The sequence below is a fragment of the Hylobates moloch genome, unplaced genomic scaffold (assembly GCF_009828535.3).
Source record: "Hylobates moloch isolate HMO894 unplaced genomic scaffold, HMol_V3 SCAFFOLD_15, whole genome shotgun sequence".
In the NCBI taxonomy this organism is placed as follows: Eukaryota; Metazoa; Chordata; class Mammalia; order Primates; family Hylobatidae; genus Hylobates; species Hylobates moloch.
Genome location: NW_026652290.1, coordinates 60,483,596 through 60,771,953, shown reverse-complemented (window position 1 = coordinate 60,771,953; position 288,358 = coordinate 60,483,596). Strand labels below are relative to the sequence as shown.

Sequence of the window (288,358 nt, the reverse complement as noted above, 5' to 3'; positions counted from 1 at the left end):
TTACAGGCGTGCGCCACCATGCCCAGCTAAATTTTGTGTTTTCAGTAGAGATGAGTTTCACCATATTGGCCATGCTGGTCTCAAGTCCTGGCCTCAAGCATCCTGCCAAAGTGCTGGGATTACAGGCGTGAGCCGACACGCCCAGTACATTCTTTATCAAGTTAAAGAAATTCCTTCCTATTCCTAGTTTGCTGAGAGTTCTTTTTTTAAAAATAATGAATAGCCAACACGGGCAGACTGCTTGAGTTGAGGAGTTTAAGACCAGCCTGGACAACATGGCAAAACCTCGTCACTACAAAATATACAAAAATTAGCCAGGCGTGGTGTTGTGGTGGTGCTCGCCTGCAGTCCCAGCTACTTGGGGGGTGCTGAGATGGGAAGATTGCTTGAGCCGGGAGGTTGAGGCTGCAGTGAGCTGTGATCCTGCCACCGCACTCCAGCCTGGGCAACAGAGTGTGACCTTGTCTCGAAAAAAAAAAAAAAAAAAAAAAAAAAAAAAAACAACCACAAGTGGTCTAAAGCTTTCTTTCCTTATAATGTCTTTGTCTGATTTTAGTATTAGCTTCATGATGGCCTCACCAAATGCATTAGTAAGTATGTCCTTAGCTTCCATTTCCTGAAATAGATTATAAGTAATTGGTATGATTTCTTACTGAAATGTTTGGTAGAATTCACCAAGGAACCCATCTGGGCCTGGTGATTCTGTTTTGAGCAGTACGACTGATTCAATTTATTTAATAAATATAGGCCTATTCAGAGTATTTATTTCTTGTTGTGTAAGCTTTGGTAAATTGTGTCTTTCAAAATAAATTGGTCCATTTCACCTAGGATATCAAATTTCTGGGCACAGAATTGTTCACAATATTCTCTTATTATCCTTTTAATGTCTGTGGGATCAGTGGAAACAGCCCCTCTTTCATTTTTGATACTAGTAGCTTATATCTTCTTTTTTTTTTTTTTTTTGAGACGGAGTCTTGCTCTGTCGCCCAGGCTGGAGTGCAACGGTGCAATCTCAGCTCACTGCAATCTCTGCCTCCCAGGTTCATGTGATTCTCTTGCCTCAGCCTCCCAAGTAGCTGGGATGACAGGTGCCTACCACCATACCCAGCTAATTTTTGTATTTTTAGGTGTTTCACCATGTTGGCCAGGCTGGTCTTGAACTCCTGGCCTCAAGTGATCCACCTACCTCAGCCTCCCAAAGTGCTGGCATTGCAGGCATGAGCCACCGTGCACCGGCCTTCTCTTTTTTCTTAATCTAGCTAAATGTTTATCAGTTTTATTGATCTCAAAGAACGAGATTTTGCTTTTGTTGATTTTCTCTACTGATTTGCTATTCTCAATTTCCCTGATTTCTGCTCTAATTTTTATTACTGCTTTTCTTCTGCTTAATTTGGATTAAATTTGCTCTTCTTTTGATAACTTCCTAAGGTAGAAGCTTGGATTATTAATTTTAAATTTTCTTAAGCATTCAATGAAGCCTTGAGTGCTTATTTAAGCAAGACTTCCTTGAAGCCTTACTTCCCTTGCATCCCACACATTTTTATAAGTTTGTATCAGCGTTTCTTTAAGCTCACTGATTTCTTCCCCTGCCACTTCAAGTCTATTAATGAACTCATCAAAAGCATTCTTCATTTCTGTTATACTATCTTTGATTTGTAGCATTTCCTTTTGATTCTTAGTTTCCATCTCTCTGCTTACATCTGTTCTTACCTGTTGTCCATGTTTTCCACTGCAGCCCTTAGTATATTAAACATAGTTACTTTGAGTTCCCAGTTTGATCATTCCAACATCACAACTGCATCTGAGTCTGATTCTGATACTTGATCTGTCTCTTTAAACAGTGTTTTCCGTTTGGTATGCACTGTAATGTTTTGCTGAAAGCCAGATATAATATACCAAAGCTAAAAGGAACTGAGGTAAATAGGCCTTTAGTATGAAGTTTTGTTTATCTGGCTAAGAGTTAGGCTTTATTTACTGATTGCTATAGCTGTAGGTGTCAGAGGCTAAAATTTCTACTGGTGCCCTTGTTTTTCATCTCTCCTACTATCTTCAGGTTTCCCTGCAGACCTCTTAAATAAGGTCTGAGACATGCAGTCCTTTCTGTTGTAGTCTCATTATTCAAGCACTCCACTGATGTGGTGGTAATGCGTGAAGGGAGGGGAAGCATTCTATGATCTTATGATTAGGTTTGGGTCTTAGTGAGCCTGTGCCTCTGGGCTGTGACCTTCACAGGTGCTTCTCAGTTGTTGATTTTCAGTTTGCTAAGGTTCTTTGTTGTGGTAACATAAGTGACAACTTCCAAGCTCCTTACGTGACAGATCAGAAGTATGTTTAACTTTTTAAGAAACTGCCACACTTTTTTCCAAAGGGGCTGTAGCACTTTAAATTCCCACCAGCAGTATATGAGAGTTCCAGTTACTCCATGAAGGCTGGCAGTAGGATGAAGCAAGCAAGAAATACGGTACAATATTTAAGGAGGTACCCACTCTCAGATTCCAGTGCCTCTCAAATTTTGCTCACCTGCCTCACCCTATCCTAGAACCAGCCCTGTCTTCCACATCTTTACCAAAATTTGAAAGAATGTGTGTAGATTTGGAACTACCTTTTCTGTAAATGTTTGGTTGAATTCACCAGTGAAGCCATGTGGATCTGAGCTTTCTTTGTGGAAAGGTATTTAACTATACATCAATGTAATAAATATAACACCATTTCAGATTTTTCTATTTCTTTTTGTTTCGTTTTTTGAGATGGAGTCTTGCTGTCACCCAGGCTGGAGTGCAATGGCATGATCTCAGCTCACTGAAACCTCCACCTCCCAGGTTCATGGTCTTCTGCCTCAGCCTCCTGAGTAGCTGGGACTACAGGCGCGCACCACCACATGTGGCTAATTTTTGTATTTTTAGTAGAGACGGAGTTTCACCATGTTGGCCAGACTGGTCTCGAACTCCTAACCTCAGGTGATCTGCCCACCGTGGCCTCCCAAAGTGTGGGCATTACAGGCGTGAGCCACCATGCCCAGCCAGATTATCTATTTTTTCTTGAAAGAGATTTGGTATTTTTTCAAGAAATCTGTAAATTCATCTAAGTTGTTGAACTTACTGGCACAAAGTTATTCATAAAATTTCATTATTAGGCTTTTAATCTCTGTAGAATCTGTAGTGATATCACCTTTCTTATTCTTGTTATTGGTGACTTGTATCTTCTCTTTTTGTCCTAATCAGTATTGCCAAAGGCTTATTGAGTTTATCTTCTCAAAGAATCAGCTTTTTGTTTCACTAATTTTCTCTATTGTTTCTCTGATTTTGACTTTGATGTTTATTTTCTTTTTTCTGTTTGTTTTTTTTGGAGATGGAGTCTCGCTCTGTCACCCAGGCTGGAGTGCAAAGGGTGCGATCTCGGCTCACTGCAACCTCCACCACCCAGTTTCAAGCGACTCTCCCACTTCAGCCTCCCGAGTAGCTGGGATTACAGGCACCTGCCATCATGCCTGGCTAATTTTTTTGTATTTTTATAGAGACAGGGTTTCACCATGTTGGCCAGGCTGGTCTTGAACTCCTGACCTCAGGTGATCCGCCCACCTTGGCCTCCCAAAGTGCTGGGATTACAGGCGTGAGCCACTGCGCTCAGCCATTTTTCCAGCTTCTTAAGGTATAAGCTGAGGTCACTGATTTGAAATCATTCTTCTTTCAATAATATATGCATTCAGTGCTACAATTTCTCCATAAGTGCTAACTGAGCATCACCCCACAAATCCTGATATGCTGTGTTTTCATTTCCATTCAGTTCAAACTACTTTCTGATTTTTCTTTCTTCTTTGACTCACATTTTATTTAGAAGCATAAAGTTCTGGTTTCCAAATATCTGTGGATTTTCCACCAACCTTTCCATTATTAATTTCTATTTTAATTATACTGTGGCCAGAGAGCATACTGTGTATGAGGTAAAGTCTTCTAAATGTATTAAAATTTGTTTTCAAACCTAGAATATAGTCTATGTCCATAAATGTTTCATGAACACTTGAAAAAAAAGTATATTGTTCTATGTTATATGGAGTGCTCTTTCAAGTCAGGCCAGGTTGGTTAATGGTTCAAGTCTATTATAATCTTGCTGATATTCTGCTTGTCCTATCATTTATTGAAAGAGTATTGAAATCTCCATAATTTTGAATAGCTACTTTGCCATAAAATTCTCAGCTTCTGCTTCACATGTTTTGAAGCATGTTATTAGGGGCAAAAATGTTTAAAACTGTTATGCTTCTTGATTAGCTGACCCTTTTATCATTATAAAATAATATTCTTTATACATACTAATAGTTTTTGCTCTGAAATCTACTTTGTTATTAATACAGCCATTTTTGCTTTCTTTTGACTACTGTTAACCATGGTATATATTTTTTCATCCTTTTAAATGCTTTTTTCTTTCTATTCAAGGTATGTTTCTTATATACAGCACATACTTGGGTCATCAGATCTCACAATCTCTGCCTTTTGATTGGGATGCTTAAACCATTTAGATTTGGTGTAATTACTGATATGATTAGGCTTAAGATTATCATCTTGAAATTTATTTTATGTCCTATCCATTTTTTTCTTTTTATGCCTTTGTTTGGATTGAGAATTTTTAAAATTCCATTCTGTCTTCCATTATTAGCTGTAATTCTTTGTTTTGCTATTTTAGTGGTTGCTTTAGGGTTTATTGTTAAACCCCTTGCTAGAAACATAGCTTTGTAAGGGAAGGAATTGGTGTCAATTTTATTCTCTGCTGTATCCTCATGTTTAGAAGATTACCTGACACATGGAAGGCACTCAATAAATATTTGATCAATACACAAATAGAAAAACCAAATTATAGGTTACAAAGGCATATTAATGTTCATCCACTTAACAATCATTTAGATCTGATCATTGAAAACAGTTTTTGTGCTGTTTTCAATGATCAGATCTCAGTGATTGTTAATATGACAATATATACATACAAAGGCAAATAAAATATATAGGTTCCGTATAAAAATATTTGATAGCAATAAAAATGAACCAGACGCTACACAGTATTAATGTTAATACAGCCATATTCAAAAAAGTGCAAAGTAAGTAAAATAAAACCAGCTAAATTCAAATTACCTGTTGATTTTCAGTTTGCTAAGGTTTTTTGTTGTGATAACATAAGTTAATGAAAAAAGTATAATTGAATTATACTTTTTAATTGAATTATAATGAAAAAACTAATGAAAAAAGTATATAAATGAAAAATATATAAAAAGGAATGGTTATAAAATATATTTTACAAAAATATATATATATTTTTATAAAAATATAAATATATTTTTATATAAAATATTAAAATATAAAAATATAATATATATAAAAATTTTTATAATTTTTATAAAATTACACGAAAATTATAAAAAATTTATAAAAATATAAATATCCCCTGTACCACTTTAATGATTTTAATTATATTGATAACAGCCACTTACTAATAATCTGAAAATGAATTGATAGACCATCTAAAACTCTGCACTATACTCAGTTCTTGCTCTCAGACTGGGTTTAAAGTAATATATTAAGTTATAATTATGTCTGGAGATATTATAACTACCTGCTAGAGCTAGGGTGCTCTGTAGAATTGTATGCAGTGAATCAGACACAGAAACAGTAATATTCTGCCAATTTCTCAAACCTCACAAATCATCTGGACTTTATAGGCCTAATAGAATCATTTTCTCCTTGATAAGCAGGGTAGGTTTCATGTTGAAACTTAGCATTATTTGGAATGTGTAATTCTGAAAAATCACTACTGTAAGAGAAATGTATTAAAATATGTTTAAGCAAAGAATTAAATGCAACCCAGGACAGTATAATTTGTATGAACAAAAAGAATACTATAGGTTCATGAAACATTACTGGTCAAAAATCTATAATAAAGCATACTAAAAATATTTCTATTACTTTTGACCTGACTATAACTAGCCAAGATTAGATATTACCTGAGAGATTTCCTGTTGATATACTGTAAAATGTTCCTTGCTGATCTGTGGGAGGTAGAATGAAGGTATGACTTCAGTGTCCACAAAGTCCAATCCCCATGTTTTTGTGAAGAAGTCAGATTCTCTTTTTGCTAATCTAGGATCATTTAATGCTGCTGGGAGATTTACTTTGGAATGATATACAGTCCATCTATGTTGATCTGTAACTAGAGATGGGGCAACATATAAACTATGTGAATCACCTGCAAAAAGTAAACAGGAGAACTCTGTAAATGCTGTAAAACTGGTTCTATGTTTGAAAGTACACACTAGAAAACTAAAAATGCATAGATTCCATCTTACGCAAACCAACTAATCTTCCATAGTAAATGATTTAATAAAAATCAATCTGATTGAATAATCGTCAGCTGCCAGCCATCAATTACTAAGGCTTTGAAAAATATGCACAAGATAAAAGATATGCAAAATTTGAGAACTACGATTGCAGGGTGGAGTGAATAGTAAAGAAAGTCTTTCATGAATTCCTTTCCTTAATGTACAATTACTCTTATCTTTTTTTTTTCAACATCAGAACTATGCTGCTTTCTATATTTTCTATCCTTTAATACCCCACTGTTTTTTAGAGGTAGGCCTCTTTTCTATTATATCATGGCAGGATCTCCTGGATAAAATATCCTTTGGCTTATAATTAGGTGACATAAATGTTGCTGTGGCATTAACCATACAAGAAGGAAAAATATATACTCTATTCTCATTATTAGTAGTGTATTTGTTCTATAAAGTTATTGTGAATATTGAATTAGCAAATATTGAACCATTGCTTGTAGGGAAACTAAAGAGTTAGGTTCCTGTGAGCCTTTGGTCACAATAGTTTCATCAACTGATCAATACATAACCTTGTTTTATGTGTTTAAAGATGCGTTATTCAGTATACATCATTGATTCACTAACACTGAACTTGTGGCTAACAGTGCTATAATTTATGCCTGAATGAAGCTTACACAACACATGTATTTTCTCCATAAGGGACATCATAGCCTTCTTGCACTTAGGAACTCCAGATAGCATTTTAGCACTGCGCTTAGGGGCAATTTAAATAGCAAACTCACCAACAAAAAGCTCCAAACATGTGGCACCAAGTAAAAACAGACCACAAAAAGAACATTAGTTTATAGTATGAGAGCTGAAACAAGAAGGCAGAGCTTTTCCTTGTTCAGCTTCAGCTGGGAATGCATATGTCAGGTATCTCAAATCTTTCACTGCTCTGCACATGACTGCAAATTACCACAAATGTGCCACAAGTAGTGATTTGGGGATTATGAATAAATATTAAGGAGTCAGGAGAATTTGCAAATATATAATATGCAAATGACGAGGGCTGACTGTACCATGTTTTAACTAAGCAGCTTTCAATCTGTACCTTCATTTACAATACTTTTTCAGTTTATATAAGTAATGCATGAAATACATGAAAAAACCATATTTCAATTTCCCAATCATTTCCAAATGATTTTTTTTTTTTTTTTGAGAAACAGTCTTGTTCTGTCACCCAGGCTGGAGTGCACTGCAACCTCCACCTCCCAGGTTCAAGTGATTCTCCTGCCTCAGCCTCCCAAGCAGCTGGGATTACAGGCACACGCCACCACACCCAGTTAATTTTTTATATTTTTGGTAGAGACGGGGTTTCACCATGTTGACCAGGCTGGTCTTGAACTCCCTCCTGACCTCAAGTGATCTGCCTGCCTTGGCCTCCCAAAGTGCTGGGATTACAGGCATGAGCCACCACGCCGGGCCCCAAATGATTTTTTTTTTTTGAGATGGAGTCTGTCTCTGTCACCCAGGCTGGAGTGCAGTGGCCCGATTTCGGCTCACTGCATGCTCCGCCTCCCGAGCTCACGCCATTCTCCTGCCTCAGCCTCCGGAGTAGCTGGGACTACAGGAGGCTAATTTTTTGTATTTTTAGTAGAGACAGGGTTTCACCATGTTAGCCAGGATGGTCTCGATCTCCTGACCTTGTGAACCGCCCACCTTGGCCTCCCAAAGTGCTGGGATTACAAGCGTGAGCCACCGTGCCCAGCCCCCCCAAAATGATTTTTAACATCATAAAATTAACTCTTCTAATGTTGGTATATAAAACCTGACTACTCATTTAAAGATAATAGAAATCATCAGTAAAAATCCTACAAAAAAAAAAAAAAAGCATTACCTGTGGGTTCCTTGGGACACACATCTGGCAGTGATGGCACAGGTCGAATGTGTTTTGACGGATCTACCTCTATTTTAAAGAAAACATCACTGCTGCTTCCTTGAGGCACTGGTGAAGAACTGTGGCTTGAAGCCATTGCATAAAATCACCACTGAACTGAAAATGAGTAAGACATGATAATTAAGACACCGCAAATCAAAATCCATCTCTAAGTATTATATATGTCACAAATTTTCTTTCAAAAGCAGAAGAATTTTTCAAAATACCTCAAAGTAGGCAATTTGAATATTTGCTCTTACTTGGGAAAATTGATCACAATATTTAGGTTACTAAGATAGTTATTTGTCCCCATTTTTTAAAAAGTGAAACATCTTTAATCTTTTATTCAAAGTACAAAAAATACCAAGGTTGTACTCAACATATATTAAAGATTAAAAACACTCTATTCATTCAGCAAGTATACAGTAGTTATGCATTATAGCAAAACAGGTAAGTGCATGGGTTTTGAAGTATCCCTGCTTAGGTCCATCTATGTTTACTCACTAGCGGTGAGGAAATTTACTTAACCTTTATGTATGTGTCTTTCCTCATCAGTGAAATGGAGATGAAACGAGATCTTATCTCATCAACATCCTGTTACGAATTATGAGAATGGACATAATAAGTAAAGCATTTAAAATAATGTCTGCCCCAGAGTTAGTATTCAGAGGTTACTGTCATTGTAATTATTACTATGATGTGACTGCTACATAGTAATATAATGATTAAAAAATAGTAATTAAATTCTTTAAAAAGGAAGTGTCATTCTTCAAAGAGCTTGCAATTGTATTAAGTAATTAAAACAAATATATGTAAGCAAAACACAAGTTAACCTATGTCTACATTTTAAAGTAAGTACTGAAAGAATTTGTGGGGCAAGACAACATAATATAGGCTACAGGGTCAGGTAAGACTTTATAAATGAAGCAATATTGAAACTGGATACTAAAGAACATGCATTGTTTTATTATTGAAATGTTTAGAGATCACCTAGTCTACGTTCTCTCAAAACAGAGAAGAATAGAAAGGCCCAGAAAGAATATGAGGTTTAACAAGTCCAAAAAAAAAAACACAAAAAAAAACACACAAAAAGCCAAGTTAGAAAATCTGGCAAAAAGATAAATAAGAGTAGGAAATGGGGAGCAGAGGCTGGCACAGTGGCTCATGCCTGTAAATCTCAGCACTTTGGGAGGCCAAAGTAGGTGGATTGCTTGAGTCCTGGAGTTCAAGACCAGCCTGAACGACACGATGAAACCTCGTATCTACAAAAATTACAAAAATTAGCTGGGCGTGGTGGTGCATGCCTGTAGTTCAGTTACTCGGAAGGCTGAGGTGAGAGGATCACTTGAGCCCAGGAGGCAGAGGTTGCAGTGAGCCAAGATCACTCCACTATACTCCAGCCTGGGCAACAGGGCGAGACCCTGTCTCAAACAAACAAACAAACAATAAAAAATAAGGAGCAGAGATATGAGGCAAGAACCCGTGACAAATAGTTCGTCTGTTCTAACTTCCCTCTAGTTTGCTGGAAAACTAAAAATATGTATCTGTCTCAGTACTTTCAATGCAAAGGAAGCATAACCAAATATACCATTCACTGAAACCGTAAGAAACAAGCTGCTTTAAAAATACACAAAGATAAACAACTTTCTCAAGGTGCTTAAACAGAAAGCCTACGATAACATGAACAAAAGATAATGAACACTGAATAATCAATCATGACTAAGGAACCGACTATAGTGGAAACTGACCTGACTAAAGTGAAATGTTTACTCTGGGAAGAAGTGACAAATTATATTCACACACACACACACACACACACACACACACACACACACACAGAGTATAGTTAAATTGTAGTTGGTTCTCTACGCAATAAGGAGACATCAGAGGTTTGGTGGCAAAAGTTCTGGGATGAAAATGGTATTTGGGAAAACTAAGAGTCTTTGAAAGGCCTCTTTATCATTACATCCACACACATTAAGTGTATGGTTGTTTCTGTATAAAAGTTTACACATATTGGCCGGGCGCGGTGGCTCACGCTTGTAATCCCAGCACTTTGGGAGGCCGAGGCGGGCGGATCACGAGGTCAGGAGATCGAGACCACGGTGAAACCCCGTCTCTACTAAAAATACAAAAAAAAATTAGCCGGGCGTAGTGGCGGGCGCCTGTAGTCCCAGCTACTCGGAGAGGCTGAGGCAGGAGAATGGCGTGAACCCGGGAGGCGGAGCTTGCAGTGAGCCGAGATTGCGCCACTGCACTCCAGCCTGGGTGACAGAGCGAGACTCCGTCTCAAAAAACAAAAAAAAAAAGTTTACACATATTTAAGAGAGAGAAACATACATATTTATCTAAAGGATAATACACATACTTATCTAAAGGGTAAAAAACACTGTACAACACAGAAACACTGTGTACTAAGTGATAAAGACAATTCTACATTTAAGATCGACCATGTTAACTTTCTCATTAATCAAACAGCTAAAAACATTTTTGAAATTTTTTATTTTTAATTTTTGTGAGTACACAGTAGGTATTTACCATTTGTGTTACTATCTATACTTTTAGTTATTTTAAAATGTACAATTAAAATCACTTTTTACTCTAATCACCCTGTTAGGCTAGCAAATACTAGGTCTTATTCATTCTTTCTATTTTTCTGTACCTATTAACCACCACTACTGCTCCTCCAGGTCCCCTTCCCCCACACTTATCCTTCCAGGCCTCTAGTAACCATCACTCGAGTTTCAATTATTTTCATTTTTAGCTCCCACAAATAAGGGAGAACATGTGAAGTTTCTCATTCTGTGCCTGGCTTACATAGTGACCTCCACTTCCATCCATCTGTTGCAAATGACAAGATCTCATCCTTTTCTATGGCTGAATAGTTCTCCATTGTGTAGATATACCACATTTTCTTTACTCATTCATCTGTTGATGGACACTTCAGCTGTTTCCAAATCGAGGCTATTGTGAATACTGCTGCAATAAATATGGATATCTCTTCAATATACTGATTTCCTTTATTTATTGTATATTCTTACGAGTGGGATTGCTGGATCATACAGCTCCATTTTCAGTTTTTCGAGGAACCTCCAAACTGCTCCATGGTGATTGTACTAATTTACATTACCACTAACCACATGAGGGTTCCCTGTTCTCCACATCTTCGCAAGCACTTCTTAATGCCTGTCTTTTGGATAAACGCCATTTTAACTGGGGTGAGACAGCTCATTGTACTTCTGATTTGCATTCCTCTAATGATAAATACACCTGTGTGCCATTTGCATGTTTTCTCTTGAGTAATATCTATTCAGTTATTTTGCCCATCTTTTAATCAATATATTGGATTTTTATCTATAAGGTTGTTTGAGCTCCCTATATATTCTTGTTATTAATCCCTTGTCAGATGGGTAGTTTGCAAATATTTTCCTCCCATTCTGTGGGATGTCTCCTCACTTTGTTGTTCCTTTGCTGTGCAGAAGCTCTGTAACTGGATGTGATTCCATTTGTTCATTTTGTGCTTGTGGGGTATTTATTCAAGAAATCCTTGCTCACTTCAATGACCTGCACATTTTCCCCAAGGCTTTCTTTTCATTGTTTCATAGTTTGACGTCTTAGATTTAAGTCTTGCATCCATTTTGATTTTATTTTTGTATATGGCGAGATAGGGGTCCAGTTTCATTGTTCTATCCATGGATATCTAGTTTTCCCAGCACAATTTATTGAAGAGACTGTCCTTTCCCCCAAGATTGTCCTTTGTTAAGAATGAGATCACTGTAGATGAGTGGATTTATTTCTGGGTTCTCTACTCGGTTCCACTTTTCTATGTGTCTGGTTATATGCCAATACGTTGTATAATTTGAAATCACATCATGTGGTTCTTCCAATTTTCTTTTTTTTGCATAGGATAGCTTTGGCTATTCCGAGTCTTTTGTGGTTCTATATAAATTTCAAGATTGTTTTTTCTATTTCTCTGAAGAATGTAATTGGTATTTTGATAGGGAATACATTGAATCTGTAGATTGCTTTGGTTAGTATGGACATTTTAACAATATTGATTCTTCCAATCCATGAACACAGAATATCTTTCCTTTGTGTGTGTGTTTGCCGTCAATTTCTTGCACCAACATTTTATAGCTTTCACTGTAGAGACTTCACTTTTTTGGTTAACTCCTAGGTATTTTATTTCTAGCTGTTGTAAATGGGGTTACTTTCTTGATTTCTTTTTCACATTGTTCAGTGTTGGCATATGGAAATGATACTGATTTTTGTATGCTGATTTTGTATCCTGCAACTTTACTGAATTTATCACTTCTAATCATTTTTGATGAATTCTTTAGGTTTATGCAAACATAAGATCATATAATCTACAAACAAGGATAATTTGACTTCTTCCTTTCCAATTTGGACGCTCTTTCTTTCTCCTGTCTGACTGCTCCGGCTAGGACTTCCAGTACTATGTTGAATAATTGTAGTGAAAGTGGGCATCCTTGCTGTGTTTCAGATCCTGGAAGGGCTTTCAGTTTTTCCTCATTCAGTGTGATAACAGCTATGGGTCTGTCATATGTGGCTTTTACTGTTTTGAGGAATGTTCTTTCTATACCTAGTTTTGAGGGTTTTTATTATCAAAGAATGTTTAATTTTATTACATGCTTTTTCAGAATCAATTGATATGTTTTTTCTCCTTCATTCTCTTGAATATCACCTTTGCACATGTTGAATTATCTGCATTCCTGAAATAAATCCCACTTGGTCATGATGAATAATATTTTTAATTGTTGAATTTCGTTTGCTAGTATTTTTGTTGAAGATTTTTTGCATCAATAGTCACAGATATGTGTTGCAGAAGTCAGGGACCCCAAACGGAGGGACCGGCTGAAGCCATGGCAAAAGAACATAAATTGTGAAGATTTCATGGACATTTGTTAGTGCTCCAAATTAATACTTTTATAATTTCTTACGCCTGTCTTTACTGCAATCTCTGAACATAAATCGTGAAGATTTCATGGACATTTATCACTTCCCCAATCAATAATTTTAGAATTTCCTATGCCTGTCTTTATTTTAATCTCTTAATCCCATCATTGTCATAAGCTGAGGATGTACGTCACCTTGGGACCCTGTGATGATTGCGTTAACTGCACAGATTGTTCGTAAAGCATGTGTGTTTGAACAATATAAAATCTGGGCACCTTGAAAAAAGAACAGGCAGGATAACGGCGATGTTCAGGGAGATAACCATTAGGTCTGACTGCCTGGGAGCCAGGCAGGACAGAGCCATATTTCTCTTACTCATTGCTGAAAATATTCCCAGTAAGGAATATTAATAATTAACAGCCCTGGGAAAGAATGCATTGGTGGGGGGGGGCTCTAAAATGGCCACTCTGGGAGTGTCTACCTTATGCAGTTGTAGATAGGAATGAAACACGCCCTAGTCTCCTGCAGCGCCCCCAGGCTTATTAGGATTAGGAAATTCCTGCCTAGTAAATTGTAGTCAGACGGCTGTCTGCTCTCAAACCCTGTTTCCTGATGTTTATCAATGACAATGCGTGCACAGCGGGACCGGGAACCTCATTAATAATTCTAGTTTCACCCTGGCCTTGTGACCTTGCCCTGCCCATTTGCCTTGTGATATTTTGTTGCCCTTGAAGCATGTGATCTCTGTGACCCACACCCTATTCATACACTCCCTCCTCTTTGAAAATTGCCAAAAAACTTGCTGGTTTTTTGGCTCAGGGGGCATCACGGAATCTGCTGACATGTGAGGTCTCCCCCAGACACCCAGCTGTAAAATTTCTCTCTTTTGTACTCTTTCCCCTTATTTCTCAGACCGGCTGACACTTAGGGAAAATAGAAAACAACCTACGTTGAAATATCGGGGACTGGTTCCCCGATATCTGGTGCCCAGCGTGGTTTTTTTTTCCTAAGTGCATGTGGGAACCCGATTCCCTTTGGTAGGTGCGGAGAAATGTCATCAGTTCGGTCCACAGAAACGCTTGTTCGACTCCCTGACGACTGGTGAGTAGTCTGTGAATTTGTCCGGGTTAACTACGGGTCACACGGAGTCTAAAAATTATACTTATCTCTTCTATATTACACTCTGGTTAAAACAGAAAAGGGTTTGAGTGCCCGTGGAAAATATGGTCACTCTATTCAGGGCAGTGGGAAAAATACTGTCCTTGGTGTCCTAAAAAAGGAACCTTAGATGTAGACCTGTTAAAACAGGGAAGGGTCCCAGTAACCATGGAAAATATGGTCACTCTATTCAAGGCAGTGGAAAAATACTGTCCTTGGTTTCCTGAAAAAGGAACCATATATGTAAAATTACGGGATCGTGTTGGTGCAACATTCCAGGAGCTGTTCCCAGCAGGGAAATGTGTTCCTGTCACTGTTTGGGGTGATTGGGCCTTGGTACATGTCGTCCTAATGACATACCAATCCCATGACCCCCTACAGTTACTACAATTTTCTGAATCTGACGACCCTCCACCTCTTCCTCAACTTTCCTCTCCCGCATAGCCTTCGTTATCTGATTAGCCTCTCCCTTCAGCTACTCCTCCCCCACCTAACGATGCTGAAAATTCAATGTCTAACTCCGGTGACTTTGGCTTAACGTTACCCCCTGCTGACCTTATTTCTTCTCATGAAGAGCCAGTACTTGTAGCTCCCGCAGCCACGACTCAGACAGCCTGGGACCATATATACATTAATTCTTCTCTCTTCAAACCTCCAGAGTCACCTAATGGCTCCAGGACCAAACTACAATTTACCTATAATTCTTCAGGCCCTCCCCCATCCACTTCAGCCCCTCACTCTCCTTTCATTTCCGTTCCTCAACCGGTCACTTTGCCATCCACTCAGGCTGCCTCTCTGTACCCTTCTTCACACATGAACACCAGTAATCACCAGGATACCTCTGCTCCTTCTGCTCCCTCAGCTCCCTCAATGCCCCTTTCTCACACTCTCATTCTGGTCCAACTCCCTCAACCTCAGTTTCCCTTATCTACACATGCTTTTCCTATCACTTCTATGCCAACTCTGTCTCAGATACCTACTCTTGAAACTTCAATGCAACACTTATTATGCCAAAACAAAGAAACAAGCGGATTAGACACGTGGGCTTATCCAGTCACTCTAGAACGTCCTATCTTCCAAAGGGTACAAATGTGTCATTATGTACCTCTTAATCTTACCTTTTTCAAAGAATTTAAGGATGCTTGTACTCAGTATGGTCCTATTTCTCCTTATGTTAAAATGGTATTACAAACTTTTTGTACTGAGGTCATTTTGCTTCCTTTAGACTGGGACCTTTTGGCAAAAGCTGTTCTAACCCCATTAAAGCATTTATAATTTCGTACCTGGTGGTCAGAAGAGGCCCATATGCAGGCTCAGCTAAATGGGACTAATAGCATTCTAATTACTCAGGCTCAGCTCACAGGCTCCGATAGTTTCTCTGATACTTATGCCCAATTAAACTTTGATGCTCTTACCACAGAACAAGTAACAAAGGTGTGTATGAGAGCTTGGGATAAATTATGCACCCCAGGCCAAGCTCCTGTTTCTTTTACTACGGTTAAACAAGGTCATGATGAATTATACCCCAGATTTTTTAGCTAAATTACAAGACGCCGTTGAAAAAATCTGTCTCTGATGAGCGTGCTGAAGGTATTCTTTCTCGTATGTTAGCTTTTGAAAATGCGAACCATGAGTGTAAAATGGCCATGCATTCCGTCCAATGACAAAATTTACCTGATCACAAGGTGTTGCCTGCATATATTAAAGCTTGTGAAGGCATTGGATCAGACACCCACAAAGCTATTCTGTGGGCACAGGCCATGAAGGACACCAATCAAACTGGCCCCACTAATTCTTTTCTTGGAGCCTACTATAATTGCGGGCAACTTGGTCATACTCAGAAAAATTGCACTGTTAAAAACTTAAAAGCGGCCAAGCCAGCTCAACAAACATGGCCAAATGCTGCTGCTACTGTTTGCTCACGTTGTCACAAAGGTAAACACTGGGCAAGTACTTGCCGCTCTAAGTACGATACAGATGGAAACCACCTACCACAGAACCAGGGAAACAGGAAGTGGGACCAGTCCCAGGCCCCAATATCAAATGGGATGCTTCAGACTCAGACCAACATTGCATTTGCGCTTCACGCAGTCCCAATGCAGCCCCCAGCACAAATTTACCTACAGTCAACCCAGATGGGTCCCAGCCTCTTCTTCTGTCTCAGTACAATGCTTGTCCACCTCCACGGTAGGGGTTGGGGCGGTCGATCTCTGTAGCACTATTCCTCTAAATTTACTACCTAACTCTTTGCCTTTAATTGTCCCCACAGGGGTCACTGGCCCTTTACCTCAAGGTTTGGTGGGCCTAGTGTTAGGTAGGGCATCCACCTCTGCTGAAGGAATCACCATTCATACTGGTCTCATTAATTCTGATTCAGTTGATGAGATTAAACTAATCATGTCTGCCAAACTTCCTGTTTCCATTCTGGCCGGTGAGTCAATTACTCAATTGCTTTTACTACCTAATATCGTTTTAAACAAAGGAGGTAAGACACGTGGCCCTGGGGTGGGCTCCAGCAGTGAAAAGGCCGCTTATTGGATTAATGTAATTTCTGAACAACAGCCCACCTCCATACACATCCAAGGAAAAAAGTTTGAGGGTCTAGTAGATACTGGGGCTTAAATTAATATTCCACATAACTCTTACAGTACTCCCAGTCAACATATATGATGGAAAACATGGGGTATGTTCCTGGACTCGGTCTCAGTCCAAAACATGAAGGGATTACTAAAACCCTCCCAATTACTATAAAAGAAGACAGGGCTGGTTTAGGTTATCCTTTTTAATGGCGGCCACTGCCATGCCTCCTGATCCTATTCCTTTACCATGGAAATCTTACACACCCGTTTGGATTCAGCAGTGGCTGCTCTCTAAAGAAAAACTGGAGGCTTTAACTCAATTAGTTTCTGAACAGTTACAACTTGGAAATGTGGAACCTTCTCTTTCCCGCTGGAATTCTCCTGTGTTTCTAGTAAAAAAGAAATCAGGCAAGTGGTGGATGGTAACTGATTTAAGGGCCATTAATGCTGTAATTAAACCTATGGGAGCCGTCCAACCCAGCATGCCTGCCCCTGCTTTAATACCTACAAAATGGCCTCTCATAGTTATTGATCTTAAAGATTTTTTTTATATTGCTTTACATAAATCAGATTGTGAAAAATTTGCTTTTATTGTACCATCTATCAATAATCAGGAGCCTGCAGCTCATTATCAATGGAAAGTACTCCCTCAGGGAATGCTAAATAGCCCTACGATCTGCCAGCTTTATGTTGGGCAAGTGCTTTCACCAGTTCGAGCCCAATTTCCCCAGGCCTATATTCTTCATTATATTGATATTTTAATTGCTGCCCCCAATGATAAAGAATTCACTGTTACCAAATTTTGAGCCGTGTTACAGAGGCTGGATTACACATCACTCAGGATAAAATTCAACAGACCACTCCTGTTCAATATTTAGGAATGGTGGTTGATAAACAACATATTCAACCTCAAAAAGTTCAAATTAGGAGAGATTCTTTGAAAACTTTAAATGACTTCCAAAAACTTTTGGGTAACATTAATTATTTAAGACCTACTTTAGGCATTCCGACCTATGCGCTAACTTGTTTTCTATGCTGCGGGGAGATTCCCATCTCCGCAGTCCCAGGACTTTGACCCCTGAGGCTTCACTAGAACTGGAATTCGTAAAGAATTCAGACTGCCCAGTTATCTAGAGTACAGCCATTTCAGCCTTTTCAGCTTCTGGTTTCCGCCTCATTGCACTCCCCTACTGGGCTAATAGTTCAACATAATGATTTAGTGGAGTGGTGTTTTCTTCCTCATTCTGTGTCAAAAACTTTGTCTGTTTATCTGGACCAACTGGCCATCTTAATTGGACAGGCTCGGCGTAGAATACTTAAAATTTCCAGATTTGATCCGAATTTAATTATAGTTCCTTTAAATCAGCTCGAAGTTCAAGTCACCTTTCGACATTCCATACTGTGGCAAATTCACTTGACTGATTTTATTGGCGTTATTGACAATCATTATCCAAAAAACAAATTGCTTGATTTTATAAAAATGACTTCTTGGGTGGTCCCTCAATTGACCGAAGATCAGCCCATTCCTAAGGCTGTTAGTGTTCACTGATGGCTCCAGTAATGGAAATGCTGGTTATGTAGGTCCTACAAACAAGCTTATTTCTACCCCTTATACCTCTGCTCAAAAGGCAGAGTTAAATTGCTGTAATTACTGCCTTACAGGATTTCCCCTAAACCTTTAAATATTGTCTCTGATTCTACTTAATGTGGGAAAGAGGATATGCTTGTGTTTCACCAGATCATCAAACGAAAACCACAGGGAAAAGACGTCCACGTCAAAAACCGCCCTCAGACGTGGTGAGATCTGTGCCAACTCCTTAGAAGCTGGCACACCAAATCCCAATGGGTCTGATTCAATCCTCCCTGATGGCAACACAGACCCATCTAACCAATCCCACGTCTCCTAATTACCCTTTTCTCCTTACAAACCTAAAAATCTCACCATTTATATTAGCCTGAAAATAACATCCCTCTGTTCTTCTCTTCCTCCTTCAGCACTGGAATCTCGCTTACACTAGGTTTTATTTAATGATTCTCCTCCTTATACTTTCTGTCTCACCAGTTTCCTTTCATACTGATTTACCTGCTACACAAAATTATTCTTATTGGGCTCATGTGCCTTTTCCTCCACTTATTTGACCACTCACCTGCAGAAATCTACACTAATGATAGTGTGCGGATGCCTGGAGCTACAGATGACCATTGCCCCACTCAACCAGGAGAAGAAGGCACTGCATTTAACATTACCATGGGTTACAAATACCCCCCTCTGTGCCTCAGACATGCACCTGGTTGTATCCATCTAGAAACTCAAGTCTGAGCTGCTTATCTTCCAGAGATCAGCTATAGAGAAACCAGGACATTTGGTCTCCAGCCTCTCCCTTTCTCCTTCAAGACAAATGAAAGAGGCAGTAATGGGAGATATTCCATACTTTGAATATAAACCTGCAGGAAAACCATGCCCTAAAAATTTTGAGGGCCCACCTTAATTTGGGAAGATTGTGTTAACTCACATGCAATATTAAAAAATGACTCATATGGCTTAGTAATAGACTGAGCACCAAAGGGCTACGTAAAAAACAATTGCTCCTCTGGTACAGGCATTCCCTATCGGGAGAACAAGAATCATCATTCTACTTTGCATAGGAGGTTCCAGCTCATTCTTTCCCTTAAAATGGGAAGATAAAGGCATTACCCCCATCTGAGGCCTCGTATATTCCCCATTCTGAGCCCAGAACACCCAGAACTTTGGAAATTGGCTATTGCCATATCTGGACTGCGAGTATGGGAAGGGGAAACTATTTTGTCTGTTGTCCCTGCTACCGTTCCCCTCTCTCAGTATCAACGTAGATCCAGACATTCTGTTTTACTTACCTCCAACCTGACTGTTCCCATAAAGAGTTGTGTTAAGCCTCCTTACATGCCGTTAGTGGGAAATATCAAAATTTGGATGAAGAATCAAACTGTCCAATGCATTGTCATTCATACACTTGGATTAACTCCCATTTTGACTCCAGGAAAAGTATAATGTTGGTTCGAGCTGGAGAAGGAATCTGGATTCCGGTAACTTTGCCCAGACCTTGGGAATCCTCCCCCTCGATACATTTAATTAATGAAGTGTTACAGCAAATTCTTAAAAGATCTAAGAGATTTGTTTTCACTTTAATCGCTGTGATCATGGGCCTAATTACAGACACTGCAATGGCCACCACTGCCGGAATGGCGTTACATCAGTCTATTCAAACGGCCCATTTTGTTAATGACTGGCAAGCCAATTCTACCAAATGTTGAATTCTCAACAAGGCATTGATCAAAAATTGGCTAATCAAATTAATGATTTAAGACAATCTGTTATTTGGCTTGGAGATCGGGTAGTGAGTCTCGAATATCGCATGCAAATGCAGTGCGATTGGAATACTTCAGATTTCCGTATCACCCTGTATTCCTGTAACGAGACTGACGATTCATGGGGAATGGTCAAAGGACACCTTCTGGGTAGGGAAGATAATTTATCATTGGACATAACTAAATTAAATAAACAAATTTTTGAAGCCTCTCAAGCTCATTTATCCATTGTGCCTGGGGCTGAGGCGTTAGATCAGGTGGCAGAAAATCTTTCCAGACTAAACCCCACAACTTGGATTAAGTCTATTGGGGGCTCCTCTGTAGTAAATTTTGGAATTATGTTTCCCTGTTTAATCGGCTTGTCTTTAGTGTGCCGGACCAGTCAAAGAATCCTGCGTCAAAATCGAGAGAACAAACAAGCCTTCATCGCCATGGCACATTTATATAAAAAGAAAGGGAGAGACGTTGCAGGAAGTCAGACCCTGAACAGAGGGACCGGCTGAAGCCATGGCAGAAGAACATAAATTGTGAAGATTTCATGGACATTTGTTAGTGCTCCAAATTAATACTTTCACAGTTTCTTACACCTGTCTTTAGTGCAATCTCTGAACATAAATTGTAAACATTTCATAGACATTTATCACTTCCCCAATCAATAATCTTATAATTTCCTATGCCTGTCTTTAATCTCTTAATCCCATCATCTTCAAAAGCTGAGGATGTATGTCACCTCAGGACCCTGTGATGATTGCGGTAACTGCACAAATTGTTCGTAAAGCATGTGTGTTCGAACAATATGAAACCTGGGCACCTTGAAAAAAGAACAGGGTTAACAGCAATGTTCAGGGAACAAGGGAGTTAAGATTAGGCCTGACTGCCTGGAAGCCAGGCAGGACAGAGCCATATTTCTCCTATTGCCGAAAACAAGTAAGAGAAATATTGCTGAGTTCTTTCCCCAGTAAGGAATATTAATAATTAACAGCCCTGGGAAAAGAATGCATTAGGGGGGAGGCCTCTAAAATGGCCACTCTGGGAGTGTCTGCCTTATGCAGTTGTAGATAGGGATGAAACATGCCCTAGTCTTCTGCAGCGCCCCCAGGCTTATTAGGATTAGGAAATTCCTGCCTAGTAACCTCATTAGTAATTCTAGTTTCGCCCTGGCCTTGTGACCTTGCCCTGCCCATTTGCCTTGTGATATTTTGTTGCCCTTGAAGCATGTGATCTCTGTGGCCCACACCCTATTCATACACTCCCTCCCCTTTGAAAACTGCTAATAAAAACTTGCTGGTTTTACAGCTCAGGGGGCATCACGGAACCTGCTGACATGTGGTGTCTCCCCCAGACACCCAGATTTAAAATTTCTCTCTTTTATACGCTTTCCCTTTATTTCTCAAACTGGCCGACACTTAGGGAAAATAGAAGAGAACCTATGTTGAAATATACGGGGCTGGTTCCCCCAGTAGATATGGGCTTGCAGTTTCATTTTCTGATGCGTCTTTGTTTGGTTTTGGTATCAGGGTAATACTGCCCTGGTAGAATGAGTTTTAAAGTATTCCGTCCTATTTTTCAGACTAGTTTGAGTAGGATTGGTATTAGACCCTCATTAAATGTTTGGTAGAATTCAGCAGTGAAGCCATTCAGGTTCTGGACTTTTTACTGGGAGACTTTTCATCACAACTTTTATCTTATTACTTGTTATTGGTCTGTTCACACCCTGGATTTCTTCATGGTTCAGTCCTGGAAGATTGTATGTATATAGGAATTTATCCATTTCTTCTAGATTTTGCAATTTATTGGCATACAGTTGCTCACAGTAGCTGCTAATAATCCTTTGAATTTGGTGGTATCGGTTTTAACATCTCCTTTTTTCATCTCTGATTTTTTGGGGTCTTCTCTCTTTTTTCTTAGTCTGGCAAAAGATGTGTCAGTTTTTTTTTTTTTTTTTAATCTTTTCAAAAACCCAACGTGTTATTGATCTTTTGTCCTGTTTCTTCATTTCAATTTCATTTATCTCTGCTCTGAGCTTTGTTATTTCTTTTTTTCCACTAATTTTGTGTTTGGCTTGCTCTTGCTTTTTCATTTCTTTAAAATCCATCATTAGGTTTTTATTTAAAGTTTTTCTTCTTTTTTGATGTAGGCACTTATAGCTATAAACTTTCCTCTTTGTATCATTTTTGCTGTATCCTCATAGATTTTGGTATGTCATATTTCTGTTATTAATAAATTTTTCAATTTCTTAATTTCTTCACTGACTCACTGGTCATTCAGGAGCATATTATGTAATTTCCATGTGTTTGCATAGTTTCCAGAATTCCTAATATTGATTTCTGGTTTTATTCCATTGTGGTCAGAGAAGATGCTTGATATTATTTGAATTTTTTCTTTATTTCCAATCTGTTTCTTTGGCTCTAATATTTGCTTTATATATGAGTGCTCCCATAGTTAGGTGCATATATATTTACAATTGTTATCTCCTATGCTGAATTGACCCCTTTATCATTATATGATGACCTTCATTGTCTCTTCTTATAGTTTGTGTCTTGAAATATATTTTGTCTGATAACTACTCCGGGATATCTTTTTCCATCCCTTTTTTTCAGTCTGTGTCTTTATAGGTGAAGTGTGTTTCTTGTGGGCAACAGATCACTGGGTCCTGTTTTTCTTCCATGCAGCCTCTTTATGTCTTGTGATTGGAGAGTTTAGTCAACTTACATTCAATATTATTACTGATAAGTAAGGACTTACTCCTGCCATTTGTTTGTTTTCTGGTTGTTTCGTACTCTTCTCTTCCTTCCTGTCTTCCTCTTAGTAAAGGTGATTTTTTTCTGGTAGTATGACTTAATGTCTTGGTTTTTTAATTTTTTGTGTATCTGTTCCATGTTTTTTCATTTGAGGTTACCATGAGGCTTGCAAATACTATCTTATAACCCATTGTTTTATGCAGATAACAATTAAAACTGCTTGTATAAACAAATAGGCAAAAAGAAAACTAATAAAACTCTATACTTTATGTCCCCCCACTTTATAGCTTTTTGTTGTTTCTATTTATATTTTACTGTCCTTATGTCTTGAAAAAATTGTAGTTATAATTTGTTATTGGCCCATCTTTTAGTTTCTCTAATTAAGACTAGTTTACACACCAGTTATCATGTTATAATATTCTATGATTTTCTGTGTACTTATATTGCCAGTTAGTTTTACATCTTCAGATGGTATCTTTTTGCTCATTAAACTCTTTTTCTTTCTTATTGAACTACATACCCTTTAGCATTTCTTTTTTTAAGACAGAGTCTCACTCTGTCACCCAGGCTGGAGTGCAGTGGCACCATCTTGGCTCACTGCAACCTCCACCTCCCAGGTTCAAGTGATTCTCCTGCCTCAGCCTCCTGAGCAGCTGGGATTACAGGCACCGACTATCTATCATGCCTGGCTAATTTTTATGTTTTTAGGAGAGACAAGGTTTCATCATGTTGGCCAGGCTAGTCTTCAACTCCTGACCTCAGCTGATCCATCCACCTCAGCCTCCCAAAGTGCTAGGATTACCGGTGTGAGCCACTGCACCTGGCCAGCTCTTTAGCATTTCTTATAGGACAGGTCCAGAGCTGATGAAATCCCTCGGATTTTGTTTGTCTGGGAAAGTCTTTATTTCTCTTTCATGTTTGAAGGATATTTTCATTGGATATACTATTCTAGGGTAAAAGGTTTTTTTCCTTCAGCACTTGAAACATGTCATGCCACTCTCTCTTGGCCTGTAAGGTTTCTACTGAAAAGTCTACTGCCAGCCATATTGAAGCTCCATTGTATGTTGTTTCTTTTCTCCTGCTCCTTTTAGTATCCTTGCTTTATCCTTGACCTTTGGAAATTTTATTATTAAATGTCTTGAGTTAATCCTCTCTGGGTGAAATTTGCTTAGTGTCCTATAACCTTCTTGTATTTGGATATTAATATCTTTCTCTAGGTTTGAAAAGTTCTGTTATTATCCCTTTGAATAAACTTTTTACCCCTATCTCTTTCTCTACCTCCCCTTTATGGCCAATAACTCTTAGATTTGCCCCTTCAAGGCTACTTTCTAAATCCCGTAGGTGTGCTTATCGTTTTTTATTCTTTTTTCTTTTGTCTTCTCTGATTGTGTATTTTCAAAAAGCCTGTCTTCAAGCTCACTCTTCTGCTTATCAACTGCTTTTTTTTTTTTTTGAGATAGAGTCTCACCCTGTCACCCAGACTGGAGTGCAATGGCGCGATCTCGTCTCACTGCAACCTCTGCCTCCCAGGTTCAAGCAATTCTCCTGCCTCAGCCTCCTAAGTGGCTCAGATTACAGGGATGTGCCACCATGCCCAGCTAATTTTTTGTATCTTTAAGTAGAGGCAGGGTTTCACCATGTTGGCCGGGCTGGTCTTGAACTCCCGACCTCATGATCCACCCTCCTCAGCCTCCCAAAGTGATGGGATTACAGACATGAGCCACCACGCCCAGCCAATCAACTGCTTTTAAGCCATTCTGATGCATTCTTCGTATGTCAATTGCATTTTTCAACTCCAGAATATTTGTTTAATTCTTTTTAATTATTTCAATCTGTTTTTTTTTTTTTTTTTTTTTTTTTTTTGAGATGGAGTCTCACTCTGTCACCCAGGCTGGAGTGCAGTGGCGCGATCTCGGCTCACTGCAAGCTCCGCCTCCTGGGTTCACGCCATTCTCCTGCCTCAGCCTCTCCAAGTAGCTGGAACTACAGGCCACTACGCCCGGCTAATTTTTTGTATTTTTAGTAGAGACAGGGTTTCACCGTGGTCTCGATCTCCTGACCTCGTGATCCACCCGCCTCAGCCTCCCAAAGTGCTGGGATTACAAGCATGAGCCACCGCGCCCGGCCAATTATTTCAATCTGTTAAATTTATCTGATAGGATTCTGAATTCCTTCTCTGTGTTATCTTGAATTTCTCTGAGTTTCCTCAACACAGCTGTTTTGATTTCTGTTTGAAAGGTCACATAACTCTGTTTCTCCAGGATTAGTCCCTGGTGCCTTATTTAGTTCATCCGGAGAGGTCATATTTTCCTGGATGATATAGATGGGTGTAGATGTTCTTCAGTGTCTGGACGTTGAAGTTAGGTATTTATTGTAGTCTTCACTGTCTGGCCTTATTTGTACCTGTCCTTCCTCGGAAGGCTTTCCAAATACTCTAATGGACTTGGGTGTTGTGATTTAAGCTGTATCTGCTTTAGGGGGCACCCCAAGCCCAGTAATGCTGTGGTTCTTGCAGACTTGTAGAGGTACCACCTTGGTAGTCTTGAATAAAATCTGGAAGAATTCTCTGGATTACCAGGCAGAGATTCTTGTTCTCTTCCCTTACTTTCTCCCAAACAAATGAAGTCTCTTTCTGCTGAGCTGCCTGGGGCTTGCAGCAGGGCAACACAAGTACCCTGTGGTCATCAACACTGGCACTGCACTGGGTCAGACCTGAAGCCAGCACAGCACTGAGTCTCACCCAAGGCCCGCCATAACCATTACCTGGCTACCGCTTATGTTTGCTCAGGGACCTAGGGCTCTACCATCAGCAGGTGGCAAAGCCAGCCCAGCTTCTGTCCTTCCCTTCAGGACAGCAAGTTCCCCCAAGTCCTCATGTAAGTCCAGAGGTTATCTCTAGGAGCTAGGGATCAATAAAAAACCTTAGAAGTCTACCTGGTGTTCTATTATACTGCAGCTGAGCTGGCCCTCAAATCATGAGACACGGTCATTCCCACTTCTCTCTTCCCTTTTCACAGGCAGAGGAGCCTCACCCTGTGGCCACCACCACCACCACCAAAGGCCCATAGGGACTACTGCCAGGCTACTGTCAATGTTCAGGTAAGATACAAGGGCTCTTCAGTCAGCATATGGTGAAGGCTGCCAGGCCTGGGACTCACCCTTCAGTAAGCTCCCCTCTGGCCCGGGGCAGGTCCAGAAATGCTGTCCAAGAGCCAAGGCCTGGCATCAGCGAACCCAAGAGCCCACTTGGTGTTTGAACCCATTATGGCCAAGCTGATACCTAAGATACAAGACAAAGTCCCCTTTATTTTTCCATCTGCTTTTCTCAAGCAGAGTCTCTCACTGTAGCCACTATAGCTGGGAATGTGCTGGGTCTCACCTGAAGCCAGCATGTCTCAGAGTCTCAGCCAAGGCCCATGGCATACTACGTGGTATCACTGCTATTCAGGGCCCAAGGGCCCTTTAGTCAGCACAGGATGGATCCTGCCAGGACTGGGTCCCTCCCTTCAAGGCAACAGGTTCCCCTCTAGCCCAGGCACGTGTCTAGAAATGTTATCCAGGAGCTAGGGCTTAGAATGGGGGCCTGACCAGTACCCTATCCTACTGTGGTTGAGGTGGTATCCAAGATGTAAGATAAAAGTCCTCTTTACTCTTCCTTCTCCTCTCCCCAAGCAGAAGGTAGGAGTCTCTTTTGGAGCTGCGAGCTGGGCTGCCTGGGCTTGGAGGAGGGGTGGCACAAGCACTCCCTTAGGTGTTCCAATTGATGTCTTAGTAAGTCATATGCCCCTAATTCCACTGGTGCCGAGCCCAGTTCAGCACTAGGACTTGCAGTCCTTTTGGCCTACACTGCCTTTTAAGTTTATTTAGGACCCCGGCACACCTCAGCCCACAGAGGCAAGGCTTGCCAGAACTCAAGTTCCAACCACTGTGATGGGCAATTCCCCAGCTAGGGCTGGTCTGAATACTCCATGTGTGGGCATCAGCTGAGTTCAGCCTGGTTTTGCTTCTTGCTGTTACAGTGCATTCAGTGAGAAGTCTCACAATTGCTACACTCCTCCTATCCCAAGCATACAAATTTCTCCACACCACACAGTCGCTGCATGGGGGATAGGGGAGAGGTGGTGTCAGCAATTCAAGACTGTCTTTCCTATCCTGTTCAGTGCTTCTTTGGGCAATATGAAGTTAAAACCAGGTTCTGTGAGTGCTCACCTGATTTTTGTTTCTTATGAAAGTGCTTTTTGTGTGTAGTTGTTAAATTTGGTGTTCCTATGGAGGGGGACATCCAGTGGAGCCTTCTAGTCCACCCACCATCTTGCTCTGTACCCCTAGATCTAAAATAAATACATTGACATGAAGTGTTAAGCCACAGATATGTGGAAAATGTATTTATGTCAAACATCCATTGCTTAATGTCAGATAAATTAGATATTCATTCTGACAATACTATGCTGATATCTTGATTTATTCTATTTACCATGCTGCTTTTACAGAAAAAAAATCCTAAGTGCCATTTTAGAAACCTAGAAATATGCAGGGAGATGGCAGAAAAATATTTCTAGATTCTTTTATTTCTGTATCTGAGGAGAAAAACACATGGTTTACTCTTTAAAGATTTTGAATTGGAAAACATATGCACATTCTCTTTTTTCCTATACCACTCTTAATTCTTATAACAAGAGGATCTCTAGTAAAGAGGGATTACATAAAACTAGTAGACTGCCTATAAAGGTGAGTCCCAGTTTCCAAACATTTGACTCTTCACTGCCTTCACCATCCACAGCTTATTATTAAGAAGATCTCCCCACAGTAAGAACCAAACTTTGTACTGATCACCACATAATTATAAAAGTATAATCACTCGTAAGAAAACATGGATTTATTCATAAGACGCAGACGTACAAATACAACAAATGTACATGGCATCTGAATCACAAAATTTCAGCAAAGAAATAATCTTTCATTGAAAGGCTAAAGAACAAAAATGATGAGAAATCTTAAGAAGGTTTCAGGATAAGCAATGCATAGTTTGTCTGCTCAGAAAAAAACTCAGTTCGAAAAAACAAACAAAATACACAAAATACAGGAAAATGGAAAGCTCTAAGCACTAAACGCAGGGAACTACTGATTTCTGATAGTTCAAGTTAACTACCATCTAGAAACAAATCTGGCATCTTAATAATCATGAGAATCTATAAATAGCTCTACCTTTTTCACATGGTAATCTCCTTATAATTGTATCAATACTATGTTCGAATATTATTCTCTCTTGAAGCTTTCTTTGGTTTCTCACTTAGTCACTCTATGTATTTCAATTTTTGCATCAATCATACTGAGGTTTTGGTTTTCATACAGTTCTTCCCTATCAGACTTTGAATTTCTTGATGTTTCTGTTTTCCTGTGTATTCTATTTGCTTATCACAGTTCCTGTCACACATATAATAAAAATTTTATAGATGAATGAAATGGATGGTATGTAGAACATATCAGAACAGACAGACAAAACAGACAGACAGCTGCCAATAATACTTAAGTAATAACAGAATGGGTCTGGGCTAATAAGAAAAAACAGAATCATCCATTCCAAAAAGAAGGATTTCCAAGGATGAGTAAATAGAGATTTGATTTTCTTTCTTATAGTTCAAAATATCTTTTTATGTTCAGTTAAAAACTTCTTTTGAAAGGCCCTAGAAGCATTGCCTCCCTCAACCCCAACCACCAGCAGAACCCCACCAAGCAATGAACACACGTGCTGCCCAGACTTCTGTTTCTAAATACCACTTCCAAATAAAAGAACCAGGACTCTCTGAAGACATATGTAACTCCAGACATGGAATACAGAAAGAATAAGTCTACCCTGAGCACTCTCGTGTCAGAAAGCAAGATATGCTCAAAGACCAGTAGGACCTATCAAGAGAACAAAGGACCAAGTTAAAAGGGGGGTTCCCACTGGCCACATTTGGGATAACTTGAGCATATTTTTTAAAAGTAATAGAGTATAACATATGGAATAAGTAAAAATTAATGGATACATAGAGATACTTAAGGGAGGAAAATGAGCTAAGGAAATGGGGTGGGGAAAGAAAATCTCTACTGAAGAATACCAGTAATAAATATAGAAGGAATGACGAAATTAGAAAATCACCAATTTGCAACCCCCAATGTAAAAGCTAATTCAGGCAAAAATCACCAATGTATGCTAAGGCCATTAGGTGAAAAGTTGTTAAAAACATTATATGCTCATGGTGCCTAAGTATCACCTCACAGATTACTTGGCAACACAAACGGGAAAATGTATCTTTAAAATGGAGACCTGGCTGTCACCACCTTAAAAAAGTCATTAAACTTAACATTACTGATAACAGGAGGACAACCTGATATTATGTAATTCATGAGATGACAAGATAGCAAATAAACATCATTACCTATGAAATATTCTCTTCAAAAATGTTTAATCCAATCCAATCAAATCTCTAGATCAGCTTTATTATCCTGTGGATTTCTTTTACAGTCTGGTAAAGTCTATGGATGCCTTCTTAGAATAATGTTTTTAAATGCATAAAACACACAACACTACAATGGACAATTATACTGAAATACAGCTACAATAATAATTGTTTAAATTATAACATAGTAATATTATTTCTTCCTTTTGAGACAGGGTCTCACTCTGTCACCCAGGCTGGAGTGCAGTGACATAATCACAGCTCACTGCAATCTCAACCTCCTGGGTGCAAGTGATCCTCCCACCTCAGCCTCCTGAGTAGCTGGGACCACGGGTGCACGCTACCACACCTGGCTAATTTTTGTATTTTTGTAGAGACGAGGTCTCACTATGTTGTCCAGGCTGGTCCTGAACTCCTGGGCTCAGGCAGTCCTCCCACATCAGCCTTCCAAAGTGCTGGTATTACAGGCATGAGCTACCATGCCCAGTCTACTGTTGCTTAACACGAATCTAGTAACTACCTTAATTTATAGGCAATAAATGAGCATACATTAAATCTTAAGATATCTGCAGCAATTGAATGTGATATGAGAATACCTGAGATTTCTATTGGTGACAAAGCTACAGGTACTGTAAATGTACTGTCCATACTGTATCCATGAAGGGTTTCTTATATTCCTAATTAAAGGAAATGCTAAAATCCAGTTAGGGCAGAGTTTTTCAATCTTGACACTACTGACATTTTGAATGGGATAATTCTGTTATCAGGGACTCTTTTGTATCCACCCAGCTGTGACAATCAAAAATGTCTCCAGACATTGCCAAATGTCCTAGGGTTGGGGAAGGAGAAGACAAACTCGCCCCGGTTGAGAACCACTGAGTTAGAGATAAGTTAAAATAAAGATGTAATTTTTTCCCCATCTAAAGTTCACAGATTCCCTGAATTCTACAGACCCTACAAGAGTCTGTGAACTCAAGGTTCAGTACCCTTGCTCTAGACCTACCTTTGAGTTTACAGTAAATAGAAGGAAGCAGGATAGTAAGGTTTAAACCACCATATACGAGGAAACAATGAGACAAATTAAGAGTATGAGATAGTCTATTAAGAAATTGGCTTGGATACTTAGTCATTTTAAAAAGGTGGGAAACTACTCTAGACTAAAATAAATTATGTGATTACTTACCTGCTTGTTTCCTATCTCTCTCACTTTACTGTAAACTTACTTACTTATATTTGTTTCATTCACTTTCCTATACCACACCCAATACAAAGTCTAAGCATTCAATAAACTGCATGACTATTAAATGAATGAATGAGCAAATGAATGGATATCACAGAAAGTGGGTAAGACACATAAGCCACTAACACAATACCTCAAAAGGTTCACATACATTTCAAATAATCTAAAAATATAAATCCAAAATATATTTCCTTGTTTGTATAACATTACTTGACTTTCTGAAATTTGGTTCTAGATCTCCACCTTCCTTGTAAAACGATATACTAGTTAAGAGTATTGGCCATACAATGAGTTAGATCACTGTCATTTAGTTGTGTGACAACTGTCTTACCTTCCTAAGTCTCAGTTTCCTAATTTGTAAAATGGGACAGAGCAGTATCTTCCTCATAGGAATGTCATAAGATTTAAATGAAATAACTTATGTAAGTTCATAGCATAATACTTGGTACATAGTAGACATTCAATAAATAATTGCAACAACTATTATTATAAACTTTTTTTTTTTTTTTGAGACAGAGTCTTGCTCTGTGGCCACGCTAGAGTGCAGTGGCGCAATCTCGGCTCACTGCAACCTCCGCCTCCCAGGTTTAAGCCATTCTCCTGCCTCAGCCTCCTGAGTAGCTGGGACTACAGGTGCATGCCACCACGCCCAGCTAATTTCTGTAATTTTAGTAGAGACAGGGTTTCGCCATATTGGTCAGGTTAGTCTTGAACTCCTGACCTCAGGTGATCCACCCACCTTGGCCTCCCAAAGTGCTGGGATTACAGGCGTGAGCCACCCCGCCCGGCAAACATCTTACTTTTTAAATGGTCAGCAAACATTAACATTTCAACTGTGCCATGCAAAATTTTAAAATAAATGCAAACTTTAGGATCCTGAGCCTCCTCTTCTGGCGTCCTTTTCTTTGCTTGAGCATTCCTAATCCTGGAGAGAGAGGTGGTGGGTAGGAGGAAGTAGAGGGAAAACAGCAATAACAAACTAAACCAATATGGGCAGACATAACTTACTTTCAGAAAAGTCACCAAAGCATATAAAAATGATCCTCATTGCCATGCCACTAAAGGGGGTAAAAAGAATATTGGAAAGTGATAATGAAGCTAGAAAATATGGTGGCCTAGAACATAAGCAACTTTGATGACAAAAACTGTGCCCGTGGGAGAGAAGAGAGACGAGGAGGTGGTAGGGGAGTGACTGGAAATAATGGTTTGGAAGACATCTGAGTATAGGTCAAAGTTAAATCCATGGAAGTAGAGTAGACAAGATAAAAATGACAATTTCTGAGTTAGACAAGACTTTAAAAGAGTATCTGACTCGACTTTCTACTTCATATATAAATCCTTTCTACAAGGGGTCTTTTTGCCTCTACTTGAAAACTTCGATAATGAAGAATTAACTACTTTAAAAGCAGAGTACTACTGTAAAACAACCATAATTACTTTGGAGAAAAAAAATTCTTGTAGTGAACAGAATCCTGCTTCCCTGAATTTTCCATTACTGCTTCTAGTTCAATTACATTACAGGAATGAATTAGTAGATAACTACAGATAGTCACAGGAAAGTGGTATTACAAGTGGAGAAAGTGCCAAAGAAGAGAGCTAATGAAAGCTCTGAGCAAGGGGTAGGGCAAATATGTTTAGAGGAAAAGACAAAGGCAATCAGAAATACCATCCTTACACAGGGAAGATGTGTCAGGAAGTAAAGTGCGAACAGTAAGTACCATCAACATGCTGCAAAGAGATCAAGGAGATTACTAACTTTAGAAAGGATACTGGATTAAGAACAGTTTCAGGACAGTGGTTAGGGAAGAAGGCATCCCACTGAGGTTAAGATGTAAGTGATGAACTAATAAAGGCAACAATATCAACATCTCTTTGGTGGTAAAAGGAAAAAAATAAAAAGAACAAGAGTTGAGCAAGAATCTTTTAGGCTATTGGAGACCTGAGCATATTTGTAGGCAAACAGCAAGAAGCCAATTGAAGGGTGAGATTAAAGAGGAACAAGAGGCCGGGTGCAGTGGCTCATGTCTGTAATCCCAGCACTTTGGGAGGACGAGGTGGGTAGATCACCTGAGGTCAGGAGTTCAAGATCAGCCTAGCCAACGTGGTGAAACCCCATCTCTACAAAAAATACGAAAAATTAGCCAGGCATGGTGGCGGACACCTGTAATCCCAGCTACTCGGGAGGTTGAGGCACAAGAATCGCTTGAACCTGGGAGGCAGAGGTTGCAATGAGCCAAGATCACGCCACTGAACTCCAGCCTGGGTGACAGAGTGTGACTCTGTCTCAAAAAAAAAAAAAAAGGAGCAAGTAAGTGGTGGAGAAAGGAGATGGTCAGAGTTACATACACACAGGAATGGGGTGAGAGGGGATGAGAAAAGGAGAGGCAAAGTGAGAAAGAAAAAATATCAAGCCCAGAGACTATAAGGCACCTCAGGTTTATGCCACACCTTGAGAAAGACAGGACTTTGTCAGGCAACAGTGAGAAAATAAGCAGGCTGACCTAGAAAAGTTGCCTCACATCCTACTCCTGTGCCCAGTGTGTGAGTGGGAGGAGGAGTGGAAATCAGCTGGGACGGCAGGCTCTGAAGGTTCTGTGAAGTGCTAGATCAAGAGCATGTAAAAATATGCTATCAATGAAAGAAGGAAGGATGACAGGGAAGAATGAAATGGAAAGACAAGAAGAATTGCATCATCACTAATATCTGACTATACAGTCAAATACAGTGAACACTATACAGTTCATAATAGCTTACTTTCAGATGTTTTTGTTCATCTTCAAAATAACCTAGTAAGAAAAATATTTCTGAATGAATCAATGATCTCCATTATATGAATGAAGAAACAAGTTCAAGAGTAACTTGATTTCAGACCATTTAGTGAGTTAACTGTGAAGAGGGAATCTGAATTCAGATTTTCTGATTCTAAGTTCCATGCCTCTGTCTCTGCACCAATAAAAAAATTTTTAATTATGTCACTACTCCTTCCCACCCATTTCAGGCACCTGGTGCTTTCCTTTTCAGTCTTTGTCTCCTGATCAGATCAATGACTGAACCAATATTTACTCTCATAACTATTACCTATGTCCATCATCTATTGAATGATAGAAATAATTAACATCTAATTGTGACAATTTTGTAAGACCAAGACTATTCCAAAAGGAAAAAGACATATTTTCTTTTCTTTTTTTTGAGATGGAGTCTCGCTGTGTTGCCCAGGCTGGAGTACAGTGGTAAGATCTCAGTTCACAACAACCTCCGCCTCCCGGGTTCAAGCAATTCTCCTGCCTCAGCCTCCTGAGTAGCTAAGACTACAGGCACCTGGCACCATGCCCGGCAAATCTTTGTATTTTTAGTACAGATGGGGTTTCACCATGTTGCCCAGGCTGGTCTCAAACTCCTGACCTCAGGTGATCCACCTGCCTCAGCCTCCCAAAGTGCTGGGATTACAGGCGTGAGCCACCATGCCCAGCCTACATTTTCATAAGTGTAATTTACTGCATTTTTCTTACCAAAGGAATAATTCTGCACCTGTAATGTGGGATAAATATACTACTTTGGTGCATCATTTTAGCACTTTCAAGAAAGTCTGAGCCCAAGAAGTTGAGGCTGCAGTGAGCTGTGATGGCGTCACTGCACTATGACCAAGGCAATGGAGAGAGGCTATCTCAACAACAACTTCTGAATTCCATATAATTGAGCCTTTTTTTTTTTTTTTTGAGACAGTCTCGCTCTGTCACTCAGGCTGGAGTGCAGTGGCATGATCTCGGCTCACTGCAACCTCCTGCTTCTGGATTCAACTGATTCTCTTGCCTCAGCCTCCCAAGAAAGTGGGACTACAAGCGCCCGTCACCTTGCCTGGCTAATTTTCGTATTTTCAGTAGAGACGAAGTTTCACCATGTTGGCCAGGCTGGTCTCAAACTACTGACCTCAGGTGATCCACTCGCCTCGGCCTCCCAAAGTGCTGGCATTACAGGCATGAGCCACCGTGCCTGGCCCCAAATAATTGACTTATAAATGAGCTTTTTTAAAAAAAGTCTATTTATAATTTGAGAAAACATAGATAAAATGGAATTTCTTTTTCATATTGGAGCTGGACAGAGCTTTTTTGACATAATTTTGATACAATTTTGGACCTAATTTTTTTAAAAGTCCATAATTGACTGTTTTTTAAAAGCAAACAAAAAAATCTCAAATTTCATTTCTCCAAATTTAAAGTATTGATAATATGCAAGAAAAACTTAACCATACTGTAATGTCCTACCAAAGACCAGTTTGACAGAACTCAGGAGTTTATGTTACCATAGCGAAAACTCTGCCCCCTCCTTTCTCCACCATCTTTTCTTATTCCTATTTAATCTCATCCTTCAGCTGGTTTCTTGCTGTTTTCCTACAAAATACATCAAATATCTCATATTCTAAGAAGTATTTTCCACAACATTTTTGAAATGTAAGAGCCAATTTCTGGTAAATGGTATAGTTAAGTTTTTCATACTACCTATACACAAATAGCAATATACTTCTACACTATTTAAGATTTATCATTTGACAAAATCTAGTTTAATCATAATTTTTTAAAATCCTTAAATTTTTTAAATGCATATCACATATATTATTGCTCACAAAAATCTCAGTATTGAAGGTACAATTTAAACATACTCTCAAGAAATACTAACATTGGGGCTGTCATACAAATAAGTACTTCTATAGTCCTCTTGAGCATTAAAGAAGTATGGAAGAGGCTTAAGGAACCCAGAAAATAAGAACAAAGTTGTAGTAATCTAATTTGCTTTTTCTTTACATCCTTATATGGCATTTATGAGATCCTGTGCTTTGCAGGAAACTCTGAATGCATGCGCTTCCTAAAGTTGCTTATTTACTTTTTATTTAGTGACAAGAAACAATAAGAGATAATATTGACTAGGAGGATAAAAATTATAACAATTTGTAATGTTAAATTTAAATATTTTTAAATGGCTTATAAAACAAATGCTATTTCATGTGACATCTTTATCAGGAAGAAAAATCATAAATATCCTCATAAAATATATAATTTTTAAGTCTAGATATTATTCCAAATAAAAGCAATGTCTTTTTTCCCCCAGCACTCAGAGAATTATAACATTATAGCAGCCATTAAAATTAAGGGGAGGCCGGGTGCGGTGGCTCATGCCTGTAATCCCAGCACTTTGAGAGGCTGAGGCAGGCAGGTCACAAGGACAAGAGATCCAGACCATCATGGCCAAAATGGTGAAACCCTGTCTCTACTAAAATACAAAAAGTTAGCCAGGCATGGTGGTGCATGCCTGTAGTCCCAGCTACTCGGGAGGCTGAGGCAGAGGAATCGCTTGAACACAGAAGGGGGAGGTTGCAGTGAGCCGTGATTACACCATTGCACTCCAGCTTAGCAACAGAGACAGACTCCGTCTCAAAAGAAAAAAAAAAATTAAGGGTCACAGGCCTGGAATATGAATAAACTATAGTAAGATAAAATCTGTCTCTAGCATGTAAAAATTCCAACAACAAAAAAAAATAGCTTGGATGCTTTCTTACTCCTTTGCGCCATTGACATGACTGTATTACTAGTGAAATTTTTGTCAGTCAAAATGAACCATATTAGACACTGGTATTCTCTTCTTGGTGTCCCAGCCAAATATCAGCAAGACAATCTTAAAATCACTCATTCAGAGGTACTGAAGAATAAATATGTCTCAAATATATAAACTATTAGACACTTATTAAGTAACAAAGATGATGCTTTCAAGGAATTTTCATTTTAGGGAAAATAAAGCAAAATAGCTAAGAAACATCTGCAATAAGTCAGTAAATAGTTCACAAATAAAAATATTAAATGTTAGTTTAAGGGAAAAGTAAATACAGGGTTTATGATTACTATAACCTCAAACAAACAATAAATTAGTATTTTAATTAATCACTCCTTGGCATTACCCTTACATCCCTCACCACTGGTTGGGTATCTTAGCCCTGTTTTACTTTACTAACTTCATTACTTAGCCTACATCCCCATTACTTCATCTCCCTTGCATCTCTCCTCCCTCATCCACCTTCAATACAATCTGTCTTTGCTTTTCTCCTGGTTGCAGAACACTGCCAGAAAAAAAACAGTAAAATAAGCTGATTACAAATTTATGAGTTTCAATCTCAGATGAGCCTCTGATGCTGTTCAGCAATTCTTTCACTTATTTATCTTGAAACACTTCTCTTCTCCATTCCCCACAATATGTGTAACAGTTTCATCACTTTCCTCAAGTCCCCTAGCCTACTTCCAACAACCCAAGGCTCAAAAAGTAACTGTTAAAAAAAAAAGTCCCCAGATGTAGTTTTTTCCCTCCATATCCAAATGTACCTAATTCTCATCTATACACAACTCTTAACTTTCTGAGATAGAGTATAGGTGTCTACTCTTTTCCAGAGTTAATCCCCCAACAGCTGTTTTTGATCTTACCTCTTCCTGCTTCATCTGAGACCTTTTTCTATTAGTTATTCCCCAATTCTATCTTTAATCTCTTCATCAGCCCATCCAAAAAAAAAAAAAAAAGTTCAAGCACCAAATGAAGGCCCCTTCCCTCCTCCCTGCCTCCTCCAGCTACTACTTCTCACCTCCCCTTCACTGGCAAACCTCTATTCTCTTTTTGGTCTACCTCCTTAGCTGTCTTCCATCTTCACCATTTACTTGACTCCAGAAAAGGTTAGGAATGACCTGATTTCTACATTCAGTGGCCTATATTCAGAATTTATCTAACCCGACCTCAAGGCCCTGAAAAAGTCAAAGAAGGTAATAAAAGTAGAAGGAAATAAAAGTAGAAGGAGCAAAAAAGAAAAGTCACCATTGCAAAAGTAGAAGGAATGCACTATCGCAAAAAGAAGGAATGCAAAAGTAGAAGGAATGCAAAAGAAAAGTCACCATTTGTAATCCTCCAACATAATGACTGATTCAAGCAAGGATCATTAATGGATACCAAAATCACTGGTTAAAGGTTTGTCAGGGAATAGGATATTTACATGGCTATTATAAGTATCCTCTATAAATTATTTATTAAATAGTAGAGAGATCTGTCAGTCCCACCTTTACCAAGTGATCAAACTTGCATTACCAATACAGTGATAGCCTGAAATCATGTGCCTCCTGATGTAATACAGCAGAAATACACATTATCTGTGTGATGGTCTCACCAGAAATGTCTGACTAGAATCTAATCATGAGGAACAGACCAATTCAGAATGTGGAACATGCTCCAGGACATATGGTCTCTACTTCTCAACGGATAAACCTAAAGAAGAGAGGAAGGCGGTAGGACTAGTCCAGATTGGGGGAGACTTAAAGAGACATGCCAGCCAAATGCGATGCATTAACCTTGAATGAATCCTGCATTTGAGGGGGGAAAAAGCTATAAAGATTTTTGGGACAAATGGGAAGATTTAAGTATAGAGTATATGTCAAATAATGTTATTAAGTAAATGCTGATATATATATATCTATCTATCTATATATATATATAGATAGATAGATATATATATAAGACATATATAATACCAATCAATACCACATTACTTATTCTGAATATTGTGTGCAACTATTCCACCCTCAAATTACCCCATAAAAATCTTACTGAATAGGCCGGGCGCGGTGGCTCACGCTTGTAATCCCAGCACTTTGGGAGGCCGAGGCGGGTGGATCACGAGGTCAGGAGATCGAGACCACGGTGAAACCCCGTCTCTACTAAAAATACAAAAAATTAGCCGGGCGTGGTGGCGGGCGCCTGTAGTCCCAGCTACTCGGAGAGGCTGAGGCAGGAGAATGGCATGAAGTGACCGAGATGGCCATGCTCCAGCCTGGAACAGAGCAAGATCCGTCTCAAAAAAAAATCTTACTGAATAGCTGGGCCTTTGACCACCTCTACCCTTATTTTTATATGATTGTGAAAGAAAGGTGACCAGTTAACAGAATTCTAAGAAATTGGCCGGGCGCGGTGGCTCACACCTGTAATCCCAACACTTTGGGAGGCCGAGGCAGGTGGATCACAAGGTCAGGAGTTCGAGACCAGTCTGACCAACATGGCGAAACCCTATCTCCACTTAAAATAGAAAAATTTGCCGGGCGTAGTGACACACACCTGTAATCCCAGCTACTCAGGAGGCTGAGGCAGGAGAATCGCTTGAACCCAGGATGTGAAGGTTGCAGTGAGCTGAGATTGCACCACTGCACTCCAGCCTGGGTGACAGAGTGAGACTCTGTCTCAAAAAATAATAATAATAATAAAATTGTAAGAAATTATATTTTCACCCATTCATTTCATGCATTTTAATTAATTCAACTCTAAACGCTACAGCATAACTGTGGACTACTGGACATACAGAAAAATCAAAGTGACTTTTTTGCATAGAAAGATGAAAAATAATTTTAAAAGAAATCTAGAAAGAAATGAGATTTTACAAATGGCGAGTGGGCTTACAACCCCTATTTCTTCAGTTAAATCCTCACATCTGAAGAATAATTACCACTGGTAGAAAAACCCTTCAAATACACAGGAAGGCAGGCATAGTAAATGAAGATGAAAGGATTATTCCCCAAAAGGGAATTAATCCAAATAATGGTAGCATACTCTTAAAAACACTAAAACTTTTTATATAAGTCACTTCCAAAATTTTAACTCTGAAATAAAATATATATTTTCAAGTCTTCTCAGATAGCATATTTGAAAACAAGGTAATCTTTTCTTAATAAGTTAGTTTCACCATTATAATAATCAGTTATTTTACTGTGCTATAACGGTGATACTCTCAGGTGCTACAGAAGGAAGTCAGTTTGCCCCTATATTAAGGAGTTTCAGATTATAGTGATATACTAGTTATTTACCAGTTTGTTATCAATATTTGTATTTAGTGCTTCTCTCCTCCCTAGAGAGGCTGTCAGCCATCACTATTCTCCGCCTTACTATCTATATTCCTGCCTTTGACAACCTCTATATTGCTTCCTAATTTGATTCTTCTGAAGTGAATAACTCTTCTACAGTATGTTATAGTTGACACAGCATCTTAATACATATTACCTCATTTAATAATTCTTACAACAGCCTTGTAATACATGGATTATCACTACCCCTATTTTATAGATGAGAAAACTGAGGCTCAGAAAGAATAACTTGAGTAACTTATCCATAAGGTATGGATGATAAATAGCAAAAGTGATCTCAACTGTCAATTACCTTCTTTCATCAACAAATTAAGCTTGTTAAAAACATTAAATAATAGTCTAAAGCAGAGTTCACAGGGGAAAAAAAGAGATTCATTATAAGCTTTGAATTTTTCTGGACATTCACAACATACATACATACATACATTAAGTTAAACACTTAGCTTACTTCTCCTTTCTTGGTAGTTGAAGCTGCCTGGAAAAAAAAATCACTTCTGGATAAAAAAGATATGACTATATTCTATTTACAATTTCAAAAACATATGCAAAAACAACAATTCAAAACAATAGTAGTCCAAATTTGCAGTAAATTAAGTCTATTTTTAGGAAAAAAAGGGTTTTTTTCAGATTTGAAGACAACCTAAACATACGAAAGAGTATCTGCATTATGTCATGAACAGATTTCCTTTTATTTTTCCCTCAATTCCTCTTCTTGCAAAGAAATATAGTTAGTTGCTAGAGGATCTAAGGTGTTAATCTAATTCACCAAACATCGCCCACTGAGACTATTCTCCCACCTGGTAGGAATCAAAAACACTAGGTCCTTAACAGAAATCGTGCAACCCGTAGGTTTACAATGGTACCATTGACATTTTGAACTGGATAATTTCTTGCATAAGTGGATGCGGTATGTCCTGTGCATTGTAGGGTATTTAGCAACATCCCTGGCCAATAGCATTTCCTTCAGCTGTGACAACCAAAAATGTCTCTAGACACTGCCAAATTTCCCTTGGAGGTCAAAACCATCCTTGCAGAGCCATTGTTTTAGATGTTAGGGCACTGGATATTTGAAAAAGGAAACCTCCAACTGGCCCTGTTAATTATAATTTTTTTAAATTTGGATTTAAAAAAAATAAGACATTAATAGTACAAGAAGATACCTAAATAATACATTTGCTATCCTTCCTTACGTTAAAGCATTTTTAGAGGATTTTGCAACATGGGTTTCATCAGTGTAGCTACATACAGTCACCCACTTTTCCCCCAAAGTTGGGGGAATGTCTAGTTCTTTCTCAGCTCTGCTAGCAAAATGTCAAATACATACATATATACAAGAATCTAAACAATTCTAACTTCCAAAGTCCCATTTCTTGCTTTATATGGCCACGGTGTGGTTCTCGAGCCACGCATCCTAGAGATTCAAGCTTCTCATCTCCATGTTTCCTCATCTGGTTGCTGCCAACTAATAGCGAGATAAGCAGGAAGTAAGCTGATGACCTTTAAGATCTTTTCCAACCCTGATATTCTAATATTCAATGACAAAAATGCCCACTTTTACTTATTGATTCCGAGCTGACCAAACCACCTCTTGAGGTTGCTGAAGCCATTCATGCCTTCTTTCTCCAACTTTATGCTGAATACAACCAAAAAGTGTATCAGTTATTTACAACATCACTTTTAATATTGGTGATCAGTTGCTTATTCCCTAGCTCAAATAAAAAATTTTAACATGTACACTAATTTTAAAGGAAAAGCTTTTCAAGAAGCTATGAGCCAACAGCATTATATGAAAGGCCCACATTAGGCCAATATTGAGACAGAAAGTAGACTAGTGGTTGCCTAAAGCTGAGGGTGGGGTGAAGAGAATGGGGAGTAACTGTTAATGGATAAAGGTTTTTTGAGGGAATGATGAAAATGTTCTAAAATTAGATTATGGTGATGGTTGCACAATTATTTAAAAATCACTGAATTGTACTTTTTTATTTTTTTTTTGAGATGGAGTCTCGTTCTGTCACCCAGGCTGGAGTGCAGTGGTGCTATCTCGGCTCACTGCAACCTCCACCTCCCAGGTTCAAGTGATTCTCCAGCCTTGGCCTCCCCAGTAGCTGGGATGACAGGCGCTTGCCCCCATGCCCAGCTAATTTTTATATTTTTAGTAGAGACGGGGTTTCACCATGTTGGCTAGGCTGGTCTCGAACTCTGGACCTCAGGTGATCTACCTGCCTAGGCTTCCCAAAGTGCTGGGATTACAGGTGTGAGCCACCGAACCCGGCCAAGTTGTACATCTTCAATGGGCGTATTTTATGGTATGTTAATTTTATCTCAATAAAGCCGTTTTTTAAAAGCAAAGAGCAGGAAAAAGGAATTGTAATCAACTTTTGTTGATTTAAAAAAAAAAAAAAAAAGGTGTGATGGGCCGGGGCAGTGGCTCACACCTCTAATCCCAGCACTCTGGGAGGCCGAGGCCAGTGGATCACAAGGTCAGGAGTTCAAGACCAGCGTGGCTAATATGGTGAAACCCCGTCTCTACTAAAAATACAAAAATTAGCCAGGCGTGGGCGCACCTGTAGTCCCAGCTACTCAGGAGACTGAGGCAGGAGAATCACTTGAAGCCGGTAGGAGGAGGTTGGGGTGAGCCAAGATAGTGCCACTGCACTCCAGCCTGGGGGACAGAGCAAGACCCCGTCTCAAAAAAAAAAAAAAAAAAAAAAAGGGTGTGATGAAGAAATTCTGCGAAATTTGCCGTTTCATGGGCTATATAGGAATTGACTTTAATTCTGACACAAAAAATTATCTTATCCAGAAATAAATTTTAACTTTCCAGAAAATATAAACATATGCAAAAGTAATCACCTTTTCCTAGTAAACTTTTAGCATTAAATTCTAATTTCAAAAACACTTCAGAAAGCCAAATGCTGTAGTAACAATACTTCTACAAGAACAAAATATACGAATATCAACAACAAAACAGTCTTCACGATTTGGTTGTGATGCATTCTTTATTTTAAAAACCCATTAAAACATTTTTCATTTATTTAAAAAGTGATCCTCGCACTGCCTCTTAGATTGGTAGTGTAATAATTCTTAAGTTATCAGAACATAACTTAAAAATAGCCAAATTACAATAAAATCGCAAACATCTACTGTCCCAAACAACTATCAATTACACCTACTGATAACCTATTATGAGCAATGATGAGCACTATGAACCATCAACATCCATTTCTAGGAAATCCGATTCTGACTACACTACAAATACAGTCAAATCCCATCATTCCCTCTGTTCCATCATTTAACTGCTTAGAAATCATTTAGGCTCTGAAGGTGCTTTTTCCAATTAGAACTCCCCTTCGGATTTATAAAAGTGAATGTACATCAAAATCTGCAGTTTAGGTTATCGCAGTAATATTTCTCAGTATACTACAAGTAATTTATCATGGTATTATTTACAGGCGTTTAGTATTAAGACTGCCCTTGATTTGACAAATCAGAAATACAGCCAATTAAAAACAAAAACAGTTCAAACATTCTTCGAAAGTAAGAGCCTCAATACAGACCAAAAAATAAAGCTGGTTAGAAGAAAAAAAATTTTTTTTGCAACGCCGGTCAGTCAAAATGCTAAAAATACCATCTTGAACTCATGAACAGACCAAATGGCTAATTATAATTGGCAAGCCAAAGTTCCCAAGTCAACGACGGGAGAGCAGAGACGGCAGGGAGGGCCTGCCCTGTCTGTCTATGCAGAGATGGAAGGAGGCAGAACTGAAGAAAATTAATTATTGAACAAATTATTTCAAGCTACATTGCCAAAATGCAAAATACTGAGTAACTCTTTGGGTTAGCCTTCCCCAGAGAGAAAAACAAACAAATGTTTAAACGATTCCAGTAGAATCCAATAGGACTAAGGGCCTGGCTGGAAAAAGAAAGGGAAAGTTTGGGGGCAGCGTCTAAGGGGGTGATGGAAGTTCCAGAGCTGGGATCCCGGAAAGAGAAGAGAGGGGCGAGAGCGGCGTTTGCGGTCGCCGACAGGAGGTAGAGAACACAGCGCCAGCCCCGATCCCGGAGGGAGAGTGAAAAGGAAAAAAAAAAGGAGGTGGCGGAGAGGAGCAAGGAAGCTTCAGCGCCGGTCAGCTGTGACCGAAACTCCGTCCGCTTGGGGCTGGGGAGGAGAGCCGAGGGGGTGGGGTCTCGGTCCCTCTCTCCGCAGTAGGTCGGGGTGAGAGTGGGCCGCGACGCGCGGGGGGCCGCGGGGCACACCTACCTGCGGGTCCCGGGGCAGCCGCCCTGAGCGAGGCCTAGTGCATCGCCGCCGCCTCCAGCCCTCCACGTCGCACCGAGGCTGCTGCTCCACGGCCGCCGCCGCCCGGCGCCCGGCCGGGCCCGAGCCCGGCTTCCCGCCCCCGCCCCGCGCCCGCTGGCCAGTCGGCCCGGGGAGCACAGGGCCGCCCTCTCGAGCCCAACTCCACTCAGGGGTGAGAGGCGGCAGCGGCGGCTCCCTCACGTCTCTCCCGGGTGTCCTGTCAGCCAGCAGTTTCCCCCGGGTCCGCAGCGCCGCCTCCGCCGCTGCTGCCACCGCCTCTCCCACATCCCCGGCCTCCAGGGGAGCCGCCGCCGCCGCGCCACGACCACTGCTTCTAGCGCTTCTGCTCCCGGCGCCACTGCTTTCCCTCACCCCGCCCAGCCGGCTCGGCCCGGTCGGGTGCGGGGAGACAGCGCCGGAGGCCGCCGCAGCCCCCAGCCCACAATCCACCGCGCGGCTCCGCCGGGGCGGGAGGGCCGCGGCCCGGGCCGCGGGGAGCGCCCGCCGCCTGGGGAAAGCGGCCTTGGCGCAGGCCGGCGTGCCAGTCGCAGGCGCAGCCAGAGTTCTCTCGGGGCGGGGAATACACCGCGTAGGCTCCCCTGCGCCTCCTCTAATAGTCCTACACGCGGACAGAAATCCACGCTGAATTCCACTTTCCCCACCACCATTCCCCCCAACTCCCAGTTTTCAGGAACAGCCAGAAAACCTCTTGCCGCCTTCCCCGGGACTGGGACGCGACCCCTCCAGCGTAGCCCTCGCCACCTCCAAGACCAACCGACTCGAAACATCCCTAAATCACCCGGGACCTATTAAAGCAAATACTTCCACGAGATTCCACCTCTCCCCGCCCCCCCGCCTTCGAAGTAAATGCTTTTCAGCCGTTCCCAAGTAAATGCCCTTCCAAAGGTTAAAGGTCACCCCTCCGCAACAAACCAATTCTCTCTATTGAGGCCTTTTCCCCATCCAGTCCTCCCCTCCAAGTCTTCCCCAAGTTCCAGGCCTTCCTCCCAGGCACTGTAATCAGTTATTCCTGTTACTTTACTGAGATACTTGGAGTGTGTATGATAATTAATACCTTCTAATTCTGACTTCAGCCTGGTTTCACAGGACTTGCAACTTTAAACCAATAAAACACAGTCCACAAGAAAGGGAAGGTCTTGGTATATAAATATATACACACACACACATATATATATATATATATACATTTTAGGAAGAAAAAGGTCCTCAATCATTTGAGTGCTTGTGGCTTAATTTTGGGAAGATTTTATTCAATTTTGAAATTCTTGCCTAAAAATAAATTTCAAGCATTTATAAGACATAGTATGTTTTAACAAATCAAAAGTGAAAATGTAACTCTTATAGTTGGGTTGAAAAAAAAGTTGATCCAAGTTTCACTTCTAAGAAGTCACTTTGAAAATTGCAAACATAACTTTTTTTTTTTTTTTTTTTTTTTGAGACGGAGCCTTGCTTTGTCGCCCAGGCTGGAGTGCAGTGGCACAATCTCGGCTCACTGCAAGCTCTGCCTCGCGGGTTCACGCCATTCTCCTGCCTCAGCCTCCGGAGTAGCTAGGACTACAGGCGCCCGCCACCACACCCGGCTGATTTTTTTTTGTATTTTTAGTAGTGACGGGGTTTCACCGTGGTCTCGATCTCCTGACCTCGTGATCCACCCGCCACGGCCTCCCAAAGTGCTGGGATTACAAGTGTGAGCCACCACGCCTGGCCAAACATAACTTTTATGAAATAATATTTTCCCCACCAAAGAGCTAAAGTTGGGGGAAGAGGACAAAAAGTAAGGAAGCATCAAAAATAGTTGAGAGAAAATTCTTACATTATATTTTTCTAAGTTCAATCCTCTACAATTATGTAATAAAGTGAGAAAATCATTCCCCAATATGAAATAAATTTAACTATAAAATAGTGAAGTCCTCTTAAATCCCTGATCGCTTATAAAACCAGATGAGTTTACATAGAAGCAGAGTAGAACGGTGGTTACCAAAGACTGGGGGGTAAAGGGTGATGAGGAAAGGGGAAATGTGGGTCAAAGCGTATAAAGTTTCAGGTAGGAGGAATAAATTTTAGTGATCTATTGCACAGCATGATGACTACAGTTAACAACAATGTATTTAATATTCCAGAATAGCTAAAAGAGTACTTTTTTTGTTTGGTTTTGTTGAGACTGTGTCTGGCTCTGTCGCCCAGGCCGGAGTGCAGTGGCATGATCTCGGCTCACTGCAACCTCGGCCTCCCAGGCTGAAGCAATTCTCCTGCCTCAGCCTCCCGAGCAGCTGGGACTACAGGCGCGCACCACCACGCCCAGCTAATTTTTGTATTTTTAGTAGAGACGGGGTTTCACCATATTACCAGGCTGGTCTCCAGCTCCTGACCTCGTGATCCACCTGCCTCAGCCTCCCAAAGTGCTGGGATTACAGGCGTGAGCCACCATGCCTGGCCAAGAGTACCTTTTAAATGTTCTCACCATAAAAAAAATAAGCTGGGTACAGTGGCCCACACTTGTAGTCTCAGCTGAAGTGGAAGGATGCCTTGAAACTAGCAGTTTGAGTCCAGCCTGGACAACATAGCCAGACACCATCTCTTAAAAAAAAAAAAAGTAGATGAGGTGAAAGATATGTTAATTAGCTTGGTTTAGTTATTCCACAGTGTGTACCTATATCAAAACATCACATTGGATCCTATAAATATATATAATTATTATTTTTCAATTTAAAAATTTTTTATTAAAAAAGATGTGTTCGGGCGGATCATGAGGTCAGGAGATCGAGACCACGGTGAAACCCCGTCTCTACTAAAAATACAAAAAATTAGCCAGGCGTGGTGGCGGGCGCCTGTCGTCCCAGCTACTCGGAGAGGCTGAGGCAGGAGAATGGCGTGAACCCGAGAGGCGGAGCTTGCAGTGAACCGAGATTGCGCCACTGCACTCCAGCCTGGGCGACAGAGCGAGACTCCGTCTCAAAAAAAAAAAAAAAAAAAAAAGAGATGTGTTTATACTGTGAAAATATTAACAAGAGGATTAACCAAGTTTTATCTAAGGCCATAAAGGAAGATAATTTTTCTTTATGTCTAGAATCAGTTCATAGATTATACTAAGAATTGAATTTAGCAAATTCTTATATTTTGACCCACCTCAGAAAGTCAACAACAGTTCAAAAACTTCCTTAAGCCTGGCTGGTTTGGCCTTTAAAAAAAAATTTGTGTTTATACCCCACCTTGTTCCAGAAAAGATTCCAAGTTGGCACGTGGACTAAATGATAGCTGTCAGTTGTCTCCCAGACACTAGAACAAGACAGTCTGGTTTGCTTCCTCATTATCCATCTGTTGATAACATACCATAGGAAGAAAATACACATTGAGTGTAGTGCTTAGTTCTTTCAGGGATCCAGCTCAATGTTTACTTTTACTTTTCCACAGAACAATTCATAATCTTGAATCTAAACAGCAAAGTAAATGCTGATGATCAGGTTGGCAAAAATTTTTTTAAAGGGTGTAAACTGGGCAAGCAATTTCATTTAAAGCTAGATAAATTTCAAATTAATTAGTATGTTCACTTGCTATCACTTGAATCATTTCAGTCAGTATGAGAACTAAAAGCCAATCACCAATAAATAGGTATAGATATATTATTAGTGTATATTTCCAGAAAAAACAGATGATAGAAAATTAAGAAATTAATAAAAAATTAAGAAATTGATAGGAGTTAAGATTCCATCATTGCCTTCAAAAAAAGGAATCAGGAAGAAAATATTTAGCTACCATGTCACTAACTCTGTATTTGGCATATTTATTATATCTGTTACCCACCAATCACATGAAAGGTGATAGTCCATCAAAGTTATATGTTCTAATTAGAGGGAGAATGGCAAATTTTCTAATGCCATAACACCTATAAAAGGGCTATGTTTATGTTCACTGTGTATTCTGTGCATATTTGTATGGGTGGCAGTAGTGAGGTTAACATATCTACTCAATCACTGAACACTGCCTTTCTTTTTTTTTTTGAGATGGAGTCTCTCTCTGTTGCCCAGGCTGGAGTGCAGTGGCACGATCTCGACTCACTGCAAGCTCCACCTCCCGGGTTCATACCATTCTCCTGCCTCAGCCTCCCAATGTAGCTGGGACTACAGGCGCCTGCCTCCATGCCTGGCTAATTTTTTGTATTTTTAGTAGAGACGGGGTTTCACCGTGTTAGCCAGGATGGTCTTGACCTCCTGACCTCATGATCCGCCCACCTTGGCCTCCCCAAGTGCTGGGATTACAGGCGTGAGCCACCGTGTCCGGCCTGAACATTGCCTTTCTAATGATTTATCTGATAGAACCTATACATTCACATGCAATATAAATACAGAGGGGAAAGGGGGCACTGATAGAATGAACAATTAGAAAAATCATTTTCCAATTTAGTAAGATAGAAGCACTAGCTTCTTTTTTCTGTGATAGCAAACCTTGAATCTATCAAATGGAAACCCATCCATGTTCTTAACCTACTCTACAGCTAAATATGTGTAATTATATTGTGTTTAGTATAAATAAGCTATCTTTGATAAGCAAGATTTACATGCACTAATGAACTGAAGGTATCAAGCTGGTAATTGTTTCATTAGGGTTTGGATTTTCTATCCAATAATGTCCTGAATTATTTTATGCATCATATTTGAGCTATTCTTAAATGTTATATATATAAATATATATGTGTTTTTATAATTTAAAAAATTTTATAATTTTTGATATAGCTAATATATGGTATATAAAAATATAAATGATGATCTATAACAATATGACTCTAACCTGAAACTGTGTTTTGATATTTCTTCATAGGTAATATAGGACTATCTTAATGTAGGAAAACTTTCCAGTTTACTTTGAGTATGGTGTAAGATATTAAAGCTAAATGTAGATATAAGCACCACTATAAAATTTATAATATTTTATGTGGTGATGATAATGTACTCAATACTTGTTGGGAGTAATATACAAGTTTTCAACATATTATCTTTTTGTCTTCTACATCAGCCGCTTGGTTACTTTGGAAGCAATTATTTAACTCTGTTAAATTTCTCCGTTAACTTTTTTCTTGACCTTGATATTTCAGATTTCCATTTTGATTATTATAATAATAGCAGCTGTAATCTACTAAGAATTTACTGCACCCCAAGCATAGGGAAAAACCAAGATACTATGATATATTAGTTTTCTGTTGGTGTGTACAAATTATCGCCAATTTAGCAATTTAAAGCAACACACGTTTATTATGTCATGGTTTCTGTGAGTCAGGAATCTGAGCACAACTTAGCTTTGCTTAAGGTCTCACAAGGCTGCAATCAAAGCATCCATCAGCCTGTATTCTCATCTGAAAGCTTGACTGAGGAAGAGTCTGATTCCAGTCTCCTTCAGATTGTTGGCAACATTCATTTTCTTTTTTTTTTTTTTTTGAGACGGAGTCTTGCTCTGTCACCCAGGCTGGAGTGCAGTGGCGCGATCTCGGCTCACTGCAAGCTCCGCTTCCAGGGTTCACGCCATTCTCCTGCCTCAGCCTCTACGAGTAGCTGGGACTGCAGGCGCCCGCCACCACGCCCGGCTAATTTTTTGTATTTTTGGTGAGACGGGGTTTCGCCGTGGTCTCGATCTCCTGACCTCATTATCCGCCCGCCTCGGCCTCCCAAAGTGCTGGGATTACAAGCGTGAGCCACCGCGCCCGGCCAACATTCATTTTCTTGCATTTACAGACTGAGAGCCCTGGCTCCTTGCTGGCTCAAGGCTGCCCTCAGATTTTAGAGGCCACCTGCAGTTCCTCACCCTGTGGGTTTCTCTAACACAGCTGTTTACTTCATCAGCCAGTGAGGAGCGTCTTTAAAGTCTCTAAAGTGAATCTGCTAGCCAAATAGAGTAATATCCTAGCATATTTTCTATAGTCTGTGGTTTATAAGCAGGTCACAAGTTTCACGCACACTCGAGGAGAGGGGATTACAAAAAGTGTGAACAATCATGATTGCCTTTGATGGTGGAAATCATGAAGGGCTACCCTCGAGCCTGTAATTAATACCACAGGCTTTGGAGTTCGGCCAACCTTGGGCTTTAAACTTGGCTGTGACACTTTAGCTATGTGACTTTATTATCAGTCTCTAACTCATAGTTTGTTCATCTGCAAAGAGGGAAAACAAGCTCTTTACACTTTATTTTTCTCCCGTGTAAAATGAGACTAATAATAGAGTTTAAGGATTAAATGAGCATTTTAACACAGTAACTGGTAACATGAAATACTCAATAAACACTTGTTAGTTTTCTCCCTTTATTCTCCCTCTTTCTCTCATCTCTTTTTATTTTGAACCTGGTCTGTTAAAAGTCCCAGTTGGCATTTCTACCCTTTCAACTGCTACGTTTTTATCCTGGGTCCAGAGTTCATGTACATGTGTGTGCACCTGTATCTAGGGCATTCAAAACCAATTCTAGTATCAACACCTTAAAAAACAGGATGGATAGTATTGCAAATGTTATTTCCAACTTGAGCTTGGAAAAATAAATAAAATGATAAATGCATAACATTAGAAAGATCATTATTAGACACAGAGGCTTTGAGAGTTTAGAGAACTTTGCTGGGGTTGGCTTCAGTTCTCCCTCTGAATCATGTTCAATAGGTACAAGGTACAAAAGGACATGTTCTGGCATACTAGTGTTCATGGGCTCTGAGTTTGTATTCCAGCTTTGCCACTTTCTAAGTAACCTTGGGAATATTATTTAAGCTCTTTAAAGCTCAGTTCATTGTGGGGTAATGATAGTACTTAGACTTTGTAGATGTGCTGTGAGGATTACATTTAAAGTGCACAGTCAGCCCTCTATATCTGCAGATTCCACATCCATAGATTCAACCAACTGTGTATTGAATATATATATTTAAAAACAATAAAAATACCAATAAAAAACAATACAGTATAACAACTATTTACATTGCATTAGGTATTATAAGTAATCTAGAGATGATTTAAAGTATCTGGGAGGATGTGTGTAGGTTATACGCAAGTACTTTGCCATTTTATATAAAAAACTTGCTCAAATCCCTGATTTTGGTAACTGCAGAGGAGCGGGTAGTCCTTGAACCAATCGTCCTCAGATACTGAGGGACGATTGTACTTAAATAGCGTAATTTAATCCTTAGTTCATAGTTGGTACTTTAAAATGTTAACTATCATAATTATTATTATAATCTTCAGTATATCATTATTATTAGGAAAGCTGTTTTAATGAAACCCACAAAACAGGAAGGGGCAAGATTGACTATGAATGAGGTGGTTGAGGTGAGGCATGAGAAGCCGCAAGATCTCAAAAGTCCTTATAAGCCCATGGGCTGCAAGTAAGATCAGTGGTCAGAAGGTATAAAAATTGGCAAGTCAAAGCCAGGTGTGGTGGCTTATGCCTGTAATCCCAGCACCTTGGGAGGCCAAGGTGGGAGGATCACATGAGCCCAGGAGTTTGAGACCAACCTGGGCCATATAGTGAAACCTCATCTCTTAAAATAATTTTAAAAAGTTATATATATAGAGAGAGAGAGAGAGAGAAAGAGAGAGAACATTGACAGGTCAGAAACTGGACAAATAGGAACTAGAGGCCAAGGTAAAATTATGAATTCTCAACCAAACCGAAAAATGCAACCCAAGACACAACAGAAGAGCACGTGAAACAAATAATTCGTACTTCAAACATGAAGCCTTTTATATACTTCCTGTTGGAGCAGGAGTCAACCACAGAGCATATCTGGTACGTGTCTGTACCATGCCTGGTACAAGGTAAGAGTTCAATAACTATTTTGAATGGAAAACACAGGAGTCATGTTCCTATAGGAAAATGGTGACTACATTGTTGAGTAGAACAGAGGATATGGACATATCTTGACAAATATAAGATTACTTTCAAATTGGACCATTTCCCTAGAAAAGTAGTTATATATACCATTTTGTTAGTCCTGCTATCATATTTTTGCTTTATGTTGCTTTATACAGTATTTGGTTCTTTATTCTGTGGAGAATATGTCTAATGAACTAAATTGTAACTATTTCCAGGGCAGGATTTTCTGTTGTTGTTGCAGCGTACTTTTAAAAATTTCCCTACAGAATCTGGAACAGTATACTACATAGTAGACTTTCAGTAGATGCTTGTTGAATTAAAGTAATTATGAATTACCCATCCTTAGTAAATGGTATTTGGCATAATGAATACTAATAATGTATAAAACTAGTGGGCAACCTTGAAATCATTCTTGACTTTCATGTACCACATCTAATTTGTCAGCAAATTCTATTATTTCTACCTTTGAAATATATCTAGACTAAAGACTTCTCACCATTCACACTGCATCCAGTCTGATCCAAGCCATCTTGCCTGTGGGGCCCCTGACTGTGGCTGTTGGACTATAATATACTGCTCATTACTGAAGGCACCGTTCATACAGACGGCAGGGTGAATGATGCTTCTTGGAGTTGTGCAGTGCAATGATCCTACTTGCCTGGATTGTTGCAAAAGTCTTCTAGCCCATCTCCCCATTTCTGCCTTCTCCCCCCTGACCCCACCAGTCTATTCTCAAAATGATAGTCAGCTTGCTCCTGTTGAAACTTAAGTCAGATCAGGTCATTCCTCCAGAAGCTCCCATCTCATTCAGAGAAAAGTTAAAGTTCTTGCAAGACCCTAGGTGATCTCATCCCACTGTTACCTCTCTGACTTTATCTACTCCTGCTCCCCTTATTTCTGACAACTGAGCTCCTCACAATTCCTGGGAAAGACCAGACATGGCCCTGCCCCAAAGCATTTGCACTTGCACCTCTCTCTGCCTGGAATTTCCCCAGTTGTCTGCATAGCTAACTCTCTTACTTCTTTCAGGTCTTCATTCAAATGTCACCTTCTCAGTGAGGCATTTCTTGACATGCATATTTCTCATTACAACACTATGCTTTTTTTTTTTTTTTTTTTGAGACAGAGTCTTGCTCTGTCCCCTAGGCTGGAGTGCAGTGGCGCGATCTCGGCTCACTGCAAGCTCCACCTCCAGGGTTCACACCATTCTCCTGTCTCAGCCTCCCGAGTAGCTGGGACTACAGGCGCCCCCCACCGCACCTGGCTAATTTTTTGTATTTTTTTAGTAGAGATGGGGTTTCACCGTGTTAGCCAGGATGATCTCGATCTCCTGACCTTGTGATCCGCCCGCCTCGGCCTCCCAAAGTGCTGGGATTACAGGCTTGAGCCACCGCGCCTGGCCAACAACACTATGCTTTAACTGCTTTTCCACTTTCACCTCTTAGCCTTTATTATTATCTAACCCTCCATATGTTTTACTTATTTATTGTTTATCTGTCCCTGACAAGAATGCAAGCTCTTTTGAGGGCAAGGATTTTTTTCTGTTTGGCTTACCACTTTACCACCCAACACCTGGAACAGTGCCTGTTCAAAGTAAGAGTTCAATAAATACTTGAAATAATGAATGAATGACTAAAAAAAAACTAGCTGTTGTAAGTTTGCACCACTTTATTTCCTGCACTAAGCAGAATAAATAACCAGTTAGTCTAATATCTTGAGAACAGCTTGCCATTGATATGTTATAGGGCTCAAGATTTTTGTAAGCCACTATTAATTTATTATATTTATGATCAAGATGATACTCATGGCTCATTTTACATTTGGAGTAATTTAAGTAATAATGATTTGAAAAATGTTTTAAATATGCAATTCTATAATGAAGTAGAACTATAAGGATATAACAGTCAAACATTTATTAGGAAAAAAGCATTTTTTTTTTTTTTTATACGAAGTCTCGCTCTGTTGCCCAGGCTGGAGTGCAGTGGCATGATCTCAGCTCACTGCGACCTCTGCCTTCTGGGTTCAAGCGATTCTCCTGCCTTGGCCTCCTGAGCAGCTGGGACCACAGGCACGCACCACCATGCCCGGCTAATTTTTTTGTATTTTTAGTGGAGATGGGTTTTCGCCATGTTGGCCAGGCTGGTCTCAGACTCCTGACCTCAGGTGATCTGCCCACCTCGGCCTCCCAAAGTGCTGAAATCATAGGCATGAGCCACTGCGCCCAGCCAGGAAAAAAATTATCATTTAAAACTTATCTCTGGAGAGGAGAAATTTTGTTTAAAACTTCTCCAGGAAAATTATGGGCAATTTAGAAGGCATACATTGCCAGAAAAACAGAAGCCAGGGTTGGTCTCCCAAAGGATTTTCTCAAGAACCACCTTATACATCAACTGGGTATGTGACAACACCAGCCCTTGCTCAGGAAGAACCCCCTAAGCGGTGGAAATACAAGGGATGCAAATTCTTACCCCACTATATAATATTTTTAAATGGAAAAAAATCAAAATCAAGCAGTGAGGAAAATTTTACAAGCCAAATAGAGACAAAACAACCCTGAACATCATAAAACTAGGAAAATTTAACAACATAATCCAAAGTAAGAGATTAATATAACAATGGATTGCAATTATGTAATGGATTTTCCTGGATACCAAAATGCATTATAAAGGTCATTTAATTCTCATGCCACTGTCTGGTCATTTTGGTTCCCATTACACCAGGCAGTAAAACATCTGTATTTTTTTACTGTCTTTACTGCTATGAATTCCTGAGCTTTAATAAAAAGTTCTCAATCAGAATCTGGTTTCAATTTAGAAGTCTTACTTCCAAAAATCTAACTTTATGTTTAGAACAGCATTTTTTTCCCTTCCATGCTTTTATTTAATAGCTTTTAAGCCAATATATAAAATAGAATTAATAAACTCAAAAGAAAGAAAACATCACTGAAATCAGACTTCTAGAACAGCAGATGCCTCTCATTTGACAGACGAGGGCTGAGACAGATCATGTTTTAGTGGTGGCAGCTAATTTCCAATCAGAAACCAGGTTTAAGGACATTAAGACTAGTGATCTTTGCCTCGCACTATACTGAGGAAATGCTATAACAACAAATAGCTGAAAAAGTAAGAATTATGTTAACTGAAATTACTTATTACTTGAATTTTTAAAAAATGGTATTCTCCTCTCACTGCCCCCAAAGGAAAAGTTAGAACTTTCACTAAAATATGAAATTGTTCATTATTTGTAAGAAAAAACCATCTTGTAGGAAAGATTTTGCTTGGTAATAGATGTTTAATAACTTAGGAAATAATCAATATACATTAATTTATTATTTTAAATACTCTTTACCAGTTCTTAAGTCCAAAGATAGAGCTCGTGTTTGGTTGCAACAATCTAGTATTTTAGAAAATGTATAGCCTATTTTCGTGTATTCTTCCTTCATAAATATGCAAAAGCCTATTTCTATTCTTCTAAGTTTGTCCCAACTTTACTTTGCAGATCAGTATGCATAGCAAAAGAAATGGTAAAATGAGCATAAAGGACACATTTACAAAGCATATGTATTTCTGTGTCTATTACAAATTGGAAGTCAGGCTACTGACAGTTTTTCCCCCTACAGAGCTCTACAACAAGCATATATCAAATCAATGAGCAAACAAAAAGCTTGTATAAATGGCTTTGTCTTTATGATTAAACTGGCTCACTCATGCATGCCAGTGGAGTGCTGCTTTGATTCCAGGTGGTCAGCATATCTCTCTGGTTAATGGCATCCAAGAAGGAAAATTGCTGGTTCTTTACTGCCTGCCGACCTACCTATATTTTGCTCTAGTATATTGGGGGCTACCTCAGTTACTCACTACTTGCCCCCAGAATGAGGTTAAATTTTGTCAAAATTATGATTCCCCTTAATGGTGGAATCAATATTGTGATTCTCATTCTAAATCTTTTATTGTAATGAAGAGATAGGAAAAATATTTCTACACAAGTACTCCTTAACCCCCAGCACACATCCTCATTCTCAAATAAATATCCAGGTATCCATTCACACTCAGTGGATATTTATCAAGGGCATTCTGGGTCCTATAAGTTAGCAGTAAGCAAGACTGGTTCCGTTCATGCTGTCATAGAACTTACAATCTGGAGTGAGAAGAGAGACATTAAACAATTATAGGAATTGTTCGACAACAGTTAGGATATGTATCATGAGAAGGCAGAAGTTAGGAGAGCTTGTCAAGCTGAGTATAATTAAACATAGATAAATAGAGAATCCTTGCCCAAGAAAGCAAAATTTAAACTGAAAAATGAATAGGAGTTGGTCAGGGAAGAGGAGTAGTGGTGATGAAGAGGAAACAGCCAGCAGAAAGAGGCTCTGAGGCATGAAGAACTAGTAGGCTAGTAGAGGAAAAAAAGGACCAATGTGGCTGGCATTAAATGAGACAATTGGGCCAAAGCCAGAGCATACAAGAAGGTATAGGTCTTGGTGGAGTTTGAGCTTTATTATAAACTAAAATAGGGCTTTGGGCAATGAGATGACATAAGCATGTTTTTAAAAGATCGGTTTGACCCACTATGTGGAAAGCGAATTAGTGGAGATGACCAAGAGAAGGTGTGGCACCTGCAATTAGAAGGCTATCCAAGGGGTCCAGGTGTCAGGTAAAGACTAAGAGCAGTTAGACAGATGTCTTCGTTGGCTTGGGTTGCCATAACAAAATACCATAGACTGGTTGGCCTAAACACCAGAAATTTATTTCTCACAGTTCCAGAGGCTCAACTCAGGGTGCCCGTATGGTCAGGTTTCCGGTGAGGGCTCTCTTCCTGGCTTGTAGATAGCTGCCTTCTGCCTACGTCCTCACATGGTAGAGAGAGAGAGAAACTTCAGTCTCCTCCTCTTCTTATAAAGACATTAATCCCTTCAAGGGAGTCCCACCATCCTGACCCTTTCTAAACCTAATTACCTTCCAAAGTCTCATCTCCAAATACCATTACATTGAGGGTTAGGGCTTCAACATATGAATTTGGGTGGCGGGACGCAAACATTCAGTCCATAACAACAGATTGAAGAGGTATCCTTGGAGACAGAATTGACAGTACTGGGTGATTGGCTGGACAAAGAAGCTAAGAAATGGATAGGGATTAAAGATGATTCTGGTTGGGCGTGGTGGCTCACGCCTCTAATCCCAGCACTTTGGAAGGCCGAGGCTGGCAGATCACCAGGTCAAGAGATTGAGACCATCCTGGCTAACATAGTGAAAAACAACATAAAAAGGGAGAACAAATTTATTGCTTCATGTCATTAAAAAGTCCAAGGTCAGGGATGACTTAAGACATGGTGGGATCTGGAAGCTTAAATGATCAAGCAGGAACCAATCTTTCCCCATCTCTCAGCTTTACTGTCATTAATTTAAAAATATTTATTGAAAAGCTACTGAGTCCCATGCTCCATTTTAAGCACTAGAGATGCAGTGGTACAAAAGACAAGCAAGTCCACTATCACTGCTTCTTTTCAGCATCGTACTGGAGGTTCTAGTCAGTGCAACAATTCAAGAAAAAGACATTTTTAACAATATAAGAATTGAGAAGAAGGCTGGGCACTGTGGCTCATGCCTGTAATCCCAGCACTTTGGGAGGCTGAGGTGGGTAGATCATGAGGTCAAGAGGTCAAGATCATCCTAGCCAACATGTTGAACCCCATCTCTACTAAAAATACAAAAATTAGCTGGGCGTGGTGGCGGTCGCCTGTATTCCCAGCTACTCGGAAGGCTGAGGCAGGAGAATGGCATGAACCCAGGAGACAGAGGTTGTAGTGAGCCGAGATTGTGCCACTGCACTCCAGCCTGGGCGACAGAGCGAGACTCTGTCTCAAAAAAAAAAAAAAAAAAATTAGTAACGTGTTTGTCCAATGGCAGCATTAAGAGAATAAAGAGGCAAGCTGGTGAGAGAAGGTATTTGCAATACCTGTAGCTAAAAAGGCCTTATATTCAGGATATTTTAAAAGATAAAAATTTTAATATCTCCTACAAATCAAAAAAGAAAAAAAAATGGGTAACTCAATAGATGCTTGAATAGGTACTCCACATAAAAGGACATACAAATGGCCAATAAACATACGAAAGGGTATTCAGCCTCATTAGAAATCAGGAAAGTGCAATATGATATACCGTACATTCATGTTTAAAGACTCATAACACCAAATGTTACCTAGGATATGCAATAACAGGTACACACTAGGGTAGGAGAGTAAGTTGATACAATCACTTCAGAAGATAATTTGGCAATAGTCTTCTAAAGCAGAACATTTGTATACTCCAGGATCCGGCAATTCTATCCCAGGAATATATTCAATAGAAATGAAGGCATATATGTACCAAAAACATTTACAATAATGTTGAGTGACAGAAGCCAGACACACAAGTATATATTCCATTCATCTATATAACTTTAAAAACTGTCAAACTATGATGTCATTAGTTAGCAGGAGAGAAGGTATAGTGATTGGGAGAAGCATGAGGGGGTAATGTTCTATTTCTTCATCTAGGTGGTAGACAAATGGGTGTATTCATTTTGTAATAATTTTTGACCCAAATATTTGTTTTGTACTTTTTTTCTGTATGTGAATGATGTGTCAATAAAAAAAAGATTTAAAAATAAAGACAAGCTTCCTGCCCCCATGGACTTTACATTCTGCTGTGAGGATCCCTGCTCTCCTCCCTGTTGATTGGCTTCAATCTAAGGCTGCAAGTGGTGGCAAAGTAGTGGAAATATGGCGACCAGCAGCTCCTAGTCTACAACTTCCCACGTTCAAACAAGTAGAAGTCAAGGCATACTTGTCTCAGGAGTTCAGCAAAAGTCCCATACTGCCTCTGACTGGCTCTAATTGGAGCATGCCTTTGTCTCTGATCCAATCACCGTGGCCAATGTGAGACTCTAATTGGCCAAGCCTGAATCACAGCCAACTCATGAAGCCAGGGTCAAATGGAGTCAGTTTCACCAGAACACATATAATAAAAATAGGTAAAGATTCAAACAAAACAAAACTGTGGCCCTGTTTCAAAAGAGGAAATAAATATGGGTTGTAAACCCAACAAATGTCTGTAACAGATCTCCTGCAAATGAGAACCCAGATTTCCTACTTCATGTTAGGCTAACTTCCCTTTAATTCCTTCATTTTATCACATGTCCCAGGGATTTGGCTCTTCCACTGCTATCACGATTGCAAATGGACTCTTTTCTTCTTCCCTTTGGTCACCTGAAAAATAGGGTACTCTCTCCTACTCCATCTCTATTTTTCTGACTTTGAAATAAGACAAAAACAATCAACCAGACAGATGAAAGTGAATAGCAGTAAAAACAAAAATTTATTTAGAGTTTTAAATGTTCGTTTCTGCTAGAAACTGCCTGTTAACATAAAGGCTAATAAAAATAATCAGACCTTAGAAAGTAAGTTGTATTTCTATCCCTCTTCAAAGGATCCTTTGAAGTGCCTCAGGGAGTACCTCCTCTGGTCAGTTTTCTTTACCACCCCCACCCCTGATCTGAGTTATTGAACACCTCTGCCCCTGTGCTCACTCATACTATATTGTAGTTTTCTGTTTACTTATCTGCCTTAAGCATTGGCTCATGTGTTCCTTGAAGGAAGGGTTTCTCCCTTTATCTCTGTATTAACAGTACAAAGCTCAGCGTCTGGGACATATACAGTGAAGGGTCAGTAAATATTTTCAGAATGAGTGAGTGTTTCATATCCCAGTTACACTTAAACCTGATAGCAGCCCTGTGAGATAGAGGTGATCAACCTGAGGCTTGGAGAGGTAAGGTAGGTGACTTGCTCAAGGTCATAAATAGTAAGTAGAATCAGGATTGGAGCTCAAATCCATCTGATAAAAAGTCTGAGCCCTTGACCAGGGCTTTGGTCAAAACTGTTCATTTATTTGGAATAAGGTTCAAAATCTAGCTGGGAGTAGTTTTCCCGGATTGAATCCTACCTGCCTTTCCAACCCTTTTTGTCATTTTTCTCCTTCACGCATCTTTCCTCACAGCCCCTGAACAGACTGGGGCTTTCCTGCCTCTTTGTTTTCACTGGACTCTGTCAACTCTGCCTACTAAAATCTTACACCTTCTTCAAGGATCAGCTCAGACATCATCTCTTTTACAAAATTTTCCTTTATCACATACCCAGAAGTGACATCATCCTCCTTTGAATTGTCATATTATTTCCTGAACCATGAACATGGCGTGTATGACATACTAGCTCTGCTCAAACTATTAGTCTCCATATTAAACTACTAGATCATGCCTTGTCCTCTTTATGGCCCTTAGTATAGTGATTTGCACATAGTAGACTTTTTACAAATTTGCTGAATATATTAATGATGGTAGTGGTTTGACTTTTTGGTATGCCAACAATTTCCCCCACTGTCTAGGGCTTAGGACTGTGCAAATCATTGTTAGATCTGCCCTATTTCTTCATACCTTATAGGCTGTGATATGGTTTGGCTGTGTCCCCACCCAAATCTCATCTTGAATTGTAGTTCCCATAATCCCCACATGTCGTGGGAGGGACCCAGTAGGAGGCAATTGAATCATGGGGGCATTTTCCCCCATGCTATTCTCATGATAGTAAGTTCTCACGAGATCTGATGATTTTATAAGAGGCTTCCCCCTTCACTTGGCTCTCATTCTTCTCTTTCCTGCTGCCGTGTGAAGAAGGACGTGTTGGCTTCCCCTTTCACCATGATTGTAAGTTGTCTGAGGCCTCCCCAGCCCTGTGGAACTGTGAGTCAGTTAAACCTCTTTCCTTTATAAATTACCCAGTCTCTGGCATTTCTTCATAGCAGCATGAGAACAAACTAATATAGGCTGTATTCTCTCTTGATAACCAAAGGGGTTTTATATATTCAGAACTACCAAATATCAACTCGGCAAATTTAAGTATAAATGGGCTTTTGATAGCTGTTAACAGTGGGTTTTCACAAGTAGTTGGGAGACATGGCTTTGTGAATAAGTTTTGTTTTGTTTTAATTAAGAAGGAATAGTGACTGGGAGAAGACAAAGAAGGGAATATATTCCAGGTGTTTCTAGGGGTGAGGTAATTTGGCCTGCTAATAGTAAAACCCCAAGTTAATCAGAACCCGATTAACTGGCATTAATTGGCACTGCAATTATACACACACACACACACACACACACACACACACACACACACACATACATAAAGCAGACAGAGAAAAAGGGAGAGAGAGAAGAGACAGAGAGAAGAGAGAAGGGGAAAGGATCTGCCCTTAATAGAGACGAATGACAACAACAAATGAAACAGGAGCAAAATAATATCAAAATAGCATCTAGCAGCATAGGTTCTGCTCTCAATAACAGCATCAGTTTCAGAAACGAAGCAACTCAAAATCCTGAATCATGTGACAAGATTGAAAGATAAAAGGGCTTAACCAGAAAATTCATTTAACCAGCACGTCATTTCCCACAAATTATGCTTAAGCAGTGTTGTATATCATATCAGTATAGTCTTATAAGATTATAGTTATACATCACTGTATCATATATCATATCACTGTATAGTTATATATCACATCACTAGCCACCTAGAAGTTGTGGGTAGGTGTGAATATATAATATTCTTCAAAAAAACAACTTTGGAAAGTTATTTAAGGCTTGAATTATATTATAGCAATGAAACTAACTAGAAATATAAGGGTATTTTTAAAGAGACTTGAATCTTCAATATGCAGCTGGAGCAGCAGATCCTGGTGTGACTTGTTTTCTGCTAACTTGCAGGCTTCTTCAATGATCAGGTTTCAAGTTTCACTGCGGCAACTGACTCAAAGTGATTATTTAGCCTGCAAAATAGAAAAGAGTATAAAGGGACATGGTTGAAGTACTGAAAACTGCAATTGCAGAGGGCACGTGAAAATTGATTTGTTCCTCCTTTTTATCTGGTTGAATAATACAGGAACAAGAGAATTTAAAATACATTTTAGTATTAATGAGAATACCAGAGTTGTATGATTTTATGTGGCATTTTTAAGAGGATATTATTCACAATGGCAAAGGAAGCATGGGGAAAAAGAGTGACAGAAGATATATATTTTTTACTGAATAATCACACATTTTAACGTTTAGTGACAGAGTCAACAAAATCATGTTTCCGGTGATTAGACCCCAAGAACTTTTGGGCTTACACTGAAGATTCTGCTGGAAGAACACAATGGCTAGTACAATAAGTAAGGTTGGGAGCAAATTAACACGGTGGGCAAAGTGGTCCATGTGTCACATAGTGTCCACATAATGATGATGATGATAAGGATAATAGCTAGTGTGTTTGCAGCTACTTCCCCATTATTTGTAAGAAAAATTATAAGAGTTTCATTTTGTTTTGTTTTCTTTTTTGCTTGAATTCCCTTCCCTGGGCTCCTTCCCAGCTCCCACATGCCCAATTCTGCATATTCAAATTTGACCTCTTCTTCAAATACCCTTTTAAAAATGCAGTGTAGTCCAAACAGCAATCTCTGACCTCACTGCTAAGAAAGAGTAATCTTCTACTCTGAATCCGTCCTCCATACCTCTCATGCAGCACTACTCATTTCCTGCCTAGTAATGTGGCTGTGTGACATATTATGTGGTTAGTTTCCCTTACTAGATCTTTGCATGTGATTCATGATTTATCTCTGTATTCTCTGCATTGTCATAAGCTTTTATATAATAAGCAATGAACAAATACTTACAAATAATTATAAATATGTGTTTAATTAATGGAATAGTAGGAATGGAGTTGTATTAATTTCACTTTGTCACATCAGGTTCTCTTTGACCAATGTCTCATCTTTTCCAAGGATAAAGATGCAGTTCTTATGACTTCATGGGCTCAGCATTGCCAGTGTTCAGACAGTGTACAATAGATATGTGCCAGAATCTTTATGTGTGAGTTAATTTTATACATTTTATAAATTTTATAAATTTCATATATATATATACATATATATATATATTTTTTTTGAGATGAAGTCTCGCTCTGTTGCCCAGGCTGGAGTGCAATGGCATGATCTTGGCTCACCATAACCTCCGCCTCCCAGGTTCAAGTGATTCTTCTGCCTCAGCCTCCTGAGTAGCTGGGACTACAGGTGCATGCCACCACACCCAGCTAATTTTTGTATTTTTAGTAGAGACGGTGTTTCACTTGGCCAGGCTGGCCTCGAACTCCTGACCTCATGATCTGCCTGACTCGGCCTCCCAAAATGCTGAGATTACAGGTGTGAGCCACCACCCCCGGCCAAATTTCATTATATTTTAATGCCAGAGGGGTCTTGCTATTTAGTGGAACCATACACGGGATCCTTCTGAAATATTTGCTTCTAATTTAAGAGTTTTTTAAGTTGTAGTTTTAATACACAGTGTTTTTTATATTTGTATTTTTTAAAATTTCTTTCTCTTTTTTTTGTTAGACGGAGCCTTGCTCTGTCACCCAGGCTGGAGTGCAGTGGTGCGATCTCGGCTCACTGCAACTTCTGCCACCCAGGTTCAAGCAATTCTCCCTGCCTCAGCTTCCCAAGTAGCTGGGATTACAGGCGCCTGCCACCATGCCCAGCTAATTTTTCGATTTTTTAGTAGAGACGGGGTTTTGCCATGTTGGCCAGGCTGGTCTTGAACGCCTGACCTCAGATGATCCACCCGCCTCGGCCTCCCAAAGTGCTGGGATTACAGGTGTGAGCCACCTCACCTGGCCCGAAAAATTTCTATACAGTAAAAGTCACTCATTTCAGCACATGACACCACATGTTTTTACAAATGCATAGAGTCATATAATTAAGAAACAGAAAGTGCCATCACTCAAAAAATTGTCTCATACTGTCCTTTTGTTAGCTTGTCCCTTTGTCCCTGACCCCTGGTAACCACCTATCTGTCCTATGTCCCTATAGTTTTTCTTTTCCAGAATGTCATATAAATGGAACTAGAAAGAATATAGCCTTTTGAGTCTGGCTTCTTTCACTTAACATAATGCATTTGAGATTTATTCATATTGTTGTAATATGTATCAATAGTTCATTTATTTTCATTGTTGAGTAGTATTCCATAGTATGGAGATATTCATACTATGGAATATCAAAGGAATATCATACAGTTGAAGGATATTTGGGTTGTTTCCAGGTTCTGGCTATTATGAATAAATCTACTGTAAATATTCATGTACAGATTTTTATATGAACATATACTTTCATTTTTCTCTGGTAAATATCTAGGAGTAGGATTATTGGCCATGTGGTATGTGTTTAACTTCATGAAAACTGCCAACTGCTTTCCAAAGTGGCTGTACCATTTTGCATTCCCATCAACAATGTATGAAAATTGCTCTACACCATTACCAGCACTTGGTAGTATATGTGTTGTTTTTAAAAAGCCATTGTAATGAGTATATAGTAGTATCTCATTGTGGTTTTAATTTGTTTTTCTCTAATTACAAAAGGTGTTGTGCATCTTTTCATGTACTTATTTTGCTATCTGTATCTGTTATTTGATGAAATATCTGTTGAAATCTTTTGTCCATTTCAGAAATTGGGTGTTTTTTATGGTTTGATTTTATTTAAATACTTTAAAAAATCAAATAGTTAATTTTGTAGAAAAATTAGAAAATTTAGATAAGAAAAATAGAGAATTTAAATAACCCATGAATCCACAACTAGGAGATAACTAGTTTAACATTTTGGTATATGTACTTTCAGACTATTTTTTAATGCAGATGTACATGTTACAGACATCTAACCTGAATTACCTTGGCTGCATCAGCCTAAATGTTCTGGCTGAATGGTGGACGGTCAGACTCATTTGTACACCTTGCTCACAAAATGCAATTTAAGATGGGAAAATTTAGTTTCTTCTATGGAGAAACTAAGTTGCTTTACTTTCTCGTACTGACATTTGGTAGTCAGCCAATAAAAAGACTGGTGTACCAACCGATCACCATAAGTGAAACCCACCATTTGACCTGTCCTCCTCACTCCAGCAAGGCCTTCCAATATATCTTTTTAGTTTATTTCTGTCATGTAAACCCACATACAAAAAGAACAAAAACCCAGGAATCACCAGGTAATTGGGAAAAGCTCACAGTATCAAAGGTAACAAACAAACCAAAAAGGAACTCAGAGGAAACCAAGATGATGCAGGGTACTGAAGAAAATTATTTTTAAAAAGCATTTGGGAATTTACAATACAATCACTGAATTTAAAAGCAGAAAAGAAAAGCACGAGAACATTGATGACATCTCCCAGAAAGTCAAACAAGGAAACAAAGAGATGGAACGCTGGAGAAAAAAGGTAAGAGACTTAAATAACCAATCAGAAATTCTATTGTTTAGCCAGTAGGAGGTCCAGAGAGTATCGAACAAAAATGAAGAAGAAAAAAACTACAGCACTGGGAATAAACACCATCAAAGCTTCCAAAGAGAGGAAAAAGGATCAGATCAAAAGAAAGGAGAAACAACAACCTCATGCTTCTCAACATTGTCAGTGAATTCTAGAAAGCAAAGGACTATTGTCTTCAATATTCTGAGCAGAAATTAGGTTTAGCTAAGAATTTTAGATCCAACCAAACCACCAATAAAGTATGAGGATAGAATAAAGACATTTTGGCCGGGTGTGGTGGCTCATGCCTGTAATCCCAGGACTTTGGGAGGCTAAGGCAGGTGAATGGCTTGAGCTCAGCAGTTCGAGACCAGCCTGGGCAACATAGCAAAACCGTGTCTTTACAAATACAAAAACAAATTAGCTAGGCATGGTGGGCCGTGCACCTGAAGCCCCGGCTACACTGGAGACTGAGGTGGGAGGATCACCTGAGCCTGGGAGATGGGTGCTGCAATGAGCCATCATTGTGCCACTGCACTCCAGTCTGGGCAACAGCGTAAGACCCTGTCTCAAAAAAAGACATTTTCAGAGATTCAAGGAATCAAAATTTTGCCTATATGTACCTTTTCTTAGGAAATGTCCATTTCAGGAATACTGGAGAGTAAACTGAGAAAGAAAAAGTAGTCCAGGAAATGAGAGAGCTAACACAGAGGATAGTGAGGGGAAGTCCTAGAATGACAACCATGCCCCAAGTCTATGGAGCAGTCAGTCCTGATTAGATGAGGAATTAGAGGGATATGAGAGGAAGGTCTTGAGAAAAAAATGGAACTGCTAGGTTGTTGGATGTTTTTATGTTTGGAGATTTGGAAAAAAATATTGCTAGCCCTTTGATATTTAGAAATCTTTACATAGTCATAATTATGTGAATACTTATTACCAAATTAATCAAAACACTTTTGCCCTAAGAAAAAAAGTTTTTGTTTTTACCAAAAAGTCCTGCCTTATGACATTTAAAGATTATGATAAAGCTATAGTGAGAGGAAGTGGGGAAAGGAAGTGGAGATTGAGTAAGAGAGTGAAATCCTCAACTACTTTAACAGGATGTCTGTAGACAATGTCTTAAGTTGATAAATCAAGAAAAAGCCTGAATGAGCAAATTATTTAAACACAAAGACGTAAGTAGTAGATGAAATGGCTAAAACGTTCTTGAAAGTGGCAGATTGGAGAGCAGTATGGGTAAGAAATGGAGCAGAGGTACACTGCTTTCCCATCTAAATCTTCTACAATAATTAATTTTAAAAAGACCATGTGCAAGCAGGACATGATGGTGCATGCCTGTTTTCCCAGCTGCTGGACAGGCTGGAGCTAGTGGGGAGGATTTCTTGAGCGCAGGAGTTTGAAGCTAGCCTGGGCAACATAGCCAGAACTTTTCTCTAAAAACAACAACAACAAAACAGAACAAAAAAACCCAACGATGCGCATATATTACTTTGATTAAAAAATTATTTTAAACTTATCTGCATATACTTTTCAGATACAGTTGGAATTGCTGGATGAAAAGACCTAACATTTTTTTAAAGTTTTTGCTATGTACTGTAAAATTGTCTTCCAAAAGTTGTAATCACTTACACTCCCACCAGCAGTATATGACAGTACCCATTTCTCTGCATCTTTGCTAATCTAGGTTATTTTTTAAAATCTTTGGCCAGGTGCAGTGGCTCATGCCTGTAATCCCAGCACTTTGGGAGGCTGAGGCGGGCGGATCACAAGGTCAGGAGTTTGAGACCACCCTGGCCAATATGGTGAAACCTCGTCTCTACTAAAAGTACAAAATTAGCCAGGTGTTGTGGTGGGCGCCTGTAGTCTCACCTACTTGGGAGGCTGAGGCAGGAGAATCACTTGAACCGGGGAAAAAGAGGTTGCAGTGAGCTGAGATCGCGCCACTGTACTCCAGCCTGGGTGACAGAACAAGACTCCGTCACAAAAAAAAAAAAAAAATCTTTGCCAGTTGGCCAGGCAAAAAAAAGTCTCTTACCACTATTTGAAGTGTGTCTTCTTTATGAGTAGGTCCTACTTGTAGCTAAGGCTAAGTGGCATTCTGTTTCCTTCCTTTTGAGTTCCTAGATTACTACTTGATGAAATTACAAATCTTCTATATAAACATATGTATGTCTAGATTCTGGACCTAGAGAGAATTTTAAAAATTGTCTTCATTGTGCAGTAACAGAAAAACTGAATTATTAAGTGCTTGCCTGAACAAGTGCGTATGACTTCCATATTTCTATGAATGCCCCTAGTAATGTTTGACCCTTTCCTCCATATTGTCAGCAAATTAATTAAATTAGACTCTACTTAGGCTTTCATATTTGTTGTTTCCTTTCCATTCTTGCTCTTACCATTCAAATGTTGCTGTTGCTTTCAGGAGAATTTCGATAGATATTTCCAAATTACTCTTCCAAGGGATTTTATATGAACTTATAGTTCCACCAATAGTGTAGAAGAATGTGTCTTCAAACTGTCAACAACAGTTGGGAGTAACAAATTTTTTATCATTATCAATCTAATAGGTGAAAAAATGGATGGCACTTCACTGTGATTTTGATTTGTATTGCTTATGTGTGTAGGTAGAATATATTTCTGCCTAAATCTCATTAACTACCATTAAGGGTCACATGGACAGGCTCAGTGCCAGGGGGCTAGCAATGCCAGCATTTCACTTTGTAGCCTTTACAGTGGAAGGCAGGGAGGAAGAGAGCTGGAATGGATGCTAAAACCATCAAAATTTTTTTCATTTATGACTTTCGGGTTTTATGTCCTTCTCTACACTAAGACTAAAATTGTACCTGTGGGGTTTTTTTTGTAGCTTTTTATTATAAAAACATTCTTCCAATACACAAAAGTAGAAAGAGTAGAATAGTGAACTTTCATGTAACTATCACACAGCTTAAAAAATTATTAGCAGTCTATATTTTTATTTCATCTATTCCATGCCTAATTATTTTTCTGAAGTTTTCTAAGAAAATCTCGAGTATCATACCATTTCATTCATTAATATTTTAATATTTCTCTAACAGGCAAGGACATTTTATTGATGTGTAATATATACATTAAAATATATGGCTCAGCCAGATGCATGTAATCCTAGCACTTTGGGAGGCCTAGGTGGGAGGATCCCTTGAGTTCCAGGAGTTTGAGTCTACAATGAGCCATGACTGCACCACTGCACTCCAGCCTGGGTAACAGAGTAAGACCCTGTCTAAAAATATATCTATATTGCTTGAATAATTTTCATAAAATGAAAACACTCATATAACCACATGCCATATTAAGAAATAGAATATTACCACACTATAGAAGCCCCCTTTTCATCTTGCAGTCACTACTGAAAGTTAAGCACTATCTTGACTTCTATCAGTTTGAATCAGTTTTTCCTATTTTTGAACTTTATATACATAGAATTGCATTACAAACTTTACATATACAAATGATATCACATTGTTTGGTGTTTGGCTCACTTTACTCAACATTATGTTTGTCAGACTTATCCATGTTGTCGTGTGTAGCAGTAGTTTGTTCATACATACCATATTTACTATAATCTAGTATGTAGATTATCTACATGCTATGAAGACTCTAGAGTATTTCATTGTATGAATATACCACAGATTTTAACTCTACTGTTGATGGGTATTTGGGTTGTTTTCTATTTTTTGGTCATTGAAAATAGTGCTGCAGCCACGTGCAGTGGCTCACGCCTGTAATCCCAACACTTTAGGAGGCCGAGGCGGGCGGATCACGAGGTCAGTAGTTCGCGACCAGCTTGACCAGCATGGTGAAACCCCGTCTCTACTAATTAGCAGGGTATGGTGGCACACGCCTGTAATCCCAGCTACTCAGGAGGCTAAGACAGAAGAATGGCTTGAACCTGGGAGGCAGAGATCAAGCCATTGCACTCCAGCCTGGACATGAAAGAAAGAAAGACAGAAAGAGAGAGAGAGAGAGAGAAAGAAAGAAAGAAAAAAAGAAAGAAAGAGAAAGAAAGAAAGAAAGAAAGAAAGAAAGAAAGAAAGAAGAAGAAAGAAAAAATAATGCTGCTACATTCTTAAACAAGTATTTTGCTGCACACATATGTCTGCATTTCTGTTGTAGGAGTTGCACCACCTGATCATGGGTATTCCTATATTCAGTGTTAGTAGATTCTTTCAGTTTTCTAAAATGGTTATACGAAGTTACATTCCCACAAACAGTGTATGTGAGTTAACAGTTGTTAACAATTGTACCACATCATTATTAACACTTGGCATTGTCAGTTGAGAAATAGACTCTGAGGAGATTATCATATAGAAAATGTATTAGGGTTTGCTCTTGGGATTAACACCTGTGGAAGGGATGGAGCAGAGACCAAAATCGGACAGAGGCAGAAGTTGGGCTCTGGTGCAGTTTCAACTAATGCCTCAGCTGACCCCATAGAGAGCCCCTTTTTTTGGTTTGTTTTTTGAGACAGGGTCCCACTCTGTCATCCAGGCTACAGTGTAGTGGTGCAATCACAGCTCACTGCAGCCTCGACTTCCCAAGAGCCCATGCTTTTAAGACCTTTCATAGCCTGCACTCTGCCACGATGGTACACTGTTTATTTTTATTTATTATTATTATTATTATTGAAAGGAAGTCTTGCTCTGTCACCCAGGCTGAAGTGCAGTGGCATGATCTCAGCTCACTGCAACCTCTGTCACCTGGATTCAATAAATTCTCCTGCCTCAGCCTCCCAAGTAGTTGAGATTACAAGTGCCTGCCATCACGCCTGGCTAATTTTTGTATTCCGGAAGAGACAGGGTTTCACCATGTTGGTCAGGCTGGTCTCAAAATCCTGACCTCAAATGATCTGCCCGCCTTGGCCTCCCAAAGTGCTGGGATTGCAGATGTGAGCGACCATGCCCGGCCATGGTACACTGTTTGTATATAACATATTAGCACTAGATGCTGATGATGAAAGCTGGCTGAAGTCAACCAGCCGAGTCGTTTTGACTTCTGGTTGTTTAGTGCCTCTTTGGTGGTAGATGGTGCTTGCTGGTGGGCATTACCATGTAATCTTCATGCCCACTTTCTGCCTATTCACATATACCCATCCTTCCCCAGATTTTCTTGTTCCTGATCTGCCAAGCTTTCTCTTCCAGGTTCTGAGAAGCTTGGTTTTAGAAATCAGATAATCCATTATTTGCTAGGATGGTTTAAATAAAAGAAGCTTGTATTAAAACTCTCCATAATATATTTGACTTTTTTTTTTTTTTTGAGATGGAATTTCGCTCTTGTTGCCCAAGCTGGAGTGCAATGGTGCGATCTCAGCTCACTGCAACGTCCACCTCCTGGGTTCAAGCGATTCTCCTGCCTCAGCATCCCAAAGTGCTGGGATTACAGGCATGAGCCACCGCGCCCGGCCTATATTTGACTTTTTTAGAGCCGAACTATACTATAAAGAATGTTTTCAAAAGAACCAGCCAAATTAAAATTATAGAAGGTTTTTTGCTATCTTTAGATTCATGTTTTAATATTCACGGTGAACTATCTTTTCTACTAAAGCCCTTAGACAACTGGCAGTAGCAATTTTCACTGTCTAGAAGGCGGCTTCTCCAACTCGATGTGCATAAGAAGCACCTGGAGCTCTTGTTGAAATGCAGATCAAGATGCAGTTGCTCTGGGCTGAAGCCCAAGATTGTGCATTTCTGTTAGGCTGGTGCAAAAGTAATTGCAGTTTTTGCCATTACTTTTGATGGCAAAAACCACAGTAACTTTTGCACCAACCTAATAACAAGCTTCCAGGTGGTGCTGGCGCAGCTGGTCTGCAAACCACACTTTGAATGGCCAAGTTCTGTGGCCTCTTATCCTTCCCTGCTAGCTGGAAATTCACCTTATAACGAATTCCAACCCACTTTGGTCCTTTGGGCTAAAACCGATCCAAACTTTAAGATGTTCCAGTTGGGGTGGTTAACTGATCCCATTACATGTTCTGCCCTGCAAGTTAGAATGCGGACTTAAATGAAAAATTAAACTATAGTCAAGTATAGATTTTAAAAACAGTTGAGGCCGGACACGGTGGCTCATGCCTGTAATCCCAGCACTTTGGGAGGCCAAGGCAGGTGGATCACCTGAGGTCAGGAGTTCGAGAGCATCCTGGCCAACATGGCAAAACCCATCTCTACTAAAAATACAAAAATTAGCTGGGCGTGGTGGCAGGCACCTGTAATCCCAGCTACTCGGGAGGCTGAGGCAGGAGAATCGCTTGAATCTGGGAGGTGGAGGTTGCAGTGAGCTAAGATCGCATCATTGCACTCTAGCCTGGGAGACAAGAGCGAAACTCTGCCTCAAAAAAAAAAAAAAAAAAAGAATTGAAAATATGACCCACACTCTCCATATTCATTCAAACTCTCTATGTCCTTTGATTTAAGCAGTATTCTTGTCATATCTTAATCTCTTCTTAATGAATAAGATTTAAAAAGATGTATCGATGGAAATAGCGTGTTAAACAACTTATCTGTTGACATAGCAAAGAAGTAGAATTATTTTAGAAAGCTATTTAGTAATCTGTATCAAGACGTTGTTTTTTTACACCAGAATTGTACACCAGAATTGTTTCAATGTTTGTTTCAATGTTTATTCTCATTCTTGATAATTTATTATACAAAATTAAAATATTTATTATACAAAATTATAATATTTGCTGAGCATTGCCACACGCTCTTCACTGTAATGGATTGTAGATTAACTTGCAGTAAGGAGAAAAGCACTTTCCACAAAGATGTTTATTTCAGCATGAACTACAATGAAAAACATAGGAAACTAAATCTTCAACAAGTAGGTAAATTTGTATATAACAACTCAAAGGAATAATTCAAGACGTTAAAAATGTGTAAATTATAAAATTGTGTGTTAAATGAATGCAAATAAAAAACTATAGAAGCAAAAAAATAAATAAAAGTTAAAGAGGCAGAATTTTAAATAAAATGTTGCCTTAAAAGTTATTTGAGGCTGGGCACAGTGGCTTACGCCTGTAATCTCAACACTTTGGGAGGCCGAGGCGGGCGGATCACAAGGTCAGGAGTTCAAGACCAGCCTGGGCAACATGGTGAAACCGTCTCTACTAAAAATATAAAAATTAGCCAGGTGTGGTGGCAGGCAGCTGTAATCCCAGCTACTCAGGAGGTTGAGGCAGGAGAATCGCTTGAAACTGGAAGGCGGAGGTTGCAGTGAGCTGAGATCGCGCCATTGCATTCCAGTCTGGGTGACAAGAGTGAGATTCCATCTCAAAAAAAAAAAAAGGTTATTTGAAACACTACACACACACACACACACACACACACACACACGTAGAAGGATCAGATAATACAAGGCTTCATTTCATTTCTTTGGCTGATGAGGCAACTTTTAAAAAGCCTTCTCTTACACCAACAAAAATATTCTTGTCCTTTTCCTGCTTTCATAGCCTACCTCTTCCTGTTTGTGAATACAGGTAGGAGATGTTGGAGTGGCAATCTGGGGCTCTGCCATGGTTTACAGTGAAGAAAATAACTCAGTTTCATCAAGAGGTTGGCAAATGTTTTGCAGATATTTTACAATTGTATCAACCGTAACAATGCCATAGATTGTACAAGGCTAAAAACCAGGCAGCAAAGCATTTGTCTTTCCGCTATTTTTGCTTAGAAGTTATTGGTGTTTGGCCTTATTTTTCTTATATTGTAAACTTTTTGGATATTGGATATTTAGTTGTAGATGTCAGGTTGTTTATATTTGAGTTTACTCAACATTGGAATCCCTAAGGAATTCTTGAAGTTTGGTAAATTCCCAGATACAAAGGCACAATTTAGGGAGATGAGTTTAGAGTGGTGAGTACCCTTTGCAGGAAGATAATGGTAAGCAAAACCTACTCTTAAAAGTTGTGTTGGGGGGTAGACCACAGTAGCTGATGGGTGGCGAATGGTCTCAGGGTGGGAGTGGAGAATGGAGAAGGGAAGAGGAGGCTCTGGGGCATAAAATGATGGGCCCTATACTAGCACCTCATTCTTGCTTTTACAGGGGAGGTAAAGACTTTTCCTCTACCCTCCTAGGTTTAAAATTTGAGTCTGTGAAACAAACTGACAATACGCAGATTAACAGGAGAAAAGGTATACAAATTTATTGCATGGATGGGGCATCACAAGAGAAAAAAAAAATGAATACCCAAAAAAGTGGTGAGATTTGGGAGCTTATACTGTCTTCGTAGGGGAAAGAAGAAGAGGGATATGGACAACTTAGGAGAGGGTAAATAATTTGGGGGAAAGAATGAGCACTTAGGGAGATGGAATCGTTTGCAGCAAACTATTACATTCTATTACAGGTGTAATAGAACTGGTGTCCACTTCTAGTCTTCTGTCCTGTTGTAATAGTCAATCTTCCCTGGTTGATTAACCTACCAGAGAGGGGAATTAATGACAACTGAGTTCATTTTGGAGGATCTGTCTTCAGGCAGGTAAGGGAGAGTTCAGAGAAAGCCTCTCCCTGCATTTGCTGTCTTTCGAGTGTCTTCAGCTTAAAATAATTAGTATACCAAAGTAGCATATTTGGGGGTGGCATGTCCCAAATGCCTTTGCTTTCATTTTTCTGAGTTTGGGAAATGTTCTTCCTTTTCTTGGGCACATTGTCCCCACCAAAGACAGAACAAACAAACAATTCAAGCTTTTATGCAATGAGATAGACACTGTGCTAGGCCTGCCCCCATTTTTGGCCTCCTGCAAAAATCCCAAGGAGCAACCTGGGATTTTTTTTTTTTTTTTTTTTAAGATGGAGTTTCGCTCTTGTTGCCCAGGCTGGAGTGCAATGGTGTGATCTCAGCTCACTGCAACCTCTACCTCCTAGGTTCAAGCAATTCTGCCTCAGCCCCCCAAGTAGCTGGGACTACAGGCATGCGCCACCACACCTGGCTAATTTTTGTATTTTTAGTAGAAACGGGGTTTCTCCATGTTGGCCAGGGTGGTCTCAAACTCCTGACCTCAGGTGATCCGCCTGCCTTGGCTTCCAAAAGTGCTGGGATTACAGGCATGAGCCACTGCGCCCGGCTGCTACTTGGGATTTTTGCAGGAAATCAGGAGCAAGGCTCAGGAATGCTGTCCTGAAAACGATCAGTTTTTATTCTCCTCAAATCCTTTCACCTGCCTAAGTCTTGCTAGGGGCGTGGAGAATACATAAAGGTACACAGAACTAGAAGGATGGAGGAAATAATGAACCTGTCATGGGAGATTTCCTGAAGGTTACTATGAATTAGCTAATTTGTGATACCTTGTTGCTAATTGCTGAAGAGAGGCTGCTCTTGTATTCAGAGTTATGGCTATGCCAGTTCCTTCTGGGCACCATTCATATGGATGAGTTTGCGTCTTGTTCTACGTCATTGCCTCCTGGTTTGCCCTCCTCTTTACACTCTTGATATGCAGAGGTGAAGGCAAGTGTGGTTGTGCTTTCGTTAATTTTGTATGGGAGGGAGTAGTTGTTCAGTGACCTTGGAAAAGCCCAGTGCTGATGTTTTACAGCAGGTGGCAGCCTTTCCCTGGGAGAGAAGACAGAGCTAGTATGATCTAACGCAAAATTGTTTAGGGTTTTATTGCTTTTCCTTGATAGACGTGTCAAGTGATTACCTGACCCTGAAGTTGAAATTGGCTTTATGACAGAGGGAAGAGAAGCAGAGACCCTAAGCCCTAGAAAAGGGAGTGTAAACTCACTTCTGGGGCTCTATCCCACAGCTGCTGCCTCTGAAGAAACTGGTGGCTGCCCTGAGGGAGTCTGGTCAAGTTCAGACACCATCTGGCATCTCTGAGCAAGGGCCCACAGGGAGACACGGATTGGAGCAGGGAGAGACGGATTGAAGCAGATCAAGAATTACCCTGCTGTATTTTGTGAAGGAGGGCATTTGATAGCAGAAGTACCCCCTTTCCGTTCCAGATGTGTAAAGCAGCCTTTTTTTTTTTTTTTTTTTTTGAGATGGAGTCTCGCTCTGTCACCCAGGCTGGAATGCAGTGGCGCGGATCTCTGCTCACTGCAAGCTCCACCTCCTGGGTTCACGCCATTCTCCTGCCTCAGCCTCTTGAGTAGCTGGGACTACAGGTGCCCACCATCATGCTCGGCTAATTTTTTTTGTATTTTTTAGTAGAGACGGGGGTTTCACCGTGTTAGCCAGGATGGTCTTGATCTCCTGACCTCGTGATCCGCCCGCCTTGGCCTCCCAAAGTGCTGGGACTACAGGCTTGAGCCACTGCGCCCGGCTGCAGCCTTTTAAACTAATCTGCCAAATAGTTTTCTTAAGGTTATTCAGTTATTTGCATTCAAATTTGCAAAGTGCTTAATAGAAGGAAAGGCAGACTTGGTGGAGAAGCTTGATGCTGGAAATATATCCAGTTTGTTTCTGAATTCTTTTTGTCTTTTTTAATTTTTTGTTTATTTTTATTTTTTTGAGACAAGATCACACTCTGTCACCGAGGCTGGAGTGCAGTGGCGTGATCTTGGCTCATTGCAAACTTCGCCTTCCAGGTTCAAGCGATTCTCGAGCCTCAGTCTCCCGAGTAACTGGGACTACAGGCACTCACCACCACGCCCATAGGAGTTTTTTGTATTTTTATTAGAGACAGGGTTTCAACATGTTGGTCAGGCTGGTCTTGAACTCCTGACCTCAAGTGATCCACCTGCCTCGGCCTCCCAAAGTGTTGGGATTACAGGTATAAGCCACTGCGCCAGGTCTGTTTCTGATTTCTTAATGGTAGGATTCTATGTATCATTTATCAATAAAGTGCTACGTAGAAAACATTATTCAAAACTTAGCGTAAATGAGTAGAGATTGACCGAAGTCCCTATAGATGAATCTACTTTATGCCTAAAGGAAATAGGGGTGATTAGACAGGGATAGGAGCTGACAGAAATCAAGGGACTAGGTGGGACTATTGAAATTAATTAAAATTGAAACGAAAAATTCAGTTCCTAAGTTGCACTAGCCACATTTCAAGAGCTCAATAGCCACATGTGACTAGCAGCTACCATGTTGGACAGCACGGATAATTGACCGTTTTTATCATCACAGAAACTTCTACCAGATAGCAGTGGACTAGAAGAAAAAAACAGGGAGTGTGGCCAAGTGAAAAGGTGAGTAGTTAAGAACAAACCCTCCCTGTAATGCTAATTATTGAAATACTAATTCCTAAGTGTGGCAGGAGTTTCAAATAGAGTATCTCATATAATCCTCATACTGATCCACAACCACAATAACGCTGCTGACATTTGTTGAAACCTTTTTACTACTGCAGGCCAGGCACTAAAAACTCTGTTGTAATAACTGTTTGGAGGCCGGGCGCGGTGGCTCAAGCCTGTAATCCCAGCACTTTGGGAGGCCGAGGCGGGCGGATCACGAGGTCGGAAGATCGAGACCATCCTGGCTAACACGGTGAAACCCTGTCTCTACTAAAAATACAAAAAAATTAGCCGGGCGTGTTGGCGGGCGCCTGTGGTCCCAGCTACTCGGGAGGCTGAGGCAGGAGAATGGCGTGAACCCGGGAGGCGGAGCTTGCAGTGAGCTGAGATCACGCCACTGCACTCCAGCCTGGGGGACAGAGCAAGACTCCGTCTCAAAAAAAAAAAAAAAACTGTTTGGGCTCAGAAAACAATACCCTAAAACAAAGGCCTCAGAAAGCAACCTCAAAAACAGAAGTTTTTCTTTGACCTTCTCCTGCCCTCCTGTCTCTTAATCCTTTCTCCACGGAGGCCAGCCGCAGAAACTAGAATCCCTCTTCCCCAAGGTGGGTCATAGAAACCAGAACCCCTTTCCCCAAAGCTAGTGATAAAACCTACAATTTTACTCTAACTTTCCCTCCACCTTTCTGTATAAAAACTGGCCATGAAGAAATTATCTGACCTCCCTTATTTGACTGCAGGACATAAGACCCTGGTTCCAGATAGGGTCCTGTCCCACACCCAGAAGGAAGGAATGCGTGCTCAGAGAGGCCAAGAAGAATCTAAACGGACAGGCCTTGCTGGGTTTCCCCACTCCGGCCATTAAATCTTACCCTTTTTGTCCAGTCATGTTCCTATACAGCTGGCCATACTTTGTTGAACCTAAGCATAAAAATGACAATTTCCCCTGCATGTTTGGGTCTTCATTCTGAAGGCTCTTGTGTATTCCCGTTAAATAAATTTGAATGTCTTTTCTCCAATTAATCTACCTTTTTTGAGTTGGTTTTTCAGCAAACCTTCTGAGGGCCACGGGGAAAGCTCTCCCTTGGCCCCTACATAACTTGCTGGTCTTTGCAAGAACTCAGTCAAGTCGGTACTATTATTGTTCCTATTTAATAAATGAGGAAACTGTAGCAGAGACGGACTTTAGTAACTTATCCAAGGTTACCTGGCTTGTAAGGAATAACTGGGACTCAAACCCATGTCTTTCTGGGTTGTAATAATTAGAGAGAAAGCAAGCAAGGAAAATGCCTAGCACTCTCTGTATGTGAGTCAAATTTGCTTTTAAGCCACTTTCCCCTAAGGCAGGCCCTCCTCTTAGATTTTCTGTCACATAATTGTCTTTCTGGCTGAAGAAGAAGGCATTATGCCAATTCTGAGAGAGTAACAATGACCCCCTGTTAGTCAGGATGTGAGCCGCTTCCTTCCCTCTAAAGCAAAGTCTGCTGCTGCACAAGGGAAGTTGGTTTCTCAGAAGCTCACCTTTGTAGACACAAGTCTGATTGGGTGACATTTTTGAAGTAAAATATTCTTGTTTAAGATGAAAATGAAGACTAGAAGTGTTCATGGGAGATGCTCTTTTCTCTAGGTGGTGAGATTAAGAAAAACTGTTTTTCTGTTCATCTGTATTCTGTAACTTTTCTACATGAATATGTCTAAAAAATTTTTTTAAAAAATCAAAGCCAGAGACGGCATGGGAAAAAATTGTGCCTTGGCTTTTGTTAATAGGCTTTTGATAAGATAGTAACTACTTTAGTACTAATAGCCAATAAAAATACATTTGGTTGAGTGCTAAATACTTTAAACAATAGCAGGGGAAGTGTGGAATTTAATTATAAGGTTAAAAAGGACACTAAACAATGTTCAGGTACTCAGTGCTTCTCTGCAGATGGAGACACAGTTGTTTTGTGTTCATGGCCCTGTCTTTTAAATTTTTTTTATTTTTATTTTTTTTTGAGTTGGAGTCTCGCTCTGTCACCCAGGCTGGCATGCAATGGCTCCATCTCAGCTCACTGCAACCTCCGCCTCCCGGGTTCAAGTGATTCTCCTGCCTCGGCCTCCTGAGTAGCTGGGATTACAGGCATGTGCCACCAGAGCCAGCTAATTTTGTATATTTTTAGTAGAGATGGGGTTTCTCCATGTTGGTCAGGCTGGTCTTGAACTCCCGACCTCAGGTGATCTGCCTGCCTTGGCCTCCCAAAGTGCTGGGATTATGGGTGTAAGCCATCGTGCCCAGCCATGGCCCTGTCTTATGTCACACAGTTCAAAGTGAGGCACAGGCTGGTAGATAAAAAACAGAGAAAGTCATGAATCACAATATTACTTTTATCATCAATTAGCAACAAATGGTCTCTGAAAACTAATAAACTTGGCATGGGGAAAGAGAGAGGTGATTTTTTTCAAGCTACAGTGCATGTTTGTTCTCCCAGGTGAGACTCATTAAGTAGAAGCCATGTTACTGAGAATTTGCAAATGTAAACAGTATGGAGGCAGAAAAAAAAAAAGAGGCTGAGAACTGGTCAGTGCTTGCTAAGGTTCTTTTGTCCTACAAAATTCTAAGATTTTATGATCATTTTAGTTTAGTAGTATGTCTTTATATACTTTTAAAGTTATGTACTCTTAAGTTTCTATACATTTTAAAGCTAGTTTTCCCTAAACTGATGTGCTGCTAAAGGGTATCTTAGAGTTTTAGTTAAATCTGTAGGTGAGTCCACTATAAAATGCTAGCCAAATGAAATGGTAGCCAAAAACATTTTCAAATACCTAAGTATCCAGAGTGAGTACAGTTTATAGGCTCACACACTTTAATGGCAAAATAAAGGAATTTTAAGTACAAAAGATAACTCAGACGAAGAATCAAGTGATAATACAGCACCAAGGAATCAAGAAGTCATCCCCCACCTTCCTCACTTCTCCATCTCTCAGGGTTCCGTTTAAAACCAATTCCTGCTTACCTTGGAGTGTAATTTAAGTGGGGTGGCTATAGTATTAAAACTAAGGAGAAGGAAAAACATGTGAATTCCCGGCAGTCATCTGTCTAGGCAGACAGTTGGAGACAAGAAAGAACAAACTGAAAAAGGGCAACAGACTCATACCACAGGTGGTGCATGCAGCTGCAAGGACTTGGGTCAGACAAACCCTTCTCAGAAACACAGAGAAATATTCCGCCTTGTTCACTCTCATTCCCTGCAAGAGGACAGACCTGGCAGCCTTAAAAAGGAAGAGTTCTGGAATCAAACCAGGTTCTTTTGTGTTCCCTGTTTGGCTGAAAGCAATCTGAAGTGAACAAAATCCTAAGATCAACTCACTTTAAAAATTGTATATATACACACATACATATATACATTTTATATTGCCTGATTATGCCAAATAATCTGCCTTTACCAACTACATTGTCTTTGCAGATGACGCAGAGCTACCTGTTTGTTTTCTCTTTTCTGTGCTTCATTGTTAGATAACTTTCCATTTTGTTTGATGGAAATAACCACGCTAGGGTCACTGATCTGACACTGCAATCTCTTTATTCTTGGTCTTACACTGCACTTCTAGTTTCATCAATGAGGCCGTATTTAGGCTTTGGTTTATGGAATTGAGTTTACAAGGGTATCCTTCACTCTGTTTTATTTCTGCCCTCTGGCTTCTCATGGATGTGTGCTTTGCTCAAGTGTCCCCAGAGAGCTGGAAGAACCAGCTAGATGGATGATCCTTGAGTTGCTAGTTGCACAGATGTTTACACGGATTGTCTCAAAAATCAGATGTTGCATCTCATTTATGGGATGAAAAAGCTTCAAGAAAGGAAGATAGGATTTAGATCTTTCCCTTTTTCCTCTTTTGGACTTAAAGTGCAAAGATTTGAGTTAATCACCCTCCTTAGATCACTGTATGTGATCATCCATGAGAGGCCTTTTCTTGTTTTATTTTACTTCATTGTTTTCCTCCTTGATTGCCAGCATTGGCAGTCACTCTGATGTATTAATAAGTGTTTGGATATGAGTGTACCCCCAGGTTGTTTTTTCTATAATGCTGCTTTATGAATATATGTGTTAAATCTGTAATGTTCAATGGCTCTCATTATGTTTCTTGCTTTTTGATGCAATGCTGTTTTTAAGCTCTATTCATGTTCCTTTATGCACAGCTAGCGCATTTCTTCTAACTGCCGCATAAGGTTCCATATTATGTGTCATGATCATCTGATCCTCTTAACATATCTGTGGCCCCTAGTGGTGGACACCCAGACTGCCCCGAACTCTCTTGTACCACAAACAATCCTGTGATAGACATCTTTGTATTTCCTCATGAACCTGTGTGGAGAGAGATTCCTGGATTGTAGGTTGTCAGTGAGCATGCATGTGCGTGCATGTGCGCATGCGCACAAACACACACACACACACACACACACACACACACACACACACAATGAGATACTGCCACAGTGCTCTCTAGGATACCTATATCTGTGTACACTCCCGGCAGCAGCACATGAGGGTTTTTGTTTCCCACACCTTTGCCAAGATTGCCAAGATTTCCCAACTTTCTAATTTTTATAAATCTATTGGGTGTAATGTAAGGCGGCATCTCAAATAGTTTTAATTTCCATTCTTCTGTTTACTAGTGACACTGAACTTCTCTTCAATCCTTCTTCGGCATTTGGTTTTCCACTTCTGAGAGTTGGCTATTCATGCTTTTTGTCAATGTCTGTCTTGGGTACTTTATCTGATTTATAGGAGTTCCTTATACAGTCGTCCCCCCTTATCTGAGGTTTTGCTTTCCGAGTTTTGTTACCCACCATCTTTAGTCCAAAAATACTAAGTGGAAAATTACAGAAATAAACAATTCATAAGCTTTAAATTGCATGCTATTTTGACTAGTGTGATGCAAACTTGTGCCATCTTGCTCCATCCTGCCCAAGGCCCATATCATTCCTTTGTCTAGCACGTATCCACACGCTGCCCACCCCTTAGTCACTTAGTAGCCCTCCCAGTTCTCAGAATAATTTGTGGCATCTCAATGCTTGTGTTCAAGTCACTCTTATTTTATTTAATAATGGACACAAACTGCAAGAGTAGTAATGCTATTATATTATTATAATTGTTGTATTGTATTATTAGTTATTGTTAATCTCTTCCTGTGCTTAATTTATAAATTAAACTTTATCATAGTTATGTATGTATAAGAAAGAAACATAGTATATATAAGGTTTGGTGCTATCCACAGTTTCAGGCATACACTTGGCAAAGTTTGGAATGTATCCCCTGCAGATAAGGAGTACTATTGTATATTCTGGGTTTGAATTCCTTGTTGGCGTGAAATATCTTCCAAATGTTTTCTTTCTGTCTATCCTCTGTCTGTGTAAGTTTGTTTATGATGGGCTTCACTGAACAGAAACTGTAATTTTCATGCAGTCAAAATTTCATATCTTGTGATTTTTGGGTCTGATTTACAAAATTCTTTCCCATTCCAAAGTCTCACATATATTCTATATATTCTTCTATTAGCTTTATCATTTTATAGCTGTATACCAAGTCATAAGGTACTCATAAATATATGATTATTGTTGGGTACCCCTAACGTTGTGTAACACAGTACTGGCCATATTGTAGGAACTTAACAAATAAATTTTGTTTCTTTCTCTAGCCCTGTTTCTCTGGTAAGTGGATTGAATGACCCCTCTGCTACAGACTGTTTTGTGGCTGAAGAGGGTAGAGAGCTCTTTCTGCTCTGGGCCTTACTAAGCCAACAGCATGCTATCTCTGTGCTATCACCCTAGTCCAAGCCACTGTCATCTCATGCCTGGAATTTTATAGCAACCTCCTAACTGGCTTCCTGGCTTATATATTTTCAGCTTTTTCCCATTCATTTGCAACCCTGTTACCAGAGTGATAGAGCTTAGATTAGTGCTGGCACATAGTAAGTGGCCAAGAAATGTTATGATGATGATGATGATGATGATGATGATGATGATGACGATGATGATTGTTGTTATTATGGAGCTTGGCATTTATAAGCACTTAATAAAACAGTTATAAATGAAAAATGTGTTCAATATCTATATAGAATGCATTGTACTAGTGAAAGGCTAGTACAGACTAGCAACCTATCTTTGGCCATTCATCATCTGTCATGGTCCCAATGTCATCATTCCAAACATATATTCCCACTGTGCAAGATGTAAGTAGCTGGGGATGTTAAGTAGCTGGGGATTGAGCTCTACAGGCTATAGAAAATGTCCTAGAGGACTGGGCACGGTGGCTCACGCCTGTAATCCTAGCACTTTGGGAGGCTAAGGTGGGCAGATCACGAGGTCAAGAGATTGAGACCATCCTGGCCAACATGGTGAAACCCCGTCTCTAATAAAAATACAAAAATTAGCTGGGGGTGGTGGCAAGTGCCTGTAGTCCCAGCTACTCGGGAGGCTGAAGCAGGAGAATCGCTTGAACCCAGGAGGCAGAGGTTGCAGTGAGCCAAGATCATGCCACTGCACTCCAGCCTGGGCGACAGAGCGAGACTCCGTCTCAAACAACAAAAAAAAGACAATGTCCTAGAATTTTAAAAACTCAAGCCTTTGATTTTAGCATATTTTCAATTATTATTTGCCTTTTTTCCATAAAAGTCAAGTGCACTGTATCAGTCAAGGTCCAGCCAGAAGACAATCACACAATAAGTCCAACATGGAAAATGTAAAGTATATTAACTAGAAATGGGATTAACTACTAAGGGGTAAACCTAACTCTTAAGAATACAAGAACAGTGGATATAAAGAGCATCTGCTACTCTCTAGACCAGAGTTTCTCAACTTATAAAAAGAAATTTGCCCCTGTAAGGAGATATTTTTAGATATTTTTTGCCCCTTATCACCACCTGTCCCCACATCCCCATGAAACCTTAATTCTACAGGTACGCCGAATATCTGTGTGTCTACTGTGGCCCTTTGGAGGAATAACATAAGATTATTTCACACTCCCCACCCCCGCAAAAACCAACTTTCACCCCCACTGAGAATGCTTGCCCCAGGGCTACTGCTGAGTACCCAAGGAAGGAACAAATTTGGAAGAGCCCTCTCTTCAAGACTGACTTCACTAGAGTCACTTCACTCGGATGTAGCTATCACCTCCTGGATGGTAAAGAATTTCACCGAGGTTCTGCAAGTCAGTGTCAGGATACAAGAAACCACCTTCCGTGTTGCCTGTGAGACTCCCTGGGCAGTTGAGCACTGTTGGAATTCTTGCACCCACTGGCTGCCAAGTACCCCAAGAGAAGGAAAATCACATGGGAACAAAGAAGAGAGAAGCACTTTCCTCCTGCAGTGGCCCCCCAGCCCTGTAGACAAAGCTTAACATTCTGCCAGCTGCAAAGGAGAAATGTTTACAGGGCCCAGCTCCAGCATCACAAAGCAGAGCAGTGCAGAGTAGATTTGGAGCTGAGAGGAAAGAAGTTGATGCATCAAAGAAATTCTTTTAAATGAAGTGTTCTTTTTTTGTTTTGTTTTGTTTTTTTTTTTTGGAGACGGAGTCTTGCTCTGTCGCCCAGGCTGCAGTGCAGTGGCACAATCTCGGCTCACTGCAAGCTCTGCCTCCCGGGTTCACGCCATTCTCCTGCCTCAGCCTCTCCGGGTAGCTGGGACTACAGGCTCCCGCCACCACGCCCGGCTAATTTTTTGTATTTTTAGTAGAGATGGGGTTTCACCGTGGTCTCGATCTCCTGACCTCGTAATCCGCCCACCTTGGCCTCCCAAAGTGCTGGGATTACAAGCGTGAGCTACCGCGCCCGGTGAAGTGTTCTAATTAATTTCTGTCTAACCAAAGTTTTATGATGCCAAGATTTTACCACACTATGGAGGATGCACCTCAAAACACCAAGGAATTTGTAAAAATGCAGGGCATGGCTGGGTGCTGTGGCTTACGCCTGTAATCCCAGCATTTTGGGAGGCTGAGGCAGGCAGATCACCTGAGGTTGGGAGTTCAAGACCAGGCTGACCAACACGGAGAAACCCCGTCTCTACTAAAAACACAAAATTAGCTGGGTGTGGTGGCACATGCCTGCAATCCCAGCTACTAAGGAGGCTGAGGCAGGAGAATTGCTTGAACCTGGGAGGCCGAGGCGGGCAGATCACGAGGTCAGGAGATCGAGACCATCCTGGCTAACACGGTGAAACCCCATCTCTACTAAAAATACAAAAAAATTAGCTGGGCGTGGTGACAGGTGCCTTTAGTCCCAGCTACTCAGGAGGCTGAGGCAGGAGAATGGCGTGAACCCGGGAGGTGCAGCTTGCAGTGAGCTGAGATTGCGCCATTGCACTCCAGCCTGGGCAACAGAGCGAGACTCCATCTCAAAAAAAAAAAAAACATGCAGGGCATATGCTTAGTAAAGCAAATTGTTATTATATGTTGTCATTTATGTGTGAAGTTTATGTCTTTGACCCACTGTCAGTGGGATTTACACTTGGAGTTATTTCCTCGAGAATGAAAATGAATGTCTGATTTATCTATATTTTCCCTCCAAACAATTCAGCCAGAGAATATGCTGACTAGTTGATACCAGTCTTATTTCTTTGACAGTAACATTTCTCAGCATAATTGAATGCACATTTTTATTTACCAGTAACTCTGTTTGTGAGGTTGACAAGTACATCAATTCATTGGAACCTCATTATTCTTGGGTGAAAAGATGAAATTGAATTTCTGTATCACAGAACTAAGGTCTAAACCTCAGAAGAGAGGTATAAGTCACTGTAACAAGGAAGCCTGGCTTGGCCAGTGAGACTTCTCCAACTACCAGATACCACACCACCTAAGGGTAATGTCTGCTGCCAAGCGATACAGCAAAGATAGCTCATAGACCTTGTTTAAAATTTTGCCTTAGACCTTGTTTGAAATTTGCAACAGTGATAACTTCTTGCATAAGCCCACAGTGGCATGTCCTATAAATGCCTCAATTTATGCTTCTAGTTTGGATTTTGGTGTGAAGTGGCTTGCTGAGATGGGGGTATGTGAATCAAGCTCTCTCGGATTCAGTTTCATTGCCTGTAAAGTGAGAAAGTTGGAAAACATGTTGAATAAGAATTCTCTGATGTAATAAAAAAGCAAATTTAGGTTGGGCACAGCAGTTCATGCCTGTAATTGTAGCACTTTGGGAGGCCAAGGCAGGTGGATCACTTGAGCCTAGGAGTTCGAGACTAGCTGGGTAACATGGTGAAACCTTGTCTCTACAAAAAAATGCAAAACTTAGCCGGTGTGGTGGCGCATGCCTGTAGTCCCATCTACTTGGGAGGCTGAGGTGGGAGGATCACTTGAGCCCAGAGGTTGAGGCTGTGAGCCAAGTGAGCTGAGATCGTGCCACTGTACTCCAGCCTGGGTGACAGAGCAAAACCCTGTCTCAATTAAAAAAAAAAAAAAAGCAACTTTATTTTTGTCCCTATTGTCCCTTTACATATATAAAGTCTATCCATCTATCTATCTAGATGTCTATAGATATGTTCTAGTATGAAAATTCTGGCAAGCCCTTAAATGTTCTGGCTTATAATGATCGCTATCACTATAGACTATCACTTTCAGTTACAAACACAGTCTTGATGCAGAGATTAGAATGTCCAGTGTAAGATATTAATCAGGCCGGGTGTGGTGGCTGACGCCTGTAATCCCAGCACTTTGGGAGGCCAAGGTGGGTGGATCACAAGGTCAGGAGTTTGATACCAGACTGACCAACATGGCGAAACCCCGTCTCTACTAAAAATACAAAAATTAGCCTGGTGTGGTGGCACACACCTGTAATCCCAGCTACTCAGGAGGCTGAGGCAGGAGAATTGCTTGATTCCGGGAGGTGGAGGTTGCAGTGAGCTGAGATCACACCACTGCGCTCCAGCCTAGGCAACAGAGCAAGACTCTCATCTCAAAAAAAAAAAAAAAAAAAAAATACACACACACACACACACACACACATATATATATACACACATACATATATATATATAAATACACGCACTCCAAATCTGGTAAGACATTAATCAACACTCCAAATCTGATTTTAAGGATACATCGTCTCCACTCTTCCAGCCCAAGACTGCTTCACTCTGAAAGCTTGCAGTGGGAAAGGGAGAGATGTGGATGGCTCTTCCTCAGCACTTCTTGTGGAGTGAATGGGGGTGTCATTAAGCTCCTCCAGATTCCTCTCCACCCTTTTCTACCTCCCCCTCTGCCCCACCAATGTGAATATGCTCCATTGCCCTTTGGCTTCCAGTTGGTTTTGGCCAATGGGGAGCTCTGGCAGAAAAGGGAGAAGTGCAAGATCAAAGTTTTTATTCCCTTGGCTTTTTCCTAGAGAGGTTGACTCTAGCTGTGTGTCCCTTGAGTAAAGGTCACTGCTCCCCTCAAGGTGGTCTCCTCCAAATGACACTCCCTTTCCAGGTTCTGATCATCACTCCTTAGGGCCTAAGGGTATAAGCCATTCTGAGGCTTCTAACCCCTGGTTTCTAGACTAGCCTTATGTTTCCATTACACCCCACCAGCTCTCCTGTAAATAGTCCCTTTAAAAATAAACTCTCCCCCACTGCACTCCAGCCTGTGTGACAGGGCGAGACTCTGTCTCGAAAAAAAAATAGAAAATAATAATAAACTCTCCTCAAATTATCCTAATTCAAGTGTGTCATCTGTTGCCTGTTGGGACCCTCACTAGAAAAAAATGCATCAAAATTTATATTGCATAGCAACATTTGAACTTTAAAAAATCTATTTTCTTTTTTTTTTTTTTAGACAGAGTCACACTCTGTCACCCAGGCTGGAGTGCAGTGGCACGATCTTGGCTCACTGCAACCTCAGCCTCCTAAGTAGCTAGGACTACAGGCACATGCCACCATGCCTGGCTAATATATATATATATTTTTTGTATTTTTAGTAGAGACAGGGTTTCACCATGTTAGCCAGGCTGGTCTTGAACTCCTGACCTCATGGTCCACCCACCTTGGCCTCCCAAAGTGCTGCGATTACAGGCATGAGACACTGCACCTGGCCAAAAAATCTATTTTCTTAGATTAAGTAACTCACATCGCAAAACTTATAATTTGCTCCACAATATCATCCAAAGGCTCAACAACTACTGTACTGTACTGTACTGGGTCCATTCTAGGTTCAGCAAAGTCAGAGTTGGTACATCTAGCCTCCCCTGATGCATCTGTTTCTTACTCTTTCAGGGCTCATAGGGAGGAACATGGATCTAAGTGGTTTCAGTGTCTTCATGAATTGGTCTAATATATTGTCAGGAATAGATGCATTTTAAAAAAGGACTCCAGGATAAAAATATAGAGCTCTAATGGTAGAAATTGTGGACACTATGAACCAGGGATGGAGAAGGATGTTTGATCTTATTTATTCTGATCAAGATGAGGCTTAATTTTTCTGCACCTTTATTCAAAACATGTAACTCAGAGCAGTTTTGTTTGTTTGTTTGTTTTTTTTGAGATAGGGCCTCACTCTGTCACCTAGGCTGGAATGCAGTGATGCAATGATCACAGTTCACTGCAGCCTCAACTTCCTGGGCTCGAGCAATCCTCCCACCTCAGCCTCCCAGAGAACTGGGACTACAAATGTGTGCCACCACACCTAGCTAATTTTTTGTAGAGATGGGGTTTTGCCGTGTTGCTCAGGCTGGTCTTGAACTCCTGGGCTTAAGCAATCTTCTTGTCTTGGCCTCCAAAAGTGCTGGGATTACAGGTGTGAGCCACCATGCCCAGCACCCAGGGCAGAATTTTAAAGTCCTTGCTTCAGTGTTTATACAGCTGTTCAGGACTTTCCAGTGTTATCAGTTATTCAAACTTCTAAAGCACCTATCAAAGAGAGCTTAGTTTTCAGTCTCGAAAGTCCAAGAAATACCTAAAGATAGTTGGTGGTTATTTCATAACACACCCAAAAAAATCTTTCACATTGTCTCTCTTTTTACCACTTGCCTCTGATCAGGCCTGCCTCCTCAGCCACACTTCAAATGAAAGAAATCAAGTAAACAACTTTTAGCAATCAGGGGACCCTAAAATAGCAGGTGATCTGCAGCAGGTTAAGCACACACCAACATACATGCAAATCCGTCAAATTTTGTACCTGGCAAATAAGGCTAACAATTTATATTTTGACTGTCTTGATTATCTGAAAAAACTGCTTTTCTGTGACATAAATATAGATGTTAGTTCTGTCTTGCAGCTAAGTATCTCACGAGAAAGCCACATTAACCTTAATGATTTCCTGACATAGAAATTAATATTCCTTAGCAAAGAAATAAAAGGGTATCCACTGGTGCTTGTGGAGTTAAAAAATACTGTCTTCCTCCTTCCCTCCCCTGGTTGACATTAGTTGGTTTCAGTCCACAAATATTTACTGAGTGTTTACAATGTGCCAGGCAACTGTTTAATGCTAGAAACACAGTGCTGAAAAAGACAAAACAAGTCCCTGTTTAAGGCAGTTGCATTCTAAGGGAAGGGGGATATGCAGCAAACATGTAAACAAACAAATAAATAATACAATTTCAGGAACTAAGGACTCTGAAGAAAATAAAGCGGAGTACTACGGTAGATGGTACCTGGGGTGTGGTGTGGCTGCTCAGTGACATCTGAGTTGAGACCTGAAGGCTGTGAAGGAGGCAGCAGTGTGAGAATCTGGGGAAGAGCTCTGCTAGCAAAGAAACAGTAAGTGCAAAGGACCTGGGATAGAAACGAGCCTTGGGTACTGTGTACTTGAGGGCAACAAGATGGGCAGTGTGGTTAGAGGCAAGTAGTTAGAGGGAAAGCTTGGAAGGAGATAAGGCTGAACAGGAGCCAGGATGAAAGAAGCAGAGCCGGATCAGAGTGATGACAAGCTGGAGGAGGAGTTAAAGCAAGGAAGCTAGGAAGTGGTGTGATCTCATTTGTATTTAATCTGGCTACTTTGTGGAGAGTGGATTGTAGGAGGTCAAACACAGAAGTGGGGAGATCTGGGAGGAGCCTACGGCAGAAGTCCGGGTGACAGACACTGGCAGCTTGGCCTAGGGTTTCAGCAACAGGCCACTACCGGCTCATACGGTGCCTTTGTGAAAATTAGAAAAAGGCTTCTCTTTCCCATTAGATGCCCTGATTGCAGATGGATTAAACGTGAGGTGTGAAGAAAAGAGAGGAATCCAGAATGACTCAAGTTTGCACCTCAATAATTGGCTGGAGAGTTATGGAATCAGTAGTTCAATTTTGATCATGTTCACTTTCAGGACCTTGAAATTTTCCCATGCAGCGGGTGCACCCCCTGTTACAATGTGAAAACTCAGTAGCATTTGCCACACTGACGGTTTCCTTTCAGCTGGCTCTGGGAACCTTATGCTGACGTAATGGAGATAACCTTTGTGAGACGTTAAATCAGTGTATTTGCCTGCCCAGTAAGTCTTTGTCTCCATGGCTTCCCCCTTGAGTCAATGGCAGGCATTGAGTCACAGGGAGAAAAAATAACCCAGCCAAGATCGGATAAGTCATCCCTTAGCTTAGAATTTCAAAATAGGATTAATTCATAGCAAGACAATAGTTTTAAATCAAGGGCTTTTGAGTGGTAAAAACCAGACTTTGTTGAAAGAAAAAAAATGTATTTGTATACGCTAGTAAGGCAGAACTTGGAAAAGTGCCCCTGAACAGATCACAGATACAGCCGAGAAGAACACAGGATATGATGTCAGAGCCACTTTCTCATGACTGGAAGGGAAGATAAACGCAGCAGGCAGAGGCCGGGTGCAGTGGCTCACGCCTGTAATCCCAGCACTTGGGGAGGCCAAGGCGGGCGGATCATGAGGTCAGGAAGTTGAGACCATCCTGGCTAACATGGTGAAACGCCGTCTGTACTAAAAATACAGAAAATTAGCTGGGTGTGGCGGTGGGTACCTGTAATCCCAGCTACTCGGGGAGCTGAGGCAGGTGAATCGCTTGAATCTGGGTGGCGGAGGTTGCAATGAGCTGAGATCGCGTCACTGCACTCCAGCCTGGGCAAGAGAGTGAGACTCTGTCTCAAAAAAAAAAAAAAAAAAAGCAGGCAGGAAGTTGGGACATTCAGAGAGTACAAGCACAGGGTTGCCCCAGATGAGTGGAGGGTGCACTAAAGCAGAGGAGGCGTGTACCCTGCTTTCTGTTTGGAACCGGGGTAACTACAGAGAAGTAGAAATGCTATGATTAGGCACAACAGGCTTGAGACAGTGATTTCTGTTCTTTGGGGTCGTGCATAGTCTTTAGGAGATCCAGTGGTAGAACGACAAAGGCTATGGGATGAATGGGCTGGAAGAGGCCTGGCCCTTGGGCCAAGAAGGTGTGAGGCTTATGGTCCTTGCCACTGGGAGCCATGGCAGGGGCCGTGGCTGTCAGTAGTGGAAATGGTTCTAGGCCCAAAAGCTGGAGATAATTTCCTCATCAAGGGAGGCCGGGAAAGCTTGGAGGATGGCAGACAGACTTGCTCTGCCAGTTTTTCAAGATCTGAATGACATCTTAAGAAAGAGAAGTGGGAGAGGAGAACCGTTGGATCAGGGAGAAACCTTGAAAGATTGAGTGATTTTCCAAGGAAAACTGTTTTAAACCTAAAGAGACTGCGTTACCTTTAATTGGCAAGATCAAGTGTTTCCACCTACGTTAGGAATGGGGGCTTTCCAGCAAGAAATCATTATCGACAATGAAGTTACTTTTTTTTGTAAATCTAGTTTTTAGTGGGTACATTTAAACCCTGCTACATTAGGAAGGTCTGTATTGTTACCAGATAAAGCGAACTCAGCTTGACATACCCCTGCCTCTAATGGAGACGGGGGGCGGGGCGGGGGGGAGGAAGGAGAGGGAGGGGAAAGATTGAGTCTGTCAACAGTAGTTACCTCCAGGGAAGATAACTGAGGGACAGAGAAGGAAGAAAAACCTATTTCTCATGGAACGTTTTCTGTACCTTTTGCATTTTTTCCATATGCATGCATTAACTATTCAAAAATAAATTAAAAGAGGAAAAATAAGTTTCTGAAATGAGAAAAATGCAGATGCACAGAATGTGATATTCAGTGCTTGGCAATTAACCTTAAATAGTTTTCATCTCACCAGAATCTTTGAGCCACTTCTCCTCAGTGTACCTTGTGGTTATTCCCTTCATTTGTGTAGGCGTTGGGTAAGCTGTCTGTCTTGCCTCTCCGGCGAGCCCATGACCCATTTGTGCGTGGTACTCCAAACACTGTACCACCGACTCTATAGGTGGCCCACCCCTTTTACAGAGGAAAACAATCCCACTGACCCATTTGGTCTTGCCCTTCATCCTGGATTGAGGTGTGGGAAGGATTACTAAGGGTTTTTTGTTCTCACCCTGGTTATTTCCACCCCGTTGGCATCACATAACAATGGGGAAGCAGTGGAAAGAACTTAGGTGCTGGAATCAAATTTGCTAGGGCTTACCTCTGCCAGCTACTAGCTTTAGGTACTTGAGTGGGTCTCAAGTTTCTTCTTCTATACGTTGGAGCAATACAAACCTCACTGGGTTATCACAACACAATGCTAGAACTGTTCTGATTACCCCAACCCCCAGTCTAGGAGACCAGACTAATTTTTGTAAAATCTTGCATCCAGCCAAACTCAGCATACCTATTGTCCCTGTATTCCTCAGTTTCTACCCAAGCCTCTTCATTCATCTGTTGTATCCCTTACTGTCATCTATATCCTTCCCTGTATTTCACTCCCTTGACTCAATCTCCCTCCGCTTCCCTCTTTTAAGTAGTATGTTTTCATTTGCAGGCTACAGGAAACTCAAGTCTAACTGGTTTAAACATTAAGGGCATTTACTGACTCAAGTAACTGAAAATTTAGCAGTGGCAAAGGCCTTGGGTTAACTGCCAGACAGACATACCAAGAGCCTTGTTTCTTCTGTTTCTCTACTCTCCCATCCTCAGCGTGAGCTTCATTCTGGGATTGGCTCCCCTCGTGGTTATACAGGCTGGAGGTCAGCAGCAACTGAGCCTGCATGCTTCTGCATTAAGTCCAGAGGAACTGAGGAGTGAGTCTTTAACCATCAAACAAAAATCCTGGCCTTTCATTAATTAGAACAACCTGAACCAATCATGGTGACTAGGGGAATGCCATGTGCTAATTTGCTTAGCTCTGAACTAAGTTATCCATTTTTGAGCCAATTACAGCGACAAGGGAGTTGAGATTATGATGATTGATTTACATCAGAGGTTCTCGACTGGGAGCAGCACTGCCTCCTTCAGAGTATTTGGAAATGTTGCTCTGACTGGGAGTACCACTGGCATTTACTGGAAGAGGGACAGGGGGAGGGGAGACACAGGACAGTCATGTGGAATTCTGGCCTGCCCAAAATGCCAATAGTGCCCCTATGAAGAAACACTGACTTAAACCATCAGGGCACAAGTCTGAAACAGGAGGTTGTTTTCCCTTAGGTACATAAGCCATACTGGGGCAGGATGGACACTTAAACAAAAATGACTAGACTACTCAGGCTCCTTCCTAATCTTTATTGACTCTCTTCTATCTTTACTTAGATCCCTGCTCAGCCTATTATGTATTACTTTTAACTAACCTCTTGACAATGTCATTTACTTCCTAGCCCCATTCTGCTGTACCTACCCAGATAAATCCTATAGTGACACTGACTTGAGAAAGACATTTTTAAACTTTTTAAAAATCAAAGCTATAGGCAGGGCATGGTGGCTCACGCCTATAATCCCAATACTTTCGGAGGCCGAGGGGGGCAGATCACCTGAGGTCAGGAGTTCGAGACCAGCCTGGTCAACATGGTGAAAGCCTGTCTCTACTACAAGTACAAAAATTAGCTGGGTGTCGTGGTGGGCGTCTGTAATCCCAGCTATTCAGAAGGCTGAGGCAGGAGAATCGCTTGAACCCGGGAGGCGGAGGTTGCAGTGAGCAGACATCACGCCACTGCACTCCAGCCTGGGGGACAAGAGTGAGACTCCCATCTCAAAACAAAATAAAACAAAAAAAGCCGGTGTGGTGGCTCCTGCCTGAACTTTGGGTGGCTGAAGTGGGTGGATAACAAGGTCAGGAGATCGAGAGCATCCTGGCCAACATGGTGAAACCCCGTCTCTACTATTTGTGGGTATGACCTGTATTCCAGTATCGGGAGGTGAGGCAGAGATTATTGAATCGGAGGCAAGAGTTGCAGTGGTTAAATCATGCCATGATCCAGCCTGGTGACAGAGCAAGATCTGTCAAAAAAAAAAAAAAAAAATCAATCTATATAATTTTTTTTTATAGTCTTGCTCTGTTGCCCAGGCTGGAGTGCAGTGGAGTGATCTCGGCTCACTGCAAGCTCCGCCTCCTAGGTTCATGTCATTCTCCTGCCTCAGCCTCCCGGGTAGCTGGGATGACAGTTGCCCGCCACCACGCCTGGCTAATTTTTTGTATTTTTAGTAGAGATGGGGTTTCACCATGTTAGCCAGGATGGTCTTGATCTCCTGATCTCGTGATCCACCCGCCTCGGCCTCCCAAAGTGCTGGGATTACAGCCGTGAGCCACTGCGCCCGGCCTTTTAAAATTTTTTATGCAGAGTCCTTCTCTGTCACTCAGGCTAAAGTGCAGTGGTGAGATCTCAGCTCACTGCAACCTTCGCCTCCTGGGCTCAAGCAGTCCTCCCACCTTGGCCTCCCAAAGTTCTGGGACTACAGATGTGAGCCACTGAACCTGGCCCTTTGTCTGTATTTCATGTATACCTGTGCACATCCATGTGTTTGTATGTTGTCTACATGATACCAAATGCACTTATACATAAATGAGCACTCATAAATTAATAAGCCCAAATAAATGCTTTCCAAAGTTCACATAGACTTGAGTAACTCTTTTGGTAAATAAGGCTAGTTTAATATTGTTGGTTTAATAAAAACAACTATGTCTTCTGAGTTATCAACAAAATATATATGTATTTAACTTTAAGATTCTTGCCCAACCATAAAAATGGTGAATAGAAAATTTAACTTGAGATGGATAGATTTGTCCAGTTGTAAAATTTTCCAAACACGATTGTTTAAATAAATAGGCCGGGCACAGTGGCTAATGCCTGTAATCCCAGCACTTTGGGAGGCCGAGGCGGGCGGATCACCTGAGGTCAGGAGTTCCATACCAGCCTGGCCAACATGGTGAAATCCCGTCTCTACTAAAAATACAAAAATTAGCCGGGTGTGGTGGCAGGCGCCTGTAATCCCAGCTACTCAAGAGGCTGAGGCAGGAGAATCACTTGAACTGGGGAGGCGGAGATTGCAGTGAGCCAAGATCGCACCATTGCACTCCAGCCTGGGGGACAAGAGCGAGATTTCATCGCAAAACAAATAAAAATAAATAAATAAATAAAATAGATGTAAATGAGGTAGAAGTTTATAAACGAACTTTTAATAATTATTATGTTTTATAAAATGTTTACTTAAAAAGGGTTTTCAAATCTTTTTGGGCTATAGCCTTAGAATTTTGCTAAACTAAATGATAGATATTCATTGCAGATGATAATCTAAATCATCTGCAAATAAGATATAATGCTAAGACATTAGTTACTAATCATGAGTTTAAGCTTACATGCTTTTAACTTCAGAAAACAAAAGGTATTTAGATATACTAAAAATGTTCTGTTCCACATTAAAAAAATTTTCGATTAGAAAAGCCTATGTTTCAGGCCAGGCGGGATGGCTCACACCTGTAATCCTAGCACTTTGGGAGGCTGAGACGGGTGGAGTTCGGACTATCCTGGGCAACACGGTGAAACCCCGTCTCTACTAAAATACAAAAAATTAGCCGGGCATGGCGGCATGCACCTGCAGTCCCAGCTACTTGCGAGGCTGAGGCAGAATTGCTTGAACCCAGGAGGCGGAGGTTGCACTGAGCCAAAATTGCGCCACTGCACTCCAGCCTGGGTGACACAGCGAGACTCCATCTCCAAAGATTCATAAATTCAAGTTGGTACTTGACTGAGAGTTAAAAATTGCTTACTTTTTAGATTTTCACCATAAATTAAGGTTGCAAAGAGTTAAAACTCTAACATATGGTAACTAAAACTAAAGAAGGAAAACAATTCTACATACAGAATATAGCAGGAAAGTAAGATGTGTTTTTAATAAGAAAGGTTATAAGAAAGACATGAGGCTGGGCATGGTGGCTCATGCCTGTAATCCCAACACTTTGGGAGGCCGAGGCAGGCCGGGCGTGGTGGCGGGCACCTGTGATCCCAGCTACTTGGTAAGGTGAGGCAGGAGAATCACTTGAACCCAGGAGACAGAGGTTGCAGTGAGCCGAGATCGCGCCATTGCACTCCAGCCTGGGCATCAATAGCGAGACTCCATCTCAAAAAACAAAAAACAAAAAAACTTCCAGAACTCTAATATAAACCTGACAGGTTCACGAAGATTGCTAACCCAACATTAAGCAGAACAAGACTCACTTTCATGGGACTGAATTGATGGAGTAGTGAAATTATTTTCATGTCCTTTTGTTTAAAATATTGCTGATTATGTCTGGACACAGTGGCTCACGCCTGTAATCCCAGCACTTTGGGAGGCCAAGGCGGGTGGATCACCCGAGGTCAGGAGTTTGAAACCAGCCTGGTCAACGTGGCAAAACTCTGTCTCCACTAAAAATACAAAAATTAGCCGGGCATGGTGGTGGGCGCCTGAAATCCCAGCTACTTGGGAGGCTGAGGCAAGGAGAATTGCTTGAACCTGGGAGGCAGAGGTTGCAGTGAGCCAAGATCGAGCCACTGCACTCCAGCCTGGGTGACAAGAACAAAACTCCAACTCAAAAAAAAAAAGTCCAGGCAAGGTGGCTCATTCATGCCTGTAATTCCAGCACTTTGGGAGGCCGAGGTGGGTGAATAACAAGGTCAGGAGATTGAGACCATCCTGGCTAACGTGGTGAAACTCCGTCTCTACTACAAATACAAAAAATTAGACGTGCATGGTGGCACACTCCAGTAATCTCAGCTACTCAGGAGGCTGAGGCAGGAGAATTGCTTGAACCCAAGAGGCAGATGTTGCAGTGAGCCAATATCACGCCACTGCACTCCATCCTGGGAGAGAGAGCAAGACTTCATCTTAAAAAAAAAAAAAAAAAAAAAAATTGCTGATTCTTTTCATGTTTTGTTTTCCAGAGTCAAGATATATTAGCTTTTGAGTTATTTATGGCCAACAGCAATCAGGTAAAGTATACCTTTTTTTTTTTTTTTTTTTTTTTTTTTTGCTCTGTTGCCCAGGCTGGAGTGCAGTGGCACAATCTTGGCTCACTGCAACCTCTGCCTCCTGGGTTCAAGCGATTCTCCTGCCTCAGCCTCCCGAGTAGCTGGGATTAGCCCACCACAACACCTGGCTTATATTTGTATTTCTAGTAGAAATGAGGTTTCAGCATGTGTTCCAGCTGGTCTCGAACTTCTGACCTCAGGTTGTCCCCTGGCCTTGGCCTCCCAAAGTGCTGGGATTACAGGTGTCAGCCGCCATGCCTGGCCAGGTAAAGTATACTTTTGTGGAGAAATTGAGACATTTACCTTTCTCTTTACCTGTCTTCTCTGGAATTCAGAAACTATTCATGAATATCCTCGTTTTCTAGCAATATAGTAATTTGCATAAGTTCAATAAGAATTTGGGTTTTTTTTGTAACAGGACACAGTTGGAGACACTGGTAATTTTACCAACGCATTGACTGGAATAATATATTTTGGATATCACCAGTCTTTGAGGGATTGAAATTGACTTTAGAAAGCCAATAGACTTAGAAAAAGACTGACCTGGTACCTTGTCTACACAGTTTTCTTACAAGATTCCTGACCTTGTGGTAAGTAAAGAATGTCACTTTCTGACAGGCCCAGGAACTTCAAGATATTTCGAGACCTTGAGAAGAGAGGAACTCACCTGATTTGTACAGGTATTACAGGCATAGTCTGATGGTGAATTCTTGGCTTGGCTTTGTAGCCTCAAGACACTTTTAAAAGTCTAATTCTTTATGAAAATGTTCCAGCAAAGCCAATTTAAAAGGAGACTATGGCCAATCAGTATCCTTGTTGAACTTTATGTAAATAATCAGGCAAAGTATAGTAAGGCTAAAACTTATTTTACAAGTAAATTGGTCTTACTATGATTTATCTTTGATAAAATGGGGGAACTAGAAGAGAAAAATTGTATTTTAATAGTGTGCCTACTGTTAGATTTTAGCCCTGACAATTGTTTTTGACTTTTTATTGTTTACCTAAAATTTGGATTAAATTTGGAATTATTTTCTGGCTACAACAAGACTCTTACAAAACACCCTGGATTTAATTTTCTTCTTGATGTTTTTAGTTGGCTCCCTAATGGAATAGTTTCTTTTTGTTATTGTTCTGTCATCCAAATTCTCTTTTTGATTATAATCCTTCTGCACATTATATTTCTACTATTCAAATTATTAATGCTATATATCTCTCATTGTTTTATTTCTGAGAAAATTAAAATCATGGTATTCCAAGGACTAAAGATGATTCAACAAGTGATAATAGCTATATAAATCAATGATTTGACTGAGGTCTCTTGCCAGTCTGTGATTCCATCACAATTCAGCTTTTGGGCGCTCTTAAGATTTCTTCCCTAAGATGTGTCCTCCTTATCTCTGATGTAAGACAGGACTATATGGGAATGAGTCTTCCCAGTGACAAGGAACACTTTAACACTCAGACTTTGATCATCAATGCTTTCAAGAAGAAAGATTTTTGATCAAAAGAGGGAAATGAGAAAGAAAAGAAAATCTGAGAAATTCAAGCCTCCTTTAAATGATCAGGAACAGAGAGGCATTGAAATATGATGACAGTCACATCCCATCTCCCCCCTCCACTGTGCCCTTGAGTTTAGTAATCATTTCATAGTTGCCTGCTGTATGGACTCGAGATGGAGTGTTTCCAGCAATAGCTATAAATTAATCTAGTAATGCCATATGCTAGACACTATAACTCACCCTATTGTACAACAATGTATAGCCAATCACGTATCAATGTTATTTCTGTAAACCAGTGAGAATTCCTGACCAAAAACTTTTGTAAATTGCCCCCTCTCCTGGTTCATCGTTTTTTCTTTAAGACCTCGAGCCTCTCCTTTTCCTCCGGAGCACTTCCTAGTGTTTCCCAGGCTGCAGTCCTCAACCTTGGGCCAAACAAACTCTCAGCCTATATTAATTTTGCCTCAGTTTCTTTCTTTAGGTTGGCAGACTCTTAGTATCTCCCAGGGGCTCCCCTTCTCTTGCCCTTGAAAAATAGGACCTCAGAAATTTAACTGGGCACATGGTCATCCACAATAAAGGCTATATTTATCAGCTTCTCTTGTGGCTAGACGTGCCATGGGACTAAGCTATGGTCAATGGATTTAAGTAGAAGTGGCATATGCAACCACCTGATAGATTCATCTTGCTCACTGTCCACATAGAGCCAATTATAAGACAGGGGAATTGCAATAGAGAAAGAATTTAATTAACAGTGCTGGCTGAACAGGAGACCAGAGTTTTAGTATTATTCAAATCAGCCTCCCTGAAAATTCCAAGGCTAGAGTTTTTCAAGGATACTTTGGAGGGCCAGGGAATCGGTACTACTGATTAGTTGGGGGTGCAATCATAGGGATGTGGAAAATAGTTTGCTTTCAGGTGAGGCCACAAGACTGCTTGTTGGGTCTGCATGGAGCCATTGTGGTCAGAAATGCAAACCTGAAATGACATCTCAAAAGGCCAATCTTAGGTTCTACAATAGTGATGTTATCTGCAGGAGTAACTGAGGAAGTTGTAAATCTTGTGACCTCTGGAATAATGGCTTGTAATTGTTTACATAGACACCTTAGCAGAATTCATGCTGCTGTTATCCTCCTAACCTGGTGGTCTTTTATTAGCTTTGCAAAGACAGTTTAGGTTTGGGGAGGGGCTATTATCATTTAAGTTATAAACTAAATGTTTCCCAAAGTTAGGGTGGCCCAAGCCCAGCAATGATTAAGGGCAGTTTGGAGATTAAAGGAAAGATGGGGATTGGTTAGATCTCTTTATTTTTATTTTTATTTTTTTTGGAGACAGAGTCTTGCTGTGTAGCCCAGGCTGGAGTACAGTGGCATGATCTTGACTCACTGCAAGCCCCGCCTCCCAGGTTCACACCATTCTCCTGCCTCAACCTCCCGAGTAGCTGGGACTACAGGCGCCCGCCACCATGCCCGGCTAATTTTTTTGTATTTTTAGTAGAGACGGGTTTCACTGTGTTAGCCAGGATGGTCTCCATCTCCTGACCTCATGATCCGCCCACCTCAGCCTCCCAATGTGCTGAGATTACAGGCGTGAGCCACTGCGCCTGGCCGATTAGATCTCTTTTACTGTCATTAATTTTCTCACTGTTATAATTTTTGCAAAGATGGTTTCATTATCACCTTTATTTCAAAGTTAAACTAAATTTCTCCCAAAGTTAGTTTGGCCTGTGCCCAGGAATGAACAAGGGCAGTTTCATGCACATCCCTGTGAAGAGACCACCAAACAGGCTTTGTGTGAGCAATAAAGCTTTTAATCACCTGGGTGCAGGCGGCTGAGTCCGAAAAGAGAGTCAGAGAAGGGAGATAAGGGTGGGGCTGTTTTATAGGATTTGGGTAGATAAAGGAAAATTATAGTCAAAGGGGGGTTGTTCTCTGGTGGGCAGAGTGGGGGTCACAAGGTGCTCAGTAGGGGAGCTTTTGAGCCAGGATGAGCCAGGAGAAGGAATTTTACAAGACAATGTCATCAGTTAAGTCAGGAACAGGCCATTTTCACTTCTTCTGTGGTGGGATGTCATCAGTTAAGGCAGGAACCAGCCATCTGGAAGTGTACATGCAGGTCACAGGGGATATGATGGCTTAGCTTGGGCTCAGAGGCCTGACATTCCTGTCTTCTTATATTAATAAGAAAAATAAAATGAAATAGTGGTAAAGTGTTAGGACAGTGAAAATTTTTGGGGGTGGTATGGAGAGATGTTTCTCAGGGCTGCTTCCAGCGGGATTAGGGGTGGGGTGGGAACCTAGAGTGGGAGAGATTAAGCTGAAGGAAGATTTTGTGGTAAGGGGTGATATTGTGGGGTTGTTAGAAGAAACATTTGTCGTGTAGAATTATTGGTGATGGCCTGGATACAGTTTTGTATGAAATGAAAAACTAAATGGAATAAGAGAAGGAGAAAAACAGAGATTAAAGGTCTAAGAATTGGGAGGACCCAGGACATCTGATTAGAGAGTGCCTAAGGAGATTCAGCATAGTCCTGCCAGCAAAGATTATTTATTAACTTCAAGAGTTTAGAGTGGCAGTTTGGGGATAGCACCAGGAGATATCAGCTGTGATGGCTTGGAGAAACAGTGTAAACTGGCAGTGTAAACAAGAGCAGGGCATGTATGAGTAGTTGAGAACAGTGAATAGGAGTGTCAGGCCTCTGAGCCCAAGCCAAGCCATCACATCCACTGTGACTTGCACGTATACATCCAGATGGCCTGAAGTAACTGAAGATCCACAAAAGAAGTAAAAATAGCCTTAACTGATGACATTCCACCATTGTGATTTGTTTCTGCCCCACCCTAACTGATCAATGTACTTTGTAATCTTCCCCACCCTTAAGAAGTTTCTTTGTAATCTCCCCCACCCTTAAGAAGTTTCTTTGTAATTCTCCCCACCCTTGAGAATGTAATTTGGGAGATCCACCCCTGCCCGAAAAACATTGCTCTTAACTTCACCACCTATCCCAAAACCTATAAGAACTAATGATAATCCACAACCCTCTGCTGACTCTTTTCGGACTCAGCCTGCCTGCACCCAGGTGATGAAAAGCTTTTATTGTTCACACAAAGCGTGTTTGGTGGTCTCTTCACATGGACGCGCATGAAAAGGCATATGACTAGACAGAAGATAGTAGGGATGACAAGTTTTTTTGGGGCACAGTCTGAGTTGGTCTGGTGTCTGGAATGAGACTGGGGCCTAATAAAAAGGAGCTTCTATATAGGAGCTCAAATGGGCTGTACCTTGTATTATTCTGAGACAGGTCTGACTTCTGAGAAAGGAAAGTGATAAAAGTATTGTCCAGTCCTCTTTAAGTTGGTGGCTGAGCTTGGTGAGGTGTGTTTTTAAAAGACCTTTAGTCTGTTCTACTTTTCTTGAAGATGGAGGACCGTAAGGGATATAAAGGTTTCAATGAATACTAAGAGCCTGAAAAACTGCTTGGCTGATTTGACTAATAAAGGCTGGTCTGTTATCAGACTGTATAGAGGTGGGAAGGCTAAACTGAGGAATTACGTCTGACAGAAGGGAAGAAATGACTGCGGTGGCCTTCTCAGACCCTGTAGGAAAGGCCTCTACCTATTCAGTGAAAGTGTCTACCTAGACTAAGAGGTATTTTAGTTTTCTGACTCGGGGCATGTTGATTAAAGCTAATTTGCCAGTCCTGGGTGGGGGCAAATCCTCAAGCTTGATGTGTAGGGAAGGGAGGGGGCCTGAATAATCCCTGAGGAGTTATTTCCTTGAGGATAGATTTCCATGATGGAAAGGAAATGAGAGGTTCTAAGAGGCGGGTTAGTGGCCTGCCTTTGCTGGCGTGTGGTGATTAGGCCTGGTGGAACTGCCATCAATAAATCAAGCATGATCAGGGTGAGGAACAGGAAAGAAGAAAATATGGGGAAATGGGGTGGATGTCAGGTGGATCAGAGAGATACAGTCATGGGGGTCAGGTGTGGTATCAGGAATAATGTGGGAGACCGGATTGAAGTCTGGGCCAGGAACAATGGTAATTGTGGGACTTAACAAAGAGTGAGTACAGCTGAAGGAGCCGGGGAGCAGAAAGTATATGTGTCAGGTATGAGGAAGAAAATACATTTTGGAAGTTATGAGAAATGTAGAGAGTGATTTGAGCATAATTTGTGATTTTTAGGGCCTCTGAAAGTATGAAAGCAGCGGCAGCCACTGCATGCAGACATGAGGGCTAGGCTAAAACAGTAAGGTCAAGTTGTTTGCACAGAAAGCCTACAGGGTGCAGTCCTGGCTCTTGTGTAAGAATTCTGACCGCACTAACCATGGCTAGGAAGGAAAGGAGTTGTTGTTTTGTAAGGGATTGAGGTTTGGGAGATTAATCGGACAGGATCAGCAGGGAGAGCACGTGTGTTTTTATGAGAATTATGCCGAGATAGGTAACAGATGAGGATGAAATTTGGGCTTGACTGAAGTAATGGGGGCTGTTTGTGAAGGCTTGCGGCAGTACAGCCCAGGTAATTTGCTGAGCCTAATGGGTGTCAGGGTCAGTCTAAGTGAAAGCGAAGAGAGGCTGGGATGAAGGGTGCAAAGGAATAGTAAAGAAAGCATGTTTGAGATCTAGAACACAATGGGTTGTAAAGGGAGGTTCTGAGGATAGGAGAGTATATAGGTTTGGCACCATGGGGTGGATAGGCAAAACAATTTGGTTGATAAGGCGCAGATCCTGAACTAACCTGTAAGCCTTGTCTGGTTTTAGGACAGGTAAAATGGGGGAATGGTAAGGAGAGTTTATAGGCTTTAAAAGACCATGCTGTAACAGGCAAGTGATAACAGGCTTTAATCTTTTTAAAGCGTGCTGTGGGATGGGATATTGGCATTGAGTGAGGTAAGCGTGATTAGGTTTTAATGGGATGGTAAGGGGTGCATGATTGGTCGATAAGGAGGGAGTAGAGATGTCTTATACTTGTGGGTTAAGGTGGGGAGATACAAGGGGAGGAAGTGAAGGAGGCTTTGAACTGGGGGAAAAGGTGGCAATGAGGTGTGGCTGTAGCCCAGGAATAGTCAGGGGAGCAGATAATTTAGTTAAAGTGTCTGGGCCTAATAAGGGAACTGGGCAGGTGGGGATAACTAAAAAGGAGTGCTTAAAAGAGTATTGTCTAAATTGGCACCAGAGTTGGGGAGTTTTAAGAGGTTTAGAAGCCTGGCCGTCAATACGCACAACAGTTATGGAGGCAAGGGAAACAGGCCTTTGAAAAGAAGGTGATGTGGAGTGGGTAGCCTCCGTATTGATTAAGAAGGGGACGGACTTACCCTCCACTGTGAGAGTTACCTGCAGCGTCTGTGATGGTCCTGTAGGCTTCTGAGGCGATCGGGCAGTGTCAATCTTCAGCTGCTAAGCCGAGAAGATCTGGGAAGGAGTCAGAGAGCCTTGGGCCAGAGTTCCAGGGGCTCTGGAAGTGGCTGCCAGGTGAGTTGAACAGTCCAATTTTCAGTGGGGTCCTGCACAGATGGGACACGGCTTAGGAGGAATCCCAGGCTGTGGGCATTCCTTGGCCCAGTGACCAGATTTCTGGCACTTGTGGCAAACTCCTGGGGCAGGAGGTTCTGGAGGAACCCCTGGCAGCTGCGGTTCAGGCGTTTGGAGTTTTTGTGTGCTGGAGATGTGGCTGGGGTTTGTCTCACAGTGGAGGCAAAGAATTGCAACTCAGAAATATGTTGCTACTTGGCTGCCTCTACTCTATTATTGTACACCTTGAAGGTGAGGTTAATTAAGTCCTGTTGTGGGGTTTGAGGGCTGGAATTTAATTTTTGGAGTTTTATTTAATGTCAGGAGCAGATTGGGTAATAAAATGTATATTGAGAATAAGATGGCCTTTTGACGTTTTAGGGTCTAGGGCTGTAAAGCGTCTCAGTGTTGCTGCCGAACAAGCCATGAACTGGGCTGGGTTTTTCATATTTGATGAAAGAGCCTAAACACTCACTGATTTGGGAGAGGTCTGATAAAGAAAAAGGAGCATTAACCTTGGCTATGCCTTTAGCTTCAGCCACCTTTTTAAGAGGAAATTGCTGGGCAGGTGGGGGAGGGCTACTTACGGAATGAAACTGTAAACCAGACCGGGTGTGAGGAGGGGAGGTGATAAAAAGATTATAGGGTGGAGGAGCAGAGGCTGAGGAAGAATTGGGACCTAGCTCTGCCTGGCGAGGAGCAGCCTGGGGAGGAGGGGAGAGGTCAGATGGGTCTGTAGAAAAGGAAGATTAGAAAGACTCAGCGACGCTTGGGGTTGGGACTGAGGGGACAGGCGGGAGGGAAAGAAGGAAGATTTGGGATGAGTTGCACTGGGCACAGAGACTAGAGAGGGACCAATGTGTAAAAGAATGCCTGCACATCAGGCACCTCAGACCATTTGCCCATTTTACGACAAGAATTATTTAGATCTTGCAGGATGGAAAAATTAAAAGTGCCGTTTTCTGGCTATTTGAAACCACTGTTGAGTTTGTATTGGGGTCAAGCAGCATTGCAGAAGAAAATAAGGCATTTAGGTTTTAGGTCAGGTGTGAGTTGAAGAGGTTTTAAGTTCTTGAGAGCACAGGCTAAAGGAGAAGAAGGAGGAATGGAGGGTGGAAGGTTGCCTATAGTGAAGGAAGCAAGCCTAGAGAAAAGAGAGAGTAGAGACATGGAGGGAAGGAGTTCGGGGGTTCTTATCCTCCAGAAAAGCAGGAAAAGGGTTGGGGCATGGAAATAAGGGATCAGGGCACAGAGATGAGAGGTCGGGGCATGGAAATAAGGGATGGGGCACAGAGATAAGAGGTCCGGGCATGGAAATAAGGGACTGGGGATTCTTGCCCCCTAGAAAAGCGGGACTTGCTGCTAAGGGTGAAGGAGAAGGGTTTGAGGGGTTCTTACCCCTCCCCTAGAAAAGCAGAGAAGGGGTAGAGACACGGAGAGAAGGGGTTGGGGTACTTGCCCCTCCCCCAGAAAAGCGGGACTTGCTGCTAAGGGTGAAGGACCAAGGCAGGCATCCCTGCGTGGTCTGACACCTCTGAAACGTGAGTGAATAATCAGAGAGGTGTCCCTGCAATGATTAAACACCAAGGGAAGGCTGCCTTCCCAGTCCGTGACCTGTGCCGGAGTTTTGGGTCCACGGATAAAACGTGTCTCCTTTGTCTCTACCAGAAAATGAAAGGAATTGAAATTAAGAGAAGAGAGAGATTGAAGTGTGGTGCCAAGATTGAAAGGAGAAAGAGGTTGAGGGATAGTGAGGGAGGTTGGAGAAGAGAGTAAAAAGAGGCCACTTACTGGATTTGAAATTGGTGAAATGTTTCTTGGGCTGTGGTCTGACTACCTGAGGTCTTAGGTGGATCTTTCTCACGGAGCAATGAACAGGAGGACAGGGGATTGATCTCCCAAGGGAGGTCCACCAATCTGAGTCACGGCACCAAATTTCATGCACGTCCATGTGAAGAGACCACCAAACAGGCTTTGTGTGAGCAATAAAGCTTTTAATCACCTGGGTGCAGGCGGGCTGAGTCCAAAAAGAGAGTCAGAGAAGGGAGATAAGGGTGGGGCTGTTTTATAGGATTTGGGTAGATAAAGGAAAATTATAGTCAAAGGGGGTTGTTCTCTGGTGGGCAGAGTGGGGGTCACAAGGTGCTCAGTAGGGGAGCTTTTGAGCCAGGATGAGCCAGGAGAAGGAATTTCACAAGACAATGTCATCAGTTAAGGCAGGAACAGGCCATTTTCACTTCTTTTGTGGTGGACTGTCATCAGTTAAGGCAGGAACCGGCCATCTGGATGTGTACGTGCAGGTCACAGGGGATATGATGGCTTAGCTTGGGCTTAGAGCCTGACAGGCAGCTTGGAGGTTAAAGGCAACATGGAGTCAGGTTAGGTCAGATCTCTTTCACTGTCATATTTTCTCACTATTATAATTTTTGCAAAGGCAGTTTCATATATGCCCCTCTTCTGATCCTTCCTCCTGTTGGCTGAATGCAAACAAAATGAATGGAGCTGGAGTTGTATTGAACTATGAGATAGAAGCCAAACACCAAGGATGGCAAAGCAAGGAGCTACAAATAATATGGATTCCTGACATCATAGACCTCTGTTCTAGCCTTATTCATCTACCTGGATTTTTATGTAAGAGAGCAATTAACCTCTTTCCTGTTTAAGCAGTTCTTACTTGGGCTTTTCTGTCATTTGTAGCCAAACACAACTAATATGATAATATTGGGCCAATCTAACTGTCTCAAACCCCAATATGGGGAGTTCTAAATGCTAATGATCAAATTACATGATCAGTTCCAATATCAGGTATGTTCACCAACCTCAACTGGGCCCTCAGTGCTGCATAGCAGTCTCTCCAGTTCTCTCTGGTAGCCACTTCAGGCATTTATGCTCCTCAAACTTTTCACTCCTCCTTCTCCTACTCCTCAGCATTTGACCTCTGCTTATTTCAGAGGGAACATATAAGAAACCATTAGATAAGAACTTACCCCTTCAGGCTGGGCGCAGTGGCTCACACCTGTAATCTCAGCACTTTGGGAGGCTGAGGTGGGCGGATCACGAGGTCAGGAGATCGAGACCATCCTGGCTAACATGGTGAAACCCCCGTCCCTACTAAAAAATACAAAAAATTAGCTGGGCGTGGTGGCGGGTACCTGTAGTCCCAGCTACTCGGGAGGCTGAGGCAGGGAAATCTCTTGAACCCAGTAGGTGGAAGCTTCAGTGAGCCCTCTCCCTCTCCTTTTCTTCCCAACCATAGTCAAACTACTTGACTTTTCTGAGTCCACTTCTTCATCCTTAAGGATCTTCTCAAAACCTCTGAAGTATGGCTTCAGCTTGTGCCACTCTGTGAAAATGCTGTCAAGGATGCCAACTTCCCTTGTAGCTAAATCTACTGGACATTTCTCAGTCCTCAGCTTACTTTGCTCGTCAGTAATGTGACATCGCAAACCATCTCTCCTTGAATGATTCTTGTCTCTTGGTTTCTGTGCCATTGATCTCTTCTGGTTTTCTATCTATCTCTTTTTCTTTCTGACAGCTCTTACCCTTGGTCTTTGTTATGGGTTTCTTTTCTTTCATCCTACCCCTTAAATGTTAATCTCAGTCTAATCCTAATCACCCCACCCTAATCCTCATATTATGCAAACGGATTTTCTACTTGGCCAGCGCCATGTTGTCTGCTCCTTACTGTACATGTGGTCGGCAAGAAAGACGGAAGATGGAGCCGCCATGTTGAACATGCCAACGCACAGGTAGCCTTTCCCTATTGGCACAGCTGCCGGCATTTACCTGTGCAAGCTTCCAGCTTGCCTTTGTATGTCTGCAGCTTTATTTTACAGGCTGCCAGGCTGCACTCTGTTAGAAAAGAAAATGATTTGGGGGCTGTTTCCATTAAAAAGAAAACCTTATCTAGGACTTTCTTACTGTCACTATCTGCCTAAATAATTTCTTTTTAACTCCTATATCAAAACTACCATCCAATTGCCCAAGCCTGTCATGGCTACACTTTCATCTAATCAATCATAAAGCCCTGCCAAGTTTACTTTTACATATATTTCATGCACGTCCATGTGAAGAGACCACCAAACAGGCTTTGTGTGAGCAATAAAGCTGTTTATTTCACCTGGGTGCAGGTGGGCTGAGTTCAAAAAGAGAGTCAGCAAAGTGTGGTGGATTATCATTAGTTCTTATAGGTTTTGGGATAGGCAGTGAAGTTAAGAGCAATGTTTTTCGGGCAGGGATGGATCTCACAAAGTACATTCTCAAGGGTGGGGAGAATTACAAAGAACCTTCTTAAGGGTGGGGGAGATTACAAAGTACCTTCTTAAGGGTGGGGGAGATTACAAAGTACATTGATCAGTTAGAGTGGGGCAGGAACAAATCACAATGGTGGAATGTCATCAGTTAAGGCTATTTTTACTTCTTTTGTGGATCTTCAGTTACTTCAGGCCATCTGGATGTATATGTGCAAGTCACAGGGGATGCAATGGCTTGGCTTGGGCTCAGAGGCCTGACATTATATATGTTTCAGACCCATTCATCTCTCTCCATTCCTACTGCTACTTCCCTTATTCCAGTTCCCCATCATCTCTCACTTGGGCTATTCTATAACTTTCTCTCTCTCTGCCTCCAGTCTTCCACACCCATTCTCCACAGTACAGCCACAGTGATCTTTCTTTTTTTTTTTTTTGAGACGGAGTCTCACTCTGTCACCCAGGCTGGAGTGCAGTGGCGCAATCTCGGCTCACTGCAAGCTCTGCCTCCTGGGTTCACGCCATTCTCCTGCCTCAGCCTCCCGAGTAGCTGGGACTACAGGCGCCCGCCACTACGCCCGGCTAATTTTTTTTTTTGTATTTTTAGTAGAGACGGGGTTTCACCGTGGTCTCGATCTCCTGACCTCGTGATCCACCCACCTCGGCCTCCCAAAGTGCTGGGATTACAGGCGTGAGCCACCGCGCCTGGCCTCTCACAGTGATCTTTCAAACATGGTAATTTATTTATTTGAGACAGAGTTTCGGTTTTGTCACCCGTGCTGGAGTGCAGTGGCGTGATCTCCGCTCACTGCAACTTCCGCCTCCCAGGTTCAAGTGATTCTCCTACCTCAGACTCCTGAGTAGCTGGCATTACAGGTGCCCACCACCACGCCTAGATAATTTTTGTATTTTTAGTAGAGACAGGGTTTCACCATCTTGGCCAGGCTGGTCTTGAACTCCTGACCTTAGGTGATCCACCCGCCTCAGCCTCCCAGTGTGCTGGGATTATGGGTGTGAGCCACCGCACCTGGCCTGAAGCATTGAGATTTAATCACACCATTCTCTGATTCCTTATGGCCCATAGGATAAATCTAAACATCTAGACTTGGCTTACAAAAGCCTGTCGACGTGTCTTCTGCCTGTGTCTTTGGCCTCTTTTCTTGCCACTCACCTCCTTTTACTCTCCATTTACCCACATTCAATTCCATTTTCTCAAGTATGCACTACTCTCTATTGGTGCTGAGTCACTGCAAAAACTAAGCCATTCCTTCTGCTGGGAATCCTCTTCCCACTGTCCCCACCTGCCACTCTGCCCCCATCTTTAGCTATCTCCCTTTTCCTTCAAGTCCCTGATTCCTATCATTTCCTTCTACAGCATCTTCTCTGATTTCCAGAGTCTGGTTTGGCGACCCTTCTATGTGTTCCCAAAGGTCTTCTTCCTCTTTTTTAAAATTAATTTTTAATTTTTGTGGGTATATAATAGGTGTATGGATTTATGGGGTACGTGAGATACTTCGATACAGGCATGTTAGTATGTAAATGGAGTATCCATCACCTCAAGCATTTATTCTTTGTGTTACAATCCAATTTTGCTATTTTAGTTATTTTTAAATGTACAATTATTTTTTACTATAGTCACCAGGTTGTGCTAACAAATGCTAGGTCTTATTCATTCTTTCTATTTTTTGTACGCATTAACCATCCTCACTTCTCCCCCATATCCCCACTACCCTTCCCAGCCTCTGGTAACCATGCTTCTACCATTTCCATGAGTTCAGCTGTTTTAATTTTTTAGCTCCCACAAATAAGTGAGAACATGCAAACTTTGTCTTTCTGTGCCTGGCTTATTTCACTTAACATAATGACCTCCAGTTCCATCCATGTTGTTGCAAATGAAAGGAGCTCATTCTTTTTTTATAGCAGATTAGTACTCCATTGTGTATGGGGACCACATTTTCTTTATCCATTAATCTGTTAGTGGACATGTAGGTTGTTTCCAAATCTTGGATATCGTGAACAGTGCTGCAATAAACACGGGAGTGCAGATATCCCTTCAATATACTGATTTCCTTTATTTTGGGTATATACCCAGCAGTAGGATTACTGGATCGTCTGGTTGTTCTATTTTTAGTTTTTTGAGGAACTTCCAAATTGTTCTCCAAAGATCTTTCCTTTTGCTATAGCACTTACACCATATTGTAATTGCTTATTTACCTTCTGCAAGACTGCAGCATTGTAAAGGTATGGACATGTCTATTTTATTCATCTTTGTATTTCCAGAGCCTCTCAGCTCAACATATTTTTACTGAATAAATGAACCCAAAGTAGGTATTCAGTTTTTAATACATGCTTCACTTTCCTAACGGATAAACATGTCTGCGTAGTCAGGCAATTAAGAGATATTCTGTATAACAACCACTCTCATGGTGAGTGAAAAGAAAGAATTCCCCTCTAGACATCTTTAATGATTTTTTAAAAAATCACTAATTTTACCAGAGCATTGTAAATTGCGATACTCAAGCAGAAAAAAAAGATCAAATTAAAATCAGCTCTTGCTTTCCAATTTAAGTTGTCAACAGGCCTCCGTGTTTGAGGTTTCCCCAGGAGTCCCACAGGACAAGGAGAGAGAAAAAGGCTTATCACAACTGTCAGTCCAGACTCTTCCTACTTCTCCACTCAAGAGTGGAGTTCCTCTCCTATCCAGTGATCTTAAGGTTGCTAGAAAATTAAAAATAGTTCTTCAATACATGAAAGATGAAGGCTCCAGTTCTAATCTGCTCAAATATTCAATGAATATTCAACTGCAGGCTGACTGTATGCAAGACGTCCTATTTCTCATAGTCTCCTCAGGTCTCCTGTAAGTATTTTATTCTCTTGGACAGACCTCCGTTTAAGAGAGGGAGACCCTTACTCTATTGACAAAGCCCCATAGCCTTTAAGAAGCAGAATAACATCTGATAGTTTAACTTCCAATTATACAGGTACCAATCACACTACTAATTTAAAATACCAAAAAAGAGATTTTGGTAATGGCTAATGGAAAGGTGTCATGGGTCAACATATAATTAAATTCCAATACAAATACCAAAAAAAAAAAAAAAAGAACTTTGATATCTTAAATTATCAGATAATTTTGCTCTGAGCTGTTTTTCTAATCAGATTGATTATGATGTATTGCATTATTCACACTGTTTTATCCATTCATTCCAGTATATATTAGCCCCAATATATGTTTGCAAGATTGCTGGTCATAGGATAGTTTTTCTTCAGGAGAAAATAATTGGTCAACAAAGGGGATCGAATTTTAGATTTATTAACATAACAACTACCTCAAACCCCACTTCAAAAAGAACTGATGATCTGGCATTCTATTAAAAACACAGCATTATCTTCTTGGCACCCATATTAGTTTGCTTAGACACAACACCAGAAAACAAAAAGCGAATGCTGGCATTTCAGAAATGCTGTGTTAGCTGGAAATGAACCATGCAAACAGAAGCACATAAAGAACCTTAAGAGTCAATGTGTTTTTTCCAGCCAGGAAAATAGTGTCACTACATAAGATTCCCTTTTGTTTAATTATACCTAGTTCTCTAAATAAAGCCTTTTATCACCTTTCCACATAAAGGGAAATTTTAAAGAAACAATGTAACAAAATAGATGTTTTTGAAATATTTTCACTCAATGAGGTAGGAGCTTCTTGTTGCAAACCCTCTCTAGTAGATGCTGGGTCCTGTGGTTACAGATGTACTTACAAATCAGGCCAAGGATATCTGGAAATCCAGGTTAATCAGTAGTCCAAAATGTCAGTCATAATAAACAACAATAATGACAAAGTTCAAATTAATGTAATATTCTCAGAGTAAAAGTGTGTATTTCTCCTTGTTATGTCAATTATTTTGCTCTTCTTCCTCCCATTTAGGACATTTCATTTGGTCAGCAGGCTTAACTCATCATAATGAAGGAATGAATGAAAAGGTGAAGATCAACTTTCTATTCTAATTCCCATTATGACAAAACATTTTTGCAGATCAAAAAGATGTTTGAACTAGTGTCACAGATCAACACAGAATTACATTCCAATACAAGCTAATAGGAACAAATTCCTTGGAATTTGTTGTTAGAGAATTTGATATGTTGGGTCATTGCTCTGTAATCTGTCCTCCAAACTATATAGCCTTTCAAGTGTTTCAGCTGCAAATAATTTGGATTATCCTTTCCATTAGCCATTGAATGATTAAAAGGCTCCTTAGACTGAAGATAACTTTAGAATACAGTTAAGATGCTCCAGGTGGGTACAGTGGCTCATGCCTGTAATCCTAGCACTTTGGGAGGCCGAGGCAGATCACCTGAGGTCAGGAGTTCGAGACCAGCCTGACCAACATGGAGAAACCCTGTCTCTACTAAAAATACAAAATTAGCCTGGCATGGTGGCGCATGCCTGTAATCCCAGCTACTTGGGAGGCTGAGGCAGGAGAATCATTTGAACCTGGGAGGCGGAGATTGTGGTGAGCTGAGACTGCACCACTGCACTCCAGCCCGGGCAACCAGAGCAACACTTCATCTCAAAAAAGGAAAAAACAAAAAAACAAAAAAACTCCGATTTTAGTTTATTTCAAAGAGCCCACTGAGCTCCCAAAATAAAGAGACTGCAAATTTGTTAGTCTGAGACCATCTGCTGTTACAAGTCTAATTCCATACATAGGGCCAGCACCAAAGACCCAAGGAACTAAAATAGGGTAGAAGAAGTATTAATTCATTGATGCCAAAGGGTTGAATTACTTTGTTCCCATAGAATGGCAGGTAATGAGATTCATGACCACAGAGCCAAGGAGTTAAAAATAAAAGTATGTTACAAAATAATAGTAAATGCTGGCTTCAGTACAACTGAATCCTCTCCGAAGGGCAAACTGCTTATCTTGATATTTTCTAACTCCCCTCACTCAGTCCCTAGTTTATTTACAGTGAATAACTGCCCATTGTTACCTACTTTGATAAAGGAACATTTAAGGACTGGTATCTGAGGCCAGACTGGATTAAGGCTTGGACCCAGGCCTTGTCTGAAGAATTCCTTGTATTTGTGAAATTCCACCCAGACAACATTTTCAATGGTCCTTTTGTATTTAAAGAGGAATTAAAACACTTTGGTAAATAAATATGGCTATATCTGAAGTCAGCAGCAATAAGGAAACCATAAAAGCAGCTGCAAAGAAACTCTTGATTGTTAACTCTCAAACTTTAAAAATCCTATAGCATATACCAAAGCAGAATAACATTCTTTTAATGCTTCTCTGCAAAAGGTTACATCCCAAGAGTCGTATCTTTGACTTTAATTTCATCATAACAAGTATCACTTCACAGTTGTATTACCTCTGCAACAAGATACCAACTTTGCATAGTATACTTGATTCAGGGATTCCTGTCACAGTTGAGTTCTTTGAATAAAATCAATGAAAAATAGAATCAACATTTGCATTCATGCAGTATGACTAATACAGAAATGACACTAAGAAACATGTTAGAATTCACACACTCAAGTGAACACTGTTTCTTTCAATCTAGTCACCTTGAGAAGCTATACTTATTCCAAAATTTGGAGGATTTCTTTGGTGGGTGTGTTTATGAGAGAGGAGAGGGAGACAGAGAAAAAGAGGGAGATGGGGGTTGGGGAGAGAGACCAATCTCCAAAAAACTGCTTGCTCTCTCTTCCCCAATCCCTGTGCAAAACAACTTGGGAAGACTCACAGCGGGGGATTCCTCCCACTACCCCCCGCAGCTGCCACCTGAGCCCATACTACTTTGGGAGCTCCTGGCTGTAGATACCAGACAGCCTGTGTGAACCTTTCATTCTCTTGTCCGTATATACCTGGTCCAATTCAACTCCTGCCCCTCACGATTCCAGATTTTGACAATTTTGTTTTTTGTTTTCAGATGGAGTCTTGCCCTGTTGCCGAGGCTGGAGTGCAGTGGTGTGATCTCAGCTCACTGCAACCTCCGCCACGCAGGTTCAAATGATTCTCCTGCCTCAGCCTCCCAAGTAGCTGGAATTACAGGCGCCCACCACCATGCCTCACTAATTTTCGTATTTTTTTAAGTTGAGACAGGGTTTCACCATGTTGGCCAGGCTGGTCTTGAGCTCCTGACCTCAGGTGACCCCCGTGTCTCGGCCTCCCAAAGTGCTAGGATTACAGGCGTGATGCACTGTGCCAGGCCCCAAATTTAGACAACTTTATGGTCACTATGGTTCAGGTTACTATTGTTCAACTACTTTGTGAATTGAGAAAGATTTTTTGAATTGCTTGATAGTATAGTGATTTTAACATTTTAATAGGACATTATCATCTCCATTTCAAATAACTAATTTCCCAAAGGTCATTTGACAAAGAAGCCAATTGAAAGTGAACAGTATCTGAATGCATTGCATTCCTGCAGAGGTATGGTATGCAAAATAACTGTCCTATCTCCGTAACAAATAGTAAAATAAGAGCCTTATCATTGAATGAGCACTCATATATTAGCTGAATGATTTATAATGATTTATATAGCATACCAAAGGACTGTAAGTGAGTCTACTGGACAACTCTTGATTCTCTTTCCCTGCTTTTGTCTTTCATTTCCAAACTAGGCAGGCTTTTAGTTGAATGAAATCTGAAGCAGATCATTCCTTACATTTGGGAATCATTGTTTACATGACAACAAGAGTTGATAGTTTTATTCTGCAGACACTTAACAATTTAAAAACAAAAACTTAAAATGCAATGTTCTTACCTCTGCTTCAACAAACAAAACATGGAAATATAACTGAGTGTTGGAGGGTAGACATAGGCATGGAAGTTCTAATACCAGATCTGTCAATCAGTAATCAGTTCATCTTGGCCTTCATTTCCTCATCTGTAACTTGATGTCCAAGATCCTCTCTAGTTTATATTTTATTATTTTTATTAATAGTTATACAGTAATATGATATAATACAACTTCAGGAAATCTTAATTTTCCCTTTAAATATTGGCTGCTTGTTGTGCCTTTCCTCATTAGAATAGGTTCTTAAAAATTTGAATGTCTGGATGACATCCTTTTTGGCTATCATTGATATTTCTTCTCTTTCTTCCAGGGTAATCCTTTTGTTCTATTCTGGCACCATCGATTTTCTTCTTGTTGCCTTGTCAACTTTCCAGTTAGTGCCACTTTTTGTAGTATCTTCACCTTTTCCCTTCCTATTTTTCAGCCAATGAAAGCATATTTTCTGATCAAATAAATAGCTTGTATGTAACCTTTATTCTTCTATTTTTGTTAATGCTTCTACTCAGTATTAAGTAGCTTAAAGGTCCAGAGTTCTCAGTTTTCTTCAATCATCCAAGAAATAGTTTTTGAACATCTATCATGTGCCAGAAATCATACTTATTTACCAACTCGCAAAATAATTCCTTCAATGTGTTCCATCATTAAAATGGGGAAGCAACAAAATGTGGCGATTATGTACACACAAATTGGGTGAGACTTCCAACGTTCAAATTCCAAGTCCCCCAGTTAAAAGACACGTGAATCTTGGGCAAGTTACATTGCTATGGCTGGTTTCCATTGTAAAATGGATGTAACAGTTCTTTCCTCACAGGGATGCTTTGATTTTTAAAATATCAGTAATATTCCTAGTAGGGTACATTTAGAATAGTGCTTGACACATAGCAAACACGCACATGTTAGCTGTGAGGAATGCTTGTATGCTGTGGCTTAATATTCACACACATAGCCGAGTTGACAATTTAATGTCAACCTAAATAACCCAACATTCCTGTTGCATCATCTAACACAATGCATGACATGGTATTTTATGGTGACTATTAGGAAAACTCTATCTTATTACTGTTTTTTGTTGATAATTATCAAATACAGGCCTATTTCCTTCAGGGAAACTGGACATTAAAATCTGAACTTACAGGTTTAAGAATTCTGTTTTCCATAAGCACTCAAATATTTTTTCAAAAACTTTAAAAGCAAAGCACAACTTGCGCTCTGCCACTGCCAAAAAGGATTTGAAGCAGCAAAATATTAAGATTCAAGAAAACTGAAGACTTTTTTTTTTTTTAAAGGCAAGAGCCAAGGAAAAAGGTGTATATGGCGAGGAGGAAGAAAAACTTTATCAGAATACTTTGGCTAAATGAAGCAATTATAATTGAAAACAAAACTTCATTTCCTTAGAGGGAAGCCAAAGCAAAGACAGAAACATGAGAGGTGTCCCAACTCTCTATTTCAATGAAAGGAAATTCACCATTAATCAGGAGGGACACTTTTTTGTTTGTTTCTAAGCTAGTGTGGGGTATACAGAGAACACTGATCATAATGGTTGAGAACTTTGATAGTAGTTAAAAGTGGAGATGTCCTTCCTTTGGCAAATGTCGACTAACAGGTGCCTCAGTCTAATACTCAGGACTGAGTTCCTGATTCCTCCATCAGTGAGCCTCATCCCCTGAACAGTTCTTCCTATAATCTCTACTTCAACAAATGGCAGTTCCATCCTTCTAGTTGCTGAGGCTGATTGAGTGGAGTCATCCTTGATCCCTCTTCTGTCTTTCAAACCCTGTAGCTGATCTGCTAGCAAATGCTGTCAGGTCTGCCTTTAAAACACATTCAGAATCTGATCACTTTTCAAACCACCTCCACTGCCACCACCTTATCCAAACCATGATTTATCTCCAGGATTACTGCAATGTTCTCCCTGATCCCACGTTTGGTGTATTCAGATCTTATTAAAATATGTCACATCAAGTCACTCACCTGCTCAAAACCCTCCAATGTCCCAATCTCATTCAGAATTAAAGCCATAAATCCCAGGGTGCTCTCCATAATCTATTGTCATCCCTATGTCTCACTTAAATTCTGTCATTTTACTTCTTTGACCTTACCTGCTACTCTTCCTTGATTCATTACCACTTGGCATCACACGCCTCTTGGCTATTGTAGAAATATCCCAGACATGCTTCTATTTCAGGCCCTTGCAAGGGCCTTGTAGAGCTCTCTGCCTAAATGCCCTTCTAAGTGGCCACTCCCTTCTCTCTTCAGCTCTTTTAGAGCTTTATTCAAATACCACCTTCCCAGTGGGGCTTTCCCTGGCCTTCCTGTTTGATATTGCAAACACTTCTCCTGCCCCAGAATATGACATTTTGCATCTGCATCTCCTCTTTCTACTTTATGTGCCCCCTCAGCACAGTTCACGCTCTATCATATTGTATATTTACTTTTTCTTGCTCCTTTCTATCTTGTCCACTAGAATACAAATACGATGAAGGCAGGGCTTTATTTTATTTTATTTTTTTCCTGCTGTATCACCCAGTTTAGGACAGGGCTTGGTGCACAGTGGGTATATAAAAATCTGTTTTAAGAAAGCAGAGGCCAGGCGTGGTGGCTCACGCTTGTAATTCCAGCACTTTAGGAGGCCAGGGTGGGTGGATCACTTGGGTCCAGGAGTTCGAGACCAGCCTGGCCAACATGGCAAAACCCCGTCTCTACTAAAAATACAAAAATTAGCCAGGTGTGGTGATGGGCACCTGTAACCCTAGCTACTTGGGGAGGCTGAGGCAGGGAGAATTGCTTGAAGCCGGGAGGCAGAGGTTGCAGTGAGCTGAGATCACACCACTGCACTCCAGCCTGGGCGACAGAACGAAACTCTGTCTCAAAAAAAAAAAAAAAAAAAGTAGATAAAATTTGAGGACAAAACATTAAAGAATACTTATATAAGAGTAATTCTGAAAGTGGGGGTGACAGACAGAATAACAGAGTTCAGTGATGTAGAGTTTTGCTGTTCTGATTTGCTATAGGGCAGTGCTTAGAGAAAACAGAGAAGGGAATGGAATATAGGTTTATTAACCAGTGGTCTCTAAAGTGCGGTAGCACAGCAGGGCGTGGTGGCTCAACACTTGTAATCCCAGCACTTTGGGAGGCTGAGGCAGGAGGATTGCTTGAGAGCAGGAGTTTGAGACCAGCCTGGGAAATCTAGTGAGATGGCATCTCTACTGAAAATGAAAAAAATTAGCCAGGAATGGTGGTGTGTATCTGTAGTCCCAGCTACTCAGGAGGTAGAGGTGGAAGAATTGCTTGAGCCTGGGAGGTTGAGGCTGTGGTGAGCTGTGATTGCACCACTGCAGTCCAGCCTGGGCAACAGAGCAAGACCCTGTCTTAAACAAAAAAAAAACTGGTAGCACAAGATGATCCATTGCAACGAAGGGCCAAAGTGTTAAGAGTTATGTTGAGCTTATAACCTTAGAGACATAATAAGTGGACTTTCACCAGTGCCCTCAGTCTGGGTCAGATGGGAAGAGTGAAGTGGGACACTCAAATGTTAGAAGTAATTAATCCTAGCACTTTGGGAGGCCAAGGTGGACGGATCACGAGGTCAGGAGATCGAGATCATCCTGACCAACATGGTGAAACCCCATCTCTACTAAAAATACAAAAATTAGCTGGGCATGGTGGCGGGTGCTTGTAATCCCAGCTACTTGGGAGGCTGAGGCAGGAGAATGGCATGAACCCGGAAGGTGGAGCTTGCAGTGAGCCGATATTGTGCCACTGCATTCCAGCCTGGCAACAGTGAGACTCCGCCTCAAAAAAAAAAAAGAAGTAATTACATACTTACATTATTATTTATTCCTACCCTGCTTTACATGTACTTGAAGACTTTTACATGAGGGAAGTAAGCAAAGGTTGCAAGAGGATAACCTAGTAAAAGAACTCTGATGTCTGAATGGCTGCCCTTCATGTCTTGCTTCATTACCCTAACATTTTAGATAAAGGGAAATTTAATTCCTTGAACAAATTAAGTAGCATTTAAATATAACGATTACTTTGATAAATAAAATAAATAAAAATAAGCCATAAAGATTATCTTTCTTGAGAATGCATTTAGGAGACCTAAATACAACTTTTTCTCCTCCTTGACCAGAATACTGACATTCCCTTAATACAACTGAGTAAGTAAAAGTGTTCTAGTAGCCATGGCAAAATAACAGTTCTGCTCGAACAGCAAACACCCAACTGATCATTTAAATTGCCTGAATTTTTAAAACTTGAATTTGATAGAAAATGAGCCAGGTTTTTCCCTGTTAGAAGAAATTGTTTTTACCTGTTAGAAGAAAATGCAGGCAACTTTGGGAAGGGCGTGAAACTTTTATGGTTACAAAGCCACTATTTAAATAGTCTAACATGCAACTTACAGGTGCCAACTCCCTAGCAAGGCTTAACTTAGAAAAGGCCTCAATTATTCAACCACTAACAAAAAGTTCCTTTATTAATAAGAGATGCTTTTCAAAAAGAACCAGAGACTTTAAAGTGTTACATTAAATGCAAACTTTTCATCTATTTCAAATGACTATTTTTGGAGTGTGGAATAGAGTTGTCCACAGTTTTCACTTCTGGTTTCTCATTCTCGATTATGCAAAAATGAACCCACAGAGACAAATTCAAATATCTATTTTGAAAAGTATTTACTTAGTTTAAATAAATTAATTGCAAATAAAAATTAAGCTACAATATATAGCCTGAATAGAAATGACTAGAACAAATACAACACAGGACTTGCTTTCTTGCATTAGTCACAAAGCATGTGACAATCTAGAAAACTTCAAAATCAATTATATTTCTTTGAAAAAAGGGGTAACAGCAGTTACTGATACATCACAACTAATAAACTTATAATGCAAGTTTCCTGACATGCATTTCCTGAGTGAACCCAAATGATCATTTTTTAAAACAATGAAGTTTTGACAGTTGAAGTAAAATAAAATAGTTCATGGCTTCTAAGCAACAAGTTTTGTTTTTTAAAAACAAAAAGAAAATTCGGAACAGTTTTGTAATAGGATAAATTAAAGCTCTGCTACCACACATAAAACTTTGCTACAGTCAATTAAGTATTATACAACTTTTCAAACTAAAGGAAAACAAATCAAAATATTAAAAGAAGATACTGTCTAATCTAAAAGTGTACTGGTCTCTACAAGTGTCAAAGATTTGATGTAGTGCAACTGTCTATACTTGTGGTGCCTTTGAAAAAAGGGGGGGAAGGAGGGGAGAGAAGAAACTTGTTCTTGCTTCTGGAAGCAAAAGACATATTGGAATTAGAGAATAAACAGACCATGCAGTGCGTCACTCCACGCTGCAGTCATTGGTGCTCATCTGCCAACCAAACATTTGCTTAAGTCTCACTGTGGCAATCTCCTTAGGGATGCAAACCCAGAGTTAAGGCTGGTCTGATAAAAACGGGGGCACTATTGTCATTCAACCCTTTAGATCTCTAGATTTCCTAATGCCTGAATAAGGCCAAATACAGAATAATTAATTAAGCATTTCTTTTTCCAAAAGCAAATCAAGTCACTCTCTTTCTTGCTAATTTATACTTTTTCTTATGGGAATGATTTTTGTCTAGAAACAGTGAACAGATGAACCACAGTTTATATCCAAAAAATAAACTTGCCAAATACTGCTGATACTAAAAACAGATTAGTTATCATGGGAGAAAAATAGATAATCTAGATTAAATTGCATATTCAAAGGAGCATATAAAATGTTTCTTAGCATTAAGTTTTTGTTATAGTACTACGCTCGAGAGAAACATTAAGAAAAAATCTTTCCTGATTATCTTCAATGTGGTTAAAAACAAACACCTTTCACACAATGGTAATTAATATGAATTTGGTCTTACAAATTACAAAGTAGTCTAATTTACCAAATTCCATATTTAGATTGGGGTGGAAGAGAGGCTCTCTTGTCCTTCTTCCTAACTTTGCAAATCCTTGAGCTAGGTTGCTCACTAAGCTACCATTCACACCAAGGGTGTGACACCATCGTTACCATGCTACTCTATCAAGAACATTCTAAGGTATTTTCTATAATAAAGATAAATAGAAAAAAGTTAATATACACATCGCTATATTTTACAATGTTTGCAACAAACTGTAAACTAACATAGTTTGAACCAACAGTACCCTCAGTTATACAAAACAATTTCAGCACTGAGGATGGGTGATTCAAAAACACTAAAAGGAAGGCATCAAATTAGACTATGTCTTTTTCTCCTCAAAATATATTTTCAAAACTCAGAATTCAGAAGACTGATACTTTCAGAAATTCCTTTGCTTGAGTTTCCCAGATTTTTGCTCAGAAATTGCTACTATTTATTATAAATGTTTTAAAAAATTCTTCATCTTAATGCAAATGACCAGAGCAGAAAAACTGTGACGTGGACAACAGGTTCGAAAACCCAACTCACTTAGCTTATAAATTTATAATGTAGTCCTGCAGGACAATGGTCTGTTAGTCTAGAGGTCCTTGAAAAATAAGTCTGATGTAGCCTTGTTCACCAGCCAACTGATGTGCACAAAAGGGACAGGCTGCATGAAAAGTATGAGTACCATGAGGAAGCGGGATCTGGGACCAATAGGCAGTTGTCTTTTCTGAACATACATGCCCACACGGGCTAAACGCATGGGTTGGAGGGCCGGCGTCCACATAAAATCCAGCTTCACATCCAAGCCACAGAGGAACATAGGGACCGACAGACCTACACATAGGACATTCACGATCTTTTCCATCACGTTCTTCTTTGTTTCCCCAGTTATGATAGCCATGTACATGGCCGCAGTTTAGATATACCCATGGTTGTTTTTCATCTACAACATCTTTCCTCTTCATACTAGGAAATGCTAGTGTGTTGAACCCTACAGGGCACTGAGGTCGTGCTGCATTGATTTCCTGTCTTAAAGCTTCTAAATGCTTCACGGTAGGAGTGTGGGAAAGGCCTTCTGCAGTACGCCATAGCAATGTTGCACCACAGAGGTCAATTAACGAGCCATCTTGTAACTGATTGGTTTCAATTTCCACCTAGAGGAGATAAGAGTTGAAAAACATATTTACCACTCTGTTTTGGATTTTTACATAAGTGTTTTGGTTTTAAGTACTCCTTACTCAAGAAATGAGATTTCCTAGGATTTTCACTAAATATTCAAGAAACTGACAGTAGTTATGAAAAACATAAGTTTGAAAATCAAGGATAAAATATCAAACATTAACACATTTCTTTTTAGCCTTATGGTAAAGACAACTTATGATTAAAACATCTGGCTAATCAATAAGTCTAATATTTTTAATGAGGTAAATATGGTCAAAGATCTACAGATGGCAACAGAAAAGATCAGAGAGAGTGCTGTTTAGTTTAAGAAAGCTTAGGTTTTAAAATATATTAACATGATATGACAGAAGAATGAACTTCTAGAGTTTACTAAAATGCTCTTGTTGCCCAGGCTGGAGTGCAATGGCGCGATCTCAGCTCACTGCAACCTCTGCCTCCCAGGTTCAAGCTATTCTCCTGCCTCAGCCTCCCAAGTAGCTGGGATTACAGGCATGCACCACCATGCCTGGGTTATTTTGTATTTTTAGTAGAGACAGGGTTTCTCCATGTGGGTCAGGCTGGTCTCAAACTCCTGACCTCAGGTGATCCATCTGCCTTGGCATCCCAAAATGCTGGGATTACAGGTGTGGGCCACCGCGTCGGCTACTAAATGAAATATTAAGATACTGTCCTCTAGTATAGAATTTGGTAGTCAGTGTTTGATAGTATTCTGTGTTGGCAATAGATTTAAGAGTTTTCTGGAATGTATGTAATGCATTCAGTTCAACTCATCTTATGTGTTTATTGTAGCTAATTAAGAAAATACCATTCAGTATTTACCATTTTTCCTCTCTGCTGAGCTGATCTGGTTTCACGTAGGCTAAATACATTTCCACACACTGATATTTCTCTCCATATTCCAGGCTTGGAGTCTTCTGTGAACCCATTGCGTGGATGCATCACAAGAACACCATTAGTGGTCAAGCCATCCATCTGCCCATCTGATGTCTTCCATTTGGCAGCCTTCTCCTAGTAGAAATAATAGTAGCGAGCTTCCAATTACTTGTAATTTGGAATGAAAGCTAGTATAAAAGAAAGCATCATTTAGAAAAAAAGCTTATTACCCCAAGAAAGATGTTTTTTGATGAGTCAAATCCTGCGGCATAAATCCGTGCTGTAAAGGGAGGATTCCGTTCACATATGATTCTGCAGGCAAATCTTGATATAGTACTTTGTACTGACTGTGTATCAGAATTACTTTGACTTCCAGGAACCGTGTCAGTTACTACGAAATCAATGGGGCTTTCAGTCGACCGGCCAATCTGAGGGAAAAAAAAACATCTATAAACCCATTCAAAGAACACAGTGAAAAATCCACAAGAAGGGCACAATAAGGAGCAAACATTAGGCCTCTGAAATTTCTAAAGTTGAAGTTTACCATACTTAACGTTGGGGGCATCTATACTCTTGAAAACTAATGAGTCAGACTGTCTCTAATGAAGTAATCACTTAGAGCATGGAATTAAATGAGAACTTACAACAATATACGAAACCCTTAGGGAATGAAGAGTTCAAGAATGGCTGAGATTTCTAGATGGCTACAGATTTTAATTTTAACCCTTTTGGATGGAAATATGTGTATCATGTAGGTTTTTTCTCTTCAGAGATATTTAAAGAGATATTCTACCTTATTTAACAGAATATAGTGAACATATATAAGTAAATCTTTTAGGATGACTGCAGAACATTACACTATAAATACCACTTACATTAAGCTGAAATGCAGTGATGTCTTCAGGTGCTATAAGAGGTATACAAGACTGCTGGTGCTTATGTCAAGGGCTTACATAGCCTTGCTTTGAGGTCTTATGTATACTTCATATATTTTCTTGTTTCTTTTCTGTCAGGTTGTCAGCTATCATCACTCCTTGTTTTTGGTCATGCTTGTCTCCAAGCAACAAGCCCCTCTTTTAACTGGCTACTCTTACTCTGTTATGGGTTGAGAAATCAAATAACCTACTTCAGAGAAAAGTATTTCAAAAGGTTCTGGTGAGAGCCTAAGGGATTCTCTAGGGAGAATAGAAAAGGAATTTCACTGCATCAACTTTGTGGCATTTATTTTATATATATACTCTTCTTGGTTCTTAGGGATATTTCAGAGAGACAAGGATCCTAGATAAGAGTTCTGGATGGGTGAGGTGTCAGAGATTAAAAATATCTTCAGAGGTACTAGCTAGTAAATAAGTTAATTTCATTTTGAAAGTTGAAAAGAAAAAAGGAAATCAATGGGGAGATGACAAAAGTGACAAGTGTCACAGGGCTTTAAAGCAAACATTTGGAAATTATCAGTTCATGAATGTATTTGTTATAAAGTAGTACCATAAAATTGAAGAACGTGGGTACTGAGAAAAAATATTGACCCTCTACAAAGATAAAGGCTCTTAAAAGTCATTCTTTACATATTTTAGCCTCAAGTTCCTCACTTTCAAATAAACCTCTGTAGTGTTTCTGTCCAATCGTCAAGTATAAGGTCTTTTTATTTAGATTGGATAGTTTTAGAGGGAAACGAGTTAACAAATATACGATTGGATATTCCTTTTCTTTATTCTTAAAAATAAGGATATCTTAAATGGGCTCAGATCTTTGAAACTAAAAATATTTCCCCAAATAAAAAGGCTCTTTAAAAGCTAAAAGATACAGGCCAAGGATTGAACTAATATTCAGAATCAACAGAAGTAGCACTTAATTGGAAAGAGACTGTTCCAGAGAGCTGACATTTCAACTGGGTCTTGGAAGAGAATATTTAAGACACCGAAGCAATATTTGTAATGACAATGAGAAGGAAGAAACTTAAGTATCTATAAAGAGAAAAAAACCACCATGAATGTGATCAGATGCCAAAATATGATTTTTTTTTTTTTTTTTTTTTGAGACGGGGAGTCGCGCTCTCTCCCCCGGGCGGGGGTGTAGTGGCACGATCTCGGCTCACTGCAAGCTCCGCCTCCTGGGTTCACGCCATTCTCCTGCCTCAGCCTCTCCGAGTAGCTGGGACTGCAGGCGCCCGCCACCACGCCCGGCTAATTTTTTGTATTTTTAGTAGAGACGGGGTTTCACCATGGTCTCGATCTCCTGACCTCGTAATCCGCCCGCCTCGGCCTCCCAAAGTGCTGGGATTACAAGCGTGAGCCACCGCGCCCGGCAAATATGATTGTTAATAATTCTTCCCCTGCTATTTTTAGCATTAAAAATACAGCTCTTTTGTTACTTTCCCTTACCCTCCTGAGAAAACTCAATGGTTCCTTATAGCTTATCCAAAATTTGTAGTTTACTATTTCTGATAATAGTTAGAAACTGACTCAAGATTTGCCTCCCATCTACCAATCCAGCCGAATTTCCTGCTATTTGTGTATACTAGCTACAATAGCTTATTCGTCAATCTTTTACCACACTGTGTACTACTTCTTCGCCATCTCTTTTGCTAGAATGCTTTTCTACTGGTTGCTGGCAAAAATCCTACTTTACCTGATAAAAAGATCTACATGAAAAGGCACCAGTGTAAAGTCTTTTCTCCATCCTTCTTCAACACAATCAATGTGCTTAAGATTTAGAGGGTCAGTACAGCACCTAGGCATGTAATCAGCTTGTAATGTCTCCCTTATGTACTTCATAGTGACAAACAATGCATAGAGTTGGAGTTGGAATATCTGATGACTTGAACAAATGTTCTTGTTCAGTTTACAGGGTAGACAATCCTAGAATGTTTCCAATACAATTCCTCAAAGACTGGCTAGTTTATCAAGGTAGTTTCTGATACATCACAGTCTTTTTGATGCAGAAATGTTTGGATTTTCCTAAGGTATAATACCTGTACACAGGGCATAATCAGTTTATGATATTGGGAAAAATTCTCTACTTTATGAAAAAGACAAAACCCAAACTATTAAAACTTATTTAAGGGCCTTCATTAGATGGTGAAGACATTGTTTCAGAATTCAGGATGCCTGGTTTAATTTCAGTTTTGCCCCCAAGTAACTCTATCATCTTTAACTCACAAGACTTCAGTTAACTTCATCTACAAAAGATAAGTGGTAAACAAATAAATATAAGGTACTTTCTGAAGCTAAAATTCTAGCCTGTGACTAAATATCCTGGAGATACACAGACACACACACACACACAGACACACACACACACACAGACACACACACACACACACATATATTTATCTATGTTTTATTAAAGAGATGAAGTCTCACTATGTTGCCCATGCTGACCTCAAGCTATCCTTCCACCTCAGCCCCCTGAGTAACTGAGACTACAGGCCTAGTAGCATCTTGACTTTAAAAAAAGCTAAGCTCATTCATTTTCACTGCTTGTCAGTGAAACAAAATGTGAAAAATCATCCTAAAGCTTTGTGTTAGGTTTTTCTTGGATCTAAACATTAATCTTCATTAAAGATGTTATTTATTTTTGGTAAAAGCGAGGAAAACATAATAAATGCCCACATTCTAATATTAACTAGAGAAAAGAAATTCAGTATCTCATCTCATTAAAAGAGTTAGGCAGAGGGAGTGACTTCAAAGAAATATTTCACTATTGACTGAAATTAAATATATTTCTAGGCCTTTTCACTTTTATTTGCCTTGTAAAATAAAGAAAAATGGAAGAGTCAATGTGACAATAATTATAAAAGCAACATTATCAGGCAATTTATATTCTACTTAAGTTTGTTTTTAAAAAGCCTAAGCTTCGGAGAGCTCAATATTAAGGGAGAAGATCAAGGATTCTATTTACATCTTTGGAATTGACTGTCCTAAAATCTATCAGTTTATAAAAATATCAGCACTGGATTGGTACAAGAAGAGAAAAATACTTTTATTGCATGAGTAGCATTGACCAAATACGTGCTGAGAAAAAGGTTTGATTTCACATAGATAATACAAATAGTTAGCAAGTGCCTGGATTGTTTATTGCCTAGAGAGGAAGGTGGGAGGTAGTGGTAGAAAAAGTCATAAATGTGTGCAGAATATTTATTGTTTTCTTTTTTGGATAATAGCTACTATTCACTAAGTGTTTTTACTAAGTGCCTGGCACAGCGCTGAGTACTCTACATGTACTAGATCATTTAAGCCTCTTAACAGTCATAGGGGAGAGTCTATTATCTGCACTTTACAGAGGAGGAAACTCAGGCATATAATGGCTATGTAATATTTACCAGTAATTCTTATTCTGGAGCCCATCTCAACCATGCTAGACTGACTTCTATTTATAAGGGTTAGCAATCAATCTACATTTTAATAAAATACAATATAAAAATCTGATAATCCTTTATCTGACCTCAGCAAAAGTCACCAACAATAGATTTTTAACTTTTTTGTTTTTTAAGAAAAAAATTTTTAGATGTTAAAATACCTGAAACATATCGGTGTTGCTGTCATGAGTATATTCAACCACCACAGTCTGGGCCCGAGATAAAGTATACGATATGCTATGCTGGTCCTTGTTGCTTATTGCCTAAGAATGAAAAAGTTAATAGCAAAAATTAGTAGGCAGGTCAATCCAATCAGATAATCTTTTTATTAAAAAAAGGGAAAACTATTTATCAAATACATGACATATTTATACATTTTCCCCCTGAAATTTAGAGAGGTTAATAACTCCCGTCAGTTGTGACAGTAGTTTCTCTCAGGTTGAATGGGGTACCGAAGAATATTTAGAAGCAGTTACAGAGTAAAAACATAATTTTCTTTCTGTTTTTTTTTTAAAGACGGAGTCTTGCTCTGTCGCCTAGGCTGGAGTGCAATCTCTGTTCACTGCAACCTCCACCTCCCAGGTTCAAGTGATTCTCCTGCCTCAGCCTCCCAAGCAGCTGGGACTACAGGTGCATGCTGCCACGCCTGGCTAATTTCTTTTGTATTTTTAGTAGAGATGGCATTTCACCATGTTGCCCAGGCTGGTCTTGAACTCCTGAGCTAAGGCAATCCGCCTGCCTCAGCCTCCTAAAGTGCTAGGATTACAGGCATGAGCCACTGCGCCCGGCCCATAATTTTCTTTTATCAAACTACTAGACTCCCTTATTAAGTATTTTAAATTATAAAATAATCAAAACCAAATCCCACATAGAAAACAACAGTACTGCTCTGATAAGAAGAAAATGCAAAATCTTGCAAAATAAGAGGAATCTTATTTTTGAAGTCATTCAGAGAGCTATAAAGTTCACTCATAAGCCAAATTAACTGGTTTTCTAACCATTTTGTGACTCTACAGATGACAAATGCTTGCCATATGCTGGGTGAGATACAGAAAAATGCATTTGGGATTTGGTCCCAGGAGATAAAATAAAAAAATAAAAAACAAAAGAAAGATTCATAGAATGATTAAACATTACCAAAGGAAAGGGATGTAATGCTTATGACGGTACTTCTGATTTATCTCAAACTAAAAACATCGCTAAAAAGAACTTTTCAGTTTTGTTTTCAAGTGTTTTCTATGTATATGAGTTGAAGATAATATCAAAGGAGGGGAAAAATCTAGTCATCACACAAAGGAAGTAGAAATGGGCTGCATAAAAATAAAACAGACACAAAGACAGAAGAGAATAATTACAAACAGCAAAGAAGCTAAATGAAAAAATCCTTCTTAATTAGAAGTTTGGCATCATAAGCTTTTACTTGGTTTCAATTTGCAACTAATCTGTAATAGATAAAGCCTTAAAACGACAGCTTTAAGACTGTCAAATTTCCAAATATACAAAGAGAATACAGAAATACCCTATTTCCAAATATAGAAAGAGACTGTACTAACGACTCAGCTTTATCAAAGCTTAATATTGCCACTTTTGCTTCTGATTTTTTTTTTTTTTTTTTGAGACAGAGTCTCGCTCTGTCACCTAGGTTGGAGTGCAGTGGCACTATCTCGGCTCACTGTAACCTCCGCCTCCCACGTTCAAGTGATTCTCCTGCCTCAGCCTCCTGAGTAGCTGGGATTACAGGTGCATGCCACCACACCCGGCTAATTTTTGTATTTTCAGTAGAGACGGGGTTTTGCCATGTTGGCCAGGCTAGTCTCGAACTCCTGACCTCGTGATCCGCCCACCTCGGCCTCCCAAAGTGCTGGGATTACAGGTGTGAGCCATTGTGCCTGGCCTGCTTCTGATTTTTTTAAGGAATTAAACTACAGATACAATTGAGGCTGCCTACATGTCTCTCACAGTTCCCTTTTCTCCACAGAGGTATCCAACCTCAAGAATGCAGTGTAGGCCGGGCGCGGTGGCTCACGCTTGTAATCCCAGCACTTTGGGAGGCCGAGGCGGGTGGATCACGAGGTCAGGAGATCGAGACCACTGTGAAACCCCGTCTCTACTAAAAATACAAAAAAATTAGCCGGGCGTGGTGGCGGGCGCCTGTAGTCCCAGCTACTCGGAGAGGCTGAGGCAGGAGAATGGCGTGAACCCGGGAGGCGGAGCTTGCAGTGAGCCGAGATTGCGCCACTGCACTCCAGCCTGGGTGCCCGGGTGACACAGCGAGACTCTGTCTCAAAAAAAAAAAAAAAAAAAAAAAAGAATGCAGTGTAGATCATTTACATGCATGTTTTACATATTTCTTTCTATACATTTAGGTATTCATAAATACTATATAATTGTTTTACAGGTTTTAAACATATATATACACACATATATACACACACACACACACACACACACACACACATATATGTTTTAAGAGACCAGGTTTCACTATGTTGCAGAGGCTGAAGTGCAGTGGCTATTTACAGGCAGGAAAATGGCACACTACAGCCTTAAACTCCTGCGCTCAAGTGATCTTCCTGCCTCTGCCTCCCAAGGAGCTGGGACTAACAGACATGTGCCACTGTGCCCTGTTAAACAGCTGACTTTTCAATGAAATAATTACTCAGTATTTTGAAAATTCTTAGTGGCTAAAGAGATTTTAAAACATTGGTTTTTATGTGCTTTGAAATTGTAATCTTTGTTTGTTAGTTATTAAACCTACTCTAAGACTGAGAATAAAAACTATGTCAAGTTACGTTTGAGTCTCACTGGACTAGAACGCAGGGTTTTAACTACTCATCCCAGATGACTGCCAGACTAAACACTTAATTTTCATCATGACCTCACAAATACATTCCTCCAAAATTTAAAGAGGAAGAGTCAATCTTTTTTTTTTTTTTTTTAATTGAGACAGGGTCTCACTCTGTCACTCAGGCTGCAGTACAGTGGCATGATCTCAGCTCACTGCAGCCTCTGCCTCCCGGGCTCAAGTGATCCTCCCGCTTCAGACTGCCAAGTAGCTGGGACCTCAGGGCATGCCACCATGCTTGGCTAATTTTTTGTATTTTTGGTGGAGATGGAGTTTCACTATGTTGCCCAGGCTGGTCTCGAACTCCTGAGCTCAAGTGATCCGCCCACCTTGGCCTCTCAAGTGCTGGGATTATAGGTGTGAGCTACTGCATCCAGCCAAAAGTCAATCTGTGATCCCTAAGATTCTTACTGCCTAGTAAAGATGAAAGATGAAAAAGAGATAACAATGAAAACATGATGGCATGGCAGAGTAAAATAGGAAGAAAAGTACAGAATATGGTATTACAGAGGCAGGGATTAGAAATATTTTCCCTGATAGTGGTTTTCAACCAGAGGTAGTATTAGCAGTCTAAGGGGCATGTGAAAATATTTTGTGCATTTTTTGGCTGTTACAAGGATTTGCAGGCTCAAATGGCATTTTGTGGGTGAAGGACCCATAAATGTCCTGTAGTATGTGGGAAAGTCCTGAACAATGAAAAAGTGGCACACCCAAAATGTCAAGAGCACTCCTGGGGGAGATACTGTAAGAAGCTCCTCAGATTCAATCAATCTGAGGTTTACTTCCACCACCTGCTTAGTATATTCCTTCTCGCCAAAGGAGCAAAAAGAAACTGTCCCTTTTCTGCACTAACTGGCTCCCAAATAGTAACAGAGGAGTCCTAGTCAAGGCCTAAGGATTCTTTCACAAATCAAACTGGATATAAAACAAAGCTGAAAAGCCAATTACCTTCAGACACTGAAGCTGCGACCTAAAACCACATCATATGCCAATTTTTCTGTCTCTTGTTTATTTAACTTACAAAGATATGCTTCAGATGGTATAATATTAATGTACATCCTAGGGCTACTTAGCTAAAGATACAGGTACTTCCAGGAGTCAAAGAACTCTAATTTTTCTTATTTGCTCATTATAATATCAAATTCTTTATAACACAAAGTCAGTGTTATAAAATTGGAGGCAGACGAATTCACAGAAAATATAAAGATGTGAAATTCCCCCTCCTCGTCTGTCACTCTAGGAAAAGCCCAAGTATCCTGAAATGGTGGTCCAGCTTCTGGAAATTTTCTTAGATGAAAAGGGGGCTAGAAGCATGAAATAGGCTAGGGGGTTGAGAAGTTATATTGTAGATGCAATTGGATATTGCCTTCATAGCTTTGATTCAACTTTATAATTATTGAGGTCTACTTTGTACAAGGTACTATGCTAAAATATATGAAGTTATAAACCAAAAATGCATACAACCAATACACAGAATCTTAAGTAAAGACCCTTAGTTTAAAAATTACCTCATCCAAACATGCTTCTAATACCTGAATACACATATTATACATCACATTTTTCATCCAGCCCAGGGAGACCCCTCTAGTAACAGAGTGGGAACTTCCCACTTCTCAGGGCAGACAGCTGCATAATTCTAAGTACTAGATAAAGCCCTGTCCCCCATCCCACCTCTTTTAATAAGGAAAGAGAATGTTTCCTTCTAATTTCCACCCACTGATCCTGGTTTGTCATTTTTTTTTTTAAAGTCCAATTCCCCTTCCATATGGCAGCTCTTCAAATACCATGTCTCCAAAGTCTCTTCTCCAATCCAAACAAAAGGCAATTTCTGAAATAGAAATGTGAGGGGAATGCTAGAGAATATAAACAACACATAAAAGTCTTTCAATTTTTCCAAGTTAATTTATGTAGCCTTTTTTTTTTTTTTTTACCTTTGCAGCCTGAGGAGTACAAGCAATATGCACAGTGCTGGGCTTCACCCCATTTGCCTTAGGTCTTTTAAACAAAGCAAACCTACTTTTCCTCCTTCCTCTATCGCCATTTGGGAGAGACCCATTATACCTGATGGGGGAAAAAAAGTATAGGTGATCTCTTGCAAGAACTGCACAATTATAAAACAAATGTTTGACTTTGCCTTGCAGAATCAATTCCCAACTAATTATCTATTAACACATTATAATTATTTAAAATTCCTTTGAGCAACTGTTGATCTCCATACCAGGTGCCAGTGTGTGAAACAAAATGAGATTCTTTTTCTGGCTTCATTCCAAGTCACAGAGAACCTTCTGGATTATATACAGATTCGAGTTATCTCTATTTTTTTCCTTCCCTCTTTTATGGAACATAATTAAGAGCTGATTAATGGCATGTCTGACTCCTTATGACTCATTCTGTTTTTTTAAGGTGAATCGTTTGCATGTGCTAATACAACCTTTAAAAAGTACAGTATGTATTTTTTAAAACACAATCTCCTTTAATTGTGAACCAAACACTTTAAATAGCTGAACTTTTGAAATAAGGAATTTTTAGATTTGTTAAGTCTTAGCTACCTGAACGTACAAATGTACTCTCATTATGTTAGCAGAACCGGTCCAACAGACATGTTTGCTAAGTAGTAAACATACTTTTGTTGTTCAGATCTTACGACCATTTCTCCATAACACGTACATACACACACACACACACACACACACACACACAAACACACACACACATACATCCTAAAGGTAAGCAAGTACTAAACCAATGGAAAAAACTTAAAAACAAAATAAAAATATTTGGGTGTTTACTATGTACCAGGCACTATTGAATGCTATCCCATACACACCACCTCACTAAATCTACCCTTGCAAAAATTCTACCAGATTGAAATCATTGTCCCCATTTTTATACATTAGGAAACAGACTCAGAAGAATTATATTCTGAAGTGACACTGGCAAAGCCAGAATTTGAATTTAAGTATGTTTGTCATGTGGTTATGTCATTCTTTACTGCCTCACTGAGGCATGAGCAGTAGCTTAATAATAATCTTTCCTCATTCACTGTCCACCTCCCCTGCCCCCGCCCCCTGACAAATCTTGGGTTTGATGATCTACCATATGTAGTTGGTCAATCTAGGGGGAAAGGAAGCAGGGAACAGGGACAGTTTTGAGGCTGGAGGAGGAAGTGATTATAAAATGGCCTGTAATTGTGGCTGGCAAGGAAGAATGTTTTAAAGCTGAGAAGAGAGTTTACTCAGTGACTGCCATATGTAGAAACTACATTGACCCTTTATAAAAAATAAGACACTTTGTATTGGAGAAAGCCCTTGGTAATGTTGCTAGCTTGCTGTAAGTCCAAAGTACAGCCCCTTAGCTAATAATTATTTTAGCTATTCTAAGCTTTGTGTTGCCACCAGACCCTCTGTCGATTCCTCACTGCCCCTTCACTACTGTCCTCTGAGTTGCATGACTCATCCCACTTCTGGATCTCGCTCTTTAGTCCCACACGGCGTTCCTGTAGTTCAAAGCTCTTTTCTAAGTAGCAACAGCATGAAACCTTGTCCAGCTTCACTTCTAGAGGGTTGAGAAGAAAAATTATCTGCATTTTAAGACACCAAGTACCAGACACAGAGACAATCACTGTTGCTAATGATTAACTGAGGAACCTATAGGCTAAGACTGGCAGTTTAAAACCCTAAGCTAAATTTTAAACTATTCTTCAAATGACTCTCAAATTTCCTGCTAGAAGAATTTAATCTGGAAAGGTTTTTGGTAGTTAAGAGTTGTTTGTCACTGATACCATTAAAATCTATGTGATTTGAAGTTCTAATACTGTAGTTACTATGCTAAATTTATGATCTTTTGAAGTTTTGTTTATGAGAAAAGAATTTTAAGTCTCAAAGGGCCTTAGATGATCTTTTCTAACTGTCATTTTTACAGACAAGGAAACTAAGGCCCAGGATGGTTCAGTGACTTGCCCAAGGTCACACAGCTAGCAGTGCTGGAAGAAGCACTGGATTCTAGGATTCCTAACACCAGTCAAGCTCAGTAACTCCATATAATCTCCCCAGTTTCTCTTACTCTCTCATCTGAAACAACGCATTCTCACTTTAACAACCTGACTCTCAAACATACTGCAATATCTAGAGTTGCTTTTTAGGCAAAAGGAGAGAAACAGCAGGGGGAAAATAAAATTAGCAATTTTCTTATTTCTTATTTTTTTCGAGACGGAGTCTTGCTCTGTTGCTCAGGTTGGAGTGCAGTGGCGCTGATCTCGGCTCACTGCAACCTCCTCCTCCCAGGTTCAAGTGATTCTCCTGCCTCAGCCTCCCAAGTAGCTGGGATTATATACATGCACTACCATGCCCAGCTAATTTTTGTATTTTTAGTGAAGATGGGGTTTCACCATGTTGGCCAGGCTTGTCGCGAACTCCTGAGCTCAGGTGATCCGCCCACCTAGGCCTCCCAAAGTGCTGGGATTACAGGTATAAGCCACTGCACCTGGCCTAAAACGAGCAATTTTCTAGTTTCTGAGATCTCTAGTTAAGAAAGGCTAATACTGTGTCTCCATTTTGATAGTTATGGCAAGTTTAAGTGGAATAAATTGAAATAATTTGGAATAACAGAATCATCTATTCCTCAATCTTCAGATTCTATTTCTGTGAGTTACATGGATGAAATTATGTTAGGAGCTAAGAAGTAGCTAGGTCCTGGGCTTCAGAGGCATTATGCTGTCACCATACACATATACAACTCCTTTAACCCAAATGTACAGCACAAAGCAATAACTACTGTAGAGGGGCAAAAGAATAAATGAAGACTAACCTACGTGAAATGACTTAAAGCAGGGAAGAGAAAGGGAATTTTTGGTAAAGTCAGCTGAGGCAAAACATGGGATAGGGAAGACAAATGGAATGACTGTGACAGTGGACAAATACATTTTTCATTTCATTTCGGTTTTCTTTTTTTGAGACAGAGTCTCACTCTGTTGCCCAGGCTGGAGTGCAGTGGCGTGTTCTCAGCTCACTGCAACCTCTGCCTCCAGGATTCAAGCAATTTTCCTGCCTCAATCTCCCAAGTAACTGGGATTACAGGCATGCGCCACCACGCCCGGCTAATTTTTGTGTTTTTAGTAGAGATGGGGTTTCACCATGTTGGCCAGGCTGGTCTCGAATTCCTGGCCTCAGGTAATCTGCCTGCCTCGGCCTCCCAAAGTGCTGAGATTACAGGCGTGAGCCACCACGCCCGGACTTTCCATTTCATCTTTAAGAAACTTTGCCCTTTCTGTGGGTAAGGGTGAGACAAAGCTTTTGTCATATTTGAGTGCTTTTAAAAGATGGCATGAATATGAGAATTAAAAGAGTTTCTTTATTTGGTAACATTACCTGTAGCTTTAAATTCTTTTTGGAAGCAGGTAAGATACAAATTCCAAAAAAAAAGTACTTTTAGCCTAGATGCCAAAGTTAGCATATATTATTAAACTGTGTGTCATCAAATGGAGAAACCTTACCCTAAGACAATGAGTTCACCATATTTTACTGGTGCTTTAGATGGATGATTTTCTTGATCAGGAGAAAACATGAGCTTGGCTGTCTTTCCCAAATCTTTGTTCACTGGTCAAGAGCCTTGGGACACCTTTTGCATTATTTCCTAGAGGGGAAAAGTTTTCATTAATAATGTGAACAATTCGTTTCAGTTTAAATAAAGATGTTATTTTCCAGCAGTCCTCTTGAACACAATATTATGCAAAACATCACATGGTATATACATTTTATGGGACATTTTGCCCAATAATGATTATATATTTTATAAAACTGTTTAAAGGAGTCAAAAATGCAAATTTGAAGACTTCCACTTATAGAAGCATAGAGCAGATATACTTTTCCCTTTTATTTCTGCTAAGTATAACTAAAGACCCTGGACGTTATATACAAAACATGAGAAGACTGTGAAAAGTGGAGAGAAGGCAGACTAAGTAAGGGACCTCAGGACCCATGGAATGACATGGTGGTGTAAATTCTCTGGGTTTTCTTTTTGCCTAATATATCCCAGACTTGGAGCTAAAGAAAGCAGCAACCTGGAAATGCCAACTGGCACAGACAAAAAGAGCCACAACAAAAGCTTGCTCTCTCTAGCCAAAGAAACAAGAAAGGGACAGCCTGGCAAGACAGAAAACTTTTGACAGTAACTGCTCCACTCCAGCCAAACCCAGAAAACAGTTTTGCCCCACCACCACCCACACCAACAAAAACTAAGTGAGGAGCCTTGACTTCCAGCTCATAAACTATAGTGAGGAGCTCCAATGCCCTATTGGGGCAATGTCAAAGTAGGCCAACTAGGGAGCCAGGACTTTCACCTTGATGGCTGGGCATGCCCCAACACCTACCTCAGTGGTGTCAGCTAGACTTCCACCCCCACCCAGCAACAGCAAGAAGGATCCTCTTCCTGAGGTGTCAGTAGAGGCTGAGTAGGGATCCTTGACTTCTATGTCCACCTGGCAGTAATGAGGCACCCCCTATGACCTTGCCAAAGCAGTGTCAATAAAAGCCAGTGGAAACAGAAGGGTTAGATAATATCCAGAGTCTAGGAACACAATATGAAAATATCTAGTTTTAACAGAAAATCACTCATCCTAGCAAGAACAAGATTTAAAACAATGCAAAAGATAGGCTGGGTGCAATGGTTCACGCCTGTAATCCCAGCACTTTGGAAGGTCGAGGCAGGAGGATCACTTGAGGTTGGGAGTTTGAGACCAGCCTGACCAACATGGAGAAACCTCGTCTCTACTAAAAATACAAAATTAGCCGGGTGTGGTGGCACATGCCTGTAATCCCAGCTACTCAGGAGGCTGAGGCAGGAGAATCACTTGAACCCGGGAGGTGGAGGTTGCAGTGAGCTGAGATCGCGCCACTGCACTCCAGCCTGGGCAACAAGAGCCAAACTCCATCTCAAAACAAAAACAGAAACAAAAACAAAAACAATGCAAAAGATAATCAACAGGTGCCAAAACTTAGATGACAGAATTACCTGACAAAGATTTAAAAGCAGCTATGATAGAACTGAACCGTGGAAATTACTCTATCTGAACAATAGAGAGAAAATAGGAAAAACAAAATGAAACAAAAAACAGAGCCTTATGGACCCGTGAGACTACAGCAAAATCTAACGTGTGTCACTGGACACACATGTCAAAAAGACAGAAGAAAGAGTAAAGCTGAAAAAGTACTTAAAGAGGTTGGGCGCAGTGGCTCACGCTGGTAATTCCAGCACTTTGGGAGGCTGAGGTGGGCGGATCACTTGAGGTCAGGAGTTCGAGACCAGCCTGGGCAACGTGGTGAAACCCCGTCTCTACTAAAAATACAAAAATTAGCCAGGCGTGGTGGTGTGCCTTGTAGTCCCAGCTACTTGGGAGGCTAAAGCAGGAGTAATCGCTTGAACCCAGGAGGCGGAGGTTGCAGTGAGCCAAAATCACGCCACTGCACTCCAGCCTGGGAGACAGAGTGAGACTCCGTCTCAAGAAAAAAAAAAGGAAAAACAGAAAAAAGAAAATATCGGCCGGGCGCGGTGGCTCACGCTTGTAATCCCAGCACTTTGGGAGGCCGAGGCGGGCGGATCACAAGGTCAGGAGATCGAGACCACGGTGAAACCCCGTCTCTACTAAAAATACAAAAAATTAGCCGGGCGTGGTGGCGGGCGCCTGTAGTCCCAGCTACTCGGAGAGGCTGAGGCAGGAGAATGGCGTGAACCCGGGAGGCGGAGCTTGCAGTGAGCCGAGATTGCGCCACTGCACTCCAGCCTGGGTGACAGAGCGAGACTCCGTCTCACAAAAAAAAAAAAAAAAAATATCCTGGAAGCAGAGAGAGAGACAGCACTGCATTTATAGGAGAAAAACAATTAGACTGACAGTGGAGTTCTCATCAGAAACCATAGAACCCAGAAGATAGTGGCATAATATTTTTCAGATGCTGACAAAAATGGAAGGGAAGTCAAGACATTCTCAGATGAGGAAAAACTGAGAGAATTTGTTACCAGTAGACCCACTATAAATAAAGAATGGCTAGAGGAAATCAACTAAACAGAAAATAAATAAATAAAACAACCTTAAAAATATCAGAGAAGATGTAAAAACATGGTAGCAAAAATATGAGTAAATACAATAAACTTTCCTTCTCTTGAATTTTCTAAATTTTGTCTGATGGTGAAAGTGAAAACTATAATATAGTTAGATGTAGTTCCAAATGTGTGTAAAGAAAATAGTTCAGAAAGGCCAAGGTGGGAAGATCACTTGAGGTCAGGAGTGCAAGACCAGCCTGGCCAACATGGTGAAACCCCATCTCCACTGAGAATACAAAAATTAGCAGAGCATGGTGGCGTGTGCCTGTAGTCCCAGCTACTCAGGAGGCTGAGGCAGGAGGATCACATGAACCTGGAGACAGAGGTTGCAGTGAGCCCAGATCGCACCACTGCACTCCAGCCTGGGTGACAGAGCAAGACTCCATCTCAAAATATATATATGTATATAAATTTGACACAAGTATAACAAAAAATTAACACTTCTGATCAGCCGGAAAAATCACTACAACAAATAATCCCCAAAATATTATCATGTCTATTTCATCCTCAGTTTAATGGGATCAAGTATTTCCTGTATTTATTTCTCTCCCTAGTTCCTAATAGATCTGTTACAAAGGTTTCACAGCAAAACTCCTACTAGCTAGCCCATAAAAGTCTCCTCATTTTATACCTCCACCAACAGGTTTCATAGGAATCTCACGAATGAAAAAGGTCTACTTGTCTTTTTCTACAGTACGGTGAAATACGGCCTGTGCAGTGGCACTTTTGGTGAAAAGGCAACAGGGAATGTATGCAGCCCAATGAATAAGAACATGTCAAAGGAAAAGACAATGAATAAAACAAATCATCCTGACCCCTACTAATCCCTTGGAAGTGACATACACATTTAGACCAGTCATTCACACTAACACACAACTACTATCATCAATAAATTCAAAAAATTATTTTAAAAATGCTTCAGAAATATTTTAAGAAAAACATTTCCATCATTCAAATACACTAAAAACACCTCTCGTCACCCTAGATATATTTGCTTTTGCTGAAGAGATTTTAATTCATTACAGTATTTAAAAGGTTACAGAAACCAATATATTGCTATTTCACCATAATTGTGATACATTTGAGTTGTGAGGCAATCAGATTCCTTATTTAGAAAAAAAAACTTATGCTAAGCTAACTAAAACCTTCAATGTAAAAACTGAAGTTTCAACAACAATTAAATCAACCAAAGAATAATTTTGGTTCCATATAATAAGATCTTCTGATATACATGAAATCATACTTCAGTGTATAAACATGTATTCATGCCCTCTCATTTCCCCTCTAAGAAGCATTTCATTTTAAAAAGTTATACAGAAGCTTAACTAGAGGCATTAGCTGTGCTTTTTCTGTTTAGACAATTAAGGAACTGACATCAAACATGAAAACAATGCTTTGACACATTTCTGACCAAGAACAAAAATAATTAAAAATTTAATAACAATTAAATTTAAATTAATTTTAAATTAAATTAAATTTTAATAATGTTGCTTTGTTTTGAATTCCTATTTAGAGTTACTATTTAAAGGATATAATGGTTTTCTATTTATAGTAGCAAAAAATTTCCTTTAAAATAAGCTTATTCATTTAAAGGAGTCAATTTAAATTGTTTTAAATAGAATTAGTAAGTGCACAGATATGGCAAACATCTGAAAGTGTAAATGCCCATATTTGGCTGACATTAGTATATCACATGGCTGGCAAGTATTAGCCTGTATTCCAGTTCTAGCTGTCTTTGAACAAAGCAATCTGTTTCCTCATCTCTGAAAATGATGGGACTAAACTAGAATAAAGGGAATTTGGGAGCTGGAAAAAATATAAGTGACCATCTGGTCCTGACATAAGAATTTACAAGTAACATGCCTAACACTATAGATTTAGTTCTACTGCCTCTATAGCAAAAGGAACAATTTTTTTGCTTAGACAAGAAACTAAAAACCAAGAGTAGAGCTGGCATATACCCTCCATATACTTTCTAGAGCCCTTGGTCAAATTAGCCAAGAAAAACAATGTTATTTCCAATCAGACATATTCTTACTCTGCTTAGATCCCTTAGAAGGCCTTATCTGGGGATATTTTATCAGTGACATCAAAGTTTCAATCACAGGAACACATTCAATCTTGGCTTCTACTTCTGTATTTGATAATCTAAAACCCAAAATAAGACACTTTTGTAGTACCATTTATTTATATACATAAATGACCCAAGATAAAGTTTTTAAAATTTAAAAATGGCATATAATCAATCAATATACAACTGGCATTATTAAACTGCAAATAAAATGTGCTATGACAGCTATTCTTCCTGGAACTTTTTTTATGTGTTCTCTGAAAAAAGATTCATGATATTCCCAAAGGTTTATACTCTTTAACAAAGCCCAGTACCTAGACAGTGCTTTCCTACTCACTCTCTTTATATATTCTCTCTATATTTTAAAATCTGAGTAAAAGAATTCTTCAAAATGAATTCCTAGGCTGGGCATGGTGGCTTATGCCCGTAATCCCAGCAGTTTGGGAGGCCAAGGTGAGAGGATCACTTGAGGCCAGGAGTTCGAGACCAGTCTGCACAACTCCTGTCTCTACAAAAGAAAAAAAAAAAGTAAAAACAGAAAAAATTAGCCAAATGTCATGGCATGCACCTATAGCCCCAGCTACTCAGAAAGCTGAGGTGGGAGGATCACTTGGGCCCAGGAGCTCGAGGCTGCAGTGAGCTCTGATCCTCCAGCCTGGGTGACGGAGAGAAACTCTGTCTCCAAAAAAAAAAAAAAAAAAAAAAAATTCCTGAAGTCATGTACTTGAGAACTTTAAATGAGCACGTACATAAAAAACATCCACATGTCTCAATTACTGGCTCCAGCCCTATCCCAATGTTATCTAGCACCAAGAACATGAAATAGCACCATTAATTCTACTGAAGACTAGAAGAAATGCTAGAGAAAATCTTCCTAATAAAACTGTCCTCTATTTTATCTATTACTTTGAAACTTTGCTTGATACTCGAAAGCATGTTGCTCTCATTAGCAGGAACTAAACTTCCAGAGTTAAAAAAAATTGTTTTTAAATAAATATATTCTGGAATAGTGTTATTTTCTTTGTGGGCTGGGAGAACATGAAAAGTTACTCATAAAATATATATTTATTAGGAACAGTATTATTAATTTGACTGTTAAACATTCTAATCATTTCTTCTTTAAGGGCCAGTGAAATACAATTATTTTCATATCAAATCTTCCCAAAGGAAAGACTTTCTATAATATCTGTCAGTTTCACCTAAAGAAGAAAAACTGAGAAATCAATCTTTGTCTCTCAACATAACAAATGTTTTCTTTCATTATTTACATCACACACAGCCTTTTGCTTACTACCTACTAAACACAAGTACAAAATTCCTGCCCTAAAAAAAAAAAGCAAAACAAATACTAAGCAAGGGACAAAACAAATCTTATGCAGATTGTTTACACAATCTTCTGAGCACTTCTATTTTAGTGGGCAAGTGGGTGGGCATAATGGGGTACTGAGAAAAAAAGGAAAATGTTTTAAAACATGAAAATGTTATAACATTTCTTTATGATGAAAAACAATGTGGACTGCATATATTATCTCAGATAAAACAGATTTCCATCTATACTAGAGTTTCCTTGTGGCTGATTTCAAAAGGATGACTCAAACAGAAAGAACTGCTTTTGTATGTTTGCGGTGGAACCATTTTATGAAACCAATTCAGCTGATGACTGGAGTTTAATTCATAGCAGTTTCTTGATAAGAGTGAAAATTTAATCACCTTCTTCATTCTTTTGCAACCAGCAGGAGTAACACGAAGCATTTTTAAATAAAAAGAGAAATAATGGTGTGCAGTAGTAGTTGGAGGTTACTACTTTCTGCTAGTGTCTTTTAGCTTCTCAACACAGCAGTGGAGGAAGTGAAGTCTATGTTCCCCTTCCCAAGATACAGGACATCACCTGTGCAAATTCCCACCCTCCTCTCTTAGAGAAGCCAAATAGCATGCTGATAGTCTATCACCTACAGGGATAACTTATTTCATCCTGATGGAAAAGGAGTTAACATCTTTCCTAGGGACAGTATTTGTTCCTTTAAACTGGGGCTTCTCAACTTGGGCATTACTGATATTTTGATATTGTGGGGTACTGGCCTGTGCACTGTAGGGGGTTCAGCAGTATCTCTGGCCTTTCTGTTCTACCTAGCTGCCAGTAGAACATTCTAGTTGTGACTTTAAAAAATGCCTCAACTTCCTATCTCCCCACTACTCATTCCCCTACGTTGTGAGAACCACTGCTCTAATCCTCAAGACAACATACTTTGTTCTTTGGATGGAAATTTCCCCTTTCTTGGGCATACTTCTTGGCACACAGTAAAGTACTTAATGTTTGCTTACTAACATTATACTGATACTGATAATAAAAGGTTATTTATACTAAGACTTGTGTTAGTAAAGGCCGTGGCTTTGAAGGTGGGTGTAGTTTCAGTATTTTACTAGAATTGATAAGAGGGGCTGAGAGTGAGAATGAGAATCTTGCCTTGATGGCAATTAATTATTAATGTTTCTGTGCATTTAAAATATTTTAATATTGTGGCTACCTCTCTCAAATGGTTGAAGGAAAGCGACTAGAGCTGGAGTGGCCACGGAAGTAGCTATAAGGCTAGTGCTGTGTAGCCTGCTGTTTAGAGAAAGGCAAATCTTTGGAGGCTAGATAAGTATCTTCTGGACTAAGGGGCCCATATTTAGAAAAATTAAAAGCAGGTTTTGGCAAGCATGGGAGAATTCTTTTAGGTCAACAGACGGTGTCAATTTGAATCAACCTTGGGGTAAGGTCTATCTTGAACTTGCATAGAATGGTAATTAGCCAAATGCTTTCATGTAAAGATTATTTTATTTGACCCCCATAATAGCCCTGTGAATTGGGTAGGAAAGTCTGAACTCTATTTTCCAGATAAGGGAACTGAGTAGGTCAGAAAAGCCCAGTGACTGAAGGCCAAAGAACTCTGGCAGAGCTAGGACTGAGATCCACATGTTAACTCAACATACATTACCCCATTTAGTTTCTATTACAACAATAAAGTACAATCATTTATCCCCATTTTATAAATGGAGAAACTGAAGCTACCAGAGGTAAAGTGGTCCAGGTTTTCTGATGTCATTACTCCACACCCCAGACAAGGTAGAATGGGGCTAATTCCTAAACAGACTAAAAGACCCTATTATAGGACCATTTAGAAGACTAGAACGTATTCACGTGTAAAATAAACCCTAAGAAAGTTATACTTCAGCATAGATTAGTAACAACTATTCAACTATGACTAGTGCTTTCTGAGATTATTTGAACCTTTGTCACTTCCTCAATGTTCATTGTATCTGTCAACCATTTCCTGGTAGTGACCAACAACAAATATTTCAGTAAATAAAGTGGACTTTGTGTGCTTATTTTAAAAATGAGGACAGAAAGGAACCTAAGGGTGGAAAATCAGGGTATTTCACAAAGGTAAATTCCTGGTACTACCAGGAAGAAAAACATACACATTAGAAGTGAGTCCAGACAGTTCAGGGACAGGGTCACGTGCTCCCTGATTGTGGAAGGAGAGCTGTTTATATAGTCTTGCAACCTTACCCACAAATAATCACTTAATTCCCCACACCTAGAAAATATATTTTTAAACACACAACTAAGAACCCAAACAGTTCTACTGTCTCTGCCCATTCTTAGCTTGTATTCAACAATTTTAGATTACCAAAGTTCCTAAAACGACAAAATGCTCCTCACAAAGCAAGACTAGAAAGTCCTCTAGGTTTAACCATTAAAGTCCCAAATAAAATTCTGCATAAAGCAGCAAATTCAGTGGGATTTGGCAGTTATTTGGAACAAAAACATGAGATAAAAGGATATTCATGGGAAATCCTATCATTTTCTAAAGTCAGCATCCCACACTGGTAGTCCCTTTTCATAATGGCTAACACTGAATTCAGTCTCTGTGCCAAGCACTGTTCTAAGCACTTTACATGTATTAAGTGATTTAATCTCTGGGACAACCTTACGAGATAGGAACTATTATAACCCACATTTTACAGATAATAAAACTAAGGTTACAAATCAGCACTCTGGAATTGCTGAAACAATTGAGTTTTAAAGTACAGGCACATCTGGTTTTATTGCACTTTGCTTTATTTTATTGTGCTTCGCAGATACTGTGTTTTTTACAAATTCAAAGTTTGTGGCAACCCTGCGTGGGCAAGTCTATTGGTGCCAAGTTTCTGACAGCATGTGCTCACTTCATGTCTGTGTCACATTCTGGTAATTCTCACAATATTTCAAACTTTTTTCATTATTATTATTGTATCTGTTATGGTGGTCTGTGATCGGTGATCTCTGATGTTACTGTTGTAACTGTTTGGGGGTGCCCTGAATTGTGTCCATATAAGGTGGTAAACTTAACTGATAAATGCTGAGTGGGTTTTGACTGCTCTACTGTTTCTCCCATCTTGCTCACTCTCCTTAAGCCTCTCTATTTCCTGGGACACAATATTGCAATTATGCCAATTAATACTCCTACAGTGGCCTCTAACTGTTTAAGGGAAAGGAAGAGTTGCAAGTCTCTCCCCTTAAATCAAAAGCTAGAAATGATTAAGCTTACTGAGCAAGGCACATTGAAAGTTCAGACAGGCTGAAAGCTAGGCCTCTTCTGCCAGTTAGCCAAGCTGTGAATGCAAAGGAAGAGTCTTGAAGGAAATTAAAAGTGCTACTCCAGTGAACACATGAATGATAAGAAAATGAAACAGCCTTATAACTGATATGAGGAAAGTTTTAGTGGTCTGGATAGAAGATCAAACCAGCCACAACATTCCCTTAAGCCAAAGCTTAATCCAGCAAGGCCCTAACTCTCTTCAATTCTATGAAGGCTGAGAGAGGTGAGAAAGCTGCAGAAGAAGAGACTGAAGCTAGCAAAGGTTGGTTCATGAAGTTTAAGGAAAGAAGTCACCTCTCCACAACACAAAAGTGCAAGGTAAAAGAGCAAGTGGTGATGGAGAAGCTGAAGCAAGTTATCCAGAAGATATACTAGCTAAGGTCATTGATGAAGACAGCTACACTAAACAAGATATTTTCAACGTTGACAATAGCCTTCCTTCTATTGAAGAAGATGCCATCTAGGATGGCATTTCATAGTGAGAGGTGACAGCGTGCTGGCAGTCCTCACAGCCCTCGCTTGCTCTCGGCGCCTCCTCTGCCTGGGCTCCCACTTTGGCGGCACTTGAGGAGCCCTTCAGCCCACCGCTGCACTGTAGGAGCCCCTTTCTGGGCTTGCCGAGGCAGGAGCCAGCTCCCTCAGCTTGCAGGGAGGTGTGGACGGAGAGGCGCGAGCGGGAACCGGGGCTGCGTGCGGCGCTTGCGGGCCAGCTGGAGTTCCGGGTGGGCGTGGGCTTGGCAGGCCCCCCCACTCAGAGCAGCCGGCCAGCCCTGCTGGCCCCGCACAATGAGGGGTTTAGCACCCAGGCCAGCAGCTGCAGAGGGTGTACTGGGTCCCCCAGCAGTGCTGACCCACCGGCATTGCGCTTGATTTCTCATCGGACCTTAGCTGCCTTCCCACGGGGCAGGGCTCAGGACCTGCAGCCCACCATGCCTCAGCCTCCCACCCCCTCCATGGGCTCCTGTGCGGCCCGAGCCTCCCCGACGAGCGCCACCCCCTGCTCCATGGCGCCCAGTCCCATCAACGACCCAAGGGCTGAGGAGTGCGAGCACATGGCACAGAACTGGCAGGCAGCTCCACCTGCAGCCCTGGTGCAGGATCCACTGGGTGAAGCCAGCTGGGCTCCTGAGTCTGGTGGAGATGTGGAGAACCTTTATGTCTAGCTCAGGGATTGTAAATACACCAATCAGCACCCTGTGTCTAGCTCAGGGTTTGTGAGTGCACCAATCGACACTCTGTATCTAGCTGCTCTGGTGGGGCCTTGGAGAACCTTTATGTCTAGCTCAAGGATTGTAAATACACCAATCGGCACTCTGTATCTAGCTCAAGGTTTGCAAATACACCAATCAGCACCCTGTGTCTAGCTCAGGGTCTGTGAGTGCACCAATTGACACTCTGTATCTAGCTGCTCTGGTGGGGCCTTGGAGAACCTTTGTGTCAATACTCTGTATCTAACTGATCTGATGGGGAGGTGGAGAACTTTTATGTCTAGCTCAGGGATGGTAAACGCACCAATCAGTGCCCTGTCAGAACAGACCACTTGGCTCTACCAATCAGCAGGACGTGGGTGGGGCCAGATAAGAGAATAAAAGCAGGCTGCCCGAGACAGCAGCAGCAACCCGCTCGGGTTGCTTTGTTCTTTTGCTCTTTGCAATAAATCTTGCTGCTGCTCACTCTTTGGGTCCACACTGCTCTTATGAGCTGTAACACTCACCGCGAAGGTCTGCAGCTTCACTCCTGAAGCCAGCGAGACCACGAGCCCATCAGGAGGAACGAACAACTCCAGACGCGCCGCCTTAAGAACTGTAACACTCACCACGAAGGTCTCCAGCTTCACTCCTGAGCCAGTGAGACCACGGACCCACCAGAAGGAATAAACTCCGAACACATCCGAACATCAGAAGGAATAAACTCCAGACGCGCCACCTTAAGAGCTGTAACACTCACCGCAAGGGTCCGGGGCTTCATTCTTGAAGTCAGTGAGACCAAGAACCCACCAATTCCGGACACAATAGCTAGAGAGAAGTCCATTCCTGGTTTCAAACTTCCAAAGGAGGGCTGACTCTCTTGTTAGGAGCTAACGTAGCTGGTTACTTTAAGTTGACGCCAATGCTTATTTACCATTCTGAAAGTCCTAGATCCCTAAAGAATGATACTAAATCTACTCTGCCTGTCCTCTATAAAGGAAACAACAAAACCTGGATGACAGCGCATCTGTTTACAACATGGTGTACTAAGTATTTTAAGCCCACTGTTGAGAACTACTGCTCAGGAAAAGATTCCTTTTAAAATATTACTGCTCATTGACAATGTACCTCGTCACCCAAAAGCTCTAATGGAAATGTACAAGGAGATTAATGTTTCCTTATATGGAATCTACTCCTGATGAAGATGCTGTGAACAATTTCGAAATGACAACAAAGGATTTAGAATATTACATAAACTTAGTTGATAAAGCAGTAGCAGGGTTTGGGAGGATTGACTCCAATTTTGAAAGAAGTTCTACTGTGGGTAAAATGCTATGAAACAGCATTGCATGCTACAGAGAATCTTTTGTGAAAGGAAGAAATCAATGTGGGAAACTTCACTGTTGTCTTATTTTAAGAAACTGCCACGGGCATCCCAACCTTTGGCAACCACCACCCTGATCAGTTGGCAGCTAGCAAAGATTACAATTTGCTGAAAGCTCAGATGATTGTTAGCATATTTTTTAAGCAATCAATTATTTTTTATTAAGGTATGCTTTTTTTTTTTCTTCCTGAGACAGAATCTCCCTCTGTCACCCAGACTGGAGTGCAGTCAGCCTTCTCCCAACTTAAAGGTATGAGAGTTCCATGCTGTACTGGCCCTGCCAAGTCATAGTGCTTGCCAGGTCTCATGTCCTTTCTCTGATGTGAAAACTGTCAGGGACAATTGGTACTACACAAGTGTGACCACCCACTGGACTGAGTGATACCTAACCCAAGTGACCTAGCCACACACTGGCAAGAATTTGGCAGAACCATACTTCATGGTGTTTTCTTAAAAATAAAAACAAAAAACACTTGTGACATATAAGCGGCAATTTTACTATTGAATGCTCTTGGTGGTTTTATTAGAAAACACTTTATATAGGCAATTATATTATAGCTTCTGAGTTAATACTATATACCAACATCCTTGAGAGTATTTGAACTTATTTCAGTTCTGCCACCTACCCACATCAATCGTACTCTTTTTTTTTTTTTTGAGATGGAGTCTCGCTCTGTCGCCGAGGCTGGATTGCAGTGGTGTGATCTCGGCTCACTGCGAGCTCTGCCTCCTGGGTTCACACCATTCTCCTGCCTCAGCCTCCCAAGTGGCTGGGACTACAGGCACCCACCACCATGCCTGGCTAATTTTTTGTATTTTTAGTAGAGACAGGGTTTCACCGTGTTAGCCAGGATGGTCTCGATCTCCTGACCTCGTGATCTGCCCAACTCGGCCTCCCAAAGTGCTGGGATTACAGGCGTGAGCCACCGTGCCCAGCCAATCATACTCTTAAGAGTTTATGAAAGGGAAGAGGAATGAGGGCTGGGAGGAGGAAGAATAAAGAACAAGAAGCAGCCCTGGGTAATTCTGACACATTTCATTTAAAAAGCTTTAAGAAAAATATAAATCTTGAAAAGCCAGAAAGTCAGACATTTTATTGAATTATCACTAATTATTTCATTATTATTGTGTTTTCTTTAAACTAGAAGAGACACTCATGAAGGACTAAGCCATGACTGTACTTACGGCCAGCTGAGAACTTTGGCCCTTGATAGTCAGGAGGGCCCTTCACAAATTCTCAGATTTACAAACCAGCTCTGTAGCACATGATTTTCTCATCCCATAAAATGATGGCAATGCTTCCCACACCTCATAGGATTTGTTGTGAGGACTGAATGAAATTTAGTTTGGTTCACTCACTAAATACACTTTTTTTTTTTTTTTTTTTTAAATAAACCAACCTCATAGCACAGGACTCAACTTGTGCCTCAGCAAAATTTCAAATGACTACAAGTCAAAGACTTTCGGGTATCTTAAAATTATTTAAAAAAATCAAGCATTTATTAAATACCTACTATGTATTTAGTCAGGCATACAAAGTTGGTCTTAATAAATACTTGATTGATTTATGGTGATGCTGCTCCATCACTTAATATTTAATTATTTTCTCAGAGATTCGTATTTCTCAGTATCTTAAGAAATGTTTATAATCTGTTCTTCGTAGATAACTTTTTTTTTTTTTTTTTTGAGGCAGAGTCTCACTGTCGCCCAGGCTGGAGTGCAGTGGCGCGATCTCGGCTCACTGCAAGCTCAGCCTCCTGGGTTCACGCCATTCTCCTGCCTCAGCCTCCCAAGTATCTGGGACTACAGGCGCCCGCCATCTCGCCCGGCTAATTTTTTGCATTTTTAGTAGAGACGGGGTTTCACTGTATTAGCCAGGATGGTCTCGATCTCCTGACCTCGTGATCCGCCCGCCTCGGCCTCCCAAAGTGCTGGGATTACAGGCGTGAGCCACCGCGCCCGGCCCGTAGATACCTTTTGATACCATGAAGAAAGTTCTATTTTTTTTTTTTTTTTTTACCACTCTTAATATATAATAGACCTGGAAATACAATCAAAGACTTCAAAAAACATTGCACTTAGTTTCAAGGTAGAATGCTGTATAAATGTTTGATTCTCCATGGGGGGGAAACTACATCTAAATCAAACACCTAAATAGAGCATATATTCTCTGCTCTTTTAGAGAAGCTAACTTTAAGTCTTTTAGTTTCGAAATTCCATTATAAGCTCCATTCAAAAGGGATGAAAACAGAAAAATGTAGTTGAAAATTCAAATTACAAATAAGTCTCCAATATTGTAGTAAAGTCGACTACTAATAGAAATCATTATTAAAAGATGACAATTACTACTCTAATGAAAAAAAGTTTCATCTTATGAGAGTTCTAATTTTCTCTTTGGCTCACGAAAAGTTTTCAAAAGTAGCATCTAATCTTTCTTTAACCAAATCATAATGTTTACCCAATAATTTTTTTTTTTGAGATGGAGTGCTGCTCTGTCACCCAGGCTGGAGTGGAGTGGAGCGATCTCAGCTCACGGCAACCTCTGCCTCCCGGGTTCAAGCGATTCTCCTGCCTCAGCTCCTGAGTAGCTGGGACTACAGGCGCCCACCACCACGCCCGGCTAATTTTTTGTATTTTTAGTAGAGACGGGGTTTCACCATGTTAGCCAGAATGGTCTCTATCTCCTGACCTCGTGATCTGCCCAACTCGGCCTCCCAAAGTGCTAGGATTACAGGTGTGAGCCACCATGCCCGGCCCTTTTGTTTGTTTAAACAGAGTGAATATTTTAAATCACTCAGTATGATATTCCTATTTAACCCTTTTCATTAAGAAAACAATAAATACACACAGCTGGGATATTTCTATGAATTCCCTCTTTATCCACTCTTGATTATTGTTATGTTAGCACATTAAAAATACCCCAATTAGGTAAATTATGATGATCAACTTTCTCCCCAAAATTACAACTTTTCTTGTCACTAACTTAACATCCATTTTATACCTACACAAGAGAATGATTACTACCTTCTCACAAACAGATTAGAAAACTGGATCCAAAACAATCATACATTACTGAGCAGCATGTCTGTATTCTAGAAATCAGATTAAGCTTTTCATGAATTTCCAATAGAAAGAAAAAAAGTTCAATTATACTTTTTCTTCTGGTGAAAATAAAATGTTTCAAAAAAGAACACTGCTGGGAAACTAACAAGTAAGTATTCATTTTTTAGCAGAAAGAGGCCCGTAATCAATAATCAGACCTAAAATTATTAAATCTCTTCCAACCATATCAGAGGAAGAACAAACAGAATGGAATATTCAGGTAGAAACATTACTTAAAATCTCTATAAAGCGTGACTGTCAATATTTTTAACAAATTCTTCATAATTTTTCCCACCTTATGATAATATTTAAATATTAAATTGTAGTTGTCTCAAAGGTCCAGATCTCTTTCTTGAGAAGATCTTGGGAAAAGATTTATGGCTGAAAAACTATGCTTCTGAATAAGCTGTCTATAGCTAACTAAAGTACAATGACAGCATCACCATTCTGGCTACGAAACAACAACATAATTCTCAAATTTGTAACGGAAAAGTAAGCAATGAACAACATTAAGTTCTAAAACATGTTTTTTGTTTTTTTAAAGCCCTAAGTACTGTAGCTTGGATTGCAAAAATATTAAAAATGAACAGCTTTCAGTTCTCTGTTGACCAATAATCAACAGGTAATAGACACCTGTAGTGATATTTCTTAGGCTTTAAGGCTGATGAGAGATGAGATTCATAATATAAATATTCTCTAAGAACACAAAAGCCTTGGAGCTTGAGATTTATTTAACTCCTTCCCTAAGATGGAAGGAAATTTAATCCATACAACATACTTCCTAAAACCGAATATGAAAAAATAAATGTGAAAAGTTAAATAGAAAAGATCTGATGAATTATGCTTCAAATTATTCCTTTTGCAAGCTTACTTTAACCTGAAGCATTGACAATGTGACACTTAAAATGAAGCCACAGAACACCTACCTCTCTATTTCATCGTTACCACCACAAGCTATACAGAAAACCTTCTCATGGAAAAATAAAATCCAGATCCTATTAAAGCATCTGCCAGTTACAGTTGGAACCACACACTGAATAGCTGGCTGTCCACGGTTCTTTCACTTAAGCACCTCATAATATGTGTGGGTGGGCCTATGTTATGCAAAATAGGTAAACACTACATAATTCTAGATTCCATTGACTGAAGTGAGAATTCACTTCTCCCTCATCTCCTCCCTAAGGAAGTCTGTGGCCCAAAAGGGAAGAAATGGAAGTAAGAGGAAGCACAGAGCAATTTTTAACACAGGCTTAATATCAAGTTATAGAGTAAGGTACTTCCAGAAAAAGTATGATATTCCATTTCTTAAAAAGCAGCCTGAATTAACTACAAAAATATTCTATAAATGTCAGAAGTATAACTATGATACTGAAGCACCTTTTCATATTAGTAAACCTATTTTTACAGATTTAATATAGTACTCAATCTGTTAAGCAACACTCCATTTTAAAAAAACAAAAATCAATACAATTCATACGTAAAGAAAGAAGCCCCTTTAGCACTATTAAGTGAAACAGATTTTTGTGGTCTGGTTATAAAATAGTATATTATCCCAGGCATAAAAATAGGTGAACATTCAATCACATTTTCAATTGATCACACTTGTTTATTTCCAGCTTTATTCTTTACAACTTTAAAATAAATTAGATACATTTGATGCTCATGAATACGGAGAAACTACAGCAGTACCCAGAGGTAAGCTGGGATTGGACAAGCTTAATCAAATAGCTATGGAAAGCACCTACATACTGACATGTGCAGTTCAGATTATCCCACTTGTAAATTCCATTCTAGAAAGCACTGCCTGCTAATCCAAATTTCCCCATATGCTGTCTCAGGAAAAGAACTGTGTTTTCTTATAGTGAATGGTTACACATAAAGCTAGTCTAATCCTCCAAATAGCCAAAGGCGAACCTGATTAATTACATTTAAGATTATTTAAAAGAATACTAAAATTAAGTCACAAGTAAATGCTGTTCATACTTGTTCAATAATTTGCCCATGCAAATCATCGATGATCTCCACCCATTAAAGGTCAACTTGAGTCAAGATGCTTGATATTCTTTTATTAAAGTTCTTTAGTAACCCTCAAGTGTTCAACCCTTTTGTAAAAAGTTACTAGTTATTACAGCAGAGCCCTAAAATTAGTATTGATACCCATAGTTCACAGCCACCTAAGTAAATAGCTATCCAGACAATTTGAGCCTTAATTCAATTACACTACACTGAATAATACATTGCTAATAAAACCTGACTGGAGAGTCAGTAAGTGTCCTTGGTGATCTTAATTGGAATCATTCAAAGTCCCATCTATAAATACCTTGTATCTTTTTTTAAAAAAGTAGTGTAAAAATACTTTTGGTGGTGCTAAGTTTATCTGCAAAGACTTCTTACAGTGTGTCCACAGGACAATAGTTCTGGTTCACAGTAGGATTATCATTTTTAAGAGAACATCACTATAATAGTACCTAGTAACTTAATGCCTTGGCACAAAATGAACCACCCTCTATCATACAGCTACAAGTTTACTTCTGTTGCTTCCCAGCATTCTGTAACTGTCACATCCCCTGAAGCAGTTCTGTAAATCTGTTTAATGTTTCTTTTGCTCCTTGTGCTGGCAGCAGGCCCACTTAGGTTACAGCGAAATACATCTGCGCAGGTAGGCTGCTTATATCCAATGTTGATACCTGTTCAGTCCAGGAGACATACCTGCAAAAATTATCGGGGCATATTCTAGGGTTTGCTATTTGATGATCCTGCCTTGTCATGTGATTCCGGGCCGATGAGATTGCTCAAGAAGCCGGACATGACAAATTTCATACTCATACTAAATAGAATGTAGTTGTAGCTGACTCTCAGTGCCTTATACTTGATTCCATAACAAAACCTGAGGTCCTGCCATTCTTTGGACCAACATACCAATTCTCTTAACTTTGGAAGTATATTTCCTGCTTAACCCTAGGGAAACCAAGATATCAATAGTTCTTAGATCATCATTACCATCTTAATGATTAAAAACAGAGCACTGAGAGTATAAAATTCCTTATGTCTTTGAAGATCTGTGTTTATATCAAATAATCTCTTGAGGAAATATTTTTTTTCTTAAAAAGTTCTAAGAAGACATTAAAGATAAAATCTCCATATTTTCTAAGTATTATAATGAGCTGGCCAGGTGCCATGGCCCACGCCTGTAATCCCAGCACTTTGGAAGGCCAAGGCAGGTGGATCACCTGAGGTCAGGAGTTCGAGACCAGCCTGGCCAACATGGAGAAACCCCGTCTCTACTAAAAACATAAAATTAGCCAGGCGTGGTGGCACATGCCTGTAATCCCAGCTACTTGGGAGGCTGAGGCAGGAGAATAGCTTGAACCCAGGAGGCGGAGGTTGCAGTGAGCCGAGATTGCGCCATGGCATTCCAGCCTGGACAACAAGAGCAAAACTCCGTCTTAAAAAAAAAAAAAAAGAGTATTATAATGACCTATTTTTATAATGGGACAAATAATCGTATTCATAAAGAAAAAAGGGTTAGAATTAAATTTCTAACCTTTTCTTTTCAAAACTACATTTTTAAAAAAAACTTTCTTTTTGCTTCTCATATATGCTTTATTTACAATGATGTTTAATTAATAACATCATGGAGGCCAGTCAAATACAAAAACAAAACATAACCAAAACCTGAAGTAGTGTTCTTGGTGGGGATCAAAGTTACCAAACTTTGGCAAATGAACCTGAATCTCAATGACCTTTCCCCTACTCTTCCACATCCTGCTTGGCTTACAAAAGTCTTAAACTTCCTTATTTTCCTCTACGATGTCTGAACCTCTAGCAATTACCTCAGTTAAGTTTAGGGAAAATGATAAACTTTCAGTACTCTGAAACTTAAAAAAAAAATAACTCCAGAAAAAAAAACGAACAAAAAAAAGTGTACTTACCTCACAATTTCTAGTCCTTTTCAGATGTTTCTTTTCTTACAGACCTATTTTTCTTATTAGGTTTTTGTTTCACCCTTGGACACACTGACCTCTGAGAACGTCCTTCTTCTTTAATGATCTCTGAATACTTCCAAGAAGGCAATCAAGGACTCATTCCTCACAGTCCCTTTACCTCTAACCACACCCTCAGCAGGTGCATAAATTATTTCTTCCTTTAGTTCCACTCCACTCTGGTGACTCTTAGGTCACGTTCCTCCATCCCACAGTGCAAATTCACGCAGATGGCATTTGCTATTCTACAGTACATTTGTATTGAATATCGACACATGCCCAGTTTTTTACTTGTCAAATCCATCTAACTCCAATCCTTTTGAGAAAATGTACATTAGGCCTAAGATTTTTTCAACAAGGTTTAAGAAGAAAAATAATCACTGTTACTGTATTATATAATTACATTTTAAAGCTGGAAAGAACCTTAAAGAATATATTGTGCAATTTGTTCAATTTTCCTTCCAACTTCATTTTATAATAGATGAGAAAAATCTATATTCAGAGAGGGTAAGTTATTTGATGACAGTCATAGGGCTAAGTAGTGCAGATAGCTAACTGATCTTGGGACTCCTATGTTGGAGTCTGTTTCATTAATTTTGGAGGCAATACACAAGCACTAAAGAACAGAGCAGTCAGCCAATAAGTAACTCCTACCTTGTACTGTGTATTATTACAGGAGATGGCCAAGTGTTCAACTTTAGCTCCACTCTTTTCTATATGTTGTTATAATTTTATACCACAAAGAAAAAGCTGAAAATTAGACAAAAATTTAATGAAAGGCATACCATGGAGATTTGTTTCTTTTTGCTCACCAGATAGAGCACTGCCTCCCTAAATTGGCTGTTCATACTCCCACTTTGTGGGCTGTGTTTACCCGGCAGTCTCTTTAAACAAACAAAAGAAAGCTAGGTATCAAAAGTACTGCCATAGGTAACCCACATAATGGGAAAAATTATTTGCAAATCATATATCTGATAAAGGACTTATATCTAGAATACCTAAAGAGGTCTCATAACTCAATAAAATATAAATGAAATTAAAATTTGGTAAAAGATCAATTTATTTCTCCAAAGAAGATATACAAATAGCCAATATGTACATAAAAAGATGCTCATTAGCCATTAGAGAAATACAAATCAAACCCACAATGACCACTTCAAACCCATGGCTATTATCAAAAAGTCAGATAATGACAAATATTGGTAAGGATGTTGAAAAGCTGGAGTTCTCAATCATGGCTAGTGGGAAAGTAAAATGGTGTTGTTACTTTGGAAAACAGTCTGGCAGTTCCTCCAGATTAAACATTAAGTTCTCATGTGACTCAGGAATTCAATTCCTAGGTATATACCCAGGAGAAATGAAGACCTATGCCCACACACAGACTGTGCATTAATGTTCACAGCAGCAATATTCATAATAGCCCCAAAGTAGAAACAACCCAAATGTCCATCAATGGTCAGATAAACAAAATGTGGTATATCCATACAATGGAGTATTATTTTGCAATAAAAAGGAATGAATTATTGATATATACTACAACATGGATGAACCTGGAAAACATTCTGCTAAGTGAAAGAAGTCAGTCACAAAGGATCACATATTGTATGATTCCATTTATATGAAATGTCCAGAAAAGGCAAATCCAGAGACAGAAAGAAAGTAGATTAGTGGTTGCCTGGGAGGGGAAAGAAAGAGGAGAGAATAGGAAATTGGGGAATGATAGCTAAAGGCTATGATATGAGATTTGTTTCTTGGGTGAAAATGTTCTAAAATTGATTGTGCTGCACAGCTCTGAGACTATACTAAAAACCACTGAAGTGTACCCTTTAAGTGTTTACATAAATGGTATAAAAATTATACCTCAATAAAGCAAAGCAAGCAAGCAAATAAAGCTCTAGCACATTAAAAACAAAAGCCTGCTATAGACTCAAGGTTCACTGGAAGCTGGCACATACCTCTGGAATTCAAATATATTACTGATCTTATGCAACTTTGTAACCTACATAAATTTTAAAAATTCTAGATACTGTTAACTCCTACTTCTTGGCCAGAGAAACTGAGGGAAACTAATCATTTGAACATTCTACAAGATAAATTTTCACAAGCAAAACTGAAAGCTTTCCCAAATGAAATGCTTTTTGTACCAGAAATTATGAAATTGACACTTAGGTTTGGAATTTTAAATCTCATAATCTGTTTCAGACTAGCTTTAATCATAAACATGTGCTTTTTCGTTTATGTTTTTTGTTTTTTTTTTTTTTTTTTTTGGAGTCTCGCTCTGTCGCCCAGGCTGGAGTGCAGTGGCGCAATCTCGGCTCACTGCAAGCTCCGCCTCCCGGGTTCACGCCATTCTCCTGCCTCAGCCTCTCCGAGTAGCTGGGACTACAGGCGCCCGCCACCACGCCCGGCTAATTTTTTTTTTTGTATTTTTAGTAGAGACAGGGTTTCACAGTGGTCTCGATCTCCTGACCTCATGATCCGCCCGCCTCGGCCTCCCAAAGTGCTGGGATTACAAGCGTGAGCCACCGCGCCCGGCCCTTTCGTTTATGTTTTTGCTGATAATCTTGCATCATGTTCAATGAGTGTTCTCTCTAACATCAACCACCAACTCTCCAATTCTGACACCAACTGGGCATCCAACAAATCAATTCAATTCTGACAGTATTATCTACCTGGAGTTAGTGTCAGATCTCACAAGTTAAAGGGCTCATGCCACAAGACTCCCCTAAGTTGAGATGCCAATCAAAGTACCAAACCACCTGACTTCTGACCAACTAGCTATAAATTGGGGGTTCCCACAACCTCCTCCTCAGGTTCCATAATTTACTAGTACAGCTCACAGAAGAACAAGAAAACACTTCTTTTATGTTTACTGGTTTATTAAAAAGAATGCAACCCAGGAACAGCCAAATGGAAGAGATGCACAAGGCAAGGTATGTGGAGGAGGCGGGGGCGCGGGTAGGGTAGGGCAGGGCAGGGCAGTGGAGCTTCCATGCCCTGTCCAGGAATGCCACCCTCCCAGCAACTTGATGTGTTCACCAATCCAAAAACAATCTCCAGGCCTCTGTCCCTTTCCCAGAGGTCACTGAGTGAGACAAAAGTCCCAACCCTCTTAATTTCTTGGTCCTTCTGGTGACCAGCCCCATCCTGAGGCCATCTCAGGGCCCCACTCTAAGTTACCTTTCTATTATGATCAGAAAGGGGGTTGTTATAAATAATAAAAGACATCCTATCACTCAAAAAAATTCTAAGCGTTATAGGAACTCTGTGCCAGGAAGACAGCATGGTAGAAAGACCAAATCGATTTTTGTATTATACCAGAGCAACAGCATCAAAGCAAGCTGAATATTCAAATACATAGTTCAATATAATCCCATGACCAATAAGTTTCACTTGATTCCTCTGAGGACAAAGACATTACTAAACCAACAGATTTGGTATTTAATCCAATGCCTGTTATTTAATATAAATACCTAATGTTTTAATTAATTACCTAGCCTGTCCCTCTGGCTAGCTAATAGTCCTATTTGGTTAAATAGCTAGAAGTCAAAATCTTCTAATAACTAATATATCTAGGTTACCAGATGATGATATCCCTTCACCATAGAAGTACCTAGATTAGTACAGGTTGAACAACCCTAATCTGAAACTGCAAAATGCTCCAAAATCTGAAATTTTTGAGCAACACATGACATCATAAGTGGAAAATTCCACATGTAAGTACTTAACACAAACTTCATGCACAAAATAAAAATATTGTATAAAACTGTCTTCAAGCTATTTGTATAAGACGTATATGAAACACAAATGAATTTTATGGGTCCCATCCCCAAGATACCTCATAATATATATGCAAATATTCCAAAATCCAAAACACTTCTGGTCCCAAGGATCTGGTTAAGGAATATTCAACCTGTACTCTCCATAAAATGCTAATTAATGATTTCTTCTATTAATAACCATTGTGAGCTTGCTTTGCAGTTTAATTTGCTTTGATGTTGGAGCAGTTCTTAACCAAGGGCTGTGGTCTCCCTATTTTTTTTTGAGACGGAGTCTCACTCTGTTGCCAGGCTGGAGTGCAGTCGCGCGATCTCGGATCACTGCAACCTCTGCCTCCTGGGTTCAACTGATTCTCCTGCCTCAGTCTCCCACGTAGCTGGGACTACAGGCATGAGCCACCATGCCCAGCTAATTTTTGTATTTTTAGTAGAGATGGGATTTCATCATGTTGGCCAGGATGGTCACGATCTCTTGACCTCGTGATCCGCCTGCCTTGGCCTCCCAAAGTGCTGGGATTACAGGCATGACCCACTGTGCCCAGCGGGTCTCCCTACTTTTAATTTAGTGCATCTAGAGTCACCAACAATACAATTACTAACCCAACAAATATTACTGAGCATTCACTATAAGGTCAGAAGTTATGGGAGTATTCAAACTAATGCAAAAGGTATGGCTCCCTATACCAAACATTTGTTTACTTATGTTTACTAAAAAAGGATGTAAATTAAATCAGTACAGAACAGATATCATATTAACGCAAAAGACCATAAATACTGTAAGACTTCAAAGAAAAGTGTTACTACTTAGGAGGAAGAGGAACAAGAGGAAGCTTCATAGAAGGAGAGGTATTCGATTTGGACCTTGAGAGACAGACCAGACTTTGATAAGTGAAAAAAACAAAAAAACCAGTTTAGGCGGAAGAAACAATCGCCATGAAGATAAAAAAAGACAAGGGGTAAAAAGTATATTGTGTTCTCAGGAAAGGGTAAGTCAGTAGGTTCCCTGGAGTTTGGTTAGGAGATAAATAAAAAGTAAGTTTGTGGAAATCGTGAACCATGGCTTTGTAAGCTCAGTGACTGTCAGGAAGTGCTGAATCAATGTTTAATAGCTGAGTGAGATGCATCTGGAAAGGTAAAGAAGTGCCTGTAATAGTGGGCCTTAAGAATCAGGATAGAGACTGAACTTTATCCTAGAGTTAATGAAAACCCTTTAAACCTAGGTTTCAGAAAGGGGAAGAAAACACCCATGTATATAGTAGGTACTAGGAACTTTCATATGTTAATCTTTACAATTGTCCTATGACAAATGAGGAAATTAGACTAAATAATTTGTTCAAGGTCGTTTAGAAACTAAGTGGCTAGAGCTGGGATCTAAATTTAAGCATGTGTTCCTTCTACCATTCCATATTGCATGAATAAATAAATAAACCAACCAGTGCCAGATGTCTGGAAACAATGTTTAGGACAAAAATAATGTACTATATCAAATTTAAAGTTTTAGTCTGTTTATTATTACATTATGGTAACTTACTTTTTTTGACAAATTTGAGCGGAGTATTCAAATAGTCTGACCCAAAACACAGGCTGTATAGCACACATAAAATTCACTTTTGCAACTCTTGGGAAGTCATCTCAAATAGAGTTACCTTTCAGAACAGATTAACTGATAGATGAGAGGTCAATCTACAGGTGGAGAAAGATGTGCCATATATATTAAGACAAGACAGATGAGGAAAGCTATAAATTGAAAGCCACAAAAGACACACACAGCCTGGTTGTCTTTCTAGTTACTGATTCTCATTTGTCTTGGTAATTTTTTATTGTTTATTTGTGAAAATCTATGTTGATGAATACAGGAGGCTCGTGCAGGCTCCCTCAGTATTTGCATATATTACGACTTAATTTCTCCCAGGAGAAAGGCTCTTTCCCTAAGGAAGGCAGGATCCTTGGAATCACCAAAGATGAGTTTGCACCCTTCCTTTTTCTCTGGGTAAATGGATCAAGAACAGACCAGTAATGTGGCTCTTTCCTCAAGTAAAATGGATTGCATGAAAATGTCTGGAATGCAATTATGTTAAAGAAGAAACTGTATATAAAGCTGGAGGATGCTTATTAAACTATGTAAAACTAGCCTGGACAAAATTAATCAGAAGGAATCTCTGCAGATGTTAGATATGTTCTTCCTATTTTTAGATATTGAGAACAAGGACAAATTAGATCAAGTATGAGTTTACTTAGAGATGAGGGGAGTAGAAGAAGGTGGACTGGAACAAACCCCCAAAAACTGTTCAATTATGATTTTTAATATCTGTGTACCAAAATATAAAACCTTACTTGAAAAAATTCAGTTTGGTGTAAACAAAAGGTATGACAATTATTAACTCCTCTTTACATCTTCATAGTAAAGAAAAATCTCTTTATACTCTTAGAAAGATGGATAGACTACCAAGACCAGAAAAAAGATTCCCTTAAAGCATATTAATTTGCAAAAGTCCAGGTTGTTACATAACACTTGTTTATTAAACAACAACAAAATGAAGGAGAATGAAAGCACAAGATCTGTTAAATTCCAAGCCACTAAGAGTTTATTGGAGGCTCACACCTGTAATCCCAGCACTTTGGGAGGCCTAGGCAGGAGGATTGCTTGAGCACAGGAGTTTGAGGCCAGCCTGGGCAACAGAGTGAGTCCTTGTCTCTACAAAAAATTTAAAGTTTCAGACAGGCATGATTCTGTATGAAATTTGTTGGGATACCATGCTTTAGTAGATCATAACATCACAGTTATGTTTTTCAAACAATGTTGAGTGAGGTTTTCTTGTTTTTTATTTTAAGTTTATTTTATTTTAGGTTTTTAACATTGATGAATATGGCTTGAATTTGAAGTGGATGTCTTCTGGGAACTTTTGTTATGTTAAAAATATATTCATTTAATGCTGTTTTAACTTTTTCCCCAACCCTCTATTACCGACAAGACCTTGGACTATGACAACTGCAATTTTGCTAACTATAATTCTTTTCTTTGCTGTCAATTTCTTGAAATTGGAACTAACTTAGAAAATCTAGGTGGTTGTCTCAGCTGACCCTGAAAGTTGAAATTTAGCTCCCCTTTAACCACACTGTTAGGACTGACCACTAGACAGGACTATCTTTTTTCCTTTTTTCAAATCAGCTCTCCACCTTAGTTTATCTGTTCTTTTTCCAATCAACCATCTCAGATAAAAACAGGCTCCTCCCGTTCATATAATTTAGTCTAAGTCCTTCTTTCTGAAAAGAAGGAATTCTGCTAAATCAAGTTCCCTTTCAGGCAATTTCAGCTCTGGCCAACATTTAGTAGATTAAAAAAAAATATCAACCAGTTTTCTTCACACCCAAAACTGAGAACCTATTTGTATCAAAACTGAGATTCAAAGGTGTGTATAGGGGTAAGGAGCAGTGGTATAGTTTTAAAGCCTAGAAAAATAATTCTGCTTTGCACCTTGATTACTTCTAAAATTCAGGTTAGTTCAGTAAACATTTATGGAGTGCCTACTATGGTTCAGATTCTGTGCTAGGAGACTAATACGAAATGTTCCTATCTTAAAAGGAGCTAATGGAATTAGAAATAACACTTTTACCCTCTAGAATTTTTCAAGATTTTCTATTTTTAATCATGTAATAATAATAATAATAGTATTAAAAGTAAATAAAGTTACACATATTTTTCTCCTTTTGAACTAAGTGATTAGAATTGCAAATGTACTTCTTAAATATACTATATACATCTTAATTGCCACAAACATTTCTTTCTCCTCACATCCCACCCCCAAAGCAGATTCTTTTCTTATAGTACCCCAAAAATCCCTCAAATTTTACATTTCTAACTAGAGTTACAGACTGAGTCAGACTAATGTGACATCCATAAGGTTTTAAAAAAATTCTTATTTTGCTTCTACTATTATCTTTGTCCTAATTATGCCATCTGCCTTTATTGGCATTTACTGTGGAGTATATGATAAGTTTAAATTTCCACACACAATTTCATGCAGCTTTAAATTCTCAGCAAGGATCTCCTCTATTAATATTTTCACATAGTAACATCTGTCAAACTCTTGGGTTTTATGTAAGTTAACATGATTATTTTTTCACAATAGAAATTCAAACGAGATCCTAATTAACACACTGCTCCTTCTTTGAAGACCTTGACATAGACATAAAATTGCTGATATTTGGATCTATAAGTTTGGTGGGTTTTTTGTTGTTCTGTTTTACCTTTCACCATGGAAAATTTGGTCTATCACCATCACAATGTTTACTGAGCCAACTATCTACAAGGACAAATAGCAAAGCTTCTTATTCATTCCAGCTAAATCAATTAGGCTATTCATACACTTACTGACCATTTGCCAAAACGCCACCCTTTTTTGGTATCAGTAAAAAGCAATCTTATAATAAAGGTTTGTTTTGAAAAAAAGCCAGGGTTCTCAAATTCACTGTATTACTTTGCAACTCTTGCTTCCCTTGCCTTCAACATTGTGTGGGTGGAGGAAAGAAACCAACATATTCAGAACAAAATGTGAAGTCAAGAGAAATTTTTAGACAGCAATAAGTTGTGAAAATCACTTAAACTTACTGTCAGAACAATCTTTTGTATAGAAACATAAAGGGAGGCATTTTAATATACCCCTGGGATTCAATGAAAAATACGAGGCTCAGAATAGCATAAACCCAGATACTATATTTGTTAAAACTAATTGGGCTCTTTTATATGTAACTCAGTAAACTGCAATTACAACCATATTCAAACAAGTTTTGTCTAATTCCTCTTCTTAATACCTTTTCAAAAAGAGGACTTTATTTAAGGACAGATTCTTAATAATTCATGAGATATATTATTTCTTTTTTTGTGATTATGAAATGTTCTTCAGTACATATTTAGGCTATTTATAAGTTTTCTAAGACCATTCATTTAAAGTCACACTGTATCTTCAAAAGCCCACTTTAAACAAACCATCCTATTATTTATAAAACACACTAAGACTTATGTAAACACCAAACAAATAAATACACTGCTGATTCTAGAATATGTATAATAGAATATAGTCTATGATTGCTTGTATTGATGATCCACATAAAGTCACAGGAATTTCTTAAATGATAGAAGATTAAAGTAGCACTTTTTAAGGCAATGCATGTACTATTAAGTTTTCATGCAAATCACTGATTACCTCTCCAGAGACACAACGTAATTTTTGTTAGAAATGATTCTCAACTCTAGTATATACTATGAAAAATTATTGTGGTGGCTGCAGTAGAAAGCTTCTCATTTGATGTGTCCCAATAAGCTACGTGACTTTTGATTTTGAAATTTTGAATCATGTGTCTTTTGAATCCACCATAATTCCAGATTCTTCCCAACTTTTCCCCCCAATTTAAAGTGACATGGTTGTTACTCTCTATATCACATATATCAAAAAAAGAATTTCTTTTGAGACAGGTTCTGGCTGTATTGCCCGGGCTAGTCTGAAACTCCTGGGTTACTCCCATTTTAGCCACTCGAGTAGCTGGGACTACAGGCATATGCCACTATGCTACGTTCATATATCAGACATTTTTGAAAAAAATGGAACTGCATATGTAATACTCAGCAAACAAGTGTTGTTAACGTTATCACTACTCACTTGTAAAAAGTTCTAATAATATTTCAAGGCCCATTTGATGTTCTTTTCCCAGTCTGAAAGTTTTTCCTTATGCCCTAAACTGGGCATAATCTTTTTTGAGCTCCCATAGTTTATCTGCAATTCTTTTATGGGCCTTATCCAGTTTTATATTATAGTTACATATGACCCTGTGCTATCTTCTATTGAAGCCGAACATTCCTCCAAGGGAGAAACTGTCTTGCTCATTTTGCAGCACTTAATATTGAAGAAATAAGGGAAAGACATTAAAAAGTTTGCTAAATTAGATCTTATGAAGTCTTCATTTTAATTTGGTGCATAAAAAAGGCATAAATATTTCTATAAAATTTATTCAAGAAATTTAGAAGAAAAAAATAAAGTTTCCTAGAGACTACAGAATGTTAAAGCCTTTTGGGAATAGATGTGCTCATTCATATACACAGTAATATAACAGAGGAAATAGAAGCAGCTATCTAAATGATATTAGAGGCCATAACGTATTATTTTTTATTTCATTTCATACTTTGGGTGTTAAAAAGGAAGAGTAAAACACAATGGGTAACTTATTTTCCTTTTTGATAAGAACTGGGTTTTCATTTTCAGACTAAAATCAGTTCTAGAAATCAACACGTAAAGACTCTGTTACTGCCCTTCATAACCCTTTACTCCTCTCTCTCCCTGAGGCCCTGAGTATCTAGGAGAGAACCTTCATTTTCATGGTTCTTTATGAATTTCTTGGTCCAAAAGCACAGTCTGCTTAAGACATTACAAAACTAGCTATCAACAAATTTCATTACTAAAGCTAATAGGAAAATTAATAATAAGATATTAAATTTGTTAAAGTAGTGCCAAATTTTCAATTTTGATATATTCTTAAAGCTCTCAGGGGTCAAAAAGTTCTAGCAATTTATATATATATATGTATATGTATATATTGCTTTAAAACAGCAATGTAGAAAGAAATTCATACAAATCCCAAGTTAGCACTAAATACTAAATAAGAAAAAAAAAAAAAGAAAAACATGAACAAGTCTTTCCTAGTTGAGTGCTAACCCTTAAAATAGAAAAGGCACTATCAAGCATTATAGGCATCTGTTTTCTGCTGCCCAAATTCCTCTTTTCTCTCATATAATGGTATCTTCATTTCCTTTTTGGAGGAAACCCCTCTTTTATTCTCAGTTTATATATATCTGGATTTGACTCTATCCTCAAACTTGATGGTTGGACATATGGCTCAGACTCAAAAATCAGAGCTTCATATTCTCCTGGCCACAAGGGAGTGGGCCAGTCAGAGCCAATGAAATGCACTGAGACTTCTGCTGCGACTTCTAAGAAAGATGGTCACTCTTTCCAGCTACACATGACACTGGGTGGATTTAGGTGCTAAGGGAATTGAAGCTATCTTATGCTCATGTACAGATGGATCAGAAAGCCAACACCAAGAAAGCAGCACTAAGAAATGTACAGAAATTGAGTCTTGATGACATTATGAGAGCCTTGGGTGGAGCCATTCTTTAAGCCACACCTATCCTGAACCAATGTACACAAATCAATACATTTCCCTTTTCCCTTTTAAGCCTGTTTGAGTTGTTTCTGTCACAATAGAGTGTCTTAACTGACATACCAACTATTTCAAGTATGTTTGTTTCCCCAAAAGTAAATACACTAGGTCACAGAATCCAGTTTCAAAACCAAGGTAAAAACAGACTTTTCCTCATAGATAATTCTGGTTTTTCGAATCTGTCCTCTTCTCAAACACTATCAGGTTTTTGTATCTTTTGTCTTTATACTGTCTTAATACAAAGGAAATTCTTTTGCCACAAAGGAATAAAACACTAACAATGGAAAAAAGAAATCAATAAGTAATGGGGAATGGGGTGGGGGAGAGAGCAAATCATCTATAGAAGCTTTAAATAGTAATCAGATGTGCTTTTTATTTTTACTAAAGGACTAAATGATTGTCGCAGTCTAAAGCTTGTAAATTTAAGCAGATTCAAGTATATATGCATCTAATACAAAGACATCAAAATACTAAAATCAAAGTTTCTATACAAAAAGCAGCTGATAAAAATTAAAATTCACAGAAAAACTAAAAACAGGCAAATCACTACATAATTTCGGTACCAGTTAATCATATTCATAAAAATTCTTGATTTTAAGCATGCTATGTAGTTACAACATGGTAATGAGCTCCAGTCATTCTGAAAATATTTAGCAAAAGAAGATTTAACAGAGCAAGTAAATCACGTCAACTAAAGTCACTATATAGTAATGTAAAACTAGTACTTCCACTTTCTAGGGATTTTGGTGACTGTTAACAAGAAATAGAGAATAAGAAACATGAAATAAAATAGAATTAAATATATATTCTTATGTTTTCCCAGATTGTATTAAAGTGAGCTTTTACCTGCATATTTTAGAAATTCTACATTTTAAGTACCACATGTGACTGCTGGAACGAATTATATTACTCCTATGATCACAATGAGGCCATTAATATGGAGGCTGTATGCAAGAGGATAAGATAAATTATTATTACTTGAGATGAAATAAAATAGAATGGTTAAGGGAGTTCTGGAGTCAGACTGTCTATGTCCGACTCCTGGCACTATCTTTTAATAGCTGTGAAACCTGGACCAACTTCACTGAGTCTCAGTTTCCTAACCTGTAAGACTAAGATAATAAAAAACAGTAACTAACACATATGCAGTGCTTATCATAATAAATGCCTGGCATTTTTCAAAGAGCTTTTAAAAAATTCTTTAACTCCTAATAATGTTCTTAGGAGATAAGTGATATTATCATCTCTATTTCATATAGAAGGAAACTGAAGCTCAGATGAGTTTGGCAAATTGCCTGTGGTCAAACAACTAGTAAGGGCTGACATCTGGGATTGAAACCCTATACTTGCAATCATTATACCCTATTACTTTTCTTTTTTCTTTTTTTTTTTTTTTTTTTTTGAGACGGAGTCTCGCTCCATCACCCAGGTTGGAGTGCAGTGGCGCGATCTCGTCTCACTGCAAGCTCCGCCTCCCGGGTTCACGCCATTCTCCTGCCTCAGCCTCCCCGAGTAGCTGGGACTACAGGCGCCCGCCACCACGCCCGGCTAATTTTTTGTATTTTTAGTAGAGACAGGGTTTCACCATGGTCTCGATCTACTGACCTCGTGATCCACCTGCCTCGGCCTCCCAAAGTGCTGGGATTACAAGCGTGAGCCACTGCGCCCGGCCTACCCTATTACCTTTTAATATAATATGACCTACCTCAAAGGATTGTCGCGGGACATTAAACAAATGTCTAGTACACAGTAGTAGCTCAATAAAGGTTTCCTGTTAGAGTTTTTCTGACAGTAAATTCCTATTGAATTACCTGAATATTTCTATTATCAATTATTTAGAAATGATTACTTCAGTATAGAAACTATTTTCTGCTAAAGAGAATTTTTTTGGAAAAGGGACAATGCTGGAAATTAACTTCTATTAAGGGTAATAAATCACTTTGAAGAGGCCCCCATAGGTTTGACCCTGGGCATGGAAATGGGAGGTACTTTTGAGGCATCCATGGGGCGAGTCAGAAACAAATATATAGAGTTGTCCCTTGGTATCTGCAAGGGACTGGTTCCAGGACTTCTCTCCAATACCCAAATCTGCAGATGCTCAAATCCCTTATATAAAATGGCATAGTATTTGCATACATCCTCTGGTATACTTTATCTCTGGATTACTTATATCAACAGTCCCAATCTTTATGGCACCAGGGACCAGTTTCGTGGAAGACAATTTTTCCACAGATGGGGGTTAAGGGTGAGTGGTTGCGGGGAAATGGTTTCAGGATGAAACTGTTCCACCTTAGATCATCAGGCACTAGTTAGATTCTCATAAGGAGCACCCAACCTAAATCCCTCACATGTACAGTTCCCAACAGGGTTCACACTCCTGTGAGATCTAATGCCCTGCTGATCTGACAGGAGGTAGAGCTCAGGCAGTAATGCTTGCTCACCCAGCACTCACCTCCTGCTGTGCGGCGGCCTGGTTCCTAATAGGCCATAGACAGGTTCAGGTCAATGCCCTGGGGGTAGGGACCGCTCACTTATACTACCTAATAAAATGTAAGTGCTATGAAAATAGTTGTTATACTGTACTTTTTAGTTGTATTTATTGTTGTATTGTTATTTTTTATTGTATTTGTTTTCCAAATATTTTTGATCCATGTTTGGTTCAATCCTCAGATGCAGATCCCACGGATACAGAAGGCCAACTGTACTTGAGAAACAAAGGCAGAAATGACAGGATCCTAACCGGCATGTAGAGAGTGAAATAGTAATCTCTCTCTTTTTTTTTTTTCAAACTGAGATGGAGTCTCACTCCATTGCCCAGGCTAGAGTGCAGTGGTGCCATCCCGGCTCACTGCAACCTCCACCTCCCAGGTTCAAGCAATTCTCCTGCCTCGGCCTCAGGAGTAGCTCAGATTACAGGCGCACGCCACCACGCCCAACTAATGTTTGTATTTTTAGTAAAGACGTGGTTTCACCATGTTGGCCAGGCTGGTCTCGAACTCCTGACCTCAAATGATCCACCCACCTTGGCCTCCCAAAGTGCTGGGGTTACAGGCATGAGCCACTGCGCCCAGCCAGAAACAGTAATCTCTACCAGTATTGAAGGAGGCAGAACAGATATGGAAAGAAAACAGAGGTCTTTTTCACTATGGTAAGTTTGAAGAATTTTAGTTAATATGTCTAATAAGCAGTTGAAAATTTAAGTTGGCTCACAGAGAAAGGTCCTGAATTGGCAACAGATCTTTCCCACTCCTTTTTCTCTTTCTACTAGACCAAGTCAGGATGCCAGTAGAAATAATAAAAATAGCTTCCAATTCTTGAGTACCTACTTTATGCTTCACATCATGCTGAGAACTTTATATATTATCTCTATTCCTTTCAACAACCTTACCAGGAAGATACAGGTTGAGCATCTGTAATTTGAAAATCTGAAATCCAAAATGCTACAACACCTGAAACTTTTCAAGTGCTAACACAACTCTCGAAGGAAATGCTCTTCCAAGTATAATGCAAATATTCCACGATCTGAAAAAATCTGAAATCCAAAACACTTTTTGCCCCAAGCATTTTGGATAAGGTATTTAATAAGTCCCGGTGAGGCTTGTTCTCAGAACCTTGAGATTAAGTAAACTGAGTCAACTGTCCAAGGCAACAGAGCTACCAATTAGTGGGGGAGGCATATGGTAAAGTTTTCTTCTTATTAAAGACTCTTTCTATTATACTACCTTAGCTTTAACTTGAATGACCACCTACGTCAAGTTCATTCTGGAAAGGGAAAAACAACAAAATTAATGGAGCTCTCAAACTGAGAAAACAGGGAATGAGTCTAGGAATATGTGGCTTCAAAAAGTTCAAGTTTAATAGTGATACGAAAGAGCTGGAAAAAAAGAAGTGGAGTTATAATTTAAAGACCCTTTAAACCAGAAGGAGCCTTGGAAATGGCCTAGTACTTTTATAAGTAAAGTATGGTCCATGGCCTATAGCAGTAGCACACCCAGAAGCCTGCTAAAAATGAAGAAGCTCAAGCCCCAGCCATACTTACTGAATTAGCATATGCATTGTAATATGATCCTTAGGTAATTTGTATAATACATTAATGAAAAACACTGGTCTGATACCATTACAATAGATGAAGACACTAACCAGGTTAAAAAAAACAGTTTGCAAAGCTAGAACTTAGGCCTCTTTATTTCTGGGTCTAGGATTCCTATGTCTTCATTATGTGCCCTCCAAACAAATACATCACTTCGAATTTCACTAACCTGAGGTCTGTGCCATAAACGTTTAGAACTTAAAATGAGTTTCCATCAAATTAGCACTAAACATTTTTATTTGTTACCATTTCATTTGGAATTTTAAGTACCCCCATGAGTTTTCTTCAATCATTTGTTTTAACATCACTAAATGAAACATAAACATGCTATCCCTGACTACAAAGAATTCTTAAGCTCATAGAGTAAGTTTCAACCCTGAGCACTCAATGTGAAGACAATATAGATAGAAGAGAGAGACTTTCTATAGGCAAATTATTTAAAGTCATAGAATCCTGGAGCTGGAAGAGACCCGATATAGCTGAGATGATAAAGAGATTTCATCAGAATGGCAATTATATATATAGTTTCTGACAGTGCTGTATAAAAAAGGTACCTGAAGCTGGTTTGGGATACAGATACCGATACAGATACAGCTAGTACCTGTATCTGCCATGGGTTGGCTCCAAAGAGGGTGTGAGTGCTGGAGTTACTGACCTTGTAAAGATAGGAAACTCAAGCTCAAAGAGGTTAAATGAAATATACAAGGTCACATATTGAGAAGATAAATCAGAACTCCAGGTCCCCTAACTTCTGATATAGTGGTTTGTATCCTGTATCATATTGCCTCTCCTCTCTATTTATTCAATAAAAAATATAAAATCCTTTTCATGTAATAAAAACCAAACCAATTAGAAATTAACTGGGAATAAACACCTCAGATGGTTTTATGGGCATTATAGGATTTATAATCCTATAACAAGGACATACATGGAAGTACGTTAAAAGATTTAAAATGAAGCCCACAACCTATAGATTGTATCATTGTGATCAATGAATGATCTCTGACTCAGACTGCTTTCTGACATTCTCACTTCATGGAGAGTTTTTTCCATATGACAGTTCTTCTTTAGAGTTTATCCATGATGACTCAGGGTACCTAGATGGTATGAAGGAGCCTTCAATTTAAGGAGGAGGAGGAAAATGAGGGGGCCTACTGAATCATTAGCAGCCTACTCAGTTCTGAAACTCAGCAAATCCTTTTGGAAGCCATTTTAAAGTCAGCTTTAGGAGACAAATTCTGGCTAAAGCCTTAAAAGACTGGTCCTTAAGAGCTGAACTATATGCAAATAAATCAACATGTTATTTCTAAAAGAGACACAACCAAAAGGCTTTAGCAAAATCTGATCTTCTTTTTGTTGAATAAATGTCAGTGATGAATTTTTAAAAATGTCTGCTCTCAATGAAGTTACAGATCTGCTCAATGTTTAACAGTTTAAGAGCCCCTCCTCAAAATTCATCCTAGTTCCTTTGGGGAACAGACAAGGCTAGTTCAGAAACTGGATCATCCTATTTTAAATGAAAATAACAGTAAAGCAGTAAGCATATTTAAAAAGCTTTTTGATACATAAGGTATGTCTATAGGACTGGTTTCTAATTAGAAGCAGCCGCTACTTTACAAAAGATACGTATTTAACACATTTTCTCATGAATGATGAACTTAATTAGTTTTGTAATTTGGATGTTTTGATCCTTTGATGGTAAATTTAAAGAATGACAGTGAGAACAATTCAAAGAAAAATCCATCATGTTAACTGTAGTCTAAATTAAAGCCAATCAGCTTTTAGTGCTTCTAGTACATGCAGTTCATTAAATCTGAAATAAACCCAGAGGAACATGAAGTACTACGGATAGTATCTGCCAAGAACCAGGAATTCAACATTAAGGTTTTGAAGAACCAACAAAGCACTTTCAATTGTTTTCACTTATTGTTAAAAAATAAAATTAAACTGTGCCTTCTAAAGATTAAGCCAAATGATATGTTGAGCACTACAATGAGTTACTAGAAAAATATCAGGGCCAGTCACTTCATAATTCATTCTTGTGGAAGGAAGAAGTTATAACCTTCTTTACCACATTACTTATCTTTTTATCTTTTCCTCTTGACTGTCAAAGAGACGCTCAACAGAAGTACAGTTTTCCCCTAAGGTCATATATGATTAGTATTACAGTAATGATGAAGTCCCCAATTGTTTGACATTTTTAGAAAAGATAACAAACATCAAGAGCTGAAAATAGTTTTTGAAATTCCACTAGGCTGTTAATTTTACTATCAAACTTTGCTAGTTTAGGTATGTAGGTTCTGGATGGATGTAGGATTAACTCAATGAGTTTGAGTTTAAACTCAAACTGTTTCCTACATTATTGAGTTAAAAAAGTATTACATCCTACAGGTCATGTAGTTATCTCTTAGTGTCTGATGAGAGATCTCCAAGGCACACACCAGAAATAGGCAAGGAAAGTTTAAAAAGATTAAGTATGGCACAAATAGGAAAAGTACTGTATTTGCCATCCACAGGTTACTACTTTATAACCTTAATTCATTCCAAGTCTACTTAATAAGTATAAAAATGGCAGACAAACATAGAAAACGCTGTTGAAGAGCAACAGGCATGACTGAAGCTGGCAAAGGATGATAAAGAGAGCTATTGGCAGAGTAATGAATAGATGAAAGTGAGACAGGCAGGAAATTACAAGTATCTTGCAATGCACAAGCTGAGAAGAATAACCTTGAACCTGTTGCTGTAAAAATCTACAAAGCTTAATAGATTGAATTTTCAAATAATCTCTCAATTATTGTTACTCATTATTATTTCCAAAATTAAGTATAGATTTTATCATGGTCATAAGGTTTAAGTCAACATGAAATGTAAGATGCCCTTTTGCAAAGCAACAACTTTTCTTCAAATGAAAGTTGTATTATTACTTCTATTCTCTACTTAATTTACACACTTGAGCCTTAGCTCATTAGGTCATAGACACTTAAGCACATCCAGGTTAAGAGAATTATCCATAGTCATATTTACTATTTTGTGAGATCCAATTTTTTCCTTTCCTTCCTTCTCTTGCTGCTTTCCCTCTCTTTCTCTTCCGTCAGAAGTTATTCATTTATTCCACAAAAATGGAAATGAAAAACAGATTCATGATCCTACCAGTAAATCAACAGCCTGAATGAAAGCTATTTCTAAAATAAGTCACACTTCAGTATGGTCATCATCATAGAACTTCAAAGATCTTTATGAAAAACCACTGCCACTTTATATGGGCTCAGTTGTTCCATGTTAACAAACTAGTTAACGTTTAAAACACGTTAAATAATCTAGTCTAGCAGCTCAGTCCTGACAGTATGTGCAGTATATGGTAAGAGAGTCTGGCTATCTATCTATACATACACATCTACATACACTAAAAGGACAAAAACTCTGAGTGAATTAAAGAACTAGATTCCTAACTATTTACTGAAAAATGTTTAAATAGGAAGCTTTGTTAAAGTATTCCTTACACAGTTATATACTTATATTCTTAGTGGTCACTATGTAATTACATAATAAAAGTTCATAAGTTCTACTTCATGGCATTAAATTTTAAACATGATTGGTTAAAAATACAAATGAGGCTGGGCGCAGTGGCTCACGCTTGTAATTCCAGCACTTTGGGAGGCTGAGGTGGTGGCTCACGAGGTCAGGAGATCGAGCCCATCCTGGCCAACGTGGTGTAACCCTGTCTCTACTAAAATACAAACATTTAGCCGGGCGTAGTGGTGCGCGCCTATAATCCCAGCTACTTGGGAGGCTGAGGCAGGAGAATCACTTGAACTCAGGAGGTGGAGGTTGCAGTGAGCCGAGATTGCGCCACTGCACTCTAGCCTGGTGACAGAGCAAGGCTCTGTCTCAAAAACAAAACAAAACGAAACAAAACAAATGAAAACGTTGTGCTCCCCCACCATTGGACATAAATAACAAGAAAAGGAATGGCTTTCTTTACTCAATATTATCAGGAGAGTAAAAATCACTGAAATGTTTAGTTTCTCAGGTTGGAAAAACTGTACCTCTAAAGAATGAACTAGTATAGCAATTGTTCAAAATTAGTAATCCTACATGTATACTGTCCTGAGAGTAGATTTTTACAATCCATATTTATTGAGGTTTTTGGGGGCATTTAAACATTTAGATGAGATCCAATTTTTTCTATGCCTTTATTAATAAAGATTAAAAACAGTTCTTTATGGTAAATCAGAATGTTCTCAAAACAACTACTAATCTGAGAAATGAAGCATGAATATAAGACTTAAGAGCCAGATTCATCTCTTAACACTAACATGTGTTAGTCTTTTAGTTCCCCAAGTGTATGCCATAGTGACATGAGTTAAACAACTTCACTGCGTTTTAAATACCATCCCTTTAGTCTTGAATGCAGAATATAAATGAAATTTACCTGAAATGACTGTTTTGAATACTTAGTATTAAGAATTATATATGATCTTGTACGTGTGTGTGCGCGCATTTTGTGAGACCTTAAAATATCCAAATTAGTATGGTGCCTTCCATACTAGTCACTCTTAGAGGTTATATACCCTTATTCCAAATGATGCTACAATTATCCACAACATTATTAAAATTCCTTTTTAGTCTATGGGTGGATCTGACTTTTACAAACAATAACAACCTTCTCAGACTGGATCTGATTTTTAGAAACAGCCTCAAGTTACTTCCCATTTTCTTTCTGTCAAGATCCTCTGTGAGTCATATCTGATAAATAACATGAAATATCACGTGGCCAATCACCCCGTTTTTCCTTAAAAACAAGGAGCAAATACAAAGTAACGAGCTATTTTCAAGTGTCTTAAACTGGCTTAGATGACAAAAAAATTTTTTTTCTAAAAATACCGAGTACTGATAGTATTGTTAAGTGTATAATTTCCACGGTGACTACTCTAAAGTATAAGACTTATTTTAGATAAGTGTATAAAATATTTTTCCTTTAAAGACAGATAACCAGCCCTACACAATTTAGTCTTCTCTAACCTTCCTTTCCCATGCTGATGCTGATTTTATGTACTCATACTCACCCTGTTACCCTAGTTTTTGGTTTTTTTTTTTTTTTTTTTTTAGACAGGATCTGGTTATGTTGCTCCCACTGGTCTGGAACTCCTGGGCTCAAGTGATCCTCCCACCTCAGCTTCTTGAGTAGCTGGCACTATAGGTGCAAGCCACTATGCCTGGCTCACATCCTTGTCTTCTTGTAGTTTCTTGCAGTTGTAGGCATGCTCTCATCTCAGGGCCACTGCACTTACTATTCCCTGTGTATAATGTCTTGCTCCAAGGAGACCTGCAAGGCTTGCTGTGCTACCTCCTTCAGGTCATTACTCACTTTCTCAACTCTTTATCATCTTCTCAATGAAGTCTTTTCTCACTACCCTTTAAAACTGCATCTTGGCCAGGTGTGGTGGCTCCCACCTGTAATCCCAGCACTTTGGGAGGCCGAGGTGGGTGATCACTTGAGGTCAGGAGTTTCAGACCAGTCTGGCCAACATGGTGAAACCCTGTCTCTACTAAAAATACAAAACTCTACTGGGCGTGGTGGCGTGTGCCTGTAATCCCAGCTACTCAGGAGGCTGAGGTAGGAGAACCACTTGAACCTAGGAAGCAGAGTTTGCAGTGAGTTGAGATCACCCCACTGCACTCCAGCCTGGGTGACGACAGCAGAACTCCATCTCGAAAACAAAAAACAAGAAACAAAAAACAAAAAACTGTATCCTCCTCCCAACCTCATACACATATCCCATTTATTCTCCTTTCTCCTTCCCTGCTTTATTTTTCTGTTTGTGTGTAAAACTGTTTATTAGGGGAAATTTCAAACATACACAAAAATAAAGACGAAGTTAGAAACCTCATGTATCCATATGGCATCTACCTTCAGCAATTTTCAATATACGGCCAATCTTGTTTCATCTATGTTCCTCTCCCTTTCAATATTTTGAAGTAAAAACCCACACAGCACATTTTAAGTTGTAAACACTTTATTATACATCTCTAAAAGAACACTTAAAAAAAAAAAAGTACATTCTCACACCTGAAAAAATGGACAAATCCTTTTCATTAAATATCCAGAGTCTCAATTTCCCCAATTTTGAACAAATGTCTTTTTACAGTTAGTTTGCTCAAAGCAGGATATAACTAAGGTTCATACATTGCATTTGGTGGATAAGCCTCTTAAGTCTCTTTTAATCTTATAGTTCTCCCTCCCTATTTCTTGCTATTAATTTTTTGAATAAATCAGGTCATTTTTCTTTCTTTCTTTTTTTTTTTTTGAGACGGAGTCTCACTCTGTCGCCCAGGCTGGAGTGCAGTGGCACGATCTTGGCTCACTGCAAGCTCCGCCTCCCGGGTTCACGCCATTCTCCTGCCTCAGCCTCCGGAGTAGCTGGGACTACAGGCGCCTGCCATCGCGCCCGGCTAATTTTTTGTATTTTTAGTAGAGACGGGGTTTCACCGTGGTCTCGATCTCCTGACCTCGTGATCCACCTGCCTTGGCCTCCCAAAGTGCTGGGATTACAGGCGTGAGCCACCGCGCCTGGCCCATTTTTCTTTTATTTTTTAATTTTTATTGTTTCGAGGCAGGGTCTCGCTCTGTTGCCCAGGCTGGAGTGCAGTGATGCAATCATGGTTCACTGCAGCCTCAATCTCCCAGGCTTAAGTGATCTTCCCACCTCAGCTTCCTGAGTAGTTGGGACCGTGTCCAGTTAATTTTTTAAAAAACTCCTTTGTAGAGACAAGGTCTCACCATGTTGCCTAGGCTGGTCTTGAACTCCTGGACAAGAGGGATCTTCCCACCTCAGCCTCTCAAAGTGCTAGGATTACAGGTGTGAGCAACTGCGCCCAGTCATTTCTCTTAAAACGCAATGTATTTTATTTATTTTATGGTTTGTGTCTTATTATTAGAATGTAAACACCACGAAAGCAGAGATTTTAGTCTGTGAGGTATCAGCATCTAGACCTGTGACATGTAAACAGCATCAATAAATATTGAATGTATTTGGCATCCATGCCAAAAGCCCACCGCTCACCAACAGCAGAAATTGCTAATCACAGTACTCTTTCCTGCTAAGTTTGAACAAGGACTCCCAGTTTTCTAAACACAGCACTCTAGGCAGCCACCACTAAACAATCAGATTTGGTACCCCAAATGAAATTTATTTGCTGTCCTTGCTTTAGCCCCCTTCAAAAGTGTACTATCCCTGAAACAGATTTCATTGCACCTTGTATGTTGAAATTTTAGCATGATAAATTACTGACTGTGTTTCTTGTCAACTACATTTAAACATTTCTTAGCTTATTTTAGACAGCTTAGGGGAAAAAGAAAACTGTAGCCAAAAACATAATAGAAAAAGAAACTGCAGAAGATGGTGGGAAACCGGGGGTATTACATATTTTTAGAATTAGCAACATCCCAAGAGGCTCGTTATAAAATAAAAATTAGCAACAAATTTTCTGAAAAGGAAGTAAATTACATGTGTGTTGAATTAATTTTTTTAAAAACTACATGAAGATTAACTGGAGGATGAAGACTGATGTCAGGATTTTCCCATTTATAGGCATCAGCAACACATTCTATTTTTCTGCAACTGGTATTTTGAGGTGTAAAGGTATTACAGGGGTGATACAAGAGTACTATGTAGAACCCCATTTCTCTGAAGTGGAGTTTATGTGGCAAAAAGAATCTAAAACATCTGGTACAACATTCTGAAAAATTGTCAATTCTTTTTAAGAGTCATTTACAACTCATTTCTGTTAAACTACCAGATGAAGCTCTCTTTCTCTAGGCTTATTTCTGAAGGTAGCTATGCTAATTGAAAGACTCCAATCAGATGTTTATGTTTTGATTACTTTTTTCTATCAAAAAAGAAAAAAATTAGAAATTCCCTGACATCCATTCAAGAAACACTGTTGTTTTCTCTTTATTACCTGTAAATTCATTAAACAACAAAAAGTATTTAGGACCTACTAAACATAATATGTTAGGCAGTTATTTTCAGCCTTTGAAGGAAAAATTGAAGTGATCTACTCAAGACAACATGCAAAAAAAAAAAAAAAAAAAAAAAAAAAAAAGCTAGTGCAGAACTTGAAATCATATCCAGATCTTTCAATGACCAATATTTCTTGTCAATGTCAATGTGAGGTTCCCACACATTAGTCTAGGGAAATATTCTATGGCACAGGTCACACTTAAACTAAGAAAATATAATAAGCACTTCCCCTCCCCCACTACCACAAGTGTAAAAAAATCTCCAAGAACCCAAATCCCTTGAAAGAATGACTTCTATTTACTTTGCCTGTGTAATATATTCAGAGGGAATCTGGAAAAGATGGCTAGAAATCTATAAACAGAAAGTGCTAAGTGGAATTCACTGTTTATAGACTTCAACTAGAATTTTGTCCCTTATATATAAATGCTGCCAAGAATCTTTATATTGTATTATTTAAAAACATCTTCATCAGATTTTCTTCACTTTGTTGATTTTCTTCCTTTTTTCACGGGCTTTTAAATCTGCTTTACTCTCCTCAAAGACATTAACTGTAACTTTTGGAATAATATGTTTTTTTTTCTCCCCCCGCAAAGGAGCTCCTAAAGCCACCTCAGTGCCATCATATATTAGTCATTATGAAATTTTAATATTTACAGTTAAATATATCTGTATAATAAAATAATCCAAAAAGCCTTTCTAACCTAATAAATACTAGGATAGGTCTACATTGATGTATTATGGTAAAATGTGTATGTATGTGTTAGTTTTCAATTCTAAGTCTTTGGCTTAAAATCTTTATCAGCTATAGAAGCTTCTGCCTAAAACATTAGTTGTCCACGAAGCATAATGACTATCTACAGTCCTTATCACCTGACCTACTAGAAAACCATAATAAATCATATTCTGAAATGATAGAACTCTTAAAATACAAAAGTGACATTCTGACAACCCAGGAGAGGCTGAAGTTAAATCAAATGGAAACATCCTTTGGCTTCCCCTTTGAAACTTGCCTCAGTGGCATTTGGCAGTACTAGACTAACCTCCTACCCCGTACTTTTCAGTCATTTCCTTTAAGGGGTCTCAAAGAAATTATAAAACCTGCAAAGCCAGACTTCGCCAGTCAACACTAACTTCTGCCTGCGGATTCCAGTGACTGAACCAAGACAGTGTTAATAGCTTCCTTAACGTACAAATGTCCCTGGTAAATCTGGCTTGAAAATACCACAGAGAAAGTTCAACATAACCAACTGTAAGAACATTTAAATGCCAATCTTAAGGAAAGGATGGATTCCCTCCCCCTACAAATTCCACTGAGGCGAATTTCCAGCTTACTTTTTAGAAGCAAATAAATACTACTACTATTACATTACGGCACTTCTACCATGCTAATAAAAAGCCAGGTGATAGTTTCCTCTTTAAAACCTGTACATTCACTACATGGACATTATAACCACTTCACTACATGCAACTTTGCATACATATAACTGTTCTACTTTCCAATTATTTATTTTAAATTCAAGATCTCTTTTAACATACTATAGAAAGGGAACAGGTTAGAAGGCTTTGGGAAAAAAAAATAAAATAACGAACATCTCACTTTCATTTTCTGATGCAACCACCAAAATCTAAAATGTAAGGACAACTATACAATACAAAATTAAATTTAAGAGAATTTAGAGTAAGTGAAACTATTCACTATTACTACAGTTCTGATTATTATTTACCTGAGGAAAGAGCTAGTAGAAGTGATGCTTGATTTAAGTTTTTGGTACTTTCCAGTTTGGTACCGAAGAAATGAAACCTCACAAAATAAATAAGGTCCTCAGAGTTAAAGATTTTTCTCCAGAAGAGTTTGTTGGTATAAATTAAAAAACATAAGGAATTCATATGCTGTATTTGTACAATAAGAACAATGTTTTGAGACATGTAAATCTTATCACTCAGAAAATATTTTGTTGGCTATAAAGAAAACGCATCGTAAACTGAAACAGAACTGAATAAAGTGAACCTTTACCACAATTAAAATATTTTAAATTCACCCTATTTTGCGAACTGAATAATAAATTCATTTATCCTTAAGTGTAAGAGCAATACATATTCAACACAGTAAAGGACAATGCCATTTCTGAAACAAAACATCATGTGCAATGAAAACAAAGTAACATTCTGCAGAGAAAGAAAAAGTAAAGAGCCTGTGAACCGAAACACATGACCTTTTCTTATATATAAAGCTTCAGTTTTTAGCACAACCAGAACCTTATGAACAAAGTTCTCAATAATATTTGTTGATATACTGTTTGATGACTAAACGACAGGAATATTGTTGGTGCTGTTAAAACCAAGGCACATTTCCTTGCGTGTAGTGATTAAAATCTGTTAAATGTACATTTTTTAAAAACCTCTGCCCTCTGTCCCATTCTTGCTCTCTTGCCTCTAACAGACCTGCACGTACAAAAATAAAAGTAGATGGTGACGTGAGTTTATGATTTACATTAATTTCCCTACTCGGGGCATTTTTCACTAAGTCTTTAGAGGTTTTAAGATTCAAACACTACGTAAGAAGAATTATGGTTTGAACTACGTAACAATTACCTAGACATCTTTTGGACTTCAGTTAACCTGTAAGTAAAATGAGTATCTTTAACTTTTCCACGGGGCTTTGGAGAACGGGTTCTTCCTCATAAACGCTTTCATATCCTCAGACACCAGGCGCGGTAGAAGATCAAGCATATCCATCAATTAGAGAGCTTTTCACGACCTCAGTTTACCCACTTAGGGAAACGGACGTATTAACTTGTTTCCTAGGGGACCCGGGAGTGAAATTAATTAGTGTGTTTAAAATGCTCTGAGATCCAAAGATGAAAGGAAATGTGAAAGACGCGCAGAGATGATGACAACAATCATAACAATAAAAAGAATGACTAACTTGAAGTCTGCGTTATGTAAGGGAGGAAAAGAAGTTATCAGATCCGCACAAACAAAAGGGAAACCCACCGCCCCTTTTGTTTCTCTCATTTCCCTCTCCTCCCCGCCACCCGCAGAGCTCCCCTCTCGCAGCCGGAGCGCGCAGCCAGCCAGGCGCGGGGCTCGGAGTTGGCCGCCGCGCGCCCCGCTCCCGGGCGGAGGGGGAGGCCGCACAGGGCCGGTTCCTGACAAAGGCGCTTCCTCCAGCCAGGGCGCGGGATGGAGGCGCCGCAAATTCCGCTCCCCACCGCCGCGGGGGCGCGGGGACGCGCAGGCGGGCAGGGAGAGCCGGCTGGCTGGCCGCTAGGGAAGCCGCCGAGGAAGTTGCGCGCCCGCCCTCCCCGCGCCCCTCGGCGGCCCCGCCGCCATCCATCCCGCGGCCACACTTACCGGACAATTGCTGGTGGCCGGGATCCCAGAGAGGCCCCCGAGACCCGAGGCGAGAGGGTGAACTGTTGTGCGCGGGGAGCGCGAGTAGACAGCCCGCCGTTCCGCCGCTGCCCTCCGCGCAAGCCAGCCGAGCCCAACGAGGGGAAGTTGACCACGGAGCAGAGCGCTGAGGAGCTGCGGACGCAGGGAGAGGCGTTGGGGCTGCTTTGTGGTGCGCTCCCGGAGGGCTGGGGACCAATTCGACCGCGCCGCGGGGCTGGCGCTCCTGCTGCTGCTGCTGCTGCTGGTGGTGGAGGCGGCGGCGGCGCCCCCCGACGGTCCCTCCGCCTCACACGGCCTCTGGGTCACTGACACACACTCGCAGGGAGGGGAGGGGTCTAGCCGTAGGGCGGGGCCTGAGGGAGGGGACGGGGCAGGGCCACAGCGGAAGGCGGTGTCGCCGCGCCGAGAAGCCTCTTGGGAATTGTAGTTCTCCGCTTGAAGAAAAAAGGGATGCATTGTTGTCCAGCACCCGACCAGGCTCACTCTGCACTGAGCATGCTCGAGGGCGAGGTTTGGGCCGCCCCCTTCCAACGTTACCAGGGTCACCGACACACTTCGCGAACGTGTTCAGTGCTGCTGTTGGCTGAACAAGGGCGGTCTTGTATTAAGGTGTTGTTGGGGATCCAGCCCTTAGACGGTCCTTCCTACTTCGCTCCACCCCCAACTCCTAGCCTCACCAGTCGTAAGTACCCAGTGAGGTCTGACTTCCTCTCCATATTTCAGTCTTCCCTGCTGCGTAATTTATCTTCCACAAACCCTAAATCACAAATTCCTCTGTCCCTCACTTCCCTCAATTGAATCATCTCTAAATTCAATTTTCTTTACCTAAGACTTGTTGAAATGTAGTTGTTTCCAGTAATTGAACAATTAAGTTATAAAATTTAGGAATATCACCACTATCAAAATCCCGTAATTAATTACTTTGCTCAGTTAGTCACGTCTAACTTTAAGATTAGCAAAGGCAAAGTACGGGATTAAGACCCCTGTGTTTTACTTGATTACTATAAAAGAATCCGGGTTCGTTCATTTTAAGGCCTACAGTTTTTAAGACATACAAATTTCATAAAGTATACGTTCAAAAGACAAGTTGAAAATTGTTTATATGTATTGGCCAACTTTAGTTTGCTAATAAGAGCAGTCTGAACCAAGGTATGAGTATGTTGTTGGGCTGGTCAGCTAAGTCTACACCCATCTTGGGCACCCAGGTGTGGATAGGTGGTAGGGAGGAGGGTGGAGAAAGGCAGGACACGTTACTGGCTCTCTAGAGAGCTAAAGGCAACGCGTCCTGAGCGTTTTTGTTTTCCTTCTCTGCCTACCTAGAACCCCACACCCTGGAAGAAAAAGATTAATGTTTACCGGGCCGGGCGCGGTGGCTCACGCTTGTAATCCCAGCACTTTGGGAGGCCGAGGCGGGCGGATCACGAGGTCAGGAGATCGAGACCACGGTGAAACCCCGTCTCTACTAAAAATACAAAAAATTAGCCGGGCTTGGTGGCGGGCGCCTGTAGTCCCAGCTACTCGGAGAGGCTGAGGCAGGAGAATGGCGTGAACCCGGGAGGCGGAGCTTGCAGTGAGCCGAGATTGCACCACTGCACTCCAGCCTGGGCGACAGAGCGAGACTCCGTCTCAAAAAAAAAAAAAAAAAAAAAAAAAGGAATCAGACACACTTTTGGAGCAAGGCTTTCAGAGAGTCTCAAGATCAGAAATCCTTATATCTACAGACTATATAATTATACGCTCATTCAAAAAATGCTTGTTGAGTGTCCACTTGTGCTAGGCACTGTTTTGAGCCCCAGAAATAGAGATACAAAAATGTAAAAGAAACATTCTTATTTTCAGAGTGCTTACTATGCAAAGGAGGAGACAGGTAAATAGACTTAATTTGAGAAGTACTACAATAGCAAAATGCACAGCTACCCACAGATGTGGGCAAAATCAGGAAATGCTTCAAAGATCACTTGAGATAACTAGGAATTAGCATGTTTGTGCATTTTGGTAGGGGAGGAGGAAGAGAGAGGTGGGTGAGAGCATTGGGGGTGGTGTTGGGGAGAGCATCAAGTGCAAATACCTAGAGGTGTGAGACCCAAACGTATTTTGGTTCAGCAAATAGTTGCATTGCTGGCAGTAGAATGGAGTTGGGGGAGTGGCAGGAGGAGACACTGAAAAAGGTAAGGGAGACAGCTTAGATAATGAAGAATCTTGCACAATATGCTAAGGAACATGGACCTTTTCCTGGAAACAATGGGAAGCCACACAAGGATTGTAAGCAGATGAAATTTTGATAAGATAGGCATTTTAGAAAGATCACTCTATGGAGTGTGGCATGTATGGGACCTGTTACAGTATTACAGGGGAAAAAACCATGAGAGACTGAACTAAGGTAAGGCAGTGGCAGAAGAGAAAACTGAGGGTAATCAGACACTATTCAGGGGATAGAATATAGAACATCGTGACTAATTGCCTAGGTTTGGGGTGAAGGGAAAAGTAAAGTTATGAATTTTGATGCTTGTGGTTGAAAGCAGCAGAAAACTCAGCTCTAACTGGCTTAACTAATAAAGGAGATTTATTGAACCATCTAGCTAGAAAGTTCAGGAAAAAGGCAGTCTATAGAGATGACTGATTCAACAAATTGGAGATGTCATTAAAGGCACTTTTTTTTCCTCATTTTAATTGCTTTTTCTTCTTTAGCATTAGCTTTATCATCAATGACGGTTGCCAAAAACTTGTGTAGCTTTAAGTTTCGCTATTTAGGTCCAAGAAGAAATAAGAAAAAGATTCACTTTTGGAAGCTCTTTTGTAAAGGAAAGAAAACTCCTTTCCCAGAAGCCTCAATGGTTTAGTCACATGTCCCTACATAAACCAAAAATGGCTGCCAGGAGATGGCACAAGGATAATTATCTTAGGATGAAGACAGGTGCGTACCCTTACAGCCATAGAAGTCAGCTTCTACCAAAGCTATGATGAGGAGGTGCAAATATCCCAGTGAAAATTGAGCTGATTACTCAGAAAAAGAAGCATGGAGTTTGAGAAGTGGACCACAGTGTCTACTGCAAGGAAGAAGCCAACGATGGATCCCAGATTTTTGGATTGTGTGCTTATGAGCTAGTGATCAGTTACGTACATGACTCTTGTGCCCTGGAGACAGATTTGGGCAGCAGAAGATACAACTGGAATATACCATCATATAAATGGCTGTTGAAATTATGGCAATGGATGAGATCACCCATGGAGAATATGCACAGCAGAAAAAAAGGAGTCAATAATAGCACCTTAGAGAACATCAGCACTTAAGGTGTAGGCAGGAAGATTGTGAAAATGCCTGGGAAGTAGCAAGAGAACTAGGACATACAAAGAAGCAGGAAAGTAATCTACAACCAGGCGGAGAGTCAGTCAACATAAAGCCACAAATGACAGATATGATAGAATTAGCAGTCAACAATATTGAAACAATTATAATAATAAGTATGCTCAGTATGCTGAAAAAGAGAAATCAAAGATATAAAAATGGAATTTCTAGAAATTAAAATGACAACTTCTGAAATAATTTCACTGGATGGGATTAACACTCAGAGGCAGATTAGGCACAGAGCAAATTAGACACTCAGAAGAAAAGATTAGTGTACTTGAAGACATAGCAGTAGAAGCTAGCCAAAAGAAAGCACACAAAGAAAAAAAAATGAAAAAATACCCCCCAAAACAGAGTCTCAGTGATCTATGGGATAATACCAAGTGCTCTAATATTTGTGTAATTGGAGTTCCAGATGAGAGATGGGTCAGAGGGGCGACAGAAAAATTATTTGAAGTAATATAGCTGAAAATATTTTCATGTTTGATGAAAATTATAAACCCAGATTCAAGAAGCTCAATGACCCCTAAGCAGAGTAAACACACACTCCCAAAAACCACTGGAAAAGACATCACTGTTAAATTGTTGAAAACCAATAATAAGAAAATATTATGAGCAGCCAGAGGAAAAAGGCAAATTATGTATAGAGGAATAAACACAAAATATCAGTAGACTATTTTTTTTTTTTTTTGAGATGGAGTCTCGCTCTGTTGCCCAGGCTAGAGTGCAGTGGCGCCATCTCTGCTTCACTGCACGCTCCACCTCCCGGGTTCACGCCATTCTTCTGCCTCAGCCTCCGGACCAGCTGGGACTGCAGGCGGCCGCCACCATACCCGGCTAATTTTTTTGTGTTTTTAGTAGAGACGGGGTTTCATTGTGTTAGCCAGGATGGTCTCGATCTCCTGACCTCGTGATCCGCCCACCTTGGCCTCCCAAAGTACTGGGTTACAGTCATGAGCCACCGCGCCCAGCCAAATATCAGTAGACTTCTAATCAGAAACTGTGCAAGTCAGAAGACCATGAAAAGGCATTTCCAAAGTGCTGAAAAAAAAACCTGCCTGGCGTGCTGGCTCATGCCTATAATCCTAGAACTCTGGGAGGCCAAGGCGGGTGAATCCCTTGAGCTCAGGAGTTCGAGACCAGCCTGGCCAACATGGCAAAACCCCGTCTCTACAAAAAAATACAAAAATTAGCTGGGCGTGGTGGCATATGCCAGTAGTCCCAGCTACTCCGGAGGCTGAAGTGGGAGGATCGCTTGAGCCCAGAAGGTCGAGGCTGCAGTGAGCTGTGAACGCGCCACTGCACTCCAGCCTAGGTGACAGAGCGAGACCTTGTCTCAAAACAAACAAACAAACAAAACACCCTGACACATAGAATCCTATAGTTAGAGAAAATAATCTTTCAAAAATGAAGTTTAAGACAACAAAAGCTGTGAGGATGTCACCAGCAGAACTGCACTGCAAGAAATGTTAAAGCAACTTCTTGGAAACTTGGATTTATATTAAAGAATGAAGAGTGCCAGAAATGATAAATATGAGTAATTATAAAAAACTTCTCCCCCTGACTTAAAATTTTTTTAAAAAAGATAACTGACTTTAAAATAAAAATGACAAGACTGTATTTTCAGGTTCATAATTAAAGATTTCTGTCAGCATTTATATATAAGGGACAAAATTCTAGCTGAAGTCTTCAAACATGTAGTTTGATAACAATAGCTCAAAGGATGGAAGGAGGAAGTGGAATTATATAGAAAGGTCTTATATTACACACAAAGTATTATACTATTATTTGAAGGTAAATCGTGATGAGTTAAAAATGCATAAGCTAAACCTTAGAGCAGTCATCAAAATGAAAAAAACAGATACGGCTAAGAAGTCAATACTGGAGATAAAATGAAATCTTAAAAATAAAAAGCTTGAATGGAGAAGCAGAAATATGGAAGATATCTATGTCCCTAATGACCGTGGAGCTGACATACCAGCTCTGGACTCTACCTCCTGACTTCTTTTAAGTGAGAAACAAACTTGTTTTGTTTTTATTTTAAAAATTTTTTTATATTAAAAAAATAGAGACAGAGTCTTGCTATATTGCCCAGGCTGGTCTTGAACTCCTGGGCCCAAGCAATCCTCCCACCTCAGCCTCCCAAAGTGCTGGGATTACAGGTGTGAGCCACCATACCCAGCCAAGAAACAAACTTATATGTTGTATAAAGACATTGCTGTTTTGTACTGTTATGTATAGCTGAACCTAATCAGACTCAAAAGCCTATAGAAGTTTAGAAGTATCATGAAATAGAGTATATTTCTCAGAACCAGGTAGATCCACCTGCATTTCAACATAGTTGTGAGGTTCCTATATTTGTCACTAAAATTTCAGGGATACAGCATCTTTCATGTGGGCATCATTTACTATTAGTTTAATTAGTTTTTCTTGAAGGAGAAAATACATGTAAAGTGCTTAGCCCAGCCTTGGAATGCAGCAAATGCTCAGTCAATATGTAGTACTTTGAAACCGAACCACAATAATAAGGTAGATGGCCCACAGGTTAGACATAAGTTCGGGTTTGTTCTCCAAAGTCAGGTGTGGAAAGTCATGATGACATTCACTTATATATCAAAATCTGTAAATTCCTTTGTGAAATTGTGACTTTACCTCCACCATACAGTTCTGTACAGTTCTTCAGAATCTACAGTCCTTTGAATTCAGGACAGTTCAGTCGTGGAAAATGAGTGCACCTCCAATTACCATATGCTCAGTCTACATATCTAGTTAAATACCTACATTTCTTTCACCAGAGGGGCTATCCTTTTGTTGCTTATCTGCAGTTTCCAATTTGGTATATTCAGCCATCTAGTCATTTCAGTAAGAAAGTGAATCCTGGGGGACTAAAGTTTTTTGGATCTCTTAATTCTAAAAAGTTTTTGATCTGTGGATGTTTCTCAGTAAACTTCAAGTTTCCTGTACAATCTGACTATATCAAAATCAACTAAAACTGTGTTTCTACTCTTTCCTCAAACAAACATGAAAACAGTGTTTGGGATAAGAACATAAGGAAAAATCACAATATTGATGTCATTTCTAAAACAACATGAAATAAATATAATTTGCTAGTAAATGAGGAAGAGGAAATTAGATATACGTCTTTTCTTATAACTTGAAGAAACTGCTGCAAACTTATTTTTCTCCTTTCACTGCAAATATTTCATCCACTTCAAATGAACATATCTTCCCATGTTTAGTCCAAATTTCTCACGGTTTATACTGACCCTAGACTGCCTATTGGACTCTTACTGACATTTTTGGGATTTGAGAGTGATAAAGTTGTGTGTGTGTGTGTGTGTGTGTGTGTGTGCATGTGCATGTGTGTTTAATATTTAGATTATAAGTAGGTTATCTCTCAGAATTCTTACCTCCAATATTTCTCCCAAAAATAAAATTATTGTCTCCTGATGTCCTCAAAGTCTCCAAATAGCTCGTAGTCAACATAGAACATGTTCCTATTTTAAACCTGTGAATGGCACATAATTTGAAGGCCTGGGCTTTCACTCAAAAGATTTGTAGGCCCCAAATGCTGGCTCTGACATTTTAGATATATTTAGAAAATGTCAAAGACAAGCCAGTTAAAATTTCAATGCTTTAAAGGAGTCTGCTTGTACACCAAAGAATGCAGCCTATAAATTCTCAGTATTAGTGCAATCAACATATACACAAGCAGTTATTTTCGAATTTTAAATAATACTGTGAATTGAGAGAAGTGGAAAACCCATAAAGAGAAGATTTAGATTGTGTTTTCATCCCTAAAATAGATGTATTTGCTGATAGACTAATTACTTAAATTTTTGTATCTCAAATTTCATGTATTCTTTCATGGAATACTTACTGAGCACATACTATGGTGCCAGACTATGGATACAAAGATTAATTAGTCTTGGTCCTAAGCTTTTATTTTTAAATTTTTCTCCCGAGATGGAGTCTTGCTCTGTCACCCAGGCTGGAGTGCAGTGGCGCGATCTCACTCACTGCAACCTCCACCTCCCGGGTTCAAGCAATTCTCCTGCCTCAGTCTCTGGAGTAGCTGGAATTACAGGCGCCCACCACCGCGCCCAGCTAATTTTTGTATTTTTAGTAGAGATGGGGTTTCACCATGTTAGCCAGTCTGGTCTCGAACTCCTGACGTCGTGATCCACCCGCCTCAGCCTCCCAAAGTGCTGGGATTAAAGGCGTGAGCCACCGCGCCCAGCTGGTCCTAAGCTTTTTGATGTTTAGGAAAGGGGAAATGCAGAGAAGGGAATAATCAATTTTACATGAGTATAAAGTCAGAAAAACATTTCAAAGAGGAGGTGGCAATTGAGCTGAATCCTAAAAAATGAGTAGGTGCTCACAAGCTGAACAAAGACATTTCAGCAGAGCTTGCGATGTTAAAAAAGACATGGGAAGAGTGAAGTAACAGTCCATTTAAAGAACTACAAGCAGTTCAGTATGGCCAGATTATAGGGTGTGACATGGGCCAGGTCAGGAAGTTTCTGAGACCAGATCATAGAAGTCGTATATGCCATGTCATGACAAAAGAGTTTGGCAATGAGAAACTGTTGAAAGATTTTAAGCAGAGGAGTGCTATAAAATTATACTAGTATTTGACAGAGTGACTAGCTAAGAGAATATGCGGTAATGCAGGTGAGAGATGATGGACAAACCAAGTAAGTGTGGGGAATCAAAAGAAGGGGGCAGAGACCAGTGATGTTTCAAGAGAGAAAATGAATAGGGCTTGATATGCTGATTGGATGTAAGAGGTGAAGGAAAGAGAAAGGAAGGATCATTTGGAGGTTTCTGGTCATGTAGCTGGGCATTATATATTACAGTTATTCATTAGTATAGAGGAAAAGCAACTTTTTATTGCTTTTTGCAGTCAATACTTATTTATATTCGTGTGTTTACAGTCTTACCAACATTTTATTTTCTGTTGGTTTCATTTTAGTAAGTATGCAGTGTCTCATTGTAGTTTTATTTATTTATTTATTTTTTGGAAACAGGGTCCTGCTCTGTGCCCAGGCTGGAGTGAAGTGGCCTCCCAAGCTCAAGCAATCCTCTCACTTCAGCCTCCTGAGTAGCTGGGACCACAGGCTTGTGCTACTATATACAGATAAGATTTTTTTGTTTGTTGTAGAGACAGAGTCTCTCTATGTTGCCCAGCCTGGTCTCAAACTCCTGGGCTCAACTGATCCTCGCACCTCGGCCTCTCAAAGTGTTGGGATTACAGGCATGAGCCACTGTGCCCATCCTCAACACTGTAGTTTTAATTTACATTTCCTTGATTGTGCATGCAACTGAATAACTTTTTATAAGAATATTGGCCATTTGGAAATCCTGTCTTCAAAGAGGCTGTTTAATTTTGCCCATTTACAAATTATATAGTCTTTCTTTTTTTTCTTACTGATTTACAGCTGTTCTTTATATATTCTAGTTACCAGTCATTCATCAAATATGTGTCTGTGTATGCGTGTGTATATATATATGTAATATTTTCTCCTACCTGGACTAGTTTTTATCTAAGTTTCTCAACTTGGGATTCTCTTGCCACAAAGGCAATGGAAATTTAGACCCTACACTCACCAGTTATGCAACTTTGGGTTTAGATTTCTCCCAGGAGAATACTTTTTCTCTCTCTAGAGCTCAGGGCAGACAACAAACTGCTTGGTACTTGTTCAGTCTGACAGACTAAACTTTTCTGGCTCCTTTTCGCTGACCGTGTAGGTTTTATAGGACTTTATGTCCTGGAATTAGCAGAAATCCCAGTTGTAGCCCCTGCACTGCAGATTCAAGAGCACATGTCTTCTCCCTATGTGGGCATTAAAACCCTGGCTACCAGCTGCCAGGGCATATATTCAGGCTTCTGGCTTTGAGTCTATCCCTACCCCCCACTCTACCATCCCCAGCTTTTTTTTTTTTTTTTTTCTGATAACAGGAATTTTTCTTTCTCTCAAGCTCAGTTATGTATTTCATTGCTGTTTTAGTGGTTATATTTACCCAGTGTTTCTACATATTCGTATTGGAAAAGGTGGCTTCCATTAGCTCAGTCTGCCATGATGTAGGAACCTATTTTCCATTCATTTTTGAAAATTATTTCCGACACTTTGCCATAACTACCTACATTACTCTTTTTCTAAAAGTATTTCAGGGATACTTGTAAGAACACATCTGACTCTCTAAAATGCTACTTTATTCATGTTTAAGTAGAAAAGAAACATACTGTCAGTTAGGCATCCCCATCTCCAGATTTGTAATGTGGAAACTCTTATTACATTGTTAGAGAATCCTGGAGATCTGGAACAGGGTCGGGAGAGAGCTTAGGGTAACAACTATATTTAAATTTGGTAAATTAAAATAATATAAACTCATAAAGCTCAGTTTAATTCTCCCTATTTCGTCCCTCCAGCTGGGTGCCCACATAACCCAATCCTTTCTCGTTAGTTTCCTCTAGTTCTCCAAGTTACTCTAGAAGCTCAAGTAGCAAGTTATGCCCTAAACGCCTCCGTTTTTGTTTTAAATCTCTTTATAGACCTGAGTACAGTAATCCTGGATTTTGCCAATTAAACTTCCCTATTTGAGTTCTGTGTTTTTGGAGACTGATTCCGCAGAACTAGCTTTCCCCAATGGTACTGCTCTTAATATTTTGTCACATAATCCCCCCAAGCAGTTTCACGCTTTGCCTTAATCATCCTGTGTCTCCTCCTGCTCCTCCAGCCTCCACAGTTACCTCTCAGGGATATTTCTTCACAACTCCACCCCACTGCGTCAACATAAAAAGCACCCAGGCTCCAGCCTCCCGACCTGAGTCACCCCACGCCCACTTCTAGTGTTACCAGCTCAGGCTCCTGCCCTTCATCTTGTCTCTTCTCAGATAAAATCAGTACCATGTAGTATTAGCATAAATGCAGTTCTATCCATTTGGCTAGACCTAGCCAGCCTGGAGTTTTTCAGTTGATGGGAGATTTTTTTTTTAATGCACAATTTAAAAATATTTTTGTTATAGAAACTTTCAAAACAAACAGAAGGAGAAAGAATAGTCTAATGAACCCCATGTACCCATCATCCAACTTCCATAGTTTCAATTCTTTGTCAATCTTGTTTTATCTTTACCTCCACCACACCCACTGGTTTATTTTGATACAAATCCCAGATGCCCTAAAATTTATTTTGTATATCCATATGTGATTCTAAAAAGGGGGATATCTTTTTTTAAAAGCATAAGCACAATAGCACTATCACACCTAAAAGTAAAAACCCCAAATATTTTCTCAATACTCTCAAATATCCAGTTTTTAAAAATTGAGATCCAAATAAGGAATATACATGACATTGGTTGATGTATCTCTTATATCTCTCTTTTTTTAAAAAACCTTTGCATTATGGAAAGTTTCAAACATATACAAAGCAAACAGAATAATGTATGTACTCTATATCTAGCTTCAACAACGATCAATTGTCTGTCACTCTTACATCACCTATACCTTCACCCACTCCCCACCTCGATTGTTATTTTTAACAGTTTTTTTGAAGTAACGTGTATTAGTTGTACAACTTTGACAAATGGATATATTAATGTAACCCACAATACTATCATGAACACAGGACATTTTCATCTCTCCAGAAGATTGTCTCGTGTCTCTTATTCTTTCAGAGGCAACCAGTGTTTTGATTTTGTTTAACCTTAGATTAGTGACTCTTCCACAACTTTATACTCTTTTACATCCAGCTTCTTCTCACTATAGTATCTGTGAGATTTATTCATGTTGTTGTATTAGTTTGTTTCTTTTCATTGCTATAACTACTACAATATATTTATTCTGTTGAGCTTATTTAACACATGTATTTTCTCTATAAGGCACATTGCAGCCTTTTTGTGATTAGGGACACTAGGCAGCACTTTATCACTACGCTTGAGAGTCATTTTAAACAGTGAAATCACCAACAAAAAGCAAAACACATGGCACTAAATAGACTGCAAAAAAGATGTTTATTTACAGTATGAGAGCTGAAACAAGTGGGTAGAGAGCACGACCTCATCTGAGAACATATGCATCAGGTGACTCAATTTTTGGCCACTCTGTGAGTGTCCATGAATGACCACAACAGTATTGATTTTGAGGTTATGAATACCTTTTAGCGATCAGGCAAATTCATGAATACTGAATTCATTAATGATGAGTAGCAACTGTACATATGTGGATCAGCATATGTACAGATGGTCCCTGACTTATGATGGCTTAACACATGATTTTTTAACATTATGGTGGTGTGAAAGCTATACACATTCAGTAGAGACCATACTTTGAATTTAATATCAACAAGTGTCTCTGCTCCAGTGCCTTCTACCAATGATTCTCCAGCCTCATCAGAAGAGAGAGAAATTGATGACCCTGTTGATGTAGCATCCTCATCATCCAGCAATTAATTTTAGTTCAATACTTCAAACATTCTTGAGGCCCAGTGTTGTTTCAGCTGTGTGTGTTAATGGTGAGTACTCATACAACCATTCTGTTTTTTACTTTCAGTATAGTATTCAATAAATCACATGAAATAGTCAACACTTATTACAAAACAGGCTTTGTGTTAGATGATTTTGCCCCACTGTAGGCTAATGTAAGTGTTCCGGGCACAATTAAGGTAGGCTAGGCTAAGCTATGATATTTAGTACGTTAGGTGTATTAAATGCATTTTTGACTTACATTTTCAAATTACAATGGGTTTATCAGAACATAACCCCACTGTAAGTCAAGAAGCATCGGCACATATGTATAGATATGAAACAAGGTTATCATCTATTTCTATTGCCTTGAAATTTGGAAACTAAAAAGAAGAGTAAGCTTCCTACCTTCAGTAAACTTGATGGGACTATATTCCAGGAGACTTGGGCTTGATGGGGTATCCTGCCCCAAAATATGTGTGGATGTAAGGGTAACCATAACTCACTGTGAGAGGAGAAAATGTAAATAAATTGGGTTTTAGATATGCTAACATTTTTACTAACAAAGATTCCTGACAAAGTGAGAAAAAAATATATAGAGGTAGGAATGACATGTGTTCTAGAAAGAGAATTATAAAAGTGTTTAACTAAAAACCTGATTCGAAAAAAAGAGGAGATTGATAGTTGTATACTCAATAAAGATAAAGGATGCATTTCTAAGGTATTTCAATGAATGGAAAAGGAGAGACATGCCTAATGCAGATGTGAGGTGATTGCAAGAATCAGTTTTACCTGGGAGCTGAGAGGTAGAGGTGGGGCACAAACAGAAATGACGTTGCCTCACCAATGAAAGGGAAAATAGTCCTGACCTGGAATTGAAGGTATATGCCTGGGAAGGCCTAGTAAGAACAGACCAAGTGATTCCAGAATATGGGTAAAGGAAATTGTCTCAACCTGGTTGTGTACCTTAGAGAACAATTTATTAAGAATCTGAAGAATTAATTTATCAACATCAAATTTGTATTAAAAAACTAATTATCTGTGATTTACATTTGAAAATAGATTTTATGCCCCCCAAGATCTTTATAAATTGTAGTCATATATTTTTGCTCTGTATTTGACTTACTAAGCAAGAGCTGGACTGAAGAACATTATCAGGGATACTACAAGAAATGTATAAGATGAAGATCATATTCTCCAAATATTAGCATCACAATTACCTTTTCCAACCTATAACCTCTACTACTATTCTCTTTGATGATGACAACAGAAAATAAGTCACCTGACTTTTGTTCCACTCTCACCCTTAAAATTTCCCTCTAGCTCAGATACCCAACCTAAGATACTTCTTGGAGTCAAGTCGTAGAGCTATCCTACCACTATCTTGGGATCCTTGACCACAATACATCTCTATGCTGACAGATTCCAGTCTCCTTCCCAGCCTGAAACCATAATTCCTATAAAGCTCTCCTATGATCCCCACTCCTAAGATGCTCTTACATTGAGAACTTATAACAGCATGCCCTAAGCCATAGCCTGGGTCTCAATTCTTTGTTTATTGGATATTTTGCTTGCACTCACCAGTTTCTATCTGGATATAAGAATTTCAAAGACTATATGAAGACGGTTTAAAAAGTCCCTTCATATGGAGGGAGAAAAAGTGTTGAAAAGCCCACCAGTATGTCTTTTTAAAGAAAGCAACTTGGCTAATCAGATTATCATCACTATGATATATACCTACATTTTAGTTTCTCACTGACCAGACTTAATATTTAGGAAATTTGTGAGAAGTAATTTTTTTTCTCTCAGAAGACTAGACATCCAAGAAAGCCCCGTCATTCAGAAGTAGTTTTACTGATTGATAAGAATAAAACAGAATTCAGTGAAAAACTTGTTTTGTTCATAAAAGTAGTAGGATTGATATAAAATAAGAAACTAAGCCCTTTCATAAATTCAGGTTCAGCTTGAAGTTTTGTTTATTCAATTTCTAAATTTCATTCTTCTATTACAATCATATATTACCACCTGTGACATTATTTTACTATCTTGAGCAATTTGTTGCTATTTATTTCTCAGCTGATAACTATCTACCCTCATCTTTTACCCTCCATTTCCAAATTCCTATAGATTATTCAACTGGAGTATCAGACTGGCTAGGGGTTGCAGATCATTGTTAGTTGATACTTAATAATAAAATCAGAACATGTCAAATTATTCTGAAGACAGGTCCCCATGTACAGCTTTAAGAGGTAACAAAGGGCCAGATTAGTGATTGTGTGTAATGTTAAGATTTAGGAATGGTGTTTAGCTGGCAGTCATTATTGCATCTTACCTTTCCCCTTGGAAAAGTGTCTGCTGTGTTGCAATCACTGAGCAAACGCCAAATGCCTTCTGGGAAAGTCTGATACTGCCAAGAATTCCCTCACCCCCAAGCTGTCTTCCATTGTGTGGGAAAGTTTTAGAATTTCTAGTCTCTAGCATGCTACACCTAAATCCTGGCCAACCAACCCTAACAAATGTGTAGTTCAAGCAGTCCCTTAGATTGCTTGGGTAACCAAAAATGTCCAGGGAACAGAAGAGAATGACAGCATAGATACATATGCTTATGTATGACTTTTGACACAACAGAGAAAAAAAATTGCCATTAGAATTCTACTAATGTTGGAATCAATAGTCATATTATGTCTTGATAAATAAGCATAAAAAGGAACCGTAGAAACCTTGTTCTGTAGGTATAGAGCAGTGAAACTTATACAAAGTAAGAAAATAAGCCCTTTTGTAATTTGAGCTTCAGTTAAAACATTTGTTTATTCAATTACTAGATTTCATTGTTCAATTAGAACCATGAATATGTAACGTTTATCAGATAATTTTGCTATCCTAAATAAGTTGTTGCTATTCACTACTCAACAATAGCTATTTACCCTCATCTTTTACTCTCCATTGCCAAATTCCAACAGATTATTCAGCTAGAGGATTAGACTGGGCTAGTAGTTGAAGATCAATAGGTGATAATTGACACAAGGAAATGGAATACATAATGTAAATATTTGACGTTTTAGTAGATTATGAAATGAGTTAGGTGTTAATATTTATAAATATCACGGCTTTACTGATAACATGGTGAACTGTGGACTTGGCTATTGATACGGTTGGCTATCTGTGAATAAAAGGCAAACGTTTGTACATGGGAACACAGGCAAACTGGTTGGCTTAGCATAAAACTGCAAATCTATCTTTATAAGTGGAACAGAAAAAAATAGAGTCCAATCACATAGTAAGAAAAAAAGAAAAAGAATCAGGCATGGTGGCTCACACCTGTAATCCCAGCACTTTGGGAGGCCAAGGTGGGAGGATTATTTGAGCCTAGGAGTTCCAGATCAGCCTGGGCAATGTGGTGAGACTCTGCCTCTAAAAAAAAAGAAAAAAAAATTAACTGAGTGTGGTGGCACATGCCCCTAGTCCCAGCTAGTTGGGAGGCTGAGGTGAGGGGATTGCTGGAGCCTGGGAGGTCAAGGCTGCAGTGAGCCATGATCATGCCACTGCACTCCCACTTGGGCAGCAGAGGGAAACTGTCTCAAAACAAAACAAAACAAAAAGAAAAAGAAAGAAAAAAAGGCCATCTTGCAGTTCTATGTGGTAAAAATCCCAATTACCTTGAGATCGTTATCCAGCAATCAAAATAGGACTCACTAACCTAGAAGTCAAAGTAAAACCTCTGAGCTGCTTTAAAAAAAAAAAAAAAAAAGGTTTAAAAAGCTATATACTGAAGCTCAGAAACTTGATTAATAGAAAAATTTATTCTGTTTTAAACTCATTAAAATAAACCTGATTATTTCACTCCTCGGGCCACAGAAGATTAGAAACAACAAAAACTTTCCATTCATTATAGATTTTTTTTTCTTTTTTTTTTTTATTGAGACGGAGTCTCGCTCTGTCTCCCGGACTGGAGTGCAGTGGCGCAATCTCGGCTCGCTGCAAGCTCCACCTCCCGGGTTCACGCCATTCTCCTGCCTCAGCCTCTCCGAGTAGCTGGGACTACAGGCGCCCGCCACCACACCCAGCTAATTTTTTGTATTTTTAGTAGAGACGGGGTTTCACCGTGGTCTCGATCTCCTGACCTCGTGATCCGCCCGCCTCGGCCTCCCAAAGTGCTGGGATTACAAGCGTGAGCCACCGTGCCCGGCCTCATTATAGATTCTAACACCTATTTTGTGTTAACTATGTGCGAGGGATAATTCCACAAGCAGCTGATTTTATCCTCTGAGGTAAGTATTAGGACTCCCCTCATTTTACAAATGAGAAAACTGAGGTGGAGAGAGGTTGATTAATTTGGCCAAGATCACACAGTAGAAAGTAGTAGCGTCAGGATTCAAACACAAGTTTTCTACTGGTGTCCACACTTTCAGGTACTACTGGCAAACAGCAGGGGCCATGGACACAGCAATGAACAGAGCAGCAGAGGTTCCTGTTTTCATGGTCAAGAAGCAACAGGGAACAGTAAGAGAACCATGGCCAGGCACGGTGGCTCACGCCTGTAATCACAGCACTTTGGGAGGCCAAGGCGGGTGGATCATGAGGTCAGGAGTTCGAGACCAGCCTGGCCAGCATGGTGATGCCTGTAGTCCCAGCTACTCGGGAGGCTGAGGCAGGAGAATTGCTTGAACCTGTTAGGCAGTGAGCCGAGATCGTGCCACTGCCCTCCAGCCTGGGTGACAGAGTGAGATACTGTCTCAAAAAGAAAAAAAAAAAGAGAGAACCGTGAACTGGCAGGAGCAAGAACTGTGAAGAGCAGAACAACAGGGATGGGGCTGAAGATTGGGGAGCACTGTACTTTTTACAGTTATTATCTCGTTTACTCTTTACAACCATTCTGCAAGTTACCATCATCATTGTTTAGATGAAGAAATTAAGGCTTTAAAAAGTCACATGCATTTCCCCAAATTGCACAATTAGTAAACAGAGGACCTGTAGTTTGAATCCAGGTCTGTTTGTCACCAAAGCTTAATTTTTCTCACTATACCTCACTGCTGTAACAAAAAACTACAAACACAAGCGCTTAAAGAACATTTCAGTCTGGGCCACTCTGTGTAAAAGGAAACAGTCCTTAGCATACTACGCTAGTCATTGAGGGCTTTGTTGAATGCATAAATGGTTGAATATAAAAATGGCACCATAATGAATGTGTAAAATTAAGACTGTAATAATTGAGAAACAACTGCATTCTGTTGGTTAGTCTCCGTTTAAGAAAACAGGGCAATGTATGGTATATTTTTAAAGTCTAAAAATAGATATGGTTAAAATAAAACTAATTTGTGGATTTAAAGGAATGAGTTTCAAGTACCTAGAAAATTCTTCTATGTGGAGTATCTATTTTCTTTTCTACCAGATAAAGTTTTCAATACAGGGAAACAGTACAAATAGACATATTAAATAAAGGTTTATGCTATTTTGTGTTAACCTTTATTTAATAAAATAAATAAAGGGCCCAATAAAAATAAAGGCCAAATAACCTTTATTTAATAAAATAAATAAGGGCCCAATAAAAAATATGAATGAAACAAGGCCCTCCTTGTTTCATGTTCTCCTAGAAAAAATAAAAAATAAAACAACAGTAGTCCCAGCCCTTTAATACCAACTTAGATTATGTGTTAATGATGAATCACACAGTATTTTTAGATGTTTCTACAAATTATAAGAAATTATAATTTATCAGGAATTCAAACTATTAGAAAGGTGAAATAATTGGATTTTCCCCTGCAGTATACTTTGGTGAGAAAGAAAGGACATGAGATGTTCTTCAGAAAACCTCTAAACTTAAAATTCAGGCATTCAGCCAAGTAAACAAATGATTTACTTAAAAGAACAATGTATATTTTACATGTTTAATGCATGTTTAACTCTGTTTCCTACACTTTCCCCGTCTATATTACTGTATTGATGATTGGTCCCATAATGATAATCATGATATACATTCTGTCCTCTAAGCTACAAAAGAACAAAAGGATAAACTACATTCGTTGCAATTGGAGAATAATGTATTTGATTTCTCTCTCTCTATATATATATATTTTTTTTTTTCGAGATGGCGTCTCACTCTGTCACCAGGCTCGAGTGCAGTGGTGCCATCTTGGCTCACTGCAACTTCCAGCTCCCTGGTTCAAGCGATTCTCCTGCCTCAGCCTCTCGAGTAGCTGGCATACAGGTACGTGCCACCACACCCAGCTAATTTTTGTATTTTTAGTAGAGACAGGGTTTCATCATGTTGGCCAGGATGGTCTTGATCTCCTGACCTCATAATCTGCCCGCCTCGGCCTCCTAAAGTGCTGGGATTACCAGTGTGAGCCACTGTGCTCAGCCTTGGTTTCTATATTTAAAAATTAGTCAATTATTGCTTATCTGGTAGCTTTCAGATAACTCAAATATTAATTATTAATTCTTTTAGATTTTTTTTTTTTTTTGAGTTGGAGTCTCGCTCTGTCACCCAGGCTGGAGTGCAGTGGTGCGATCTTGGCTCACTGCAACCTCTGCCTCCCGGGTTCAAGCGATTCTCCTGCCGGCCTCCCGAGTAGCTGGGATTACAGGCACGTGCCACCATACCTGGCTAATTTTTTATATTTTTAGCCTCGGTTCAGCCTTCTCCTGCCTCATCTCCGGTAGTGGGATACAGGGCCCGCCCTTTTGTCTTTTTAGTAGGAGAATCTCCTGACCTCGTGATCCGCCCGCCTCGGCCTCCCAAAGTGCTGGGATTACAAGCGTGAGCCACCGCGCCCGGCCGGGATTAAAAATTTTTGTGAAAAAATTTTTGGAAAGTTTTCCTAGAAATATAAGAAAACCATGTTTTCATTGATTGCAGTTAGTTGTACTGACTTCCATTGACTTTAAAGTCCTATGTCCTGTTTAGGAGTTTGACATATTTTTAATGAAAAAAAATGTTTTTTTTTCTTTTTGAGACGGGGTTTCATTCTGTCACCCAGGCTGGAGTGCTGTGGCCTGATATCGGCTCACTGCAACCTCCGCCTCCGTGGTTCAAGCAATCTCTCACCTCAGCCTCTCCAGTAGCTGGGGATACAGGCGGGAGCCATCACGCCTGGCTAATTTTTATGTTTTTAGTAGAGATGGGGTTTCACCACGTTGGCCAGGCTGGTCCCGAACTCCTGACCTCAGGTGATCCGCCTGCCTCAGCATCCCAAAGTGCTGGGATTACAGGTATGAGCCACTGTGCATGGCCAAAAAATTTTAACAATTTAAAAATAGTAAGAATTTTTCAATTGGTTAATGATCACAGACAGACAACATTCAAGCAAAATACTATTTGATACTGAATAGTTTTAACATTTTAATTGTATTGCAAGAAAACTTTGTGTTGGAGATAATTACTTAATTTAGATCCGAATATATGTGCACTGGAAAGTGGCACTTTATGTTGATTACAAAAATGTAATTAGGCAATAGGCTTAGTTTTGACCAAGCCTATTTGCTAATTGTGGGAAGTTTTTTTAAAAAAATCAAAGAAGTGAGTGTAGTTTAAAGTACAAGAGAAAGAAAAACATTATTTTCTTCCTAGGCACTTTTCTGGTGGATGGATGGAGGCTACATAGCTACAACTACTTGTTCCAGATTTTTCAAGGCAGTTCAAAGTTTAATATTACGTTTTGAAACCATATTAAACCATTCACTTTCATTTTTGTTTCAAAATGTTTGGACACCATAGGGGGTAACAGTCTGACAATTTTAGGAAAATCTTACTTTTACTTTGATTCCAAATGTAATATCCAAGAGTTTCCAAAGGTGGGTTCCAAAAAATTTAGAATATTTAAGTAACAAAGCGTAATTGACTTTGGATAGGCCTTCTCATTGGCTTCAGAAATTTTATGAGATATGGTCTGGGTTTATAAAACCATAGAGAGACCTATTTTTGAAGCTTCATTGTGCCACAACTACTTTGAAAGTTCTTTCTTCTAACTTAAGGCTTCATATAGCACATATATACTGATTAATATGTAAGTTAGAAAAAGTTTATCATCGATTACTAGGACAGTATTTCAACAATGTAGAATGTATTTCTCCTTTTAAAAAACATTTATTATAATTATATTTTCCTTCCTTCCTTCCTTCCTTCGTTCCTTCCTTCCTTCCTTCTTTCCCTCCCTCTCTCTCTCTCCCTTTCCTTCTTTCTTTCTTTCTTTTCTTTCTTTCTTTTCTTTCTTTCTCTCTCTCTCTCTTTCTTTCTCTCTTTCTTTCTTTTTTGAGACAGTCTAGCTCTGTCACCTGGTCTGGAGTGCAGTAGTGCAATCTCAGCTCACTGCAACCTCTGCCTCCTGGGTTCAAGCTATTCTCCAGCCTCAGCCTCCTGAGTAGCTGGGATTACAGGCATGCGCCACCGTGTCCAGTGAATTTTTGTATTTTTAGTAGAGATGGGGTTTCACCATGTTGGCCAGGTTGATCTCGAACTGCTGACCTCAGGTGATTCACCAACCTTGGCCTCCCAGGGTGCTGAGATTACAGGCGTAAGTCACCGCACCCAGCCTTTAAGTATATTTTCTAAGATTATTTAGGCCAGGCATGGTGGCTCACACCTGTAACCCCGGCACTTTGGGAGGCTGAAGCGGGCGGATTGCTTGAGCCTAGGAGTTCGAGACCAGCCTGGGCAACTTGGCAAAACCCCATCTCTACAATAAGTAAATAAATAAAACAAAAGTGAGCTGGGTGTGGTGGCATGTGCTTGTAGTCCCAGCTACTTGGGAGGCTACGGTGGGAAGATTGCTTGAGTCCAGGAGGTGAAGGATGGAGTGAGTTGAGATCATGCCACTGCACACCAGCCTGGGTGACAGAATGAGGCCCTGTCTAAAAAAAAAAAAAAAAAAAAGAAAGAAAAAGAAAAGGAAAATAATTATTTAAATATTGAATCGGTATGACAGGCCTTGTCAAAGCAACAATTAAGTAATTGTACTTTGCACACCTTGATGAGGCTCAGATAGTAGACTCATTAAAAGAACATAGTGTTTTGTTTTCTACTCCTTTAAAGAAAAGGAAGCATTTTAGCCGTAATGGTGTAAATACAGGACAACCCTACTTCTTGCTTATTAAAGAAAATGCTGAAAGGAGACCTTATCTTCACTTGGTTGACATCCTCTTAGAAAAGACCAATCTTTTAATTTCCTTTCTTTTTTTCTTACAACTTTTAATTGGTTCATATGTTTTAAACCTCAGAGGACAATGCCAGCTTTCATTTTTAATGTAGCATATCCTTAATATCCTAATGCCTATTCTTTTGGTACAATATAGATGGCTCCTAAAACATACTTGCTTTTGTGTAATACTTGGGTTACATATATTTTGTGTCGGTTGTGACATACTTCTTATATATAAAATCAGGATTTTTAAATTTACTTATTTTTTGGGATTAATGTATATAGTTGCATAGATTATGTGTATATTAGTATCATTATTATGGACTCATATTATGACTCTGAAGGTTTCTTTTAATGATGAGATCATACATGATCTGAAACAGGATTCTAAAGGTTGCTGGAGAAAGCCCAACACTCAATTCATGTAACGGCTCTGAAATTGAGAGCATTTCTGTTTGTATCTGATTTCCTGGTCTTGTATCTCTATATAACTAAGAAATTATGCAAATTCATTTAACCATAACCAACAGCCAAATCTTCCACAGGCACTTTGAGTGTATGTGCATGTTCATGAATAGATATGTTAAGGATTCCTATATTTGTAATTCCTAAACTTTTATGTCTAGACAGAAGAAAATACAGTGCAGTATTTGAGAATTATTTTTCATATGTGTGATGATAATTTGCAGGGACCATTTAGACAGACCTAAAATACGTGAATTAGATGTGGTGCTTCTAAAGAAACTCCTTCCCACTTTTCTCACTCTGGAAAAAATAATTTACTCTTTTATCTAAATTTTTTTTTCTTTGACTTAAAGGATTCCATGATTTGTATGTATTTTTCTTGTAGGTATTTTAAATAATATACCATAAAAATAACACGCAGTAAATTCAAATTTAATTAGAAAAATATTTAATTAAGAATGCCATGTTTTGGCTGGGTGCAGTGGCTCACGCCTGTAATCCCAGCACTTTGAGAGGCCGAGGAGGGTGGGTCATGAGGTCAGGAGATCCACACCAACCTGGCCAACATGGAGAAACCCTGTCTATGCTAAAAATACAAAAAATTAGCTGGGTGTGATGGCAGGCGCCTGTAGTCCCAGCTACTCAGGAAGCTGAGGCAGGAGAATAGCTTGAACCGGGGAGGCGGAGGTTGCAGTGAGCCGAGATCGCGCCACTGCACTCCAGCCTGGGCAACAGAGTGAGACTCCATTAAAAAAAAAAAATGCCACACTTACACAGCATTCTTCTTTTGAAATTTGATAGTGAGCTTCAAAATTCATAATTTTTTTTCTTTTTCTTGAATAAAACATCATCTAACATGTAATTGGAAAATAAAAACTTACATATTGCAATGGAAACAATGATAATATTGTTCATTGTATTCATTGTACATGAGGCACTACATTATGTGATTGATCAATTTTATCTTTAAATGACTTGTGTGGGTGACTTATCGGGGTTTAAAACTGTCACAATGAACGGGATATTGTTTTTAAACTTAAAGACAGCATTAGTGATTTCCTAAATATTTCCAGTTTAAGTTCATCTAGGCAGAGCAAGACCTTTTGCCATTGTTTATGATCATGCTTCCATTATGTCATCCTACCTCCCTCAGTGTTCACTAGAAAGGGATTCAGAGGCAGCTCTCAAGGCCCTGTTTCAACATCATTTTGTCTTGCTCAGCCCACAGTACTGCATCTCTCTTTGCTGTATATTTAATATCTCCCTCTTCACTGGCTGTCTCCCAAAAATGCACCCCTTGACCCTATCCCCTTCTTTAGCTATTAGTCTGTTTCTCCTTCTCTTCCCATTCAAGTTTCTTGAGAGGGGGCTACATTCAGTCCATTTTCTTATCTCTCTTTCGTTTGTTTAGTATCTTTCTTTTATTGTACTAAAATATACATAAAACTTTCCATTGTAACCATTTTTAAGTGTACAGTTCTGTGGCATTAAGTACATTCACACTGTTCTGCAACCATTACCACAATCCATTTCCAGAACTTTTTCATCTTCCCAAATGGAAACCCTCTACTCATTAAACAATAACTTTCTATTCCGCCTCTGCCCAGCCTCTGGCAACCACCGTTCTACTTTCTGTCTCTATGAGTTTGAGAAGTTTCAGTGCCTCTTAAAAGTGGAATCATGTAGTTTGTCCTTTTGTGACTGGATTGTTTCACTTAGCAGAATGTCTTCAAGGTTCGTCTATGTTTTCTTTATTCTCTTTATTATGACCTGTCTTCTCTATGTCATTGAAACATTCCTTGCCAAGGTCACTCATGGCCCTCTACTTCCTCAATATTCTGGAAAATTGTCTTCCTTTTTCTTTTAGTGGCATTTAACTGCATTGGTACTTTTTGATACTCTCTCTTCTTCTCACTTCTAATTTTCCTCTCTTTTGATTTTCTACCTACATTTCTAGCACTTTTTTGTACATTTCTAGTACTTTTTTGTGGACCCCTCTCCACCTTAAACATTGTTTTTCTCCTGTGTCTCTGTACACTCAAAAGTATATGTTCCTCAAATGATCTCATCCACTCCCGTGGCTTCCACCTACCACTTATGTATTGACTCTGACTTTTTATCCAACTCTTATTTCTCTCCTTAGCTTCAGGAAAGGGTTGCTGGAGATCCTTAAATGAAGTTTCCACAGACAAAGTGTTCAAAACTGAACTTACCATCTTTCCCTACAGATTTGTATCAACAAATGGTCGGAACCAATCTGAGTCACTCTTAAGTCTAAGTTTTCCTACCTATAACATGCAGTTGATTTCTTAAGTTTTTTCAGTTTTACCCACTTAATATCCCTGGAATCTGTCCTCTTCTATCCATCCATTCTCACCATTACTGCTACTTGTCGGCTCAAGTATTATTCTTTTTTTCTGGGATTACTGTCACAGCCTCCTAATGAGTCTGCTTCTCTTCTTTCAGTTTTATCCCCATCGAACATAATCCCTACTTGCTGCCAGAATGATCTTTCTACAAAGCAAATCCAATTATGTCTCTTTCTAAATAGTTTTTGAATGCCCTCCCTTTGCCGTCAGGAAAAAATCCAAACATCTTAGCAGAACGTGCCACGGTTCTGCAGGACCTGGCCTCTGCTCACCTCTTCAACCTCAACACTTGCTACTTTCCTTTATGCATTATGTGCTTCCACAGGTGTGATAAACCTCCCTGGGCACGCTCTCTTCAGACCCACCATGTTTTTGTATGTGGCATTCTCCTGAACAACTCCTACTAGTCCTTTAGGACTCAGCTCCAAGGCCATCTTCTCCAGGAAATCTTCCTTGGAGGTGGGTGTAGTGGATGCTATGGTGTGCTGCATGCATTTCTCTATGTCCTCTGGACTGAAGCACAGATTTCACTAACTGCTGGGTGTGTTGGTAACGGATAGATCTTGTCAACATTTTGTTCTAGAGATTGCCCTTGGTTGAAGAGAGCTTAAGATCACGCATTCCTTCCTAGAGCCAGCCCAGGAATGACTACAATTATTAGTTGATTCAGAAATTTATACTTTTATAAGCCTGGTCCCATTGCTCCAGTGGGGACAACTCTGTAGGCCATCCTAGCTCCATAATTCTCCCATAGAAAGGCTGAGGACTTTGTGGCAACCACATCATAATCCCACTTCCCCTTTTGCCCAGTTCAGCTGTTTTCACTTCACCCTATAGGTGCTAATTCTGAAAGCAAGCCTCCTGCACACAAATATCCCTCTGAGTCTGTTTCCCAGGGAACTGAAGAGCAGCACTGGGTTAGGACCCTTAATACCACTTGCCTATTCCTATCACAGCTCTTACCCACCCCCTGACCCATATCATAATTGTCTGTCTGTTTACTTATGGGTCTATGCCTAAATACAGTGAGGAAACTAGAGAACAGGGATTTCAATCTTGTCTTTTTATCCTTATTTCCTTTTTAGCCTAACTCATTAAATCTGTTTGAATAAATGAAAACATAAATGAATGCATGAGAGATTTCCATCTTCAAAAGCTTTGGGGGCTTTCCTAAAATCAGCTCAGCCCTTCCTGAACATTATTTCTTTTTGGAATAGCCCCAGAAAATCTGGGTCATCTCTCCTAGGGTGTATTTTAGGTTTGCTGCTTTTCATGCTTCATGAAATTATGAGAAGCATGGATTTGGAGGTCTGGATTTAGAAACCTGGGTTGAATTCTTGGAGCACCATGTACTAGTTGTGTGATTTTGGCCAAATCATATAACTTCTTTATGTCTCAGTTTAATTAACTGAAAAACAGCACTATCTAGCCCACAGATACTGCATGGTGGTAAATAATTAAGATAATATCTGTGTAAAGTGATGGCACATAGTAGATACTCAGTAAATTTTAGCTTCCTTCTGTTTTTCTTTCTTTTAGATTGAATTTACCCATCTATAATAACTTGCAAAGAAATAAATTATAGTAGTTTGGTCCTACTGAGATGATCTCAATAGCTCTCATAATCTTTTTTTTCCCCCACATGGCAGAAATCCATCATTCTCTGCTACTATTCTGATTTTAGAAGGAAAAAAAAAAACACAGCTGAAATCATCTACTCAACAATGCAAGTCCCTGCTTGCTATAAGTTTTATTTATCATGAGGCATCAAATTTGCTAGTGGCAAGAGGTATGTGTCTAGGTGTGTCTCAGAGTGAATCAAAGGCGAGTAAATCACATGAATGTAATACTACCTGACGGGTTTCACTGATGTGTAGGAGGAGCTAAAATGATTAACATAAGGTCACAATGCCTTTTGGATGCTTCTTGGTCATGACCTAAATAGTCAACTTTGAGAATGTTTTTTGGTTGATAATATGCACAAAAGGCAATAGTTTTTTCTTAGGACAATGTAATAATCAGTGACTTGACATTGTTTTGATGTTAAAATATAATTTATGGACTATTTCACTTTACCTTGGGCATTTGGTTAACTCATAAATGTGAAATTAGAGCTTCCCTTTGTTCTTAATGTCACCATTCTAGTGGCTATCGTCTCTTTGTGAATACTTTTTAAAATTTAAGTTAGTCTGTGTTTGGTGTATATTTATTTATTTACCTTCTTAAAATGCTTACTACCATTTTAAACTCCACTCCTCAACCCAATCCTTTCTTGTTTAACCTTCTTTTAAGGCACCTTTTATATTTTCCAAAGTACTCCATTGTCCTCTCAAATGGCTTCAGTTCCCCAATTGATCTGCATCTAACTCTCAATCAAAACCATTGCTGCCTCTGAAGTGATCTCCATTAGGGGGTTTACAGGAAATAAGCCAATTAAATGACTATATACTAAGCTACAGGTTTTGGTAGTTATCTGGGAAAAAAACAAAAAAACAAAAAAACCCAAAAAAAAAACCCAGTTTTTTTTTTTTTTTTTTTTTTAAATCAGATATCTTCTTAACAGTCTTTAAATTATTACAGGTCATTCCTGATTTCTTTTAACAGTACAAACAGAATGGTGGTCTCCAACACTAACTCTTGGTTAGAGGTAATGGTATAGAATAGGGATAGTGGACTTACTATGTTTTGGGAAACCATGACCATATTTCATGTAATTTGACTGTTATTTATAAAACTCATCTCTATTTCAGGGCTGCTAAGCTGTGAAAAAGATGTGCTAGAAATTCTACTGAAATATGATACAGTTATACACCACACAAAATATTTTGGTCAACAATAGGCTGCATATATGACGGTGGTCCCATAAGATTATAATATCATATTTTTACTGTATCATTTCTATGTTTAGATACACAAATAGTTACCATGGTGTTACAATTGCCTACAGTATTCAGTAGGCTGTAGCATGCTGTACAGGTTTGTAGCCTAGGAGCAACAGGCTATCCTGTATGGCCTAGGCGCATAGTAAGCTATACCATCTAGTTATGTGTAAGCACACTCTATGATGTTCACACAATGACAAAATTGCCTGACGATGCATTTCTCAGAAGGTATTTGGGTTGTTAAACAACATATGACTGTACATGGGTTGATGCACTATGGGGATGGAGTAATGCAGGAGTAGAATGAGGGCTGAGCTTTCACTGAGACCAGGTTTGACTTCCAACCCTGCCCTTAATTAGCTGTGTAACCTTGGGCAAAGCATTTAACCTCTCTGAGCCCAAGTGTTTTCATCCGAAAAGTGGAGATAATAATAGCTATGAGCTTATTAGATGTTTCGCATAAGATATTGTACATGAAAAGCTCTTGACACACAGCAGGTGCTCAGTGGGTGTTAGATGAATTTGAATCTACCTCCTTTTAAGTATCCTTTACACTTTAGGAAAGAGACTCCTGTCCTATTAAGGAGATTGATAGAGGACTATAAAGAACTCTGGTTGGGAGAGAAAAGATCTTAGCCTTGACTGCCCAACCTCCTTTATACTATTATTGCCTTGATAATAGTTTGCTTGTTATTCCTTCTTCCCTTCACTAAATCATTAAATTTTGAGTTCCTATGTTTTGTCAGGTACTAGGGATAAAAAGATGAATAAGATATATGGTATCCATGGATCACAGAGTCAAGTAGGGAAAGAAAAAGTGTAAGCAAATAAGTAAGAAGTGTTAACTATTACTCTGAAAAAATTTGCAAACCTTTTCATTAAATAAACAATTTTTTAAAGGTAGATTCCCTATAGCATCTATGATTTGTAAAATGTTGTGGAAACATGGACGATTTAAAGTAAACTCTATCACAAAGCAAATTGCCTTCAACTTTTCCCTCTCGTTAGAGTTAATTTTGACTTTGGCATGAGGACACATTTTGTTTTTCTTCTGTTCACACAGTGCATCTGCTACCTTCTCTGTCAGGCAAGTATAGAAAGTAAATTGTCAGGCAAGAAACAGTAAGCACACATCTAAAATCTGAAGCAAAATTGGTAGGCATAATTTTAGCTCTACCTGCATATGGAATAATGTTTTTTCTGGTGAGGCAGCACGGTACAGTGGGGAAAATACAAGCTGAGGAATCAGAATATAATCTAAATTTTGGCTTTACTAGTTTTGTGGGCAAATCACTTAACCTCACTGAGCCTCAGTTTCCTCACTTGTAAAAACGAGTGATAATACGACATTATAGTAACAATTATAATATGTCTATACATAATAGGCCTTTAATAAATATTATTCAAACCCTAGAACAAAAAAAAGAAAATAATTTCTCAACCCTTAGGTAATTGTACAAAATACTCAAATGCCTCAATATAAATTAAGTGTATATTAGGGGCAGAATTTGACCTGATCATTTTAAGCAGAAACTAAAATAGTCTTAACTTGGGATGCCTGCTGGGACAAAGTCATTACAAGCTATAAATGTCTAGCTAGATTAGTAAGCCCTGAAAACCAGGATGGGCACAGGTTGGAGCTTCATGGAATGTGGAATGCCCAAACCTGGTCCATAACACAAAATCAGAGTCTGCAGGCTTCTGGGGCTAAATATTGGGCCAAAATAGAATGTCTGAGTAAAGGTATATAATAGTTTTGTCTTTAGTGTTCAATGTCGAACCCTTTTCATAATTGGTGGCTATAGGACCCACTTTCCATCACTAAAGTGCAAGGCCAGTGACTCAATTTCCATATTCTTGGCAATAAGGGCATGCCATGTGATCTAGACCACTAACAACTCTAGACTGGAGAAGCAAGGTCTAGAAATAACTCATTTTGGCAGAAGTGACAGTGGCAGCAGCATCCAGTGTCTAGTGACAACAGCATCCATGGGGCTTCCAGGGTCATTTCTATGTCTTTTGGAGGTAGGGGAGAGGTTGTCAGTGATAGCAGTCCAGTGTACCCTGACCAGACATGTAGATTTGACTGTTCTGATCTCTTAATCTCTCTTGGTTCTGGCTCATTTCTTGCAGCTGGTTCTTCAGGCTTCTCATCAATTCTAGGAGCTACCTATTAGTCTGCCAATAGATTCCTTATCTGCTTAAGACAAAGTCCATTTCAGTTGTCTGCATACAAGAATCTTGACTACTGTAGGGCAAATGGAAGAATCAAAGTGTGGGGCTAATCTGACGTCAAAGCTGTCAGAGACTTGAGGAGGAGGTAAAGGAGAGGACCTCAGTAAATATGTTGATGGTCCAGAAGAAAATGTGTAGATAATATCCATTTGTGATTGAGGCCTTGCCTTGACAAACCACTTCTTGTCTTGAAGGCACACTCTTCAACCCAGCTTCTCACAGAAACCAAAATCTCAGCTCATGGCAGAAGGCTGGAACCAGAGTGAGAAGGCTGGTTGCAACAAAGGGTAAAATGCTTCCTTAGGGAATAATCTAAGGCAGCTAAAATACCTAGACCCATTGCTATGGTAATCCACCCACATAATAATTACAGGTTATTTGCATATCTGGATTCCCTTTCATAGCCAGGGGATGGTGTGAAGTCAGTGCTAAAGAAGCAGCAAGTGGCTGTCATGTGTCATCTCTGCCCCAAGTGGTTCTGAAATTGGTTTGGAGCTTGAGGAGCCTTCATTCTTTTTGGGATAAAGGATAAGAATCCTAACAGAGCTCACCTCCAGCCATCACTAGTCAGAGAGAGCTTCTGGCAGAGTAGGGTAGTGAAAGGCCTGGGCTCTAGCAGCAGTAACCTGAGTCATGTCCAAGGCGACAGAGAAGAAAATAAACCAGGAGGCCAGAATCTGGGAGGACTGAGAACCGGTAGGAAAAGGAGGGTGGGAAGGTGTTTATGAAGTAAGACAAAGGCTGAGGGTATTAGCGTTCCTTGGGCACAATTACATGTGGTGATGGCTGAGGGAGTGGGCTTGAGGGTGAATCTCCAGGCCCAGCCCCAGACGTCTCAGGGAGCTAACATTGCCTCTTCTGATTCACAGTGATAATAAATAATTAACAATTATTTGTGATAATTTATATAATATAATGATATATGTTACATATATCATATTATAAAAATATATTTATATATTATAAAAATATATAGTCAAAGATAATAGTATGTATTACCATTATAGTTATAGGTAATAGTATATATTATCTATAACTAGATAACTATTATCTATAGATAACTATAGATAGTATATATATAACTAGATAACTATAGATAGTATGTATTACCATTATAGTTATAGATAACTAGATAACTATCTATAGTTATAGATAACTATAACTAGATAACTATTATCTATAACTATATATTTAGTTATATGTGTTGCATATATAATCATAATTTGTCACTATATTATTTATAATAAAAATTTTTTAAATCCAATTTTTGCCTTCTGATACCATTCGGAGCCTGGAATAGCCTCTTAAGGGGCAAAACTCACTGCCATTTAGTGAAGTAAATTTAGATGAGAGTCTTTTAAAATAACTGCCTTTTAAATAATATATTGAGCCAGGCCTGCCCTACCCAACCCCATCTTGGGAAAGCAAGAAGGTAACCCATTGTAAGAGCAAGTTTGGTGTCCCCTTCTCCCTCTATAGCTTGATCCCTTGGTCAGGGACTGTGGCATCTTAGAGCTTCAAGGAGAAACAAGTCCTTAAGGAGAGAAGGGGCATTTTGGGACAAGATTGTCACATCTTCTATCACTGTCCTCTCATAAAACCTGCTCTAGCACAGTCTTGCCAAAAGCAAACTGACCAGTGCTTAAAATGCAAGTCAGGAGCAGTGCATGAGCAGTCATGCAGGATGACAGTGGGTGAGATGATTTGTCCTTAAATCAGGCATAATGTCCTCTTGCCTCCATGCACATCAGGACATCTGAGGAGCACTTCCTGTACCGTAGGCAGGATATTTTAAAAATTAGCTGCCTCAGAGTAGAAAATAAAACTCAACAAGATTTTATCTTGTTTTTAATTTCTATGTCTCCCTGGCAGCTGTAATACTATACATAGTAAATATCTAGGTTAAACCAAATAGTCACATGGGAAAATGATATTTCACACCTCTATTTTGGAATTATGTGCAACATTTGCCGCATCTCTGTTGTTGAATAATACAGAGTTAAATTGATAACTACCCCAGTTGAACATGATGATCTATAATTATTAGCCATTGTTCTGTTGCATAAAAATATTTGATTTTTCAACTCAAGGGTAAAATCTATAGTAAAGATTGCTGCTTTGCAAGTCATTATTTATCACTGGCTTATGTAAGATTGTAAAAAACAGATTAAAAATGGCTAAAAAAAGTGAATACTTAGAGAAATTATTAGGTCTTCTGTTAAAAACAAAACCAAACTTTTATGAAAATTTAGATTTAGTTCCTAACAGAAGAGTAAAACCAAAAGGGTACTTGCTTCCTCAACACCTGAGCGCTAGAACTCTGCAGTCCTGTGGCATATATTAGCCATGCTTAAAATTCCCCCCTTTGTGCTAAAGCATTGGCAGAGCAAGTAGAGCTGGCAATGTACTATCCTACCTCCCTTTATTTTTTATTCCTCTTCGCTTTTCTCCCACTCCCCATTGCTTATCATCTAGTCCTCCCTCCTGCCTTCTCTATCCTCCTTGCCTTTTTTTTTCTGCTTCCTTCCTCTTTCTCTATAGCCTTTGTGCTTTCTCTCTTTTCTTTCTTCCTTATCTCCTTCTTCCTCCCCTCTCCTTCAGACAATGCTGCCTTGTGGTTATGAAGAGCATGGGCTCTGGAAGCTGATTAAGGCTTCTAATGTTGGTTCTGCCATTCAAACTGAGTGATCTTGGGGTAAGCTACTTCATCTTAAACATGTGTATCAATCAGGTTCAACCAGAGAAACAGAGCCGCTACTATGGGAGGCACTGGGGAGGAGAGGGTCTGAAGGGGGAGCTAGAAGATCAGAGGGGCCACCCATCAGTTCACCTGAGAAGGCAGACATGCCCAGCTGCTGAAATAGGACTGTGAATAGGGAGCTGGTGGAGAAATCTATGAGGGGCTGTTGCCGCAGAAGGTTCACATTCAGGTATAAGGTGGCACTGCAATTAGTCATTGATGCCAGAGGCCCCCCAAAATGGCAGGACGTGGAGTGGAGGAGAGCAGACAGCTGGAGCCCACTGGCACCTTTATGTCTGTCCACTACTGTATTGAAAGATGATGATCTTCAGAGAGTAATGGCTGCTGCTTTACTTCTGTCTTCCAAATCTCCTGCAAATTTTACTTTTGGCAAAATCAACCCCAGAATCATATTGGGGAGAGGATTCTGGAGAACCTTCTGGAGAAGGTCCAGCTTAACTGATTGAAGGAGTAAAAATCACCACGTGAATTGTTTTTAAAAATGTAGTTATTCAGAGTTCATAGCTCATGGGGATGTTGTGAAAAGTAAATGAGATTTAATACATGCAAAGAAAGCACTATTCATAGTCTGACACATAGTAAGCACCCAATAAATGTTGTCATTTATGCTTTGCTTTCAATCCATTTCCTCTCATGATACTCTTCTACCTAAGCACTATTACCAAATTTATCAGTGTCATTGTGTGGTATGTATCATCAATGTTCAGGATAATTAGTGAATGATTGTGCGATGTGTGACAATAAAATAGATATTTATTAAGTACTTAGTAGGTAGCATACAATGTACTTTTACATGCTTTAGTACACATGATACTTATAGCAATCTTGTGACCATCATCATTCACATTAAAACATGAGGAAATTGAAGTAGAGAGATTATTTACTCATCCCCAAATTACACAGGATTAAATACAGTGCCAGTTTACTCTGGAGTAATGTAAACCTAATCATTTCAAATAATCTGTTTCTGTTAAGAATAGGAATACCTCCTGTAGGAAGATTATCTTCAGAAATACAGCACCTTCAAAACTTACAACAGATCTTAGAGTTCCTTTTTTGTTGTTATAGTTTCATACAAAATCTGGGCAAATTATAAATCTGCCCTCTATGTTTTGCAATAAGACCAGTGGTCAGAAAGAACTTGGTATGAGGCAGTGTTTGACAAAGTAGCCTTGCTCAAGCCAACAAAACGTAGAAGAAGTTGGGAAGAGAGATGGAGAAAAGTTGAAGAAAGGTTAAAGTTGGCTCATCATTAGATACAGTTTTACAACATAATACATGAAAAACTTGCTCTAAATAGACTCCTAGGCCCTTTTAAAGCATGGCCTGTGACTTTTACTGGAACAAAAAGTTCCTGAAAATATTACAGCCAGTAGTTCTCTTACCCTAGCCCTAAGATCGAGTTGTCTCCTAAAGCAGAAACTCCAAATTGGCAGCTCTACAGATTGCATGGAGTGGGCTTGTGCAATCTTTTGAAACTTAAAAAAAAAAAAAAGAATATCTAAATGCTTTCAGATGGGGGCTTATCACAGTTTCTAATCATCTCTCCTTATCGCTCTCCCAGCCTTCCTTCACTTATTGATGCTACATGCCTCAATCTAGAAGGCACGTGAGCTTCCAACTCCTGCAGAGTCATGATTTCTAGGACAGATTTCAAAGGGATTGGCTGGTCCTGAATTTCCACATGGAAATCAACAGAGACAAGGGGCATGGACCTTCCCAGTTCGATTTTCTACTCATCTGACCCCTTCCCTCCCGGCTCATTCCTGAAAGTTCTTTATGGATAAACTTCTTGTGTGGCATTCTGACAACTGCTAGGTTTACCTTCTAAGAATCAAGACCTGAATTGCTCAAAAAACCAAGTGCTGAAACCATACAATTTCTCCTTTGTCATATGTGACATGCATTTTATAAATGAAAAATCCTGAGATATAAAGGCTGACTAAGCACTGAAAGAGTGAACCAGAAAACTTAGGATTTGTTCATAAGTAGGCACAGGTGCAATCTCCGCAAATACACTTGAAAACAGGTTAATTGTGTACTTCTCAATTTGTAGGGCTTGAAGTTTTAAAGTGTGGTATTGGGGAAATATTTAATTTCCTAGAGTTTGGAACACGTGGTATGAAAACTTGAAGATACTAGAATATGATAAATGATAATGTTTTAGCTATGTTGACAGGCAAAAGCTGGATTTGGTATTTTATGGTAAAGATTGACAAAAAAAAAATTGGTGGCATAATTTAAAACACCTGGGTGTAGTTAAGGTATCCATAGATTTATTGAATAGAATCTTCCTTTTTTATGAAGATATGGAGATAAATGGGATTATAGAGTCTAACTTGCTAAAAGGAGACATAAAACCTTGCTCTTTATAAGAGAAGCCTTGTAGGAATTTACATTTGCAAATTTCTCCTGGTGTGCTCAGTTTCCCGGTATGTGTACCTGAATCTGAGCATCTGCCCCATTCCTTTATATCTTCACCATTCTCTTATGCTTTTTCTCAAACTTATATAATTAAAGATGCTTTTGCTTGTATGGGTATTTAAATCAAATTATTGTTTTAAATTAAGTATAAATGTTATAATTTTGTTTTCCTAACTGGCAATGTTCTGATCTTTGCTTTCACAAACAAAATACTTGTTTATAGTTTACAGAATAAGATGACTGTAACTAGTCTTTGATTTAAAAAAAAAACTTAATTGTTGAAATTAAAGGATCTCACCAAACATATTGAATATTATTAATTTGGAAAACTATATCAATTTACACATAATTACAATTCCAGAATGTGTGCAATCACGCACTTAACATAATTAGGGAAATTAATACAAATCCCAATTCCTCATATACTAGTGATGGCTTCTAGAACACATTATATCTTTCTCATTTTTATCCAACATATAGTGCATAGAGGCCTGGCCTGTGTAAAAAATGCACTTTTAGAAAAGTATATATTCCCAATTTCAAGGATTCTTTTGAGTACTCAGGAAAGTATATAAAACTACATATAGACCCTTACAAATCAAAGTAGACAAATTGTTATATATTTTGAAAGAAAAAGAGGTGAAATACTTGGTTTAAGCTCAGTCGTCAAGGGGGAATAGTTTTAGAGGAAAGAGGTTTAAGTTGCACAATTAATATTATCAATGGCACCAATAATAATGATCTGACTCATTTTGGAAAAAATAATGCTCTCTTTGGCCTAGAATTTTAGAATTGCTTGAGTTGTGCTAGTAGAATTTTCTACAATGATGGAAATGCTGTATCTTGTGCACTGTCAAATATAGTAGTGAATAGCAATGTGTCACTATTGAGCATTTGAAATGTGGCTAGTGCAACTGAAGAACTGGATTTTTAGTTTTATTAATTTTAATTAATTTAAGGTTAAATTTAAATAGTCACATATGGCTAGTGGCTACTGTATTGAACAGTGCAGTTCTAAAGTGTTACTGATAAAACTTCTGTGAAATTTCTGTAATTTACTCACTTATTCATGGACACATTTATGTATATTTTTACATTCATTTATTCATTCTACAAATATTTATTGATGGCCTTCTTTGTTCCAGGCATTGAGAACATAATGGTGAGCAAAACTGACCAAGGCCCTACTCTCGTGGAATTTATATAGTCTCATGGATGGATACCAATCAAATAATCACACGGGGTAGAAATTAGAAGAACTGAAGGTTGTAAGATTATTCTGTGTGGTGATTTCTGTGAGGAAGTCCAGGCTTTGCAACCTCTTTAAAGTCTTCTGATTTTCCCCCAGGAAATGACCTCTGACCTGAGATCTAAAAGATGTTTGGCTCTACAAAATGAATGGATTTTATCAGTCGACACTACAGAGATCAAACAAGGTTGGTAGGAACAAATTTAGATAATTATCATACTGACTACATATGTAAACAAAACAACTGTTTCTCTTTAGAAAGAAGAATATCAGGAGCATGCTTAGAATTATTAAAGCTGTCAAAACTGAAAGTTCAACAACTGATCACAGTTGTTCAACACAGAGTCAAAATTCCAAGTCATTTTGACTCATAGTGTGTAAGGCAGAGGTGCCCTTAAGAGCTTCCTTCTCTGTTATTGAAATAAGGTACAGAAAACACATATACGCACACACGCACGCACGCACACACACATATGCACACAGCTGGGTTTAATTAAGAGGAAAGTGGTCAGATGAATTACATTTTCTTAAAGAAATATTTTGAGATGTTCTTGGAAAAATATATCCCTACTGAATAGCTAGGTTTCTGACATAGACAAAATATGTCTCTTGCAAACATGCCATAAAAAACAGCGCTGATCTCTTCCATTCAGATATTTCCCAGTGCCTTAGGGTTATCCAGGGAAATAGTTGATCTGAGGGTTTAGGAAACAAAGTTGTCCAAAATGATCATAAATAGGGATTGAAATATAGTTTGCATGTAGAATTCCAATCCCCCTGGAAGTTCTAGCTGAAAATCTAATTTAACCATGAAATGATATATGATAATTTGAAAATAATTATGCACTTTCAAATGAGAAGCCACTGAAGTACCACAACACAGAATTAAAGTAGCATGTGACCCTCTAATTTTTTTTTTTTTGAGACAGAGTCTCACTCTGTCGCCTAGGCTGGAGTGCAGCAGTGCAATCTCCACTCACTGCAAGCTTTGCCTCCCAGGTTCACGCCATTCTCCTGTCTCAGCCTCCCAAGTAGCTGGGACTAGAGGCACCCACCACCACACCCGGCTAATTTTTTGTATTTTTTAGTAGAGATGGGGTTTCACCGTGTTTGCCAGGATGGTCTCGATCTCCTGACCTCGTGATCCACCCGCCTTGGCCTCCTAAAGTGCTGGGATTACAGGCGTGAGCCACCGTGCCTGGCCACGTGACACTCTAATTTTGCCTGCTGTAATTTTAATTTGGGGTTGGAGTCAGGGTGGCATGGCCTCCTCAAAACATCCCGATGCTAGTAACATATCCAGGCAGAATATCTAAGACATATATGCTCTCTTATCTTCAAAAGCATGCAAAAACTATTTTGAGCACCTCCCCCACTGTAATATTTCATGAATCTGCCCAGTTTTTATGGAATGCTGCCAGGTGGCTGAACTCTATCCTTCACCCTTTCTTCTCCCTTCTTTGTATGCCTGAGAGTATGTGAATTAAGTGACACGCATAATAACTATAACAACATTATATTGCATTCAATAGAAATCACTACATAACACACCTGAATATTCTGGGGGTATGTGCTACATAGAGCCAGTGAGAACTCTTGGGTCGACACAGTATTGAATGCTTTTGTCTCACCCACACGAGACAAATTGATACCATGTCATTCCCTGGGCCTATGTGTAAAATCTCCATGAGTGATAGGAGTGATAGGATGCCGCTCCATGAGTCCACATCTGCAGATCCCCTGAAGCCTCTGAACGTTATCAATTGTACTGAATTCAATTTTCTTTCAAACACACACGAATTATTTTCATTAGGATATGTGCTCAGTCCTTGCCCAGAAGTAAGCATTGCCTCTAGGCAAGTCCCTGGGTTATTACCCTGTGTTCACCCTTTCTGACTTGTGGCTTTACATTAAGGAGATCTTGTTGAGTAGGCTTGTGTGTATGGAGGGGGAGGCAGGGAGATTCAGTTCATTTCACTCTGGTGGTCACTAATGTCCCTCCAGGCCCAAACCATTATCATACATTCTGTAGCCACTTACATATGCACATGTAAATGACTTGTGGAAGTCCTACAGGTAAGTTAGCTTGTACAATATGTTAACTTTTTTTTTTTTTTGAGACGGAGTCTCACTCTGTCGCCTCGGCTAGAGTGTAGTGGTGCGATCTCAGTTCACTGCAAGCTCTGCTTCCTGGGTCCACGCCATTCTCCTGCCTCAGCCTCCTGAGTAGCTGGGACTACAGGCACCCACCACCACACTCAGCTAATTTTTTGTATTTTTTAGTACAGATGGGGTTTCGCCGTGTTTGCCAGTATGGTCTTGATCTCCTGACCTCATGATCCGCCCACCTCAGCCTCCCAAAGTACTGGGATTACAGGCGTAAGCCACCGCACCCGGCCTTAACTTTTTATAGTGCAAAATTTCAAACATATCCTAAAGCAGACACACTGGTATACTGAAGTTCTATGTACTGCCATCACTCAGCTTTCACATGATCAACTCATGGCCAGTCCTATTTCATTTACAGCCCCACCTATTCACCACTTTCTGTATTACACAGCAAGTCTTCACTTAACTTCATCCATAGGTTCTTGGAAACTGAGAAACAATGTGTAAGAAAACCAATTTTGTCATAGGGTAATTGATATATAAACAAGAGTTACTCCCTAAAAATGGAACTACCATTCCAGTCAGCAATTCCACTACTGGGTATATTCCCAAAGGCAATAAATCATTACATCAAAAAGATACCGGCATTCACATGTTTATTGTAGCACTATTCACAATAGCAAACATAGGGAATCAACAATGGAGGACTGGATAAAGATGAGATGTAGATACACCATGGAATAAAGTTATAAAGAAAAATGAAATCATGTCTTTTGCAGCAACATGGATGGAACTGGAGGCCATTATCCTAAGTGAAATAACTCAGAAACAGAAGGTCATATACCACCTGTTCTCACTTGCACGTGGAAGCTAAACAGTGGGTGTACATGAACATACAGAGTGGAATAACAAACACTGGAGACCCCAAAATGTGGGAGGGTGGGAGAGGGGTGAGGATTGAAAATGTACTAAGAGCCCAGACTTCACCACTATGCACTATATACATGTAAGAAATCTGCACCTGTACCCCCAAATGTATAAAAATCACATTTTTAAAAAAGAGTTAAGTTTCTATGGCATATTTCTGATCACAGAAACATCACCAGACTTATAAATAAAGACCCTAAACACTTATAATGTTAAACACTGAAATAAATGTGAGTTATACCTACATTTAAGGAAGATTAATAGAAACAAGATAATTACCAAATTTTGGTAAATCACTGAGTGATGGTAGTCATAGAGGTAGTGGGTTAAATCAAAGAATAAATGTTTGCAAAGTACAAATCGTAAGGAGCATCTTCTCCCACCAATACGGTTCAAAATCAAACAAGGACAAATCTGGTAGGCTTGCTAAGTGCTTTTGTGCTGCCTCATTTATTGTTGTGCATTTGTGTGATTATTGAACACTTTTCAGATTTTTATTTTATAATAACTTGTTTTCATTCATTCATTTTCCAACCTGCATATTCCAGTTCAGGGTCACAGGTGACTGGAGCCTATGTCAGCACCTCAGAGCACAGAGATGGAAACCAGCCCTGGACAGGACACCATCCCATCACAGAGTACATTCATACATACTCCAATACTCATTCACATGGGGACCATTTAGATGCACCCGTTTACCTGATGTGCACACCTTGGGATGTGGGAGGAAAGTTGAGTAGGAGTACTCAGAGAAAACCCAGCAGACATGGGGAGAACATGCAAATGCCACACAGACAGGGGTCCTGGCGCGGAGTCCATTTTTTTTTCTCATCAACGTAATAACAATGTTGAACGAAACAATGTTATCCAGGGACCTGCTGCATTTTAAAACAAATTCATGAATAGTTTACAGATGGATGGAGCAGTTAATAGAGGAGGTTACTTTTCCCCCCAGCGCCTTCTTTGATCCTTTGCTCCCCTAGGAAGTAATGGCCACCCTTGAGACTCCCCAGCATTTTCTCCCTATTTTTCTTCTAGCACCTACTGTTTCTTGCCTGGAATTACAGGTCTTTTTGTATATCTCTCTTTCCTATTGAACCCTAAGCTCCTTGAAGGCAGGCTCCATGACTAACTCATACAGCATTCAATAAATATTTATTGAATGAAGGAAGGAATGTATAAAGATGGGTTACAATGATTGAAATCTAAATTTAGATCAAGACAGATCCATACCCAGCACTGGGAATCTGTTTATTCTGTGATTTGATCTGGCTTCTGTTTACAGATCTTAATTAAGTACAGACTTTGAGTTTCTTCCAAATGCCAATAAAACCTTTAGACAAAATATGTTTATCTTGAATTGAATGAAGAAAGAACTAAATATGGCAGAAGATATATTTGTTATTTATCATAATATAAGATAAAAGAAGCAGTTTCATGTAGCTATGTATTAAAGGACACAAACTTGAAAATGGAAATCTATATTTTTGCATGAAATAGTAAAAGAAATTTGGAAAGGATGAACTTCCATGTAAAAATGAACTTCAGAGTCAGGCAGACCTGGCTGCAAATTCCAGCCCTGTCACTTTGCTATATGACCTTGAATAAGTTACTCAGCCTCTCTGATCCTTACTTTCCTAATCCATAAAAATGGGAAGAATTTTTCCTTGCTTCTCTGGATTGGGAAGGATTAAATGAGGTAGCATGTGTGAGATCTCCCAGCACTGTCTCTCACGTAAAGTTGGTCCTCCCATGTGTTGGTAATAATTCTAACAACCACTTATTCAGAGCTTACTATGTGCTGGCACTGGATTAAGCAGGATACAAGTATTATTTTAATAAGTCCTCACAGTAACTTTGAGGATGGTGTTAATATTTTCATTTTGCTCATGAGGAAACTGAGGTCTAGAAAATTAAGTAACTTGCTCAAGGTCACACAGCTAGTTAGAGCTAGGGCTCTAACTAGAAGACTTGATCCCGAGTCTTTATGACATGGAAGTGGAATTCTTTGTTCCTACTGTGCTGCCTAACTTTCTTTCATTATAATTTCTTTGAAACTGGCTGGCACGGTGGCTCTCACACCTGTAATCCCAGCACTTGGGAGGCTGAGGCGGGTGGATTGCCTGAGCTCAGGAGTTTGAGACCAGCCTGGGCGACATGGAAAGACCCTGTCTCTATTTAAAAAAATTTTTTTGTTGTTGAAACTTTGCATAGAAAAGGACTTAAAATTCTAGGGAAAATGTCTTTCAATCACTCACTGCTGTTGCAATCATATATAACAGAATCTGAGAAATATGCAACTTTGAGTAATTGGGAGCTTTTGAAAGTGGGAGAGTAAATAGTAGAAGAATGAATGTTTGAAGACCATATTCATTTTTATTTTAAACACTTATAGGAATAGTGATCTGGTAGAAAATTAATACATTTAATCAAGGCATGCAGAATGTACAGAGACTTTTTTTTGTAACACTCATTCCAGTGATGTAGTAGGAAAATATTCCTAAAGGCACAACTCAACTTCCAGAAGACATCTACAGCAATAGCAGCATCAAAAATGTATACAATTTTATAAAATTTGGAAAATTTTCTAAAGATCTTAGGTAAAACATTTAATATTAGTAAAGTTTTAGAAAGGATTTAGAAAATTTAATATTTTCTAGTAATGTTTTTAGTAAAGTTTTTTAGAATAAATATAGAATAGGTGTTTGTTGGATTACATGAAGGATGAGGCATAAAATGCCCAATATATTCAGTCATTCAGAATCTGAGGCAGTATCCGGGGCTTAATTAGGAGTTCTGGCATTTCCTAAATCTATTAGTTCCATTAGTTATCCCAACACAAATGTCTAGAAAAGCTTCTACTAAAATATTCAGGTTGATTATTGGAAGCTGTCATTACTGTTCTCTTTGAATGAAAATATTTGAAGGATTTGTTCTAGAAAATGCAATCCAGCCTGGAACTCTGTCTTTAAGGTGGGACTGGCATGGCTAGTCCCTACAAGCTTCCATGATCCAAGTACAGATTTACTGTAGTAAAGAAAAATCTGAGTCAAATGTCTGAAGAACAGGGTGTGATTTAGCTAAAAGTGCCAATTTTGTTACAGCATGTTTGGAAAAGTTGCCCCCGAACCAGCTGTCATGAGTATTTCTTACATTAAAATAATTCCCACTGAACTTTTTGAAAGTAAATAGCTGGTATCCAAGAATCTCCCAAAATAAGTCATTGGAAAGTCTCATCAGGACAGGAATCTTTGTCTCTGGCTCTCACCATAAACCCATGTTGACTGTGAAATGAGAGGGAAATTATCTCTGCCACAGTTCAGCCATACCAGGAGTCTGGCTTTGTGTTTGTTCTTACATTTGAAAGCTTTCCCTTAACAAGCTCTCAAATTCCTGGATGTTATATGAAACATTATTCAAATAAGTTTTGGATGATAACCTTGATATGATCCAACTTGTATGCAGCAAATATAAACCTGCTCCAATATTATTATTGCATCTCCTAAAACTTCCCATGGATTTGAACTCTGGCAGAGATAAAGTGGACCCCAAAATGGTCTCAACTAGACAAATGTTGAATAGAACAATTGCTGCCTCCAGTTGCCCTTAACACAAGTATTTGGTGGGGTGGGGAGGAGGACGGTATTGTTTGCTATTCATGGACAGGCTCTTTTCTTTTTTATTCTGCAGACAATGATAACTAATTAATATTGCAGGGTCCTCAAGGTAAGACACATGGGTCAGGTCCTTTGTACCTGGACTTCTAATCATCTCAGATAAGGAGAAAGAGGAAGGAGCAGTAGCCACCTGCCTTTAATAGAAACATTGTTTGGTTTTCTGGCAGGGCTCTGCCAGTCCACTTTGGCTTGGGTGTGGGGTGTGCAACTTCTCACCAAGAGGTCCTCAGGAAGAGAAAGTCTTGGGAGGAGGGGCAGCATGATAGATGAAACATCAGGTTGAAAAAGTCCAAGTATGTTCATCCGTGGTCTCATCTTTAATGTAAGCAGTTGAGAAATTAAGTTGCTCCTGCTGTGTTAGAATGCCTCAGTTTCCCCAAATTTAGCCATCAGCAGAGAGTACATGTATATCCTAGTGGCTGCTGCTTGCAGCAGAAGATAATACTTTTGCATGCATCTCTAAGCACAGCGTGAAACGAGTCCCTAGTGGGAGGAAGCATGACCAATGAGCGTCAGATGTTCAGGCTTTCTGTGTGACTCCAGTCGGGCAGGGCTGCAGGTAGGATAAGACAGGGTTTAGGGAAAGAAAGGAATTTGAAGGCAACCAGAGCGTCAGCTTAACCAACCCCACAGTATAAAATGCATAAAGAGGCAAGTGGGAAGGAGGATGAGTGGGAGGCAGTGGGATAAAAGAGTAGGGGTTGGGGGTGGGGAAGATCTTTCCAAGCCATATATGAGAGCTCTTGTTAACTGGTCGGACCACTCACCAGCATGGGTGACCTTGGGCATGTTACTTAACTTTTCTGGGCCTCACTTTCCTCATTTGTAAAATGAGGATGATAAGTCTACCTAGGTCATCAGATTTTTAATGAAGTCCAAATGAATACATGTAAAACATTCAGGTCTGTCCCTGGCAAATAGTAAGCCCTCAAAAAACATTAGCCTTTAGCATCTGTGGCTCAGGCTTGCTCTTACGATGTGGTTTCATTAGTTTACCTACGGTTTGTACTAAGAGAAGGCTCTTTTGGAACATGCAGAGAGTGTTTTGGAATACCCAGAGAGGCTCTAGTGGGTATTACTTCATAGTTTGAATAAAATGTATGCTTGTTCAGGGAAAGCTTGGAGATCCTTAAGAAATGTCTTTAAGAAGGATTACACCTGCTACTAAGTGTAAATTATTTGTCTAATTCAGTGTTTCAAATAAAAAAAACAACAAAAGAAAAGACTTTCCTTACATATGTACTCACTTGATAATATAATAGGACACTTAGGGTCTCCCTCTCTGGTTTGCTCAAAAATAAAAAGGCAATTAAAGAACTTTACAAAACATTCAGTTTCAAAAAGAAAAAAAAAAACAACGCTGAGGCTGTGCATATCTTGAGAGCAGTTCCTTTCTTCTGCAGGAATGCCTTCTCGTTAGCTCTTAGTTCAGCCTGCATCTCAGAGTTGGGAGGGTGTTGGTTTGAAACAGACCTCTCTGTACAAATCTGCAAAGAGATATGATCTAAAAACCCACCAGAAGGAGAAAGATGCTATGACCTTCCAAATAACTACACAGTCAAGAACTCAAAGGACCTGAAATTTGACATGTGATCAAGGCCAGCACAGGCTTTTGAGAAACACAGACAAAAGTTATCGTAAAGGTGATACATTAACGGGTTCAGTAAGAGAAGGAGGGCAATACTGTTTAAAAAATGTATTTTGGATTATTTAAATCATAAGGGAGTGAGGACTTACTTCCTTACGAGATAGCTAACCTGTTTAGGGTTAATCTTAGGTATCTCCTTGCCAGTGTAGTCAAAACAGTTGGTACAAGTTCATTTCAGATATAAACCATAAATAGCATGGAGGCATAATTATTATATCAAAAATACAAATCACAGCAAACAAATTTTTCTAGAGACTCAGTTATGGTTTTGGTCAGGAAAAGAATCGGCATATTTTCACTAGAGTCTAGCTTCATAGGGTAACCTCGGGGCGGGACTAGTACTGAAGTTATTAGGCAGTCACTGTTATTTGGTGTTTCTTCTAAAGTCTATCATTAATATGTCTCTGACAGAAATTAACCCTGCAAAAAGTGCTGTGGAGAACCTGGGTTTTAATCTAGAGTTTTGCAAGTTCATGCACCCAGCAGTGGCCTAAGGAGCAGAAGGACCAAACTGAAGTGGGTTGTTACTAAATTGTTTGCATTCAACCTTAGTTTTCTTCTTATTAAAAATGTTTTCAGGGCAAATAATTGCTAATGCTTCATAAATAGAAAAAAAAAGTTACAAATCAAATTGCTGTAGTTCATAAGGAAGGAGAATTAAAAAGAAAAAAAAGTTGAACTCTATCATTTGAAAGTTTAGGGTCAGAACCTGGGAGCTTGGATCTTGCCGTCAGTGGCAGTGTGATCCTGAATAGATAGGTTAGCTTCCCTACATAGGAAGCTGAGTAAGTAACAATCTTTCTGTTACACATTAGGAATACTTTGTGAACATTTCTACTGTGTTTACACAACACAAAATAAAGTGATTGCTGATTATTTAGTTTAGGTGATTGGTGAAGTTGGCAGAATCAGCCAAGACAAGCCTGAGATTCATTGTCCTTGACTTGTCTGCCTTGATTACTTACATGGATCTTAATTAGCCAACGGATTGCAGACTTCCTTTCACTTTGTGCTCAGCAAATTTGACAGCAGAGTTGTTTTCCTCCCTGGTGGAAACGAGCAATATTTATATTGCTAAGGTCTAAAAGAAAATTTTTAAAGATGATTAAAAAACTAGAGAGTGGGAAATTTTAGTTTACTGAACCTCTGCGTTTTCCTTTCTCCCAAAGCGTGGCTCCTCATTTCCTTGGGTCACCTGTTTCACTTCTAAACCAATGACTCTCAAATTTGAGGGAGGATCAGACTCACCTGGAGGCTGGGCCCCACCCCTAGAGTTTCTGATTCAGCGGGTCTGGGGTGGGACCTGAGAATTTGCATTTCTGACAAGTTCCCAGTGATGCCTCTGCTGCTGCTGCTGGTCCAGGCACCACAGTTCAAGACCCACAGATGGAACTGGCCTCCTGTCAGTTTCTGAATCGCCCCCGTGGCCGTGGATCCACCCACAGCCTTCATCTCTGCCTTGGGCTCTTGCTTCCTTCGCTGCCTGTCTCCACTTGGATCCCAGGGCTGTCTGGGAGCTCCCAGCTGGGAGCTAACGTGCAGGAGGCCTAATTCCCCACACCCCCTCAAACACATAACTTATATATTTTTAAATGAAAGGATAGAGAACAAGAGGGAATTACAAGCAGGAGTGAATAATTTGAAACTGAAGCTAAATATAATTGCTCTGGAACACTGTTCCTCAACCTTTTTTTTTCCTTATCACCCTTCCCCCAAAGGAGACCTTTAGACATTTTGTTTTCCTAATTGTACTCCACCCCAACCTTTACTCCACTTATGAAATTTAAACTCCACAGATACACTGTATATTTCCTTATTTACTGTGGCCATTTGGAGGGCCAGAGCCATTATAATATCTAAGATTTCGTTCATCCACCGAGAACCAATATTTGCCCCCTTGGAGATGATAACATTCCTATTGACAAATGCATTTTCTAGTCAAGCAAGGTAAAATCAGTAAACAATGGGAACTGTTCATGGGTTCCTCTGTAGGCACACTGCCCTTCTCAACCTTGCTCCAGTGTTACCAAGGCTTCTCTTGTCTCCTCTGTCTGAGAATGGCCTATTCTTCAATTTTCTTAGTACTGCTTCTCTGCTGCTCTCGTTTTCAGAAAAACTCCATCCCATTCTTTTACCCTCAGGTCTAGAAAGTGATAGAGGAACAATAAAGCCACCTAAGAGATCTACAACTCTCTGTTTTCCTTCTTAGTTCCTTACCAACTGACTTCAGGGATGAAACTCCGCCAAAGAGGGAAATTATATTAAAATCAGTACCAGATGCTTCCCTCCTTTTGTCTGACCAGATAGTCTAATGATACCACAACAGCATTGCCCAAGGTCTGAGTTATTCAATCAAGAATAGCCCCATGGGGACTTTATCAGGACAGTCAGTGAGAAGCTCCAACCCTTCAGGAAAGGTCCCCTCAAGGTTTCTTCGCTGCCGAGATGTGCAGAAGTTTCTCATTCTCCCTGCAAGCTTTGGATGGGTGAATATGAGAACATCTCCTTCACCTCCCTCTCCCGGCCCACCCCTCCTTCCCCACACACAGACACCACAAACACACATGCAAGCATGCACAAAGAAAAAGCAACAATTCTCAGAGACTGAATAGAAACCTTTTTTTTTTTTCTAAATACAACTGGGAGTATTTATCCAAATTCCTGTGCCCACAAGGGAGATAGACTTTCACATTTTTTATGCAGAACACTTTCATTTCCTTTCTCCTGTTGCAGATAATACCCTAACTCCTGCTGTGAGAAGCCCATTAGAACACCTTGCCAAACAACAGAACCCTCTACCCCAACTAGAACTGGAGCTGGAAATTAGAGCTTTTTCTTCACTTGGGGTCATTATTTCCTTTAGTGAGCTCTAAAGTAGAAGAGGAAGCTTAGGCCTTGTTAGCCTCCTGCCCACAGTAAACACCTGGAGAGATAATGGCAGGTGGTGTGCTAGGAGAGTACTGTGCTGCTGGTCACATTTTTTAAAAAAATGGAAGTCTGTTTTATTAGGATGGTATATGTACTTTTGTGCCTCTTCTAAATGGAAAAATGGAAGAAATATCACTTAATTCACTGGATAAGATCTTATATCTAGCACAGTTGATGGATTACCAGCCAAGACTCAAAAGAGGCAGATGGCAAATGCTTGGGCTGAAAATCGTATCTCTAGCAGATAGGAAATGGTGGCTCTATTACAATAGCGTCAACCTGCCATGTTAGTGACTCCTACTTCCATGCCTGGGAAAGATGTTAAAGGTATCCTAATCGAGCCTGCTCATCTATGCTGAGGAGTGAGATCCAGAGGGGCATAACATAGTTTGTCCAGGGTCAGCCAGGTGAAACGGAAAAGAGCCAGAGCTCAAAACTAAGATCTTCTGATTCCTACCTGGATGGATCCTTCCTTCCTTTCTTTCTTTTTCTCTCTTTCTTTCTTTCTTTCTTTCTTTCTTTCTTTCTTTCTTTCTTTCTTTCTTTCTTTCTTCTTTCTTTCTCTTTCCCCCTTTCTCCGTTTCTCTCTCTCTCTCTTTCACAGGGTCTTGCTTGCTCTGTTGCCCAGGCTGGAGTGCAGTGGTGAGATCTCAGCCTTCTGCAACCTCTCCCTCTTGGGCTCAGGCGATCCTCCCACCTCAGCTTCCCAAGTAGCTGGGACTACAGGCGCACACCACTTATGCTCAGCTAATTTTTTTCTTTATTTTTTGTAGAGATGGGGTTTTGCTATGTTGCCCAGGCTGCTGGATGGTTCTTTCTACCACACCAGGACACTTCCTCCATTTCCTTTTTCCTTTGTGGTAAAGTCAGGATTATGGTTTCTTCACAGATATTACTGAGATGTGTTAAATCTACAATAGAAAAATCTGAAAGGTCTGTCTGGGTTTAGGCTCCAATTTCCTGAAGAATTAAAAGAAGCAGGATGAGCTTTTTGGCTTATGAATTGGAGTGGGGATAGGAGAGACCAAAAAGGAGAGCCAGAGGTCTAGGACAGCTTTCCTATGTTTTCAAGAGCCTCAGAGTGAGAACCCCAAGACATCTTCCTATGGCTGCCGCGTGACCAACATGGAAACTAAGTAAGGAAAAAAGGAAGCTAGGGGTGAGGGCAGGACAGATTTCCCTTTCCTTCTCGAGTTCCTCTTCTATCATGTGAAACTCTAGAAGCAAGATTCAATGACATCAGCATCTTCGGTGAAAAGGCAGACAGAAGTGGAGGGGTTACGAGAGAGGAATTAGCGACCTTGACGTGCCTGACCTAATGAATGCAACGTAGGCATCCCACAGCTTACTTAGTGGAGGCACCATCTGAAGGTGGCCTCAGTTGCAGGGTTTGAGCCCAGATTAAGCTGTAACTTGACCTAATTCAAAATAAGAAAAAAATAGTAAGCTTTGATTATGTGCCAGGTAAGTGTTGTAGGAAATAGAAAGACAAATATGACATGGATTCTGATTTCAAGGGGTTTATTATTACATAGGAGAGAGAGCGAGAGCTGTATACAAACCACTAAGATACAAGGCAGAATGTGACTGTGCTATTAAAAAGTTAAAAACAAAGTTCTCTAGAAGCCTGAGGCTATGGCTGCAAATGAGCTCTCAGCCAGTATCCTGTGCATTTGGGCCACCATCAGATGTTAAAGAAGGCAGAAGTGAAGGGCCTATGCTAGGGAGTAGTTGGAAGTAGTTGGGGGATTTGGTGATAGAGAGGTTTTCTGTTGACTGAAGAAGCAGCTACTTCTCAGTAGTCATTTGTCATCACTGAGGTCAATTTTCAATTTTAGTTTATGTATTTGCATTCCTAGTTTTGGTGAAATCCCTCTTCCTACTCACAAATTTGTGCTTGTAAATGACCAGTTATTCTTTTCACTTGGGCAGTTAAGCAATAAAAGGATTGCATGTGCAAATTCAGGGGTTTGGAGACAAACACAACGGTGTTAGTGGTTGCGTAACCCCAAACTGGGAAATGGAAAAACTAAGAGATAACTGTGAAAATCATTACTAATGTTTTCTTTCTGAACTATCAAGAAATAAAATTATTTATTTGGTTTTTGGGACATGATAGATGGGGTAGAAAGTTTCCTTAGACAAAGGACATGGTGATTTTCTTTTCTTCTTTTTTTTGAGATGGAGTTTTGCTTTTGTTGCCCAGGCTGGAGTGCAATGGCGTGATCTCGACTCACTGCAACCTCTGCCTCCTGGGTTCAAGCGATTCTCTTGCCTCAGCCTCCCAAGTAGCTGGGATTACAGGCATGCACCACAACGCCTGGCTAATTTTGTATTTTTAGTAGAGATGGGGTTTCTCCATGTTGGTCAGGCTGGTCTCGAACTCCCAACCTCAGGTGATCCACCCGCCTCAGCCTCCCAAAGTGCTGGGATTACAGGCGTGAGTCACTGCGCCTGACCAGGACATGGGGATTTTCTAAGTCGCTTATGCCTTGTTATTTGACTCAGTAGGGTCTACGTTAAAAATGAAAAAGTACAACAACAACAACAAAAACCCAAATAACAAGATCTGGAATATTTTTGGCCATTCCATTTCAGTATAAATGGGTCTAGAAATAAAGCCTAGGCACACCCCGGATAGCCAGTTTGAGGTTTTGTATGGCAGAGATGGCCAATGATTCATCAAAACTTTACCCTCTTCTTTTCATAGTGGAGTTATTGCTGAAAGGTGGCTTCTAAGATGGAGGCTACATTTTTTAGCATGTCCTACCTTCCTGACTCCTTGCATCCAGGTGGTCATCGATAAAATGTGACAGAAGGTGTGCATGTCTCTTTTTCTAGGCCCAGACTTTTAAGAAGTGAGTGGCGGCATCTTCATTTTCTCTTCCCCATCTGCTGGCTGAATGCAGATGGGTGGAACCACAAGACGGAAGTAGCCCGGGTTTTTTAATAATCACACGAAGGAAAGCTGCCTACAAACCAGGCACACTTGCATTGAAGTATTACGTGAATGAGAAACAAAATTCTAGTTTTAGGTAAATTGTATCTGCTACCTGTAGAGCTACAGGGGTCTTCTGTGGTGAGCTTCTCTGGAGGAAGAGCATCCTTCCTGTCCACTGATGTTGGGCTTGGTCATCTGACGTGCTTTGGCTAGTGGAATGTGAGCAGACGTGATGTAGACCACATTCCAGCAGAAGCTTCAAGAGCTATTGCATGACTCCACCATGATCCTTTCTCCTGTTCTAGAACAGCATTTAGCCTGAATCCCATATACAGAAGGGGCATTTAGGCTGGATCCCAGATAAAGAAGACAAGTGGAGCAGAGGGGCGACTGACACGTAGCCAACATATTCCATAGCAAAACATAAACCTTTGCGGTTGATATGGGGATTGCTTGTCACAGGAGAATAACCTAGCAAAAGCTGACCAACAGATTGTGCTAAACCACTGACATTTTAATAGTTATCTAGGCTAGCATTTGGTGTTACTCTACCAAACTGGAAGGATTAAGTGTGTGGTAAACTGGGGAGTGGGTAGCAGTGAACAAGATATCACAAAACATTTTTGTTTTAAAGTACAATTAAATGCAAAATACTCTAACGGAATTAAAATCATAGTAAACCAGCCTGAGCAACATGGTGAGATCCTATCTCTACAAAAAAATACAAAAAAATTAGCCAAGTGTGGTGGCACACACTTGTAGTCCCAGGTACTCAGGAGGATGAGGTGGAAGGATCACTTGAGCCCAAGAGGTTGAGGCTGCAGTGAGCCCTGATTGTGCTACTGCATTCCAGCCTGGGCGATAAATGTGACCTTGTCTCAAAAAAATTATTAAATATTAATTGACAAATCACAACCTGGTAAAACTGCAGACCAATAAATTCATTTTCAAACACAAATTGAATAATGCAACATTAAGGTAATGGACCACTCTCTGGCTCCATGGAGCTATCTGACTTCTGCCAATTGAAAGTTCTTGGCAGAATCTGAAGAGGTGGGTGGATTCATGCCTAAAGATAGAGATGATCCTATAAAGATTCCTCTGTTTCTGCAACCCCATTACAACCTGACTGTGCCCACAACCCCCTTCATGGAATGTCACAGGAGAAGGTTACCAGAAGGGTGCAGATAGGCTGAGGCAACAAAGATGCATTTAAACTTGTCATTTTTGCATGAGACTGAACCCTTCATAGGTACTAACTATTGAAGAAAAGGGCAGGGTCATTTTGGAGCTCCAGGACACTTGGAGATGGCATACCTGGTGAGTGTCTGGAGATGGGATGTGGGAAGGGGTAGAAAGAAAAGCTTATGATGGAACCAAAGTGATACAACTGCCCAGAGGCTCTAATCAGCTAATACCTGGGGACCTTGGGCAGGTTACTCTTATCCCTCACTTGATCAACAGGATGGTTATGAGTAAGAGATGAGCAATTTAAAAAAATAATTTAAAAATGTTGTCATAAGAAAAAAAAAAGAAAATATGCTCTGGTAGGTTGAAAAAAAGTCTGTCGTATTTTTTTTTCCTTTATTTCATTATGACCAGGGAATTTATTTCCACAAACAATAAGTTTATGAAAAATAGTGAAGACATAAAAACAGTTATTCATAAGCTAGAGAATAATAATGTCCTTGGTGATGTCTGATTGAGTTGCAGAAGGCATGAGTTTGCCACCAACAGCTCAGTCACCTCCATGCTCTCCACCACAGGAATGTGGGATGAGGGGGTCTTGTCATACGCGGTGCTACCCAGCTCTTTTAAAAATCTAGTTGGCTCTGTCACATCATACTCTGGCTGTGGTTTCACTTGGGTGACACTGGCCATTCATTCAACATATTCCATTTGGCAGATATCTTCCATTTTTACCCTAGTGACAGTCTTTTACAATTACTTAACTTGGCAGCCTCTTTGCGATGTTAATGGATGTTTTCTAAACAGGAAGGGTGGATGGTGACAAGGACCTGGCTTAGCTCCTCACTGCATGTCATATCACATCCCATTTTGGCTGATCATCAAAAACACTCCCGAACCACGCCATCAGCTCCAAACTTTATTTGAAGAAATTTATGTGGAAAGTTAACTATATTATTATGAGACTAGTCTTAATTTCTTCCTTGTTTTATTAAGAAATTAAATGTGTGAAAATTAGGAGGTTAGTGTATCATGGGAGTTGAAACCGTGGCAGCAGCATGTAAAGTCTATGTCTGGGAATGGTTGAGGCCAAGAGTCAGACTGTGCAATGCTTAGTATTGCGGACTTCAGGGAATAAAATGGATATAAAGATAACTAGGATGCCAGGCACAGTGGCTGACTCCTATAATCCCAGCACTTTGGGAGGCCAAGGCAGGTGGATCACTTGAGGTCAGGAGTTCGAGACTAGCCTGGCCAGCATGGTGAAACCCTGTCTCTTCTAAAGAAAACCACAAAAATTAGCCGGGTGAGGTGGCAGTTGTCTGTAATCACAACTGCTCAGGAGGCGAAGGCATGAAAATCATTTGAGGCTGAGGCAGGAAAATTGCTTGAACTCGGGAGGTGGAGGTTGCAGTGAGCCTAGATTACCACTGCACTCCAGTCTGGGCAATAGAGTGAGACTCCGTCTGAAAAAAAAAAAAAAAAAAAAAACACAAAAGATAACTAGGCAATAACTTTTGCCCCTTTCTTTCTGTTCTTTCACTTGTAAGGTAGTTAATAAAGTCCATTTAGTTACTACCAAAAATGCATTTAAAAGTGTTAAACTACAGCCAAAGATCTATTCTCTTAAAATGCATTGAAATGTTTTAAAATACAGCAAAATATTTATTTTTTTTTTAAATACCAAATATTGGTGTCAACATAGCACAATTATTGTAATTCAAACTTTGAATTTTGTTGTAAGTGTTTTTGCATTTGTATTACTATTATGTACTTCCAGCCTGACCTTTCTCTTTTCCTAGAAGAGCAAATTGGAGTTAGAGGTGAGGGAAGTGGCAGAACAGGAGGCTATAAAATTGATGAACAGCCTGTAGGGACACAAGAAACTAAATATTGATCTTTGTTCTTTCAGTGAGGACTCTTGCGTTTCTAAGGATGTCATTACAGCCATGGCAGTATTGGTTCATCCGATCTGCTATTCAGCTGTGGTTGCTTTCAGCATTGAAAGGACGCTTTGTTCATGGGGTCAGCTGACGACCAGGGAGTTTTCTAAAGTGAGACTTATAGTGAGAAAATTCCTCTCCATGTGTTATGTGAGATATTTGGGGTATGTAGGACTGTGAGGTAAGGAATACAGTTTGCTTTAAAAAATGACACAACTAAAAAAGATGGCATAGCTTATACATTCAAATTAGTGTTATTCTTCCAGGAATCATAGTGGGAGACATGAACTTATCCTAGTAAAGACACCATTTTGCAAAGCATTTTGGAACTCTTTATCTTAGAGTTGCCTTCAGAACTAAGGTTAGGGTCTGTAGACCACTTGGGACTAAATACTTAGTGTTTTACTTCAATTTTTAGCTACGACACAGAAGGTTGATTACTTATTTTTCTCCCTCTAGATTTAACTCCAAATAACTTGGGATATTTAAAAAAATTAAATCTATTCATTTACTCATTCATCCATAGATTCATTTTTTCAATAAGTACTCATTGAATGCCCCTGCATGTCAGGCTCTGTGTTAGAAGTTGAGGATTCTGTGATGCGTAAGACAGAAACAGTTCCTGCTCTCTTGGAGCTGATATAATAAGAAAGACAGACCAAAACCACCCCCGCCACAACATCTAACAAACAAATTAATAAAACAATTCAGAGTTGGGATAAGAGGTATGAAGGCAACAGATAAGGGACTGAGCTAGAGAAATAACAAGAAGAGAAAGGTAGGCTGGGTTGGAATGGGAATGGTGACATTTAAGCACAAATTCAACCTTAAAGGAGGTATCTTTGCCACCACTGGGAGTATTTACATGAATAAACTTTAATTTCGAAGGACAAATTTTTCCATTGTGTAGATATCTTTCTTTCTTTGCAACTGAGACGGAGTCTCGCTCTGTCGCCCAGGCTAGAGTGCAGTGGCGCTATCTAGGCTCACTGCAAACTCCGCCTCCCGGGTTCATGCCATTCTCCTGCCTCAGCCTCCCAAGTAGCTGGGACTACAGGCGCCTGCCACCACGCCTGGCTAATTTTTTGTATTTTTAGTAGAGGCGGGGTTTCACCGTTTTAGCCAGGATGGTCTCGATCTCCTGACCTCGTGATCTGCCTGCCTCGGCCTCCCAAAGTGCTGGGATTACAGGTGTGAGCCACTGCAACTGGTCTGGGGTGAAATTTTGAAGCTATGTGAATTTCCTGTTTTCTGACCACATTTTAATGCCAAAAGATTTACCCAGTTTCACAGAGACTAAGTCACAGAACCATGACTGTGGTAGGAAGCTATATCTCCTATTCTCAGTCTCATGTACCTCCACCTGGCCACACTTGTCCCATTCATAGTACATGCACATTTCAGGAGAGGTTTGGAGAAGTCAGGGTGCTAAGAAAATCTGGGTGCTATTTAGACCTTTATAGTTTATTAAATGAATAAGAAAAGTTTCATTAGAAGTTCTCATTTTGTGGGAAATAATTAGATTTCTGTTGATGTGGCTAAGGAATAAATGGCAATACTACTAGATAAGTAAATTATTGCTATTGTTACTCAAAAGAAACAGATGTATGGCCAAGTTTCCTGCCCCCAGATATTCTTAAAGAAGTTTGGATCCTGTTTCCTTTGCCCTTTGTCACTTTGAATGCCAGTGTAGATTTACTGGATAAAGACTCTATGCTGGGCATGAGCAAAAATATCTTTCTTTAGAATCATTAACCATAACTTTATATCAGGTGGATTAATGTTCACTTTTATTTTTTAAACCAGGCCAGACGTGGTGGCTCACGCCTGTAATCCCAGCACTTTGGGAGGCCGAGGTGGGTGGATCACTTGAGGTCAGATCGAGACCAGCCTGGCCAACTTCGTGAAATCCTGTCTCTAATAAAAATACAAAAAATTAGTTGGGCGTGGTGGTGTGCACCTGTAGTCCCAGCTTCTCAGGAGGCTGAGGCACGAGAATTGCTTGAACCTGGGAGGTGGAGGTTGCAGTGAGCCGAGATCATGCCATTGCACTCCAGCCTGGGTGACAGAGCAAGACCTTGTCAAAAAAACAAAACAAAAAAAAAAAACCACACACACATGGTGGTGGCTTTTATGTGAATCAAATCCCTTTTACTGAGTCTTTCTAACCCTTAGGAGTTGTCCCAAAGACTTCCTGTGGCAATGTAGTCTGTGGGGTAATTGTATTAGGATAATAGGGTTGAAACATTTCATAATTTAATGAGTTTGTGGATTTCTTATTCCCAGAATTAAAAAGAACCTCTATGAATGTCAAATTTAGTAATTATCAAACTGAACAGAATTTGGCTCTATTTAATCAACTGGCACACACTCTGTAGGTAACAGCATGATTTGGTATTTATAAAGAGCCTATTCCCCCTGCTCCTACCCTTAGACACCAGAAATTCATTAAATGTAAAGCCTTACATAATTCTGTAAATAAACTCACTTATCTGGAATGTTCCTAGCCTCAAATTAGGTATTAAAGAAGAGATATCATTCTTTTGGGACAGGCCTTCGGCTTTCCCTAAAATGTAGTGGCTAGGTGTGGCCCAGAATACAAACTGGCTAGAGTTTGATGGAATGTAATGAATAACAACAACAACGATAATAAAACGCCAAGTCTCCTTGGTGTGAAAGCAATAAACAATTGAATTTTGAATTCTTGGGAAAGAGACGAAAATAGGATCTAGTCCTTAAGTGGCCTAAGGCCTAGCAGATTCCTTCTGGCCTTAGGTTACATACATTTGGGTTGATTTGGATTAGAAACATGAAAGTACAAATTTTGCCTTTAATTACATATTTTTTCAGTAGTACTCTTGCTAAATGTCCAAAGAAATATAGAGCTAGACAATGATAATAGCTTAGATTCATGTCGCAAGTGTTTTACATGGTTATCTTTTAACCCTCACAAATAACCCTAGAAGGGATACTATTATTATTTTCCCCTTTGAAAGATGAAGAAACTGGGATCCAGATATGCTAGGCAACATCCTGTAGAATAATCTGGCTGCAAACCCAAACAAACAGAATGACTACAGAGTCTGAGATGATAAGGACAGGTAATACTATCTCCCAAACTCTGCTGCCTCTCCACTAAGGGGTAGCAGATTGATAGCAAGACCTTTTCATAGGAGGATCACTCAGTGCTTTGCTTAAATGTAATGATAACTTCCCCCACCAATCCTTTGGTATGGTTTATAGGTTTTTTTTTGTTTTTGAGACAGAATCTCGCTCTGTCACCCAGGGGCTGGAGTGCAGTGGTGCGATCTCGGCTCACTGCAACCTCCACCTCCCATATTCAAGCGATTCTCCTGCCTCAGCCTCCCAAGTAGCTGGGATTAAAGGCATGCTCCACCACGCCCAGCTATTTTTTTGTATTTTTAGTAGAGATGGGGTTTCGGTGTGCTGGCCAGGCTGGTCTCAAACTCCTGGCCTCAAGTGATCCTCCTGCCTTGGCTTCCCAAAGTGCTGGGATTCCAGGTATGAGCCACCGTACCTGGCAGACTGGAGTGCAGTGATGCCATCTCGGCTCACTGCAACCTCTGTGTCCCAAGTTCAAGGGATTCTCATACCTAAGCCTCCCGAGTAGCTGGGATTACAGGTGTGAGCCACTGCACCCTGCCTGATGTGGTTTAAAAACCAAGAACTGGGCTGGATGCCGTGGCTCATGTCTGTAATCCCAGCACTTTGGGAGGCCAAGATGGGTGGATCACTTGAGGTCAGGAGTTTGAGACCAGCCTAGCCAACATGACGAAATCCTGTCTCTACTAAAAAAAAAAAAAAAAAAAAAAAAAATTAGCTGGGCATGGTGGTGAGCACCTGTAATCCCAGCTTCTTGGGAGGCTGAGGCAGGAGAGTCACTTGAACCCAGGAGGTGGAGGTAGCAGTGAGCCAAGGTCACACCACTGCACTCCAGCCTGGGTAACAGAGTGAGACTCCACCTAAAAACAAAACAAAACAAAACAAAACAAACGAACAAATAAACAAAACCAAAAACTGACTAGAGGCCCATCAAATGGAAAAACGATTTGTGTTAAGGCACTTCTTGCAAAACTGGCAGATAGGGGCAGAAAGAGAAGAGGCTCTTACCTTCACTTCTGGGACTTCGCCAATGGCCAGTGCTCTTCTAAACTCCACATAGTGAAAGACAAATAGTATTTTTTCCAGCAGTGGGCTCATTTGCTACTCCTTCTGTGTTTCTCCCTAGGGGCCAAAATTCCTGGCAAAGAAAAATGAAACCAGGATCATAGCCATAGAAATCAGATTATAAAATTGCTTCCTATCTGAATTCATATTCTAACCTTTCTTTAGTGCTTTCATAAACCATCCCAGACTGATAGAATTATCTTTTTTATGACTCATGGATATATTTTACTTTGCCATTTTTATCCTCTTTACTTTGAGGGAGAAGATCAGATGATGAAGAAGATTCACCCTGTAGTGCTACATAAGATTTTATTTTACCCTAACATTTGGACTATGGACCTAAAAAAAGAAATATGTTCAGCTTAGTATTATGTATAAGAAATACTTTTCAAAGTTTTACAAAAACATAATCCAATGATGAAATTTATTCATTTAAAAAGCATTTGTTGAATTCTTTCTAGGTGTCAAGCACTGCAGTCGATTCTGAAGATATAAAAATAAACAAAACATTCCTGCCCTCAAGACACTTACACTCTTATGTGTAACATTGTGTGACCATTCATCTGGGCCTTCCTGAGACAGTCTTGGTTTATACCTGTTTTCCCAATGTAAGTATAAATAGCACCCCCTTTCACTCTCAAGTGTTCCTTTTTAGATGATAAATTATATATACCCTAGTAATAATATTTCCCACTAGATGATGTTTTTAAAATACTTGTAATTCTTGAATATAAATACAAAGTACAAACAGCAAAGGACCAAAAATGTACTTGACACTCTGTTTTCATTTTGGAATCACTATTTCTGTCACTGAGCGTCAGTTTAAGTCAGCTCACTGGGAAAATGTGAACTTGGTTCACATTATTTTTGTTGTGGTTTTACATTGTTTTACAAAATGCAGCTGCTATCCAATCTCTATAGGGAGGAAGAAATGAATGGCATGAAAACTTAAGAAGATGAGAGAATACTGCAATAAATGGAGATCATAGTATGTATCATATCACATACTCAACTCCAGTTTTGGTACAGGCCAAAGATGAATAGGGCACAGAGGTCTTTAAGGGCAAAAGCAGTGTCAGGTAGAGCAGCCAAAGCAATGGCTGAAGGCAGTTGTTGTCAAGGACCTCTGATCTTAGAATTCAACGTGGCATGTGGCTTTCCCTCAGACTCTGGTTTCTACTCCATTTCTAAAAACACTCAACTCAATGGTTTTTAAAACTATCCGCGATGTACTTTTGTGAAAGGTTGGTGTTTGCAGAACTTCTCATTACACATCATTCTGTGTACTGTTGTCTGAATATGTATACGTATGTATTTTGATATTGAAGACAGACTATTTTTAGTTTCCTTTGGATATGTTTGGAGAAACTCCTAACTGTTGCTATGCTGCTATGGAAACGGTATCCACGTATACTGACATGTTTACAATTGCTTAAAACACTATAAACTTTCCAGGGCAAAGGCAAACAGCTTACTTCTATCAAAGTTGCTCCATGCTTTCCTTTTTTTATTAGTTTATTTATTACTCTCAGCCCCACGTTGGAATCTGTTTCATCTGTGCCTGCATTAAAGAGATTTTTTTTTTTTTTTTTTGCTGACCTGCATATTCGTTTAATTGATTTCACATTCACAACTACAGTGGCGCTGACAGCCAGTGAAAAATTTTCCCTGAAATAAAAAATATTCCTTGTTAGGAGTTAAGAATTGAATACCTGCTAGTTTCTCAGATGAAAAATGGAAAGAATACTTCTTTAGAGTATGTTGACAATCTACCTAGAATTTTCAAGTGTAGGAGACTTTGAAAGTAGCTTAAATGTAATGATTGTAATTATTATTTGTGTATACAAAATGAATTCCTAATTGCTAGGAAACTTGCAAATCTAAAAAGGAGGTTTATTGCTTTTTTTCAAGCATAGGAAAAACTAGGTGGCTGACAATCTTTACAATTTTTGGAGAAAAGAATCTTAACAAAACCACAGGAAAGAAAGTGAATAAGAACCTGTTTGTTTGAAGACATCAGAAAAGTGGTTTTTGTCAGGGCTGTTTTCTAGGAGTCAAAAAATATTTGAAAGTAGAATCTATAATTGTGACTCATACAGCAGTGGGTCCTGATTACATAAAAAAGGCATACACGCTCTAGTAGAGCATATTTTTTAATAGAATTTTAAACCCAGAGTACTTTCTCCTTTAAAATCTCTTTTCCAAAATTTGATACCTATTTTGCATAAGTATATAGTAGAACAAATTTAGGCTATCATGATGGAGTCTACTTTCCTCTCCCTTCTACTGAAATCTCCTTTTTGTCATCTTCTTGAAATGGTCATTTTAAGTCACACATAAAAAACAAAACAAAACACCAAATAGAAGTTCTATGGGAATGGAAATGATTCACGGAGAGCTGGTTGCAGCAGGGAACTGGGCCTTGCTTGCATCTGGAGGTCAGGGCTCTGTAGAGCCAGCACTTCCCCCTGACCCAGGCCCCTTTCCAGCAGTGTTTATATGCTTTCTCCGCTTCAGCTGATCAGAGGATATTCCATTCTAAGCCTTTCATGGGACAATGTTTATGTGATTTTTTTTTCTTCTTTTCTGTGGGGAGGATTCCTCCCTGTCTCTTGGAGCTTAGCAGCACTAAGAAATGTCATCCTAAGGTCACATTTAGATTAAAACCCAGTAAAACCTGATGGACTTGTTATAGCAAGTGACTGTGAGGGACATGCACAGTATGATGACTGTGGCTTGCTAGTCTACCAGGGGGACAGGAGCTAAGCTAGGGTGGGTCACAGGAGGTCCTAACGGGGAGGTGAATCTGCTTTAGCAGCAGCTCATGTCAAGAGGCTGGGTGTTGCGGCATTAATTCTCCTGGGTTGGGAGCCTGGGCAGGGTGGGTGTCAAGTGGCTCTGGCAACTGGACCCCTTCGGGGTTACCCTCAGGATCAGGATGAAAAGGAGGAAGTCAGGCAGGAGCAGCAGCGCGGTTTACGCAGAGAGCACCCCGGGCAGCCACAAACTGGCTTGCTCCGTTCAGATTTCTCTTAAACAGCAGTTTTCCGTTTGTGTTCTATGGCCTCTGAGGGAATTTCCCAAATTAACCTTCACTAAGCTTTCCCGAGGGACTGTTTTTGAGGGCTGATGGGGGAATTTCCCCCTTTTGACCACACTGTTGCCCAGAGACTTATTGCTGCTCTTCATCTGGGGATTTTCTCACTGGCATTTTGCTACTTCCTGTTTCCCAAGAGTCTCTGCTCTCTGGGAACTGAAGAGTTATCAAGAGAAGGGGACAAACAGCCTTTAGGAAAAAGGGGAGGAGGGTATATTTAATACAGTGGTGCTTTTCTTCCTCTCCTTTAGTTCTTTGCTACAGTAACTTTGGATTTGAAAATCAGGCCCAGGGAGCTTGCTGAGAGCTTTGGATTCATTACTCTAAGCATTCCACAGGAACTTGAGTTGTACGGTGTAATCACAAATCACATAAATGATTGGTTTATTAGAATATCTTTCCTCTATTTGGGATGGATAGAAACTCCTGTGTTAAAAGAAACCACTAAAGAAATCATTACTCCTTTTACCCAGCGTCAGCCATGGCACTGGGGCTTTGCATACATTTCTCGTTTGATGCTAGCAACAACCTGGAGGAATAGGGCTTATTCAGACTCATTTAATAGATAAGCAAACCAAGCCTCGAAGATGCTCTGAGAGGTTAACTGACAACCACATTTTCCCGGCTGGTATTAAGCAAAGCTCCAATTCTGTGGATTCCTAAAGCCTATGCTCATATTTACTCAGCTATAAATTTGTATTGAATTGGGGATTTGTTTCATGGGTCTTTTAGGTGCTATTACCAGGAAAGCAGCGGGAGAGACCCCGAGAAGAAGTAGATCCCCAAAACCAGAGGCGAAAATATTTTAGGGAGCAGTATTGATAGTCCTTGGCTTAACCCTGTGCACTTGCCAGGCCCTTTTGCCGTGTCACCTGGAAAAAGCTGCTGACTTGAAAGGTGACAGGAATAAATATATAAAAGAAACTTCAACTGAACCAATTCATTAGTTCTTTCTCTTAGAGAACCTTTCCATCTAACCACTGCTGTCACCTTGCTACTTCCTACCCTAGCTTTGTACATTTTATCAAGGGTATTAGAAATAATTCCCCTGGGGACAGGTCTCAGAATCTCTCTGGCCCTGCTCTGTGGAAGTTGACATCTAGAGAAAATAATGTTCTGGAATTGCTCTACCTCCTTGACTCTTCATGCTCTTAAGCCAGTTGAGTGTCTGTGCATGCATGTGTGCGCGTGTGTCTGTGTTCTTGTGGTATGAGGTTCTCAGGGGGATGGATTATTAGCCACAGTTGACCTTTGCAAAGTTCTCCAAGTATTAAATATTTTCACTTCCACTGGAGGAGTGATCAGCATACACGAGGGTGCTGGAAGCAGCATGGGGAGTGACCTGGCTGTTCCTGGGAGTTCCTGAGGAAAGGGGGTGCAAAATCTGCATTGGTGCCCCCTGCTTCCTGCACACTTTGCAGCAGCTCTTCCTCTCCAGGGTCTGTCTAGGAGGGCTCATAGCTGTATCGTCTTCATCCACATAGTGAACTCTGATAACCACCAAATGTTGAGAGTTGACTAGTTGCCTAATAGTTTACCTGCATTGACTTAACTTGATCCTCACCCATGAAGGTAGGCAAAATGATTCCGTTTAAAACAAAACAAAACAAAAACAGTGAGAAGACCAAGGCCCTGGAGGGTTAAAATGGCCCAAACCTGCCGGCCGGGTGCGGTGGCTCACGCCTGTAATCCCAGCACTTTGGGAGGCTGAGGCGGGCGGATCACGAGGTCAGGAGATCGAGACCTTCCTGGCTAACATGGTGAAACCCTGTCTCTACTAAAAATACAAAAAATTAGCCAGGCATGGTGGCAGGCACCTGTAGTCCCAGCTACTCGGGAGGCTGAGGCAGGAGAATGGAGTGCACCTGGGAGGTGGAGCTCGCAGTGAGCCAAGATCATGCCACTGCACTCCAGCCTGGGTGACAGAGTGAGACTCCGTCTCGAAACAAACAAACAAACAAACAAACAAACAAACAAACAAACAAACAAAAATAGCCCAAACCTACCTAACTAGTAAGTCAAGGGGTTGAGATTCAAATATTGGTTGGTCTGATTCATAGTTGTAGCTTTATTATGGCCGGGGGTAGGTGAGTGGAGTAAATCTTATTTATTTTTTAATCACAGAAACTATATCATAGCCTTGAAGTTGCAAATATACAAGCTGTTATCATTTCAAATAATCAGGTGGTAGAAAGAGAGCAAGATCCTAATCAGCACAATGCCCAGGCCAGGGAAGGAAGGTGGCGCGACCCAGAGGCCCCTGGCTTGACCAAAAGTGGTATTTGGAAAAGGGGGTGCTGACACTCTTTTGTGCTGAAGGGGACATGGTTTTCTTATCTTCACTGTTTCCAAGGCATCTTCTTAGTGGTGGCTCTGCAACTAGAGAGGGCTAAACAAGCAACGCCAGGTTTAGGCTTTCATCCCATTCTGTTTGAGAAAAAAACAAGTCTTCCCAAATCTAGTACTTTACAACACTTCATAATTAAGCAGCCAAGAATCTGTCTTTCAGTGTTTATGCCCAGTCACTGGTACACATTATAATCAAAATCCCTTTTCCCTTCAAAGCAGAGTGTCACTGCCTTTCCCACTATTCTCCTGCAGAGGAGCAGGGGAAGGAAGCACCAGGGTCCATCACAGAGGTGAGAGAAAAGTTCTGCTTCCCATGCCCAGTATGATGTATGCCTCTCATGTATCACACGGGGTCCACGCTGAAAGATGTAATGTGCAAGAACCTTGAGAAAAGCACAGCTGTGTCTTGGTGGCAAGAAAGGCACTTCCATCAGGAGTTTGTCCAAGTTCTAATCCTTACCCTTCTCTCCAAGTGCCACATCTTAATCAATTTCAATCCGTTGAATGTTGTCCCTGTTCATTTGGTGCTGCTATAACAGAATACCTGAGACTGGGTAATTTATAAAGAACAGGTTTCTTTCAGTTCTGGAGGCTGGGAAGTACAAGGTCAGGGGCCTACACCTGGCAAGAGCCTGTGTGCTGTGTTATCCTATGGCAGAAGGCAGAAGAGCAAGATAGTGTGAGAAGGAGAGAGGGTGAGGAAGGGGGCCTGTCTCTTAAAGTCATCTCTTAATGATCTCACTCCTCAATGCTGTTGGGTAGGGGATTAAGTTTCCAACACATGAACTTTATGGAACATGTTCAAACCATAACAAACATAAAAATCAAACCAAACCATACAAAAATACTCTGAAAATATTTTGTCTTTTCAAATTTGAAATGACATCTGTAGGTTTCTTCATGGCCTGTGGAAAATGGTGTGGTGGCACCACCTGGTATATGGGAGTTTGGCAACAAACAGAATTACCCTCTTCAAATTCTATCAGACCACAGGTAGATTAGGGGAATTTTCTAGTTCATTGCTACCTGTGTACCAAGAACAACTGGTTCAGAGGGCTCTGGCTTGGTGTGACAGGGGAAACCCATACTGCTCAAACAAGCGCTTACTGCATGAAATCTGGCTCTAGAAAAATCTTGCACTACTACTGACTCAAAATTTATTTATTTATTTATTTGAGACAGACTTTCACTCCGTCACCCAGGCTGAAGTGCAGTGGCACCATCTTGGCTCACTTCAACCTCTGCCTCCTGGGTTCAAGCAAGTCTCCTGCCTCAGCCTCTCGAGTAGCTGGGATTACAGGCACCCACCACCATGCCCAGCTAATTTTTGTATTTTTAGTAGAGTTGGGCTTTCACCATGGTTGTCCAGGCTGGTCTCGAACTCCAGACCTCAAGTGATCTGCCTGCCTGGGCCTCCCAAAGTGCTGGAATTATAGGCGTGAGCCACCGTGCCCAGCCTCTGACCCCAAATTTATCATCACTTTCTTCAATTTCTATTCCAATGGATTAAAATGTAAAATGGAGCCAAATGTCCAGTGGCAAGTTAACATATTATTTGAACTTAATACAATTCTCGATTTCTTCATTCCTTAATTTTTCTTAAAAGACAAAATATTTCATTCTTTTAAATAGTTCTTGTTCTTACCCCGATGGTCATGGGCAAAGATTCTTATTTCCCAGTGGATGAGAGGGAACCCTTTATATTTTTGATCATGGATATGGTTTATGTGCTCATCCACACTCTTGCTCCCCGTATCCATCAACTCTTTGACTGTGTTGTTGCAGGTGCATTGGGTTGTTTGGTCCTGGAACTTCTCCAACTTGCAGGTCACCAGGGCCTGAGGATGCAGCTTTCCCTGCAGTACTTTTTCTGCTGCATGGAGGCATTGTTGCCCTCATGGTAGCCGGCGCTGCATGGGAGCAGGAGGCCCTGCATCCTCCTCATGTTCTGTCTTTCTGCCACCTCCTAGACCCAACCCCATGCAGTACCTGTCTCTCCAGTGCCCAGATGAACTTGGGAGGGCATGCCTCCCCCTTTATTGGCACTTCCTGGGCTATCATTGTCTTTGCAGGTCTCAAAACTAGTGTTCTTAACCATTCTGCTATATTACAATTGGAATGTTGCTAACACAGACATAGGTTTCACACAGACTTTAGCAATACATTCTTTTCTGTAGTATATTAAACATAATTTCAACATTTATTCTTGCACAATGAAACTACTTATACAGCTAGGTGAGGAATGATCTGCGTCAGTGAAAGGCATAAGATAGAACATGTTCTTTTTACTTAGAGATCATCTTTACTATGATTGTGGGTGCAATAAATGTTATCTCTTTTGGAGGATATTTTCAGAGCTATTTAAATTAAATCAGATTTTTAAAATGCAAGCTTCAGGATATTACCAGTGATTTAGATACCATGATATGGCTTAGGTATAGTTTGAATAAAGAGCAAAATAGCAAAAAATTCCTGCTGTTCTCACCTCTCCAAAAAAAGAAAAGTCTTAAAAACAAACAAACACACATGCACCTTTGGGTTTGAAGTTAGCCTTTGTTATTAGCACAAGACACCAAAATTACAGTCAAAATTAGTCACTGGAGTTATATCTGACTTTTAAGACATGCTTCCTCCTCTCTCTTTATCTTCCTAGCACCCACATACCAACTCACTGCCTTTCCCCATTGTACAGTATTATTGGAAGTAAGACAGTGGATGCTAAGAGCTGCAAGGTCTTGGGTATAAGTGGCAAAGGTTGCTGTGCTTATGCTTCACAAGGTGCTCCTGCTGAGATAAATGGTAGCATTTTGAGAAGATGGGAGTGAAGATCCTAAAACATATATCAATTTGAGAAGGCCTCTTTTGCTCTTTCTTTCCTTCTTTCTTTTTCTTTCTTTCTCTCTCTCTCTTTCTTTCTTTCTTTCCTTCTCTCTCTCTCTCTCCCTCTTTTTCTTTTCTTTCTTCTTTCTTTTTTTTCTGAGATGAAATCTCGATCTGTGACCCAGGCTGGAGTCCAGTGGCATTCTCAGCTCACTGCATCTCCACCTCCCAGGTTCAAGCAATTCTCCTGACTCAGCCTCCCGAGTAGCTGGGATTACAGGCGCGTGCCAAGACGCCTGGCTAATTTTTGTATTTTTAGTAGAGACAAGATTTCACCATGTTGGCCAGGCTGGTCTGAAACTCCTGACCTCAAGTGATCTGCCCGCCTCAGCCTCCCAAAGTGTTGGGATTACAGGCGTGAGCCACTGTGCCCGGCCTGCACAGTTTCTTCTATAATGGAGATGATATTATAATCTCTAAAAAGACCTTGTACAGAAAAGAGAATTCAGATTGTTAATTCCATTGTAAATTGTTAATTTTCCAATAATGTTCTAGTAATTACATAGTATTTAGTAGACACTTATTAGACATGTTTGCCTGTCTGAAAAAATAGGACATTCATTTAGCAAGTATTAATTTTACATGCTAATGCCTAACAAAAACACTTAAGAAAAATGGGGCTACAGCCCCAATTCTTTGCATCTCCTTTTGAAAGCAGAATTTTTCTAAATGGTTATCAATATTTGCTGCCTCTAATTTCTCTCTTTTTATCACCTCTTAATCTTTCTCCAAACAAGTTTTCCTCCCATGAATCCTCTACTGAGGCTTGTCTTTTCAAAGTCACCAATGACTTACACATTTCTTCTGTTTTTTTGAGACAGATTCTCATTCCGTCACCCAGGCTGGACTGCAGTGGCACGATCTTGGCTCACTGCAACTTCCAGCTCCCAGGTTCAAGTGATTCTCCTGCCTCAGCCTCCCAAGAAGCTGGGATTACAGGCATGTGCCACCATGCCCGGCTAATTTTTGTATGTTTTTGTAGAGACAGGTTTTCGCCATGTTGGCCGGGCTGGTCTCAAACTCCTGGCCTCAAGCAATCTGCCCGCCTTGGCCTCCCAAAGGGCTGGGATTTCAGGTGTGAGCCACTGCACATGGCCTGACCTATACTTTTCTAAGCCCCTTGCTCACTTCTCAGGCAACATCTGAGGTATGTGTCAGTAGCATCCGACACAGTGATGAATGACTTGTCTCTGAAACAGCTTCTTTACTTGGCTTCCAGCACACACCCTTTCTTTATTTTCCTCCTCCTCACTTCCTTCTGAGACTCCTTCACTGGTCCCGCCTTTTCCCTCTGACCTCATAATCTTAGTCCTTTTCTCTTCCTTACTCCCCTTCTTGGTTATCTCACCTGGTTTCATAGCCTTAAATATCATCAGAAGCTGCCAAATGTGCACCTCCAGCTCAGATTTCTCTCCTGAACTCCAGAGCTTTATCCAGCTGCCTGCTTCATGTGTCAAACTTAACAAGTCCAAACTTGGACTTCTGTTCTTTCCTTTGAAGCTGGCTCCCTCCCAGTGTGCACCCCATCAGTCGATGGTGACTCTATTCAAAACCTTTCAAGTCTTTCTGGACTCCTCTTTCTTTATTTCTTTTTTCACATCCGAATCTTGTTGGCTTCCTCTTCAAAATATATCCCGCAGCCAACCACTTCTCACTACCTCCACTGCCACCAATCTGTTCCAAGCCATTGTCATCTCTCTCTCGGATGATCACATTCACTTCCTCACAAGTCTCCCCACTTCTACCCTTGCCACACTGTGGGATTTGGTCAGAGAGATGCTTCAGATGTGTAGGTTCATCGTATCACACCTCTGCTGGAAAACTCACAATAGTGCCCTCTTTCATTCAGAGTAAATACAAGTCCTTACAAAGGCCTACACCACCCAGATGACCAACTCCTCGTCACCTCTTTGGCTTCATCTCCTGCTAACCTCACCTTCACTCATTCCATGCCAGCCATACTGATCTCCTAACTGTTCCTCAAACACTCCAGCTATGTCTGTTCCTCAAACTCCCCAGCTATGTCTATTCCCTCAGCCGGGGATACTTTCCGCCACAGCACATGACCCACCCCTCATCCTCATCACCTGTTCACTCAGTTCTCACCTTCTCAGCAAGGCCTCCCCTGCTGCCTAGCTGAAACTGGACTTGCCTTCCCTCTCCACAGCCGGCACTCCTGATGCCTTACCCTGGTCTAACATTTCCTTTTCCCAAAGCATTTATCCCATCTAATATCCTATTGAAATTACTTACTTATTGTGTTTATAGTTTGTTTTATGTCTTCTACCTAGAATGTAACCTCTGTAAAGACAGAGATCTTTTCTTGTTGTTGTTCACTGATGTATTCTAAGCACCAGATCAATGTCTGCCACATGGTAGGAAATCAGTAAATATGCTTGAATAAATGAAAGTTCAAAACTTCAGAGACAGGAACGACAAAAATGAGAAAAGTCTATAAACATCATATCTGTGGGCCCAGCATGCTGGCTCATGCCTATAATCCCTGTGCTTTGGGAGCCCGAGACAGGAGGATTGCTTGAGTCCAGGAATTTGAGACCAGCCTGGGCAACATAGTGAGACCTCATCTCTACCAAAAAATAAAATTAAATTAAAATAAAATAAATTAAAATACAAAAGTTAGCCGGGCTTGGTGGCATAGCATTGTAGTCTTAGCTACTTGAGACGCTGAGGTGGTAGGATTGCTTAAGCCCAGAAGCTTGAGGTTACAGGGAACTATGATTTTGTCACTGTACTCCAGCCTGAGCAACAGCGAGAAACACATCACATCTGCGTTGATTCAGTGAATTTAAAAGGAATTTTTTCACTTACTTCCTGATAACAGAAATAAGCATATGACTTTGCAAATTTACATATTAAAAGCACCTATGACAGTTTATTTACTTCAACTGTTGTTTTTGAAGAACTCAATAAGTGCCTTTTCTTTTCAACCCTTCTTCTTTTTTTTTTCTTTTATTGATAAGCCTCCTTTTAAATACTCAAACCATCTGGGTATTTATACTCTGAAGACATCAGAAAGGCATGTAGCTAAAGGATAGAACTGATCAGGTTTCATGGTCAAAACAACACCTCAACATTTATTCTATACTATCTTTGAAGGACAATACCCATAGCTCCCATCTGGAGAGTACTCCCAGTGTTCATAGCGCTGGGTAGAGGCCTTGAATTCCTATCACCTGTGTTTTCAGCTGAAAACAAGTGGGATTCTGACTCACAAATTGGCTTGTGGGTAAAACCATTGACTACAGTTGTTCCAGGTCTGATGACCACTGCAGCTGTTACAAGTTTATACTAATACTTCTCTGTTTTGAGACATTTCAAGTACTTTTCTCAGTCTTATGAGGTAGACTACATGTACAAATGACTCAACATTTCTGAGGCTGCTTAAGAGTGTTTTCTGGTAAGCCTAGCCACTACATCACAGGTGCATGGTAAACGACAACATGGTTTGTATAGAGGTTAAAAAGGGCCATTCATCTCACTGCCCTCATTGGAAGGCCTAAAATAGTCCAAGATACTGTATTCTGTGGTTTTCACCTATGCCCTTTCCCCTTGTCCCAGGAAGACTTAAGTGGATTTGCTGTAATAACTGTGTTATGCTATGATAGATAGAATCTGTGTTATGATTAAGTAGTTGATGTCTGTTTATAAAAAGTAACTTTTAAAATTTATAATGGAGGTTATATTACTTAAAGTAGTTTTATTAGAAGAAATCAAAATTCATCACTCAATTTTCAATACTAGGGCTTGAGATTACTGTTGTATTTTTAAATTCAAACCATTAGATGAATATAATTATAGGAATATGATAACATTGTAGGAATTTGGGGAAGTTTTAAAAATTACCCATAATTTCATCTAACCATTATGATCATTTGTACATATTTCCTGTCAATCATTTCCTAAATGCATGCTGCTTATTCCTATAACTGAAACTAATACCAGTATCACTGGATGGTAAGTTCTTTGAGAATGGGGCCCCTTTCTGATGATTCTCTGTATACCCATAGTTTAACACAGAGCCCAGTAGAGACAGGTGCTAGAAAAATTATTGCTAAAAGAATGGATTAATAAGCAGATCTGCTGAGGATCTAAAACTTAATTAAGTACAACCAATGCTGGATTGATTATTTTGTTGATTCACAGGAAGGGGCCAAAGTCCCAACACTCAGCAAAGATCAGCCATTCTATGACTTCCTCTTCTGCTCAGACCTCTAGGGGCAGCACAGGAGAGGAAGGGGACAGTCAAATGGTGATGTGTTACTCTCCTGCTTTGCTTGAAAACGATAGCAGTAATTTCTTTTACTTCTCCATTCCTTGTCTGCAGATCACCTGGCCCTAGAATGGCCTTATATCTCCGAGATACAGACTGACGCTAATAAATGAGTTGCTGATCCTAAAATAAAAGTGGAAATCAGGTTTGGAGTTTGATGTAAAAGCCGGAGAGGCACAGGTTTGTTGCTCATTTTGATTACAAATGTCATCAAAAATAGAAACCAAAAAGGTTAGGTAATTTCTAAATTAATCACTCTTAGAATAATTACCATGTCACAGCATCTGTGTGCTTTGGTAGAATTTGAATAACACTTTTTTGCTCAGAATAATGTTCTATTCTTGTCACCAAATAATACTTGACGTCTGTGCTCTTGTACTCCCTGACTGCAGGAAGGGTGTTGCCCTGAACAGTTGACACACCCTCGGCAATGAGGCTTAGTTTTGCTGGAACTTTTCAGGTACTAAAAAAAATCCCTTTCTATACTCCCCATTCATTCACAGGCATGAGACTGGAGCTTTGTTATTTTTTCTAAATCTAAATTGACTGAGTCAGGCTTGTAGTAGTCACCACTAAGAACAGACCACAGTAGCATGGAGAATATTACTTGAATCTTCTTTCCATCGGAAACTGGCTATGAAAAGAGTAGGCCCATTAATCATAATTTGAAAAAGCAACTTACAAAGGCTTGCTTTGTAACTTGTAAAGCCTCCTTTGATGAAGGCTTTACAAGCTGTCATTGCAGTAAGCAGAACTGAAACACTTTTTTTTTAGTTGAGCAAATACACCTGGTCATTTTGGACGTTTCCATTTTGATAGCTTAATGGGTGGGAGAAGATTCCTGGGCTTAAAAAATAACTTTTCAGCATTTCATGTTTCTAAGACTGAGACTGAATTTAAGGAATGTTAATCTGTCTCATTTTATACCACAAACCTACAGAATTTACACAGAGTTTTGTCAAAAGTGACATGAACTGGTTGTCACTGTCTGACAGCTCCTCACTATGACACAAAATTGCCTTTATTTGAAGGCCACACATGACATAAGTAAACAATGGCAGTGTTTTGTATATTTTTTCTGTTACTTTAATGTATTTCAATTTCAATTATGTGGGTACAAAACATGAGTTGTATTTTTAAACTCTGTTACTTGATGATGACTACTTTTTTTCTTTCTGTATTAAAAAGAAACTCTTTTAACTGTGGTCACCATTCAGTGCAATGTATTGTACATTTCAAAATTGCTAAAAGAATAGCTTTCTAACATCCTCAACACAAAAAAATTGATAAGTTGATGAGGTGATGGATATGTTAATTAGCTTGATTGACTCTTTCTACAGTGTATTCATAGATCAAACAATCACATTGTACCCCATAAATATACACAATTTTTGTCAATTAAAAATAAATAAGAAACTATTCTAGCTTAAGAGGCTTATGTATTCTAAAAATGAACAATCAAAATGCAGAGACTGCTATTGGTCCCCTAATATGTGTTCTCTTCTTCCATAGTGATAGAATCCCTGATTTTTTTTTTTTTTTTTTTTTTGAGACGGAGTCTCGCTCTGTCGCCCAGGCTCGAGTGCAGCGGCACTATTCTCGGCTCACTGCAAGCTCCACCTCCTAGGTTCGTGCCATTCTCCTGCCTCAGCCTCCTGAGTAGCTGGGACTACAGGTGCCCGCCACCAGGCCCAGCTAATTTTTTGTATTTTTAGTAGAGATGGGGTTTCACCGTATTAGCCAGGATGGTCTCGATCTCCTGACCCCGTGATCTGCCCACCTCAGCCTCCCGAAGTGCTGGGATTATAGGCGTGAGCCACTGCGCCTGGCCGAACCCCTGAGTTTTAAGCTAGACACGTAGCTGTTCAGAAAAAAAAAAAAAAAAAAAGCAGCTGTTTTCCAATTTCCCTTGCAAAGTACTAACGGAAGTATATGGCAACTTCTCTGTCCTGTTGCCTCCAATATGGACGTGCAAGCAGGAGCTCTGGCTGCCATCTTGGACCATGAAGACAAGGGCAACACTGCAGATGAGTGGACAGAAATGTAATAAGCTTGTCTAACTCTGCAGCTTTGTATGAAAGATAAACTGTCTTGTTTAAATGACTGTTTTTTTGTGTCTATGTTTCTCAAAATGAAAAATAATCTTAATGTATACAATCACGAATAATGGAAAACATAGATTTTATCTGACATGAAGAAACCAACATACTGTAGCAGACACCTGTTGGCTTATCTGCCAACACTCTTTTTCAGAATTAACTGACTTTGTACTAGTGTCTAGGTGGTTATAGTGGGAGTTTCCAAACTCAAGAACATGACCCCATTTTTGGTTAAAGGATAATCTTGACCCTGGCTGGGCCAGTCGAAATCTTTCCCCAGGAACTTGAAAGTAAGATGGAGAAAAGAAGAGCTTAGCTTTTTTCAGCCGTGAGACTGTAATAGTAAATATCTGAGCTATTGGTAGCTGTATTTTCCACCGTATGTTGGGAGAAGTAGCAGAAACCAGGTTGTGATTAAAAAAAAAAAAAAAAAAAACAATGAATCAGAGTCAAAGAGAGAAGCAAAGATTTAGAGATAGAAGAGAGAAACAATTCCTAAGTTCCTCCATGGTCCTCCAGTGCCTGGTTGTGTGGGAACTGTTGCTCACTTAACAGTCACGCTTCATTTCTTTTTTGAGGCAGAGTCTCGCTCTGTCACCCAGGCTGGAGTGCAATGGCACGATCTCGGTTCACTGTGACCTCTGCCTCCCAGGTTCAAGCCACTCTCCTTCCTCAGCCTCCCAAGTAGCTGAGATTACAAGTGTGCACCACCATACCCAGCTAATTTTTGTATTTTTAGTAGAGACGGGGTTTCACCATGTTGGCCAGGCTGGTCTCGAACTCCTGGCCTCAAGTGATCTGCCTGTCTCAGCCCCCCAAAGTGCTAGGATTCCGGGTGTGAGCCACTGTGCCCGGCCCACTCTTCATTTCTTGATGTTGATGTTTTTCTGGATCCATCCATCCCTAGAGAGAGTTGCAGACTGGTCCAAGACACTATGTGCATGGCAATGCCCTGGCAACTGTGTTGATCCAGTGATGGGCATGTGACCTAAATTGGCCCAATCATCTGATTGAAGATTTATATTCCATTCCTAGGGGAGAAATTAGTCTTCTGCTGGACGTGAACAAGGAAGTGCTTAGTTCTGATTGCCATTGTCAGCTCTCTTGCCATTATGAGCGTGACCATGCTGGTTTGAGGGCAACACTGAAGATGGCAGCAAGAATTCTTTTTTTTTTTTTTTTTGAGACGGAGTCTCGCTCTGTCGACCAGGCTGGAGTGCAGTGGCGCAATCTCGGCTCACTGCAAGCTCCGCCTCCCGGGTTCACACCATTCTCCTGCCTCAGCCTCTCCGAGTAGCTGGGACTACAGGCGCCTGCCACCACGCCCGGCTAATTTTTTTGTATTTTTAGTAGAGATGGGGTTTCACCATGGTCTCGATCTCCTGACCTCGTGATCCAGATGGCAGCAAGAATTCTAAAAAGCCTGGACCTCTGATGGCAGTTTTGAGTCCACCTTGGCACTCGATTCAATATATTAGATAGTAAATGACCTATTATAGAAGCCAGGGGTCACCAAACTTTATCTGTAAGGGCCAGAGAGTAAATATTTTAAGATTGCTGTCCGTAAGGTCTTTGTCACAACTAGTCAAGTCCTCCGTTTTGCTCCAAAGCAGTACTAGACAATACATATATGAATGGATGTGAATGTGTCCCAGTAAAACATGTAGCTAATCTACAGGCTATCATTTGCCAACCTCTTTTATAAGCCAGTTTAAGTCTGAGTTTTCATGACTTGTTGCCAAAACTAGCAGATACGATACACTGATTCTTGCTCATTTTCGGGGTCCAGCTGCATCTAGCTCTTAGAGTGTATGAGGAACTCCAGTGTTCACAGCTGATGGGCAAGATATTTAACAAAGAGTAGAGCATAAACACCAACCAACCATAAACATGTAGGATAACCATGCTGGGGTGAATCAGCTAAATATCACTCTGCTGTTATCCCTCCAATAAGTCCTCTTTGTTACTTAAACTAGTCAGAGTTTATTTCTGTTATTTTTAAACAAAAGCATCTAACCTGTTCTTTTTAGATTTTCTTTTTGGGTACTACTTTAATCATTTCACTTATTTTTTTGGTTAAAATGCTGATCAGTTTTATATCTTTCTTCTTTTGGATTCTCCACTTCTTTAGTTCAATATTTCAGGGCCAGGATGGCATTACTGATTCTTTTTAAAAACGGGTATCTGGGCCAGGTGTGGTAGCTCACACCTATGATCACAGAACTCTGGGAGGCTGAGGTGGGAAGATGACTTAAGGCCAGGAGTTTGAGACCAGCCTGAACAACACAGTGAAACCCCATCTCTACAAAAAAAAATTTTTTTTTGATTAGCTAGGTGTGATGGTACACACCTGTAGTCCCAGGTTTTCAGGAGGCTGACACAGGAGGATCACTTGAGCACAGGAGTTGGAGGCTACAGTGAGCCATGATTGTGTCACTGCACTCCAGCCTGGGCAAGAGAGTGAGACACTGTCTCAACAACAACAACAACAACAATAAAATGGGTATGTGAAAACTTTCCCTGATAATGAATTTCTGCAGGCCTTATGATCAAAAACACAAGCTACCACTTGACAGGATGAGGTGTGACCATAACATACCAGAAATATTTTAGCATACATGCCACAGTTCAGACATCCAATGTGTTTTGTGAAACGAAGTCACAACTGGGACTCATATCCCAGTAATGCTGCCATTTCTCAAAATATCTTTAGAATTCCTCCAATCTCCTCACTTTATTTTAACATCTGATATTGATAAAGATATATCACATCATCATCAGGCTTGGCTCTGGATAGATTCCTACCATTTAAAAAAAAAAAAAGATCTCTCTCTCTCTTTTTTTTTTTTTTTTGAGACAGTTTCACTCTTGTTGCCCAGGCTGGAGTGCAATGGTGCGATCTCAGCTCACTGCAACCTTCGCCTCCTGAGTTCAAGTGAGTCTCCTGCCTCAGCCTCCTGAGTAGCTGGGATTACAGGCATGTGCCACCACGCCCAGCTAATTTTGTATTTTTAGTAGAGACGAGTTTCTCCATGTTTGTCAGGCTGGTCTCGAACTCCCTGCCTCAGGTGATCCGCCCACCTCGGCCTCCCAAAGTGCTGGAATTATAGGCGTGAGCCACCGCACCCAGCCTAAAAAATAGATCTATCTTAATATTTGTAAATAATTAAGTATTTTCCCTTCCTTCCTTTCTCACATAATTCCTAGGCACCTAGCTATGCCAGTCACCCTTCAAGGTGCTGGCAAGATAAAGTCCTTATCATCAATGTGTTCATATTTTAATAGGGGAGAAAATAACAAAATAAGTTATAATACAACCTAAATTTGTCCAGGCTTCACCAGTTTATGAGTGCAAATATGGTCCTCATAAGAAAAATAACCCAGATTTCACAGGCTTTGGCCCACTTACGTATATAGGAACTTAGCTTCCTGCCAGCCTTTTCACAGAGACTCCCACACTGACCCCTGAGGCTTCTCCAGTTCAGCTCTCCCCTGTTCATAGCTGCTGCTTTCAAGCCTCAAGGATTCCAGGTATCTGGTACTTCTTCCTCATCTCTTTTTTTTTTTTTAACTTTTAAAACTTTTATTAAATGATGGAAGAAACAATACTACTTCTTATACTAGTTTAAAGCTTTTCAAAAAATTCTAGAAAACATTTTACAGGGGAGAAATCTCTGTAGTAGGCAGCCTGACCGGCAGCCAGTGTCTCTCGAATAGCTTATCGTAGAAAATTCTTACTGTTTTCTAAATTGATCTGCTCTAAAAATGAAGAGACTAGTTGAACCCAGTGAGCAAATGTGGAGCCAAAAGACAGGAAGAAAATAGGGACAGCAGAGTAACTGAGTCATTTCCTTCTGAAGCTCAGCCAGCTGCCCCCTCTTTTGGAGTGGAGGGTTAAAAGAGCATAAATACTCTGCTACAGATGGTGGCCCCTGGTCATCACACAGCAGCAACACACCCCATGAGGGCAGAAGTTTTGTCCATTTTCTTCATGTCTTCATCAGACCTAGAAGAGTGCCCCACACTTACTAGCTGCTCAATACATATGTGAACTTTGAATGAGCAAATGTCAAAATAGGGTTAGTCCTTCAATCCACATTTCACTGTGACCCAGTTATCTTCTATGCAGAAATGGGGAGAATGACTTTCCCCTTGCTCATTGCAACATTTTGTTTTCTGTGTCCCAAGGCAGAGGTATCTGGGCCCCTCTTCTTCCAAAATCCTTGATGATCACAGCCCTTTTCAAATTCTGCATCAGCTCCGTTTTGTAAGAACAGTTTTGGTCTTTGAGTAATTGCTGGGAAACAGACATAGTTGAACCCCAAGTATGGCCTAGGCTCAAACTTAATCTCCTGACTTAATTACCAGTTAGCGTGATAAGAGCTATACTAGATGCAGATACAGGGACATGGGAAAGGAACAAAGAAACTGCAGAGAGCAGGAAATCAGAGGGAGGAGGACAGATGGTGTAGAAAGATGATGGATGAAACTCCGCCTGCTTCGTGTTTTTGCTTTGTACTTGCTCCCACCCCCCAATTTTTACTTCATAATCTGATTGGAACTTCCTCATTTTATAATTTCCTCTTTCCAAGTACATGATCGGTGCTAATTTTGTTTGTTGACTGGCTAACAAAGAGAATTAAGACCTTAGTGTAGTCCCATTGCTTTTCCCCTAATATTTGCTTTTCCATATTGATTGCTCTTTGATTGAACTGGGATATGAAATACCAGATAATGAGAACACAATAAATCCTCAGTTGTTCAAATCAATCACTAATAATGGACTGCACACAATATCCCAAGCATTGTGCTAGATGGAAAGCCACACAGATTAATAAGGGTGCAGCTCTAAAGAAGCAAACAGTGTAGCAATAGTGATGAAGCATGCCAAGCAGCTAGACTATGAGGTAGAAAGAGTCCTGTGGTGTACTAGAAGATCGCATAACTTGCTATGAGAACACAGAGAACACAGAGGAAGCAAAGCAAAGTCTAGTTTGTAGGCTCTGGGAAGGTTCCATAGAGAGCTAGGAAGAATAAACAAGATTTTAACCAGTGGAGATGTGTGAGGGAAGCATGCAGACAGTGGAAGCCCCATGAAAAAATTCCATCTACAAAGGGACATATAGATGCTTCCAGTGGTTTCTCTCATCCTTTATCAGTTATGTGGCAGTCTCTTACGACATAACCAGTAGAATAGTTATGGCATGTTTTTTAGAGTTTGCATTGAAGGACAGGGTTTCATTGAACAATGCTGCTGGCAATATTTTAAAAGAAAGATTAAAGTGTCACACTGCATGTGACTCTGTCTGTCTAATTCTGCATACAAAGCAGATGGCTGTTAAATGTTTGTTCCATCCCTGGTATTGTTTGCCTTGTAAATGCTAAAGAGGAGCTGAAATAGAGAATTCTACCACAGTAAAGGAATTTGTTTGCCTATAATTTGTTCATAACATATTCTGGGCTAACAGGCAAGTTCTCTGCTCCCTGGGGCTATGCTCTAAGTGCACACACATTCCGGAATGATTAGCCTTTTCCTCGCTGATGCTAAGAGCCCCCAAATCAATACATACAATCATTTATCACTGACAGATTAGCAATTTCTATTGATTTCTTCTGAAATGGGAATTTGCACCCTCCACGGAGCTTTATTCTTTTAATAAGCAACTAGGCAATCAGTTGTAATTTCAAGTTTTGAAATGCTTTGACAACAGTTTTTATGAAACACACAGAAGAAAAACAAGAAGGGGCCCTGGATAGTTTCAAAGTCTTGCAAAGATGTACAGAAGCGAATTTCGATTTCCTGCCTGTGCCAACAGTGTACCTCTGTCCCCTGAAGCAGATGCTCTGTCCTTTGCCATGAATCTAAGGACTACTGTTAATTTGCAAGCTTCTAAAGTCTGGTGGGCTTCTTGTCTTTCTTCCCTTTCTAAAAACCATTGTCAACCTGGGATACAACCTTAGGCTGTACATCTTCAGAGACCAGCAGGCAGTAGTGTTTGGAGGATCCACTTTTAAGCAGGCTTGAACTAGTGCTTTTCAAACTCTCCTGGGGAGTCCCTTAAAATGCGGATTCTGATTCTGGGGTGGGGTCTCAGGTTTTACATTTTCAAGAGGCTCCCAGGTGCTACGTGTGGCAGGACTTTAAACTCTTTTCCCTGACAGAATTCCTCTTCAAGGTAGAAAGGACAGGTGTGAGACAAGGGCAGAGTGCTGGGCACTCAAAGGCCACTTGATGACACAGAGCCCTGAACAAATGTCCCACAAACACCAGCAATAGAACAAAAAAGAGAGTCTGAGCTCTTCACTGATAAAGCTTGTTAGCTTGTTCTTTTTTATGTGTATCTCTGAGGCAGTATGCAAATGGGATAATAGAAGAAGGGAAAGAAAATCAATCATTCATTCCTCTATTCTGTACATTTGAATCCCCTACTCCATACCAGGCATTTTAGGTGCAGGAAATATAAAATATAGTAAAACTGATATAGAAAATTCTATTTTGGAAATGCAGATACTGAAAGCATTCCCCTCAACCTCTTTCTTTTGGTCAGGAAACTTACTCCAAGACACCCTACACACAAGGAATCCAGCCGTTCAGCATTCCCAGCAGAACAACATTATCTATCATTGTTCTTTGTGTTCAGAGATATTCTGGCAAAGATGTTACTATTCCTGTGTGTGAGTTTGGCAGAAAGCCCTAAGATGTGACCTAATTTCCAAATAGCTTGTCCTTCTGGTTAGCTGTTATTAGTAAAACCTGCTGTAGTTTATAACTTCTATGCTGAAGTTTATAGATTTCGGAAAAATCATCAGGAAGGCAATGGAGATTTCTCACCTGAATTAGCTTGTGTTAACTAGATAATCTTTTTAGAATAGTAGCTTCTGCCCATAATTTAAAGAAACGATGTAGAAACCAATGCATTATCTTTTCTTTCTGGGAGAAGGGCTCTTAAAAGCCTGGAAGTAGCAGATCATTAGGTAATGTGTTGTTAGCTCAAGAAGAGCACATTGTGGTATATTTATAGTCACACTGTCCAGGGGGGAGAATGTTTATGTATGGACCTGTCTTATCATCCCTTCTACCCTGAGTGGATCTTGAAAGTTAAATTATAACATTGCATTATGCGTAAAGGAGAAGGATGCTTTACAGAAAAGACATTTACCAAGCTCTTGAGGGACCATTGTGCGCTGATCAATGACAGATGGTGTTCAGCTTTCACAATGTAGGAGTGCTAAAGGATGTGGGGTCACAGAAAAGCCGTGGAAAATCATAGAGTAAAATATGGTGCAAGTTGTTGTCAGTCTGGCATAAGAAGAGGAGGTACCAAGAAAATTATACCAAACACCAAGAGAGGAAAGGAAACTGAAATGAAAAATGATAGTACTTCAATTTCTGAAAAACAGGCCTGCCCCTAATTTAGCTATGAGATGTTGGGTAAGTTACCAATGTCTCTGGGCCTTGCTCTACTAGTACCACAGAGGAGAGAGAGATTCTAGATGATTTTCAACTCTCCTCCCTGCTCTGTAACTCCGGTTCGCTATGTGCTAAATGCACCTTGAAATAAACACTTCCTTTCTGTGTGCGTGTTGGGCGGTGGAATCCTCATTTTACAGAAGAGGAAACTAAGGTTCGGAGAGCTTAGGAACCCAGCCCAAGCTTACACAGCCATTAGGAGCCCAGACAACCTGACACCATAGATAATACTTTTAAGCTTTATTACATATTGCCTTTATATGTCTAAGACTTTCATAGGTAAAGAAGGAAGGAATATTTTGTAACTTTCTTAGAAAATCAATTGTCGGGGATCTCTTAAAAAATTTGTTACATACCTTCTTTTAGAATTCTTGACATTGGGCTGGGCGCAGTGGCTCACACCTGTAAACCTAGCACTTTGGGAGGCTGAAGTGGGTGGATCACTTGAGGTCGGGAGTTCGAGACCAGCCTGGCCAACATGGTGAAACCCTGTCTCTATAAAAAATGCAAAAATTAGTCGGGCGTGGTGGCAGGCACCTGTAATCCCAGCTACTCGGGAGGCTGAGGCAGGAGAATTGCTTGAACCAGGGAGGCAGAGGTAGTAGTGAGTCGAGGTCACACCACTGCACTCCCAGCCTGGGTGACAGAGTGAGACTCGGTCTTAAAAAAAAAAAAAAAAAAGAATTCTTGACATTGGAGAGTGGAGTTTGATTTGAATAAAGGAAGATGTTGTAACTGACATCATAATTTAAGGTCCAAGAATTTAAGACATGAGATGAGAAGCACATACCTTTCTCCTACCTTACTCAGCTCAATTAGTTGCAGGTGCTGATACATTTACTTTTCAGGTTTTTGCCTGCCCAGTTGAGCCCGCTATGTTCAGGCCAGGCTGCCGAAAATTAGCTGCACAAGTGTTGACTTGTGACAACTAGAATTCATGTTACTGTCTCCTAAACTTGAGATCCTGGGAGTCTAGGGAAACGCTGGGCTGCAAATGGCAGCTTCTCCACATCCTCATCCAACAGTTTCCCATGCCCACATGATGAGGTTCTGGCAGAGTTTCCTGGTTTGACAGACATTCCTCCTGAAACTGAGTTCTTTATTAAACACCATCCTGCCTGGCTGGGGCTATGATACCTCTCAGCCCTCAGAGGCAGTGTGTTAAAGGGCAGTGGACGAGCGCCAACTTCATAATTTTTGCATATCTGTATCCCACCTGTATATACTGTTATTACTTATATTTGTCTTTAAACTGACTCACTTTTGAAATTAAATACCTTAATTTTTTTACAGAAAATGTCAAGTTTTATAGTTAATAAGTTTTGTATCTAGGTCTGTGATTCATGATAATTTTCTAAATGGTGAGAGGTAAGGATTCAATTTTGTTTTTGCATACTGATATCCAATTATTCCTGCACTATTTATTGAAAAGACTATCTTTTCTTCACTGAATTGTCTTTGCACCTTCTTCCCTCTCCTTGGGAGTTAAACTAGAATTTTTGTTCTTCTTAATTGTTAGCTAGGGAGTCAAAATATGAGCTGCCACCCACCTGTCTTCAACCAGGACTCCTTCCAGGAGTACCTCCTGCTGCCCACCCATTAGTTTGGAATCTAAGTTTGCTAATACCTTTGAACATTGTAATTTAATCTCTTATTGGCTTCTCTTTGGCCACTTCCGCTTACTAATAAAAATTCTCTCTTTTCTTGAGAGTTTGTAAGTACTCTGGCACTATCTCTGCCAATTCCTCACATTCTCACCTTTTCTACCAACCTGCCTGTGATGCTCCAAAAGTTATAACTTACAAAATAAGTTTGAAATTTTATAAGGGGTGGAATAGGGTAGCAAAAGGTTTGAATTTTTGTGGAGGAGAAAGCAACATCATTAACTATTGGCATGTCACAAATGAGATTCACTATTTAAGGGCTCCTGTGGCCCATATGTTATTTCCCCCATAAGATTCCTGTTTTGGAGTAGCCATGTATATGCTATCACACATATATGTACATATACAGATATAAACACACAAACATACACAGATACCTGGAAATATTTTGTGCTTAACTATGACTTTCCTTCTAGTTAATTTACAGACATATTTTATAGACATGCTATAGGGGGGAAAATTTTAAGTTATAGGATCTTAGAGACACTAAGGGATCATCTGGGTTGGATAGGTTGTCAACTCTGATAAATTGGTGGGGATGGAGCATTGTATTGAAAAAGATTGCTAGGCTGAGTTTAGCTCAGCAGGGAAGACAGCTGTCATTGATTAGTCATAGCCTCCCATTGCTGGGGGTGGTGGCATGTATATGGTGTATGACTAACTCTAAGACTAGACCACTCTTTTCCAATGCCATAATCTCTTCTACACTATTCTTGACAGCTGAATTCTACTCATTGCAGGAATTCTTTCAGTAATTGTGAGCTTACTATTTTTCAGGAATGCTCATTGCTACGCTGAACAGCTCTTCTACGTGTTCGAGTCTAAAATCTACCTCATAGCAACGTCTAATCATGTCTCCTAATTCTACCCTTTAGAGCCATACAAACCCATTTTATACCTATTCTACATCATAGCTCTTCAAATATCAGAAGACAGCCATTTTGTAACCTCTTCTAGATAAAAACCACCATTTCTTTCAGTTATTTCTCAGATATTGTGGTTGCTGGGTCTTATATCATCCTAGATGTTATTTAATTTTTCCTTGCTCCCTTTCAGGTGTGCTACCTAGAGAATTTCAGATAGGATCTGACCAAGTAAAATTAATTGGGACTCTTTACTATTAGCTTCCATGTACTAATATTAATAAGCTTCAGTTTGCACCCGAAACATGTCACTTTGTTATTTCATATTGAGCTTTTGATAAATTAAAAAATTCTTTCTATATGAACTATTCGATTCAGCTCTTCTCTTTCCTGAGTTTATGTTTGTATTTGTACCTTTTGAATTGTATCTTAATAATGATTGCCTTTTCTTGAGTACCTATGAGTACCTATGTATTTTATTTAATATCTATGAAGTAAATATTCTATTCTCATTTTGCAGTTGTGACAACTGAGATTCAGAGATGTCCAGTCTACTCACACAAACAGTAAGTTGCAGAGCCTGGAATCAAACCCATTTCCTTCTGGCTCTAAAGTCTATTCTCTTTTGGCTACTGATATGGTTTAGGATCTGTGTCTCCACCCAAATCTCATGGTGAATTGTAATCCCTAATGTTGGACATGGAGCCTGGTGGGAGGTGGTTGGATCATGGAGGTGGATTTCTCATGAATGATTTAGCACCATCCCCTTTGTGCTATTCTCCTGATAGAGTTCTCATGAGGTCTGGGTGTTTAAAAGTATGTAGCACCTCCCTCTCGCCTTCCTCTTGCTTTAGTTATGTAAGATGTTGGCTCCCCCTTTGCCTTCCACTATGATTGTAAACTTTCTGAGGCCTCCTCAGGAGCAGATGCCACTATGTACAGCTTGTGGAACCATGAGCCAATTAAACCTTGTTTCTTATAAATTACCCAGTCTCAGGTATTTCTTTACAGCAATGCAAGAATGGACTAATATAGCAACCAGATACTCAATTTAGCAATTCTGAATACTGAGTCCATTATAGAAAAAAAAAATGGTTGGGGGACATAGGTCATCCTTTTGTCAAGATGTTCGTTGTTTTTCGAATTGTGATGAAGTCAAGTGTTTTGTTTTTTAAAAATAAATAAAAAGGAAATACAGTTTGGCTTGACTAGTTCTGGTGAACTCTTACTGGTTCTTAGGAGTCACCTTTTTAAAGTGCTCACTAGCTGCTTGCTTAACTATCCAATCTAGAACTTTGCTGGGGATTGATGGCAAATGTGTCTGTCTATAATTGCTAGAATCCAAGTTTATGGGACATTTGTTTATGTCCTTTGTCTGATCCTCATCCTATTTCCCATAAGATCCCATGGGCTGCTCGCAGTGGTTCTACCGTCATATCTGCATGTTTGTTCAGTTCTCCAGTATGGAAGTGGAGTGGGGGAGGGGTTTGCCTTCATTTAAGGTAGCTAAATGCTTTCACAATGTATTCCTGTTTATTCTTTAGTTTCCTCCCAATGTTATTTCTTCCATTTCCAATTTGCAGGTAAAAAGCAGAGCCTCTCTCTTAATGGAGGGATTAATGGAATAGAGGCACTCAATAAAGCTCCAGTAATTTCTGTTAAGTGGATTCTAAAGTAAACACTTTTATGGCCCCAACAACAACAAAAGACAGTGAATCCACTTACTCAAAAGCCCACCTAGTATTATAAGTCAGTGAAATGCATTTGGGATCTATCTACTCTTTCAGATGATCTGTGCTGGGAAAATCTCTCCATTAATAAAAATAATAGCCAAACGTGAGTACTAATAAATAGGGTTAATACTTAGTGTCTCAACTAGACCTAAGAGTATATGCATTTTAAAAGTTTTTTTTAAATTTCTAGCCCATGACAGACTGACGTATCTAAAAATCATAGATCAAGTAAAGAATGTGTGCAAATTAAAATCCATGCACAGAAACCTATGTGAGAAGAAGGAGCATTGTCATCGCAGACGTTTAACTGGGTAAGAGTTATGCAGTAAACACTTAAAACCCAGTTAAAAGCCTACTTTCGGTTGTTTTCATGCTCCCCAGTGCTAGAAAGAGAGCCTGTCTGCGAAACACCAGTAATTGCACGTTGTCTGTGTGAAAGGACATTGAAAGACTCGATAAATTACAAGGAGGGAGGGAGCTAGCTCTCACTGCAAACTTGACCTAGCCTAGATTAGCAACCCGGGATTTGACTTTCCATGTGACCCTTCCTCTTTGTAGTCTTCAAAAGCAAGCCTGGACAAAGCCCTGCTCCTTCCTTCCTTCTAACTCCCTATCAGGAAGCTCCTTCGCCCCTTCAAATCGCTTCAGGGGCTTTGAAATCCCGGGCTCCGGGCCCAAGCTGGGCATGAATATTCATCGAGGGCGTGGCCCTGCCAGCGCGCAGGGCTCCAAGCAGCTGCGACTAGCGGAAAGCGCGCGCCAGCTGCACGCAGGAAAACAGTTCTCATTTTGTGTGCTCGGCTGACTACACGTCAAGCCTCGGGCCAGCTCGAGACGGCCACATTGTGCGTCTGTGGGAGGGGCTCTACCGAGACGAATGGACTTTTCTGAGGCAGGGCCCAGGAGCTGTAATTCGAGGGGCCTCAGATCTCCCTGCCACCCACCTGCCAGGGCAAGTGAAATTCCACTGAGAAAAAATCAGGCGTATCTATCCTCTTCCAGGAGTTTGTCTCCCTTTTAAGAAACAAATATCCCTTGTGTGAATGATTGGAGGCTTTTTATCCTCTGGTGGCGCTTCCTTCTTTGCAATTATCTATAATGGAGACGGTTTCTTCTCCCTTCTTAGTGATTACAACTGCCACTTGCATTTTTTTTTCTTTCAAGATCATGAAGCCATGTTGTCTCTATCTTTCCTCGCCTTCATCCTTTACTTAGTAGTACCGATAGCACTTTTAACTTATGTCTGGTTAAAAGTCAGACATCCTGGATTCAGATTCTAGCTTGACCACTTATAGGTGCCATGAATGTGGCAAGTTAGCCTTTTTTGCATCTGTTTCTTTATCTGCATAAAGCAATACCAATACCACCTACCTCATGGTTTTTTTCCTGAGAATAAATAATTATATACAGTCATGTGACAGTCATGCATTGCTTAACAAGATTGGAGAAATGTGTCACTGGGCGATCATGCGGTTGTGTGAACATCATAGTTTGTACTTACACAGACTCAGATGGTGTAGCCTTCTACACACCTAGGATATATGGTATAGCCTGTTCCTGCTAGGCTACAAACTCGTGCAGCATGTTACGGTACTGAATACTGCAGGGAATTGTAGCACACTGGTAAGTATTTATGTATCGAAACACATCTAAACATAAAAAAAGTACACAGTAAAAATACAGTATTATACTCTTATGAGACCACAATAGTATATTGACATCACATGACCTTATAAAACATGTTTGAATAGTGCCTGGCATATAGTAACCATTTAGTACATGCTAGTTATTAATGTTATTATTTTGATTGGATAGGCCTGGTCGAAGATGGCTGAGTGTAAACCAGAATGCAAGTCAGCTGGGGCACGTACTACTGGAGGTAGAGCCCCATGAGAAGGGGCCAAGAACCCGCACCCACCAAAATCAAGAAGAAAGGCTGAACCCGGAGAGAAAAGGGAGGTGAGCCTGAGGAGGGAGATGGGATGCAGCTGAGAGGGGAGCGCCAGTGGGGAGGTTGTGGGAGCCAAGCCATTAGAGGAAGGATCACACAATGTCCGGAGGTAATGAACACAGAACTTTTTAGTTTGTTTTTAGGTTAGAGTCTCAGATCCTGGTCTGCATTCGATGGATTCTTAAAGCAATTGGAACCTCAGGCTGGTCCTGGAGCAAGAGCTGTTCCTTTACTTGGGGCTCTCAAGTTGAGAAGTTTGAGCTCTAGGATTCTCCACTGACCACCTCTCCCTGTCTTTGCTCTCTTCCCATCTTTAAACTCCCATTGAACTGGCATGCTATTCTTAGCATGGCACTCAGGCTCTTGACTCCACCCAGTCCTTCCAGTTATATTGGCCACGGTACCTACGTTCTTGTGTCTCTTAGCACTGTCTACCTACCCTCTCTCCACAACACATATTACACCTCCAACCCAACCCATAATTCCCACTGGTTTCTAGGTATGCCAGTCTTCTTACAGTTTCCTAAACATGTCGTAGTGGGGAAAATGCTACATGTTCACTACCTCATTTCACCTTCCTAGGCAGATGAGAAGACATCTCCCAGTTTCTTTTTGCAGCTAGGTTGGGACACTGACCAAATTTTTGACAACAACAAAGTGAGTGGAGGGATATGACATTCTGGTTCAGGAAAACTAAGAGGGGGTCTGAGTTCTTCATGCTTATTCTCTTTTGTCCATATGCTAGGATGTGCAAAACTCTAACTCAGTAGGTTGTAAAATGGAAGCAGGCTGGGTCCTGAATTTCTGTTGCAGGAAAGCTGACCAATTGGCATAAGATTTTTTTTTTCAATGAGGAAAAGCCACTGAGATTATGGGGTTTTATTTGTTACCTCAGCCTGTCCTATTCTATCCTAACAGCACACATACCATGCTTTTTCTTATTTTGTCATCTCTGTAGTTACATTGTGTCACTTGGAATGCCTCCCTGCATTCCTCCCCTGCAGCAAATTGCTACTATGCTTGGATTCTCCTCTGTGATCTTATAGCACCATGCTCAGGTTTCTGGCCTGAGTGATTAGATGGATCTTGGCACCAGTAAGGAAAATGAAAGGGAGGAAGAGGTGTACATTTGGCAGAGAGAAAGAACTCTGTATGTGCACTATGTGTTTGAGAATGGGACATCCAGGGATATATGGATCTGAAGCTCAAGAGAGAGGCCTGAGCTAGAGATAGGTATAGGGTTGAGAGTCATGAGCATATGGGAAGAAGTGGGCAAGATTACCCAGGGAAAGTTTGTAAACTAAGATAAGAGAGTGGAAGATGGAAAGGTGAATCTTAGTGGAACACCATCCTTTAAAGGAAGGCAGAAGAAGCAGAGCCCTTATAAATTTCACAGTGTCCCCCTAAGGACATTCAGGATTGAGCATGAAACCTGGGAAAGCAGGACTAGTTTATTGATCAACATTTACAAATATGAAACTTAATTTTGAGGAAAACAGGGTATAGTGCAATCGAGGCTGTTGAGTAGAGCCCAAAATGCCTTTGAAGGTGGAATTGCTCACCTTTGTTACTGAGAAAACTGCCGGGCAAAAGTTTAGTTTTGATCATGTTAAAGGTAAATTAAAAGCTGACCTTGGCTTTTATATTCCTGGCTTTCCTCAACCTGAAGTCTTCTGACTTCTATGAACCTAAAGGAATGAGAAAGTTGCAAGGATTTGTAACTGGCTATAGGAATTAACTGTGCTCACTAGCCTATATTTTGTTTTGCTTTTTTCTCCATGTGTTTGCTTTTTGGATGTAATTCTTAAATTGTCTAAATGGTCACCTTTTGTTGTTGTTATTCTTTAAATGGTACCTGGACAGCTATGATGGGTCAAGAGAGAGAATTGCTTTATACTACAAGGCTATCAGAAGATCACTGAGGTTGTAGTGAGCCAATATCGCTCCACTGCACTCCAGCCTGGGTGACAATGAGACTGTCGTGAGGAAGGGAATGTGATAATCCAAGAGAGAGATGACAATGGATTGGAACACAGTGGCAGCAGTGGAGGTAGTGAGAAGTGGTTGGATGCAGGATATATTTTGAAAAGGAAGCCAACAAGATTCGGATGAGAGAAAAGAAAAAAAAGTAAGAAGAGTCCAGAAAGACTCTAAAGGTTTTGAATAGAGTCACCATTGTCTGAGAGAGTGCAGACTGGGAGTGGAGCTGGCTTCAAAGGGAAGAACAGGAGTCCAAGTTTGGACTTGTTAAGTTTGATACATGACGCAGGCAGCTGGATAAAGGTCTGGAGTTCAGACGGGCGTGGTGGCTCACGCTTGTAATCCCAGCACTTTGGGAGGCCGAGGCAGTCAGATCACTTGAGGCCAGGAGTTCGAGACCAGCTGGCCAACATGGCGAAACCCCGTCTCTACTATAAATACAAAAATTAGCTGGGCGTGGTGGCAGGTGCCTGTAATTCCAGCTACTTGGGAGGCTGAGGCAGGAGAATCACTTGAACATTGGAGGCGGAGGTTGCAGTGAGCCGAGATCGTACCACTGCACTCCAGCCCAGGTGACAGGTGACAGTGTGAGACTCCATCTCAAAAAAAAAAAAGAAGTCTGGGGTTCAGGAGAGACGTCTGAGCTGGAGGTGCACATTTGGCAGCTTCTGGTGATATTAAATGCTATGAAACCAGGTGAGATCACCAAGAGGGTGAATAAGGAAGAAAAGGGGCCCGAGGGCTGAGCCCTGGGGCCCTCCAAGATTATGAGGTCAGAGAGAAAAGGCTGGACCAGGGGAGGAGTCTAAGAAGGAATGCCCAGTGGGTAGGAGGAAAATGAAGAAAGGGTTTGTGTTGGAAGCCAAGTAAAGAAACGGTTTCAGAGGAAAGGGAGTCATCACTGTGTCGGATGCTACCGACACACACCTCAGATGTTACCTGAGAACTGCGAAATGGACTTAGAAAAGTGTAGGTCAGGCCGGGCAAGGTGGCTCACACCTGGAATCCCAGCCCTTTGGGAGGCCAAGGTGGGCAGACTGCTTAAGGCCAGGAGTTCAAGACCAGCCTGGCCAACACGGCAAAACCTCATCTCTACTAAAGCATACAAAAATTAGCTGGTCATCTTGGCGTGACAAAAATTAGCTGGACTTCTTGGCGTGAGCCTGTAATCCCAGCTTCTTGGGAGGCTGAGGCAAGAGAATCGCTTGAACCTGGGAAGTGGAGGTGGAAGTGAGCTGAGATTGTACCACTGCACTCCAGCCTGGGTGACAGAGTGAGACTCCATCTCGATAATAATAATAATAATAACAATAACAACAACAATAACTGAGGTTCTTATAACACTAATATTATTCAACATCTACAGTCTCAGAGATTCTAGGTCCAGATCGCTGGAGTGTCTCTCATTCAGAAGTATAACTCCCTTTGAAATCAGTTCCTTGTGAAAAAGGGATGGTTTCTCTTTGATATGGAGATATGGATGTTGTCGACTATTACAGTCTCATATAAAATTCCAATGCACTGTGCTGGTTTAATGTAGTTTTTAGTTGGAAAATGAGAATCCCCAAATGCATTTTTGGTAGCCAGCTCTGTTGCAAATGATGCCATTGGATGTAGCATTAAGTAACTTAACTCTTAAACTTTGGGCATATTCAAGTGCATGGTACATCTGCCCTCAATCTTGGAAGTCTGTCATAAAATGCAGTCTACAGGGTATATGATATACCATTCTCCAGTATGTGGTGTATTTGCTGAACATCATGTATCAGAAGCTGAGAGAGGGAGAGAGAGAGAGAGCAGACGATTTAGAAAGCCCAGCCTGCTCTGTGTCAAGGGCACTGGTCCAGAGTGAAATCTGCTTGTGAGCTACCAAACAGCATTTTTCTCATACTGAAAAAAACTATCCTTGTAATCTGCAGTTTGAATGACCTGTTCATGTGTTTATTCATTACTTTAGATTTCCTTTCATCAAGTCAGTGGAAACTTTACATGACTTCTGACTGATGCTCTGCTGTTCCTAGTGGAATCATTGTCATAACTAGCATTTTGTTTGTGGGTTTGTACCTGAGTGCCCCATTTTGAACCACTCATCATGTTAGGGGCTTATATCACATCTTTACTTTGCATATCAACTCTATGAGACAATCATTATCATTTTCATTTTAGAGGTGAGGAAACTGAGTCTTGAAGAGGTTAAGTTGCTTCAGGTCATGGCTGGTGAGTAATAGAGCTAGATTCAAAGCCAGGACTGCCTGCTTCCAGAGCTCATGCCCTCTCTATGAAACTTCCTTGTGCCGTCTTAGAGTTCTTCCTCTACAACTTCTCACTTGAACTTGGAGGCTCCTATTTCTTGAGCCACCCGGTGGGAGAGTTTGATGAGTTCATTTTAAATGTTCTCATTTGTGATCGGAGAGAACTGAAAATTCTCTGAATTTAGACTTCACATTCCATTTATCTTAGCATTCCTGCCCCCTTAGCTCCTGGCCTCATCATTAGTGGACCAGTTCATTGGTGGCTGGTGGATGCTTGTGCCTCTGGACTCCTGTCTTGGCTGTGCCTCTAACACAGAGGGTAACCTGAGGAGGTCACTCAACCAGTTCATGTCTCTCATTCTCCAAATATAGTATTAACAGGGCTTGCCTGGACTAGCTAATTAGGCACTGGACTGAATGTTGGAACTATGAAGCCTATTAGTTCAGTCAATTAACATTTATTGAGTGCCTGCAGTGTGCAGAACCCTGGGGCAAGTGGAGGCATGGTATTCCTGACCTGTGGATGCACTATTCTATGTATTTCCTTTATTTTTGCACCTCTGTGTGACTCCACCCAACCCCTAAGAATACTCTTATCCCCACCTACATGTTTCTTTTCTTTTTTTTTTTTTTTTTTTTTGAGACAGAGTTTCGCCTTGTTGCCCAGGCCGGATTGCAATGGTGCGATCTCGGCTTACTGCAAACTCTGCCTCCCAGGTTCAAGCGATTCTCCTGCCTCAGCCTCCTAAGTAGCTGGGATTACAGGCATGCAACACCACGCCCGGCTAATTTTGTATTTTTAGTAGAGACAGGTTTTCTCCATGTTGGTCAGGCTGGTCTTGACCTCCCGACCTCAGGTGATCCACCCTCCTCAGCCTCCCAAAATGCTGGGATTACAGGTGTGAACCACAGTGCCTGGCCACATGTTTCTTTAATTTCTCTGTGTGCCAGGATTCACTCCTGAGTACTTTATTCTCCTGGCCCACTCTGCTTTGCTTGCAGCGAAACAGCATGGTTTCCTCTTGGCCTTCAGGAAATCCTGTTATAATTCAACCAGTTTTGAAAATGACCTCTTTCTGCTCTACTAAGCTGGTAATGTTTCACTGGGTTAGAGTAGGCCAAGGTCATGTACAGTTCTATACTATTAGCTTAGAGGAGCATACTTTTAAATTTTGATTTCAAACATGTAACCTGACTTAACAGTGGGTCTTCCCACAGTGGGACCATGATAGTGGCAATAGAACTTTCATGTGCTTGGGGCTCTCAGCCAATGCATCCATGAGCCTGAGACAGAGCATTCCTGTGATTCCCAGGTCTGCTCTTCCTTGGTCCTCTGTGCCAACCCATGAAAAAACTGCATGCTGTGACCAAATTCGGAATCAAGTTTATCCTGTCTAGAGCCAGCTCTCCAAAGGTGAAATTTTACCTTATTCCCTTGAATCCATTTTCTTGTATTTTTATTTTGGGATCTTTTAGTAACAAGGCAGCTTCCTGGGATTCTGTAGTGAGCAATTCTGGAGTCGATGGGTATTTTTACATATGTGTACATTTGCTTCTATTTGTGTGTGTGTTTGTGACCTAGCAGAGGAAAGAGCCTCCATTTGCCTGGAAGCCTGAGATGATTTAATCTCTACTATTTGGATTGCACTAATTAAGTGGAGTGGATGTTTCAAATACTTAGCTATCTTAGAGATACAAAGGGAAGGTCTTCAAAGAATCTGTACCATACTGAAAGATACGTAAATAGTGTGTGCTGAGAAGAGCGAGCAGCCCTGTGGGCCAGGAGCGAAACTACTGAAAAGAATTGGTGAAGGATTCATCAGCTTTCTAGGAAAAGGGCAGCATGGGTCTTTATGCTTCACTTTGTCAAGTTTGAGTCATGCCCATTTCATAAAGTATTTGGCCTGTGCTAAGTGTTGTTCAAAATGTGATATCCTTGTTTGATATCACAAGGTGACATGAAGTGGTAGATTAAAGGGAAGAAAACTACCATTTTAGAAGAACAATAGCAATTGAACACCTGAACATACAAAAAAAATGAGATTTCTCTTCATCTCTGGAAACCAAGTTTCATCAGAAATAAGAAAACGGAATACAATTTGAGACAAGTTCTTGGCTGTTGGGCTACTTTCAATATTCCTTGACTATCAGAGCTTTATAGGGGATCCAAATGTAGCCTTAAGGGTTTTGTCTTGTCTGTTAAATTAATTCACCTGACGGCCAGGCCAGTGGCTTAGGCCTGTAATCCCAGCACTTTGGGAGGCCAAGGCGGGCAGATCACCTGAGGTCAGGAGTTTGAGACCAGCCTGGCCAACATGGTGAGACCCTGTCTCTACTAAAAATACAAAAATTAGCTGGGCATGGTGGCACGCTTGTAATCCCAGTTACTCAGGAAGCTGAGGCAGGAGAATTGCTTGAACCTGGAAGGCAGAGGTTGCAGTGAGCCGAGATCGTGCCACTGCACTCTAGCCTGGGTGACAGAGCAAGACCCTGTCTAAAAAAAAAAAAAAAAAAAAAAAAGCGTGGTGGCTCATGCCTGTAATCCCAGCACTTTGGGAGACCAAGGCAGGTGGATCACCAGAGGTCAGGAGTTCGAGACCAACCTGGCCAACATGGTGAGACCCCCATCTCCACTAAAAACACAACAGTTAGCCAGGCATGGTGGTGGGTGCCTGTAATCTCAGCTACTCGGGAGGCTGTAGCAGAAGAATCACTTGAACCTGGCAGGTAGAGGTTGCAGTGAGCCAAGATCGTGGCACTGCACTCCAGCCTGGGTGACAGAGCAAGACTCTGTCTCAAAAAAAAAAAAATTAATTCACCTGACAACATGTAGGTTTGAAGATCAAAGCCAGTTGGGAGGGCTATACAGGCCGGGGACCTATTCATGTTTTCTGAGAGTGGGATCACTTTTTTTTTTTTTGAGGTGGATTCTCATTCTGTCACCCAGGCTGGAGTGCAATGGCATGATCTTGGCTCACTGCAACCTCTGCCTCCTGGGTTCAAGTGATTCTTCTGCTGCAGCCTCCCGAGTAGCTGGGATTACAGGCACCCACCACCATGCCTGGCTAACTTTTGTATTTTTAGTGGAGATGGGGGTTTCACCATGTTAGCCAGGTTGGTCTAGAACTCCTGACCTCTGGTGATCCACCTGCCTTGGTCTCTCAAAGTGCTGAGATTACAGGCGTGAGCCACCGCGCCCGGCCTGGGATCACTTTTTAAAAACAGCTTTTCATGGTGATGACTAACATGACAGAAAGTACGCTATCACAACAATAATCCTAAACCAAGTTGTTGGATGAGGTTCATTAGCTTTACTTTTTTGACTGTGATTATCTGAGATGCAGTTGACTTTAAGAATGGCCACTACTGAAATTCATCCTGCACAGCAAGATTTTCTTTAGGTTTCCTTTAGAAACATCGTGGCTCCCTACCTTTTATTTCTAGCATTAACTTTGGAGGCGCTTTTACTCCTCTAGGAGTGCAGCCAAGCTGACCTTCTCGACCCTGAATCCTGTTATTTATGGAATCAGTGATTCTATTCATTATTAATTCACAGTAGGTCTGGCTTCACACTAATTTTAGGAGCTCTTTCCTCTTGTTACCAGGCAAAACAACAAATGGCCTGGTTTGCCTTTTAGGAGGTAAGAAACCAAAAGTACTCAGATATGACCTTTTAAGATTTGTGCTAATCTCGAAGACTTGAGATCTTTCTTGGAAACATAGTGAAGAGGTCCATGATTGTTTTCTAAGATTATCACTCAATTGAATATACTTTAAAACTCCCCGGAATCAGAAAATAATGCCATGACAAGTATCTTAAATATTGAGTCAAGAATGCTTCTTAGTGCCAAGGTGCTGCCATTTCCAGATGGCACCTTCAGAATTTCTTTCAATTTAGCATTACTAACATTTTGCTGCTTTGACTGAAGCAATGGTAAAGCAACTTGAAGAAATGGTAAAGCAATTCAATGTAAATAAATACAAATGCTGTTAAATGTTAATTTTTTGAAGTTGCCAGCTTTGTGCTCTTTGATTTAAAGGAAGATTATGATCTCAAACCTGGATGAAATATCCTGTGTAAAGCCATGTTTTTCCCATATACAGTTACAAATACTGGGCCCTATAATTTTTTTTTTTTCTCGAGATGGAGTCTTGCTCTGTCACCCAGGCTTGAGTGCAGTGGCGCGATCTCGGCTCACTGCAATCTCCGCCTCCTGAGTTCAAGCAATTCTCCTGCCTCAGCCTCCTGAGTAGCTGGGATTACAGGCACCCGCCACTACACCCAGCTAATTTCTGTATTTTTAGTAGAGACGGAGTTTCACTATGTTGGCCAGGCTGGTCTCAAATTCCTGATCTCGTGATCCGCCCACCTCAGCCTACCAAAGTGTTGGGATTACAGGCGTGAGCCACCAAGCCCAGCCTGGTCCCTATAATTTAACCCCTTTACTATATTAAAGCAAATAATTAAGGATGTACGCAAAGATTTAGTTACAAGTTGATACTGGCAAAAATGGGAAGTAAACTAAATGTTCAACTTTAGGAGAATAGTTAAATAAATAATGGCACATGCATACAATACAATTCTTCTAGCTACTTGAAAAGATGTTGTAGAGGAATATTCAATGACATGATAAGATGACAAGATGTACTGACTAAAAAATGCAGTTTACAAAATAACATAGACAGCATTCATTTTTAACCCTTTTTGAGTCACACACCTCTTCGAGAATCTGAATAAAAATGTACATTTACCTTGGGCTTCCTAGCTCCCCATCTTCTCTTTCTTCTGGTTATTGTTTCAGCTTTAGACAGGAGCACATTACTACTATTGTACCTGTTTACCTTTTCCAAGCCTTGTTCTTGGCAGTTTACCTATAAAACTTGAGTTTCTCCCTTGTCTGCAATTGAGGTTAGGTAAATCATGAAATACTGAACTTGAAACATTCCCCTAAATTTTATGTAAACAAAAAGACTTCGTGCATAACTTGTGTAAGATTACATCTACTATTCGTTCAGATATTTCTAATGTTCTTAGTGTTCATTTTTGTGGTCATTCATTCATCCTCGCTGGTAAAACACACAGTGCCTGGAATGTAGTAGACAAACATGTAAATGTTAGCTACCTATTATTATTTTCACTCAGATGCATTGATTTATCCGTTTACATCTTTACTGGACCGCCACCTTGAGCCTAGCTAGCCAGTGGTGAGTAAGAAAGATATAGTTCTGCTCTCCTATAGCTTCCTTATGTTTACTGGGGGAAGTAGACATCAATCAACCACTAGAGAAAAAAACAAGGATAGCGCTGCGAAGTAGAGATGGAATGCACTGGAAGAGCATATACTGGGGCGCCCAGCCTCTTCTGAAGTGTCAGGGAAGCTGAGACCCTAAGGGTGAAGTAAAATTAGATTGTTAAGTTAAGAGTGGAGTGGGTGGGTAGGGAACAGCATCCAAGCAGAGGAAACAGCATGTGAGAAGAGCCCTAAGTCAACATTTGACCTGGATTCCTGTGGGTTTTCATAATTTAGAAAGTTATACTCTCAGTCATTGGCAGTCAAGAGAGTTGAAAGTGTAAGTCCTCCAACATGGACTTAATTCTGTTTTCAAAGTTTGTCTTCCTTAACTCTGTTTAGAAACTGGAAGATTGGATGTCCGTTACAATTGTAGCGAGCTTCCCAACAGCTCCAAGGCAGTATTGTCGGATGTATCGTGGGAAGTAAGCCAGTAAGGTTTCAACTGCAGATCTCAAATGTGAACACCTGGCTCCGAGTCCTATTGCCCTGGAAATTTTAACAACATTATTTCAAAATTGTATTTGAAAAAAATAACAGCAAAAATGGTTCTCCTTGCTCCCATTGTGTGTACAGATGATCTGACTTGCTTCCTTTGAAGCCTGTTTGAACATACAAATAGACACAAGCTCACCAGGAATTACAGGTATGGTAGATAGCTTTGTAGGTGCATGTGATTGCAATGGACCCTCTTATCAAGTTTCAGTTATATCAAATTTTACAGCAGGCTAGAGTCTATGAAATCAGACTTCCTGGAAGCAAAAGTTCAGTGTAAGTTCAGAGGCAATGGATGTGGCAGAACCACTTTGCAAACGTGAAAGATCGAAAGAAAAATTATTTCCCTGTATTTAAGCATTACTAGCCTTTCAAAAATACTTTGCATTTTCTCCCTCTTCCTACATAACATCATGTAAGATAATATTGCAAACAAATGCTCAGACGGATGCTGAATTATTCATAAGAACAGGCTGCTAATGTGGATTGGAGAAAAGAAATAACAAAGCAAGAAATAATAGTGTCATTGAGACTACAGAGTAAAAGGACATAAGCAAATGTGAGTGAACAATGTTTCTAGAGATTTTTACCCCCAGGAAAGTTGTGTGCTGTTACTTGATTCATGTAGATTCTTACTTGAGAATGGAATCAGCACCTGAAGAATTAGCTGTACTGTATTACTTAACATTTTATTTATAATCTTCCAGCAATTCTCATAATCAGCATTATCCAGTCAGAGATGTCTTCCGAATCAGGATCCCAGGCTCTGACAGCCATGTTTTTTTTTTTTAAGAGAGATGATTTATAGTACCTCTCCAAATTGTTTGACAATTTGGAATCTTCCGGTCCTTGCCTATTCACTATTGTAATTTTACAGCAGACTACGTCAGCAATAGCAATTAGAAGACTTAGAAGCTCTATTCTAGCGCTCTTTCCAAAAGAAGTATCTAAAGGCTCTGTTTCCAAGGACTTTATTGTTCTAGGTTTTTTTGGGGTGTGCATGGCCAAGATAGTATTTAAATTTTGGCTATGAGCCAACAGGAATCTCTATGGCTGTCACTGGGATTGGGGTACAGGAAAGCCACAACTCTTAAGAGGGATCTTTCTCTTTTAGAAAGTTATTCCATCGTAGATATGTGCTTCTTAAGCCTTCCTGATGAACCAAAGCTAATAAGTTCTCTAAATTTTCAAGTATAAAAATCTAATTTCCTTATCATTTAGCAAACCATATTTAAATTAAATGATAGCTTAAAAATTAAAGTGTAGAAAATTCTTTTTTTTTGAGAAAGAAAATCTTTTGTGAATCTTAAATAAATGTTTTTCCAGTTTCTAGTCGTTAAATTTCTTAGGAATGATTTTCGACCAGGACGCTGTATTTCAGTTAAAACAAACTGGGCTAAATGCAGTTAGATATCCTGGAACAGAAAAAGGACATTAGCGGAAAAACTAGTGATATCCAAAGTCTGTGGTTTGGTTATTAGAAATGCACCAGTGTTAATTTCTTAGTTTTGACAAATGTACCAAGGTTAAGTAAGATGTTACTACTAAGAGAAACTGAGTAAAGGGTTTACAGGAACTCTCTGTACAAATTATTTTATAATTTTTCTATAAATTTAAAATTATTCCAAAGTAAAACATTCATTGATATGTAAAGCAAATTGGGACATAGATTTCAGGCACCAGAATTGAACTAGCTATTACAGTTGGTCATTAAGTTTAGTGCCAATCTTAGAAATTAAGAGAATGAGGGGTGTGAGTAGATTGTGTGATTCTTGTAAGAAAAAAGAATAGATTCATTACCTTCACTCGAAGTTATAAAATTTTCCAGCTTAAAATTTTAGAAGGAATTTACTGCATAGATGCTTATATAAGAAATCATGAGTAACTTAAAGGGTGGTGCGTTCAATTACTATTTAATTAAAAAACAAATGATTTTTTAAAAAAACTTTTAAGTTCAGGGGTACATGTGCAAGAAGTACAGTTTTGTTACATAGGTAAACTTGCGTCATGGGGGTTGGTTGTACAGGTTATTTCATCACCCAGGTATTAAGCCTGGTATCCATTGTTATTTTTCCTGATCCTCTCCTTCTTCCTACCCCCTACCCTCCAATAGGTCCAGTGTATGTTCTCCTGTATGTGTCTATGCATTCTCATTATTTAGCTCCCAATTGTAAGTGAGAACATGTGGTATTTAGTTTCTGTTACTGTGTTAGTTTGCTAAGGATAATAGCCACCAGTTCCATCCATCTCCCTGCCAAGGATATGATCTCATTCTTTTTCACGGCTGCATAGTATTCCATGGTGTATATGTACCACATTTTCTTTATCCAATCTATCGTTGATGGGCATTTAAGTTGATTTCATATCTTTGCTATTGTGAATAGTGCTACAGTGAACATATGTGTGCATGTGTCTTTATAATATGTAATAGACAATAGAACAATTTAATATACCTTTCAGTATATACTCAGTAATGGGATTGCTGAGTGAAATGGTATTTCTGTCCTTAGGTCTTTGAGGAATTGCCACACTGTCTTCCACAGTGGTTGAACTAATGTACAGTCCTACCAGCAGTGTGTTCCTTATTCTCCACAACCTCACCAGTATCTGTTATTTTTTGACTTTTTAATAATAGCAATTCTAACTGGTGTGAGGTGGTATCTCATTGTGGTTTTGATTTGCATTTCTCTAATGATCAGTGATGTTGAGCTTTTTTAAAATATGCTTGTTGGCTGCATGTATGTCTTTTTTTTTTGAGAAGTGTCTGTTCATGTCCTTTGCCCACTTTTTAATGAGGTTGTTTTTTTTCTTGTAAATTTATTTATGTTCCTTATAGATGCTGGATATTAGACCTTTGTCAGATGCATAGTTTGCAAAAATGTTCTCCCATTCTGTAGGTTGTCTGTTTACTTTGTTGATAGTTTCTTTTGCTGTGCAGAAGCTCTGTAGTTTAATTAGATCCCATTTGTCAATGTTTGCTTTTGTTGAAATTGCTTTTGGCACCTTCATCATGAAATCTTTGCTCATGCCTGTGTCCTGAATGGTATTGCCTAGGTTGTCTTCCAGTGTTCTATAGTTTTAGGTTTTACACTTTAAGTCTTTAATCCATCTTGAGTTAATTTTTGTGTATGATGTAAGGAAGGGGTCCGGTTTCAATTTTCTGCATAGGGCTAGCCTGTTATCCCAGCAGCGTTTATTGAATGGGGAATCCTTTCCCCATTGCTTTTTTTTGGGTTAAGTTTATTGAAAATCAGATAGTTGTAGTTGTGTGGTCATATTTCTGGGTTCTGTATTCTGTTCTGTTGGTCTATGTGTCTGTTCTTCTACCAGTACCACGCTGTTTTGGTTACTGTAGCCTTGTAGTAGTTTGAAGTGGGTAGTGTGATGCCTCTAGCTTTGTTCTTTTTGCTTAGAATTGCCTTAGCTATTCAGGCTCTTTTTTTGTTCCATATGAATTTTAAAACAGTTTTTTTCTACAGTTTAGAACAGTCTTAAAAAACAGTTCTGTGAAGAATGTCAATGGTAGTTTAATAGAAATAGCATTGAATCTATAAATTGCTTTGGGCAATATGGCCCTTTTAATGATACTGATTCTTCCTATTCATGAGCATGGAAGGTTTTTCCATTTATTTGTGTCATCTCTAATTTCTTTGAGCAGTGGTTTGTAATTCTCCTTGTGGAGATCTTTCAATTCCCTTGTTAGCTGTATTCCTAGGTATTTTATTCCTTTTATGGCAATCATGAATGAGAGTTTGTTTGTCATTTGGCTCTTGGCTTGACTGTTGTTGGTATATGGGAATGCTAGCAGTTTTCGCACATTGATTTTGTATCCTGAGACTTTGCTGAAGTTGCTTATCAGTTTAAGAAGCTTTTGGGCTGAGACGATGGGGTTTTCTAGACCTAGGATCATGTCATCTGCAAACAGGGATAGTTTGACTTCCTGTCTTCTTATTTGAATGCCTTTTTATTTCTTTCTTTTGCTTGATTGCTCTGGCCAGAACTTCCAATACTATGTTTAATAGGAGTGGTGATAGAGGGCATCCTTGTCTTGTGCCAGTTTTCAAGGGGAATGCTTCTGCCTTTTGCCCATTGAGTGTGATGTTGGCTGTGTGTTTGTTATATATGGCTCTTATTATTTTGAGATATGTTCCTTCAATACCTAGTTTATTGAGAGTTTTTAATATGAAGGGATGTGGCATTTTATTAAAAACCTTTCTGCATCTATTGAGATAATCATGTGGTTTTTGTCTTTAGTTCTGTTTATGTGATGAATCACATTTGTTGATTTGCATATGTTGAACCAACCTTGCCTCCCAAGGATGAAGCCTACTTGATAGTAGTGGATAAGCTTTGAAAACAAATGATGTTAAATAGATTTTTAAAAAAATAATCTTCAAAATGTTAAGTACCTAACTTAAAAAAACCTCACCCATTATTTTGGCAGAGGGGGTTGGGAGAACTAAGACAATATGCCCTAGGTATATTGCTTTTCAATTATCTTAGCTGAGACGTTAGAAATATAGAAAGTTAGGATTATTGTTTGCAGAACCTAAATGAATGAAACTAATATATACTTCAGGCTGTGTCTCTTAACTAAAAGGCATCATAGCTTAATCAGGGAGGGGTCATAAACTTAGTGTTGATTCAAGGGGTGCTGATAAGCTTTAGGATGGGCAATAAAACTGACAAAGATGTATTAATTTAGGAAACTTACAGGTAATGGGTCATCCCTCTTCTACCCCAAGATAGGCTTCATGAGTCCTATTAAAATAACTTTATTTATTTTTATCCCAAAATGAATTTTTGAATCTGCTTAAATAATTGAAACAAGTTAATGATTGCGAGTTCTGCACTAATTTGTATGTAACAGGTGATTTTGGCTGAGACGTTTTTGTAACTATTGCCAGTCAACTACCCAGACCATGAACAAACAAACAAACAAATAAGCACTTTAGTGTGTTCTTGTAGAATAAGAACTAAACTTACATCCTGCAAAGGCTCAGTAACTCCTCTGTGGTGGAGAATGCTAGCTGTCTGCCAGAATCAGTGCTCCCATTTCCTAGGCTCCTTTGGAGTTTGCGAGGAATTGATTTGGGCAACTTTCATCCTATTTACTTAAGAGTCATCTCTGGCCCTGGACTGTCCTCTTTCCCTTTCTGGGTGGCTGGAATAGAGCAGCCCTGGGAGATGCATGTTGAAGATAGCAAGAGGCACTGTCTGTACCAGCTCTCAAAGGACTATGTGGCTCAGAGCTGTCTGCCAACCCTGAGCCAGTCATCTAAGACCAAAATATGACAGAGACAACCTTCTGCATTCTCTTAGTGGGTCTTCCATCATAGCTACTTAGCCCGCTTTGTCTAATGTACCTTCAAAAAACAGGGATTCTGGCAAATTGTGCTGGGGAGTATGACTTGGACCTATGATCTCCCATCTTTGACCCTAAATCTCTGCTTTAGGACTCACAAAGTCCGGTGTGTCTTTGGCCACATGCCTAAGCCTGCAGCACAGATTCCAACTAACCCAGCCACCTGTGTGGAGGCAAAGTCCATCTCACTCCCCAAGTCAGGGCTGAACAGGGCAGGGAGGAGAATGGTTGGCCTCCCCTTTTGAGAGGACCTTGCTGGTTTTGCTACTATATGGAAAAATGAAGCACAGGAGTGGACAAGAAGAATTTGAACTAGATAGGCTGGAGCCTGTTCCTCCTATTATGAGACATGTAATCCACCATACGTAAGAGTGGGGCTTAGTCAGTGTTAAGCTCTGGCCAACTGGATCAGCCCTTCCTCCCTTGAGGAGCAACAGCAAGTAGTTAGGGAGAAAACATGGAGATTCCCTCTCCATCATTCCCCAGAAGGGAGGACACAGAAGCTCTATAGAAAAGACCTAGTGTAGGGAAGTGTATATTGATTAGGGTGGGAGAAGGGGTAGAGAAAATATTCCCCTTACTCAAACAGGTCAGCTATCAAACGTGCTCTCCGAGTTGATCTGTTGAATAAGCCTAATTGGTGGCATCCACATCAATAATAGAGAATGTTTGCCAAATATGAGAATTTTGGTTTCACTGTTTGGTAATCCTGGCCTTTCTGAGACACACCCTCTGGGAGAGGTCACAGAAGCATTGGATAACAGATGCAAAGGTAATGAATCCCCAGGAAACAGAATCTCAGTCACACCCTGTTCTTTCCCATGTCCTGTGACAGGTTCCTGGGTGACTCACAGGCAGGCCCACCCTAACATTTGTGGGGTTTGAGAGAAAAGTATCAACAGAGTTATTCAAATGTTTTGAATCAAGCTAACAAATTATGAAATATGTGCTATTCTTTGAACCAGGAATTAGAATATTTAAAAAAAGCATGAAAATTGCCTCTGAACACTATTGCAAAGCAATCTTTAATGCAATAGTCTATTCCATTCATGCTACCTGAGGAAAGGTTGGGGAAGTTGTCTTCTCTTGTATTTTAGCCACTCAAACCCATACAACATCTGCAGCAATGTCCATCTCTGAAGTCCACAGCAGCAAGATCCACATCTCTGATGGCATTTGGATGTGAGGCAAGAGATGTGGGGAACATTTCTCTGAAGCCTGAACAGAGAAGGTCAGGAGATCTGATGTTTAGGGTCAGGGTCTCAGTTGCAAGAGCTGAGGGACAAAGCTGTCCATGTGTTCTTTAACATTGTATCTTTTTTGTGTTTGTGACATGTGGAGCCCTCCAAAGCATGGTCCCCTCTTGCCTGGGCCTAAGGGCAGTATGTCTTGCACATTCTTCTTGGATGCTTACTTGGAAGATTTCTTGCAGTTGTGAATGGAGCCACTCCTGCTCTGCTGTCTGAGACTGTATCTGCTGCTCTGAGAGTGAGCTTTCTTCCTAAGGATTCTTTCATTAGCATCCTGAATGGAGGGCATTGTCTTTTCTAGTTCCTGATAGCCTTCTTTCTGGGGAACATGGGACAACAGCCCCAGAGTTAGCTCAGGGGCTATTTGGGCAGCATTATCCTTTGTATTATCTGGAAGCATCCTTCCATACCAACAGTCAGCCAGAGCACCCAGGCAGAATCTAGGCATCCAAGTTCTTGACCGCTTCCCCAACTTCCCTTCAGTCCCACAGATTTCTTTTTCATTCTTTTCCTTCAGGGCTGACTGAGTCCTCCAGCAAATACACAGGGCTCGTACTCTCCACCCCAGTAGCCAAATGCCCGAACTGGGCCTGAAGATTACCATGGCCCCTTCCCCATCCCCCATTTCCACAGTTTATGCTCAACTACATTTTTTCCTAATAATCAGACAACAGGTGCAACTGCTTCATAAAGCTGTTGCAATTCCCTAATGATAAACTCACATCAGCACCAGGGAAGATGCTTGTCTTTCTATTCCCAATAGCTGGAGGGCACCCATCTAACCCTCCCAATGGTTATGACAAATACCAAATGCTCCCCAGTGGGACTATGTCCTGATAAGTCTATTTAAGTTGAAAAAAAAATTAAGTCAAAAATGCATTTAATGCACGGAACTTACTAAACATCATAGCTTAGCCTATCCTACATTTAAAGTGCTCAGAACACTTATATTAGCCTATAGTTGGGCAAAGTCATTTAACACAAAGCCTATTTTATAATAGTGCTGAGTATCTCGTGAAATTTATTCAATACTGTACTGAAAATGAAAAACAGAATGGCTGTATGTATACTCAAAGTATGATTTCTACTGAATGCATATGGCTTTTTCACCATCCCAAATGCCAAAAAACGGAAATTCCTGCAAGTTGGGGACTGTTTATAATTTACACAGATGTTTAAAAGAATGGGAGGGACTAACACAGGCTCTGCTTTACATCATTTAAAACTGGGATTTCCTTTTGTCGAAAGGTTATTTCTACCTACTCTAGATTTGGGCAAGTACATTTACACGGGATTTATAGGATTTATAGCCCGAAATGTACACCATGATTTTTCAGGTGTTTTTTGTTTATGAACTCAAAGGCTAACCTGCAGAAGACCTGCAGATACTGAGACAGAGATGACACTGTCCTTAACCACGACTTTGGTGAAATGCAGTAGAACATGATGATAAGGGCAACCCATCATCCTTGAGCCTAAATGTAGTATTTAATATCATTAGACTGGGGGTTTGTCCTTGAGTATGTTGAGAAGAAAGCTAATGTTCAATTTTGAGGGAAAAATAGAAGACTTCTCTTGAAAATTGGTGAGTAGGATGACTCCCTTTTGGAGATGGGGTTGATTGTACTTCAATTTTTTCCTGAGGAGTCCATACATATGTAATTAATTAGGATAGTTCAGCAAGGATTGAGATCCAATTAGAATGCTACATTCCAATTTTGACCATCTCCTGGTTCATTTCTGTATATATTTTGCTTTTAAAATAATAATTGAGCAAAATAATAATTGAACTTGATATGTTCCAGGCACTATAGTAGGCTCTTTCCCAATGTAATAGCTTACTTATTCCTTACCAAAAAACTTCTGTAAGATAGGTTTAATTGTGTTCATTTGACAGGTGATGAAGCTAAAGGTAGAAGAGGGTAGTCACCTGCCAAAAATCTCACAAGTAACAAATCTCAGAGCTGGAATTTGAGCTTGCAGCTCTGTGGTTCCAGAACCTTTTGCACTAAGTCATACTGCCTTCTACAGTATTTGCAAATACACAGGTGCCTCGTCTAAACAACTAATGCTAAGGGAGTTCAGGTCTGGGGTGATCAACAGAAGTTTCACTGCAAAGGTGAAACTAGGAGGTGAGAGCTAGTCCTGATATTAGGTAACACAGATGCATTTGAATACAGGAAAACATTTGCTTCTCAGAAAGTCTAGCCTGGGTAGAAACTGCCCTGGACTGTGTCAGAATGCCAGGTCCTATGGCATGTTGGTTTCATGTTCATGGGTAAAGTTAGGCTGGATTTTTGTTTTTAATTCAGGAATCCAAAAAACGTCTTTCTTTTTTCTTTTTTTTTCTGTTTAGGTTTATATTTGCTTCTGGGGCAAAATACTGCAACGAATGTGATGCAGCTGAGAAAGAATAGCAGCTTTAATATAAGCCTGCTCTTTCCTCCCTGCCAGGCCAAAAGTTTCAGCAGAACACTCCAGTGCTCTGATTCTATTCGGTTACAGCTGCTCACCATTCAGAAGCCAAAACTCAAGAGACAAGAGTTGGTGGGAGCAAAAGCAGGTTTATTTGGAGGGCCAGCACACTGAGAAGACGGTAGACTAGTGTCCTAAAGCACCATCCTAAGTCAGTACAAATTTTAGGCTCTTTTTAAGTTAAGGACAGGGGAAAAGGAAAGGGTCAGAATCAAGAGGTAACCAGTGATCACAGACATCTGCATGTCAGTGAGGGTCTGAGAAGGTTGGGAATTTCTTTGTCCTTGGTCAGATCACAATGCTTCTATAAACGTTTAACAAACCATAGTTGTTTACGTTCTTCTCCTTTAATCCCAGAGTTAGTTTAAAAAACTACATGATTGCTGTTTTTGCATATTATCTCAGTGTTCTAAAATTATCCTAGCCTACATGCAGGAATGGGTAGAGGCCCCTTCAACAAAATTGGAGTTAGTTATGTTAGTTCTTTTGCTGTTTCATTGTTACACATTTGCTTTGGGCACACAGCTTTGGTCCCCCATCCCCTATTTCAACTCTCCTGGGGTTCTCCATGTAACAAAACACCTTACTTGTGAGTTTTATGTCAACAGGGAAAAGATTAGAGAATAGTATATGTTCTACAACTTTTGGCAACATGAACCTTTGTGAGCAGGACATTAGCATTTCCTTTTCCATCATTGTTGAACTAATTTTGTGGTGCAAAATAGAGGGGATGATGATGTCACCTTGGGGATGAGAAGTGGAACTGTGAAGCACGTTCCTCAGGGCCTCCACACACTTGCCTAGCTCTCCGCACAGGGCTCTACATTCTTGAAAAGGATCAGAACTTTCACTGAGGGTTTTTTTTTTTTATGTTTCCTTATATCACCTCCTGGTTTTGTATGTATTCCATGTTTCTTTATATCACATTAATTAATCTTATTGTAGAGAGAGGAGGTGCAATGTAACAGTTAAAAACAGGGACCATTGTGGAAGACAGTGTGGCTATTCCTCAAAGACCTAGAGGCAGAAATACCATTTGACCCAGAAATCCCATTACTGGGTACATACCTAAAGGAATATAAATCATTTTATTCTATTATAAAGATATGTGCATGCATGTTTCTTGCAGTACTGTTCATAATAGCAATGACATGGAGTCAACCTAAATGCCCATCAATGATAGACTGGATAAAGAAAATGTGGTACGTATACACCATGGAATACTATGCAGCCATAAAAAGGAATGAGATCATGCCCTATACAGGGACATGGATGGAGCTGGAAGCTATTATCCTCAGCAAACTAATGCAGGAACAGAAAACCAAATACTGGATGTTCTCACGTATAAGCAGGAGTTGAATGATGAGAACACATGGACACAGGGAGGGGAACAATGGACACTGGGCCCTGCCAGAGACTGAAGGAGGGAGAACATCAGGAAGAATAGCTAATGCATGCTGGGCTTAATACCTAGGTAGTTAGATGATCTGTGCAACAAACCACCATAGCACACGTTTACTTATTAACAAACCTGCACATCCTGCACATGTGCCCCTGAACTTAAAATAAAACCTGGAAATAAATTAGAAAAAAAAAAAAAAAAGAAAGAAAACGCAGGGATTTTGGAGGCAACCGGTCATTTCTGTCATTTTCTAGTTGTATGACCTTGGGTAAGTTACTTAATTTCTCTGTAAATAGTCTATAAAATGGGGAGGTAATTCCTCCCATCTAGGTTTGCTAAGAGACTTAAATGTAAAACTGTATGATAGCCCTTAGCAAAATGCTTAGTACATTGTAAATGCTCAAAAAGTGGTAGTGATTATTGTTCTTGGTTTGTCTTTCATGTTTCTAGTTTCTTGGTGAGAGAGTCATGACTATTTTTTTTTCTTCAACAGCAAGATTGATGACAATGTCTGTGTCTACACCAGCATTTCCTAATTGCCGATATAGGCCATGGAAGCAAAGTGTTCTTGCCTTTGGTTTTCCCCTCCCTGCCTTGTTTCTGGGTGGTCTTTCCCCCCTTCCACCTCATCTCTTCTTCCACTCCTTACCCTCCACCACCAGATTCAGGGTAGAGAATATAGGCATGCTGTTACTAGTGTTCAGCATAATTTTAATGGAAAAATGCTATTCTTCATAATCCCACAATACTAGGCTGCTTCTGTTAACAAAAAACTATTTATTGTATGGACCAAAAAACATCTGGTGACTGAATTTTCTCTATTTTTTTCAATCAGTCATGCAATATACACTCAATAGAACTCTGAGACTCCTTGATAACGAACTAGCAAAAATGAGGATAAAACACTTTGCAGACTAAAAATTCCATTTAAATCCTTGTTTTTGATCCAAGCAAATACAGGGGTAGGAATGCTGAATGTTCAAAAGAGTTGTTTCTATCCCCAAGAGAAGTGGCCTGGAAGGGAGGGAGAGGTCATCATCAATGAGGTGTCATCGGCAGTCACGCTGACATGGTCTCAGCCACACTTGCTGATTCCCTTGGAAGGGGGCTCCACTCGGGGAACCACTCAGGGTCTGGGCCAGCTCACCCCCACTCTCTATTCCTGCTGTGGCTGTCTGCACAGCCACGCCATCAGCCCAGCCATTCCTCTTCCCTTCCCAGAGAATTCATGCTTTCCTGGCACTTAGAAGCAGTGGTAGATCTGGAAAAGGAAACCAAAGTGAGGTAGAGAGGGTAGAGCCCAGTGTGGGAGTCACTGCATGAGCAAGTCTGGGTTCAAGTCTGGGCTCTAATGCGTCCTGGCTGGGAGCCTCTGAGTAAATAATTTAGCTTCTTGAGCCTGATTGTCTGTAAAACAGTGTTTCCTTTATTCATCGTTAGATATTGAGTGAGTACTTACTGCATGCCAGCACCGTTCTAGGTGCCCACTGGTGCTAGGGATGGGGGTGAGGGGCTATGGGTATAGAGAGTCCAGTTTTAAAATAAGTCAGAGAAGAATTCACTGAGAAGGTGACATCTGAGTAGACACTTGAATGAAGTGAGGGTCTCTGGGGGAAGAATGTTCTGCAAGAGGTAGCTAGTGCAAAGGCCCTGTGGTAGGAAGGAGCCTGATGTGCTAGAAGCCCAGTGAGGGGGCCAGTGTGGCTACAGCAGTTGAGAGAAGCAGACAATAGCAGCAGATGGGTCAGCTCCCTAGCCAAGGTGTGTGAAGCCATGTAGTCCCGGGAAGGATTGGGCTTTTTCATTGAGATAGGGTGGGAAGTCATCGGAGGGTTGTGAGCCAAGGACTTAAGTTTTGCAAGGGTCACTCTGGTTGC

The 288,358-nt window shown here is 40.0% G+C and overlaps 2 protein-coding genes and 2 long non-coding RNA genes across 14 annotated transcripts in view; 1 reads left to right on the top strand and 3 right to left on the bottom strand.

The window, feature by feature from the left end:
- VPS54 (VPS54 subunit of GARP complex) overlaps window positions 1-44,335 on the bottom strand; it is a 137,748-nt gene extending 93,413 nt beyond the window's left edge. Inside the window, exons 1-3 of one of the 6 annotated variants that reach the window (XR_004252373.2) lie at window positions 43,849-44,309; window positions 8,193-8,348; window positions 5,987-6,228 (exon numbers count right to left, since the gene is read on the bottom strand). Coding sequence is in view for 5 of the 6 variants with exons in the window: in XM_032178180.2 (XP_032034071.1) it covers window positions 5,987-6,228; window positions 8,193-8,328 (378 nt within the window). In the remaining variant the exon portion in view is untranslated. Of the gene's footprint in view, window positions 1-5,986; window positions 6,229-8,192; window positions 8,349-8,759; window positions 8,773-43,848 lie in introns of those variants that run through there. The other 5 variants (XM_032178180.2, XM_032178181.2, XM_058429105.1 and 2 more) reach the window with 5 other exon arrangements.
- Window positions 44,336-119,024: 74,689 nt separating this feature from the next.
- PELI1 (pellino E3 ubiquitin protein ligase 1) lies at window positions 119,025-181,017 on the bottom strand. Of its 6 annotated transcripts, none has more exons than XM_058429130.1 (8): window positions 180,654-181,017; window positions 179,024-180,100; window positions 135,237-135,376; window positions 131,677-131,806; window positions 127,062-127,163; window positions 122,774-122,971; window positions 122,490-122,678; window positions 119,025-121,642 (listed from the first exon to the last, which is right to left on the bottom strand). In XM_058429130.1, exons 3-8 carry the CDS (start codon window positions 135,305-135,307, stop codon window positions 121,076-121,078), a joined length of 1,257 nt encoding a protein of 418 aa, XP_058285113.1. In that variant the 5' UTR covers window positions 135,308-135,376; window positions 179,024-180,100; window positions 180,654-181,017; the 3' UTR covers window positions 119,025-121,075. The 6 variants fall into 6 exon arrangements, with proteins under 6 accessions (XP_058285113.1, XP_032035065.1, XP_032035064.1 ...); XM_032179174.2 differs by having other exon boundaries at window positions 179,892-180,100; XM_032179173.2 differs by lacking the exon at window positions 179,024-180,100.
- Window positions 181,018-181,082: 65 nt separating this feature from the next.
- On the top strand, window positions 181,083-206,238 carry LOC131381404 (uncharacterized). The gene is made up of 3 exons (XR_009210150.1): window positions 181,083-181,377; window positions 192,405-192,555; window positions 206,123-206,238. It is a non-coding gene; the product is annotated as an uncharacterized LOC131381404 (long non-coding RNA).
- Window positions 206,239-221,416: 15,178 nt separating this feature from the next.
- LOC116484311 (uncharacterized) lies at window positions 221,417-241,735 on the bottom strand. The gene is made up of 6 exons (XR_004252499.1): window positions 239,573-241,735; window positions 239,286-239,381; window positions 237,517-237,646; window positions 228,629-228,731; window positions 225,351-225,466; window positions 221,417-222,087 (listed from the first exon to the last, which is right to left on the bottom strand). It is a non-coding gene; the product is annotated as an uncharacterized LOC116484311 (long non-coding RNA).
- Window positions 241,736-288,358: the final 46,623 nt, after the last annotated feature.

What these genes read in the sequence shown, in the direction of transcription:
- PELI1 (XM_058429130.1), bottom strand. Translation starts at nt 135,307, where the DNA reads ATGTTTTCTCCTGATCAAGAAAATCATCCATCTAAAGCACCAGTAAAA. An exon ending in GGTGAACTCATTGTCTTAGG is followed by an intron (nt 131,807 to 135,236) that starts GTAAGGTTTCTC and finishes TTCCCCCATCAG; the next exon opens with GTATAATGGGTCTCTCCCAA. An exon ending in CTCAGCAGAGAGGAAAAATG is followed by an intron (nt 121,643 to 122,489) that starts GTAAATACTGAA and finishes TATCTCCTCTAG; the next exon opens with GTGGAAATTGAAACCAATCA.